General features: G+C 37.9%; 3 protein-coding genes, 1 long non-coding RNA gene and 1 pseudogene across 9 annotated transcripts; 3 read left to right on the forward strand and 2 right to left on the reverse strand.

The window, feature by feature from the left end:
• Positions 1-14,419: 14,419 nt before the first annotated feature.
• On the forward strand, positions 14,420-41,369 carry ZNF367 (zinc finger protein 367). Its single transcript, XM_072596887.1, has 5 exons — positions 14,420-16,619; positions 29,067-29,217; positions 33,040-33,159; positions 33,791-33,929; positions 38,770-41,369. The coding sequence occupies exons 1-5, from the start codon at positions 16,170-16,172 to the stop codon at positions 38,990-38,992; spliced, it is 1,083 nt and encodes a 360-aa protein (XP_072452988.1). The 5' UTR covers positions 14,420-16,169; the 3' UTR covers positions 38,993-41,369.
• LOC140496746 (uncharacterized) lies at positions 22,124-46,659 on the reverse strand. Its single transcript, XR_011964382.1, has 4 exons — positions 46,490-46,659; positions 37,210-37,402; positions 34,911-34,953; positions 22,124-22,345 (listed from the first exon to the last, which is right to left on the reverse strand). It is a non-coding gene; the product is annotated as an uncharacterized lncRNA (long non-coding RNA).
• SLC35D2 (solute carrier family 35 member D2) lies at positions 45,952-103,602 on the forward strand. 3 transcript variants are annotated; one of them, XM_072596889.1, is made up of 12 exons: positions 45,952-46,491; positions 62,524-62,557; positions 65,594-65,680; positions 67,377-67,444; positions 75,289-75,360; positions 76,028-76,096; positions 81,566-81,668; positions 85,235-85,327; positions 92,887-92,954; positions 96,225-96,303; positions 98,673-98,755; positions 101,240-103,602. In XM_072596889.1, exons 1-12 carry the CDS (start codon positions 46,349-46,351, stop codon positions 101,355-101,357), a joined length of 1,017 nt encoding a protein of 338 aa, XP_072452990.1. In that variant the 5' UTR covers positions 45,952-46,348; the 3' UTR covers positions 101,358-103,602. The 3 variants fall into 3 exon arrangements, with proteins under 3 accessions (XP_072452990.1, XP_072452992.1, XP_072452991.1); XM_072596890.1 differs by lacking the exon at positions 45,952-46,491 and adding an exon at positions 46,684-47,228; XM_072596891.1 differs by lacking the exons at positions 62,524-62,557; positions 65,594-65,680; positions 67,377-67,444 and having other exon boundaries at positions 46,180-46,491.
• Positions 88,364-91,352, reverse strand: LOC140531128 (dolichol-phosphate mannosyltransferase subunit 1 pseudogene; annotated as a pseudogene).
• Positions 103,603-111,884: 8,282 nt separating the features above from the next.
• On the forward strand, positions 111,885-171,549 carry HSD17B3 (hydroxysteroid 17-beta dehydrogenase 3). 4 transcript variants are annotated; one of them, XM_072596895.1, is made up of 11 exons: positions 111,885-112,248; positions 116,780-116,826; positions 141,295-141,370; positions 146,091-146,198; positions 147,356-147,420; positions 149,863-149,898; positions 155,058-155,092; positions 157,543-157,624; positions 159,274-159,339; positions 162,705-162,854; positions 171,276-171,549. In XM_072596895.1, exons 1-11 carry the CDS (start codon positions 112,095-112,097, stop codon positions 171,381-171,383), a joined length of 927 nt encoding a protein of 308 aa, XP_072452996.1. In that variant the 5' UTR covers positions 111,885-112,094; the 3' UTR covers positions 171,384-171,549. The 4 variants fall into 4 exon arrangements, with proteins under 4 accessions (XP_072452996.1, XP_072452993.1, XP_072452994.1 ...); XM_072596892.1 differs by having other exon boundaries at positions 112,033-112,248; positions 157,546-157,624; XM_072596893.1 differs by lacking the exons at positions 116,780-116,826; positions 141,295-141,370 and having other exon boundaries at positions 112,037-112,248.
• The last annotated feature ends 76,849 nt before the right edge of the window (positions 171,550-248,398 follow it).

Below are 248,398 nucleotides of genomic sequence, written 5' to 3' on the forward strand. Positions count from 1 at the left end.
GGTAGTTGTGATCTTTCCTTCCACTATCCTGATTCTGCCCTCATCTCCAAGGTTTAAATAAACATCAAAGTTACTGGCTATACAACTTATTAATAATGTGACAATAATAAAACAGATACAGATAACTAGTATCTGTTGTGAGAAGGACCACGGTAAGTGTTACTTTTAACCATCACTATTACTGTTCACTTCTCAGTTCTGGAAACACATTCCCATCATTCATTCACCCTTTTCCAGAGAGCAAGTAAAGCCTCTTCATAATTCTCTTCAAGTTGCTTTGCAAGATGAGTTAAAAAGTTTTCTTAAGAACAAAATTCTTAGTCCGTTCTCTTTGTTCTCTCAGTTTCTTTCAATGTATCACAATTAACATTCTCTCAAGTTAATCACAGATAAAATGTCAGTCTCCTAACAGATTCTTCAAATAATGACAGTTAAACTGTAGCTATCTAAGATTCCATTGACTCTTACATGTATAATAACAGTATCTCTGATCTCTTTGGGAGATGCTATTGATGCTGGTGTTACAGTTACATTAGAAAGGACAAAAATAGCAAGGCCTATTGGTTTCCCTCCTGGGCATTATTTGGGCAGAAGATATTTCATACAAGGAATAATCAAACAATTTGCAAGGGTTTTGTGGGTTTTTCATTTACACTAGTTTAGGTTTTTATCAAAGACAGGGTGATATACTAGATGAATCACTGATGAAAATTTCTGTATCCTGTGAGACCAGTTCCTACAAATGAAAAACAAAAAATTACTCAGTTCACTGAAATATTGTCATTTTCTAGGGTAGTAACTCTCTTCTGCCAGAGTACTATGTGCTACTAATATGTGGGACTAAAATCAAAATAGGGCTAATATTATTTTGAAATAATATTTTATAGAAAGCAGAATTATTTTTTTGTTATTATTCTGTTATATTTGACTTTTCATGACACCTTTTGGGGTTTTCTTGGCAAAGATAATGGATTCGTTTGTGATTTCTTTCTCCAGATCATTTTACATATGAGGCAACTGAGGCAAACAGGGTTAAACAACTTGTCCAGCATCGCACAGTTAGAAAGTGTCTGAAGTTGGATTTGAACTCAGGTCTTCTTTAATCCAGGCCCACCACTCTAAATGCACTGTGCCTCCTAGCTATCTTAGAATTACTTTTAATTAATTAAAAAGTACTTTTGATAAAGTATTAATTTATTTCTCATTCTAAATTATGACATATTAAGAAACTAGCTTTTTTCAATAATTGCTTATTATAGTTTTATTCAGATTCAGATTCAGACTATTTAGATTAGAAACAGTGTTTTGGCATTAAAAATACCTTATTCTAAGTTAAAACTGTTGTAGTGTCTTCTCAGATGATAAATTTATTTTACAATATGTTTGGGATCAAATAACAGACGATTTAGTTTCATATAGTGATAGTTTGTATTGCTAATATTTCCCTTGGAAATTCTTTGATCTAATTTTCATTTTAAAGTTCTCTTTGAGGTTGTATATTTTATAATAATGGCTTGTATGTTGCCCATTTTAATTTAAAATGTTAGTAAGAGAGGTTTAGCCTAAATTTTATTAGGAGGCTTTTTAGCCTGTTACAGTTTGCTGTGGAAATTTATATCTGTCTCTCATCTAATCTCCCAACCCTGGGGAAAATCATGCATTAGATTTTTTTTGAACACTAGTCAGAAACAAAAACAAGCCAAGAAAAAACCCAAAAGGCAAACATCTAAAGTAAAAGACAAGGACAGTTGCCTGAAGCCTGTTGAAAGGCAAATTCATGCATACTGGACGAGATATCCACTGTAGTCATGGAACAAAAAGTTTAAAAGGGTGTTGAGGGGGGTATGTGTGTGAAAATTCACCATTTCAAACTTTTTTCTTCTTATCCTGTCCTGAGTATTGGAATATTTGGCCTAACTTGGTTTAACTAGACCTCTGTAACACAGAAATAGAGCTAGGTAAGGTGGTATAGTGCATAGAATGCTGGGCTTCTAGTCAGGAAGATCCAAATTAAAATCTAGCCTCAGACATTCACTACCTGTGTGACCCTGAATAGGTCACTTATTTTTGTCTCAGTTTTCTCAACTATAAAGTGGGGGTAATGATAACATCTGCCTCTTAGAGTGGTTATAAACATCACAGTGCCTGGCATATAGCAGGTGTGATGAGGATGAGGATGAGGATGAGGACGAGGATGAGGATGAGGATGAGGATGAGGATGATGATGATGATGATGATGAGGTTTCTATCAGGTCCAATTGCAATTGTAAGGATTTTAAAATCCACGAAGGTGTTAGAATAAAGAGTATGTGGGTAAATTTTAGATCTCCCAATCCTTGTGAGGTCTTTCACTTGCCAGAGGATTATAGAACCTAGCTGATAGAGGGCCAACCCAGAGATCAGAGGGACTCCTGTGAAGAGAACTTAAGAGAATCAAGCCTCTTCAGGGAGAGACTAAATAAAGGGAGAAAACTGTTTCTAAGCTATATTGATTTCAGCAGGAAAGAGAAGCCAAATCTCCTCATGCATACTGATGTGTAGAACGGAATTGTGTCTGGTTGGGTTTGTCCAGATATCATTTTTTCCCTTTCCTTTTCCTCTCAACAGGAAAGTATTTATGTTTTCTTAATTATTACATTTGATGAATCAAAGGTCTGAATTAGCTGATCATGCTCTAAACATCAAAGTGCTGAACTGGAAGGGAAGGAATCCCCCACTCCCAACCCCAAACATCAAGTTGATGTTTTGATGTTTAGATAACAAGAATTATGTTTTACAAATCTAGCTGTACATACTAATTTTTAGCTACTATTAAAATTAGTCATGTCTTAAAACATCATGTCATTTCCCAGGAATTCAAATTTGTGGTAACTGTCAACTTTAAATTAAAAGCTAATGTAGATGCTGCTCATTAAAAAATTTAAGCAAAAGAGAAATGCTAATAATTGGAAACAGGGTAGGTAAGGCCACAAATTTCCTTTTCAACTGTGTGAACATTATTATGCCACACTCTCCTACCAGAAATACACATTCCCCATTTTTCTCTGCCTATAGAAATCCTACTCATCCTTCAAGATCCATATCTAATCCTATGTTCGGTTGTTATATGTTTTTGGTTCTCAAAGAGGACCAAAATGACTTCACTATATTAGAGTCAAATTACAATGCATCCAACTGTGGTTCACCAGAACAATATGAACTTAGAATGCTCTGCCACAGGTCAGGCACAAACAGTCCATGTGAACTTTTGGGGATGGATTCTCTAAATTTGTGCATCTCGTGTTTCTTTTGAGCCACTGTAATTCTGCTTTGCTCATAGAGCACAGCACTTTCTCTGATGAAAGCAAGCCATGTTGGGCCATTCTGTCCTAGTATCTCCAACGTCAGACAATCAATTTCAAAGTTCTTAAGAGAGACCTTGAGAGTGTCCTCACATTGTTTTCTCTGTCCACCATGTGAGCACTTGCCCCATGTGAGTTATACATAAAAGAATCTTTTTCAAGTATATGTTTGGCATTTGAACAACATGGCCAAACCATTGGAGTTGTGTTCTCCGTAGTAGAGTCTGTATGCCTGGCAATTTAGTTTGAGAAAGGACATCACCTGCCATGTGATCTTCAGAATCTTCCTAAGATTATTCAAGTGGAAGTGATTCAGTTTCTTGGCATGGTACCAGGTTTCACAGGCATTGAACAATGAGGTCAGCACAACAGCTTGGTAGACCTTCAATCTGGTAATCAGTCTAATACCCTTCTTTCCCACACTTTCCTTTGGAGTCTCTCAATGAAAAAAAAAAGCCACTCCTATTGTCAGTCAATAAACATTTAGTAAGTAGCCTACTATGTAGCAGGAACAGTGCTAAGCACTGGGTATATACATAACAAGAGTAAAAGATAGTTCTTACCCTCACCATTTAAAGGGAAAGACAACAAGGAAACAAATATGTACAAGCAAGCTACACATAGGATAAATGGGAAACAATTAAAAATGGGAAGGCACTAGAACTAAAAGGGGTTGGGAAAGGCCTCATGTAAAAGATGGGCTTTCGGGTGGGACTCAAAGGAAACCAGAAGGTAGAGATGAGGAGGGAGAGCATTTCAGGCATAGGGGACAGTCAGAGAAAATGTCTAGAGCTGAGAGATGGAGTATCATGTTCATGAAACAACAAGGAATTCAGAATCACTGGATCAAAGAATATGGTGAAAGAAGACTGGGAAGGTAGGAGAGGGCTAGGTTATAAAGGCCTCTGAATGAATGCCAAAGAGAGGATTTCATATTTGATACTTGAGATGATTGGGAGCCCACTGGAGTTTATTGAGTGGGTGGGGAAGGGGGAGATATCATCAGATCTGTACTTTAGGAAAATCATTTTTGTGGATGAGTGGAAGATGGACTAGAGTGGGAAGAGTACTGAGGCAGACCCATCAGGAGGCTCCTTTCTGGAACCAAATTGTCAAGCACTCAAACTCCAGTGCAGAGAAAGCATCTCTTATGGGCTGGCTATATTTTCAAATGCCAAATGTACACTTGTCAAAAAGACTCATGGAGAACTCACGCAGGGCAAGTGCTCACATGGCAGTCAGAAAAAGCAATACAAGGTCTCTCTTAAGAACTTTGGAATTGATTGTCTGACTTGGGAAACACTGAGACAGGATGGTTCAGCATGTCATGCCCTCATCAGAGAGGGTGCTGCACTCTATGAGCAAAGCAGAATTGCAGTAGCTCAAAAGAAATAGGAGATGCACAAATTTAGAGAATCCACCCTAAATGTTCACATGGCCTGTTTGTGCCTGACCTGTGCTAAAGGATTCTGAACTCATATTATTCTGATCAGCCACAGTAGGATGTACTGTAATTTGACTCTATCAGAGAGATGTCATTTTAATTTTCTTCAAGAATGAACTACAACCACCAACCAACCAGTTGTCCAAGCTGAATAGATTGTTCATCCTGAAATAACTGGCACCTCCCAATGTTACCTATCACTATTATCTTTGGGTTACTTATGAGAACTACCTCATCATAGACTTTCCTGCCCCTATGTTTGTATATTGCCCATTTTAATTTAAAATGTTCATAAGAGAGATTTAGATAAAATTTTAGGATAGATTTAGGATAAATTGCTGAGACAATTTACCAAATCTGTTACTCCAATGACCAAACATGAGTATATGGAAAATGATGAATCATGAGTGGAGAAAAGATTGTCTGTGAGTGAGATTAGTGCATTCTGTCCAGTTGACACTAAGAATATCCAACCACTCAGGAATGCACTGCCTAAGTACTTAGTGCTTTTAGATCTTCAAGAACATTTGAAGAATGGAGGCCTCACCAATAAGAAATTCTTTCAATTTTGATTATGATTATAGGAATAATCTAACCTCAAATTGTCTGGTAGACAGAGAATCATCCTCACCTGTATACTGTATCAGAGAAGGCTGATATGGGGCCAGAAAAACCCATTATGGACTTGGAAGAGTGTGCTTATTCCAGAAGTAAATAAGAGGGTTGGCAGTTTTTGTTCTTCTTGTACTTGTTATCCATCTGTCATCCAGATGGCTGAAACTTATCTCTGCAGTAACTCATATATGTCAATATTTCTTTCCAGAATACAGATGATCTGTGTGTTGGGTTTTTAGCGGCGTGGTGGTAATGTATTACCTATAATGTGATAGGCCACAGCTGACTAGGTCAAGATGGTATCTCAGGTTTGAGATTGTAAAAAATGGGACACTCAGTAGTTCATTTAACAGTTAAACAAAAGAGATGTACTTAGCTATATCATGAAATGACATTTAGAAGAGGAGAAGTTTCAAGGGTCGAGTAGATTCAGTTAAGTACAACTTCCTGATCAATACTGCTGATCTGCCATTTGGAAGCCTCAAGGTTCAGCTACAACTCCTCATAGCTTTTTATACTGAATCAAAGCAGGAAGCTATATGAATGACCTGAACCTTAGTCCTATGAGTCAATTAAATCTCTAGGTCAGTTTCAATACCAAAAAAAAAAAAAAAAGACCAACCCATCTCATATGTCAAGGGATTGTAGTAGATACTCTTGCTAAATCCTTATATTTACTTTATCTTATTTAATCCTCAAATAACCCTGTGAAATAGGTATTATGATTATTATAATTTTACGGGTTAGGCAGTGAGTTGAAGTAGGTTAATTGACTTGCCCATGGCCACATAGTTAATAAATGTGATAGTATTTGAATCTGAATCTTCATGGTTCTACCTACCTTTCTCCTTTGAAAGATAAGGTACACTCAAGATGCAGTAGGCAAGGAATATAGCAACCTTCTGTTTGATAAACCCAAGGACCCCAGCTTCTGGGATAAGAACACATTGTTTGACAAAAATTGCTGGGAAAACTGGATAACAGTGTGGCGGAAATTAGGCATAGACCCATACCTGAAACCGTACACAAGAATAAAGTCCAAATGGGTACATGATTTAGGTATAAAGATTGATACCATGAATAAACTGGAGAAGCAAGGAATAGTGTATTTATCAGATCTATGGAGAAGGGAAGAATTCTTTACTAAAGGAGAGATAGAATGCATTATGAAATGCAAAATGGATAACTTTGATTACATTAAACTGAGAAGTTTTTGCACAACCAAACCCAATGCAACCAAAATCCGGAGGGATGTAGTAAATTGGGAAAGAAGTTTTACAGCTAAGCTCGGGGATAAAGGCCTCATTTCTAGAATATATAGAGAACTGATCCAAATGTATAATCATACAAGTCATTCCCCAATTGATAAATGGTCAAAGGATATGAACAGGCAATTTTCAGAGGAAGAAATTAAAGCTATCTATAATCATATGAAAAAATGCTCTAAATCACTATTGGTTAGAGAGATGCAAATCAAAACAGCTCTGAGGTACCACATCACACCTATAAGATTGGCAAACATGACAGAACAAGAAAATGATAAATGCTGGAGAGGATGTGGGAAAGTTGGAACACTAATTCATTGTTGGTGGAGCTGCGAGCGCATCCAACCATTCTGGAGAGCAATTTGGAACTATGCCCAACGGGCTACAAAAATGTGCATACCCTTTGACCCAGCAATATCGCTACTAGGACTATATCCCCAAGAGACCATAAAAATGGGAAAGGGTCCCACATGTACAAAAATATTTATAGCAGCACTCTATGTAGTTGCCAAAAACTGGAAGTCAAGGGGATGTCCATCAATTGGGGAATGGCTGAATAAATTATGGTATATGAATGTAATGGAGTACTATTGTGCCATAAGAAATGATGAACAAGAAGACTTCAGAGAGGCCTGGAAGGACTTATATGACCTGATGCTGAGTGAAAGGAGCAGAACCAGGAGAACTTTATGCACAGCAACAACCACAGTGTGTGAGAGTTTTTTCTGGTAGACTTAGATTTTTGTAATAACACAAGAAATTCTTACCAAAAAAAAAAAAAATCCCAATGGAGGATCTCAAGGCAAAATGCCTGCCACACTCAGAGAGAGAAATATGGAAGTCACTCACATATTGTAGCAGATCATGTTTGTGTATGTGTATGTGTTTGTGTATCATGTTCTGATTTGTTATACGATTTCTTTCATTTATCTTAGTCTGACTACATAGCATGACTATAGTGAAAATATACTCAATAGGAAAGTATATGTAGAATCTATACAGAATTGTATGCAGTCGTGGGGAGGGAGGGGGGTAGTGGGGAGTAGGTGGAGAGGGATAAAATCACAATTGTATGGCAGTGATTGTTAAACATTACAAAATTAAAAAATAAAAAATAAAAAATAAAAATTAAAAAAAAAAAAGAAAGATAAGGTAGGAGGGGCCCAAAAGAAGTTGTGGTATTTATACGCACACATCTCATTAGTGACACAATACTGGAAACCAATTCTCTTGAGTTCAAGTTCAACTTTCTTTCCATTCTAGCAGGGTGCCTCTCAAAGGCTTTCTCCAAGTCAGCCCATTATGTTGAGTTACAAACTCTCAGCAATGCTAATTGTTTCATGATAGTCTTTCTTTCTCAGCAGATTTTAAGAACCCTGAAGAGGGGAATCTTGTATTAGTTTTCATTTTATTGAGAACCTCATCCAAGTTGAAGACATAGTAGATTGGTTGCCTAACTAGTTTCACTTTAATTACAATGGTATTAGAATAATGCCCAACAAGAATCAGAAAGAAAGGTGTGGTGATAAATTTTTGACAACCAAATCTCTAGAAAAAAGAAACCAAAACAAATCAACAGCAGTGTACACAGTATACACTTTTAGGTATAATCTGAACTACTGTATTCTCTGTATCACTTTCTTAAGTCTAGAAAGGAACAAAACAATAAATCACAACCTACGTTGTAACATTTGCCCATTTCTAAATAGTAAAGGCTCGCGTTGAAAAATGAGCAACTATATCTAGTTCAGTCTTGATCCAGTACACCCCAGAAAGAAAGTTGCAGAAGAAACAAACAAGCAACACAATTAATCATGGTCATAGATTGGATTTTTGTGGGTATTTGATTTTGTGTAAAAGAACTCTGAAGATATTTTGAGTAGTCAAGTCTACCCAGTCCATTTTAAAGGTCTGAGTCAAACAATCACTTCTGTGGGAAGTGATATATTCTTTCTATATCTCTATATTCTATTTTATAATCTAGAATTCTTTTATATTTAGGTACAGAACTACCACACAGCATCCCTAGCCCCCAGATACAATGCTAGCTGCATAGTTCTGATTAGTAAAGGTCTAACAAGGTTAGAGAGTGTATTATTTAGTGTCTACTATTCAACAAGGTACTGTGCTAGATTCTAGGGGAGAGAAAAAAGTAAATAAGATATGGTTCCTATCCATATGTGTATAATCTAGTAGGAGAAAATGAAACACATTTATTTTTGGATACATAGATAAGTACAATACAGATTAAAGCATGGTAGCTGTGTGAGGAGTAAAAAGTAGTGAGATCAGACAAGGGAAAATTTGTTCTAGTTGAAAGCAGATTAAGAAAAACTTCCTGAAGGAAGTGAAATTGGAGCTTTGTCTTAAGAAGAGAAGTAGGATGTTATTATAGAAAACCACATTAGGAAAGATGTAAAAGCAGGAAACACATGGGAATGTTGAATAATCTTTATTTCTTGGCTGCATTGAGGAGATCAGAGGCAACAGTATGAAGAGAAAATAAGCATGTTATTAGACCATATAAATAGATTACAGTCAAAATAATAGTCACCTCTTCCAAAGTCCTACTTATTACTCACTATGGGTCCCCAAAAACTATGCAAGTGGGACACAAAGTCCAGCATGTTCCACCAAGTTGGAAAGGCTTTCAGTATGAGCCTAGTAACTATGTCTATAAAGTCAGCATGGTGTAATAGAAGGATGTGCTGTAATGTTTAGGGAATTTGAAGATCTTCCCTGCCTCTTAAAAGGCCCATGTGATCTGCTTTGAGTTTTGACCCAGCCCACAGGTTGAGTTACATGGAGCCTGAGTCACATGGCATGATGGGAGGAGCTTGCTGATGGGGTGGAGCAGGAAGGGTGGAGCAGGAAGTGAGAGTGAGGCAGAGTTTGGAAGTGAGAGGCAGAGCTGAGAGTGAGATAGTGCTAAGGCAGAGGAGCTAGCCTGAGTGAGAGAGGAAGGAATTTCACTTAGCGGAGCTAGTTTGTGGGGAGGCCTAATGAAGAGAAGACTTTGGGATGCCAGTGCTCTCTAGATTGGTGATGTGTATAAATTTCCTTGTTACTATGGTGGATTTGGCTTTCTGGTATCTGAATAAATATCTTGATTTTGTCTTTGAGGAAGACAGTTATTTACATTTTAGGAATTTACACATGCATATTCATAGTAGCTGCTATGGGTATTGCAATGGTGTTACATGGACTTGGTTTCAGAAAGACATAAGAATTACTCTTTCCTCTGACACTGCAAAAATTTGATGGGCAAGTCACAACTCCTATGAGTCTGTAAAACAGGAGTAATAATACCTACAGTAACTACCTTATAGGTTTGTAATGTGGATTAAATGAGATAAAATATAGTCAGTGCTTTGCAAACCTTAAAACAGTATGCATCTATCAGCTATTATTATAGTCCTTTTCCATTATTGCCTAAGGACCATTCTAAATAAATTTATAGAGGTTCTTCACTGAAGATTGGCCAATAGGAAATGATTTTTTTCTGTTGATGCAGCTTTTCATTATTTTTCACTTAGTCACAGTGGCATTTTCTGTCTTGGTGGTAGTAGTCCAGGGGACTGGGAACCTCTGACCTTGAGGCCATGTGTGGCCCTCTAAGTCCTCTAGTGTGGCCCTTTGACTGAATCCAAATTTCACAGAACAAATCCCCCTAATAAAAGGATATGTTCTGTAAAACTTGGACTCAGTCAAAAGGCTGCACCCAAGGACCTAGAGGGAAACATGTGGCCTCAAGACCACAGGTTCCCCACTCCTGAGTCCTGTACACATGAAACCATAGAATTTTGAAATACTGAATTATAGTAACAAAAGTTAACATTTGCACTTGTAAACTTTACAGTATACATAAATGCTCCCATTTACAAAACCCTGTTTACAACCATTTCTCCCATTTTACATGACTGCAAGAAAACATTCAGTGTGAAGTGAAATGGCCAAGATCAAAGTTAGCAGTTGAACCCAGGTTTTTTTGACTACAAGTTCAGTGTATATGTCCAAGAGAAGGAGAAGGAGAAGGAAGCACAAACTATATATGGATTATAGTTCAGAACACTGTATTTGATTAGAAGTATACTTACTCTAAAGTGCTTATACTTAATACATAAAGAATAATAAATAACTGGTGGTACAAGGCACCCATCATCAGTGCTGAGAAAAAGGGAAAATTTTCCCATATACCACCCATTTTCTATAGATGCCTGTCTCTTCGGTGGTACAGATACTCTCTCCCTACCAATGCAAATCACAAACCTTCCATGATTTAACAGATTATATCATAGAAGGTAGCTAGGTGACATAGTAGATGGCATGCCAGACCTGGAGCCAGGAAGACAAGAGTTTAAATCTGTCCTCAGACATTTATTAGCTGGGTGACCCTGGGTAAGTCACTTAACCCTGTTTGCCTTAGTTTTCTCATCTGGAAAATGAGCTGAAAAAGGAAATGGCAAGTATCTTTGTCAACAAAACCCTAAAAAATGAACTGAATAGCAACAGTTATATTTATAGATTATGGAGTATTTTGGATTCTATCCAAACACATCCATCAGATTGCAACCAAGTTGGTGATGACCTCTTCCAAATATAGCTAGGGAGTTTTTGGAAAACAGACCACTGAGACCATACTCCAAGCTCTTCAAGCTTGTTGGAAGCTTCTTGAACCTGAACTGAAAAAGCGGTAGTCTTCTAGAACCAAAAGTTACCTCTACAACAGCATAAGACATTGGTATGGGACTTTAGTATTAGAATTAACAAAAACATACATTTAAATAGAGGGAACAGACTTGAAAAAGAGACCAGAGGCCAAGTCTACATTCTGAGTCATCATCCATATCATGACCATTCTTTTTTCTTTTTGGACTCTCTCACTTAACTCTCACTCTCTCATCAGTTCCCATGAATGCAAGTGTCATCTCTATGCAGATGACTCCCAGGGCACTATCTCCAGCTCTAATCTTTTTGTCCCATAGGCATTTCAAATTGAACACATTCAAAACAGAACTCATTATTTTTTTGTATTCCACATGAGCAAAACAGAACCTAACCCTCTTCCAAACTTCCCTATTACAGCTGAGCATATCACCATCTTTGGCAGGTAGGTGGTACAATGGATAGAATGCTGGCTTTGAAATCAGGAATACTCATCTTCATGAGTTTAATTCTTGTCTCAGAAACTTACTAGCTATGTGACCTTGGGCAAGTCACTTAGTCCTGTTTGCCTCAGTTTCTCATTTGTAAAATGAGCTGGAGAAATAAATGGCAAACTACTCCAATATCTTTGCCAGGAAAACCCCAAAATCACATCATGGAGAGTTGGACAAGACTTAATAACACCACCACCATCCTTCCAATTACCAGGTTTGAGACCTTTGCATCATCTTTCACTCCTCAGGCTCTTCACCTATATATCTAATTAGATGCCAAATATTGCTTTATGACATCTCTTGCGCATCTCTTCTTTCTACTCATACAGCTATTACCCCCATGCTGTCTCTTTCACCTGGACTGTCCCACTAGCCTCTTACTTGGTCTTCCTGCCTCTATTCTCTCCTCTCTCCAATCCATTCTTTACGCAGCCACCAAAGTAACTTCCTGAAAGTGCATTTCTTACTATGTCAATTAACTCCAGTTTTTATCTATTGCCTTTAGTATCAAATATATGCTCCCCTGTTTAGTATTTAAAACTCTTCACAAGCTGGCTGCATCCTACCTTTCTAGCCTTTTTTACACATTACTCCTCTCCAAAGCATTTACAGCCCAGCTATACTGGTATTCTTAGTGCTCCTCACAAATGATATCGCTATTTTTTTGCATCAGCTGTCCCTTGTTCCTGGAATACCTTATTTCTGCCTCTTGAAAACCCTGATTTCCTTCAGACAAGGCACTGCTTTCTGCACAAGATCTTACTTGGTTTCCTAGTTACTGTTTTTCCTCTCCTCCAAGGTTACTTTGTATCTACTTTGTATATATTGTGTACGTGCCTTTCTCTGGACATGTTGTCTCCTTAGTTAGAATGTAAACTCTTTGAGGGCAGGGGCTGCTGCACTTTCATCTTTGTATCTAAGCACAAAGCACAGTACTTAGTATATAGTACGACTGTTGATTAATTGGTCACAAGGGAAGTAGACAATTACCTTTGGTCGGAACCAGTCTCTTGGTCACTGCCCGAATGAATGAATGAAAAAAAAACAACAATTAAACAAGCCCTGGAGAGACAAATAGAAAACCAAGATAGTGTCTGATCTCAACAAGCTCAGATTCTAACAGAAGGGAATGTGCGTGTGTGTGTGTGTGAGTGTGTGTGCACATGTGTGTAAAAGATTTCAACTGTAAATCAGATGGAAATACCCTATGGTACTTACATCTCTAATATTTCTGCTAATAAAACTATATCCACTTGACAATGCTAAAGTTGTCCCCAAAAAGGTCAAAGCACTAGGCAAGGCTGGGGCAGCTAGATGGTGTAGTGAATAGAACACCAGTGCAGGAGTCAGGAGGGCCTGAGTTCAAATCTCACTCAGACACTTGACACTCACTAGCAGTGTGACCTTGGTCAAGTCACTTAACCCCAATTGCCTCATCCTGGGTCATCTCCAGTCATCCTGATGAATGTCTGGTCACTGGATTCAGAAGGCTCTTTAGGAGAAGTGAGGCTGGTGACCCGCATGGCCCTCCTTCACTCAAAAAAAGTCAAGTGCAAGTCATGTTATCATTTCTCTGATGGCATGGTCTTTGGCAACAAAGGACAAACACACTAGGTAGGCCAATGGAGCTAGCTAGCTAGAACTGAGAGAATACACTGTGTGGTTTAGAATTCATGGCTTGTAATGCAGAGTTGGCAAAGTTGCATAATATAAATAGCTTGCTGGCAGTGTAGTCAGGAAATCATGGGTTCAGAAAACACTTATGACATTTACTGGCTATGTGAACATAGTCAAATGACTTATTTTCTCTGAGATTCAGGCAACTCTCTATCACTTATCTACAGAGTTACAGAAAGGTTGCCATTGACCTTGGTGAGGGAATTCTTGAAACAGATGCAATAAAAATTCCTTGACATTTTTACTTCATAACCATACCTCCTTTTTCTACCACCCAGCAATAATGTTTCTGATAGAAGTTGGGTAATTGCAACAGTTCATTTCAGTAAACATTACTTAAGTATTCAGGTCTCTGCAGCTGGTAGTTTTAGAGAATTGTCTAGAGAACTGAGAGGTTAAATGATTTGCCCAGGGTCACATAGCCTTTTGTCATTTCAGGGACTGAAACTTAGAGCCTTCTGACTTTGTGGACAACTCTCTATTCATTAGACCCTGCTTCTCTTTAGACATTAAGTATACAAAAAACATTCCCTGGGAGGGGATGGGATGGGGGTGGATATATAATATTCATGGAGAAGTAAGAACTAAACACGTACACACATAACACACATACACATGTATGTATGTGTGTGTGTGGGGAGAGAGAGAGAGAGAGAGAGAGAGAAACAAAAAGCCAGTGATGAATGGTCTCTGGCAGATAGTACTTGAACTTTATTTTTTAAGAAAGTGAGAGATTCTACTGCTAGGAGGAGAGACCTGAATACGTTTCAGAACTGAGGACAGCCTGTGCAAAGGCACGGATGGTGGAGATGTCACATACAGGAAACAATAAGGAGACCAGTTACATTGTAAGGCGTAAAGTTATATAAAATAGGACTGAAAGGTAGGTTGAAAACAGATTGTGCCAGGCTGAGAATTTTGTATTTAAACTTAAAAGCAAATGGGAATCACGAGAGTTTTATTTCTTTTTTTTTTTTCTCTTTTAACAGGGGAGTAACAGATAAGATCTGTTTTAGGACATTAGTTTGATAGCTGTGTGAGGGATGGATTGGAGAGGGTAGAAACTTCAATTAGGAGATTATTGTAATATCATAGAGGAAAGATTATGAAAAATCATGAATTCGGTTAGTGGTTGTGTTGAAGGTGATACTTGGAAAGTAAAGTAAAAGGCTAGAAAGTATTTGGATAATGCAGACGCAATCCTATGGTTAGACAGACTGGACCCCCCTTGAAAACGTGGGATATGTCCTCGGTCCTGACACTGCTCTCGCTAAGGTTTTGCTAATGAAGGGAAAGCTCGGGCAGATGGCAGCAAAGGAAAGCGGCTTCGAGCGCAAATCTCGAGGGCAGAACCAGCCAGGTGAACCAGGGAGAGATTCCAAAACAAACTGAGGACCACTAGGCGAGGAATTCTTCCGCTACCTCAGCCCAGGGATCTCTTGAACGATTAAAACCAACTATGCTCAAGAGATAAAGAGGAAGCGATTCGTCTGGCAGAATGCAGGAAAAGGTGGGAGGGCTAGGGGGGGCGGAGACAAGGACAGAAGCCAGATGAAAGAAGGATTCCATCACCATTATTGCCTCTGTCCCTTTAAACAGAGCACGTGACGCAGACCGTTCGCGCGGGAACGGCTCGCACAACAGCAGCTAGCTATAGACAGGGCGGGGTCCTCGGCGCGCGGGTTAGAGCCAACCGGGTACAACCGCCTCGCTCTTTCCACCCGGACTCCACCTTTTCCCATCAGAGTTAACCAATCACCCCCTTGCTCCTGGCCCAGCCCCTCTCCGCTCGCGCTGCCCAAAACTAGACAAACAGAACCGGAGGAAAAAAGAGGGTGGGGCTTCCGTAGGGGCGGGTCATCGAGGGCCGCGCGCTCCCCCAAAGTTTCGAACCTTGTTGGCCCGAGGCCGAGGACAAAATTAAGAGCAGTAGCCAATAGCAAGGCGCAGACCAATCGCGCGCGCTCCCCCAGGCCCTCCTCTATCTTCGCCCTGCTTCACCGGGAAAGCTTCGGGGATTGACCATTGGCTGGAAGGGCCTGTCACTCAGCCCAGAGCCGATTGGATCCTGGAGCCTTACGGTGATTGGTTCCGCCCAGGCGCGAAATGTAACGCGGGAAAAGCCGGAGCTGGGACCTCGGTGGGAGCAGCAGGTTGTTATTTTCCGGGGCTTGGGAGTTTGGCTTTATTGTCACTTCGGGGCAGCGTGAGAAGTCTGAGCTGACTGCGCTTCCCTTCCACCCCGCTGTTGCGGGGGGATATCGGGGAGAAGGAGGTCAATCTTGGCAGGGGTCCCTCTTCTACCGCGGCTTCTTCCAGGATCCCGAACCTCCTGATTCGGGTGAATCTGCCCCTCCCTCGACAACTACCGGAGGGATCCCCGGAATCGTCGCCACGGCCGCCGTCACTTTCTCCTCCCCTGCGATGAGTCTGCGGCTGTTCTAGTGTCAGATTCAGCTGGGAGAGCGCTGCTGGGGCTGGAGCGGCGACCGGTTGCCGCAGACACCCCCGAGCCTTCCCTTGGCTCTACTTAGCCGGGAAGGAAAGATCGTGCGATTGTGGCCCCGCAGTCATTGCCAAGGTTGTGAAGCTCGGCGACTCAGAGGGACCCGGGGCGGGCGTGTGTGCGCGTCGCGGGGACTTGGGGGGCTGGTTGGAGAGGAGGGGGATGATTCGGGGGATCGAGGCAGCCATGGCGGAGAACCAGTCCCCGCTGCTCCAGCAGCAGCCGCCGCCACCCCCAGTCATCTTTTGCCATGATTCCCCCAAACGGGTCCTGGTGTCGGTCATCAAGACGACCCCGATCAAGCCCAAGCGGAGCAGCGAGCAGGAGCCGCCGCCGCCACTCATCCCAACCAGCCCGGGCTTCAGTGACTTCATGGTGTACCCTTGGCGCTGGGGTGAAAACGCGCACAATGTGACGCTGAGCCCCGGGGGACCCGGCGGGGGCGGCTGCTGCGGGACCTCGGTCGTGGCCACCTCCCCCGCCTCTTCCTCCGTCAGCACCCAGCAGCCGCTCCGGGGCCGGGGGGTACCGGCCTCCACCGTGGTGGCCACAGCCATCTCCGGAGGAGAAGAGGAAGAGGAGGCGGGGAGCCCGGACAGCAGCCACCTGAGGGTGAGTCTCCCCGAGATCCAGGAGGAAGGAGGGGGTGTGTCGGGAGGAGGAACGAATGGGGGCAACTTCGGACCCGTTAACGGGTAACCGATGCCTGCGTAGGGTGGAGCGGACGGGGCTACGGAAAAGTGGACGGAGCAGCAGGACCGGGCGCGGGGTGAGACCCGTCCTCAGCCCCAGCTTGCCCTTTCTGACACCTGGTGGGGAGACGCCAGGCCGGGTGGAACGAGTCTAAGTCTCCTCCCCGCACCCCAGACCGCGGGAATGGAACTGGGCGGGGCAGGGAGGATTTTAAAATGCTGGGGTTGCTTCCTGGGCCGGCGGCAGCTGCGGAGGCGGCTGTCAGGGACGTCGACGTCACAGCCGCGCGCCAAAAAACGGGTCTGGCCATCACGCGCCCCAACCTCTGGGGAGCGGGCGGCTGTGGGGGAGGAGCGGGGGGCGGGGGGCGGGGGGGGGGGAGGGTTGGGCTGGCCCGGGGGCGGACTCGTCTCGAGAGCGCGGGGGCGGGGCGAGAAACGGGCGCCGGGCTGGAGGCCGCGGCTCCGGAGGGGACCGGGCGGGGGCGGGGCTGCAGGAACGTAAAACCCTCCCCTTGGGGCCGGTCCCAAGTGCGTTCCTTCCTGACCTCGGAGGCCCGCGGAGAATAGGTAAGAAAGCAGTCTGCCCACGGGCTGTACCGGGGATCGAGGGGGACGCCAGTCCGAGCAAATCCTGCGGGAAGGTCCGGGACCTGGAAGCAGAGAATGCGCCTTGGGAGGAAAAAGCAGGCCCGCAGTCCGGCAGTGCCGAGCGGGAGCTTCGGTGCCTGAGTCGCCCCTGCTCTTGGCAGGCGGCAGGCGCTTGGGGAAAATAGAACTTGCTCCGGGGCTTGTCTTAGCTTTAGTGTCGCGGCGTTTATCCTGGAAAGCAAAGGAATTCCGACTGCTCGACGCAGGACCGACGTGTCTTTAGGATCCATGGCAGTTAAGAAGTGAAGTGTGATACAAACCAGGAAAGTGAACGGAAACACTCTGGCGGCTGCGTTGCCACACGGTGGCAACAGTTGCCGAATTGAATGTGATATTCAAAAGTAGCACATTTTACAACGTAACATATATTTTTCAGAGTGTAAGTTACTTTAGATTAGTTGCTTTTTGTTCAATAAATACTTGAGTTTTGTCTACGTCTTAAGCCCTTTGTTAACCGCTAGATGCTGTAGGAAAACAAACAGGTTATACCCTCTATAATGAAGTGAAACCAAGGGCATCAAATTCAATGGGAATTCAAAGTCAGACTTTGAATGACTTGGTGGTGGTAGTGGAAGGGAAGGATGTTCTGGAATGTTTCAGGATGGGGTAATATTTAGAGATTTTTAAAAAATGGGTAAGATTGTATAAAATGGGACTGTGGGCAAGGGGGTAACAAATAAAAAGGCATGGGGCATGAGGTTGCCTGAAAAGGTAGGTTTTATGAAGGGGAGTAATAGAAATAATGCTGGAACAGCATATTAGGGCCAAACTAAAGGCATTAAATGACAGGCTAAAGCAGTTACGGCTTTACCTCATAACGTCAGGGAGCCACTGGAGGGATTCAGTCATAAAAATAACGTGATTAGAACCGTTAGACATATTAATCTGTCAGCAACATGAAGGTTTGAAGGCAAGGACGGTAATTTCAGCAGTTGAAGTAACAAGTGAAGAGTATCTAAACTCAGATGACTTGCACTGGGAGTGGAAAAGAGGTAGAAGGAGTTGGAGAAAGATTCCAGAAGTGTATAGGACAACTTTTTAAATGAACTGATTGGATATTATAGGCAAGGGAAAAAGTCAAAAGTTTCAAGTCTTCATGACTTCATGAGTTGTGGTATGGTGACCAAAGAAGATTTTTAGGGAGGTGATGGGTTAGGTTAGGGACATATTAAATTTGTGGAATTAGTTGGGCAAGTAGGTGGAGATGCCTGAAAGAAAGTTTTGGAAACCTACAGAGAGATCAAAGCTGGAGATGATAATTTGTTCAACCTCTCCATTGAGGCGATAGATTTCCAATATGGAGGCATAGACTATGAAGAAAGGCAACTTTTAGAGTGAAGAATGGGAAGCAAACAAATGTAGAGGTAGATGGGAGAAATTAGGAAAGGTCAGTATTATGAAAGAAGTGATTTTAAAAGGTAGGAATCACTGGAGTCACATGTAGATAATGGGAGAGAACTCTGAAAGCTATTGGATATTGTGTCTGAAAAACAGTACATGTACTTTAAAAACAGCTGATAACAGTTTGTTTTGTCTGCAGACAACTATCAACAAATACCTTTACAAACTTACATATCCTTTAGAATAATAAAATTCAGCATTGGGAGGGACCTAGGGAGGTCTTCTAGTCTCAACCTCTACCTGAAAAAAAATTACAAATCATCTAGCCTATACTTGGAGATCTCCAATAATAAAGCTACTACTTCAAAAGACAGAAGACTGAAGTCTTCATAAAGACTGATGTAAAAGCAATTTTCCTGGTAAACTGTCACAGCAATCCCATTTCAGCACTTTAAACACCTTTAGATGACTTTGCTTAAAATATTACTTCCTTTAAGGGTTTGATTACTGAGAAAAGGAAAGTGACCAATTATACTTTAGTTCCTATAAAAACTCCCTTCTAAAAATAATGTTTTATTAGTGTTTTTTTCTTTTTTCTCTGATGTTACTTTGCAATGAACCAATCCACCATTGAGACTGAGTATAGTTAAGTAAAACATCAGTATACAGGTTATGCCTAAATATTTACACTTCATTCCATTCTTATAGTTCACCGTTCCTCACCTATAGTCCATTATTTCCCTGTTGAGACAGGAAAAGCAAACTCCACCTTCATCAGTTCTCTGAAGTCCCCATTGGTTACTGCACTGATAAGAGAACTGATGTCCTACACTATTATTTTCCTTTCCATTATTGTGGTTATTGTGTTAAGTATTTCTCCTTATTTTGCTCTGAATTCTTAAAGCACAATATTTTATACATTCATATACAAAAATATTTTATACATTCATATACAACAATTTGTTCAACCATTTCTCCACTGAAATGTAGTCACTTTGTTTGTAGTTCTTTGATACAAAAAGTGCTTCTGTAAGTATCCAAAGTGAAGTTAATTATGTAGGAACCTTTCTCCTCTCTCTGACCTCACTGGGGGTAAAATGATATCCTGGTGATGTGAAAACTTCCAGCTAAACTCAGTTTTCTTTAAACCACCTCAATACAGTAAGAAACAAAACAAAAATCAATTAACAAAATCAGCCAGCTAAGTTTTGTGGCAGGCACTATCCAAGGTGCTTGGAATACAGATACAAAAAAGACAGCCCCTGTCCTTAAGGCACTTATATTCTACTAGAGAGATATACAACATTTTCATCAATAAGTAAACAGAATATATACAAAATACCCAGTGGTGGGGGGCATTGGGGGAGGAGACTAGCACTAACAGGGGAGGGGTATGGTATCAAGAAATGTGGTTTGTGTTTCAAAAATCCAAGGGCCACACTATCTTACCCCTCTTCAATAGTGAAAGTTATGCTTGCCTCTTTTGGCTTTCGTCATCTTTACCAGGTAACGATTTGTTTTGGTTTTCCAGTCACTTTTATCAGCATTTATTCACTTAGCACCAGAATGCAGAAGAAACTATGACTATAGCATTAACTATATGGATTACTGTAAACATTCTAGTGACAGAAAATCAGTTTCCACAGCTTAAACTCTTGCCATTGCAACCCAGTCTGCTCTGGTATCCAGATGGTTGCAATGGAAGTTGCCATAATGATAGGCAATATTCTGCCCCTCCACACCTCACCCAGTCCCTGAGATTTGTTATACCACCTTGTTGTCAGTATAATAAAGAACCTTATGACTATCTACTCCTACCCATATTAAAAAAAAATTTAATTGTTAAATTGGTTAAATTCTATCTAAGTGGCAATACCTGCTTTTTTCAGCATAGGAATGATTTATTTCAAGCATAAAGATAATCTGAGATTTAGAATAAGCATAGCAGTGGAGTTTTTTGGACATATTGATTATAGCTCCAGAGTAAGTAAAAGCAAACCCAAATACGGTGAATGAGTCTCCATGAAGGTAACAGGTAGAAGTCCATTTGAAGTTTTCAATTGGTGAATTCCATCTTTTAAAAGCTAGTTTAATATGAATGTAGTTTAATTTTGTTAATTGAAGTTCCTATGCTTTTTAAGGATATGTGTTATGCCATATATCTTCATGTGTATTTATTCAAACAATATAATCTTTTATGTACATAACACCATTGGGGTATAACACTTCATAGAAGAATATACTGTCTTAACAGAGATAAGTACATGTACATGAAGAACAGCAGCATAATAGATGTAAATACTCAGTATTTGTTGAACTGAGAACTGAAAGGCAGTGTGTAATTTAAAAAAATTGAGTGGTAGAGGTGACAAAATTTTAAGTTCAGGAAACTTATTATTTGGAGAGGTTGGAAAATCTTTAATGGAAAGAGTTACACTATACACTTGAATTCTTAGTAGAATATACAAACTGATCATTTTCTTTTGGGTTAAATGCTTTTCTTTAGGTATACAAACATTGGTTGGGTAAAACCTACATATCATCCACAATTTAGTCAGTTGCTTTAATCCTGTTGAAGTCTAGTTAAAATGAGCTACAGCATATAGTATCTTTGATTGACCAGCAAAGGTCTGACAGTCATTCTGTAATGACCCACCCTCCCTTTGATGCCTCAGGCTCCTCTCTCCAACAAAAACAAAATAAATATGAGAATTCAGACTTCGCAAGGCTGGAGGCCCTGGGAAGGCTCTCTGTGGTTTGATATGGATGGCAGTAGCTCTTAGAGGTGCTGTTAAAAAAAAAGCAAAAAACCCTAACAAAACTCAGGATGTGGTTGTACCTTAGTTAACCTAAGAACATCTCCCTTTTCTGTAGACAAAACACAGTAAGACTGATTTCCCTCCTTTTCTAATGTCTGTCTTTCTATCTCTCTTGATCTAGCTTTCTTCTTCCTCCCACTCCTTATAGCAGTGACATAAAATCTTGATTTCTTATTCATACTTCAGCATTTGAAAGGTCTGTGATTTGATTAGCATGGGCCTTCTTCAGCAACATAAGTTTTCAGACCTACTAGAGGGAACATTGCTCAAACTTCACCAACTTAGTGAAATTGAGTGTCTTTAAAACTTGCTAGGGAAAGCCTCAAATGACACGGGGCCCATCACTGGGCTCACATTCAAAGCCTTTACATCTTGTTAGGAACCGTTAGAACTTGCACTTAGCTGACATGCCTTTGGAGAGCCCAGGATTGCCACTATGCTATAATGAACTTGATTGTAGGATTTGATACTATGTAATTGTCAGTGTTTTTTATTCTGTCTAGCTAAGAAAGAAAAAGTTCATAGTTAAGTGACACTATGTTTATTTTTTGATACAATGAATTGAATATATCTAGCTAAAAAAGAAAAAGTTCATAGTAAAGTGATACTGTGTTTATTTTTTGATACAATGAATTGAAAATGTTTTATGTTTATTTCTCCTTATTTAACAGGGAAGCATGGCTTGCTTTTTTTGGCTCACTTTCCCTGCTGTAGGAATATGCCTTTCTCCCTTTTGGCAGGAAATTTTGAGAAGTGTTATTGTGAAATTCCTCTGGACTTTATGTCTATACTCTTGATGAGATTTTTTGCTATGCATACACACATATACCTGCAACTGGACAAGATAGTTATTTTTTAGATTGCTAAGTAATTTCAAAATTTGATTTTTAAGATTGCTTATACCAAATGAGTATTCAAGTCTATTTAACATCAAATCACTAGAAAATTTGTACTTTATTGTTGCAAAATAGGCCGTTCAAGAAATCAAGTATATTTCAAATTATACAACCAAGCTAAAAAAAAAAAGAATTCTTATCCAATTAATATTATGGAAACACACTGTAATTTTTCAGTACTATTATTACTCTAAAGGTTATAGTCTAATTCCACAAAAGAAATGCCTTTTTCAGGATACAGGTACGTGGATTGATCCAATATTGTGGTTTTTTTTAATTGATCCTACCTTGATTTCAGACACCTTTTGTTATTTTTTCCCATAAAGAATTAATTTTATGAATCCTCGATTCTGTACTTTTCTGTAACTGAGGTGTTTAAACAGAACTAATATAGTTAAGCATCTTGTCAGGGTTCGGTATTTGCTGTTGCTTCAATGTTTGTGTCTAGTCAGGGCTCTCTTCTGCTTAGAACAGGGACCAACAATTTTTTTTTTATCATGCAGAGATGCCAAATCAAGTCAATGAATACTGCTAGTTGTCATTGGCAGGTCTAAGGTATGTTTGTGAAGGAGGGAAGAGGAGGAAAACTAATATGATAGGGAGTGAGAGATGGGCAATAATCATCATTTCAGATGCCACAGTTTTACCAATTTTTGCTTAACACTGACTTAACTGAAGGGCTACTCAAGACTACTTGACTACTCCCATCCTCAGCAAAATGAGGAATTATCTGGATTTTTAAAATGAACTTATTTAAGATGGCAGAGTAGAGGCAGCTGAACTTTCCTAATATTCTCCAAATAACTTTAAATAATGTGTCAAATCAAATTCTGATGCACCATAGCCAACAAAAGGTGAAGATGAGACATTTTTGCAGCCTAAGATAGCTTAGAAGGTTGGCAAGAAAGCTCTGGTTGTGTGCAGAGGCAACACCAGAATCGGACCTTAGAGGCCTTTGGGAGCTCTCAGCTTAGATGCAGAAAGGGAACTGGACAACTGGTCAGAAAGAGATTATGCTCTTAAGGGAGAGATAATTTAAGAATTATTTGACTACTTGAAAGTCATGATTAAAAAAAAGAGCCTAGACATTACATTTCAAAAAACTATAAAGGAAAACTGCCTCATTATCTTAGAATCAGAGAGTAAAATAGAAATTGAAAGAATCTACCAATCAACACTTGAAAGAGAGCTCAAAATGAAAACTCTCAGAAATATTATAGTCCAGAGCTCTCCAGTCAAGGAGAAAATATTGCAGTCAGATAGAAACCCTTCAAATATTGTGGAGTCAAAATTAAGACATGTAAGATTTAGTAACTTCCATGTTAAAGGATCAGAGAGCTTGGAATATGATATTCCAGAGTGCAAATGAGCTAGGATTACAACCAATAATAACCTACCTAGCAAAACAGTATAATTTATCTTGGCAGGGGGAGGGGAAATGGATATTTAATGAAATAGGGATGTTTAAAGCATTCCTCATAAAAAAGACTAGATAGAGTAAGAAGAAAATTTGACATTCAAACTTAAGACTCAGGTGTAAAAAGGTAACTATGTCAGTGAAATCATAACAGACTTAATAAGGTTAAACTTTTTACATTCTTATATGGGAAGATGATACACATAGCTTCTAAAATTTTATCATTAATAAAGCAGGTCGAAGGAGTCTACATAGAGAGCACGGGATTGAGTTGAATATATTGGGATGATCTCAAAAAAAATGAAGGGGTGAGAAAGAGGGATGCATTGGGAGAAGGAAGAAGGGAGAGGGAAAACAAGGGAATTTATCTCCCATAAAAGAGGAAGAATTTTCACAGTAGAGGGTGAAAGAGTGATTAATGTTTGAACCTCACATTGATTCAAAGAGGGAAGAATAATAGGTACATATTCACTTGGGGGGGGGGTGATGAATGAGAAGGCAGATTAAGAGAGTTAGTGATTAGAAGCAAATAAATTTTTGAGGAGGGACATGGCAAAAAAAAAGATGGGAAGGAGAATGGAAATACATAGTAATTATAATTGTGGATGTGAATGGGATTAATTTACCTGTAAGATGGAAGCAGAATAGAGTAGTAATAGAATCCAACAATGTGTTATTTACAAGAAACACACTTGAAAGAAAGATATACACAGTTATAGTTAAGGGGCTAGAGAAGAATCTATTATGCTTTATCTGAGGTAAAAAAAAGCAGGAATAGTAATCATGATTTCAGACAAAGCAAAAGCAAAAAATAGATCTAATTAAGAGAGATAATCAAGGAAATTACATTTTGCTGGAAGGTACCATGGATAATGAAGTAATATAAACTAAACATATATGCCTTGAATGGCATAACACCTAAATTTTTAAAGGAAAAGTTAAATGAGTTACAAGAGGAAATAGACAATAAAACTATACTAGTGGGAACCTCAATTTTCCCCTTTTAAGATTAGAAAAATCCAACCATAAAATAAATGATGTAAAGGAGATGAGTGGAATTTTAGAAAACTTAGAGGTAGACCTCTGGAGAAAATTGAATGGGAGTAGAAAGGAATATACCTTTACTTCAGCTGTATATAGTAAACCTTCACAAAAGTTGACCATATAGTAAGGCATTAAAAACCTCACAAATAAATGCAGAAAAGCAGGAATATTAAATGCACCCCTTTTGGGACTCCACTGCAACAAAAATTACATTCAATAAAGGGTCTTGGAAGCACAGATTAAAAAAAAAAAATTGAAAACTGAATAATCTGATGGTAAAGAATGGGTAGGTCAAAGAACAACTCATACAAACAAGAGTTCCATTAAAAGTAACAACAATGAGGCAACATACCAATATTTGTGGGATGCAGCCAAAGCTTAGGGAGAATTTAAATCTCTCAACTCTGACTTCAATAAAAAAAGAGCAGATCAATGAATTGGGCATGCAGTTAAAAAAAAAACACTAGTAGAAGAACAAATTAAAAATCTCCAATTAAACACCAAAAAAAAAAAAAACCAAAAAACACCCAACAACCTTGAAAATCAAAGGAGAGATTAATAAAATTGAAAGTAAAAAAAGATTGAATATATAAAACTAGAAGCTGGTTTTATAAACCAATAAAATAAATAAAATATTGGTGAATTTGATTTTAAAAAAGAAAAAAATACCAAGTTATCAATATCAAAAATGACAAAAGAAGAATGCACCACCAATGAAGATAAAATTAAAGGGATTATTAGGAGTTGTTTTGCCCAATTGTATGCCAATAAAAGTGACAATCTAAGTGAAATGGATTAATATTTACAAAAACATAAATTGCTCAGATTAACAGGAGAGGAAATAGAATACTTTCATAATCCTACCTTAGGAAAAAAATTGAACAAGCCATAATGAATTTCCTAAGAAAAATCCCTAGGACCAGATGGATTTACAAGTGAATTCTAACAAATATTTAAAGAATAATTAATTCTAATCCTATATAAACTATTTGGAAAAAGAGGTAAAAAAGGAGTCCTACCAAATTCCTTCTATGACACAAATATAGTTAAAGCAGGGAGAAAGAGAAATAAAACTAGGCCAATTTTCCCTAATGACTATTAATACAAACATCAAGATAAAATATTAGCAAGGATATTACAGCAATATATCATGAAGATCATACACTATGACCAACTGGGATTTATACCAAGAATGCATAACTGGTTCAGTATTAGGTAAAGTATAATCTTAATTGACGATAACAGTAATAAAAATCTCATAATTACCCTCAATAGGTACAGAAAAAGCTTTTGACAAAATGTAGCACCCATTCCTATGAAAAATACTAGAAAAGCAAAGGAATAAATGGAGCTTTTCTTAAAATAAGTGGTATCTATCTAAAGCCATCAGCAACTATTATCTATAATGCAGATAAGCCTTCCTAATAAAATCAGGGATGAAGCAAGGATGTCCAGTATCACCTTTTTATTTTTCAGTATTGTACTGGAAATGCTAGTTATAACAATGAGACAAGAAAAAGAAATTATAAGAATAGGCAATAACAAAACAAAAACCTCACTTTTCAGGTGATATGATTGTATACTTAGAGAATCCTCAGGAATCAACTGAAAAATAATTGAAACAGTGAACCATATCATAGTTGCAGAATACAAAATAAAGCCACATAAATCATCAGCATCTCTGTATATTTCCAACATAGTCCAGCAGGAAGAGATTGAGAAATACCATTTAAAATAACTGCAGGCAATATAAAATATTTGTGAGTGTACTTGCTACGACAAACCCAGGGACTATATGAACACAATTACAAAACACTTCACACAAATAAAGACAGGTCTAAACAATTCCAGAAAAGTTAATTGCACATGAGTAGGCTGAGTCAATATAAAATGACTTCTACCTAAATTAATTTACTTATTCAATGCTATACAACCAAAAAATTATTTTGCACATCTTGAAAAAGTAACAACAATCATCTGGAATGATAAAAGGTCAGAATATCAAGAGAATCAATAAAAAAAATATGAAAGGAAGTCTAGCAATATCACATCTTAATCTGTATTACAAAGTGGTAATCATCAAAACACTCTGGTGCTGGCCAAGAAATAAAGTAGTAGATCATGGAATAGATTAGGCACACAGTGTATAGTAGTCAATGATCATAGTAATCTAATGTTTGATAGAATCTAAGATCCAAACATTTGGGGCAAGAACTCACCATTTGACAAAAAGTGCTGGGAAAACTGGAAAGGAGTTCGGCAGAAAGTAGGCATAGACCAATATCTCACGTGGTATGCCAAGATAAGGTCACAGTGGTTTAGATATATGGTTTAGATATATAGAGTGATAGCATAAGCAAATTGGGGGAGCATGGAAAATTCTGTCTGTCAGATGTATGGAGGGAGGAGTTTATGACCAAACCAAAAAGAATTACAGGATGTATAATGTAGAATTTTGATTACATGAAATTAAAGTTTCAGTACAAGCAAAATCAATGCAGCCAAAATTAGAATGAAAACAGGAACCTGGGGAAAATTTTTACATTTTCCCTGATAAAGGCCTCATTTCTTAAATATATAAGGCACTGAGCCAAATTTATAAAAATAAGAGCCATCCCCCAATCATAAATGGTCAAAGGATAGGAACAGGCAGTTTTCAGCAGAAGAAATCAAAACTATGTACTCATATAAAAAAAATGCTCTAAATCACAAATGCAAATTAAAACAATTCTGCAAATTAAAAGAAATGAAAGTAAAACTATCAGACTGGCTAATATGACAGAAGGAAAATGACAAATGTTGGAAAAGATATGGAAAAATAGGGACAGTAATACAATTTTGATGTCATTGTGAACTAGTCCACCCATTCTGGAGAATAATTTGGAACTGTAATGAAGGGACTATAAAACTGTACATATCTTTGGATCTAGACATACTGCTATTAGGTCTGTGTCCCAAAGAGATCAAAGAAAAAGGGAAAGACCTATGTGTACAAAAATATTTATAGCAGCTCTTTTTTTGGTGGCAAAGAATTGGAAATGGAAAGAATGCTTGTCAATTGGGGAATGGCTGAACAAGTTGTGGTATATGATTGTAACGATGTACTATTTTGCTATAAGAAATGTTGAGAGGGATCATTTCAGAAAAAGCTGGGAAGATTTTATGAACTGATATAGAATGAAGTGAGAAGAACGAGAAAAAATTGTACACAGTAATGGTAATACTGTAATGATGCTCAACTGTGAAGGACTTAACTGTTCTGATCAGTACAATGCCTGAAGGCAATTCCAAAGGAATAATTATGAAAAATACTATTCACCTACAGAGAGAACTGATGAACTGAATGCATACTGAATCTTTTCACTTTCTTTGTTTTTCTTACTTTTCTGTTGCAACATGGCTAATATACAAGTATGGTTTATATGATTTTACATGCATAGGAGATATATTGCTTGCCTTCTTAATATGGGAGGTGGAATGAGGGAGAGACTTGGAATTCAAATTTTTTAATGTTAAAATAATAATTAAAAATATTCTCATTTCTTCTACCAAACTACCTATGTTCCATTTATATAATTTGTCTAGTAGAAAGCTGGGTATGTACAATGAGTTGATGTTTTCTTTGCCCTTTCCAAGAGCAGTTGATAATGATTTATATTGTCAATTTAACCCCGCCCCACTCTCTGTTGTAAGTAAATTATCCGTATTTAATAGACTTTAGATATTACCCATCTATGAATTATTATATGAGAAAAGATACTCACCTAGACTTTTAAAAGCTTTTTGTGGATTATTGTGGATAGAATCTACCAGTAATCAAATATACAGTCAATTTTGGTTGTCCTAGGATTAAATAAATGTCCTAAATAATTGAAATCTACTGAAAAGAAATTTTATTCCAAAATCCTTTATCATAGGAAAATGATATATTACACAAGTAAACATGTGATCACCTGTTAACTAATTTTAGTAGCTTTGAGTTTTAATAAACTTGATACTTGAGCTATTTATTGATATGGTTTTACGATATTGCAGTTTGGTTGAAGGATTTGTCATTTCAGCATTATACTATTTGCTTCATGTTGTTTCTTTTGTGAGAAATGGGAAGGAATGTTGGCTTTACTGCTAAGTGATTCCATATAAGTTACATACAACAATGATGTTTACAGGATTTTTTTTATTCCCCCTTCTAAATGCAGGATGGGATCAGACGTGGTCGACCCAGAGCAGATACCGTCCGGGATTTAATAAATGAGGGGGAACATTCTTCTAGCAGAATCCGTTGTAACATCTGTAACAGAGTTTTTCCAAGGGAAAAGTCTTTGCAGGCACACAAAAGGACTCATACTGGTATGTAGAGTAGTAAATATATTTTACCTGAAATCCTTAAAAAATGTTTAGCCATATGAATATACTTTTTATTGAAAAATACATCTTTCTTTTATTTATTACCATTCTGGTATATTGGTGTGTTAAGTGAAGGGCAGTATATTCAGATGATTAGAGGGCCAGTCTTAGAATCAGGAAGAACTGGATTCAGGTCTTATCTGTGATACATATTAGCTGTATGACCATGGGTAAGTGATTTAACCTCTTATTTCCCCTAGGCAACTCATTTTAAGATTTATAAATTATAGAGAAGTTGTTACCAATCTGTACAGGATGTTCCCTTCACCAATAAAATCACATATCCAGAGCAAAAAACAATGCAGAGCTTTTACAAGTATGGGAATAGAGAAAGATTTATATATGGAGGAAGGAGGAGGACAATTCCTAAACTTTGGGGATAGGTGACTTTATATTGCTCATCTAGGGCAATTCAATAGATATTGTACAGATATATTTTTACTAAACTGTTATGTAACTCAAACTACATTTGTTGCAATACTCTGTTTAATTCATCCCCTCATACTTGTAGCAATGAATATTTATAAACAAAATATGAAAATGGATGACAATTTGGATAGTCTTTCTGAAATGTTATTTCTACTGGGAAAAAAAGAGTTATCAGTGCCACAAGAAAGAATTCCCTTGTTGTAGGTCAATGTGTAGGTTCAAAATTAAAAATATTACTTGAATACACTTACTTATCTTTAATCCAGGACATACATTTTTTTCAAAAATAGAAGTTATAATTTCTACTCCTTCACTCACTGATATCTCAGACTCTTCTATTCTGGTTTCTTATTGCTTAATTGAAACTGCATGTACCAAGCTTACCAGTGAATTTTCAGTTTCCAAACTTAATGATCTTTTCTCAATCCTCATCCTACTCAACTTCTGGGCAGCTTTTGACCACCCTATCCTCCTGAAGAGTCTCTTTGGGTTTTTGTGATGTTGCTCTCTCTTGGTTCTCGTTTCTTACCTTTCTTACTGTTTCTTGTCTGTCTTCGTTACTGGATTGTCATTCATCCCTTATCCTCTAACGGTGGGTGTACCCTAAGGTGTTAGGAACCCTCTTTTCTCTCTATACTTCCTCTTCTCTTGTTGTACTCATCAGTTCCCATGGATCAATTGTCACCTCTAAGCAAAATGACTCCCATATGTATATATTAAACCCTACTCTCCCTTCTGAGCTAATAGTCTCTTCTCAGCAATTGCCTGGTGGAGCTTTCAAATTGGATATCCAATGGGCTTCTCAAATTTAATAAATACATCCATCTGTTCTCCTCCAAATCTACCTCTTGCCCCAATTCCCCTATTTTTGTCAGTCATGACAAAAATTCTAGTGATGCAGATTTGTGACAGTGGAGTCATCCTGGACTTACTTTCCGTCACCTCAGTTGCCGAGTTTTATTGCTTCTACTTTTACTTCTTTTGTATCCATCCACTCATATACCCACCATCCTAGCCTCATCACCTCTCACCTGGACTATTTCAATAGTTCATTTTTCAAATCTCTCTTTCCAGGCCATCTTCCACATAACTGCCAAAATAATATTCCTAAAATACAGGTCTGACCATGTTGCTGCCCTTCTCAGAAAAATGACCACTTTCTATTATCTCTAGAATTGACTATAGACTCTTTGGTTTGTCATTTAAAACTTTTTATAGCCTGGCTCCAGCTTACCTTTCCAGGCTTACTATACATTAATTCCTTCCATGTGCTCAGTGGGTCAGCCAAACTGGCCTTCTTACTCTTCTTTACTTAGGACATTATCTTCTATCTCTGTGTTTTTGCATAGGTTATCATCTTCTCTCACCTCTATTTCTTAGAATCCCTAGCTTCCTTTAAAGCTCAGCATCCATGCTACCTCCTACATGACATGTTTCCTGTTTATCATTGGCTGCTAATACCTCCTCCATCAAATAATTTATTTAGATCTAGTATGGGGTAGTGGATAGAATGCTGGATCTGCAGTCAGGAAGACTTGGGCTTAAGTCCTCCTTCAGACACTTTCTAATTATGAGTTTATGTTTGTTACTTATACCTTTTTTGGCCTCAATTTCACCATCTATAAAATAGGATAATAATGGAAACCACATAGGGGTTAAACCTTAAAACTCTGTATAACTGTTAGCTATTAGTGTTTGTATATATTTTGTATCTTATGATTATATGTCTTTTTTTCCTTAATAGAAGGAAAGTTTCTTGAGGGCAGGGACTGTAAGTAGTTTTAGCCAAATACTTCTTGAAGGATTCAATACAAGTACTTTTCAGTAAAACCTAACTAATTAAAAGACTAATCATATCATATTTTAAGATGAATAACCATTATTTTTGAGGCATATACAACAAATCAAAGTAAGCTAAATTCATTCTTTTGTTAAAATCAATAGTTATGTAGCATTTATAGCTTACAAAACATTTTTTATATAATAAACCTATGACATAGGTAGTACAAATAATACTATTTTAATTTTATAGATCTTGCTTGGTCATGTAGCTAGTAGTGGTGAAGCAGTGGAGCCAGAACTCATCCATATCCTGATTCCAAATCCACTGCTTATTTCATTATACCACACTTTTCTCTTGGAAAATGTGTTTTGTTAAATAGATAAGACACTTACAAAGAGATTGTTCTCTGGACAATTTGAACATTTCCATACAATCTTGTTATCATTATTAATGTGTACTGTCTATAGGAAAAAAGGATTTACTGTTTAAAAGTTATCAAAGATTTTTAGAGGTATTCTTAATGACAGCTTAAGATTTAAAAAAAAATTTCATCTGTTGAATGAAACAGAATGAAAATAGCAATGTTTTATTTGTTACATTGTTCCTTCTGTTACTGTTTTTGGAGTGATGTTAGTACACTCAAATACTAAGTATTTATGAAATATCTACTATGTAACAACAAAAGTAGTAAATGATACTGTCTTTGCCTTCAAGGGTTTGCAACATAAAGCTAAGATATTAAATAACTAAATACAGTGAAAGCATTCACTTGTGTGGTACAAGCTATTAGTGGAGAGGTGAGAGATATGAAGTGATGTCGAAGGATCCACAACTGATTAGAAAGAAGATTTGAATGAGAGGAAAGAATAAAAGATGACTCTGATGTTTTGATCCTGGATGAGTGGAGATGATGTTGCCCTCAGCAGAAAACAAACTTTTTTTTTTTGGAGGAAGGGGTGGGGTGTGGGGTGGGGCAGAGGATGAACAAGAATTGCTTTTGTGTTGGAAAGTTTGAGATGTCTATGGGTTATCCAATTGGTAGTGGGAGATGTGTGAGATTAGAACTCAGGACAGAGAGTAGGTTTGGATATTCAGGACATACAAGAGTGGTGGTGTAGGGATGTTTTCCTGGCATGATTATGCAGGATGAGTTTGAGAAGAGAGTGAAGGGCGGCACTAGAAATAAAGGTATTGCTGTAATTTCTATGTGAGCTGATAAGAATCTAGACCAAGGTGATGGTAATGGGGATGGAGAAAGGATGGACAGAGAAAAAATGCATTAGGAAGATTCAATAGAATGTGATGACTGATAAAGGGAAATGGACGAAGAATACAGAAAAGACGACGCGGGATTTTGAATGTTTTTGATTGAAGATTAAGCCCTCATAAAAGCATTGTTGTGTTCATAGGGAGATAGCTAATATAGCTAATGTGAGTCCTTTGTACTTCTGCTTCTGGTGTCCATTTAGGCTAAGAAGAGTCATATTTATTAATGTTTATACTTATTTATTCTGGATGCAAGTATTTGTTTAAAAGTTCTCTTTGTTTTGTAGGTGAAAGGCCTTATTTGTGTGACTACCCAGACTGTGGGAAAGCTTTTGTTCAAAGCGGACAGCTCAAAACGCATCAACGTCTCCACACAGGAGAAAAGCCTTTTGTTTGTTCGGAAAATGGTATGTTATGTACTTAGATCTGGGGGTGGGTATGATTACATGTAATGGGAGTTAAGGTTTCAAACATTTCCCACTTAAAAGAATGTACTTTTTTGTGGTCTTAAGAGCTAGCTTTATCAAAGGCATCTTGCCTTCATTGCTGTGATACATGCATATTTTCTGTGGAATGTTTGGTTTTAAAATATTTAAAATTAAGCTTCTAATTTTTTAAAGTGGCATTGCTATGTTCAATTGTAGCTGGTTAGAACAATAATCATAGCTGATATTTAAGTAGAACATTAAATTTTCAAAGCACTTTTCATGTAAGGGTATTTATTATGATCTGTACAACAACATTGTGAGTTATATAGTTACACAGTACAGGTTTTACATGTAAGGAAACTGAAACTGAAATGGGTTAAATGACTTTTCCATATAGATATACCACCTGTATGTGTTAACTGAATTTGAACGCAGGTCTTTCTCATTGTAAGTTTAGTATTCTTTTTATTATCAAATTCTGTGTTACCCGCTAGAGGAAAATTCTGACAAAAACAAGGTGTTCACAGATTTGTTTTTCTTCTCATTCCTCAAAGTTTTTGTTTACACAATTCAGATTCTGATAACTTTCCCCTCAAACTTATTTTTTCAGGATGCTTAAGTCGATTTACACATGCAAATCGTCATTGTCCTAAGCATCCTTATGCAAGGCTGAAGAGAGAAGAACCAACTGATGGACTAAGTAAAAATCAGACTGCTGATAACAAGGCTGTAGCTGAGTGGCTTGCAAAGTAAGTTGTCTAAAGTTCAGTTTGCACAATTTACAATCAGCGGTATAGTAAAAGAACAAAAATTGCAGGCAAAGGTGCAGAATCTTAATTTATAATGAAAAGAGCCTTTCTCTCTTGTATAAATTGTTTTTTTCTTAAAATATTTCAAAATTCCATATATGTTGTGCAGTATTTTGTATCTGATATATCAGCACTACAAATGACTTTTTCTTTATATTTTAGTAAATATTTTGACAATAACAATGATAGACTATCGAGAGGAGGGGGTCTTCTGAAACAAGGTTCTAAAAGTCACCAGAAATATTTTCATATTTAAGTAGCTGTAGCAAAATTCATGCTTTTTAGAACAATGGCTCACAACTTTTTTTTTTGCATATGAGGACCCCTTTTTAATGTCAAAAAATTTCACAGAACATCTTACATGATAATATCTATACCAGGGGTGAGGAATCTGTAGCTTTGAGGCCACATGTGACCCTCTAGGTCCTCAAGTGTGGCCCTTTGGCTGAATCTTATGAAGTTTGGATTCAGTCAAAAGGTTGCGTGTGAGGACCTAGAGGGCCACATGTGGCCTCAGGGCCACAGATTCCCCATCTCTGAATACCACTGGCATCTGTTGATTTAGAAAATATATAATGACAAAAGATTCCTATGAATTCAGTAATGCTTAAATGAATTTATATTATCAGTTGCAAAAGCATCTACATATGTGCTAGATACTGAATAATTCCATTCTTGGAAATGTTCTCTGAGAGTGTTACTGAAAAAGAACCACCTAGAGAACAGAATTATTTGTAACTGCAAAAAACTGAAGCTAATTCAATGCCCACTAATAGGGCAAATGGTTGAATAAATTGTTATCCATTAACATAATGTAATACTTTAGTTAAATTATATAAGTATGACAAGTATGATCTCTAAAGGACCTTTATGAAATAATGTAAAATAACAAAAGCAGAACTAGAAGAACAGAATACATACCAACATCAACTCTATGGTGATGGACAGAGAAACCTGATGGAGTCTTAGAGGAAATGATTGAAAAAGTTAGGAAATTGTATGCTTTAAGATTCTTTTCATTTAAGTTAAAGAATTGTAAAACAAGTTTAACATAGCATATTAGTGTTGAATATTAAAGTTCATAAAATTCAAAATAATAAATGAGATAGAAAAAATACTAACACATAAGGCTTCTTATAAATATACATGAATAAAGTTCTGAATGCTATTTAACTGAAATATCAATTATTAACATAATATGCAAAGTTTTTTTTTTATGTAGGTTACAAGTAGCATAAATGTTCATCAGAACATAATTCTGATGTGAGAAAAAACATTAGATAAAAAGGTTATCTAATATCTAATATGTAGAGGTTACCCTCCACATTTTATAACTGAGAAAACTAAGTCTCAGAGCAAGATAAGTGACTTGCCCAAGTTTACACAAAGGTAGTAAGTGGCAGATACAGGACTCAAACTCAGGTCCAGGTCCTGTGACTCCAAATGTGGTTCTCTTTCTACAGGAATGATAACACATTTTTTTCCCCTCTGATATCTAACTAATGTTAAACTGAACCATATATTATCAGTACTTATTTTATGGCAAAAAAAATACTCTCACGTTTACATGCTATTATTAGATTAGTATTCTCCCTTGTAATAGAGAAACCCTTCTTATTCTCTGGCAAACTAAAGATTTAAAAAATTTTTAGATCAACATGTATGCACCTTTTCATTTAGAACATTTTAAAAAAGTCATATGTTTCTGTCAGTGTCATTAATTGGTGTTTTATGATAGAGTGCTATGGTAGTTGCTCTTAAGGTGTCATCCTCAAAAATTAGGTATGTGCCCTTCATATCACTAACTCACTAACTTTTACCTTTAAGAATCTTGTGTTGACTTTTCAGATTGTTTTGTTACCAGAACTTTTAAGGTAACAGAAAGTTTGAGAAATTAATAGTAAGTTCATTGTATTCTGTCACCTTTTGAGTTAAAGAGTGGAAAGGGACCCTAGTGGCCATTTTGTCCAAATTGTACCTTCCAAGATCATTAGGAGGAAAAAACTCCTTCCTGAGGCAACTTATTCTGCTATTGATTAGCTTCTATCCACTGTTCCTACCACTGCCTTCTGATCCCAGTAAGAACAAGTCTAATAACTTTTCCACAGTACAAGCTTTAAAATATTTGAAGACAGTTTCTCTTTTGCCACCTCATCTTTTTGAGTTTAAATATTCCCTGCTCCATTAACCAGTATTAGGAATGTGAAGATAAAGCATGATCTTGAGATCCCTAATTATCCTGGTCACCGTCCTGGGTGCTCTCCAATTTGTCAATGTCTTTTCTATAACACAGTGAGCAGAATCAAATGTTGTATTGTAGATGTGGTATGGCCAGAAGTCATTTTTGATGGATCGTCACTATTATCTATATGTTTCTTTGTCCAACCAAGGTTATGTGAACTTATATTGGCTCCCAAATTGCTCTGTTGGTACATTGAACTTGAAGTACTCTAAAATGCCTATTTTTTCATATTATCTAACGCACCTTTCTGCTTTTTTTTGTTTTGTTTTTTGCTTTTGGAGGCAATTGGGATTGACTTGCCTGGGGATATAGAACTAATAAGTGTCTGAGGCTGGATTTGAACTTAGGTCCTCCTGACTGCAGGGCCAGTGCTTTATCCACTGCCCCTCTTCTCTGCCTTATACAGTTATCTCTTCCACATCTTGGTAACTAGGGACACAGTACTCCTACTGTGAAAAATCCACATAAAATTTTTTGGCCCCCTCTTCTTACCAGAGAAGAAGTCTGAATTATTATGGTATTAAAATATATGTTGCTGTTTTACAATACTGTACACATATTTTATGCATTTTTGAATTTCTAAACTTTTTCTGTGTCATCTGCTGGCCTTTGAATGTCATCTGCAGTTTCCAAAAAACTACCCCCAAATTCCCATTTGATTTCTTATGCCAGCCCTTGATTTATTGAAATCATAATGGGGAAAGTCTCAGTGTAGAAGGGATAACTGTAATTGAAAAGTTGATCTTTTCTGGAGATTTTTGTAATTATCTTCATTTTATCTTACATTATTTGGCTCACCAGATTCTTTTACTTCAGTAGTTTTGGTGGGGTTTTTTGGAGACTGAGTCTACCTTTCTTGCCCAGGTTGGGAGTATAACAGCCACTCATGGACCCAATCTCATTACTAATTGGCATAGGAACTTTGACCCCTTTCTGACCTGGATCAGTTTGCTCCTCTATAGGCAACTTGGTGCTCACCTTTTCTGCTCCCAAGGGTTCATCATATTGGTATCAGACTTAGTTGGACTGTCTGATTGGCTTTAGCCCACTGTGCCTCAGACGTCATGAACCCATGAGATCCACCAACCTCAGCCTTTCCAGAGCAGGGATTACACATTTGTCAATGTCAGTGCAGTCTTGAGAGTTGACCTTCTGTGCTCATTTCTTAAGACTGGGGTGAGGGAAAGAAATACAAAACTTAGAAAACTTTTTTTAGTTTTGACCTTTTTGTCCCTTCTCTAGCAATTAGCAGGACTAAGAACATTACTTAAGAGAAACATTCCAAATGAGTAAGGGTGCCATTGTTTTTTTAGGAGGCTGCAAACTTTTTTGATGAGAGGTGTTGTGGTATATTGAAGAACTGGCTTCTAGTAAAGAAGGCTTGGGTTCAAGTTATTACATATTTATTGGCTGTATGTCCCTGGAAACTGATGTAACCTCTCAGAATCCCAGCTCTAAAATTCTACATTATAGAGCTGATGTTCATATGCAGAATAGAATTTTTTAAAGGAATCACAAGACTAGACTAAAAAAAATATGTATTTACAAATCAAATTTTTCCTATAACATTGTTTTGATTATACCACAGACTTCAGAAATCTTCATGGTCTCTTCATTACTTATTGAATGTAGTTCAAATTCCATAGCTTGGTATTTAGAATTTTCCATAATGATGACACTGGAGTCCCTAGCCTAGACTTATCTGGTCAAGATGACTGGACTAGGATTTAGGAGACTGGGTTCTAGTCCCAGTCAGGCAATTATTAAGCAAGCTACTTTACCCCTCTGGAGAGCTGAGTTTCCTCACTTATAAATGAGGTAGACTTGATCCCTTAAGTTGCTTCTAGCTGCAAGATATTAAGATCACAGTCTTTTCAGTGTTATCCACCTATATCCCTGTAATACCCTCTGCTTTAGTCAAATCGATCTACTCAATGTTTTCTAAACCTAGACTGATTAAATTTTTTTCAGTAGCCTTTGCTGATATGCCTTAAACAGCTTAAGCCTTCCTTAAACAGCTACATTTTAACAGCTTCTGAAGTATACATACCATGTCTTAATTAACTCTTTATCTCCCAGAGGGATTAACATAGTGACTTTACAGATATTAGCCATTTAATAAATGATTGATGAGTTTATGGGGTGAATCATCTCAGCCAGGAGTTCTTGCCATTAAGCATGTAACACTGAATTCACTTGTAGCATTTATAATCTATTTCTCTATTTATTTGTGCATATGTCATATTTAGTCATAACATAGATTGAAACCTAGGGGACAAGAGTACTTTATTTTATATGTCAGTCTATAATCATTAAGGGCCTACTGTCAAACTGTGCTAAGCTCTAGGGATACAAGAATGATTAAAAAAAGGCCAGTCCCTGTGTCCCCCTACAGTGCCTAGAACCGTGCTTTGTTTGTAGTTGGCATTGAATGTATGGAATGAGTGAATGTTGATTGGTAATTTTAAGTATGTTTAAATTAAATGATACAACTTGAAGGTGTACGATGAAATCAATGTATATTCATTTTTTTTTAAGGTATTGGGAAACAAGAGAACAGCGTACCCCAACCTTGAAAGGAAAGCCCATTCAGAAAGCAGATCAAGAACAGCAAGATCCCTTGGAATACATTCAGTCTGATGAAGAGGATGATGAGAAAAACGGGGCTCGACGCCTTCTTCAAGAGCAGCGGGAACGTCTGCATGGAGCTCTTGCTCTCATAGAGCTGGCAAACCTGACTGGGGCGCCGCTCCGGCAGTAGCACGAAAACTTCAGTCTTTCAATGTACAAAGTGTACTGCCCAGCTTACTTAACAAGTAGATCCTTGGGCATAAGCTAAGCACCTTAATTTGCTTATCATAGGCTGCTATTCTGTAGAAATTTGTGAAGAATGTTATTGCCCCAGAACATGGGGTGAGAGAGAATTGCACTTTTTTTGTATGGAAATTAATTAGATGTAAAGATTTAAAGTATTTTGTAAATATGGGACTGCACAGTGTAGTGTTAAAAACTACTAGTGTGGGAAACTAGATTTTGCAAGTTTAATGCATTCATTTGAAGCAGTTCTCACAAAAAGCACTTTCCAAGTATGACACTTGTCTGAAGAACAAAATGGTACACATAGCCAAAGAAGGTCAAAATAGAGTATTTATCAAAACATTTAAAATGTATATTAGTATTTTTAAAAAATACTGTAAACAGTGAAACAGACAAGATAGTACTATATATGTGCACATATATGTGCATATATATGTACATATATATACATGTAAGATATATTTTTAATTGAAAGATAGTATGCCTAATGGGGGATGAGAAATTGGGCCATTTTGAAAAAAGTCTTCTAATTTATGTGCTAGGAAACAACTAGTTATTTGAGGGGGTGGGATTAACAGTTCAGGATCTTCACTGTAATAATAAAATCAGTCTGACTTTATTTGTCTGGGCTTTAGAACTCAGTCAAATTTCTAGGCCTGAAAAGCACTTGTTAAGTTGGGAACTTTTGCACATTACCAGAATTCTCGTTTGCTAAAACTGAATGATTAGTCTTGCAAAGTCTAGGTGATGTGATAACAATTGGTAATATTTTTCATATTACAGGCCCTGTATTGAGATTTGGCACTTGGCTTTTGTTAATAAAAGGGAATATTTACAGGGTTATTTTGATTTATAGTGAACTATTTTAGATCTGTTAGCAAACACTAAATGTTAACTGTACTGCTTGTTTAGAAATATTAGTAAATAGAAGCCTCCATATTCACATTTTCAGTGCATCGTCACCTTATTGCTTTACTTCAAAATAACATGCCAAGTTATCTTGTGTTCACTAAAATTAGCTACCAGTTAAACACTGCAGAAAAATATTAATTACTCAGATAAGTAGGCTTCCAGAGATAATCACTACTGCCAGTGTATTAAAATTATATAGTGGTTTTATGCCATTTCCCCAAATAGATTAGGCTATGAAACATCACTTAATGTACTTAAGCATAAAGAAAAAGAAACAAAAGCTAAGCACTCCATCTCTTGTGTTAAGTTTGGTCATTTTAGCTTTTGTTTTAAGCAGTGACTAACAAGCATAGCACCATAATTTGTAGATTGCTTTAATTGGTTAACAGAGTATAAGCATCAGAATAATAGATAAAGTTGGGCTATTTCAGCTTTTTTTTTCTTAATTGAAATGATATCTTGCAAACTGTAGTTTAAACATTTTAGGCTTCTTTTTCCAAAAATCCCAGTGTGTTGCAGTACACAGACATCCTGACATGTGGCCATGGGGAACGGGATGCATCTAATTGTCAAGACACGTAGCTAAAGATACGAAAGGAGTATGATAGTAGCAAATAATGTTTTATGAGAAGGACATATTTTGAAAATGTAATTCCTCTGTACAGTAGATTGCCAATCTTAAGGTTGTGGGGTTTTTTTGTAATAGTGAATTTATATTTGTCATGGTATGAGAATTTTGTTTGTAAACTGGTATATAGTTTTAACTTGTTGGAGCACTTAACCTAAGCAGTAGTAAGAGAGGCTGTGTCATCTAAGTCATGAAGATTGTTGTCTCAAATGTTACCTCTGGAATTTTCCCCCTTAAAGTGAACAATTAAAATTGGCCAATTGAGAATTAGTTTTAAAAGAACTGAAGAGCAACACTCTTGTTTATCTTGGGACATTTAAACTACAATTCATTTATCTGGTAGAACATGGGTAATAATTTCAACCCTAGGGCTGATATCTGACATTGCATAGGGAATAACATTTCAAGTCTTCAAAATTAAACTTTTTTTGTTCTATAGTTTCTCCAATCAGTTCTTGCTAATTTGAAGAGTTTATTGGCAACCATATTTTAATTGTATAATTGGAACAACTTAATGAATTATTTTAAGCACTTGACTATAGTAACATTAAAATCTTCCTTTTTTGATATAAGCTATATTCTTTGGCACAATATTAAATTGAGGTCTAAAATTGGAAGTGTATTAAGTCTGCTTTTTGTTTTAAAGTATGGTTTACATTAAAAAAATTTTGAAGTTCTTTTATGCTTCACATGGCAAAGTTTATTTTAGCATGAGTTAACAGCATAAAAATATGCTGTAATCGTAATAGATGTTTGAATAAAAATTCATTTTCACTTTAAATTTAAAGCGTATGGCCATTCTTATCTAGTTTTTTGCTAGGTAGGTTTTCCCCTGTGGTTCATTATTAAGATTGTTAAACTAAATTTTGTTTACTATGTTACCACTATTCTATCAAGACTTGAAAGTATCAATAAAGGTGAGTTAGAAAGACAAAATGGATAAAAATTCGAAACTGTTCAACTACGTATTTTTAGAAAAGATTTTTCTCTGTGGAACCCATATGTCATCAACTGGAAAAATCCACAGTGCATTAACCCTTTTTTGGCCCTCTCAAAACAGCTGACAAATTGTTAATTCCTTTTACCTTATTTTTCTTCCTAATCATCCATAAAATTATAACTGATCTTTATAGAAAGTTTCAAGGTTTTAAAGTACTTTACATACACAATCTCATTTGATGATCACAACTACTCTGTAACATAAATATTGTAGGTATTACCCCATTTTACAGATGATGAAATTGGAGCTTAGATTAAGTAATTTGCCTACCATTACACATCTAATAAGTATCAAGATGGGATTTGAGCCAAGGGCTAGCTCTAGCATTCTTTCCACTGACCCACACCTCCCCTCTAGATGAACAGAAGCAAGGATGACATAAAGCATTTAAAATGTAGACATACTGCCATAATTCACATAATGAAAAAGTATCACTAAGTGTTTTTTACAAGCTCTCCCCCTCCAGCCCCACTTTTAAAGTGATAGGTTGCCATAAGCCTAATCAATATCTTTTTTTGGAGGTAGTAGGTTGTCCCAACTTTTGATTTCCTCAGTAAAAGGGACTCCTGGAGGAGAAATTCCATCTACCAATAAGGATCAGCCACTACCCTGAAATTCAGAGTCTTAGTTACCCAGGCAACTAGGATATTACTTATCTCAGGCACTGAGATATTAAGAAACTGGCCCAGAGTTGCATATCTCAGATGTGTCAGAGATGTCACTGGTACTTGAGCTAACCAAGCATTTATTAAGGGGCTACTACATGCCAGGCTGGTGAGGCCTGGGGATACAAGGAAAGGTAAAGGAACCTGCTTTCAAGGAGATCATAGTCTAATGAAAGAGACAAAGTGCAAGCTAAAGAAAGCAAAGTACATATAGGATAAAATGAAGATAATCAAAAAGGGATGGGAGTAGCATTAAAGGGGACTGGGAAAAACTTTAAATTCAATTTTCAATTTTGAATTCTCTCCCTTTCATGTCCCCTTCCATCAATGGAGAAGTAAAGAAAAACAAAATCTGTTACATATATGTGTTGAGCAAAACAAATTCCCATATTAGCCATGTCAAAAAAAAAAATATATGCTTCACTGTACTCTAGTCCCATCAACTCTATCAGGAGGTGGATATAATTTTTCATCATAAGTCCTTTGGATTTGTGGTTGGTCATTGTGTTGATCAGAGTTTCTAAGTCTTTCAGATTTGTTTATCTTTACAATATTGTTGTTACTGTATAAATTGTTCTGTTTCTATTTACTTCACCTTACTTCAGTTCATAAAATCTTTCCCAGTTTTTTCTGAAACCATACCTTTCAGCATTTTTTATAGCACAATAGTATTCTATTACCTTCATATACCATGGCTTATTTGGCCAGGGAAAGGTTTGTAGAAGGTGGAATTTTAGCTGGGATTTGAAGGAAGCCAAAAAGTAGAGATGAAGAGGGAGAGAATACCATGTTTGGAATTCCTAGTGAAAATTTCTCGGTATTTTCCAGTGAAAGTTTCTAGAGTCAGGAAATAGATTGTCTTGTTCAAGGAATTCCAACAAGGCCAGCATCACTGGATTGAATAATACCTGGAGGAGAGTAAGATGTTAGAATGCAGTAAAGACAGGAATGGCCCAGTTTATGAAAGGCTTTGGCCACCAGAGGACTTCATATTTGATCCTGGAAATAGGGAGCCACATGAATATTGAATAGTAGAGTGATATAGACCTGCATTTTAGGAAGATCTAATTTGACAGCTGAGTGGAGGATGGATTGGATTGGGGAGAGACTTGAGGCAGGTGGACATATCAATAGGCTATTGCGATAGCCTCGTTAGGAGGTAATAAAGACCTGCTGCAAAATGGGTCAGTGTCAGAGGAGAACATATCTAAGAGATTCTATGAACAGTAAAATTGACAGGACTTGGTACCAGATTGAAAATGGGGCTGAGTGAGAGTGAGGAATTAAGGATGACATTTAGGCTCTTTGAGACAAAATGTCTCAAAAATGATGATCCAAGTTTTTATAAGAACCAGTATTTCCTTAACATATCTGAGTAATCTGGTCTCTTTCCCCTTTCTTTCAGTGTGGAAAACTGTATGGATAACTAACTGCCAAGCTTTAAGAAAAGAAATTTGTTAGCACTGGAGAAGAACCAAAGTTTGTGTTTTATACATCAGGAATAGAACATTCCAACAAATCATAACCCCCAAACAATATCATTCACTCTCTCTGGTAAATAGTCTTTCCTTATGCTTTAAGACTAGACAATCTGGAGCTAGAAGGAACTTTGGAGATCATCTTGTTCCAACTTTAAAGGTAAGGAAAATCAAAGTGAGAATGACCTGCTTCAGGTCACACAACTAGTAAGTATGGTAGGAATGTGGACCCAAGGTACTCTGACTCCAAAGACAGTCTCTTTTTTTTTTTCCCAGTACAACCTGCTTCCCATAGAGTCCAGACCTCTTGTTACAATAGATGCCCCAATCTAGAGGGTAAATAAACAATTCATTTGGAGTTCTTAGGCCAATTGAGGGTGACTTGTAAACCAAAATCATCTTTGATAAAGGGAAATTTTCTCAGAAACACGCAAAACCTTAACATCCCAGCTCTGCCACTAACTGTGTGAGCACGGATAGCTCTTTTCCTTCCTCTGGACTTTCGTTTTTTCTCCTCTGTAAAATGAGAGAATAAATTAGTTGACCTCTAAGTTTACCTTTCAGTTCTTATAAATGATTCTTAGATATATGTTTTTGTAGTCTAGCGTTTTTGGAGAAGCAGACCAATCACCAAAGGGAAGAAATACAATTCTACCAAGTTCCACCTGCAGCTGTCTTCCCTCTTCCACAAGAAAAAGGAGGCATCCAGAGCTACAAGATAATTCACAAACACGACAGATAAAGATATAGGGGTGGGGTAGGCCCCAGTCCACTAGTTACTAGGGCATTTCCCACAGAGTGGTGAGAGTACACTCAGGTGTGTTACTAAAGAACAGGCACCACACAATAATTTCTGATTGGGCCTTTGGTCCCTCAGATTGGGATTGTGCTGATTGTACTTTCTCAGTAGGCTATGAGAATAGCTATAAAAGCCTTTCTTCTTCCCTTTCTCTCTCTCCCTCCTCATTGACTGCTCTCCATTGGCTTTCAGAAAGGGAAGAAGGGGAATCTCTCTCCTTTTCCTTCTGCCTCTCCACCTTTACTGCTCAGCATCAGTGGCAGTTTACAAGTACACTGAATGAGAATTAGGGGCTTTCCTAGCTGAGCCCAAGTTTCTGGATATTGTCTACTGATTTTGTGTTTCTTCCCTGAGTACTGGTCTGCCATTTTCAATGCTGAGTAGACGTTGTAGCCTAGGTGACTATATTGTGAGTTTTGGGTGATCCTGCCTACTTGAGTAAGTGGCAGCCACCCAGAAGGAGGTTCAGCTAGCTGCCCATAGGAAGGTACTTCCTGCAAACTACATTGCTTTTCCAGGGAGGTCACACCATTGGCAGAATCATCCTGAGCCTGCGAGACTAAGAAAGCCCAAGCTATACTGTCACTGACCACGAGATCTGGACCTTCTAGGTTGCTCAGAAAGTACAGATCTAGGTTGAAAGTGATATATTTAATAATCCCACAAAGTTGCCTTTACCTTTCTTGAAAGTATAATGGGTGTGATGGATTACTCTTTTGTTTTTTAAAAATATTTGTTCTGTGAATTTGAGTCTTTTGTGTTCTAAGGATTTCTTTTATGGTGAAGGAAATAAACAACCTTTACCTGATACTTAATTTGAAAATTGAGCACTTTTTCATATGGGATCCTGTTAATCTCTTTTTGGGAGAACCTAGACATGAGCCAAAGCTAAACTTTGTTTTAAGAGATTTTCTAGAGTTTCCGTCAGGATCGGGGTGCCTAAGGAACCAAAGAGAAGCCGTCAAGATGTCTCACTTCTTTTCTTGCGGGGCAACTTTCTAGACCTAGAATGAATTTAGGCTCACTGTGACATTAGAGTTGAACCTCCCTGCCTCTCCCTCTTGTGGGAAAACCCCGCTCGCCTGCTACAGTTTGCATAGTGAGATAGAGAAAAAGACAAGATACATCCTTTCAGTGGTTGCGCTGAGATGGAGTGACTTTCCCAGGCTTAGAGCCCACCATATTTCATTACATTCATGTGCCACGATTTGCTCAGCCACTTCCCCAGTGATTGGGCGCTCACTTGGTTTCTAGGTTTTTGCTTCTAAAAGCTGACTCCGCTCCAACCCCCACGCCAGGGCGGGGAGAGGAGGGGCTTTGGCCTCGGAGGTGGCACCTTTATACCACCTTCCCCGCCCCAAGCCACCCCACCTCTCTCCACTCTGGAGGGAGGCTGGAAATCCTGGATTGGAATATGGTAGAAGGGAGGGCGTTTTGAAAGGACAGGAACTCAATCTAGTAGCTGGGGAATGTAAGGCAAGACCACCCTTCTCACCACGGGGCAGTTGAGCTGGCAGGAGTCTGGTGGTGGTGCTGCTGCGGTGGGCAGAGAAGGAGAGGAACTCCAGTCCTATCTCTGTGTCTTTCTTGTTCTGATCGGAACACCCCCTTTACGGAGAGGAGGCGGAGACGGAGACGGAACTGGAGCTCGGGTGGCTCTCGCTCCCTTGCTCTGGGATTCCTGGCTGGCTCGGTTTCCCTTCCCCGCCCGCTGCCGCCTCGGGAATGTGGCCGAGTCCCGGGAGCGGGCTCCGGCAGGGCACCTCTGCGCTCTCCCGTCTCAGTGCGGCTGGCAAGCGTTGGGGCCCATGAAGAGAGATGCCTCCCGCCTCCAAGCCAGAGGAGGGGGAGTCTTCCTCCGCAGTGCACTCGCGGCTGATCAGGCTCCTGTCCGCCCTCTTCTACGGGACCTGCTCTTTTTTCATCGTTCTGGTAAACAAGACGGTACTGACTACTTACAGGTAAGGTGAGGCTGGAGGCAGCGGGAGAGTGCGGGCGTGAACCCCTGTTCACAGAGCGGCGCGGGTCTTCTGCGGGACGCGAGGGATCGGGATAGGGATCGGCAGTCTGCTTCCCGCATCTACTTCCCCTATCTGTTTGGGACGCTCCAGAATCTTAGACTAAACTTCCAACCTTCTCACTCCCCACGCCCTTCCTCTGGGGTTGTCATGGTAACCACGAGGGAAGCTGGCAGGTGTGCCAGGCGCGGGCAGTGGGAGAGGCAGTCTTTGATGAATCTCCACAACCTCCCACCCACAAGAAATTGACTTGCCGCTGGCCAAGGAGACCCCCTCCCCCCACAGCAAGTGTTGGTGCGTCTTTCTGGCACCCCATCCGTGGAAGTACTGGGCTGTGTGTTAGCTAGATCTTTTTTTTGTTTGTTTTATTATATTTTGTTTTTGCATCAGTCTTTTCCTCTTAGTCTTCTCCCTCCTTCAGTCCCACCTCTAGTGGAAAAAAAAACCCAAAACTAACAATAGTCTCAGCTACTGGGCAAATAGTCTGACTATACACTACATCCTACTACTCCTAACCGTAACCCCTCTCCCCCCATCCCCCCATCCCAGGAAGGGAGGTTTATTTCATCATTAGTTTTCCCCGACCGTGATTGGTTTAATGTGGTTCTATGGAAAGAGTTCGCTGTCGGAATCAGAGGACCCGAGTTCAAATTTTAACTCTACCGCTTGTTTGACCTTGGGTAAGTTACTTATTAACCTTTCTATGATTCAGTATCCTACTTCATAAATTGAGGTGGTTGGACTAGATGGATGACCTTTGAGATCCTTCCCAGCTCTAAAACTGTGAGCTTAAGAAGGTTGCTTTTCGGTGTTTCCGTTGTATGGCTGTGATCACTGGGTATATTGTTCTGGTTCTGCATAACTTTCATTCAGTATCAGTTTATACAAGTCATCCTATTTTCTAACAATTCTTTATGTAGTTTTTTTTACTAGGGGAGGTGCAGGCAGAGAGAGGGGTCCCAAGCATTGCCTAGAATGCACCTGGAATGAGCTAGGCACTAAATTAGTGATCGTAGCTAAGTTATCATGCTTTCAACTTTGTGAGGAACCTTTTCCTGGTGAGAAAATTCCCTCTATCCCTACAGACCAGTACCTCTTTTGCAATCTATTGCCTTCAATATTAGCTTTGGGGAGCTGAGAAGTTAAATGAGTCCCCTTCTGTTTTGGCCTGCCTGGCACATTGCCTGGCACATAGCAAAAAATGCCTTTTTGCCTTCCCTCACAATAATATTCAATTATATTTATGTACCACAATTTACTTGTCCAGCCATTTCCCAGTTATTGGATATTGACTGTCATTAGATTTTAAAAAGTTCTTTTAGCTAGCTTTTTGAATGGATGTGGGAGGAAAGAAAGTGTAATACCAGGGAGCAAAAGAGGCTGATAAAAAAAAAACCTTTGCTCACATCCCTTATTGTTGAAAATAGTTGAGAGCAAATCCTTGATGTTCTAAAGTATTCATTCAGTGCCTCTGTGTGCCTGACATAATACTAGGCACTTCACAGAATTACTCACATTAGAATCACTGCTTGTTTTCAGTTAAAAAAAAAGAAATGAAAAATTCTCCAGCCAGGCAAAATAACTGAATGCGTACTTAGTAAATGCAATCATTATCGCTTGTAGAAGGTTCCTTTATGTAGTAGGTGTGTCCTAAAAATTTGTATGGAGAAATTTCATCCAGTTACATTTACATTTAAAATGTGCTAATTGGGCATTTCAAAAGATTTCAATCACACATGCTTTTGTACTTTGAATCCTCACCCTCTAGTGTAACTTTTTTGGGATAATAATTCATATTCTATTGGTATACTATATGGAGTTAGTAGACTTGGAGTCAGGAAAATCTAGATTCAAGTTCTTCCTCCCACACCAGCTGTGTGACCATGGGCAAGTCACTTAGGCTCTCTGAGATAGTTTTGTAAGTGCCAGACTCTCTCTGAGGTCATAAAATGGAGATGTTAGCTGAAGTACTTACCTCCACATAAATATGAACTCTAAATGTAGAATGTGGTTTTTTCTTAAAGGTAGGGAAAACAATATCAATTTACTTTTCTCAAGTTACCAGCACATTCATAGAAATCTTGAGAAAGATAATTATATTGGCACATGGAAATCTTTTATTTAGTTTTTTGAATAGTGGGACACCCAAGATTCTAGGGTTAAAAAGTTTTGGAAAAAGTTTTTCTTCTATTTTCCTACCCTCTTGTTATTTTTCATTTAATCTGATATTGTTACCTAATATCAGTGTATTAAACCAAATGGTTTTCTTCCTTTGTTGAGCCACTGAAGAGGCCACGTTGAATCAATACATTATAGTTTCCAACAGGGCCCCCAGAGGGGCATGGACAGTTTGAGTTCCTACCACTAACTGGATTCTGTGGGGGACAAAATGCAGGAAACAGTCTTCCTTTTGGTTTAGGATACTAACATTTTTATGAACCTTTTGTACTCCTATCATACATATACTAGGCAAAGTTTGAGAGCTCCTAACTTGAAATTGTCTGTACTGGAAATGTCAACTAGAGCTGTCTGGAAAGTTGGATAGGAAAAAATACCTCTTTATTTCAACATAATTGGTTTCCTTTGCAATCCTATGCATTTTATGTCATACATTTAAAAATATCATTCTGAGAAAGGATCCAGTAGACTTCATCAAACCTCCAAAGGGATGCGTGCCACACACACACACACACACACACACACACACACACACACACACAAGATTAAAAACTTCCAATCTTAAAGGGTCTTCAAGGAACTTCTCCATGAGGTAACAGGTCAAAATGAAGTGTTGCATAATGGAAATAGTATGAGCTTTGAATGTGCAATCCTCTGGGTACAAGCAGGATCTCAGATCTTATGCTTGTGACTTCAGATAAGTCTCAGGCCATCTAGACCTCAGTTTCCTTATTTGTAAAGTGAGGGGATTGAACTAAACATATAGTCTGAATGGTCCCTTCCAGGTCTAGATTCTAGATTCCATGATCCTTAGTTCCAAAGGTAGCATGCACCACACACATAATTCTATGCTGGCATGCATAGAAGAGTTAAGATATGCCTTCAGGAAGACTATAAGCTAATTCACACTCAAGCCTGGACCATAAATAGCAAATTCATGGGAAAGAAAGTACCAGTAGTTGAAATAACATCAGTTCATTTAGAAGCTATTGGTAATTTTGTTCAGTCACTATGGAAAACACTACAGGGGCAAATCAAAAACCAAAAAGTATCTGCCTTCAAGGGACTCACTTTGTATTATTGTGTTTTCCCTATTTGGAATGAAATTGCTAGGTCCAGAAGGAGTAGGGGGTCTAATAGCAGGGGATTAAGAAAGGCCCTGTATAGGAGGTAGCACCTGATTTGTGCTTTGAAGGAAGCTAGGGATGATACAAGTGGAGACTGGGAATGGAAGACTTGTTCTTTTGTGAACATTTTCTGTACTCTCTATTCATTTGGTCAAATAAATTGGCACTGTCTTATCATGCATATTATACTTCTTGCAGCAGGCATTACAAAGTTAATAAATGCTAATTATGTTCTATAGGCAAAAGGTGATCATGTGGTACGTAGAATCATAGGTTTTGATAAGGAATTTTATGAGTCTAAGGAGTATGACCTTCCTTGAATTTGTAGAAGCTAGTACTGTGCTTTAAGAAAATAAACTAATGGAAATAAAATTAGAATTTCCATGTAATATATCAAAATATATGATATGTTGGTATATTATATAACATGGGTAAGATACCTCAATCATACTTTGTCTTGTAACAGTGGGTTAGATTTCTTTGGAACCACATTTTCTTTTCATGGAGCAATTGGGTTATAATAAATTATAAAGGAAAACTTATTTACAGCTTATTTACAGTAACATGATCCTCTTCTTAGCTGCTTGGGAGATTTTAGTTTCCTATTGTGTTCAACAGAACTTTGTTATAGGATAGAATGACCTTACTAAACTATTTACCATTTATAGGGATCATAGAAACCCAATCCAAGAGAAGCATTCCTCTCCTTGTTCTCTCTTTGTGATACTTTGGTATAGATTAAGATAGGTTTATGGGGGGCTTTTCTGATTTATTAGGTTTAGTTCACTTACTTTCAAATAGACAAGAAGGAGTGGAAAATATGTGGTTCTGCTTATATTATCAGGTTTTCTCAATTCCACCACACTATTGAAAATTGTTCTCACTTAAATTACTAGTGATTCCTTTGTTGCTACACACAGTGGACTTGTCTCAGTCCTCATCCACCTTGATCTTTCTGGAATACTTGATACAATTAATAACCCAATCCTTAGTCCTGGTAAGATGGGGGAAAACAAAACAAAACTGGATTTGGCCTAGTCAGTGGAATACAGAATATAATGACCAGATGTAGCCCAAACTTCAATTTCTGGGTATTGAAATATTATGTAATTGTGAACAGTTCTAGGTCCCATGACTACTAAGGAGTTCTGGTTGGGACAAAGAAAAGAAACTGAGAACTTAGTTGCCCTATGAATTATGCCAATTAATATATACTCTTAACTAGACTTTTGTTAGATTAGGATCATAAAATTTTAAAGGTAAAAGGAACCTCTGGACTTCTTGCCCAGATTATGCTAGAACAAGAGCACCTTCTAAGACATGCTTAAATTGTAGCTGTTCATTCTCTACTTAAATATCTCAGTGGGGAAACTTCTGTCCAAGGTAGCCTAACCCACTTTTGGATAACTCTAATTGGTAGAAAGTTTTTCCCTACACAAAGCAAAAAATCCAAAACAAAACAAAGTATTTTTTAAAAAAATGCCTCCACAGTATCTTCCACTGTTCTATTTCTTCTTTCTTGGGCCAAGAAAAACTTGCTAAAAATCCTCTTTTGGATGACAGAACTTCGAAAACTTGAAGATAGTCATTCCATCTCCCATTAGTCTTCTCTTAATTAGGTCAGATATTGTCTCTTTCTTTAAATTATCTTCAAGGCATTGTTTCAAGTCACCTCAATCTGTTCAGTCTCCTGTAGACAATCTGGAGCTCCTCAGTCAAGCAGTAAGACATTATTAAGCACCTTCTAAGTGTTCAACATGTCTAAGCAGATCTCATATTTTTCTCCAAACCCTCTTCTCTTTTCAACTTTACTATTACAGTTGAGGGTGCCCCCATCTTTCCAGTCACCTAGGCTTACCACCTCAGGGTCTTCCTCAACTCCTGACTCAAACTCACCTTACATAGCCATTCTGCTATTCTATCTACCTTTATAACTCCTCTTATATGTCCTTTTCTCTCAACTCACATAGCCACAGTCCTAATAAAGGCACTTATCTCCCCTTACCCAGAATATTACAATAACCTTCTGAGTGATCTCCCAGCCTCAAATCATACTCTTCTCTCCAATCTACCCTCTACTTAGCTACCAATACCCCAAACTGTAGGACTGAACATTATTGTTCCATTAATCAGTGATCCTCAGTGGTGTCCTCTTACCTCCAGGATCAAATGCAAAATCTCTGCCTGTGAAGGTCCTTCACTACTTGCCCCTTCCTACCTTTCTGATCTTACGATTAACTCCCTTCCCTCTACACACAATGCAGTCCATTGGCCTGTCTGCTGCTCCTCTCACAAGACACTCCATCTGCTAAGGGCCTTTGTACTGGCTGTCCTCCATGCTTGGAATGCTCTTTATCTTTAGATAATATTCTTATATTTAAGACCTTCAGTAGTAAAGACTCATTTATCTTGGTCTCCATTTTATGTCCTCTTGGATTACAGCAATTCTGCCAGTGGTGAAAAGAACTACATAGCCAAGCCTTTATCCCTTTTATCTTCTCCATTAGCTTTCTTGGGTTACTTCAGTGCTCAGCTCAAATCCCAACTTCTGCAGGACACCTTCCCTGGTCCAACTAGTGCCTTCCTTCTGAGATGACTTTGAAGCTATTTTCTCTCTCTCTCTCTCTCTCTCTCTCTCTCTCTCTCTCTCTCTCTCTCTCTCTCTCTCTCTCTCTCTCTCCTCTCTCTCTCTCTCCCTTTCTCTCTCTCTCTCTCTTTCTTTCTTTCTCTCTCTCTTTCTCTCTCTCTGTCTCCCTCTCTCTCTGTCTCCCTCTCTCTCTTTCTTTCTCTCTCCCCCTCCCCTCTCCCCCTCCCCTCCCCCTCTCTCTCCCTCCCTCTCTCCCCTTCCCTCTCTCTCTCCCCCTCTCTCCTTCTTCTCTCCCTCTCTCTCTTTCTCTCTCTCCCTATATATATGTATATATATCTTGTATGTAAATAGTTATTTACACATCTTCCCTGTTAGAATGTGAGATGCTTAAGGGCAAGGCTTGTGCTTTTTGCTGTTCTCTGTATCTCCAGTGCTTAGCACAGTTTTCCAGTACGTAGTAGGTGCTCAATAAATTCTTGTTGTCTGATATTTTGACACCTTTTTTATTATCATGGGAGGTGGTCAGTGATACTCTATCTTTCAATAAATTCCACTGGGATGGGATTTTCTTACATTAGTGTTCATCTCATACTACCAACTGAGACTCTTAATGCCTAAGTCTCATTTTATATCTGTTTGTGAATAACTAGACTTTGAAGTTTGACTCTACCAGCACTCTCCTAGGTCTTCTAAATCTATATTCTTGTCTTATTAAAAACACTATTTGTATCTATTGAGAAGGAAGACGACCACTAAAAGATCATTAGCTTTGGAGTTAGAGAACCTGGGTTCAAATTCCACTTCTGATTTTTTACTACTTGGGTGTGACCTTTAGGCAAGTTGTTTAACTTCCCTGGGCCTCAAGTTCCTTATCTATAAAATGGGAGTACTTATTAGCCATTTAAAAAAGTCATTCCCAATTTTCTTTCCTTGCTGTCCTTTCATTCCTTTTCTTTTTCCTTTCCCTTCTTCACTGATTATTTTAGATTTGTCAGTGGTACACAGACAAATACTGCTTGGTTAGTTTTGCAACACTCAGAGGTTTTTGAGCTTGGAGCAGAGTATAAGGAAGAATATTCTAGCAGTGCCTTTTTTTTTTTTTTAACATTGAATTGGTTCACCAAGGGAGGTTAGGGACTGTTCTTCCTGATGTTTTCTTTAAAATAGATTTTTTTGAGTTATCTCACAGATGGTATAGGCAGACAGTGTCTTGCACATAACAGGTGCTATATAAATGTTGAATTGTCCTAAAAAAACCAAACCCTTGCTAATTCTTTTAGATAAACTCTTCTGCAGAGATCAGGAGGTTACATCTCCTTGTCTTTCCCCTGCTTCACCAAAAATATTTTTTTCCTAATTTTAAAAAAAGTTCTAATTTGCAATAAGCAACTCCCATTATACCTTCCCTGGAAACACACACACACACACACACACACACACACACACACACACACACACACACACTAATATAATTATTGCAACTAATAAGCACAAGTAACTCTCTACTCACATGGATATGTTTTGTTGTTATCTCCATTTCTAAATATGTCATTCCCTCAATACCCTGAGAGCTATTTCCCTCCCATAACAAAAGAAAAAAGAAAAGGCAGTTTAGCCCAATTAATGAATACATCAACTGAGTCCAATAGTATATGTAGTGTTACACATCCACAGTCTCCCAACTATGTAAAGAAGAGAGGGAGGTCCATATTCTTATCTTTTCAGAACCAAGCTTTATCATTTTAATTGAATGGCATTCAGCCTTTCCTTCCTTCCTTCCTTCCTTCCTTCCTTCCTTCCTTCCTTCCTTCCTTCCTTCCTTCCTTCCTTCCTTCCCTTTCCTTCCTTCTTTCCTTCCTTTCTTCCTTCCTTCCCTTTCCTTCCTTCTTTCCTTCCTTCCCTTTCCTTCCTTCCTTCCTTCCTTCCTTCCTTCCTTCCTTCCTTCCTTCCTTCCTTCCTTCCTTCCTTCCTTCCCTTCCTTCCTTCCTTCCTTCCTTCCTTCCTTCCTTCCTTCCTTCCTTCCTTCCTTCCTTCCTTCCTTCCTTCCTTCCTTATTTCCTTTTTTCATTTACATTGTTATGGTCATGATGTATGTATTGTTTTCCTGGTTCTGCTTACTTCACTTTGCATCAGTGCATGTAAATTCTCCCATGCATTCTCCATGTGTTCTTTTAGTTTGTCATTTCTTACCAGAAACAAAGAAAATGAATTTTCAAATCAGGAAAACATTGTATTTAACCTGAACTCTGATATCTCTTAGTGTTATGTTCAATATTGTCATTATTGTGTAAAATATTCTTTTTGTTCTTTCTTTAGGAGGGAGAGGAGGAAATTAACTTTTCAATCAATTAGAGCTGTTTAAAACTGGAACGAACTGCCTCAAATGATAGTGTGTTCCTCCTCCTTCTAGGTCTTCAGGCAGAGGTTGAATGATCACTTGTCTGGTAGAGGGAATTCTTTTCCATTGGACTAGATGCTACTGAGGTGCCTTCAACTTTAAAATTTTTTGATTCTGTGAAACATTCTCCCTGTATTCTATTGTTACAAAACCCCTACTTTCCTTTGAGCTTCCCTCTAAGTTCCTGTTTCCTGGCTGAGAAGGCCGTCAAGTCTTAGCTTGTGGAGCAGAATGACTTATTTATCTGTAGACATTAAAAAGTTGAATGATCCCTGCCCAGTTTTCTTGTATGTTTTCTGATAATATAATTTATTTATTCCCAGAGAGGGGATAGACCTCTAGCACATGACATTTTATCTAACAAAAATTCTTTAACATTTATTTTATCATCAACAAATACAATCTTTTCAGAATATGAACAGAGAAGATTGTATAAGAAACTGGGCTTCTGTTATAGTGTATTTAAAAGAAATATTTATATGCAGTTATTTTTAACAAAATAGTAACATGGTAGTTCTACTTCTGTCATTTTCTGCCTTTTTTCTTGTATTCATTTTAAAAAAGTATATGATAATTTTAAACATTAAAATATATAAAATAAAAAGTAGCATAAAATATATAGCATATTTTAAAAATATATTTAAAATATATTAAAAAGGATATGAAAGGCTATTTTTTCACAAAAAGGAATTTAGCAAATATTTACTATTGTGATCTGACATCTTTGTAGTCAGAAATGAATGAATGAATAAATGAAGCGTTTACTCAACTCTTAATATACCCCAAGTGAGCACTGGTGATACAAATGTAAACAAGTAATATAACTTCAAGGAGATTACATTCTAATAGTGAAAGATAACATGTATATGTGGAGTGGAGGTCAATATTTTGGACTGGGGAGTTAGAGGGAGCAATGATTGGCATTGTGGCGGCATTTGAGTGACATGTTCTTGCCAGGAATGGTAGCAGTAATTTCATTACTTTCCTAGACATTGAGTTGGAAGGAGCTAAATCAGGTTATGTACCTCACAGCCAGGAAGTAGTACCCTGAGACCAGGGTAAGATAAAAAAAGTGAATATACACTGATTGGAGCCCAGGTTCCCAGAATGGGAGGAGAAATGGACTGCTGCTTCTTTGGTGTGTGTTTATGTGTGCCTATATTTGCATGAATGAATAGATTTGTTTATGTAGAAATGTACATATGTATGCCCACATATGTACACATGCATATATATATACATATATATATATATACACACGCTCTGTGTGTGTGTGTGTGTGTGTGTGTGTGTATGTGTGTACTGAACCTGTAATTTTATCATTTTGGGAAAGGAATTCATACCAGTTTGGATCAGCACCTGCTGTGCTGACTCAGAGTTACCTAGGTATTAAGAAGATAAGTGACTTTCTCAAGGTAAAACAGCCATCATCTGTCAGAAGCAGTCAATCAGTAAGCATTTATTAAATCCTTACTGTAACGTGTCAGACATTGTGCTCGGCTTTTGGGGTACAGAGATAAAAAATAAAATAGTCCCTGACTTTAAGGAGATTGCAGTATAGCTGGAGGAGATAGCATGTACATACATAGATATAAACAAAACAGATACTAGATAATTTGTGGAAGAACTCACTAGTGGATATGGGAATGGAAAAGCTTCAGGTAGAAGGTGGTGTTTGAGCTAAGTCTCAAAAGAAAAATAGAGATTCTAAGAGACGGAGGTGAGGAGAAGGTGCTTTCTTCTAGGCATGGAGGGCAGTCAGTGCAAAGGCATTGAAATGGAGATGGGATGTTGTATAAGGAACTGGAAGGTGAGTTTGACTGAATGTCATATAAAAGAAAGGGTGTGATGTGCAATAATGGAAATGGAAATTTGAGATGCTTACAGGACATCCAGTTGGAAATTTTCAATAGGCATTTTTGTGAGAATTGGAGATTGGAGGGAATTGGAGATCAAGAAGAAGATTAGAGCTAAGAACCAAGGAGCAGTCCTACACGAAGGAGGATGACCAAGAGAAAATAGAGTCACAAGCACCTGCAGGATAGAGAGAGTAATAAGGAGGGGAAAGTGGCCAACAGTGTCAAAGACTGCAGAGAAGTCAAGAAGGATGACTGAGGAAAGGGCACCAGATTTAGTCATTGAGATCATCAGTAACTTTGGAGTTAAGTGATAAGATTGGGAGTTAGGACTTGAACCTAGGCCGTCCTACCTCAATTTTTAAAAAAGCTGATTTAAAGCAATTATGTGGGAAAAGAGATTGAGACTGGGCTTGTGATTTACTTAGGAATAGAGAGGTCCCCAATGAAGACATTTCTTCTACCAATGCAGGTCTAGACTTTCCCTGTATTTATAATCCTAGACAGTTGCCTAAAAAAGTAGGAGGTAAAATATCTTACCCAGGGCCATACAGTCTGTAACAAGACATATCTTGAACACACAGTAGGTATATTAGGCTATTAAAATTATACCTTTTAAAATGTAATTCATTTTTAAAATTAAATTGATTTTCTATTCCTTCACAATTAGACAGAAAAACATCCTTATACCAAATATTCAAAATCAAGCAAAACAAATTCCCAAATTGACCATGAGTAAAGAATATGTTGCATTCTGCACCTCAACTCCATGAATTCTCTCTTGGAAGGTAATTAGCATTCTTCATTATCCATCCTCTGGAATCATGATTGGTCATTGTGTTTATCAGTGTTTTTAAATCTTTCAAAGTTTTTTTTCCCTAACAACATTGTTATTTGTGTATATTGTATACATTGTTCCCCTAATTTTGTTCATATCCCTCTGCATCAGTTCACATAAATCTTTTTGGAGTGTTCTGAAACCATTCCTTTCATCATCTTTTATGGCATAATAGTAATCTACTGTCTCTTTGTTTTCCTTGTCCCCTACTTTTGCATGTTTCAGGGCATCGTTGTCTGATTCGTTAGGTAGGAAATTGGCCTGTTTACTTTGGATCCTCCTCCAAGATATATCTTTCAAGCACTATGATCCATATTAGAATATCTTTTCTCTCAGCTGTGATGCTTTTTTGACTTGTGGTCCACCAGTATGAGTGGACCTAGCTTGGATATGTAGCTCTTCTCATTATTGACAGAATTGCTGTAATCCAAGAAGACATGAAATAGAAACCAAAATTAATGAGTCTTTACTACTGAGGGTCTTAAATGTAAGAATATTGTGTAAAGCTCCCCTTCTCTTCCCCAAAAACATGGTTACTAAATATTGTCTTTCTGAACAGTTATAGACATTTTGGTTTATTTAGATTATGGTCAACTTAGATAAGCAGGGAAATTAGAATATAGCATCTAGCTGTCTTTGATGGATTCAAGTTAGCAGATCCAGAAGAATGGCATTTAAAAATGGATTTGAATCAATGGTTTTATTATAAATATGTTAGGATATTGAATTGTGTTTGAGAGCTGGTTTAGTAATTTGCCACTTTCAAGGGAAAGGTACATGGACGCTACTAGTCTTAGATTCTTTTAAAGATTTACAATTTGACCTGCACTCAGTCATCTTGGAAAGATCATGGAAGGCAAGAAAGAGGACTAAAGAAAGGCAAAAATTGTCCCAACTTATAGAAAAGGAAGAAAATAGCATTTGAAAACTGTGGGGCAAGTGATTCCAGGCAAAATTCTAGAGTGTGCAATTAAAAGGAAATTTAGAAAACCGGTAAGAAATAAGTGATCACCACAGCTTTATTAAGCCAAGTCAGATTAAGCTCATTTCATTTTTAACATTGTTATTAGGATGATTGATCAAGGCAATGCAAATCTAGTGTAGCTAGATCTTAAAGCATTTGAAAAAAAATTCCATGCTATTCTTTTTCTAAATTAGTTTTTTTTTTATATATAAGAATTTATTTTTTCTCTTTCTCCCTGCCCCTCCCCTTAGGGGAAAAAAGAAATACTAAGCATCTGTTACAAATATTCATAGTCAAGGAAAAAATAAAAATCCTACATAATCCTGTCTAAACATGTGTACATTATTTTGCATTTTAAGTCGGTCACTCTCAACAGAAGATGGATAGCATTCTTCATTATCCGTCCTCTGGAATCAGATTGATCATCGTGTTGACCAGAATTTTCAAGTCTTTAAGAATTATTTGTTTTTACAATGTTAGTGTAGTATAAATTGTTCTCCTTTTCTCATTTTGCTTTGCATCAGTTCATGCATCTCTTTCTAGATTTATCTGAAACCATTCCTTTCATCAGTTTTTATGGCATAAAAGTATTCCATTCCATTTGTCATACTGTTCTTATAGCTCTGAGACTGCAGGGCAAGTTCTTTGGTGATTTCATCACATTGCTTTCTGCTAGATGTATAGCCTTCTGGTTGCTGCTGAGCATGTCAACACTGTTGGTCATCTTCCCTGGGTGCATGGTTGTAAAGCTTTTTTCTGCTATTACTTCTAACCCTCATTTCCGGGCCACCTGGTGGCCATCTCAACTTCTGTTTATTACAGCACAATGACTAGAAAACCTAATAAAGACTGGTTTTATCTTTAAGATCATACCTGGGGCCACCATGCCCACCTAAATGCATTAAATGAGTCAGGTAGAGTGTTCATAGGAACACTAAGATTAAGGTGTTTATTTTTTTTTCTTTAAACTATCTGCATCTAGGGCTGAATCTTAGTTGGCTATGCTAGATTGTCTAATTTAAGGTTAGTAATTTCTTATAATTCCTGCTTCATTTATTATAGGGATCCCATATCCCTGAAATTTATTTCTTACTAGAATTCCATAAGAATTGTGAGAAGGCTGGGCTTTGAAATCTAATTCAGTCCCAAGAGCTTCTTGCCACACAGATCAACAGGAGGGGGTAAGCTAAAGCAACAAAAAGGGACAGGTGGGATGCCTGCAAATCCTTGGTTTAAAATTCATGGTGTTCACATGAAAATGTGACAAACAACAAAATGCCTAGGCTTGAGCCATTTTCACATAACAATTTCATGGAAAAATTTAACAGATGTAAATCAGTTGCCAGAGTAGATGTCAAAAGATACCAGAAAAACTCATTCTACTAGCTGGAGAACCCACCAAAAGAAGCAATGATTTAAAAGTGAAATTTGTCTGCAAAATTTTATGGAGAAATTTTATGGAAGATTATGAATAATATTGCCTCATAAAAAAGAAGGAGACAGTGAAGGGAAAAGTAAAAGTGTTGCGCCTCTACAAAGATTTTATAACAAATTCTTTTCACTGTCAAATAGAGTTGCTACATTTGAACACCACAGCTATAGATATGCTGCCTGCAGAGATGGAAATGGTACTGAATAAAGTATTGATGGTAAAAGAAACTAAATTAAACCAAATATATATATAGGTGGTCCTAACTTGAGGCACTACAATTTTGAAAGCATGGAGAGATTGATTCCTATCATATAAAAGAAAGAAGGATACCAAAGATATAGGGAGAAATCTTAGACTCTATTACAAAAAATGCCACTGAGGGAATATCAGTAACTGCTGACCCATGTGCTTATTTTCCCTTCTATGCAAAAAACAAATGAGAATAAGCTACATGTGAATTAAGGGCATCCTGGGTGAAATTATTGAAATTATTGTAGGGTGACCATTACACAACTCATGAAAGCTTTAGAGAATATAAGATCCCCACTGTGCTTATCATTTGTTGAATAGAAAAAGTAGAGCAAAATGCCTTTTAAGGTTCTCATCCAACAAGTGGTCTCCCAGGAACATATGTCATATAAAATTCCGGAAAGATCTAATGAGAGAGAATTTTATTTGATCCTCTGATTATTAATATCAAACAAGCCACAGTTCAGAGAGATGCATGCTCACTAAAAGACATTTGCCACAGTTATTCAGAAAATTCAATGCAGAGTGCAGACTGAAGAAGGATATTTTACAGATGATGAGTTCCTCCAGATGCCTATATTTACAGATAGCATCAAACTGTGAAGCATTTCAAATCTTCTTCAATGAGATCCATAACTGTTCAAGAGTTTGGTCTAACTGTCCACACAGGAATAAAAACAACAAGAAGATAAAAAAATAACGTTCAGAATTCTGATATGTAATGGAGTGGCCAACCTCACCTATAGAGTGCATCCATCAGTACGCATATCATGATCGGAAACTGCAAATGGACAATGAGATGAGCTCAGAATTGAACAAGAGGAAGACTGTAGACGAGATTGTTTGGGGGAAATTAATGATCCCAACCTTATCTTTGAAACAAAGGTCCACCTTTTTAATTCCAGTGGTGTTTTGATCCTGTCATATGTCTGATTCATAGGATGCTACAGTTTCCAAAGAATTAACAGCATATAACAAGTTAAGAACTTGCACAGGAGGAACAATGTAGGAGATGTTTTGAAAGAAAGGTATGACACCATAATGAGAATTAGTGACAATGAACTGACAGCTTACATACTCTTGGCATTTTCAAAATGTGAAGAGGGAATATCAGGAGAACTTCCAACATGTTGGGTGGACCCAGTGTCACAAATTTATGGGAGGACGTGGATGAGAGCTTTACAAATTGGGCATTATGACTACTTGGAAGGACACATCACTGAATAAATAAATATTAAAGCAATTATTAAGCTCTTATTATGTGCCAGACACTGTGATCATTGGAAGGGATACTCAAATTAGTGAGGTCACAGTTGCCTATGGGTATTAGTGACTTGGTTAAAGGCAAGAATATTGCATTTCGAGTAGATCACTCAAAGTTGGGAGGGATAACTAATACGCTGGATAACAGAATCAGGAACACAATTTTTTTTTTTAACAGGCTAGAATGTTGGGCCAGATTTGATAAAATAAAAATTAATGATAAAAGTGATGCTTTATTCTTGTGTTTTTAAAAAATGTCAATTTTATGCAAATACAAAATAGAAGAGGTATGACTAGACAACGGTTCATCTTTTATAAAAATGATCTAGGAATTTTGGTAAATTGAAAATTCAGTATGAGTAAATAATGTGCTTATGAGGTTTTAGCCTATATTGAGAGAGGTATTCTATCTAGGACTGGGAATAGTCTGCCCTGGTCAGACCACATCTGTAGGATTATATTTAATGAGGCAGCTAGATAGAGCAGTAGATAGAACACTGGACCTGGAGTCAGGAAGACCTGAGTTAAAATCTGGCCTCAGACATTAGCGGTGTGACCCTGGGTAGGTCATTTGACTACTACTTCCCTCAGTTTCCTCTTCTGTAAAATGGGAATGCTAATAGCAGCTATACCCAAGGTGCTTTTGAGGATCGAATGAGATAATGTTTTGGGACCTTATCAGTTGTATACACTAACCTTTACCGAAAAAGACTTCCCACCATAAGATACTTTTCACAAGTGGTTTTCCGGTGATTTTTGTTCCTGTTTGGGCTGGATTAGCTGGCCTTTGAGATCGCTTATAAATCTGAGGATAGGTGATTTTATGAAATGTTTTTTGAGCAAGAGCAGTTTGGAGAAAAGGACATAAAATTTGATAAGTAATCAGATTATCTGGCCATTAATAAACTGAACGTATTAGTCTTCTCATTCTGAAAAATTAACTTATGCCCCTAAATTTAGTATTTGCACTTACATAGACTGATAATTCCCCAGGTAAATTTGCATTATTTTCATTATGCAGATTTTGTTATTTCACCATTTTATTATATACTAAGTGTATTTATTGTTCTGTGTTCTTTTTAGTTTCCCATCACCCTTATTTCTTGGAATTGGACAGGTAAGTGAAACAAACCAATTTCTTATTTATTGGTAATACTACTGACAAAATCTTAAATACTTTTGTTTATGAATATTAGCAAAGGATATGATTTTAGAGTGGATTTTGAAATGAAGTATGAGATAAAATCGTAGAATAAATGTAGACAGAGAAAACATTCTCTTGAAAGAATCCTAAAGAATGAATCGGAATTCTAATTTTTGAATTGCCTTCAATACTAAGACTATTCAGTATTCTTAAATTCTAGCATTCCTGTTACCCTGAGCTTTTTTTTGTGTTGGAGTAGACTCTGAGATCTTAATGGTGTAGGGAGAGAGTGCCTGGCAAGAAGCTTCCTCTATCCATGCAGAGCACTGTCTTATCTATAGCTGACCTTCTTAGAAAATTTCCTGAGACAATACGAAGTTAAATGACTTGTCTGGGGTTAGACACATCAGAACCTAGGTCTTCCTGATACTAAGGCCATCTATGAAGAACTTAATATGAATAATTAAAATGCAATTGTTTAAATCAAAATCTCTAAAGCATAATTTGTTGTAAAAATATTAAGATAAACCTTCTTATATTGAATCTCACATAAAACCTTAATTATTCCAATAAAGTTCCCTCTTTTTCCTTTTCCTTGAATTTAAATCTCAGGATTATATATTAACCAGGGCTGAGTTTGATTACTCATTTTGTGTACTAGCTGACACAAAAACATCCATAAACTGGTTATACACAGATAAAACAATTGTAATTTATTGTATTGTGCTGAATATTAGCTAGGTTGTATTTTTCCCTGTATATCTGGCTCAGACAAAACCTGATTATATCCTAGAATTGTGTTAGTCATGAAGACAATAATGAAAGTAATCATAAACATGAATAAAGCATCTGTTTTTTCTTAATTTCTTTCAATTCACTTTCAAAGCAAAATAGTGATAATAAGATTTTAGATAGTATTTTAAAGTTTTTTTGACATGGTTTGATACACATTATCTCTTTTGGGTTTCACATCAAACTTGAGGTAGGGTAGGTATTATTATTCCCATTTTACTGATGAGGAAACTGAGATTCAGAGAATTTAGGACTTGTCCATAGTCACACAACTAGTATCAGAAGCAGTATTTGGATCCAGGTCTTCCATACTCCAAGTCTAATACTATGTTAGAATAACATCTGCCTCTAAAATATATCTTATAAATTTATTTTATATAATCCTGACAACAGTCTGAGTTTGCATTCCAAGGACAAGCAGAGCTAAGGACAGAAGGCACATCACCAAAACCCACCATTTTTCTGAATTTCCCCATTACCACAAGCATCCTTCCACTTACTTGCAACTTCCCTGTTGTCCTCAGGTCCTCAAATCCTCACTCAAAATCCCCCTTCATTTCAAACTCTCTAACATCTTTCACGTATGTCCCTTTCTTTCCACTCACACAATCGCTGCCCTAATTCAAGTCCTCATCACCTTTTCAGAGACCATTACAATTTTCACCTCATTAGCCTCTCTACTTTGAATCTTTACACTCCAATCCATCATATGCATGTATATGTTATCAAGGGCATCCTCCATGACAGTATTCATAGAAATGGCAGATTTTCATAAGTGACATTCTACAGTAGACCATAACATTATCCTCACACAATTGATTGAAAGATATAGAGATTTAGAGAATACAGGAACCTACTGTGCTTTTCCTTTGTTCATTATTTTAAAAACTACTGATTGCATAGAACAAAATGCTGCCTTAAGGTGAGATTTCACTTCCGTTTTTCTAGCCATACCATTACTACAACACATGGCACATAATAGCACTTAATAAATAATTTTCTTTCATTCATTCAGAGACATCTCTTTGAAAGAGAAAAATATATGCACATTTCTTTTCCTTTCATAGGGATCTTATTTTCCATGTACAGCCTGTCTGGAGACACAATGAATATAGAGGGTGGTGGTTTTGGAGTCAGGCAGACCGAGCTTAATATGCCACTTCAGATGCTTGCTAGCTATGACCCCAAGTAAGGCCCTTCACCTCTTTCACTCTCAGTTTTCTTATCTGTAAAATATGGATATTTTCTGTAGCATTTATCTCACAAGGTTCTTATGAACATCAAAATGAAATAATTTTCCTATAAAGCAAAGCATATTACAAACCCTAATGTCAAAAAGTATCCTTTATTATAATTATCTCCAAAGTCTCTTCTGGCTCTAAGACCTATCTCACAAGGTAGTTAATTATTAGGAAATCACTTAATTAATTTTTAAAAATTCATTTTTTGATTTTTTTTGTTTTTACATCACATATTTCCTTACCATATGTCTTTCTGCTTCCTCTTGCCAAGAATGATTCCTTATGACACGAAATAAAAAAAGAGAAGGGGGAGAAGTTTCTCAAACCTACCCAACATATCAAATTAACCTGACATTATATGCAGTGTTGTACTTTCATACTCCCTCAATTCTGCAAAAAAAGGGGATGGGGCAGGGGGGAGAGGGAGGGCACTTGCTAAATTTTAAAGCGCTCATAAGCATCTGTTGTTACAGGTGATGTCCTCTATCATACCAAAGTATCATAATTCTTTTCAACTTTATGCACACTGGGCCTGAAAACAAGTCTCTTTGGGCTAGCACAAGGGCACAGTAGGAGAAATACATATGATATTTGGTGGGAAAATCTTGGTATTTTAAAATAAAGTATTTGAATTTTCTGTCTATTAATGAGTAAGCCTTTTAAGCATCACCTCCCTGGGTAATAAATGACCATAATGGAATTAGTTTATCCCTTTTAATGACAAAACCCATGCCTTCTATTTGGTATAAAACAAGGTGCTTGAAATAAAGGATAAGTTTTTAAAAAAAAATATTTTTGTTATATCAAATGACTTATAGAAATAATGTACCTGAAATGACCAGAACAAAAAAATTTCAAGAATCAATTTTTTTCTCTCAGAATTATTATGTTTGTTTATTATTATTACTTTACTTTTAATGATTTTTAATGCTTAAGACTTCTTCCATGCATTTTACTGGTATTTCTTTCTCTTTAGATGGCAGTGACCATAGTGATACTATATATATCTAAGCTAAATAAAATTATTCAATTCCCCGATTTTAACAAAAGCATCCCTGTGAAGGTATGTAATGAAAGTACTTCTCATTATTGTGGAGCGCATGTGAAAATGTCAGAGAATATTAAGCGATTGAGAGGAGGTGGGGCTGGAGAGGTAGGGGGTGGAACATATAGAGCTGGGAAGACCTAGATTAAAATCCTGCCTTGACACATACTGACAAATTAATTAATCTCTCAGTCTTCTGGGCAAGTCCCTAAGGCTTCAAGTTGTGATGTTGTGGCTAGCCTGCATTGGCAAAGGGAATTTCCTCTTTTGAGAGTTCCCCATATCAATGAAATCATAGGTCTTGCTATTTTGTATTCTATCCTCATTCCTTCCCCCGCAGTAGAACCACCCCACTCACGTGGGAGTTCTGTAGATCTTTGAGGTCAGACACAAGCAAAGGCAGACTCCTTATTATATGGTGGTGAAAGCAGATATCTGGGATCTAGATCAGTTTTAGTTCAAACGCCTATCACTGTGGTAAGTAGAGTGGGGAAATCTGGAACTCAGCACATAAATGAATAATTCATTCAAAGTATTTTAAAGGAAACAGCAGATTATTTTTATTTGCCATTGTGGACTGCTTTTGGTTTCTGTTGATTTGCATTGTCCACTTTGTATTGTCATGTCCCTATTAATGTGACAGACTCAAATATCTAATCTGCATTTTATCAACAAATCTGTATATTCTTTCATTAAAAAAAAATACTATTTTCCTCTGCCCCATAGAATGGAGGTTTTCTTTTTGTTTGATTGAAAAAAAAAGTACTTTGGCTAAAGTTCATGAAAATATGCCTGAATCTCCTTCAGCTTGTGTACATTAAATCTCAATACTCCCCTTCTTCTAGTTGTTATGCCTAGGGGTGAGATTGGAACTCCTTTGCAGTTGAAATCCAGATGGAATTGTAGTTAATTGATTTGTATAATGATAAGTAGACTGCTGATTATGGTAGAATTCTAAGTTCTAATTTCTTTTTAAGACTCAAACCTTAAAGGCAAATCTTTTACACAAAATTGTCACTCAGCATTTGGAAGTAAATCTAGTGATGTGCTCCAGTGATTATGGCTATTGTTCTAGAACGATCCTGTTTCTAACCCTTACTAGTTATTGGCAAGGCAGTTCTTGCTACAAGGTATATATATGACCATGCGCACACCACTCGAGCTCTCTAAGCCCTAGTGTCTATCTGTAGAATGAGGATCATCATATCTGCAGGCTTAGCTCGGAGGACTGCTGTAAGACTCAAATGAGATAAATCTTTATAAAGCTGTTTGAAAACTCTGAAGTCCTATACTGGCTGTCCTGAATGTTTTAAAGTAGCTTAATAGCTGAAAATTTCCCCAAGACATTTAGAACACACTGTATAATGTCGGTTACTGCTCCTACTATTTAGCAGTACAGTTTGGGTGACTCAGTTGGTTAGATACTGTGCTGAGGCAACCACAAATATGGTTTCAATCTGAAGTCAGTTTTTTTTCTCTCACTGGTTGCAGTTTTAACCCTAGCTAACAGTTTTACAAATGCAAAGCTTTAATTGCACAGCAAACTTTGGGAAAGAGTGTAAGATGGATCAATGGAAATCCATCCTCATTCCTGGCAAAAGCAACTTCAAATATCTTCTCCACTAGGGAGGTGTGTCATGGAAAGATATTTATATTAAAAAAACATGTTGGATCTGTAATAACTACCACACTTTCATTTTTTTAAAAATTGCAGCTCTTTCCTCTGCCTCTCCTTTATGTTGGAAATCACATAAGTGGATTGTCAAGCACAAGTAAACTAAGGTACAATTAAGATAAAATGTAGTTAAGGTTGCTTTATGTGTGTTGTGTTTTTTTTTTTTTAGATATGGAGGAGAAATAATCAAAACAACTGTATTTGAGTTACATTTGGGGAGGGAGTTCAGAATTATGACTTCACTGGTTTTGGAAATACCTGATATATTAACTTGCTGTACTGAAAAAGATAAGAAACTATAAATTACAGTGTTAGAAACTGTCTGGGATGTGACAGGGGGCTTGGCTGTTGTCACAGAACTAGGAATTGTCAGTGGTAGGGCTTGAACTCAAGTTTTTCTGATTCCAAGGTAGATATTTTATCCATTCTCTAATATTGCCTTTTTTCTGTTGAATATAGAGAAATTAACATTCAGTATTATAAGACATTAAGGATCTATTTTCAGCATGATTTACATGAATTAATTTTTTTCTTTGTAACATCCACATTTTGATAAAAAAAACTGTTTAGTTAATCTCTGTTCGAAATCTGCAGATGCTAAGGCAGCAGGTGTAGGTGAAATGGAGGATAGAAAGTGAAGACAGAGAGCTTAGGACAGGCAGGTTCACTTATGTGAATATGAAACTTCACTTCCTATTTGTCTTCTCCACCCTCACCTCACTATTTTATACGAACAAGAGGATTTTGTCAGTTGTGCTAAATGTCAGCTGTTATTTAGAAAAAAAATAAAGCTAAATAGTCACTATCAGTTTTGTGCTGGAGATGTCTAAAATTTTTGTTTATATTTGTATATTGGAGATCATCAGTTAGTGTCTTAGTGATAGAATTCACTGACATATTATTAACTGGCTTACGTAGTATAAAGAGCACTGACTCTGGAGACAAAGGACCTTGGATCAGATCCTGCCGCTGATATGGTGTGATTTTGGACAAGTCATTTTGCCTTCTTGGGCCTCAGTTTGCATCTCTGTAAAATGAGAGGGATTGGACTAGATGACTCTGAGGTCCCTAACAACTCTTGATCTATGATTTAATAAAAATTACTGTCCTCCTAGGTAGGTTGTAAGGTAGGGAGTATAGAATGAGTAAACTATGGTCCTTCAGAGTTAAGTGGTTTGCTCATGCTTGCACAGTTACTAAGTACTTGAGGCAGGATTTGAATCCAGGTCTCCCAAGTCCCAGATTAGTGCACTATCCGCTATGTTAGCCTGCGTCTCCATATGTGAAAATGGCGATGGTAGAAAGAATAAAAGATAAAAAAAAATTGTAAAGATAGAAATGTAGAACATTAAGGATCCAAAAAATGTATATATACATATCTATATCTATATCTATATACACCTATATATATGTATAGACAATACAGAATGACTCTAATGGACATAGAAGCACACAAATACTGGTCTAAAAATTGTGAATTGGAGATGATGAGTGACCAAAAGGAGGAAGGTGCACTTGGAAAGTATCTTGGCACTTACTTCAGTTCATAGTGTCAAAGTTGAAGTAGCTATACTAGCCAGTTGAGACAAAAATCTTCCCAAACCTCCAAAGAAACGCCCCCCAGGATCTTAGCAACATAGTATCCAAATAAAACAAATAAATATACAGACATTATATTGTAAATCAAAACACTTGCTTATGCTTATAGCCCCATAAACATGAGTCCTCATTAATATAGTACATATGCTAATAGTAGTAGCATGTCAGTTTCATATAGGTTATGGGAAAAATAATTGTCCCTAAGTGGGTAGGAATAACACCCAACAAGATGGAAAATGAAATTAGCAATGAAGCAAAACTTCTTGAAATACATGGCTATATTGGAAATACAGTAGATCAATAAAAAGTATGCAAAATGTGTGCATTCCCAAAATGAAAGCAAAACGGCAAATGCGTTCAAAAGGAGCTGTAGCAATAAAAACCTACTCATAGTAAAGGAAAAAAACAAGATAAATGTTTCAGAGTGGAGAGGTGAGAGTCTATTTGGAAGCCAAAGAAAAGCACAAGCTATGAAACAAGGCAAAAACTAAAACAGAATTTTAAATATTAGGATGGAAAAAATTAAAATATTAAATTCAAAATATTTAAAATTAAATAGAGAAATAAAAGTACAATAAAAGTAAATGGGACAAAGTTTCTGCCAGATAGCACCAACAAAAGTTCAAAATCATTACTAACAACACCCAAGAAAAGATTAAAATAGCTTTAAAAATAATAAAACAAAAAATCAGGCAAGAAAGCATCAGAAAAAGATCACTATTCAAAAAGGAATTTCCAAGGATGAAATCCCCACAAGTAAGGTAGTAAAGGGGTGGTGGGATTCATGAGTATTTGTTACAAATCACAGGGGGTCCCACCTGTAAGAGGTACGGAGGCAACCTCATTTATGCAAGATCAGGTCTTTCTAGGTGTCTCTGAAACCATCCCCTTCATTTCATACACATTTATATGGTGTAACTTGTTCAACTGTTCCCCCTTTTGTGGGTACCTTTTCGTTTCCAATTATTTGCCACCACAAAAAAAGTTGCTATAAATATTTTTGAAACACCCCTTATTAGAGTTTGTTTTGCTTAGTACTAATCTCTCTTAATTTTCTTATTCCCCCTTCTCTCTTTTCCTCTTGATTTCCTTGTTGAGTGAAATGTTATTTCTGTACCCAATTCTGTGTATGTTTTTTCCCCTCTATCGAACAGTTTAGAGGAGTGTATGAGGTTTGAGTATAATCAACTTTCCTTTCTCCTTGTTTGTAGACTTATACTTGCATACGCTCATTGTTCAGGATAATTTCCCCCATCCTTCTTTTTCCTTTCCCTATCCTGTAGCATATTCCTCCTGCCTTCCTTTTTCATTTTTAAGGTCACCAAAAAAATAACAGAACCACTTTCAGGACCTCTGTATAAATTAGATTCCCTCTATGACCCCTGAGGATGATAGCACTCTGAAGAGAGACATGTATCATCTCCTCATATTAGAATGCAAGCAGTTTATTCTTTTTTAGTTTCTTATGCTCACTCATGATTACCTTTTTGTTTTTCTCTTAACTCCTATGTTTGCACTTCAAAGTTTATATTCAGCTCTGGAGTTTTTCATCAGGAATATTTGGAAGCTCTCTTTCTTTAAAGGTCTACTTCTTACCCTTGTAGGCTTATGAAAAATTTTACTGGGGGTATTCTGGAATATAAGTCCATATCCTTTTCCTTTTGGAATATCATATTCTAATATCTCCACTCCTTTACAGTGGTGACTGCTAAATTATGTGCAATACTGACTGTGACTTCTCAGTACTTAAATTCTTTTTTTTTTTCTGGCTGCTTACAATTTTTTTTTTCATCAAGAAGCTCTGGATTTTGGTTATAATGTTCTTGGCAATTACACAATCAGGATATGCAAGTAGAAGTCTTATACAAACAAGGAGAAAGGGGATTTGATGACATTTGAACCTGACACTTTTCTAAGCTGTTCAAAAGAAGGAAAAATACATACACAGAGCTGGTTATAGAAATACAGTTCTTATGAGATTTCATTTTGAGATTACTTGCAGGAGGAGGACTGGTAGGTAATTTGTGTTTCTACTTTGCCCTCTGGTTCTATGAGATCTTGGCAGTTTTCTTTGAAGAGTTTTTGAAATATGATGCCCAGGTTCTTTTTTTGGTCACCATTTTCAGGTTGTCCCATAATTCTGAAGTTCTTTTTATTTGAACTATTTTTCTGGTTAGTTATTTTTCTTATTAGATGTTTTATACTTTCTTTCCTTTTTTTAAAAAAAGATTTTTTAACTATGTCTTAATTTCTTGTTGTCCCATGGAGTTGTTATGTCTTATTTGATCCATTCTAATTTTCAGTGGATTTGTTACTTGGGTAAAGTTTTATACGTTTTGTGCCAAGTTGTCAATTCTATTTTCAATTCTTTCTTCTATAGTTCTCATTTCTTTTCCATTTTTGCCCTCTAGTGCTTTCATTTCATTTATAAGAAACATTTTAAACTCATTTAAAAGTGTTTTGCTTCTTCCAGGAATTCTTACTAAACTTTTATCTGTTCCATTTTTCTTTAAGGTTTTCTTTCCAGATATTTTAGAGTTATTTTTTTCTTCTGGATTTGTATCTTGAGTGTCCTTGTTACCATAAAGGCTTTTTAATGATTTTTTTAAAAATCTGCTTATTTTTCCAACTTACTTCTTGATTTCATCCTTCTACATTGGGACCTGGATCTGTTTACTTCTGGTTGGATGAATGTCTAGGCTAATCCTTTCACTCCTTTTTTTGGAATGAGGTTTTATTCCACGTTCTCATAGACCAGTCAGGCTGGGAGCCTGCAAGCATTCAGTGCTCCCAAAGTGGTCTGATCCAGGACAAAGTTTGGTTATTTCCTCCTTGTTTGCAAGTTCCTGGGTCTGAGCAACATGCCTTTGGGTTTGCTTAGATTGGGGTTTCAGTAGACTGCTGCTGGACTCAGGCACAGTCACCCAGCTGACAAGCTCTGCTGATCATCATGATAGAACTGTAAGGTTTTCCTGTGGTCCAGGATTCTTGCCCTGATTATTATTCTCTGAACTCATTCCTGAGATCAAAGCCACTCAGCTGCTGTTTGCTTCCAAACCTGATTCTTGTTCAATGCACACTTTTCTCTTTGGAACGCTACCTTTAGGTACAGAATTTCTTTTCATTCTGCTCTGCATCTGTAAACTAGAATTGTCTGATGAGTAGCAGAACTGCCAGTAGGAACCAATTCCTGACCTCTGCCCAAGTTTTGGATTTGGGTCCATTTCTTGCATGATATACATTGTACTAGACCACATGGCCATTTCTGCCTAGAGCCCTTCTGTATGTTTTTAGACCTCTAAGTCTCTCTCTTTGGTTGAATATATTAATTTCTATAATCTTTTCCCCCCTTGGATTACCTAATCAGAACTTAATTTGGTATATATTCTAGATCTTTGCAAAGGAATTGTGGGGAAGAGATCAGATCAGATGTACTCTCCTTCTACTCTGCCATCTTGGCTCCATCTCTGATTGATGTTTTTATTTCATCTTTATTTCTACATATATCCTTTCCTTCTATCTTTATCAGAAAGCCATCCTTCATAAGATTTTTTAAAATTAAATTATTTTATTTGTTTTTCAGTGTTCAACAATCACTTTCATATATCTTAGATTTTTTCCCCTCCCTCCCCCTCAATCACCCTCCCTCCCTGAGATGGCATACAATCTTATATAGGTTCTACACATACATTCCTATTAAATACATGTTGCATGTAAGAATTAAAATGAATGGAAGAAACCATAAAGCAAAACAAAACATAATACAAAAGAAAATGGTCTGCTTCTATCTGCAATCCAATTCCATAGTTCTTTCTCTGGATGTGGGAAGGTGTTTTGTCTCAAGAGTCCATTGGGGATTTTTTAAAGTCCTTGCATTGCTATGAATGGCTAAGTGTAGCAGAAAAATTCCTTGCACACTGTGGTTGTTGCTGTGCATAAAGTTCTCCTGATTCTGCTCCTTTCACTCAGCATCAGTTCATGTAAGTCTTTCCAGGCCTCTCAGATGTCTTCCTGTTCAGCATTTCTCATAGCACAATAGTATTCCATTACATTCATATACCACAGCTTGTTCAGCCATTCCACAATTGACGAGCATCCCCTTGATTTCCAGTTTTTGGCTACCACAAAAAGAACTGCTATAAATATTTTTGTACATGTGGGACCCTTTCCCATTTCTATGATCTCTTTGGGATACAGTCCTAGAAGCGATTTTGCTGGATCAAAGGGGTATGCATATTTTTGTAGCTCTTTGGGCATAGTTTCAAATTGCTCTCCAGAATGGATCAGCTCACAGCTCCACCAACGAGTTAGTGTTCCAACTCTCCCACATCTTCTCCAACATTTTATCATCTTCCTGTTTTGTCATGTTAGCCAATCTGATAGGTATGATGTGGTACCTCAGAGTTGTTTTGATTTGCATCTCTCTAATCAATAATGATTTAGAGCATTTTTTCATATGATTATAGATAGCTTTAATTTCTTCCTCTGAAAACTCCCTGTTCACATCCTTTGACCATTTATCAGTTGGAGAATGACTTGTATTCTTGTACATTTGACTCAGTTCTCTATATATTTTAGAAATGAGGCCTTTATCACAGACACTAGTTGCAAAAATTCTTTCCCAGTTTTTTGCTTCCCTCTTAAACTTGGTTGCATTGGGTTTTTTTGTGCAAAAAACGTTTCAGTTTAATGTAATAAAAATTATCCATTTCACACTTCATTATGTTCTTTATCTCTTGTTTGGTCATAAATTTCTCCATTCTCCATAAATCTGACAAATACACTATTCCTTGCTCCCCTAATTTATTTATAGTATCAATCTTTGTATAGATCATGTATTCATTTGGACTTTACACTTGTGTATAGTGTCAGGCATTGGTCTATGCCCAGTTTCTGCCACACTGTTATCCAGTTTTCCCAGCAATTTTTGTCAAACAGTGAGTTCTTATCCAGAAGCTAGGATCCTTGAGTTTATCAAACAGTAGATTGCTACATTCATTGACTACAGTGTCTTGAGTGCCTAACCTACTCCACTGGTCTAACCTCTTTTTATTAGCCAGTATCAAGTGATTTTGATGATTGCTGCTTTATAATACAATTTCAGATCTGATAGGGCTAGACCACTTTCCCTAGCATTTCTTTTCATTAGTTCCCTTGATATTCTGGACCTTTTGTTCTTCCAGATGAGTTTTGATATTATTTTTTCTAGCTCTAGAAAATTATTTAGTAGTTTGATTGGCATGACACTGAATAACTAAATTAATTTAGGTAGAATTGTCATTTTTATTATATTAGCTTGACCCACCCACTGATGTTTTTCCACTTACTTAGATCCAACTTTATTTGTGTGAAAAGTGTTTTGTAATTGTGTTCATATTTGGGTTTGTTTTGGCAGGTAGACTTCCAAATATGATTGTTAATTGTTTACAGTTCTTTTGAGAACTATTTGTTCATGCTTTTTGTTCTTAATTATTTGTTCATAACATATCCGTTGTAAGAGCTCTTGGTCTTACTTATTTGTGCAAGTTCTCCAAAGGATTTTTAAAAAGGTAAGACCAATACTTTGTCAGAGTTTTTCTTAAAGCAGGTCACTAGAAAGCAAAATCCTGAGCCTTCAAAGGCTATATCTTCTTTGGGCAGAAAAAAAAAGAAATGAAATTTGGCATGGTTCTTTACTAAGAAGCAATTGATGAGTGGAAAAGGTATGAATTTTCCAGTTTGTAGACATGGTAGAACTTTGATTCTAAAACTACTTTCCTAATCATCCAACTCATTTCTAGATGGTACAGTAGATAGAGTACTGCGCCTGGAGTGAGGAAGACCTCAGTTCAAATCTGGCCTTAGATATCTACTAGCTGTTTGATGCTGGGCAAGCCTCTTGACCTCTATTTGCCTTAGTTTCCTCAACTGTAAAATGGGGATAATTAATAGCATATATTTAATAACAGCACTGATAATGGCAGGGTTATTGTGAGGATTAAATGAAGTAATATTTGCAAAGCTTTTAGCACAGTGCCTAATATTCTCTTCCCCTCTTTCTTTTCTCTTTTGCTTATTCTCAGTCCTTAGAACTGCAACTATACCTAGGAAATTCAATATGCTAAACACAATATAATTAAAAGTTAAAGCTGTTATAGGAAAAAAGTATAATTTTTGTTTAAATATTGTGCTCTGTCCGTAATTGAGGATGAAAACTTGGCAAAAGGTTCATAAATATTAAGGGTAGGATTAAAAATGAAAGTTGCTAATTCCTTGTGGTTCGTCCATTGATTTACTATGATTAGTGAAATTAGATGTAAAACAAATACAAATGCTTTGTATCTAATGGTATACTTGGATCTTTCTCTCACAGCTTGCCCATGTTTACAGTTCTCAGGAAGTTTACCATTCCACTTACGTTGCTCCTGGAAGTTATCATACTCAGGTGATTTTTGTATTATTTCTTTCCCCCTTTTCCCCTCTTTCCTAGTACCTAGTAGCATCATTGCCATTCCTCCAAATATGCAACTTGTTAATTGAGAGAGAAATTAATTTATTCACAAAACCTTAAACAAAACCTCGAGAATAGCCTGCATTGATTGGCTCAGAATTCAGTAAGTCACTCACCTACATCTACTAGAATACATATCAGTTCTGAAACTGCAGGGGGTTCAAGCTATATTGATCCTAAAGCAAGGCTAAAATAATTAATATTTACCATAAAGTTTATAATGTTATAATCAGGTAGCACCCAACATGTATTTCTTGATTTTGGCTGTGTAGGTTACTTTGGAGCAAGTGCCTTTTGATATTGATCATTTTTTTTCTACTTCTACTATTCAGCAGAACTGAAACAGTAGTACTTTCATTTAGACATTTATATTAGATACATTCCACCTAGACACACCAGTGTTAAGCTCTATTACAAAATCTGTCCAGTATGAGCAAAGATTTTCCTTGCCATTCAGAAGGCTGCATATTGTGGAAGGTGGGTTTGTTTGGTCTAGTGGGAATTATCAGTCATCCAGCCTTCTGTGTTTGGCATTTTCTTCTTCGACATTTCATCTGTCTTCTAAAAGTGATCTGTATTTCTTTTTTCTTTTATTTTACAGAAAACAGTACTCATTAAGCATCATAGTCAGCGTCTTTGCCATCATTCTTGGCGCTTTTATAGCTGCTGGGTAAGACTTTAAGTTGTTCTCACTCAGGAATATAATTTCTTTCCTTTGACATTGAAGGACAATCTTAAATTCAGCTGTGTGTCTGGTTGTGGAATAAAGAGCTTTTATGGTTGACAGATAAGATTATTCAGATGTTTTGGAGCAGCTGACTAGCTTGAGAATCAGCTGCTACAAAGCTGCTTGGTGTGTTTCAGAACCATAAATACTATTCTACTCATGTAAACAAAAATATCAAATTAGAGTAACCTGTATCAGGATGCTCACTGAGGTCAATATTTTCCTTAATTTTCCCTAAAATTGGGGCCTGTGGTTGCTGAAGCAAGAGAAAAAAAAAAAGCAGTCTCTTACAAGCATCATTTAACTCTATAACTGAATAATGCCTTCCTGGGCATGGAAACAATAAAACATTTTTTGATTACCTGAAAGAAGACAATTTACAATTGAAATGCTTCAGCTAAACAAGCATCTACAAAAGCCACAGCTGAATTGAGAAAGAGATAGGAATATGGTATGGTAAAGTAGGAGGAAAAAATAGATTTGATTCTAGAGGACTTGGGTTCTCTGACTATTCAGACTATTGCTATCTTGGTGACCTTGCTCAAGCCACTTAACTTCCCTAGGCCTCAGTTTCCTCACCTGAAAATTGAAGGGATTGGGCTAGATGGCCTCTGATGTCATTTACAGCTTTAAATCTGTGATCCTTTGAAGTCTGTTGAAGTTTCATTGTTGCTAATTACCAAAAATATTTTTACCTGTAGTGTATCTGCCCAGATAAATAAGCAGTCAAGTTAGCAGATTTGTGCTGTGATTGAGTAAATGTTATCTGAGGGATATCACAGGTGCAAGATTCTTAATTTCCATGAACTTGGTTTTTCAAATTTTTGTTAACTATTTAAATATAATTGGTTTCCTTTGGAATCTTATATATTTTATTTATGCATTATTTTGAGAAGGAATCCATAGGCTTCACCAACCTTCTTAGATGGTTCATGACACAGAAAAAGATTAAAAACCCCTGTTCTAGAGTATTAATGGTTTTTTAATAAACAGAATAAGTTGCTGGTTTCTATATGAGAATATCTCAATAATTTTACTTGAAAGATTCTTGACTTTCTTTTTAGAATTGTGAAAGATTTAAGGAGCACTCAGGGTTTATAAATATTTTTCATTCCATACTATTTCATGAAGCATGGAATCTGATATTCCTCGAGTCAGTCAGTCAATAAACTTTTATAAAGAGTCTACTATATGTCAGGCACTGACATACTCCAGGGATGCAAAGAAAGAGAAAAGACAGTCCCTGCCCTTTAGGAGTTTATATTCTAATGGGGGAGATAACACACAAACAAGGAAGGAAACTAGAGATTTTTAAGAAGTGAAGATGAACCTTATGCAAGACGATAAGCCTTATACATTGAAGTCAGATATTCAAAGTCTTGTTTTCTATTTCTTTTTGTAAGTTAAGATGTGTTCACATTCTGTTTTGTAAGGTATTTTGACTCTTTCTATGAACAACAAAAGGTTGAGCACCAAGTTTAGTGACAACTAGCTCAATTGATTCTTTTAGAAATAAAGAAGAATATTTAATAAGTAATGATTCAAACTTCAGTGATCCATGAAGTCATCAGCATGGGCTGATGGGCTTCCATGTTATTCATGATAGCTTAGTCCAAGCTCTTTGTGAACTACTGTGGCCAAAAGATTCTTCACCCAATGACCAGACTTCTGATGATAAGCCTTTCCAAGCTCAAGGAAGAAAAGAGGAAGGGAGGGGAAGGGAGGAATAGGAGAGAACAAGCATTTATTAAGCACCTACTGTGTCCAGGCACTAGGCTAAACTTTTTATAAAAGATCTCATTTCAGCCTCACAACAACCTCGTGAGGTAGGTGCTATGATCCCTGTTTTTTATTTTTGCAGTAGGCTTAGCTAGCCCACTCTTTGATTGACAGATATTTTCCACACCTAAACCAGCACTTGAAGTCTTTCCGGCTTGGTAGGATCCGGCAGAACTTGTCCTCTACTGGTGTAATTTTCAAGGTTTCCATGGTCACCTCTGAGACCTACTCAGGCTTTGGAGGAGAACTTGAGTGAAAACCTAGCAAGAAGCTCATTATTTATTTGTGATTTTTATCTTCTGCTTGATCTCTCCCTTCAGAGGTGTTTGGCTTCCTTCACTTTCAGTACAGTGCCATTTTATTCTTCTCTATACTGTTAAATGCAGTAGCCCAAATGCATGTACAATTTTTAGATCATAAACTCCTCAAGAGCAGTTGGTCTCATACCTCTCTTTGTATCTCTAGCACCTAATCCAGTGTCTTCCCCATAGTAATAATAATGCTGGAATTTTATAGAGCACTTTAAGGTGAACAAAACCTTTTTACATACATTATCCCCTTGACTCTTTATATCAGTCCTGTGAAGATAGGCACTGCCTATCTTTGTCCTGATTTTAATCACATTTGCTCACATTTTGAAGGAAATTCAAGCTTTTTTCCCCAGACCTGGCATCTTAGTACCTAGTACATTGACTTGGGTCATGGTAGAAGCCATACTCAGATAAATATGTACAATGAGAGTAATCCATTCCCCCCCACCCCCTCTCTTCTCCCCAAAATAGCATTGATGTATACTTGAAAAAAATCATGCCTAAGCTTTTCCATAGGGGAGCTTCTGGCAAATTGGATTTGGGAAAAGTAACTGAAGTCCTTAAAAAAATCCTCAGATTTTAAAAAAATTCCTCAGATGATGAAACTGAAACACAGAGAGGTTATTTGACTTTCCCAAAGATCATACACAGTACAAAAATATTGGACATCAAGTTTCTTCTGATTCCAAGTCTAGCCCTTGCCTACTACCCCATAATGTTTCTCAATAGTAGGCAGTTAATAAGAATTAAATTTAATTACATTGTCACTCAGATGTTTAAAACTAAAGTATAACAGTGGTTATGTATTCATGAATAAGGTATGGAATTCCTTTTTTCAAGCTGTTGTGTTCACAGATTCTTGGGAGAATTGAGTAGAAATTCATCTCCTCTTTAAAATACTCAATAATTCCTGAGCTGCCAGTTCAGTGAATAGTGTTCCCAACAGAGTACATTTTTCAAAGAGGGGTACCAAGGTAGTAGAAGAATTCATTTCATTATCTGAGTTCCAGTCCTGGTTCTGCAATTAGCTGTGTGGACATGGGCAAATCAAATAACATCTCTGGGCCTTGATTGTCCCATGGGTAGAATGAGGGAGTTGGATTAAATAATATATAGCCACTCTCAGCTCTCATGTTCTTTAATTCTGTGTTTACCTCATGCTTAGGACAGCGAGGAGGTGCAGTCCAAACTGCCAGGTTTGGAGTTAGAAAGACTCATCTTTGTGAATTCTTACTAGCTGAGTAACCCTAGGCAAGTCACTTAACTTGATTTTCTCATCTGTTAAATGAGCTGGAAAAGGAAATGGCAAATTATTCCAGTGTCTTTGCCAAGAAAACCTCAAATGGGGTCATGAAGAGTCAGACACTACTGAACACAATAAATCTCATGCTCACATTTTGAAGCAAATTCAAGCTTTTTTCCCCAGACCTGGCATCTTAGTGCTTTGTACATTGATTTGGGTCATGGTAGAAGCCATACTCAGATAAATATGTACAATGAGAGTAATCCATTCCCCCCCTACCCCCACTCTTCTCCCCAAAATAGCATTGATGTATACTTGAAAAAAATCATGCCTAAGCTTTTCGACAGGGAACTTCTGGCAAATTGGATTTGGGAAAAGTAACTGAAGTCCTTAAAAAAAAAAGCATGTTCAGCGGGGGAGAGTAGCAGGTGGTGGTAAGGAGAGGAGCAAACTTCAATCTCTGCCTCATGGCATTCTACTAGCCATCTGATGACAGCAGTGTCTTGATGAAAAGAGGAGGCACCCCAAAAGATGTTAGAGTTTTTATATTGCTTTTCTCTTTTTCTGGAACCCTGACCTTTTATGCTTTCACAGGTAAAAATAGTGTTGTATTCCAGAGAGTACAGTATGCTTATTCTCCTTCTACAAGAAAAATGGTTTGTAGAACATTGAGAGGTTTTCCAATTTTAGAAGATCAGTATTGCAATTGTTAATAAGGAACTCCCAAACAGAAAATTTTATATTGTTTCTACAAATCTAGGTTGATGTAAATGTCCAGAAATATCCTTTTTTTTTTTTTTAAAAAAAAAAGACCAAATTATTGTCAGTGCCTATCGTAAAAGCATTGAGAAAGCTAGATGACTCAGTCGATAGGGTTTTGGGCCTGGAGTCCGGAAGAACTAAGCTTAAATCTGACCTTGGATATTTAAGTAGTTTTATGACCTTAGGCAATTCACTTAACATTTGTTTGTTTTAATCCACTGAAGAAGGAAATGGCAAAAACCACTTCAGTGTCTTTGCCAAGTAAACCTCATCGTCTGATTCTTCTTGACCCCATGAACCACACTTGTCCATGAAGTTTTTGTAAATTGGTAATTTTCAAAATAGTGAAATCAAAATCTGATTCGATGTGGTAGAAGCAACAATGACTTGGCAACAAGGAGACTTGAGTTCTAGCTCTTTCTCTGCCACCTTTGACCTTGGACAAGTAAATAAATTTCTTTGGACTTCAGTTTCCTTAGATACTGAGGGAATTAGACTAAATAATCTTTAAAGTAGCTCTGACTTTACATGATTCTCCGTGAAGTTAGATCGTCATCTTGTTAGATCTCATATGTATATAATTCTATTAATTTTTAGTTGATTCTGGCTCGTAAACCATCATTGCTGGTGATTTCATGGCAGAATAAGGTCACATTATTCATCCTTGTTACAATATGCATTTTTACAAAGCTGAAATCTGGCTAAAATGAATATTAAAGACTGCTTTAAAAGTGAAAGAAAAGGTATATACTTAATGCCTTTGAAAGAAAGTAGAATGATAGGAGTGTTTTATAAGCTGATCATATATTTTATTTGTGTTTTCTTTAGTACGAATTGGTGCGGTGTCCGATGCTTCTTCCGGTGCACAAAATCTTAAGAGTTAGAGTCCATTTCCTTTCCTGAGTTGTCATCTACTTCCCACAGTGGGCTGACAAGGAAGCAAAACTTTCTAGTTACCAGTAACCCAAGGATGACTTTGCTAATGATATTACGCAAAGCTTTTATATAATTGGACAATTCACTACCATTTGAAATTGTTTTAGTCCCCAAATTGTAGGAAAGCATTTAAGTAAAGATAGTTTATTTCCTTTTAATCTATTTTTGATTTTCTGTTTAATCTGAGTTTAAATTTTGAACCTGGGTTTCTAGTTGTAGATAAAACAAAAGGATGTTAGTAGCATACTGTACACTAAAACAAAGAAAAACAGGAAACGTTGTTGACCATTAGAGGAAACATAAAACAGTTTAAAAGAGGCTTTGGGGTAATGGTTTAAAGTTTTAAAAAATAATAATGATCTCATTTTATTTCTCTACCAGCTCTGATCTAAATTTTAATTTGGAAGGTTACATTTTTGTATTCCTTAATGATATCTTCACAGCAGCAAATGGTGTGTACACCAAGCAGAAGATGGATCCAAAGGTAATAATCTGACCTTAGTTCACATAGATATTCTATGTCATAACCTAGTAGCTGAAATTATATGAGTAAAAGAAGCCATATTTGAAGACTTGCATATTATATTTATTGTGATGATGCCAATACTGTTTGCATTATAGAGTTTCTAATTATTAGTCATAGTATTATGTTTATAGCACACAATTACTTAATTTCATTTTGCATTTGTGTCCATGGCTTACCTCCCCTACTGGACTGTATGTTGCTTGAGGGCACTTTTTAGAAAGTGATTCATGAGAAGTACTGCAACTAAGTACAAAGTATCGAACCTGAAGTCAGGACACTTGGATTTGAATCTCATCTAAGATTAGCTGGGTGATCATAGGCAAAGATAATAAAGGAAAATGACAAATGTTGGCGGGACTATGGGAAAAGAGGCATACTGTGAGTTGTTCTATCTACTCTAGAAAACAATTTCTTTTTTATTGAACGTTGATTGAAATATGTTGTCTAGGCTTTTAAAAACATTGTTTGTATGGAGTCTAGTAATTCTTTTTCAAATTTAATGTTATTTTTTGGGTTACATTTTAAGTTCTGAACTATCTCCTTCCCTCCCTCCCCACCCCACACCAGAGTAGGCCACCATTTGACAGCACCATAACCATATACGTATAGATACAGCTGTGTATCTATTTATTTCTCTATTTATCTATTTGTAAAACCATGTTATGCATACTTCTGTGTATCAGTTCTTTTCTGGAGGTAGACAGTATCTGCTTTCCTAGGTCCTTTGTTGTTGAGTTAAGTATAATACGCAGAATAACTTAGTCTTTCACAGTTATTCTTCAAACAATATTGTTGTTACCATATACGAAATTCTCTTAGTTTTTGCTCATTTCACTCTTCCTTATTTCATGTAAACCCTTCCATGTTCATCATTTCATGTTCATCATTTCATACAGTATAGTATCTAGAAAACAATTTGAAACTGTTCCCAGAAAGGTACAAAACAGTTCTATGATTTTCCCAGGTATTAAAGTCAAGTTCACTGACCAATAGTTTACCACCTAACAGAGGATGGAGAAAGGGGAATGGAATAAGCATTTACATAGCTCCTTCTGTTGTGCCAGGTACAGTGCTAAGTATTTACAAATAGTACTTGATTTGATTCGCATAAAACCCTGGGAGGTAGGTTCTAATAGCAGTGGGACCTGTCCATTACCAATGCCCCTTCTATCTGGAGATAGTAAAGACTTTAAGGGCCTAAAGTTTCAGAGTGATGACTTGCACTGGCCACCAGTTTTCCTCATATGTGTGTCTCACTACCCATTTTACTTTGTTTGTAACCAGTCCCATCATCACAGACTATATTTATGAGAGTGTGTATCCCCAGGATTTTTTGGGGGGCATGTTTTGAACCAACTGTTATGCTTTGTCATTTGAGTAAATGCTTTTGATAAGGGTGACTTGAGACTATGGACTGATTGTTACTAGAATGCATGTTGGTGGAGGCTTGAGAGCTATAATGGTAGTAGTAGTAATCTGTATGGTTACCCCTAGAATCTGAGCTAGTAGTCACCCATCTGGGAATCCAACTAGCTAGTTTGTGTGAAAATTTGGGGGAGTACCTCAGAGACATACCTTTAAAAAATGTTGCTTCATCTCATATGCATTTAGCTTTCCTGATGCTGTACACTACTGTGCCTTGTTAATCATATCCATTCACCTGGCTTTGCTTCTATCTTCTGTACATTTCTCTTTAAAAATTTTAACTGGTTAGTTAGTTCCCTATGCTTCTACATTATTTTTTTCCCTTTATTGGAGTTGTTTCTTTTTGTATTCAGAATTTCATTCTTAATCATCTCTTATTCCTCTCAATCTGACTTCCCCTGTAGAATCTTAGTGTGCAAGACTATTTATTCTTCCCCCAGAACTCTTGAAATCTGCCTTCCTCAAATCTAGAGTCCATGTCAGATAGTGCCTTGATTTTTCTCTCCTTTATTTCAAACTAAAGGAGAGAGCAGTCATTTCTCCCCCAAGTTTTCATCATTTCCACCCATTTTCCCAGCCATTTTTCTCCACGTCAGTGAAAAATCATATCCAGAATAGTACTTCCCCTTGTTGGCTCCTCTACCTTTTCATTGAAGGAATTATCATTATTGTGAGTCAAGAAATTCTTATCTACACCATGATGGTCTTCATTCTCTCCCCAGATTTTGCAGTCTCTAGTAATACTTTTAAGAAATAGTTCCATTTAGCTGTCAGAACCATTCTTATTCATGTAAATTACCAGAACAGATGACAAGTCTTAGGAGATTCTCTGTGAAGTCTAAGATATATGCTCTGAGAAGAAAATAAACATTCCTATTGCTCTTATTAGGTTTTAAGTTCTGTGGTTCTACTGCATACTTTGGGGGAGCAGCAGTTGCTTTCTTCTCTTTGAGGAGATATCCTGTCCCCTTTTCCTCAAGAAGACCCTCAAATCTGTTTTTGAGTTCTCACTGTATAGCTGTCCTTTCCCCATCCTTTTTTCTCTGCAAGATCTTTTATTCTCTAAAGTCTTAACTAATCACGTTTTCTTTTCTACCTCAGATTTGCTTGTCTTCCCTTTAAAAATGCTTCATTGTCCCTAATGATTATGAGTGGTTACTGTGGAGAGGCATTCCTTCGGTGTTTTTCTCCCATTCCTCTGGGAAGGAGATCAACCTGCAGAATGGCACAAATACAAACATCACAAACCCAATGCAAGCCATTACATGATATCCCCCTACCCTTCATATTTGTTGAGATTTTCAATCTTTAAAAAAAATATTTCTGGGTGTTTAAGCACCTGATTATCATCATCATCACTGTTATTTTTTAAGTCAGGTATTGCCTCTTAATAACTTGACAATTCACTCAGTTTCCTTTATTTCGTTGGAGCAACTCTGCAGCCACCATCCCCCTCCTATTTTGCTTTGTACTAATTTCCTTTACATTAAGTGGTGCCACTCTCCGACCGACTTTATCAACTTACTAACCCTCTAAATGTTCCACTAATCTCTTCTTATTTGCCTTGCCTTGTCAACTACCTTCTCCTTCCTGAGTCTTCCTTTTCAGGTTCTTAGTCCTTAATCCTCCTTCTTCCTGTCCTTTGTTTTTCACTCTCACAGAATGCCAAAACAGAATCTAGACCAGTATCTGAACCTGGGGATTGTTCCTTAAATTTCCCTCATTTTCTTCCAAGTTATATCTCACAAACTCAATTTCTGTCGTTCTTCACGAATCCAAGCACTTCCACATCATCTACACAATTTCCTTCCCTTAACTGAATGTTTCCCTCATTATCCCAATGATCTTTTCCTGTGAAATCTTGAACTAAATTTTTATTTTAAAATTATATTTAATATAATATTTATTTTGAAATGGCATATACTTGAAAATAAGTCATGTTATGATGGAAATGTCAGATATTTAAATTATAGAAGGAAAATAATTATTATGTAGTGAATGTGCATTATATCTTTGAGTAAATAACATAATTGAGAAGTCTATGGAGTCTTGTAGTAGGATGCTTCTAGAATTGAACAGATATTTTTTCTTATTCACAGGAGCTAGGAAAGTATGGAGTGCTTTTCTATAATGCCTGTTTTATGATCATTCCAACATTTGTTATTAGTATTTCCACTGGAGACCTTCAACAGGTAAGCAAACCGTCACTGATTACAAGTTATAGCATCATTTGGAGCAAATGAGTTTAGCTCAGGTGAGCCATTTGGAAGAGTCTTAATTTTTGAATATTTAACCTTATGAAATTCATTTAAATATTGTTAAATTGGCAGACTTTATTAGTATGAGAGACAAATAAAAGATACACATAATAATAATCTAAGCAGTTAATTGATAGAGATTATTTACTACTATTTGAATTATTTCTTTGAAACATCTCTCCCTAGCCTTGCATCAAACTCTTCTCATTCCTTTTTGAATGTACCAATCCATCAAGGATTCATAATTTCTTGTATGTGACAATTTCTTCCATTAATGTAGATCATAATCTGTTTATAACTTTTAGGCTTGGTGAGTTACCTGAGAAGTAAAATGAATTGTTCATGGTCACACATATGGTCACTCAGATATTTCTGACTCCAAATCCCATACTCTATCTGCTACACCAAACTGCTTCTTTTCTTTTAGCATAATAGTCAACAACAATAATAATTCTAACAGCGATGGAACACTTTGACATTTATAAAATTCTTTACACACGATAGCTCCTTCCTTATCTCTGCCTCCTGGGTTTCCTGGCTTCCTTTAGAACAGCTCAAAATGGCACTTTCTGCAGGAAGCCTTTCCTGTGTCTTCTTTGGTCATCTCTTTCATTTACATTGTACGTAACTCTTATGTACAATTCTTTGAATGCTGTTCCCTCTATTTGAACATGAGTTCCTTCAGTATAGGGACTGTGGTTTTGTCTTTTCTTTGTATTTGTGACTCTTAGCACAGTGCCTGACACATAAGTGCTTTAAAATGCTTATTGACTGAGACAGAAATTGAGGGAATAAGTATTGAAAAAGAAGAAACGAAATTATTGTTATTTGTCGAAGTGATAATGTTTTACTTAGAAAACCTTAAAGAGTCAGCTAAATAATTTACATAACTAATAGTTTCATTTAAATAGCAGTGTATGAAATATGTCCCCCAAATCATCAGTCTTTCTCTATTTTACCAGCAAATCTGAGTAGGAATATATAGAACAGAAAAATTCCCTTCAGAATAATTACAGAATGTATAAAAAAGTCTGGGAATCCACTTACCAAGGCATGACCAGGAATTGTAGCATCATAGATTTAAATCTGGAAGGGACGTTAAAGACCATCAAGTTCAGTCCCTTTACAGATGACTGTAAAGAATTATATGAATACAACTATGGAACACTTAAGGCATAAATAATTGGAAAGTTATTGATTACTCAAAATTGGGCTGTGCTAGTGTAACAAAATTGATGATATTACCTAAATAATTTATTCATTACCTTAACAATCAAACTACCAAAGTTTTACTTTATAGAACTAGATGAAATAATAAACTTCAATTGGAAGAACAAAAGGTCAAGAAGCTTAAGGGAAATCATCAATGAAATTGAGAGGGAAGGGGGCCCAGCAGTGTCACATCTCCAACTAAATTACAAAGTGGTACCAAAACATTTCAGTACCATTTTAAAAAGTAGAAAAGTTGATCTATATACCAGATTAGATTCACAAGACCCAGAAATTACTGAAAAATTAAAACATAGAGAATGATAAACACAAAAGCACCAACTATTTTTTAATTTTTATTTTTTTTGCCTCTGCTGCTACACTCCTGGATTGTCCCTACAGAGGTTCTTCCATTTAGTGGCTTAGGAACCATGAGATGGGATGTCCTGATTGGAGGGGATTCAGGTAGGGATCAAGCATTTATATAGCTACTATGTGCCAGGGGATGTGCTGAGTGTTTTACAAATATTATCTAATTTGATGCTCACAACCCTACTGTAAGATTATTATCCCAACTTTACAGTTGAGGAAACTGAAGGAACCAGGTCAAATATTTTATCCAGGGTTACATAGCTAGTAAATGTCTGAGCCTGGATTTGAATTTAGGTCTTCCAGAATCTAATCCCAGCATTCTACCTGCTTGGGGAATCCTCACTATATCTCACTTGCCTCAAACTCAACTATACTCTTTTACCACATCTAATTTCTGACCTGCTACCAGTGGTAACTTATAAAAAAGAAAAAACATGGAAAGGTTTGCATGAAGTAATGAAGATCAAAATGAGTGGAATCAAGAGAACGTTGTATACAGTAATAACAATATTGTTTTTTTTTTCCAAACCAAAAGTCTTATAACATTTATTAATAAATCTTATTACAGCTGTAAACAGACATAAAGACTATTCCTTCTTTCTTTACATGGATGTGAAATCTACTTTGGAATACATAGGCCTCCAGAAAAAAAAATAGGGTGTATATGAAATTTACCTTACCTTACTGTTTATGGCTTAAGAGTACAATTTAAAAATCAGCAACCAGGTCTTTTTGTCTTATGCTTAAAATGAAATGAACATGATAATTTAAATATAAAATGAATAGTGTCATCTTATGTAGTGGCAAACAGAGTCAATAGTCCTTTCAAAAAGGAGACTATTTCATTTCCTCCTGCCAGGCCTAGAGGCCTGAGGGCTACCCGAGTCTTCCCTTACCTCTATCGGAGGTCTTCGGTTGGCCAAACTGGATGCTCGTATGAGAGAAAGGACGTTCCAGAGTCGAACAAGGGTTGAGCTTTATTTCAGGGTCTAGTTACAAGTGCAGGGGAATTCTTCCTTAGGAGGGAGCGAAGAATCTCCCAAGGAGGCAAAGATCTTACAATAAGAGATTGGAAGTAGAAGTATAAGTGGGGAGAGAGGGGGAGGGGAGAGAGGAGAGAGGAAAAAGGGAGCCTTGTTGTCCTCACACGTGGCCCCTCCGCCCAAGAGAACTTTCAGGCTTTCCTGATCCTACTTAAGCTCTCCAGCCGCATAGTTTGCATCTGAATACCATGCTGTTAGGTGAGCCCAGATCCGGGACAATCTCGAGGGCGGGGAGAGCTCTCTCCCATCACGTTTCTCACGGGAAGAGGCGGAAATACACGAGATAGCTCGGTTCACCTCGATTCCCAGTCGTTTCCTGGGGGGGCCTCGTGTGAACTCTAAGATTTAGAAGTTCCCACCTTTACCCGCCCGAGACTGTCCACATGGAATTGAGCTTCCATCCCCAGCATCCTCCCAACTTGGATTCACCATAAACTCGATCCACAAATGAGATTGGAACCTGAAACTTCCAGTTAAGTCTGATACTCCTGGCCTCAGTAAAATTTGAGTTAGGAAGTTGGCTCCCCTGCTGGTAAATTTTCTCTTCAAATCCCAGCCATAGACACCTCCATTTCCTTTGTAGCGAGTTCCAGAAACAATGTCAAAATTACCTTCTCTTTGCTTCCTAATGAACTCTGGAATAAATTTTGGATGGTGTGAGAGATCAGCATCCATAATAATAATGAAGTTTCCTGTAGCATGTTGCATCCCATGAATATATGCTGTTCCCAGTCCTAGCTTTTTAGCTCTGGGCCTCAGAAGAATTTTATCTGACCCATAGATCTTTTCCAACTGTTGAGCAACTTCTTGTGTTCCATCTGGACTTCCATCATCTATGACTATAATTTCATAGTTGTTTCCACTTTCTTCGAAGCTCTTCACCAACAACCACACGACGAGGGGCAAGTTCTCTCGTTCATTGTAGGTGGGGAGAAGCACCGAGTACTTGTCAGCTCCCGCAGGCTCAGCCGGAGCCTTCTTCCCTCCTCTTCGCTGGGACCCTGCGCTGGTCAGGGAAGCGCTGTGGGAGCACAATATTGTTTTAAGAAGGACTTTGAGTAAATAATTTATTTCGTCTATTATAAATATCCAAATTAATTATAAAGGACATATGAAGAAAGATGCTATTTGCATCCAGAGAAAGAACTGATAAATAAAAGTATGTTTAGAATAGTTTTACACATACATACATACATGTACACACACCTATTTGTGTCTAAGAGGTAGTCATCAGTGGGGGGGAGGGGAGGAAACAAAGGAAAAAAACAAGGAAAAATATTTACATGATAGCTTGGCTATGTATTTAAAAGGAATAGTGTGGTGTTTGTAGTAGTTTTGCAATTTTATGCATAGTACTCTTTTTAAAAATGATGTTATGAAAATGCCTGTTTTATTTCATAAATTAAGGATAAAGTAAATAAAAAACCAGACTGAAATGATGCAGAGAGGTCAAGAAATACCTCAATAGGTCTTTAACTTGGACAATTAGGGAATTTTTGGAGAAATGAGTTTCAGTTGAGTGATAAATTCAGAAGGCAGATTGCAGAAGATTTAAGAAGGGATGGAGTGGAGAGAAAGTATAGGTAACTCTTTCCAAAAAGTTGGTTGATATAATTTATATCCAGGGTATGCTGGTAAATGTTTAACAACAAGCTAGATGTGAGGTGGTAGGGATGTATGCACAACATACTTTACATCTCTACCTTAGGCCTTTAGCCCAGGGTGGAGGATTTACCTGAGTGCTCCCAAATTCCCTTCCAAACAACTTTAAAACAATGTCTCAAAATGAATTCTGAAGCAGAAGAACCACCACAAGGATGAAGTAAAGCAATTTTCCAGCCCAAGACAACTTAGAAGGTTGGCAGGAAAGGTATGTCTCATTGGAGTGAGAATAGGGCCAGGGCAGACCATACCCCAGCATGCCAGCAGTAGGCTATGGGTGTGACTGAATTGTCAGCTGCACTTTCAGGAGCACTTTTACCCCACAGATGGTAAGGGGATTGGACCATTGGTCAGAAGGAGATTACTGAGGACCCTTTGCTGGCACTAGGTGTAGAACTCTGTTGCATTGCCCATAGCAAGTCCAGGTCACAGTCCCATAGCAAAGACAAGCACTAGCACATTAGAGTGTGTGGCTACAGAGCAGTGGGGGCCCTGGTCACAGTTCCAGGTTAGAAAGGAATGCATGAGGTTGCTCACAGACCAGAGCACAGGTCAGGAGAGCAGTGACCATACCTCTCCTTAGATCACCTTGGAAGAACTAAAAACTTACAGACCCTTAGAGTTAGCTCTGAAAACAGTATCATAAAAAATCCTGAAGCTTGGGACAGTACCCCCTCCATCCTGGTAATAGAGTCCAACTTTAATATAAACTTAAAAGTCAAGAAATAGGCTGGAAAAATGAACAAGCAACAACAGCAAAAAAATCCCTGACCGTAGAAAATTACTGTAGTGACAGGTGAGATCAAAATAAACTCAGAAGACAACCAAGTCAAAACAACTTCATCCAAAGAAAAGTGTGAATAAGTCTCAGGCCCAAAAGAAATTTTTGGAGGAACTCAAAAAGGATTTTAAAAATAAAATGAGAGGTAAAGAAAAAATTAGGAAAAGAAACGAGAGTGATGCAAAAAAATCCTGAAAAGAGAGCCAACAGTTTGGTAGAGTGGAGACACAAAAATACTGAAGAAAATAATCACTTAAAAAACAGAATAGTCCAAATGGTAATAGAGGCACAAAAATACACTGAACAGAACTACTTAAGTAGGCCAAATAGAAAAGGACATTCAAAAATTCACTGAAGAAAATAGTTCCTTAAAAATGAGAATTGTGCATTACATAATTCTCTTGTTTCTAATAATTTTAGTCTGTATCAGCTCATACAAGTCTTTCTACATTCATGTAAATATGTCATATTCATAATTTCTTAAGATGTGATACAATTCCATTCCATTTATATGCCACAATTTGTTCAGTCATTTCACATTTTATAATTACCTATTTTGTTTCTAGTTCTCTGCTACAATAAAAAATGTTGCTATAAATATCTTTGTACACACGGGTCCTCTCTTTCTGTCCTTGATCTGCTTGGGGTATATGCCTAACGACACTACTCCAGGGTGAAAAGTTATGTACAATTTAGTGATGCTGTAGATGTAGTTCTAATGTGTTTTGGAGAATGGTTTCTTTATGCAGACTGGAACTAGTTTATAACTACACCAATGGTGCATTTGTATGCCTGTCATCCCACAAACCCTCTATTTATTTTTATTTTCCTCTTTTATTGTCTTTGACAATCTGATGGTGAAGTGCAACCTACGTGCAATTCTAATTTGCATTTTTCTCATTAATTACATGCAACAGTTTTTCATTTCCTTGTTAATAGTAAATTAATTTCTTCTTCTGAAATATTATATTATATAGTATTATATATAATAGTATATTATAATAATTATATATCATTACATATTATATAATTATTATAATAATTATATTATATCATATAATATGTTATATAATTTCTTCTTCTGAAAATTGCCCATTCATGTCCTTTGACCACTTATGTATAGGGAAATGGCTTTTGTTCTTATATGTTTGTATCAATTGTTTATAAATCTTGAGTATTAGACCTTTATCTGAGAAATTTGCTGTGAATGTCGTTCCCAATTAATTATTTCCTTCCAGTTCAACTACATTTATTTTGTTTATGTAGAAGTTTTTCACTTTTATGTAACTGAAGTTGTCCATTTTGTATTTTATGATAATCTTTATCCTTTTTTAAGGTCAAAGTTAACCATGCCCCCAGCTATAGCTTTTTTAAAATGTACAACTTGCTATTCCTTTTATTTTATTTTTGGTTTTTAACAGACTTTTATTTTTCTCAATTACATGTAAAGATAGTTTTCAACATTCATTTTTATAAGATTTTGAGTTCCAAATTTTTCTCCCTCCTTCCCCCTCCAAAAGAGGACAAGCAATCAGGTATAGGCTATACATATGTATTCATATTAAACATTTTCACATTAGTCATGTTGTAAAGAAGAATTAGAATGAAGAAGAAACAACAAAAGGAAAAAACCCACACACAACAAAACCCCAAACCAAAAAAAGTCAAAATAGTATGCTTTGGTCTGCATTCATATTCCATAGTTCTCTCTCTGGATGTGCATAGCATTTTTCATCATGAGTCTTGGAATTTTCTTGGATCATTAGTGTGCTAAGAAGAGCTAAATCTATCAAACTTGATCATCACAGTGATGTTGTTACTATGTACAATGTTCTCCTGGTTCTTCTCACTTCGCTCAGCATCAGTTCATATAAATCTTTTCAGGATTTTCTGAAATCCTGCCTGCTCATCATTTCTTATAGCACAATAGCCTTCCATTACATTCATATGCCACAAGTTATTCACCTGTTCCCAATTGATAGACATCCCCTTATTTTCCATTTCTTTCCTACCAAAAAAGCCCTAGCTATACTTGTGAAAAATATTGTTTCCCTTTCCCTCCAATTTTTAAATTTACAGGACCTTTTATGTGCAGGTCCTATGGAGTTTAATATGGCATGCAATATAAAATGTTTGTAAACCTAATTTCTGACAGACTATTTTGCAGTTTTTCTTATAAGTTTTTGTCAAGTCAGTTACTCATTGCTTACAATTTCCCAGTCAGTGGAGTAAAAATTATTAAGGTTCTATTGCATATCCATGATTCTGAATATATATACATATATATGTCTTTGTATTTTAGAGTGGCTATTTTATAATTACATAGTGCAAGTTTCTTATGATAACTGTCCCTTTTAAATACAATCCATGTGACTGTATGTATTTATTAATCCAGTGATCACTTTTATCTCCTTTCTAAACATTAGGCTACTGAGTTCAGCCAGTGGAGGAACATTTTATTTATCATGCAGTTTCTTCTTTCCTGTTTGCTGGGGTAAGAAGCCAAATAGGACTGCACATGGTATTATTGTAGTTCTTCACCTTAATCAAATGAAAACATAAGGTTATTCAGGAAAATGCATCATCCAAGTGGGAGAAGTGTGAGAAATAAGCAAACACAGCCAATCATTTTTATCTTTTATGAACAGTGTTAAGAAAAAACATTCAGTAGAAATTTTAGCTTGTGAAGACCAGGAGAATTTCTGAAATTTAGATGTGTAGAAAAATGGATTTAACTGTGATTGTGATTGTAAGAGAGATGAAAAGAATGGAATTTTAATATTTGGTTTGCCTATGGTGTCTCAACACATGCTACTGCATGATCTGATAGAGCCACAGATTGTAAGAGATGTCACTTCACTTCTATGCTTGATTGTAAAGGGCTTTCAAGAAACTTAAACTTCTGTTCCTTTATTTAAAATTATATAATTTTGAATTGGCAGGGATCTTAGAGATTATCTTGTCCAAACCTTTCTTAATGTAGATGAGAAAACTGAGGCCCAGAGAGATAAATTAGCCAAAGGTCATATACCTCGTCAGTGACAGAGATAAGGTTTCCTAACACTTCATTCAGTGCTCTTTCATTTAGTTAATCAATCAACCAATAACTATTTATTAAGCACTTACTATGTGTCAAGCACTGTTCTAAGTGCTGATGATATAAATAAAAAGCAAAAAAAAGTCTCTGTTTCAAGGAGCTCACATTCTAATGTGAACAAGATATTGCTGCTGCTTGGATAGTTAATGGAGATTCAGTTAGTGTAGTCTTCCAGGGGAAAATACACTAGAAACTTTTAGGAGAGATCTAATGTTGATCTCTGATGCCCCATTCAGCTCATGATCCTACATGTACATGATTTTCTCATTTAGTCTATCGTACTCTTTCATTTTATTGGATTGATTAATCCATTCACATTTATAGTTACAGGAGTTAAGTTTCTATTTCCCTCTAATTTTTCAAAAAAACTGGGATTTTTGTCTTTGAAGACTGTATTATGTACCTCCCGTCATATTTGCTTAATATACTCTGACAACCTTATTTTCAGACTCTCTTCCCCCCCCCAAATCCCACCTCCCATTTGTTACTTCTTTCTTTAGTTTTAACTTATTAATGATTTAGTCTTTCTTCCTTTTAGTTATCTAATTTTTCTTTTGTTTTTTTCTCAGTTAAGTGAAATCCCCCTTTCCTCACTCCTTTGTACACTGTAAGCAATTCTTGTGGTACCTGTGGCAGTCTGTGGTCTAAGCAGTTTAAATTGACTCATAGGCTGCCTTTAAGTCTACAGGATGATGATGTTACTTTTAATTATCCAGTGAGAGAATGTGAGTTGCCTCACAAGATAGTCCCCTCCCTGATCCACCAGCCTAGTAGCTCCCCCACTTTCTCTCTGATGCATACATGAGATAATCTTTTTTGAAGGCTGCAGTATGTTCATTGGCCATCAAAGTATTTTCTGCTTATAAATATCTAGACTATTTTCCCATCATGAGAGAGCCTTATGCTTCAAGTGGTGGCTCTAGCCGGGCTCAGAGATGTCTAGAGATGACAAGCATTATTACTCAACATATCAAAAATATGATACCCCTAGCTCTAGAACCCCCTGCCCTACTCTCTTCTTTATGGCTGTACCTTTTCTCCCATGAGACTCAGATATTCAACATACTTTTGATCAAATAGATTATTCAACGTGGAAGGAAAAAGGTAAATGGACCTACATGGAGCCATCCACCTCCCCATACTTTCTCTTACTTTCCCCTTCCAGTTCTCCAGGGATAGCCATGGCAATTTGTGTACCACACATGCCCAGGGATCATGGAAAAGAGAAGGTGGTTTCTGGGACCCCAATTCTAGATCAGGAACTAAACCAGGGGAAACCAGGAGAAGAGTGGTAAGAGAGGCAATCTTGCCCTCCTGTTCACTACCCTGGTGGGAGTCACAGTAAGTGCCAGTGTAGCTCATTCTTGATCTAGATTGCCTCCAAATCACAGTTCTCCTACTGTCCCTGTCACCTAATGAAAACCCAGAATTCTTAAACCACAGCAGTGGTTGCCCCTTCCCTATATCCTGCCTGGTGATTATCTAGTCAGAGAAACTCCAGGATGGTGGAAGGAAGTGAAAGGCAGCCAAATTTGGGTGCAAGTTCTTAGATTGTGCCCCATCTATCCTGTCACCTGGCTTTCTGCCTGTCCTTGATGTGCTCATTCTCCCTGACACTGAGACACAGGGAAGAGCAATTGTCAGACCTGCAGTGCCAGTAGTCTCTTTATCTCTGTATCATATTCACTTCAGTCCTGGGGGGAAAATAATACTAGTTAAAATGGATATATGTAGGCATAGGTTGCTCTATGATACTTCTTGTCAATGTATAATATGTTTCTTGTTTTTGTTTTCTGGAAAGAGCACTGGTTTTGAAATCTTAGCACAATCACTTACTATGTTTATTTGTTATGGGAATATATTTACCCCTTCTAAGAATATCTGGAAGAACCTGGTTTTGTCCTTGATGGACGTTATATTTTTTAAAACTTCCTATCCAAGATCTATTTGTCCAAAATCATTTCTCTTGTTAGAAGGACTGACTACTAGACATTTTCCAGTGCATCATGATGCTGGATTCTTTCCCTCTCTTTGTGTCTTAACTCCAAACAGGTGCCCCATGGGACACTTATTCCAACTATGGGCCAATGAGGTCTGGAATTGTAGTTCTGTTACATCTGTCAGTCTGGAGTACAGGCTCGTGCCTTTGGTATATGCAGGAGCATGGCTAGCAAGAATGCAGTCCAATGTTTTACAGGATAATGAAAATGCAGCCAATTCTATATTATCTGTAATAATAGAACAAAACAAACCCACTAATAATATAAAATCCCATTTTATTCATTTGATTTTACCTTTGTCTTTCCCATCCTCTCTGCATCACCAATAAACAAAAATGAGTCACTTTTTTAGGGAAAAAAATCACTCCCCCCCTCAATCTTCATTTCTATCTTTAAAAAAAATTCCTTTCCTACTGTCTGGGAAGGAGCCAATGGAAAAATATATGTTTTGAAGACAGGCAAAATTTTCAAAAGAGGGAGGATATGGATAACCCACAGCAAGCTAATTATCTCTGAATAATTCAGAATGAATAGGCTGTTTTTAGAAATGGATCTTAAACATCTCATGACATGTGCCTGTTTACTCCAAAACATTGATAAGCGGGTCATTGCTGAATATATTCTTGTCACTGAGCGCAAGGCATGAACTGACTTTTTCTTGCTTCAGGTTTCTGCTGATGTATTCCACAGTGCTCTGTAGCTATTACAATTCTGCCCTAACAACTACAGTGGTGGGTGCTGTGAAGGTGAGTGGAAGTACTAAAGAGAAATCTTGGAATGAAGAATTAAATAAATTAATCCATTTGGTGGTGACGCTAAGAGGTTAAAGCTAGAGACTGAAATTAAAACCACTGTATCAGTGACCTAATAAAGTTTTGACTTTATCCAGTTGGTTTATTTATTAAGCTTAATACCACTGGACTAGCTTGGTCCTCATCAAAAAGGGTTGAGTGGGATGGGGAAGAAAATTGCTAACGTGAAAGCTCTCTTGTAACAAAGAAAAACCTGGAAGGATATGCAACATTCCACCTCTCTAGTTTTAATTAAAAGAAAAAAACAGCAATCCATTTTTTCTACCTTACATCTTCCAACACATTGAAAAAAAAAGAAAAATAAATTCCTTTGACAAATACATATAGCAAAGCAAAACAAATTCTCACATTGTATATTAAATATGTCTGTTTCTGTATTTCTGTCTGTTTCTGTATCTATATCTGTGTATGTCTCATCCTGTGTTCTAAATCTATCACTTCCTTGTCAAGAGATGAATTTTATATATATATATATATGTATATATATATATATATGTATTATATATTTCATCATCTGTCCTCTGGAATCATGGATGACTATCATGTTGATTGTACTTCTTATAGCTTTCTAGCTTGTTTGTCTACTCATTTAATTCTTCATCAGTTTACTAAAACCTTCACAGTGTTCTTTTTATAATTTTTAAATTTCATTTATTTATTTATTTATAATTTTATGTTTGTTATAGGATAAATTGTTATTCTTGTTCCACTTCTTTCTGTATCAGCTCATCTAAATCTTTCCATCAATTTTTGAAATCACCTGCTTCCTTAATTCTTACAACATTGCAGTATTTCACATTCATATGACACAGTTTATTTAACCATTCCTCAGTTGTTGGGTTTATCTCCTTAGTTTCTAGTTTTTTTGTCACCATGAAAATTGCTGCTCTAAGTATTTTTGTAAATAGAGGACCATGCTGTTTAGTAACCTTTTTGCATATAATTACAAATTGTTTTCTAGAATGGTTGTACCCATTCACAGATCCATTAGCAGTGCATCAGTGTTCCTGTTTTTTCATAGCCCTTCCAACATTTATCATCTCCCCTTTTCTTCATTGTTTGCTAATCTTATGCTTATGAGATAGAATCTCAAAATGAATTTGAATTTCTCTAGTAGTGATATGGAGAGTTTTTTTCATATGGTTATACATAAGCTGGGTTTTTTTTTCCCTTGAGAACTGCTTGTTCATATTCTTAGATCATTAATCCATTGAGAAATGGCTCTTATTCTTGTAAATCTGAATCAGTTCTTATATACCTCACAAATGAGACCTTAATAAGAGTAATTTGCTGAAAAGATTTTTTTCCCAATTATTTACTTCTAATTTTAATTTAAGCTTTATTGGATTTATTTGTACAAAGCTTAAAAAATTTATGTAATCAAAATTATCCATTTAATCTTCTGTGATCCTCTCTATTTGTTTTTTGATCATGAACTTTTCTTCTATCAATAGATCTCATAAGTAATTACCCCCCCTGTTTCTTAAATTTGTTTATGATGTGATCTTTTATATGTAGATCACATATCCATTTGGGACTTACCTTGATACATGATATGAAGTGTTAGTCTCCTATCTCTGCTTACCTCACCCTTAATCAGTTCATACAAGTCTTCCTAGAATCTTCATTTATCATTTCTTACAGCATAATAGTATTCCATCACATACATATATTGTAACTTTTTCAGCCATTCCTCAATTGATAGGTATCTCCTGAGTTTCCAATTGTTTGCCACCACCACAAGAGCTGATGTGTATGTGTATGTATGTGTGTGTATATTAAATATATATATGATATATATACATATATCATATATATTTATGCACATGGCCTTTTCCCTCCTCCTTTGCCTTCTTTGAGTTATAGATCTAGTAACATTCCTTATACTTTCAACAGGTGATATCACATTTTCCTTCACTGAGAAGATTGAAACCATTATTTGTGAGATCCTTTAGTCTTCTCTATACCCCCTCAATAATATTTCATCATTATCAACCAATTTCTCTTCCAGTTGGCCATAAAGTGTATAGTTTTTTCCTTCCTTGGTTCACCAGTATAATGTAAGTTCCTTGAGGGCAAACATTTTTTTGTTTTGTCTTTTATCCCTGCTGCCTAGTCTAGTGCCTTGAATGCTTCATATATGTTTTTTGAATGTAGTTAAACCATAAGGGATAGGATAAAGATAACTAAAGCATTTTCAATGTCAGTATTCACCATAAATGAATTTTGTCTTAAGTTAATTGTTTCCTCGTAAGTAGGTGTTTTTATTATTAACATACACCAATCCTGTGTTTTGCTTTCAGAATGTATCCATTGCTTACATTGGAATGTTATTTGGTGGAGACTACATTTTCTCTGTGTTAAACTTTTTGGGACTAAACATTTGGTGAGTATAATATTAAGTGGGCTTATACTGGTGAAAGTATATGAGTAAAGCAGGAGAAATGACTAGCAGGTGTAAGTAGAAACATGGCACTCATCAATGGGGTATGAATGAATGAATGAAAAAGCATTTGCCAAGTTATACTTATTATAGTCACTGAGGATATAAATATAAAAAGCAAGACAATTCTTGCCCTCAGTTAGTTTACATGCTATTGGTTATACAATATACATACAGATAAACATTGTATATAAGATGGTTGTTTGGAAATATGAAATTTTTCTTCCCTTTCATTATAAGTGGATTAGTCCCCAGGCTAACCCACAGAACACTATTTAAGCAATAAGGTAACTAGCAGTTACATTATTTTATGGTACTATGCTATATGTTGGTGCTATAGAAACTCATCACCAAGTATAACAATGTGTCTATGGGGACATACATTCAAAGTTGCAACTCATTATACATCCTGGCTGTGAAGGAGAGGGAAAGCTCTCCTAGTTCCAATCCACTATTGGTAATTCTAGGACCTAGGGTGGGAATTGAAGTAGCGGAATGAGTGAAGACTTGAGTTAAAAATATGGAAGGGGCCTTTGTTGAGAGGGTAGGAGTGAGTAGATAGAGTATCTGGCCTGGAATGATGAAGACTCATCTTCCTGAATTTAAATCTGAATTCAGACATTTACTAGCTGTGCGACCCTGGGCAAGTCACTTAACCCTATTTGCCTCAGTTCCCTTCTCTGTAAAATGAGCTGAAGAAGGAAATGGCAAACCACTATCTTTGCCAAGAAAACCCCAAATAGGGTCATAAAGAACAGCACCAGCAAAAGAGGTAAGGAATTGGGTCAACAGCTGAGGAGTCCTCTGAGTGAGAACTTAGATGGGGTGGGGCAGGAGATGGAGAAGCAGCTTAAGGTGCTTTCTTTGGAGCTGATCTAGTCAGCCTTAGATCCTGAACTGTTTCTCCTGGGCAAGGTGAGACGTAGGAAGGGGAAAATATTGAGATGGAGTTTTAGAAGGTGGTACCAAATGGGAAAGACTGAGAGAGGAGGAAAGCTCAAGCAATGGCAGAGGATGTGAAGAGGGAGTTCCTTTGGGTACTGGGCCACTTAACTGGCTGAAGGGAAATATACAGACTGGGCACATGTAAGTTAAGTTTATGAGTGCTCATTTTAGTTGTTGATCTGGAACTAATTTATATAACTTTGGGGCAGCTAGGTGGTGCACTAGATAGAGCACCAGTGCAGGAATCAGGAGGACCTGAGTTCAAATCTCACCTCAGACACTTGACTCTCACTAGCTGTGTGACCTTGGGCAAGTCACTTAACCCCAATTACCCCATCCTGGGTCATCTCCAGTCATCCTGATGAATATCTGGTCACTGGATTCAGATGGCTCTAGAGGAGAAGTGAGGCTGGTGACCTGCACAGCCCTCCCTCGCTCAACACAAAGACAAGTGCAAGTCATGTCATTATTTCTCTGATGGCAATGAAGGACGAACACAACACACAGTTTATATAACTTAATTCATCTTCATAATTTGGCCAAGCCTTTTCTTTTTCCAGGTTAGTGTATAATTGTTTTGCTTAAATTATCCAAATAATCTGCCCCTCTGATTTTTTCTCTGTAGCCTTATGTGTGTATCATTTGGAGAATAGCGTCCTTCTGAAACTGAGGAGTTGGGGTCTGAGTTTTCTTCTCCTCTTTGCAAATAGATATGGGCAAGTCATCTAATTTTTGTGTATGCCTCCCCCTTTTTAAGTGGATGATTGAGGTCTTTGAATTTACTCCCCTGCCAGTAAGAGGCAGTATGGCGTAATGGAAAGAACACTGAACTTAGTCTTAGAAGATCTGGAATCAAGTCTCATTTCTGCCACATATGGACCCTGTGACTTTGGGCATGCCACTGAAGCAGGTGCTACATAGCTATAAAGCATATAAATGTCATATAAATGTAGAATACTGTGGCAAAATGGATAACCACTTGGCCTGGGAGATGCAAAAACCTGGGTTGATATCCCATGTTTGATGAATCACTTCACCTCTCTGGACCCTAAGCAACTCTCTTAAGGCTATAAGATAGAGAGAAGGTACTGACTCCTCCTTGGTTGAAAGAGTTCCCTCATCTGGAAGTACTCAATATCAAATGAAATCACAAATTCAAGCCTTGTGCCTTATGCTACTGTTACTTGATTCTACAAAGTATTTTGAATTTCAGACAGTGGTGTGATGAGCGTGCACCATCAGCTATTTAATTCATTATACCTCTGCCCTAAAATAGCATCTTTTTCCTAGTAAAGAGGAAAATATACAGTGAAATTCTCAAAAGGAAGCTTGAGGAAACAAAAAACTGCAGTGATCTACAAACCAAATTGTGAAGCTCTGGAAACATTGAGTTGATTGTACATATGCAAATTTTCTGGATTTTCATTGATTCTGATTACCTTTTTCCAGGTATTTGTTCATCTTTTTTCCCTTTCTTTTTAGTATGGGAGGAGGAGTGATGTATACATTTTTAATGTTACAAAACCCAGAGCATCCTAAACAGCGAGTGGATGAAGAAAATATACCTACTGATGCAAAGCTAGAATCTGCTGTTGACTGATGGACTGACAGGGAGAGCTGTGGATAGAAATTCACACAAGTGGGAAATACACCTTTACATGTTAAGCACATGACAAAATGTTTATTGAAAGGAAAGTCTACCTCACCTACCATTGTGTGAAAAAACTGTATGGAAGTTGATTTTTGAAAAATAATGGACATAAAGCAATTTTTTTTTTGTTTCAAAAGGAGAGTATTTCCAGAAGAAAATTTGTAGGTTTCTGGACTCGATGTCTTTTCTTGCCTAAAGGTTTTCTTAATTCTCAAACTTTAGATCTTTGGTAAAGACATCAGTTTCATTGCCATGACTGTCTGTACAGTGGGTTGTATTTTCACCCAAGGGCAGATTAGAAATTACAACAACAGAAGTGCTATGATGGTAAGGATTTTGTACCAGACAACTTGCCATTTATTTCAAAGATCCATGAGAAGGTGCCCATGAGAAGAAATCTGTTTTAATAGAAATATTTTCAAAGAGTGTTCACCAAAACTAGCGCATGAAGTAGCTGTTAGAGTCCAATAAATTTTCCTTTGGTTTTGTGTGTACGCATGAGCCTGTCTGACAGGATGTGTTCCTCTTCTTTTCTTTAAAATATGAAGTAAAGATTTGAATGCTGCATATTATGATACTACTGCAGAGAAACAAAAAGGCGGCATAGCCTAATAGTTGTGTATGGTGGGTAATTCCAGGGTCTTGAAAAATAATGGCTCAGGGGAAAAAATATATGCAGGGCCTGAAGATTTTGGAGCTTAGTATCTCTCTGCTTATCTCCTCCAAGGTCCTCCCAGAGTGTTTTAAAAATTCAAGCTATTTTGATTTTTACCAAATATGTACATCCTTTTGGATTTTCCTGACTGTGCTATAAATATTTAAATGAAGCACTTACTGAAAGATTTGTCAGTTAGAAGACCTGAGTGTTAGTATGTGATCTTAGAAAAATCACTTAACCTCTTTGGACTTCGATTTCAGAGAGAAAAGGAAGAGAGGAAGAGAGCGAAAGAGGAAGGGAGAAAACAGCCTTGAGCAGATCAATGGTTCCTGACCAGGGCTCCAGGAACTTATCTGTGTGTTTTTAATATTTCGATAATTGGATTTCAATATAATAGTTTTCCTTTGTAATCCTATGTGTTTCATTTTATGCACTTCAAAACGCTGCTCTGAGAAGTGGACCTTAGACTTCACTAGACTGTCAGTGGTGTCCATGATACTAAATCGGTTAAGAATCCTTGGGCTAAATGGTCTTTTAGGTGTCCCAGCAAAGCTAACATTCTGGGACTTTTCTGATCCTATAAAAAGTATTTTTAATTAAACTTTTAAAGATATTCAGGATGATTTTTGCATTCCAAAGCTCTTATAACATGAGGAGTTTATAAATTAAAATTCTTTGTCTACTTCAATGATCCCAATGGCTATTTTGGTTTTTTTTTAAATTTCTTCAGTGGACTTTTATTTGGCAGCCTGCTCAGGAAGAGAGTTATTTCTCTTTACTTCTGCATATTGACCAGCAGAGGTCACCCCAAGAGCATCATAGCTATCTCCTGCTTAGTCAGTTCTATTTGGTACCATTGATTTGTCCAGCTGGTGGAAGCAAAGTACCAAGTTTCAGAGCATCTCAGCAGAGTGATGACTGACCCTTGGAATTCCAGCATGTTTTGTGAAAGTTGGATCTAGTGTGTGTGTGTGTGTGTGTGTGTGTGTGTGTGTGTGTGTGTGTGTGTGTGTGTGTAGGCACTTACTTTTGAGAGAGGTTGGGAAGATTGCTGTAGAGGAGTGGCGGGAAATCTGAAGGTTCGGAGAAGGATGTGTTGGGTTTCATTTTGATTAAATGGTATAGGTGGTGCCATGGTAGTGCCTGCATATCATGATACTAGTATGATACTATCATGATACTCAGAGCACTGAGCTTGGAATTAGGAGGACTCATCTTCATGAATTCAAATCCAGTCTCAGATAGTTGTGTGACCCTGGACAAATCACCTAATGCTGTTTGCCTCACTTTCCTATCTGTAAAATGAGCTGGAGAAGGAAATGACAAACTCCTGCAGTATCTTTGCCAAGAAATACCCCCGAAATTGGATCACAGAGAGTTGGACCTGAGTGAACAAGTAAAATGATCTTTTTTCTAACTATAAATTAGCAATCAATATTAATTGACTTGACAACGAATTTTGGCTTATTTGATATTGGGCATATATTTTCTGAACACTATTATATTTCTTCCAATAAAAATGATGCAATTTGTTAACTTGGTGGATTTCTTTCCCTTTATTTTTCCTTCTGTGCATCCATGTATATTTGCACATACATCCTGAGTCTTGAGAAATTAGCTTAGAGAAAGCAGATTGTTAGAGTAGCTATGGTGAATCAACAAGCATTTACTAAGCACTTATTATGTTTGCAGGCACTGTGCTAAGTGCAGGTAATACAAAGAAACATATATGACCAGACAGTCCATAATCTGAATCCTTTTCTATCACTATCAAAAAGAGGAAATGTGTGGTCATTTTAGGTAAAGTCAAACAAGGTATCACTGGAGATACCTGCTGTTGTGTGTGCGGGGTCCTCCTACTCCGCTTCCTGCCCTTCATTCATTTTTATATTGCTAATTATATTGACGATTAGGTTAAAGGGGAACAGAGGTCTATAAAGATATACTATGCCGCCTAGGAAAGGACAGTGATAGTTGCCCAAGACCCTAAGAGACTTCATTTTGGTCTTTTAACATCCCCATCATAACGATAATTAGCATTTATCCAGTGCGTTAAGGCTTATAAAGACCATTAGAACATTCTGTAGATGCTGCCACAGCAGTCAGTTTATCTAGCTGCTCCTTAGATCTCATTCTGATTGGCCCACCTCCTTTTCTGATCACACATTTCCTAGACTATTCATTTCTTTTAATTAAGTTATTATTGGTCATCCTGAATCTACCCTATGAGGTAGGCATCGCAAGTGTAATTATTTTAATTTTACAGATTCGTTTCAATTACATATTTACTAATCACTATTGTAGTATTTTAATAGATTCTATAAATTATATAATAAATATTATATATTTACGAATCACCATCATAGCTAGTATTTATATAACACTTTTTGGTTTGCAAAGCACTTTACATATGTTATCTCATCTGTTTCTCACAACAGCCCTGTGAGGTAGATGTTAATATTATCCTTGTTTTACAGATGTGGGACATGGATTGTCTTAATCAAATTTTTAGGGGGAGAGAGTTCAGATTTACCGTAAGGCCGTGTTGCCTATGACGCAATGAACTCTAAATCAGAAGGCTATAAATATGAAACCAGATCTCTGTCACTTGCTACCTGTGTGTGACTTTGGGCCCCTCTGGGCCTCATCTGTCAAATGACAGGGTTGAACTGGATGACTTCTAAGATCCCTTCTAGCTCTGTGTTTCTCTTCAATATTCCTTGGCTAGTTTTATTGTACCTGGAATTGTATTGAGTCATTGAGTGAACTAGCAATGCCCATGTGAGATCCAGGATTTTCAAGGTCACTTAGAAGCAGTATTAGAATCTGCAAGTTGGAAGACTCTACAGAGGTAATTTAGTCCAATCTCTTCGTTTATATGTAAATCCTATTTATGTCATCTTTATCATATTGTATAGGCAGTTAGGTGCTCAGTTGATGAAATGCCAGGCTTGGAGTCAGGAAGACTCATCTTCCAGAGTTCAAATCTGGCCTCAGATAGTTACTAGCTGTGTGACTCTGGGCAAGTCACTTAGCCCTGTTTGCCTCATCAATAAAATGAACTGGAGAAGGAAGTGGCAAACCGCTCCAATATCTGTGTCAAGAGGAATCTCAAATGGAATCATAAAGAGTCAGACATGACTGAAATGACTGAAAAACAACAATATAACCCATGGCTTAGAATCTTTGTGATTAGCATTCATGCAATGGGTTAAAACTTGCCATGACCTTGGGGAACATCAGAATTTGGCTTATGTTATGACCTGGATCTAAGATTTATCCTCTGGAATTGGAATGAAATGAGACATTCATAATCCATTTAACAATTAACAAAAAGAAATTTGCTTATCCATAGCAAGAAAAGAATATTCAGAACAAGGAAGGTTTGTTCATCCAGGGGGAACACACTGATTCATTTGAACATCTTTTTCTAGTATTGTTTATGCAGCTGGTCTGGGTTGCATGCCAAGGGAACAAGCTCTAACTTCCCCTGTGTCCAGGCTTCTGTGTACCTGGGTAATCCAGAAACTAAGCCAATGTCCCTGAGCCATGGTTCTCTGAACCACTCAAATCTTGAAGACATGTCAAATACTTTTAAAGGAAAAACACATTTTGCATAGGGGGTGGGGGAAAGGGAGAGGGTGAGGTTTAGGATATTGCTCTCAGTACAGTTAATCTTATCTCATACTCCAAACTCTCTTGCAGGAACTGACACTAACAAACTAGCAAACAAATTATGTTGATTAGAGACTGTAAGAACCCCGAAAAGGCCGTGGAAATAGTTCTTTTCTAGTGAACTCGCTTCCACCAAGATTCAGCAGTATCTCCTTGAACTCATAGTCCTAGACCTGTTTACGATCAGGGTTATTATCAGATCAGAGTTCAAATCTGTCCTGAGACGCTTACTACCTGTGTGATCCTGGGCAAGTCATTTAACCCTATTTGCCTCAGTTTCCTCATTGGTAAAATGAATTGGAGAAGGAAATGGCAAACCACTCTAGTATGTCTGCCAAGAAAACTCCAAATGGGATCACGAAGAGTGAGACATGACAACAAAAATTACAAATGACAATTGGATAACCTGACTCAATTTGTTGTATGTTCCTATCACTTCTAGCTCATCTCCATATCTTTGAGTAGCATGGTTGCTTTCAGCAAGTCAGAGCCAGTGCTCCTTATGGTCATTTGTCTCAGGCTGGATTTCATGCTCCAGCTCAATATAATTGCTGATGCTTCTACTGGACAGTAAACCCATCCCAGCTTGGCCCAGCACCAAGAAGCTCCACTCTTTTCTCCTATAATGTACTTCTGACTTATTCCTATCTGGTATAAGGTGGATGGGAGAAGATAGGTGCTGCTTATCAGTCACTTGAGTACCCTAGAATCCCCCTACTATATATGTGTATGTATATGCATATATACTATTACATATATGTGTATTATACTTGTATGTTAGCCTCATTGCATATTAGCTCACATTTTTACAATACTTTAAGGTTCAAAAAGTAAACTGCTCAGACTTAAAGAGATTAAGTGCCTAACCTGGTAAATATCAGAGTGAAGCTTTGAACTCAAGTCTTCTGGATCCAGATTTCTCCATATTTTCACTACAACCCGCTGCCTTTTAGTATTCTCAACATGTCATCATCCTTGGTTTCATCTTTGACTCCTCACTTGTCCTCATTTCCTGTAACTAATCTGTGGTAAGTCTGGTTTTGACCTTCACAACATGTCCCCTTCCCTGTACTTACACACACCCACCACATTGGAGGGGGCCTACATCACCTCATGTAGTCAGGCCTAGACTTTTATAATGTGGGAGGTTAGTCCCCCTGCTACAAATCTTTTCCTGTTCCAACCCATTCTCCATTCATCTGCCAAGAGGATTTTCCTAAAGCATAGGTCTGACCAGTCACTTCCCTACTCAATAAATTTCATTGACTGCTTACTGTTGCCAGATCAAATATAAAGTCCTCTGACTTTTAAAGCCTTTCAAAACTTGGTCCCTTTCTGCCTTTTCAGTCTTCTTACATTTAACTCCCTTTTGTGTACTATGTGATTCATACAACAATTCTGTTATATCCATCTTGTTTTTAAGCAGCACTTACCTGTTCATGATGACTTGCCCTAATTCTTAAGATTAAAATGGTCAAAACAACAAACAGTAGCTAATGAGCAAAAGTATAGAACTTTCATAATCATTCTGCTTATTTGTATTTCCTTCTGATCTGTAGTTTTCTGCTGTGTATTTTTTAAAAGAATCCTTAAGTGATCCAATTTTATTTTCTTCTTTTTTTATTTAGCAACTCTGTCTCTAATATACTTCTCCCTCTCCTAAGTCCCCACCCCCAAAATGAAAAAAAAAAAAGATAAACAGAATCCTTGTATAACAAACATGCATAGGTAAACAAACATGGGACTCTACTGGCTGTGTCTAAAATCTGTGCTGCATTTTGCACCTCGATTCCATTCTTTGTCAGGAGGTAGGTAGCCTTCTTTGTCATCAGTCTTTTGGAATCAAGGTTGGTTATTGAAGGGAACAGAGTTCCTAATCTATCAAAGTTATTTCTCTTTACAGTTCTGTAAGGGCAAACGAAGTAGGATCTTTTGCTGTTTTTGTTTTACTAAAAGTACCTCTGTTGGTTGTTGTCCGTCCTCAAAGAGGACCAAAATGATATCAACATGATAAAGTCAAGTTTCAGTGTGTCTGACTGTGGCTGATCAGACCAATATGAGCTCGGAATGTTCTACCATAGATTGGGCCCAGACAGTGCATGTGAACATTTATCCAAATTTGCACATCCTACATTTCTTTTGTGCAGTTTCAATTCTGCTTTGCCCATAGAGCACAGCACCATTTTTGATGTGGGCATGCCATGCTGGGTGGTCCTGTGCCAGTGTCTCCCGTGTCCTGTGATCAAATCCAAAGTTCTTGAGAGAGATCTTGAGAGGGTCCTTGTATCGCTTGTTCTGATCACCATGTGATCGCCTACCCCATGTGAGTTCTTCATAAAATAGTCTTTTTGGCAAGTGTACATTTTGCATTGGAACAACATGACCAGCCCATCGGAGTTACACTCTCTGAAGCATAGTTTGAATGCTTGGCAGTTTAGTTTGAGCAAAGATCTCAGTGTCTGGTACCTTATCCTGCCAGGTGATCTCAGAATCATCCTAAGACAGTACAAATGGAAGTGATTCAGTTTCCTGGCATGGCGCTAGTAGGCTTGTCCATGTTTTGCAGGCATACAATAATGAGATCAGCGCAACAGACTGTAGACCTTCAGTTTGGTAGTCAGTCTAATATCTCTTCTCTCTTATACTTTTCCTCAGAGCCTGGCAAACACTGGCTTTGGCAGTGCCTGTGTCAACCCCATTGTCAGTGTGGAAGATCTTTTCCACTCCTTGTTGGGCCTGCCCATTGAGGAAAGCTTCATTAGGGGAGTTGTTTTGTAGGAGGGTCCCAAGTACCTTTTGTTTTTTCTATTGAATCACTGGGTCAGAGGTCATGCCCTCTGGCTCTGAGAAGTGTATAAATACTCTGAGGGTAAGGTTTTACTTTGGGCCTTAGTTTTTGGTAAGAAGGTTTGAGTGTGAGATGAGTACTCTGGGAAGCAGTAAGGAATGCCCCCCCCCCCCCCCTTTGAAAACTCAGATGTTGGTGCTTCCCTTAAAGTGATTGTTAACCCCTCAAAAGTTGCCTTTTTTTTTTTTTAGAGAAGCAGATAAAAGAATCTGTGATAGCAGACCCCCCTGTATATGTTGGGGTGCTTACTGATACAAGTTCCCACCATCATTTTCAAACCTACAAGATGACAGAAGCATTGTTAGATAATAGCTCATTTGAAAAAGATCTGGAGGTTTTCATGGATTATAAGGTCAGTATGAATCAAAAGTGGGATAAGCCCAATTCAGTCTTAGGAGAGACCATTATTGAGGACCAAAGAGGTGAGAATCCCTTTGTATTCTTTCCTGCTCAGATTCTATCTGTCAGATTGCATTCATTTTTTAGTATTACATTTTAGGAAAGACTGGCATTCTGAAGTATCGAGATAAAGTCTATTATGTTGGATAAGGGCTCCAAATTTATCCCATATGGAAAATAGTTGAAGGAATTTGAGATGTTTCATCTGGAAAAGAGAAGGTTAGTGGGGGAACTGTGACAACTGTCTTCAAATACTTTAAAAGTTGTCACATGGGAGAAGGAAGGGGTAAGGGAATAAGCTTTATATAGCTATCCAGCATGATTTGAACTGGGTGAAATAGGTGGAAGTTTCTGAGGGGATAAATTTAGGCTTAATGCAAGGAAAACCTTCCTAGCAATTAGAATCATCTTCAAATGGAATATGTAGGGTGGCAAAGGTAGTGGGTTCCCCTTCTATTAAAATCTTCAGTCAAAGACTGGTAGATTGCTTATTGGGTATGTTGCACAGATGATCCTAGTTTAGGTGTAGGTTGGGCTAGATGTCCTCTGAAGTCTGTTTCAACTCTGACATTCTGTGATTCTGTAAAATACTCACAGTGCTGGGGAGCTCATTACCTTGTATGGGAGCTAACGCGAGTTTCAGATAACTAAACAAAAATGAACAATAAGTGAAAATTTGCCTTCCACATATAGGACTTAGTCGTCTTCCTCTGGAGCAACATAGAATAAATCTAATCCCCTTCCTATATAAGAGCCCTTCAAATACTTTTAAACCTGTTCTATCCTCACCAAGACTGTCCTTCTCTACACTGGTTCCAGTTATTTCAACACATATACCCCATTGATTATGTTTTTGAATCTTTTGACCATTGTGATTGCCTTCCTCTGTGTATAACAATCATAATAAGAACAGTGGACATTAATATAGTGTGTTACTGCTTACAAGGGCAACTAGGTGGCACAATGGAGAATGTGCCAGACTTTGAATCAGGAAGACCTGAGTTCAAATCCGACCTCAGAAACTTACTAGCTCTGTGACTATGGAAAAAAATCATTGTGCCTCTTTAAATTTCAATTTCCTCATCTGTAAAATGATCTGTAAAAGGAAATGGAAAACCACTCTAATATCTTTGCCAAGGAAACCCCAAATAGGGTCACAAAGAGTCAGTCACAGTTGAAATGACTGAACAAGACTTGCAAAGTCTATCACACATCTATTAACTTATTTGATCTTTACAACAACCCTCTGAAGTAGTCTCTAATAATAACATCCTCATTTTACACATGTTTCCTAAGTAACCCAGCTGAGAAAGCACTATGCCTGGAGTCAGGAAGACCTCGATTCAGAGCTTCAGAAACTTAACAGGCAAGTCACTTAACCTCTCTGTCTGCCTGTTTCTTCAGTTATAAAGTGGAGGTCATAACAGCACCTATCTCCCAGGATAATATCAGATAATATCTGTAAAACACTTAGCATAGTTCCTGGAACATAGCAGGCACTAAATCAATGTTTATTCCCTTCCTATTCTCTTACGTTGTGCTTGATCAGGTAATTTTTTGAAACTATGACGAAGGCATTTACATTTATCATGCTTTAATTTTGTCATGTTAGATTTGATTCATTTCAGCCTAAGGCCGTTTTTGATTTTAAACATGTCATCCAATGTGTTAATGGTCCTTTCCAGCTTTATATGACTAATCTTATAAGCATCTAAGTCATAAAAATACTGAAGAGAATAGGGCCCATGTCTGAGTTCTGGAGTGTGCCATTAGAGGTCTTGAGGGTGATATCAATCCACTAATGAAAACTCTGAGCATGGTTATGCAAACAATTACATCTCCACCTAACTGTACAATCTCCTAGCCTATATCTATCTCTCCATCTTGTTCATGAGTGATTGTCAGATGCCATGTTGAAATCCAGGTATAATAAGTCTACAAGACTCCACTTAAATACCCATTGAATAACCTATCACAAAAGAAGGTGAAAGCAAGGGTGGTTAGAATACCATGCCTCAAGTCAGAAAGATTCATCTTCCTGAGTTCAAATCTGACCTCAGACACTTACCAGTTGTATGATCCTAGGCAAGTCACTTAATCCTTTTTGCCTTAGTTCCTTATCTATAAAATGAACTGGAGAAGAAAATGGCAAACCACTTCAGTGTCTCTGCCAAGAAAACCCCAAATGGGGTCACGTAGAGTTGGGCACAATTGAAAATGACTCAACATCATCAAAGGACATGAAATTTGGTATAAGATCATTTTTGTGCTCTTGTCGGTTTCTAATGATCACTATTTGGTTACCCAAAAATAGTCATTTATTTCCTTTAAGGAAGTAGAGCTTACAGAAGGGGGAAGGCATGGAGGCATGCAATTTTGCAAACCTTCAGATCCTCAGAACTACTGCATTTAACTGTAATCTTTTGGGTTTGTCTTCCTCTCTTTTCCTGTCCTTTCACAGTTATAAAAAAGTCCTTTACTGATCCTATAATCCCTTCTCCTGGAACCTTCTTGGATGAGAATGTCCTCTTAAATTTACAGACTTATAAATGTACATTAAATTTCAATGCTAATGCTTCTTTTTTCTCCTGATAAAGTGTGTGTGTGTGTGTGTGTGTGTGTGTGTGTGTGTGTGTGTACTTAGGAAACTTAGCTCAATTGAATTCCATTCAACATCACTTTTACCCTCCTTTCAGATAGCATTCATTCCCCTTGAGTAAAAAATGAATTGCTACATCCTAATCAGAGCCTCAGGATAACCAGGTTCTCTCTGTCCTATTACAAAATACTTCTTTATTTGCACTTTGCAATTTCCCATTTCTGGAAGACAAATCATAGGCCATCATTTTAGCCACGATAAGATCCCCTTTCCCTCTGCTTTGGCCCTACCCACAATCCCTTAAAAAAATCTTCTGGCCAATCCAAAAGTCTATGAATCTTAGTTTGATGTGAGAAGGTTATTTTAATTTGATCATATATGGCTTGGTGGGAGGAACTCATCTAACCTTACTTTTCATTGGACATATTTTTTTTGGCATTGATCTCAAAGTCAGTTGCATGGCAGTCAGTGTTAGAATTTCATCAAGGTTTGCAGTCCAGGTTGACCATGGGTGAAATTCAGGATCAACTCTTTATCCTTGTAGGGGCACTGGTGTGTCTGAACTATTTGCTGAAGTGTGTGAAATTCTCCAGATATTTTCTCCTGCATTTATGGAATCCATTGCCAAAATCTTTCTTTCGATCCATGGGAGAATGGGCAGGTAAAAGAGTTCATATTTCTTAATGTTACTGTTGTTTATGTACTTGCCATTGTAATCTCAACAGTTAGGAACAGAGCATGTAACTCAGGTTATTTTCATTTTTTTAGAAAAGTATGGCTTTAAGTAGAAGGTAGAGAAAGAAAAAGAGGATAGAAAAGATTCTAGAACTTGAGAGCTACAGGACATCTCAGATTTTTACTTTTGATTTTTACAAGCATTTATTAAGCACCTACTATGTGCTAAATGCTTTCCAAATATTCATTTTATCCTCACAACAATCCTGGGAGGTGGGTGCTGTTAGATAAATTTTATAGGTGAGGTAACTAAGGCAGATAGAGGTTAAGTAACTTGTCCATGGTCACATAGCTAATTGGAACTCAGGCCTTTCTGGATCCTAGTCCAGGATTCTATCCAATAAGTCCTTAGTTTCCCCTAATGATATTAGGACATTTAAATACAATTCCTTCACTGTACAGATGAGGAAACTGTGATAAATTCCTTTTTTCAGGTCACATAGCTAGAAAGTGACCTAGCTAGTATTTGAATCCAGGTTTTTTGATATTTATCCCATTACCCCATAGATGCCTGGCTTCTGAAAGGAACAATCAGGATAAAATTCAATGTAGTGTTTTGAACAGTACTGTGGGATGGAATTTAGGACAAGGAATAGTCCTTCACCATCTTTTCCATCACCAACTTGTGGTATGACTTCAGTCAAGTAAGTGATTTTCTTCTCTGGGCCTTAGTTTCACAATTATAAAATTGGAGGGATTAGACTAGTTGACTCCAAGGTCCTTCTCAATTAGCTTCAAGATTCTGATTTTATAAGAAAGATAAGAAATTACAGGGTGCCTTAACTCTAAATTATTGGAAATAGATACTCTTAAGTCAACTTGTCTCCTCTCATCCTATTTATGAACAAGACCAGCCAGCCAATCTCCAGCTCTGAAAATTAAGACATTAAGACTGGCAATTCTTTCTCATGCAGTTTATGTCTTATATAAAATGTTGATCAGATGCTACCAGGTCACAGTAAAACTCCAGTTACATGGTTGAGATTATATTAAAAGGAATTATGTATCTTGAAGAACACTTCCCAAGACTTTTCTCCAGTGATGTAGGCTGGGCAAGGGTTGGCCCTTACTGCTAGGTACCAAGCAAAGCCAGTGAGTGAGAAGAAATAGAAACTTGTAGAAACAATCCATAATATATGAATTAAGAGTAATTCTATGCAGCTTTAGCAAGGAGGATGACATCACTTCATGGAAACTTTGTTGGAATAAATGAGCAAGTAGACTGTTATTGTTGATTGTTAAAATTGAATCGCTGATTTTTCTGGATTTCTTTCTTATCCTCATTAAGACAAGATTTTATTCTTTACAGGCTAACTGGTTAAACAGGTTGATTTCCAGCATCCAAAACTTTTCTCCCACTAAGATAATATCTACCATTTTACAATATCCCTTCCCTTCTGAATGTGTAGCATTAAGGTAGAAAAAACACACACATGAATAGCTGTATAAAGGAATTAATTGGCCTATGATTTAATTGGTAGAAATAATTCTCAAATGAGGAAACTCCCTCTACCGATCTAGGTTGACATTCTCTGTAATTTGTAGGTTTAGCAATGGTGTCAAGAGAGCTGCTCACAATCTTCCCAAGTGTAGCCTGAACCAGATAAAAATGTAATTGAGAAATATTTATCAAGTTAAATAAAAATACAATAAAATATAGATACAACAACACAATAAAATAATAATACAATAAAACATAGACATTTTTAAGCTGCCAATATGTGCCAGGTAGTTTTTTGACAGCACTAGAATCAAGAGCACTGAGAGGTTAAGTGATTTAATGAGGGACACACAGCCAGGACAAGACAGAGTCAGGACTTGTATGGGGCTTTAAGGACAGCTCTCTATCCATTTATACCAGGCTACCTCTCCTGTCTCTCTCTGTGTGTATTCATGTACATGTGTGTGTCTTTGTATACATAGCAAACACACACACACACACACACAAAGTAATGTGACATAATGGTTAGAGGGCTAGCCTCAGAATCATGAAGATTTAGTTTTGTCATTGACGTATTGGTTAATAACTCAGTCAGGTAGCTGAATCTCTCAGTGCTTCAGGCAACTCTAAAACTAAATCCTACATTAAGAACTGATTGGCACTGACAGAGGGAGTTTCCTCACTAGTTTTCCATGCTAATAAAATCATAATACTCAACAAAAATCAGTATAGCTACGTAGATGCATACAACTTACTCACACACACATGCAATACACATACTCACTCCCTGAAAGTTTAGGCAATGGTGCGATTCGATGGATGACTGGGCTCGAAAAGTAGTTGTTAATGTTTATTATCCTGGCTAATACAACATTCATTATCCTGGAACCTCTTCTGATTAAGAGTTTCTCTGAATGTAGCTAAGCTGAATCTTAAATAAGAGATTCATAATTCATTGCTGGGTCTCTTGGCTTGGAGAATTCTACACCATGATGATTCCCAGAATTCCAGAGTTAAGAAGATACATCAAACACTAACACACACATGAAAAGAATTTCCACTCTAATGTGCCTAACCAGTGTCCATTCAGTCTCTGGTCGAACAGCTCTAAGGAGAGTAGAGTGGTTGGCAGGGAGTGATTTTTTTAAAAGTCACTGAGAAAGCCTGTCTCTGCTAAGGCATTTGGCATTTGTATATGGGGAGAGGGAATTTAGAGAGCAAGGGTGACCTGCACAGGAGGGGAAAGTATCCGCAACTAAGAAATCACTGATTTTTAAAGTTTTGAATGAAATATTAAACTATATACACCCACACATACCAGAAACCTAAAACCAATGGTTCATTCATTACATGGAATTAAGGGAGTAGGGATGACCTAAGAATCTGAAAGAAAATAAGGGAGCGAAAGGCAGCAAAATTTTATTTCCAAAGCATCATCTTCACCTGTTTTCTGATTCAGCATTTGAGATGAGAAATGATTTAGATGGAAAGGGATGGGAAGTAAGCTTAAAAAGAGTGTCAGAAAAAGATACTGCAGCATTCGCTCATAGTGAAAGAATTGGTCAGACTGAATTTTGAAGATGTCATATTCCTGGATTACGTAGGTGGAGAGCTTTGTGGAACACTTCTATTGATATTAGGGTTTTGTTTTTGTCACGTAACTTTGACTGAAGGAAGATTATAGAATCATTCCAAGAAAAGGAAATGGCATTCTGGGCATGGGGCAAGTTATCATATAGGCTTTAAATAATGGAGAATATTGTTAACATGTTTAAGCAAATGGATAAGAATCTGTTGATTATCACAATATTGAAGTATTAAGATCATCAGAGTCCTGGACTCTGGTTAAGAAGAAATTGTGTTTATATCTTGCCTTGGATATTAATGAGCTCTGTGACCATGCACAATTCACAGTTAAACTCTGAGCCACAGTTTTCTTATCTGTAAAATGGACTGGGAATGTGGAAGACTGGAGTTTAAATGAAGTCTCAGATATTTACTAGCTGCGTGACTCTGGGCATCTAGGTGACACGGTGAATAGAACGCTGGGCTTGGAGTCAGGAAGACCTGAGTTCAAAACTGACCTCAGAAAGGAAAATCATTTAACTTCTGATTACCTCAGTTTCCTAAACTAGAAAATGGAAATCATAATAGCACCCACCTTCCCAGGGTTGTTATGAGGATAACATGAGATAACATTTGTAAAGTTCTCAGTACGATGACTGGCACACAATAGGTTCTTAATAAATGATTGTTACCTTCCCCTTCTTTCCTCTCCCCCACCCCCTTTCCCCTTTTTGACTTATATTTCTAGGGAAGCAGAGTGGTTCAGTGGAAGGGATATTGTACGTGGAGTTAGAGAAATGGAGTTTAAACCCAGTAATGATTTTTACCACTAATGAACTGTATAACTTGGTACAAAGTCACTTCACCACTCTGGGCCTTAATTTCCTCATTTGTAAAATGAGAGAATTGGATGGAGTAGACCTCTAAGTCCCTTCTGGCTCTAAATCTGTGATCCTAGTGTCATGTTACTGGCTGCCAATATACTGAGATTCCCTCCTCCCTGTGTTTTTTTGTAGTAGATTATGGACAGGAGCTGTGAATAGGAAAACTATTTTTCAAGCAAATGAAGGATTCAATTGTTCTTAAAATGATCTACAATGTGAACCGATAAAGATAATGAAAACATTCCCTTGAGGGAGTGCAGGCTCTTCTGTCCGAATTTTTATCACTGATGAGTCCCTGGTCTGAATAGAACGTTTCTTGAGCCTGAGATGGCCTCTTTTGGAATGTCTCCATCTCCCCCAACATCCTTTTGTAAGGGAGGAGAAGGCTTTTAATGTTAATCTCATAGTTCAAAGAGAGAGGCAGCAGCAGTGAAGGGAGAGTTGGTACTTTGGCTTATCAAATGTAGAATGGAAATAGGGATGAAGGAAGTTCTGGAGAGGCAGAATATAAAATTTGGATGTGAAATGAGGTTTAAAGTGCTTTCAACTATTTTCTCCTTTTTCAGTGATCACAGGTGCTGGAGATGGAATTGGGAAAGCATACTCTTATGAGGTAAATTACCAAGAACATCTGTGGATTAGACTAGCATATTCCTGAAGATTGCTTCCATTCAACATTCTCCTTCCATTTAGGACTTATTGTTATCATTACTGTGCAAAACCGAATGCCTAGTTAGGAACTAGCTCGATGTGTCACTCAGCAAAATCCATTGCCTACAGAAAATTTCAAGGTTCAGGAGAATTTCCTTCCTTCCTTCCTTCCTTCCTTCCTTCCTTCCTTCCTTCCTTCCTTCCTTCCTTCCTTCCTTCCTTCCTTCCTTCCTTCCTTCCTTCCTTCTTTCCTTCCTTCCTTCCTTCCGTCCTTCCTTCCTTCCCTTTCTTCCCTCCTTCCCTCCAGTTGGGCACATAGTAAACAACGCAATAATCCATTAGACCCTGGCACCCTTAAGTAGTGGCTCTAATATTTTCTATTGATAATCATTTTCACTGATTATAAAAAGACCATTCTATGATTTAGAGCTGGAGGGGAACCTTAGAATCCATCTAATTCAACCCCCTTATTTTGCAAATGAAGAAACTGAGGCATAGGGAGGTGAAGTGATTTACTCAAAGTTACAAAGGATTCCAATACAGCTTCTTTGACTAGATCTCTTTCTCTTTCCATTACGTTACATTGCTTTTCAAGATTGTAACTAAGACTAGAGCCAGGGAATTCTATCTTACTTTAGGTCCTAGACCTTGGAACCATCTTTTATGGTAGTTGTCCAGACTCACTATCAAGAGGTCCCAGGTTTCCCATAGCCACAACTGACCCCAACTTGAACCTTTCACATCTTTGGTACTAGTGAAAGAAAGACATCTGCCTTGCCCACTTTACATGAGCCTGAAATAAGACAGAATTAGAAATAAGAGGAGATTTGAACCCAAACCCTTCTGAATTCATGACCAGAATGTTATTTACTACCCCAGGGGTTCTCAAAGTTTTTGGTCTCAAGATTCTTAAATATCACTGAGGACTCCAAAGAACTTTAGATTAAAAGGTTTCTATCTATTGCTACTCATTATATTAGAAATTAAAACTGTCATATTTAAAAATACTTATTAATTCATTAAGCCCATTGCATATTAATGTAACATAATTTTATTTAAAAAAACCCTATATTCTCCAAAACCAAAAATTTAGAGGAGTGACATTTCTTTACGTGTTTTTGCCAATCTCTTTAATGTCTGAATAGAAGACAGCTGAATTCCCACATCTACTTCTGCACTCAATCTTTTGTGATAGATTGTTTTGGTTGAAGAATATAAGGAAAATCTGGATTCACACAGATATGTATTTGGAAAAGGGAGGAATATTTTAATAGACAAATAATGTCTAAGTATTATTATGAGAATAATTTTGATCTTGAGAACTTCTGAAAGGGTCTTGGGTCCCAAGGACCACACTCTGAGAACTGCTATTGACAGAAGTTCATCTTATTTCATTCATGTATTCTCCCTCCCCCCATCCCTTTTCTTCCTTTTCTTCCGTGCCTGACAATCAACCCTTCCCCCAATTAAGATTTTGGGAAGCTGACAGCTCCTTTTCACTGCCCTTCTCTTTAAGGAAAGGATTATCTCTGAGGTGCTTTCTAATTCTGGGATATTAGGGATCCATGATTTTGGGATTCTGGGAATAGATTAGGTTTTGAGATTTGCTTCTCCTTGGCCATGGAGCTATTCTCTCTACCTCTTCCTCACCCCTCCTCCCTGCTTGCACTCCTCAGCCAGGGCAAGAGGAGCATTCAATTAATAAGTCAGTCAGACAGTTAAAAACATAAGAGAGCACCATGTGCCAGGCACTTCACTTAAGAGCAGGGGTAGAAAGAAGGTAAAAGACAGCCTTTGCTCTACTGCAAAAGACTACCCTACATAATGCAAGTTCATTAAGGGCAGTGAATTTTTTCACCTTTTTATCCCTAGCATGGACTTGCACATTAAACAAACTTAATACATGCTTGCTGAATTGAACGGGGCACATAGTGTGTGACCATGTTAACAAACATGACTGTCACATAGCCTTTTAGTGACCTTGAGAATTTTTAAAAAGTACATTTCTATTTTTTTTGCCAATTTTAGGTTCCCCCAAACTATAGCTTGGCTGCCTCCAACTGTCGCATCACAGCAATCAGCAACTTCTACACAGCAGTGTTGGTGATCAGATAATGGATAATAATTGCACTTTGAATTGCACTTCGGGAAATCACCCCTGACAGAGAGAATGGTTACTGTAGGGAACAATTACCTCTAAGTCCATTTATTGGCTGAACATTTCACTAAAGCTACTTAAAACCTCACTCAAGGCAACTTTATACTCTCAAATTATATTTCCTTAGAGCTTCCCTTAGCAACGATAATGGCTTTGGATCAAGACGTTAAATCAATACATAGTATGCTCCTTTGTACGTTAAGTTCTCCCTGTTCTTGTACAGAATTAACCTTGGGCTAGCAGGACCTGTGAGCAGAATAGAGCAGAAGGAAGTTCGATGTCTTTCAATCACTATGCCCAGTTCTTTTCTGTCTACATAAGAAAATCTCACTTGGCATGGAGTTTTTGTTTTTATTTATTTATTTATTCTTTTTATTTATAATTTATTTTATTATATAATATTTTATTATATAATAATATTATATAATTTATTATTTTTGCTCATTCTACCATCTTCAAATTCATATATTATCTTTTGTCCTTTAGAAGTGTGTCCTAATCTATTACTATAAGACTTTTCTCAAAATATGAAAAAAAAACCTTTTTTGCTTTGTGAGGTTTTTTAAGTTTACAACAGACAAATTTTAAGAACCTTTAAAAACCTCCTCCCCAAACCAAACTAACTCCCAGTGATGTGGGAATGAATACCTGTAATATTTACTGAAGCTTGAACGTATGCAAAGTCCTTGGCCAACCATTTGAACATAATTCTAAATGAAAGCAAAATTTCTTTTTCCTTCTCTCTCTAAACTCACTTGGTGATATCAGCTACTCCTGTGACTGCAATGGGTGTCTCTACATGGTTCATCTTCCCTCTAAAACTTTTTCCTAACTTCCCTGTTTCTGCTGGTATTAGCATCTTGTTTTTAGTCACTTAGGCTCAAAACCTCAGTTATTCTTGAGGTACAGTAGGTGATATTTTAAGTATCTATATATAGAGACTAAATTAGAATAGTTAGCATTTATGTAGGGCTTAAGGTTTGCAAAGCACTTAATATATCCCATTTGATCTTCACAGTAGCCCTTTGAAATAGGTATAATTCCTATTTTACAGATGGGGAAGGTAAGGTTGAGAGGTTAAGTGACTTACCCAAGATCACATGACTATTAAGCGTCTGAGGCAAAATTTGAAATTGGGAACAAATCACTAATTACTGGTGTTAAAAAAATAGATGAGAGTCAGTGAATGGGAATTGGAAATTGTTCAGTTTGTATTATTTCAGAGAACAGAAAAGGCTCCAAAACAGCCCCAAATTATTCTGTGCCTGGTTAATAATTCTGGAAAGTATGCTAGTTATGATTTTGTACCTTTTTCTTCAATCAGGAAGTGTTTATTAAACACTTAATATGTGTTCAGCACTGTGCTTTGTAGTACTTCGGAGATACAAAGACAAGTGAATGTCCCTGCCCTCAAGGAGCTTATATTCTAGTATATTCCTATAGTATAAATGAAGAATTTGAAAGCCAGCTGGTGTGTGTGTGTGTGTGTGTGTGTGTGTGTGTGTGTGTGTGTGTGTGTGTGTGTGTGAAAACAGAGTTATGGAAGTAAAAGATAGAGGTTTCTATTTGAAGATAGCTGTCGTATCCTCGTGGAGCCTCCTTTTTTCTAGGTCTAACATTCCCCAATTCTTTAACCATTCCCTCCGTATGACGAACGTAAGACCCTTCCTTACTCAACCTACTTACCCTCCTCTAGATTCTAAAAGAGAATTGAAACTAATGGGAAACCTCATGGATTAAATTATTCCATCTACTTTCCCTTCACATTTCTGCCAAATTCTCTATTGTCATTTTACCAAAAGAAGGAGTGTTTTGTTTTCATTTCTCAATAAGAATCTGATAGATATTAAAGCTTTGAGTTCCATATTCTCTCCCTCCTTCCTCATCCACCCTCATTGAGAAAACAAGCAATTCAATATAGGTCATACATGTGTAGCAACGCAAAGCACTTCCATAACAGTTATGTTGTAAAGGAATGTCCAAGGTCATATCACCAAGAAAATAATGTATTAGACATTTCCTTCAGTCCTAACTCACAAAAGAAAACCTGTACACTATATGAAAAGCTATTACAGCTGATTCCACAAGGGAATCACTATGATGAGGTAAAGACCTTATGAATTAAGACCAGAGAACGCTAGTCTTTAAAACCCTCACTAAGCACCTCATTCTGATCAGCCTTCAGATTTTGCAGAAGCTTGGAGTTCACAAGTGTGTAACCTTGCATATATGTTTCATTTTTGATGTGTCAATCAGTTTTTTTCCTCTTCCAAAAATAATTCTTATAAGGGATGACTCTTTGGGAGGGGCAAAGTAAAAGGGTGCAGGGGGATATTTAGAAAATATAAAATCAAAAGATTTCAATACAGTTTTATTTTTTAAAAATAAAAAATTGTACCTTATAATAAAGAGAATAAGGTGTTGGGAGGCATAGAGGCTAGATTATATATATAAATTATATGTAGGTGTAATATAGTATTTGCTGATGAGTGTAAGGTTCAAGCAAAGCCCATCACACCCTCCCATCATCTCCTCTACTGTAATAGGTCTTTCTCACTGCTTGATGTGAGATAATTTATCCCATTCTACCTCTTGCTTCTTTCTGCACCCATTTTACTCCTCTTTTTCACCTTTTATTGTCTTTTGTATCTTTCCCTCAGAAATACCTTATGCCCATAACCTCTGTCTATGTTTATTCTGTACTGTTAGTGATACAGTTTTTAATGTATAATTTATTTTTCAGTTCTCAACATTCACTTTCACAAGAATTTGAATTCAAAATTTTCTCCCCATCTCTCCCCGCCTCCCATCCCAGGACAGCATGCATCCCATCTACCCTTTTCTCCAATCTGTTCTCCCTTCTATTACCCACCCTTCTTCCATCCCCCTTACCCTCTATTTTCCTGCAGGACAAAATGGATTTCTATACTCCATTGACTGTATATCTTAATTTCCAGTTGCATGCTAAAACAATTTTTAACATTCATTGTGAAAACTTTGAGTTCCATATTCTCTCCCTCCCTACCCATCCACCCTCATTGAGAAAACAAGCAATTCAATATAGGTCATACATGTGTAGCAATGCAAAGCACTGTCATAATAGTTGTGTTGTAAAAGACTAACCACATTTCCCTCTGTCCTCTCCTGCCCTTCATTTATTCCATTCTCTCCCTTGACCTATTCTCCCGCAATAGTGTTTCCTTCTGATTATTCTTTCCTCAATTTGTTGTCCTTTCTATTATCTTCCCTCTCCTATCCCCTTCCCTCTTGCCTTCTTGTAGGGTAAAATAGATTTCCATATCCAAAGGAGTGTGTGTGTTATTCCCTCCTTAAGCCAAATCCCATGAGAGTAAGGTTCAATTGTTCCCTTTCACGTTCCCCCCCTGTTCCCCTCCATTGTAGGAGCTCTTTCTTCCCTCTTTTATGTGAGATAATTTGCTACATTCTACCTCTCCCTTTCTCTTACTCCTTGTACATTCCATTTAACAGTAAATTTTATTTTTTTAGGTATTCTCCCTTCTATTCAGCTCACCCTGTGTATGTATGTGTATATATGTATATAAACCTATATACATATAAACGCATGTACATATATACAATTGCACATATATAATAACACATACCTACATACCCATACACACCTACATATATATATATTCCTTCTAACTACCCTAATACTGAAAAAGGTCTCATGAGTTACAAACAACATATTTCCCTGTAGGAATGTAAACAGTTTAACTTTAATGAGTTGCTTAAGGCTTCTCTTTTCTGTTTATCTTTTCATGTTTCTCTTGATTCTTGTATTTGAAAGTCAAATTTTCTATTCAGCTCTGGTCTTTTCAACAAGAATTCTTGGAAGTCTTCTATTTCATTGAAATTTCATTTTCCCCCTGAAGTATTATACCCAGTTTTGCTGGGTAGGTGATTCTTGGTTTTAATCCCAGTTCCTTTGACTTCTGGTCATATTCCAAGTCCTTTGATCCTTTAGTGTAGGAACTGCTAAATCCTGTGTTATTCTGATTGTATTTCCACAATCCTTGAATTGTTTCTTTCTGGCTGCTTGCAATATTTTCTCCTTGAGCTGGGAACTCTGGAATTTGGCTACAATATTCCTAGGAGTTTTCCTTTTGGGATCTTTCAGGAAGTGATCAGTGAATTCTTTCCATTTCTATTTTATCCTCTGGTTCTAGAATATCAGAGCAGTTTAGTGATACAGTTTTTGAGTTACAAGTATCATCTCCCTGTGTAGGGATGTAAATAGCTTAGTTTTATTGAATCCCTTCTGTTTTTTTTTTCTCTTTTTACCTATTTATGCTTCTCTTGGGTCGATATTGGAGGTTAAATTTTTGGTATAGTTCTGGTCTTTTCTTTATGATGGCCTGAAATCCTGTTTTGTTGAATGACCTTTTTTTTCCCTTGATGTATTACACTAAATTTTGCCAGCTGATTCTTGGTTGTAGTCCTAGCTACTTTGCCCTCCAGAACATCATGTTCTATGACATCTGATCTTTTAACATTGCAGCTGCTGAGTCTTGTGTGATCTTGATTGTGATTCCCTGATATTTGAATTGTTTCTCTCTTACCACTTATAGTACTTTTTCCTTGGCCTGATAGTTCTGAAATTTGGTTATAATGTTCCTTGGGGTTTTTATTTTGGGATTTCTTTGCTGAGGTGATCAGTCAATTCTTTCAATGCCTGATCTGCTGTCTGGTTCCAGAATATCATGGCAACTTTCCTTGATAAGTTCTTGAAATATGCTGTCCAGGTCCTCCTTTTTTATTATGACTTTCAAGCAGTCTAGTGATTCTGATATTGTCTTTCCTGGATCTATTTTCCTGGTCAGTTGTTTTTCCTATGAGGTATTTACATTTTCTTCCATTTTTCATTCTTTTGAATTTGTTTATTCATGATGTCTCATAGAGTCATTAGCTTCTATTTGCCCACTTTGAACTTGTGAAGTGTTGTTTTCCTTAATTAGCTTTTATACTTTCTTTTCCAATGTCACTAGTTGTTCTCATTAAACAGTTGTTTTCTTCAGTGGATTTTTATATCTCCTTTTCCCTCTGGCTAAGTCTTCTATGCTGTTGACTTTTTTTCATAATTCTCATCTCTCTCATTTCTTTTTTCCATTTTTCTTCTACTTTTCTTGCATAATTTTTAAACTCCTTTTTGAACTCTTCTATGATTTCTTTCTGGCTTGAGACCATTTCTCATTTTTCTTTGGGGCTTTGTGCATAAGTGTTTTAACATTGTTGTCCTCTTCTGAGTTTGTGTCTTCATCTTACCTGTCATCATAATAACTTTCTATGGTCAGAATCTTTACTTGGTGTTTTTTTCTCCCTGCTACTCCCTCTCCCACCTCTTTTTCCTTTGTTTTAAAAGACTTTTTCCTTTGTTTTAAATTTGAGCTCTTCTCTCAGGTTGGAAGGGGCACTATCTCAGGCTTCTTGTGCCAGGGGCTGTCCCTGGCTGTTTACCTAGTGGTGCTGCTCTGATCCTGGCCTGAGGCCCATGGGAACGCTTGTGTCTCAACCTGTACTGCAAGGGTGGAGAGGGAGGTTGGTTGATGCTACTGTGGTGTCTGGCAGCTTGCCTGGTGATGAGCTGTTGTTCTAGTGCAGGTGTCTGGCATGTGCTGAGGCTCAGTGGAATTTTTCTGCATTTTTCCTGGAGATACACTGAAGCACAGGGAGATCTGATTCCTGGAGGATTCCTGTTTGTCCTAGGCTGTGTTGAAACATGTGGAGGTCCTGCTGCTGGAAGACTCCTACTTGAGGCAGGAGTTTGGCTACAATATTCCTAGGAGCTTTCTTTTTGGGATCTCTTTCAGGAAATGACCAGTGAATTCTTTCCATTTCTATTTTACCCTCTGGTTCTAGAATATCAGGGCAGTTTAATGATACAATTTTTGAGTTACAAGTATCATCTCTTCGTGTTCTCAGAGCTGGAGTCTGCTGGTGCCCTTGATTATGCTAAGACACACAAGGGTTGGTGTTTGCCTGCTCCACTGCACTGGGGTTCAGGATCTCCTAATTGGTTTGCTGAGATGAGGCATACTGCTGGCTTGCTGGAATTTTTCCTTTCCTGGCATACACTCCCCTTTTACCTGACATTTCTTGCCTATTCTCCAAGTCTCCCAGGCTATAAAAGACCAATCTTCTTATCTTTTTGTGGGCTCTACTGGTCTAGGATTTGATCAGGGGTGTTATTTTTATGGTTGGTTGGTTTTTTGGAGGTGGATGTGGGGGAGTTACAGTGATTTATTACTTACTCTACCATCTTGGCTCCCAGAAGTCCACTCAGCTTAATTCTGGAAAACTGTACAGTAAAAGGGTAAGCAGGTTGTGCTGGGAAGAAATTGGCTTTGGTGCCCAAGGTCAATGTTGGGGCTCTGAGGTTTCTTCCCTGTGTCTTTATCATAGTTAATAGGTATTTGAATCTGAAGTTATGGCTTGTACTCTTGTCAGGCTCAAACCTACCTTAGAAGCAGCATAACAATGGAAAAGGCATTGGACTTGGTGATTAAAAAAAACTTGGGTTCTGGCCCCAGTCCTGACATTTCCTGGCTATATGGTTGCAAACAAATCATTTAATCCCTCGGAGCTCATTTCCATTTCTATAAGATGAGGTTGGACAGTTAGGTAGTGAAGTGGATAGAGTGCTGGACTTGGAGTCAGGAAGACTCATTTTTATGAGTTCAAATTTGGTCTCAAGGCCTTACTGTCAAACCCTGTTCAAGTCACTTAACCCTGTTTGCCTCAGTTAATTTATCTGTAAAATGAACTGGAGAAGGAAATGGCAAACCACTCCAATATCTTTGCCAAGAAAGCCATGAAAACCCCCAAATGGGCTCATGAAGAGTCAGATAGGACTGAACAACAGCAATATTGTCAAGGAAAACACTTTGTAAACCTCAAATAAGTTTATAATTGTGAGATATATCAGCAGATGGGAGTGTGTAGTAATGAAATCTACAACTGCCTGATTGTTCTAGATGAAAATATTCCCCCTTCACCCATCCCAAGGATTATCACCAGCACCTGAATTCAAAACCTTCTATCTCCCTGTAAGGGATTAAGTTGGTCCATTCTTAAGTGCACATGGATAAAATCCTTAAAAAGAATGAGCACTGTCCTGAAAGTTATCACTTGGTCAACCACTTCAAAAGTCATTAGCAAAGAAAATACAAATATTCTCTAAAGTAATTAGGAAGGAGAAGATTTAGGAGTACATGGTTAGGATGGAGAACTCTTAAACAAGAGAGACAGCTGCCTGTGGATAATGCAGCTTGCAAATATCTGTTTGTTGTAGTCGATTGCTCCCAGGGCTTTAAGTCAAGATGCTTCCTGATCACTGGCTATTGAGCAGTAGGGGAGTAGGCTGGTGAGTCTGTCCTCTGAGTAGTTGTGATAGAAAAAAGTAAGACAAAGTAAGTGTGGGAGCACATGTGTTCAGGGACCAGGAAACTGCTCAGTTTGGTTGGAATGTGGCTGGTGTGGAGGTGAGTGGCAAAAGAGTGGAAAGGTAGAGTGACATCAGGTTACGGAAAGTCCAGAATGCTAGGCTAAAGAGTTTGAAATTTACCTAATAGGCAATTAGAAGAGCAATGAAGATTTTTGAATAGAAGAATAACATTGGCATTTTCAATTCAATCAAATACTTATTAAATAAATGCCTTCTATCTGCCAGAAATTGTAATATGGAAATAAAGACAAAAATCTATGCATGAACATTGAGGTTGTTGTTGCTTGTCCTTTGTCCTTCCTGACGGATCACGCCATCAGGAAGGTGATGCTGTGAGATGCAAGTGAATTGGATTTAAGTGAGGCAAGACTGTGCAATGTCACCAGCCTTACCCTCTACTCTGGAGTCATCTGGTTTCAAGGGCAAGATACAGATCAGGACAACTGGAGATGGCCCTGGATCCAGTGGGAGACCTTGGCCTTCTTAAGCTAAGTTCTTTCCCAAGTCATGATTTGTTTGAGGCAACACCCATTCCAAACATTATGGGCAGCAGTTATGTGAAGGATAAGTAGAGGTAGGGAAGAGAAAATTAAAAAAAAAAACTTTTGAAAGATATTGACATTTCTTCCACCTAAACTTCTTGAGATTAGGTAAGTATTGCCTATCCTACAGAAAGAGCTAAAAAGTACTTAGTATGTTGGTTCATTTGTGGTGTAGCATAGCATGTTAGAGTCAAGTGTGCTAGACTTGAAGTCCAGTAGAATTGAGTTTGAATTCCATCTCTGATACTCACTAGCTGTGAGACCTTGGAGAAGTCACCTAATCTCTATAAGCCTTAATATTTCCATCTGTAAAATGGAGATAATGATACTTATTGTACCTACCCCAACTATAAATATTGTCCTTAGGTTCAAATTAATATGTGTAAATTTCATTGCAAATTACATACATGCATATGATATGCATATATGTATATATTCAACTATTGTTATTTTATTGTTCAGTTATAGTTAATTAGGGGTAGCTATGTGGCACAGTGGATAGAATGTCAGCTCTGGAGTCAGAAGACCTGAGTTCAAATCCAGCCTCAGATACTTACTAGCTTGTGACCCTGAACAAGTCACTCACCCTATTGCCTCAGTTTCCTCATCAGTAAAATGAGTTGGAGAAGGAAATGGCAAATCAGTCCAGTATCTTTGCCAAGAAAACTCCAAATGGGGTCATAAAAAGTTGGACACAACTGAAAAGACTGAACAACAACACAATTGTTCATTGACTGAGATTTAACTATTTTCTTCTCTCTCTATTAGACTATATTCTTCTATGGCCCCAAGCAGCATAAGTAGTTTTAATTTCCCTACTAAACTTTATGAAATTGTGTTGGACAAATAGTACATTCTTTTTATCTTGTTAATTTTATTTTCAGTGTTCCACAATCACTACCACATAACTTAGATTTCTTTTTCCCTCTCTCCCCCCTACCTTCTTCCTCCCTCCCTGAGACAGCATACAATTTTTACATAGGTTCTACACATACATTCCTATTAAATACATTTTCACCACAGTCATGCTGCACAGAAGAATTGAAATGAATGGGAGAAATTGTATAACAAACCAAAACGTAATACAAAAGAACATGGTCTGCTATGTTCTGCAGTTGAATTCCATAGTTCTTTCTCTGGACGTGGAAGGCATTTTTGCCTTCAAAGACCATTGGGAATTTTTTTTTAAGTCCTTGCATTGCAATGAAGTTCCAAGTCTACCAGAAAAAAACTGTCACACACTGTGGTCATTGCTATGCACAAAGCTCTCCTGGTTCTGCTCCTTTCACTCAGCATCAGTTCATATAAGTCTTTCCAGGCTTCCTGTTCATCATTTCTTATAGCGCAATAGTATTCCATTACATTCATATACCATAACTTGTTCAGCCATTCCCCAGTTGATGGGCATCCCCTTGATTTCCAGTTCTTGGCCACCACAAAGAGTGCTGCTATAAATATTTTTGTACATGTGGGACCCTTTCCCATTTTTATGATCTCTTGGGGATGCAGTCCTAGGAGCGATATTGCTGGGTCAAAGGGTAGGCATACTTTTGTAGCCCTTTGGGCATAGTTCCAAACTGCCCTCCAGAATGGTTAGATCAGCTCACAGCCTCACCAACAATGAATTAGTGTTCCAACTCTGCCACATCCTCTCCAACATTTATTGTCCTCCTGTTCTGTCATGTTAGACAATCTGACAGGTGTGATGTGGTACCTCAGCATTGTTTTGATTTGCATCTCTCAAATCAATAGTGATTTAGAGCATTTTTTCATATGACTATAGATATCTTTAATTTCTGCCTCTGAAAGCTTCCTGTTCATAACCTTTGACCATTTATCAATTGGGGAAAAATAGTTCATTCTTAAATGAAGCTTTGTTGTAACAATAAGTATTATGATTTTTGCCCATAACATGCAAAGCCATAAAATTTGTAATGAAGTTGGTTTCCAAGTTCTTTTTTACTCTTCCATACCAAATAAATTGTCTTAAGATTTAGTATCATTTGTTAAAAATATTTTAATTTTTTTTTGCAAATTGCCTAAGTGATCTCATATTGCATGTTTTAACTCAGATCATACGTTGGAAACTTCTGAGAGCTTCTATAACACACAAATTCTATTTAATTATCTCTCAAAAGATTTGATGTTATTCCCATGCTAACAGACACTGTAAAACAAGCCCCCCAGGAGATGAGTAACTGAAAGAGCATTTGTCCTACACTAGAGGTCTAGTGGTGAGATTCTGAATAACAGTAAGTCATTTTCCTGCTGTAGAGCTCACTTTCCTCATCTGTAAAATGAGGACGATAATGATAATAATTTACATCCACATAGTGCTGTAAGATTTGCAAAACACCTTCCTTGCAACAACTCTGAAGTAGGTGGCGTATTTGGATTCCTAATTATGAAACCTCTGGAGGTTGTGACTTGCCCATGATATAACAATCTCTCTTATTTATATGGCGATTTAAGATGTGCAAAATACTTTTACGTACGTTATCTCACTTGATCCTCACACTGTGACATGGGAACAATGAAGATGACAGTCTTTTACAGATGAAGAAACTGAGACTCATAGGTGTGAAATGCCTTACCCATGGCCATACAGCTGGTAAATGTCAGAGATAGAATATAAAGGCAAATCTCTCCCGTTTAGTTTATCTATTTAGCTTATTTTCAACTGGTCCTTTCCTGCTCCAAATCTAATAGCATCCCAGGATGGATTAACTAAAGAGAAAGTTATTTGAATTTTTCCTGTAAAATAGTCATATTTCTCCATATTTTTCTAGCAGTAAATTCTTCAGGTCAGTTCTTAGAGCAGGATAATCTAAACTGCCCAGGTTACAAATAAAAGCGTTATAATTTCTTCCTTCTCCTTCCTAGTCACTGAAATCAGTCTTTTTAGGTCAATTATTAGTAATGGTTTTCTTTGATTGAACTTTAATTTCCATGGTCAGTGGGGAATCTGTTAATGTAGGTCACAAAAATGTTCAGTGTCATCTCGGTAGCAGGAATGACTCATACTTCATACATTTTTTTTTTTTTAAGAGTTAGTTGGTGAAAATGTCATGAAGGATATGTAAGAGAAAGAAAAGAGCCAATATTTTGTTGCCTGTCTTCACAATTGTGGCAAAACTCTGTGGGTCAGGGGCTCTGCTCTAATAACCTACTAAGGACTTGGGATGGAGATGACTTTTCCCACTGTGATCTTGAAAACTGACCCTTTATAACTTCTGCCTCTTTCCTCTAGCAGCACTCTATTAGGGTCATCCATTTAACATGTACGAATACTTACAGTGTGAGAATCTTGGAGAACAAACTCAATATGTGAGTAGGCAGATTATATAGGTATACAGTCAGAGGTGTGCTGGTAAATGTTTAGTAAGTAACTCTCCAAAAATAAGCACACACCATACATTTTCAAGTTTAATCTGCCTTATTACCATTTTCTTCAGGGTAACCTGTGGTGACTCTTTGACAATTCAAACTTGTTTGTTTTGTAAAGTTTGGATTCAGTCAAAGGACTGCACTGGAGGATCTCCAGGACCACATGTGGCCTTGATGCCACAGGTTCCCCATCCCTGTTAGATAATCAGCAAAATAAATCAAGCTCTGATTTGTAGTAATTTCTATTTCCAACATCTAAATATTCACAATGAAAATTTCAGAATAAGCTCTCCAGCCAGTTGCAGTACAAGGTTGAATTATAGATTTCAAGCTGGATTGTCTCCAAAGGGTTCTGTGGTTCCGAATTCTTTCTGGCCTTGGTCCCATTCCTGGTACTTTGACATGTCTGTTGGTCTCCTTTATTCTATTCTGCTTTTGGTCCCAGGCCAGAAACCTCTTTCAAAGTTCTGCTTATTGAGGTAATCAAACCCTTCCTATGTGATTCTCCAGGTTCATTTCTTAAGGTGAGGCTGAATTGGAGCACAAATAGCTTCCTGACTCTTTGATAGGAGGATACTGTGAATTTATTCTTTGAACCACTCCTTTCCTAGGAGTCACTCACATTCTTACCTTGTCTTCTTTTTCTAGTTCTTTATTCTGGGCAAATTTGTAGTAGAGATAGAATTGGTTTTCTATAACCCCAGTCTTTTCTTTCTGTATCCCCTTTCCACTGTCCATACTTCTCTGTCCTTCAAGAGTGACGTTCTTCCACTTCAAATATACACTTAGGAAAGTCTACATCAATTATTTACACCCTATTCTGAATATAAACAAGTGAAGGCATTCCCTCCTGTGGTATCTATAACTAGAGCTAGAATGAAACTGAAGGCTTTGTTTCATTTGTAACATTTAGGCAAATGGAGAAAATCCTTTTTTTGGAGGGGAGAAAGGAGTTTTCCTAGGGTGTATGAAATCGCTCTCAAGGTTCAGCCTTAAGGCAGCTAGGTTTTGCAGTGAATGGAGCCCTAGACTTAGAATCAGGAAGACTCATTTTTATAAGCTCAAATCCAATCTCATTGCTTACTGGCTATGTTACCCTGGGCAAATCACTTAACCTTGTTTGCCTCAGCTTCCCCACCTGTAAAATGAGCTGGAGAAGAAAAAGGCAAACCACTCCTATATCTTCGCCAAGAAAACTCCAAATGGGGTCAAGAAGTCGGACATGACTGAAATAAATGAACAACAACAGAGGTCTATCCATTTCAGAATCTAATGTCTCTTTCTCCCTTTCGACCCACACATGCACACCTGAATTTAAACTCTTTCTTTTCAACCGTTGCCAGGTAGTGGCAGCCCCCTCTTTTCTTCCTTCCCCATCACCCATTATGAATTAATATAAATGATCTCTGTTCATTTACCTAGACTCCAGAGGCAATAACCTGCAGCGCAGTGGATAGGATTGAAAATACACACACACACACACACACACACACACACACACACACACACACACACGCACACATACTCCAGAAAGGCTATTCATCATAATAATGATTACTCATGTTTTGAATTGTTGTACAAGAATGAAAGCTGGGATGTCAGCTTACTTAAAAACCTTAATTTTCTGCAAAGGGGGTCTGGAAAAATCCAGTGTATAGGGAGCCAGTCTTCTTGATCATCGCTGAAATACACAAGAGTCCTGTTCTGGGTAGACAAAGGGAACAATGCCATCCCCCAGACAATCAGAGTTCTCTTTGTTTTGAAGATGGGGGGGGGTTTCCTCCTCTTCCCTCTGACTATTTCACACGCAGCCCTAAAATGAGCTTTCAAAACCTTAGAGTGTCTAAATGTTTGCTGGGGCCCTAGGGAACAGCTGAACAGTGAGTAAAGAGCAGCTTAGGAAGCCTACTTGGCTAAGAGCATCTTTTGTGCTGAGAATGCAAATGGTTGCCCACAATGCCTTTAATGGACAATTTCCCCTTTCGGAGTTTGAAGAAGTGAATTGGGAAACAAAGGTTCTGATTTTGCAGACAATTCTTTCCATTGTTTCTGAGAGTCTCAAGGGTGGGGGAAAGGTTTTCAGTGTACATAGATAGGACTTTGGGGCATCTTTGCAGGGAGTCAGCTTTGAGATTGAACAGACTTAGTGTTTTGTTCTGAGGAAAATTTAGGACAGACAGCTGCAGATGGGAACTAACTTCAAGACCTTAACCTAGCTATGTGCAATCCCAGCAGCCTGGTTTCTTCTAAGATGATCCAGGCAAATTGATTATTAAATAGTGATCCTTTACAGCCTCTGAGAGGCTTTACTTATGTTCATCTTGTTTTAGATAATAGATATACTCCAAAAAATTATGAATCCATATCGGTAAATGATTTCATGTTTTAAGCATCACAGGAGAGCAGGTTATTTACAAGAACACGGAAAATGAGTCCGATGGTGTGAATTTTCCTTCAATTTATTATTTTTTAGTTAGATTTTCATGTACTTGGTTTACATAAATTGGGGCACTACTGTTTTAGTATATGCATGTCCAGTGTTGAAGATGTGAAACTACTCTCATTTGGGCTGTCATATTATAGACACAAAAGGTTATCCAATTTATCCCCCTCACTCTGGACTATATAGCACTCAGACTAGTCCAGAAAAAATACATCTACCCTTATCTTATGTAAAGGATAGTGCCATGGAGCATATACAATGACCTCTTCCATTGATTATCATAGAGGACAGATTCTTACCAAAGACTTTCTCTGTCTCCCAGAAGGTTATAAGAGGAACTAAGGAGAAAAAGCTTCATCTCTCCCTGGCTCCCTTTGTCTTTGTCTCTTTCTGCCTCTCTCCATTTCTCTCTCTGCCTCTCTTTTGAGTCCCGTCAATTCTCCCTCGAACTTCCTTCCCTTGCATTATAGTCATTCTTCATTCATTTATTCACTCATTCAATCAGTATTGATTAAGCACTTACATCTGTTCCTATCACTTTGGTAGATACTAGATTCTTGCCCTCCAAGAGCTTACAATCAAGCTAATATGGGTACAGAGATGAGTGTAATCTAAATGAGAATGACAAGTGTGTAAAAGGAGTGCAAAGTGCTATAGAGTCAACTGAAAGAATCAGTCTGATGAAGAGGTTTCAAAGAAGGCTTTCACAGAGGACCTGGCATTTGATCTGGGTTTTAAAGGATAGATAGGATGTCAGTACTCAATAAGGAGGGCATTCCAGGTGCAGGAAGCAGTAAATAAAGGCAAGAAGAATGGGAAAACTTGGGGAGTGAACAATACTTGTGGGGAAGTAGTGAAAGGTCTTGAATGCCAGGCTAAGGAATTTGGCTTTTATTCTGTGGGTGATGGGGAGCCATTGAAAATTGGAACAGTGGAGTAACATGATCAGAATAAGAGTTAGGAAGATAATTTGGTAGTAGTATGAAGGCTATATTAGAAAGGAGAAATACTGAAGGGAGGCAGAGTAAGAGTACATTGGAAAGATATTGGTTCTGTCATCAGGGGACCCAGGTTCAGATCTGGTCTGTGATATGTACTTTCTGTGTGCTGTGTAATAAAAATAGAATGATAATTACGTAAGAGATGTGCAAGGAACTCTTTGAACAAGTCAGTTCACCTCCCTGGGCCTCAGTTTACACATTTGTAAAATGGGGGAGGGCTAAGTATCCTTCGAGCTTCTTCTAGCTCTACATCTTTGATTCTACAAAGACCACTAACGAGCGTGATCAGGGGTCAATAAACTAGAGCCTGTGGACCAAATCCCTCTTTCTACCTATTTTGATGTGATTTTCAAGCTAAATAAGATTTTTACATTTTTATTCAGCCCCTAGACACTGTCGGCTAAGAAAAAAAATTCTTCACTCTCCAGTTGATCTTACAGAAACAGGCAACCCAGTCAGATTTGTCTCTTGGATAAGTAATTTGCTAACTCCTGGGGATGAAAGGTGCAAAGGCTCTGGTGGATGGAAGAGATAATATAAAATAAGTCAACAAGGAAGTTTTCTCTAATAACTAAACTTAATCATTTGTGCTGCACTATCTCCTCTTGCCCTGTCCTCAGTGGAAATCATTTTATAATTGTTTTTGTTCAAATCTTCTGGATTTACTGGATTGTTGCTTTGCAGCTTGTCCTTAACCAGTAAACCTAGTCTTGACCTGGAGTGCCTTGAATCCACTCCACTATACCCTATCCCTGTCTTTGGATAAGTGGCTCATCCCTTGTGTTGGTATGGGAATCACTATATGAATAAACATCCCTACTGGTATCCTTTTTAGAGCAGATCCAGTTTAACCAGCCTACCATTTACAATCTCACAATCATCCTAGGTCTTTCCTTCACCATCTCCCTATTCCACATCTAATTGATTGCCAAGACATGTAGATTGAACTTTATCAGAGCTAATAAAAGCAGGGGACTTGCAATAGGAAGGCCTGAATTCAAATCTCACCATTCACACTTATCTGTAGAACTCTTGGCGAGAAGACACTGTATCTCTCAGAGCCTCATTTCTTCATTTGTAAAATGGGAACAACACCTTCTTTAATGAATTGATGGGAGGATCAAAGGAGATAGCTTATGTCGTGTATAGTACAGAATGTCAGATTTTTTTTCAACCTACCTCCTCTCTACTTGCATGTCTAATACTGAAGTTCAGGCCCTCATCCCCTCTTGCCTAGACTTTTCATGACCCCATTATGGGGTTTTCTTGACAAAGATACTAGAGTGGTTTATCATTTCTTTCTCTAGGAGATTAAGGCAAACAGAGATTAGGTGATTTGCTCAGGATCTCATAGCTAGTAAGTGTCTTAGGTTGTATTTGAACTCAGGACTTCCTGACTCCAGGAGTGACTCCGTCACTCCTATCCACTGAGACAACTAATTGTCTCTTAATAATAATGTTAGCCTACCTTTACATAGTACCTTCTGTGGACCAGGCACAGGCTAAGCACTTTACAAGTATTATCTCGTTTATTCCTTACAATAATCCTGGGAGGTAGACACTATTATTATCTGCCTTCTACAGTTGAGGCTTCCTTTAAATCTCACTTCATATGCCACCTTCTGCTAGGAGCCTTTCCTAGTCTCCCTCAATGCTAGTGCCTTTTTTCTGAGATGACTAGTCTCTAACCTGTGGATGGCCAGAGCTGAACAGAACAGGCTAGAGACAGGAGAGTCAGGAATCCAAACACAAATGTAATTTTAAGGGGAGGGAAACAGCTTGTAAGCAAGGAGATGTGTGCCGGGGCCCCTCTCCTAATGGGGGGACTCAAGGCAGTGTGGAGAGATCTCAATACTTATACCAAGGGTTTCACAATGAGCTGTATCATATGACAAGTTTGATTCAGAGCAGGGCTTTATGAACAGGACTTGTCCAACCTTGTTCATGCTTGACTGAGCTCAGAGAATACGTGGTGCTGGTCAAACAAAACAATAATTTTGTGATTTGCCAGAGGGTAAGATCAACCAGAGGATGAGTGCAAAGGACCGTTGTCATGCCAAACTCAGGGTACACCTTGCTTACTGGGCTTTAGATCCGGAAAACACAGTCTCCTTGACTCTTCCAATTTACCTTGAATATATGTCATATTACATGTTCCTAGTTATTTGCAAGTTGTGTCCTCCGTTAGAATATGAGTTTGTTGAATTCAGGGACTGTATTTGCTTTTCTTTGTATATCTAGCATTTAGCAGAGTACATAAGGCACAGTGAGTGCTTTTTAATATAAAGTGTGTGAGGACTCTCATGTCAATTTAACCTGGGAAGATAGGTCAGAGTCAGATTATGAATGACCTGGAATGTCAAACAGAGGGATTTATATCTTATTATCTTTACATATTTATTATCTTAGAAGTAGTAGAGAGCCATTGAATCTTCTTAAGTCGTGGACTGAAATGGTCCTGTCCTTTATGTGGCACCTACTATGTGCCAGGCACACAGTAAGCACTTTATAAGTGTTATTTCTATTTAATCCTCACAACAACCCTGGGAGGTAGGTTTTATAATTATCTCTGTTATACGGTGAAGGAAACAGGCAAACAGATTAAGTAACTTGCTCAAGGTTCCACAGCTAGTTAAGTGTCTGAGGCTGGAGTTGAACTGGGGTCTTCTCATCTTTAGGCTCAGCATTCTTTCCACTGTTGCCTCATTGTATATATTGAGATATATTTGTACATGTTGAGATTCGTTTATTCACTCATTCAATCAGCATTTATCAAGTAGATACTATGTGCCAAGTACTGCTTCATAGAATTGGGAATGCACAGCCAAAAGGATGATGGTTCCTTCCCGCAAGCAGTTTATTTTCTACTAGAGTAGACACATAGGTCAATACAAATTATTTCCAAAGTAACTGAAAGGCAGGTGAGCGTTAACAGCTAGGTGGACCCACAGAGGCAGGGAAGGTGGGGAAGTAGCCCCTGAACTGGGCCGTGAAGGGACTCAGTTCCCAAGAGATAGTGGTGAACAGGAATTGAATTCTGAGCAAAGATGGCAAAGACATGGCGAAATGTCATGCACGGGACTGCAAGTAGGTCAATTTGACTGAAAAGTCCTGTCTTACCTGGCTTCCTTCAAGTCTCAGCTCAAACCCCACCTTCTTCTAGAGGCCTGTCCTAGTTCCCCTCAGTGCCAGGGCCTTCTCTCTGAGATAATCTCCAATTTACTCTGAATATATGCTGTACTATGCATTCAAAGCTGTTCACATGTGGTATCCCCGTGAGAAGATAAGCTCCTTGAGTTCAGGAACTGCACTTTCCTTTGTGTACCCAGGACTTAGTACAGTATGTGGAGCACAGTGAGTTCTTATTGACGTAAAGTGTGTGAGGAGACTGATGTCAATTTAATCTGGGAAAAGAGGTCAGAGCCAGACTATGAATGCCTTGAAATGCCAGACAGAGTAATTTATATTTTATTATCTTTACATATTTATATTTATATCTTTATTATTTTAGAAGCAGTAGGAAGCTATCTTCTCAAGTCATGGACTGAGACAGTCCTGTGCTTTAGGAATACTAATTTGGCAACTAGAGGAGAATTGTTGAGGAAACAACATAGTGTTGTAGGTTTAAGCTGTAGGGCAGCTAAGCAGGAAAGGGATGGAGTGCTGGACCTGGAATCAAGAAGACTAATTTTCCTGACTTCAAATCTGGCCTCAGACACTTAATAGCTATGTGACCCTAGACAAGTCACTTAACCCTGCCTATCAGACCACACTCAAAGGGCACCCTTGTTCTCACCACTACCTCTTCTTCCACTCTTACCACATTCAAGATAGCACATAGGTTGACTTCTGATCACTTCAAAGACACACATACCAACCTTCTGTCTATTTCCTAGTGCTACTAAATACATTCATGGGAACAGACTTAAGAGGTTGCCCTGGCAACTGTCCTCATAAGGGATGCGGAGGAAGTCACATACAGAAAGCAAACCCATGAATCTGTATTCCCTTCTCATCTCCACAAACTCTAAGCTTTAAGCATAAAAAGGTTCCAGAAAAGCTAATTGTATTGAAGAGATTGGGAATGGTGTGGGGAAGAAAGTATAAAAGCAAGAAATCACAGCTGCCAAAGCAGGTAATTTGACTACTTGTATAGGGATATATGGCCACTGTCTTCCTGCCTGATGCTGTACAGCTATACTTTGAGCATAGCAACTTGTTAAATAACTGAGACAATTTTGTCCCCCAATGCATTTGGGTTTTTAAAGCCAGCCCTATAAAGTCATTTAGTTCCTCTTAGATGATATTCTGTGCCTCAGTTTCCTCATCTGTAAAACGGAGGGGTTTGGCTTCATGGCTCCTGAGGTCTTTTCCAAATCTGAATCTGTTATCCATATTCCTGCAATCAAGACAGTTGCCAACGGGAGATCCGTTGGGACTTTTGGCATAGGTCTAGCAATAACGTATACACAGTTGGTATACGTAAACAGAAATACAAAAACATGGTTTAGTCTCATGCTTGATGAAAACACACACACACCTTCATTAATATAAAAGGAAAATTACTTAATGAAATAGCCAATTATTCATTATAAGCATAGTTCATGCAAGATATAATACAGAGCAAGATTTAAAGGAATTCAAACACCTATGGTTTATATGCTTAAATCTTTGTCATTAATTCAACTGCTATAAATTGTTATTCAATAAAGTATTCATTTTATTTTTTACTCCCATGCACACCTTCACTTCCTCTCAGTTATTATGCTTTTAAATATTGGCTCCTGCAAAGCCTAGGAACTTTTAGTACAGCTTAGGCATTAAAAGGTCTCACAGCCTTTTATTCAACTGGTTACTTTAATTGAGAATTGTAACTGGGAAGACTCTCTAAAAAGTTTAATTCTCACTAGTTGTTTAGACTCTTTCCTATGAAAGAAAAATGCCTTGATCATCACATGAGAGGCTTCAAACCACTTTCTTCTATATCTCCTATTACTTGAGTGTCTTTTTTTTTCAATTCTCAAACAGAAAAGAAAAATGATCTTTCTTTCTTTCCTTTTCTGTGTATTGTTCAACACTATGAATAATTTCCTTCCAATCATAAGTTAGTAAGCAAATTCCTTTACTTGATCAATTATCTTCTTATCTTTTGAGAGGAAAAAACCATATTCCATTAGAACTAAACCACTCTTCGATAAGCTTTGTAGTTTTAACACCAATTTGGTCTGCTCAGTTTATTTCTTAAATGAGCCAAGTGTCCCCTCCCACCTCTGAGGTTTTTGCTCTGCTTGAATATTTAAAATATATTTTAAACCTACAGATAAGTTTCAAAATAGTGTTCATGAATTTCCGCATTCCAAAAATGAAACTTTAGTAATAGAAATAGAAGAAAGCCCACCCAATTTATGGAAATACTTCATCCTTGCAGATAAAGTTCTTGCCAGTCAAAAACGAGGCTATTAAAAAAAAATGATTGTTGTTTATATGAATGAGTAGAATGGGAAAGAAATGTATGAACAATATTAATTTTTTAAAAATAAAATATACTCTAAGATTTGTTTTTCACTTGAAGTACAACTACTATTTGCTGGTAGCTTTTATTTTCAGCTTGCTTCTTAGACTGATGTTTCCAATCCTATTCCACAAATACTTATCTATTACCTGCTATGTGGTGTAATGGATAGAATACTGGGTTTGAAATCAGAAAGTTTCATCTTCATGAGTTCGAATCCAGCCTCAGATTCCTACTAGTTGTGGGCAAGTCACAACCCTGCTTGCCTCATGTATAAAATGAGCTGGAGAAGGAAATGCAAACTACTCCAGTATCTTTACTCAGAAATCCCCCAAAAGGGATTAGGAAGAGTTAGACACGACTGAGAAAAATGACTAAATGACAATAACAGCATGTGCAAGGCACTGTGCGCATCATTGGTACTACCAAAACTGGAAATAGTTTCTGCCCTCAAGGAGCTTATATTCATCTGAGAGGATGTAACATGCACATACATGATAATTTGAGGAGGGGAAAGGTATAAATTTGGAGAGATCAAGAACATTATCTACAAGATGGCAGGACGTCTCTATGGACAGTTATAAAATTCTTGCATTTGTCCAGTCAAATGAAATTGTACATAATAGTAAATAGGTTTTAGTTGGTAGCCAGGTTTGTGCAATGGAAAGATTTTTAGTCAGAGAACCTTCAATTGAATCTTGGTTTGGCCACTCACTACATTTGTGACACTGGACAGTTCCTTTACCGCCCACAGGGCTCAGTTTCTTTATCTGTAAAATGAGGAAATTGGACGAGATAATCTCTGAGATCCATTCCTTCTCTAAATCTATGACCCTGTGAGTATCAGCATTTCAGGACTTTGATTTTGCCATTTTACATTATATAGTGAATTAACTGCTGGGTCCTAATATCAAAGTCACTTGGAAGGAACAACTGCAACGTTCTGGTTAGGAGATCCAGATGACACAGACCTCTTTTTTTTTTTTTTTCTCGCTCTGATTCTCTCTCTCTGATCTGTGTCTTTGTATCTCTGTCTCTGTTTCCCTCCTCTTTCTCTCTGTCTCTCCTCTCTCTATGTCTCTTTCCCTCTGTCTCTCTTGTTTTCATTCTTTGAGCTTGAGCCCTCTTCTACCACTCTGAGTTCCTTTTTTCTAGGAAGAGGCTACTGGAGTTCAAAACTAGATGAATAATTTAATAATCTCTTTCAAGGCTCCTTCACCATACCTTAAAAGATGTTGAGTTGCTTTGTGGGGATCATTAGGACAGATCACACCCTGAACTCTCTGGCTGCCTTCCTACTACTACTTCCTACTACTGCCTTCCTACCCTGCTCCCTAAATGGAGATTTGCTCAAGGGACATAATATGACTCCAGGATCCCTTAAATTGCTCAAGGATCCCAACATGAATAACATTCCTGCTCACTCATCCATACATACTAACATATCTTACTCACTTTTATGCTCTGTCTCTTCTACTGGATGATAGACCTCCTACTTGCAAACAGCTGAGTTAAATCACTACACTCTCTGCTTCCTCACATTCACTCATGCTACATTCTCCCACAAATAGGAGCGAGACTCCACATGATGATCCTGATGACAGCATTTATATAGCACTTTAGCTTTGCCATGTGTTGTAGCATGTTAACTCATTTATTACCTATTCCACCAATTACTACTGCCAGGAAAATGTCCTGTCATTCCCTTAGAGCCTCCCATTTATTGATGGCTACTTTGCCCCTTCCGTCTTCCATGTTGAACGACCTGACTATCTGACTCTGGGAATCCCCACAGTCTAACAGCAGGCTTAAGCAAGGACTTGACATTGATTGTTATAATCGTGCTGCTGCAAAGCCCTGCACTTATCTGTTAAAACAAGAAGCTGTTCCTATTGATAATCTCATTTTTTAAACCTCTCTAGCTAGCAAAACGTGGACTAAATGTTGTGATGATCAGCAGGACACTTGAAAAACTCCAGGCAGTGGCAAAAGGGATTGGTAAGTGATTTCCAGTAATCTAAAGAGCTGTTTTGAGGATTATAGAACAGGGCAGGTCATCCTTTCTGCATTCAGCCTGTTACCTGATATGGTACCCTTGATACATTTTCTCTAGAGTAGGGCTCTCTAAAGTGAGACCCCCTGAGTTGTGGCAGGTCTGTGTGACAGTGAATCTTATTCTATCCTTCTTCTACGCCTTCCCTTTCTGCACCACCCTTTCCCCACAGCTGCCACCCATAGTCCCACCTTTATTCTCTGGCTGGATATAAGAAATTTTAACAAATATTGATAATATCAGGATTTGAGCAATCTTAATGTCTCCCCTATATCACTAAAAGGTAAATTAATAAGGAATGCCTTTACAATTAAAGCACTCTCCATAAATAAAACTCTCCATTGAGATTGCCTGTATCATAGATGACATCCAGAAGTCAAGGTGGTAAAGTAAGCAGGAAATGCCTATAACCCTCCCATATTCCCTTCCAAACAACCATAAAATAGTGCCCCAAAACAAACAAAACAGTAGAACCAGCAAAAAGATGGCTTCAAGCAATCTTTCTTTTATCAAGAAAGGTCTGTCTCACTCAGGTAAAAGGGGAATGCAATTCAGGTTATGAAGTACCAGCAGAAGTCAGCAGCAAGCCCTACCTCAGCAAACCAGCAAGGAATCATGAGCCTCAGTGTGGTACAGCAGGCAAACAACACCAAGACCCCCCCATGTGCCTCAATATAGGCAGGCTAATGGGCAGACTCCAGCTCTTAGAACCACCAACTGCTTCAGCATAGCCCTGGGCAAACAGGCAGCCACCAGCAGTCAGATTACCACATGCTTCGGCATAGCCTTGGGAAAATGCAGAAACACCGCCATCAGCCTTAGCACACAACAGACGCCAGCATTAGGATGCTGGCCCAGCACTAGGTAAGCTATCAAACCTGTATGGCCTCCAACAGGGCCAGCCACCCCCCCCACTCTACTGCCTCAGTGTAGTACCAGACACAAGAGACCCCTGTGGGCCTCAGGGCAGATAAACATCCAGGGCCTGCAGCCCCTGGCACAAGAAGCCTGAGGCTATTCCTTATATCCTGGAAGCAGAGTTCAAATTTAAGAGAAAAGAAAAAGGCCAAAAAAGATGAGCAACAAACAACAACAAAAATCATCTGACCATAGAAAATTATTATGGTGACAGGGAAGACACAAACACAGAAGAAGGCAACAATGTCGAAACAACTATGGACAAAATCCCAAAGAAAAATGAGAAATGGTCTCAAGCCCAGAAAGAGCTCATGGAAGAGCTCAAAAATCATATGAGAGAGATGAAATAAAAATTGGAAATAGAAATGAGAGTGATGCAAGAGAATTATGAAAAGAGTCAATAGGTTGGAAAAAGAAAACAGTTGTTTGAAAAGTGGGATTGGTCAAATGGAAAAGGAGATGTAAAAATTCACTGAAGAAGACAATTCCTTAAAAAGTACAACTGACCAAATAGAAGTGGAAGTACAAAAGTTAACAGAAGAAAACAACTCCCCAAAATTAGAATTTGGCAAGTGAAAGCTAATGACTCTATGAGATATCAAGGATCAATCAAATAAATTCAAAAAAATGAAAAAAATAGAAGAAAATGTAAAATACCTCATTATGAAAAACAACTGATCTGGAAAAGAGATCCAGGAGAGAAAATGTTAGAATCATTGGACTACTTGAAATAATTGATAGGAGGACCTGGAAAGTATCTTTCAAGAAATTATCAGGGAAAACTGCCTTGATGTCCTGGAACCAGAGGGCAAAATGGTCATTGAAAGAATCCACCAATCACCTCAGGAAAGAGATTCCAAAATAAAACTCCCAAGGGACATTATAGCCAAATTTCAAAACTATCAGGTGAAGGAAAAAGTACTGCAAGTGGTCAGAAAGAAACAATCCAAATATCAAGGAGCCACAGTCAAGATTACATAGGATTTAGCAGCTGCAACCTTAAGGGATCAGAGGTCATGGAACATGATAATCTGGAGGGCAATGGAACTAGGCCCACAACTAAGAATCACCTACCTGATGAAATTATGCATAATACATCAAGGGAAAAAATGGTTATTCAAGAAATAGAAGGATTTCAAGCTTTTATAAGGAGAAGAGCAAAACTGAACAAAAAAATTGATCTCCAATATCAAGACCCAAGAGAAGCATAAACAGGTAAAAAGGGAAAAGAAAACACAAGGGATTCAATGGAACTGAACTACTTACATCTTTTCATGGAAAGATGATACGCATAGTTCTTAAAAACTGTACCACTAATAGTACAGCTAGAAGGAATATACATGGACAAAAGGTGCAGGTATAAGGTGAATTTGAAGGAATGACATAAAAAAATAATTAAGGAGTGAGAAAGAGGAATAAAATGGGTGCAGAAGGGAGGGAGAGGTAGAATGGAGTAAATTATTTGAAACAAAGAGACTTGAAAAACCTATTAGAGTGCAGGGAAAAATGAGAGATTGGCATCACTTGAACCTTACTCTGATCAGTATTGGAACAGAGGGAATAATATACACAATCAATTGAACATAGAAATCTAGCTTACTTGACAGGAAAACAGAAGGAGAAGAAATTAAGTAAAGCAGAGGGAGAGGGGAGATACTGACAAAAGAGAGGGCAGATTGGGGGAAGCAGTAGACAGAAGCAAAACACTGGTGAGGAGGGAAAGGGTAAAAGGAGAGAGAGGACAAACAGGAGGAAAAATAGGATGGAGGGAAATACATAGTTAGTAATCATAATTGTGAATGAGAATGGGATGAACTATCCCATAAAACAGAATCAAATAGAAGAGTGGACCAAAAACCAGAATCCTACAACATGTTGTTTATAAGAAACACACTTGAAGCAGAGAGACATACACAGAGTAAAGATAAGGGGTTGGAGCAGAATCTATCAAGCTTCAGCTGATGTAAAAAGCAAAAATGAGGAATAGCAATCTTGATCTCAGACAAAGCAAAAGCAAAAAATAGACAAAATTAGAAGAGATAAGGAAAGAAACTGCATTCTGCTAAAAGATACCATAGGCAATGAATAATATCAATGCTAAACATATATGGACCAAGTGGTATAGCGTATAAATTCTTTTTTTAATTTTATTTTTTTAAGATTTTTCTTTTTTTTTATTATTTTATTTGTTTTCAGTGTTCTACAATCACTTCCATATATTTTAGATTTTTCCCCTCTCTCCCCGCCTTCCCTCCTACCTGCCTACTCCCTCCCTGAGATGGCATACAGGTTTATATAGGTTCTACGAATACATTCCTATTAAATACATTTTCATCTTAGTTATGTTGCATAGAAGAATTAAAATGAATGGGAGAAATCATAAAACAAACCAAAACATAATACAAAAGAAAATGATCTGCTTCATTCTGCGATCAAATTCCATAGTTCTTTCCCTGGATGTGGAAGGCATTTTGCCTTAAGAGACCATTGGGAGTTATTTAAGTCCTTGCATTGCGATGAAGTACTAAGGCTACCAGAAAAATTCCTTGCACACTGTAGTTGTGGCTGTAGCATCCAAATTCTTAAAGGAGAAGCTAAGTGAGCTTCAAAGTTCAAGACAAGAGATTGCATTCTTCATTGAACATCAAACTACAAGGCACTTTAATTTGATGATGATCCAATGAGTGACTGTAACCAATGTTGCAGGTTGGTCAGTCAGTAGCACATTTGTAATTAAAACCATATATAAATAGTTTCAATTTTGGGATGCTGTTACTGCTACGTCTCAGTGCAAATATAATACCCTTCTTGAAAGGCAAAATTGAGTTCATATTTTCACTTGACTGAAAGAGGGAAGTTTGATGTTCAATATACTTAGGTTATATAGTCCATCTGATCAGTTTAAATAATCTTAAATTGTCTTCAGTTGGCTGAAGCTCCCTTCCTACAGTCTAATAATAACTGCTATGAAATCCAAAAGGTGGAGATAGCTGTGCCCCAAAACATTGTCATGTATTAGTTGATGGAGATCAAGAGTTATGGTTTTTTCCATACAAAACAGTGCTGTTTGAGCCTGATGCCTGAATGAAGTTCTTTTTTTGTAGCAGAATTCTGAAATATGAATGCTTAGCATATCACCTGGTAGATATTAAGTGCATAATAAATGCTTATTGAATCATGACTTCAATGACTCTGGAAGAGACAGTGAGGCTGACAACTTTGCACAATTCTGCCTCATTTCACTTGCAAGTCAAGACTGCCATGAGATATCATTGCTCCTCATTGAAAACAAAGGACAAACTGCAACACTGACTGGTTGACTATCATATTGGTTGGCTAAATTATTTGTAAAATTTTTGACATTAACTTACTATGCACCATAGGCAGCTGCAGCCTTAGCTCTACCCACAGGACAAGAGAAGGTAGACAGAATGTGTATAAGGATCAGGTAAGTGGTACCATAGTAACTGATCATAGGAACTATAGTATATTCTCCATAACAGATCTTGAGCAAGTTGTGTTATTTGCAGTGATTTATTTTATTTATTTGTAGTGATTTGTTATGCAGTGGAATTTGTGTTTTATGTCTTATTAAAGAGAAAGTTCCATCATAGATTTACTGTCATGGAGTTCTCCTTCTAAGCACCTTCTTTGGGAATTTTTTTTTAAAAAAATGGGGACCCCATATTACCAAGAGAGAGAATCAGGGTCTCCTCTTTTATACACTTTTTATTCTCCTCTTTGCAGAGCAGACAACAGGTAGTCATGTGAAGATCATACAAGCAGATTTTACCAAAGATGACATATATGAGAACATCAAAGAGAATCTTCAAGGATTAGAAATTGGAATTTTAGGTAAGTTAATTAGAAATGCAAAATTTGTCTTAATGACAGTGGAAGTTTGCCTTAACAATTATCTAATGCTTGCAGCTTCATTTACTAAAAAACTTCGGTTCAAAATGAATGCATAGGCACATTTTAAATTATACTCAATTTTTAATTGCTCACACAAATGGAAGGAAACAGTGACAATCTGAATAGTAGTTTACATTTGTGTAGGCGCTCTATTTCACAAAACATTTTACATGCATTATTTTATTTGATCTTTACAATAGTCCTGTGAGAGGGAAATGTACATTTTACAGATAAGGAAACTGAGTTTCCTAGTGGTTAACTGAGGCTAGGAAAGGGCAGGATTGAGGCTCAAACTCTAGTATTCTGAATCCAAATTCAGTATTTTTCTCCATTATACCACTGTTTGTGCCAAATAGAAAAATTCCTTATAGTTACTTTGGGAAAACAACATGCAGCGCTTCCTCTCCCTCTCTACCTGACCCCATAGGATTTATCATTTGAATTATATTCTGCTTAAAGTTACCTTCAAATGAATTTTCATTCAGTCATCACATTTCAGTTATCAGAGTAGGTTTGTTCAGAAATCTGAGGTGGCAAATGGAAGCTAGTTTGGGCATAAAAAGTTGCTGTGAATCTTCTGTAAAATAGATAATTGAGGGTTGACTATTTTTTAAAAAATGTTATTATTGTTTTAAAAGGTATGGGAGGGGGAAAGGGGCAGAAAAGATGTGAACATTTGGCCTGATGCACATGCTTTGGACTTGGAATCCTACCTCATACACTTACTTTCTTTCTGATCATGGGCATGATACTTAAACTCTTGAGTTTCAGTTTCCTCACCTGTAAAATGGGCATAATGATAACTGTACCACAACACAACAAGGTTATAAGGAAAGGGTTTTGCAAAACTTAAAGTTCTACAAATGTTGCTGTTATTTTACTATTCAGTGATATAAATCTAGGTTGTATTTGGGAAGAAAATCCATCTTTTCTCTGGTCCTTAATAGTCGAGTATATGTAGAGTTTGATTGATCAAATATACTTTTTGGGGTGTCAAAGTCCTAACCTTGTGGAAAATCAGGTTATGGTGACCTGGTTCTGTTTTCTGTATCACAGGTACCTTTTGACATGCTTTAAATTTTTCCATTTTCTCATAGTCAACAACGTTGGAATGTTCCATAGTTTTCCATGCATTTTCCATAGTGGACCAAATGAAGTACAGGTCAGTGGGTTTGCTTTCTTATTTATATATTGTTCATCTTACCTAGCAACAGCTGGGGTCTACCTGCTACCAGGGTGGGTAACCTTCAGCCTCAAGGCCACCTGTAACCCTCTAGGTCCAAAGTGCAGCAGACCTTTGACTGAATCCAAACTTCACAGAACTTAATAAAAGGTCTGTAAAACTTGACTCAGTCAAATGGCTGCACCCAAGGATCTAGAAGGCCACACACAAGTTCCCCACCCCTGTGCAATCATAAGAGTCAACAACCTAAGGCCTGGGGTGTGGGGTAGTCGAGCCACATCTGGGTTGACCATAGCCCAAGCTGTAAGCTAAGTGAAGTCTGTCTTTGATGACCTCTCCCTATTTTTGCTCCTCCCTCCTCACTACTTCCCCCTCCCTGTCCACACCATACCCCAGTTTATCCAGGAGTCTAGGATTCCATACTGTAACACTCCAATCCAGTATGCCAGTATTTCCCTAGGAGGCCAGGATTACATACTGTAGTAATCTATCCTTACCAATATAGTACAGTCTTTGGACTTACTCTGCTAACCTCCACTAGCAGGGTGGGTCCCCAGAGGCTACTTATGGGTCTCCCTGCAGGTTTAGTAACTCAGAGGACTTGAGGGTAGTTTTCTAGCACTATAGTTCATAATCCCCTACTACTGTGTCCCTCCCCCACATTGATTATCAGCTGATATCAGACAGACTTAACTAGCTTTTAGTCAGTGAGTCAATACACATGTATTAAGCACTTACCACATGCCAGGCACTGAGTCTGGGGATATAAAGAAAGGCAAAAGACAAGTCCCTCCCCTTGAGGAGATCAAGAGCTAATGGAAAAGACAACAAGCAGATAGCTATGTACGAACATGCTATATATAGGATGGGTAGGAAATGATCAACGGGCTGGTGCTAGGATTGAGAAGGATGGGGAAAGGCTTCCTGTACAAGGTAGAATTTTAGCTGGATCTACCAGCAGGAACAGTTGATTGCTCTCCCCCTCAACACACACACACACACACACACACACACACACACACACACACACACACACACACATACACGCACACACATACAGGGGTATAGATGTATAGTATGTATAGAATCCAGTGGAATAGACCATATATAACAAGAGAGATAACTCATAACTCCCAGTTGCTGGAAGTCCTTTTTTTTTCTCCTTTTGTGAAGTTCCCCATAGGTATAGTGTTTTTTTCTGTTGGGATTCTTATAAAGACTTCTTCAGTATGTTTAGTTTATCCTCAGCTCCCAATGCAGACAGTTGCTGCTAGCTCAGGAACACTGCAAGGATATGGATGAGAAATCACAATCCTCTGAGCCACCAAAGTTCATAAGGCTATTTTCCCATCAGGGAACTATTTTCTGGTCCCTCTACCTCCTAAGCAATTCCTTTCAAAGGCTTAGCTGAAATTGCCCTCTCCTGGCTTGTCACTAGAATCCTAACTTGTTTATTAGTTTATACAAAACCTGATTTGGTTGGATGGATTGGTGCTATTAATTATGCTTAGTTATTAATTATCCTTCGTTATATAAATATTATAGTTATTTTATTACTTAGTGATGTAAATCTAAATTGTTTGTGGGATGAAAATCCTCCTTTTCTCTGGTTCTTAATTTTAAAATATATGTAGATTTTGATTGATCAAATATACTTTGTGATCTAAAAGTTGTAAACTTGAGGAAAATCAGATTGAAGAAAATGATTAATTAATGATTCATTGAATCAATCCCCAACTTTATACCAGTATGGGAACCCATTTTATTAGATTTCTCCTTTCCTTTCCACAAATAAAAGCTTCCCAGGCAAGGTTCCACTTTCAACTATCCAAAGTGAAAATGTGATAAATGAATCCCCCGCAATGGATAATAACATATCAAAGAAAGTAGGTTAATTCTTTGGCTTTCTCTCTTTTCCCAGATAAGACATGGATTTATAATGTAGAATGGTGTCTTGGCCAATATGTCACTAATACGATATAGCCATATCCTGCCATAACATCCATTTCCTATTCACAATATTTTTTCTTATAGAACTCACTGCCTAAAAACATTGTTTAATGTGCTATTGTACATTCATAGAAGTAGTTTAAAATTGTAGGTATGGAAAACTGTACAGACATTTTAACAGCGACCTTCTGAGGACCCTAACTCAGCTTTTATTGTCTAAGAAAGATAAAATTCTTGTTGCCTAACCCAGGCTAAAAGTTCCTTTTCCTTCACTGGGTAGGCAAAGTGATATGGAAGAAGGGCTTAGGTTGGAGCTCAACTGCCATATTCCTATGATGCTGTATATCATTTGTCTAGGTGTGTGGGCTGAGCTCAATTGCTGAAGGTTCATAGTCCTTTTCCTCAGTATAAGCCATGCTGTATACGTCATTTTCCCAAATGCATGTGAGAATTAATTGTTGTTTATTACAGAACATGATTCACTGTAACATCTCTTCTGTAGTCAAGGTAAGTGCCAAGTATATTCATTTTCATTAGAGTGAGTATTTATTGTATGTCTAATATATGAAATGCACCGAACTGAGTACTGGGGTCAGGGTGAGTGGGGGAGAATTAGCTAAGTAAGACTTGGTATTCCCTGCCCCCAGGGAGCTCACTATCTCCTGGAGAGAGATAAGAGATATACATACTTCTAAAAGCCACAATTTCCTGGGTGTGGATACCCTCTCCAGTTATTCATATTGAAACCTCTCTGTCTTAGTAGATGATTATTGAGAGTTACTGTGGCAATAATTTAGCACCAGTGAAGAACTTTCTATCCAGATGTGACTAGACTTCTGAGGGTATAGACTACAATTTTTTATACCGTAGCTTTTCTTGCTATGGAATCTAGCTTGGTCGGACTTCTCTTTCCTTTTTAATTTACAGCCTTTGTCATAGCAACCTCAAAATATTGTTCGGCTGCCTTCTTGATCTAGCTTCATGTATCTGTCTTCTTCCTGATCTCCATCTCTGTCTATGTATGTGTCTCTATCTCCATCTATATCAATTAACAAATATTTATCAAGCAACTGCTTTGTTCCAGGAACTGTGCTAAGTGCTGGGGATACAAAAAGAGACAAAATATAGGCTCTGCCCTTCAGGAGCTTACAATTTTATGGGGGAGAAAACATGCAAACAAATATATACAAAGCAAGCTACATATAGGACAAATAGGAAATAACTAACAGAAGGAAGGCATTGGAATTAAGAGAAGTTGGGGAAGGCTTCCTGCAGAAGGTAGAGTTTTAGTTGGAACTTTAAGTAAGGGAGGTCAGTAGTTAGAAGGGAGAAGGAAGACATTGTTCCAGGTATGGGGGACAGACAGAGAAAATTCCCAGAGCCCAGAAATGGGGTATTTTGTCTATAGAAGAGCCAGGAGGCTGTGTGTGTGTGTGTATGTGTGTGTGTGTGTGTGTGTGTGTGTGTGTGTGTATCATCTATATTGTGGCATTTAAAAAGTTTGAAATAGAATTTTTGAGTAATTAGCCATTTTATTAATAATGATAGCATTTTAATAAAAAGGTCAGTGGCACTCTCAAATGGCAAAGACCTTCATGGCTTATATGCCCTTAGAAGACGAATGTTCCTGAGGGTAGGAATCAGCTCTGATTGGTTATCAATTAATGAGAAGTAGATTTTACAAAGAGAAGTAAGCTCACTCCAACGAGGGACTGAGAGTGACATCATGTCACTCCAATGTCCAATACCCAGGCTGCCTCCAGCCTTGGGCAATCTAGACAAATGAATCTATCTTCACCTAAACTTGATTGAGTAGAATTTCACCTTAGATTAGAGATTTCTTGTAAGGTTGAGTGGAGTCTAATCAAGATTGAGGAGACTTAATTCAATGTCCTTCAAGAAACTGAACTTTGAAATGACGACCATAGAAAAAGGGGGAACTCTGGATCTCTCCCAATCATTGCTTATTAATGATAATTTCTCTCAATATCTATATCTTATGTGGCATATCTATATACATAGGCTGAAAATAAGAGATACACGGGTACATACATATTTTTAAAAAATCTTTTAGTTTTTGTAGTCATTTTAACTTTGATACCTAGCCTTGGCTTGTTCTGATATTAGCAATCACAATAATTTTGTTGTTCAGTTTTTTGGCCATTCTTTGTGATTCCACTTGGATTTTTCTTGGCAAAATGCTGAAGTGATTTAGTTGCTTTTCTGGCTCATTTTACAGATGAAGAAAGTGAAGCAAACAATGACTTGTCCAGGGTCACACAGCTGATAAGTATCTGATGATAGATAGAACTTATGTCTTCCTGACTCCAGGTCAGGCAATATCCAGTGAGCCACCTCACTGTCCCAATAACAATAATTGATAGCCTTTATGTGCTGCTTTAAGGTTTGCAAAGCACTTGACATATACTATCTCACTAGACTGCTTATAGCCTATTGATATCAGTGCTATTATTACCATCATTTTACATATGAAGAAATTGAGGCTAAAAGGTCATATGTCTGACCAAGGTCACATAAGTAATAAGTATTCTCAAGCAGAATTTGAACTCACTTCTTGCTGATTTCAAATCTACTCTCTCTACTGTAGCACTTAGCTCCTGAATTAATAGCCTCTTGAGATGATTCTAATATAAACTATGTTACTCCTTTGTATTCAAATTCATTTATTTTTCTTCTATCTTCTGTAGCTCCTTTTATGGCTTCAGTCAGTGAATTTCCTGGATGTCTGTGTTAGATTTTTTTTTTTTAGGACCATTCCCCTGTTCCTTTCTCCTTAGATTTATATCCGTTCAGCCATCTTGGACCAGTTTCCATTTCAAATATTAGGATGTTGGATCCTACCTATCTTTTCTCAGAACCCCTGGTAATATAATTATTGTGTACTTGGTACTATAATAATTAAAAGAAGGAAAACTATTTTGGGATGGTAAATGGAAGGGAGGCTAAGAAAAGAAGGTAGAATGACCTGTGAGTGTCTGCTAAAAACAACAACAATAACAAACCATTGACTGGAAACTGGGAGCTTTGAGATAGTGTAATGGTAATTTAAGGTTAATGGTGGGTGGAGGAAAGAGAGATCTTCCCTGCTCATTAATACACCTCAATATCTTTTGTTAAATTCTAATGAGGTTCTGGTTCTCAAGGGTTATGATGCCCTCTGACTCTGAAAAGTGTATAAATACTCTGAGGCGAGGTTTTACTTTGGAGCTTACTCATTGGAAGTGTTTGTTTGGTCAGATGAGACTCTGGGCAGCCGCTATGGAGCCCCTTGGCTTTGAAAACCCAGATGTTGGTGCTTCTCTCTCTGGTAACTATGTGTGTACAGTTGGATCTGTCTGTTGATCTGTGATGTATGTATTGCTTATGGTCAGAAGTTGGAAGACCTGTCTGTTGATCTTTATTTCTCTGTATTTTCTCTGAAGTTCAGTGTGCTGACTTTTCCCCCTGAACTAAGTGAATGATATATGTGCTTGATTAAAGTGATTGCTGACTCCTCAAAAGTTACTTTCCTTTTAGAAAAGTAGATCTAAGGACCCTGTACAGCAGACCCTTCTGTGTATGTCTGGATCCTTGTTGTTGCAGATGGTACCCAAAATAAAGTCGTAGTATTATAAGATTTAGAATGAAAAGGGACTTTGAGATCATCTAAGAGCCCAGCGTGGGAAAGAAACATACCCAGAGAGAAGTGACTTGCTTACAGTCACACAGGCAGTAAATAACAGAGCTGAGATTTGAATCCAGGTTCTCTGATAGGAAATCCAAAGCTTTTTCCACCATATCAGCCATATCACCTTGTGGTTCAACTGGAAACATGTTGTTGTTCTGTCATTTCAGTTGTATCTACTCTTCAAGACCCCGTTTGGTATTATGGTTTATTTTATTTTTGGCAAAGATACTGGAGTGGTTTGCCATTTCCTTCTCTAGCTTATTTTACAGATGAGGAAACTGTGGCAAACAGGGTTAAATCACACAGCTGGTAAGCGTCTGAGGTCAGATTTGAACTCAGGAAGATAAAAGTCAGTCTTCCTGACTTCAGACGTAGAACTCAAAACATTGTGCTGTAACATAATCCAGATCTATTGTACTCTCTTTATCCACCAGAGAAGTCTTGTAGATTCATTATAGTGACCTTTGGGCTCATTCAAATTTTTGTCTTACTATAAGCAAAATAGCTTTAATGAAATTAAGGGAGTAGAAGAGGGAGTTTAGAAATGATTAAACGTCCCTGGAATTTCAGAGTAATGATCTTGGATTATTTATAAGTCTTTCCTGCCATCTATGAAAGAACAATCTCGGAGGAGCTCTGTATTTTATTAGGTAGACCTGGCCTAAACCCAATGGCATTAGTGGGTAACTGGATGAACCTCAAAATTCAGCCACTTTCTGATGCAGGGCCAGCCCAGAGACAATTATGAAGTAAACAAAATTTATGATTCTTATGACCTCAGTTTTTTCTTTCTATACACTTTTCCCTTTTTTCATGAAAGTACTTCTTCATTCTTTCTTTTTCCTTTGAGGCACTCAGTGCTCTTACTCCCTCATCAAAATGTGGTTTTAGGAAAGGATTTGAAATTTGTCATTTATACTTCATCATGCATTTAGCTATTAAGCCAAGTTGTTAACATAGTCTAGAATATCGTAAAAATATCTTAAACTTATACAGTACCTTAGAGTTTACAAAGTTCTCTCCTTATAATAATTCTGTGAGAGGTCACACCATGTTACAAATGAGGAAAAATGAAGCTTAGAGAGGTTAAATCAATGTGTACATTGTCTCAAAGTGAATAAGTATCACTGGATTTGAATCCAAGTCTTCCGGGTCTGTCTCAGAGTGCTTGTGCCATCTTCTGGTTTTTTCAGCTTTGTCTCTAGATTTGGATAATAAATCTATCATGTATGCAGATATATCCCTTTGTTTTCAGTAATAATAATAATATCTATTTATATTTAAAATATATCAAATATTTAATAAAATAAAATATTTAATAAAATAAAACTAAAGTACTTAGCACTTCTATAGTACTTTGAAGAATGCAAAATGTTTTGCACATATATCATTTTTTATTCTCACAACAACTTGGGAGGAAGGTACTATTTTTATTCCAGTTTTATAGATGAGGAAACTGAGACTGAGAGAATGTAACTATGTAACAGAGGTTCTTCACTTTATTTTGTGTTGTGAAGCCAGGAATGAGCTGGTTTAACTGCCAGCTCTCTTTAAAAAAAAAAGTGGACCTCTTTAGACAGTCTAGTGAATCTTTCTCAGAATGTTTTTCCCTCCAAAAAATCTTATTACAAAAAGAATTGCTAAATTTCAACCAGAGGTGAGTGAATAAAAATATTCAATTTTTTTCTCATCCAAAATATAAATCCTCTGAAATTTACATGTAGAAAGGGTCTCTGAACCCCATATTTCCTTAACTAGAGAGAAGATTTTCTAATCCTCTTTCCTCCAAACCTCTTTATTCTGGAAGAAACTCTTCTTGGCTCTAAACTCTGGTGTTTTTGCAATTTTCCCACTCTTTGTTGCAATCTTTATCAGTCTTGTTAGAAGGAATAAGACCTTCCCTCATCTCCCACTCTTCCCACCTGCCTCCCACCCCTAAATATTTTTGGCAATATTTAACTCCTGTTGTCTCTCTTAGATGACTCAGCTGCTTCTGAGAGACATGGAGAAAAGGTAAGACCTGAGCCTGCCAGTCCCTTTCTGAGTTCCAAGTTCCATTTTGTGGCAGATTGCCCAGCTCTCAGACGTTTTAGAGGTTAATCTCCTGGGGTGCAATACCTGAAACATTTAATTCCTGCTGCTCTTACTGTTTTAGCAAATGACAGAAATAATGATTTAAACAAAAAGTAGATATAACTTCCTGGGCCAACTTTTCTTTTTTTTATAATCAACTTAAATATTGAAACAAATACAAAACAAGAAAAGGGGGGAAAAAGCATTGTCATCTGCTCAGCAGAACATAAGAGGATTCAAAATATAACAATAAATATCCATTTCAACAAAGCCTATATAATAAATACTATACATTGTGTTGAGAGCTGTCCATCTTTTCTTTGCTTCCTTGTGAATCTTTTTTTGCTCTTTTCTGCGCACTTTTTTACTTTGTTCTTTTTCTCCCTTTCTCCCTCCCCCCACAGAAGGCTACAATTAAGCATGGATATATAAATACACAGAGACACACAGATATATACACACAAATGTACATACATACATATACATACATACACATGCATACATACATACATATACCATTACATATATAAACATACATATACTTAGATATCTGTGTCTATGTAAGCCCTTACTATACTTATTTGTCCTCTGTTACTCTGAGGGTGGATAGCCTCTTCTTTCATAAGTCGAAGTATTTCCATATTTTTCAAAGTCCACAAACTCATCATTTGCTATATACCACAGTAATGTTCCAACTTTATGCTGTCTAGTTGTTTTAAATAGTCCAAAACAATTTTGATGAATATGGTTGACACATAGTGTAGTTTCCACATTTTTCTCTTTGATTAAATGTATTTTGCCTTTAACTTTGTCTGAGATCATGATTACCACCCTTGCTCCTTTTTCCCCCTAACAAATTCTACTTCTGATCTTTGTTATATTTGTGCAGATCTCTCATTTTCTGTCTTTCCTGACTCCTCTACTTTACTTCTGCTTGATACCTTACCCTCCTATTGCTAACCTACCCCTCTCCAAGGATCCCTCCCTTATTGTCCCATTCCCATTGATTTAAACACCCTTCTATACCCCCTCTTTAAATTTTTCCTTCCCCCTACCCTCTAAAGATCACTGCTTTATCCTTTCCCCCCTCCCTATCCCTTAGCATTTAATTTCTTTCTGAATTTAGAAGACTTCTATACTCCTCTCTCTCTCTCTCTCTCTCTCTCTCTCTCTCTCTCTCTCTCTTTATATATATATATATATATATATATATATATATATATATATATATATATATATATATATATATATACGTATAGTTCCCTCTTCCCAATGAAAGTAGGTTTCCAGAACTATCATCCCTTCTCCCCCATCTAATTCCTCTGTGTCAGTTTTTCCTCTCATACTTCATTTGTATAAATTAATTACTGTTCCTAAATGGTTTTACTTTTAAAAATCCTATCATACTGAGGTCTACTCCAATTATTCTTATGAACTACCCAATTAGTAATATCAATCTTAGATGTATGTTTTACATTTCCTCATATTAAAGGTAAATAGTCTATCCTTACTGAGTCCCTTGTAATTAGTCTTTGGTAGATACCTTATATTTCTCTTGGCTCTTGTATGTCAAATCTTCTATTGAGTTCAGGGCTGTTTTTTTTTGTTTAAACAAAATTCTGAAAGTCTGATAATTCATTAAAGGTCCATTTTTTTCCCCATTCAGGATTATGCTAAGCTTTGTTGGGTATGATATTTTTGACTAAAACCCCAGTTCTTTTGCTTTTCAGTATATACTGTTCCAAGACTGGCAGTCTTTTACTGTCACTGCTGCTAGGTCTTGTGGCACCACCATATTTAAATTGTTTTTTTTTTTCTTGTTGCTCGTAACATTTTATCCATGAGATGGAGGTTTCAGAATTTGACTGTGATATTCCTGTGGGTTTTTCTCATAATATCTCTTTCAGGTGGTGATTGGTGGATTTTTTTCTATTTCTACTTGCCCCTCTAGTTGTAATGTTTCAGGACAATTTTCTTTAATTGCTTCTTGTATTATTGTATCACAATTCTTTTTTGGATCATAGCTTTCAGGTAGTCCAACCTATATTTTCTCTTTTTGATGTGTTCTCCAGATCAGTTGTTTTTCTTACGAAATGTTTCACATTCTATTCTTTTCTTTATTCTTTATATTTGTATCCAAACCTTATATTTATTATTTCTGGGTCTCATAACTTTGTTGGCTTGAACCCCAAAGATGACATAGCAACAAACATTATTGGGGGATCCCAGTTAATAAAGGGGGATGGGGGAAGCCATTTTATAAGATTTAGAAACAATCCTTGTTCATACAAATGAGAACATGGAGAGGTGTGTGACTATTCCCCATGAGCCTCAGTTATGGCTTGTTTTCTATATAAGTATGTGTGAAACTTTGCTCATTTTGATTTCAGAAGGAAAGGACTGGTTCTGAATATCTCCTCGGGGGCAGGTCGCTTTCCTTGGCCATTATGTAGTGTTTACTCATCTGCAAAAGTGAGTGCGAGCCCAATTTGGTGCCTCAGTGTTCATCAAATTGAATGATATTACATAGATTTCCCCATTTTGCTCTCCCCTTTGTTTTTCCAATCTGATTTATGGGAGATTTTCCAGAATTATTTCTCATAGACTGAACTAGTTTAGAATGTAATCCAGGGTAGCAACAGTTCACAAAAGGTTCAGGGTAAAGGTTAGGGTTGAGATTTGTTGCTGAGATGAATTCTGGGCAGTCTAGGCTGGGGTTTCTAAGAAAAAAGCTAATTTCCCCCCCTCAATTAAAATCAGTGGACATTTATTTAGTGCTTGTTGTGTGCTAGATACTGATGGGAATACAAACATCGATGCTGCCCTTGTGAAGTTTAAAAACTAACAAAGAAACTATAATATAGTAGCACTGATGTGGCACCAAGAGGTCATCCAACCATGAAAAGCAAGAAGTTAGCAGGGATGTCCACAGTCACAAAATAAGTCTAAGAAAAAAGTATGTTCATTGTTGTTGCTTAGTCATTTCAGTGGTGTCTGACTTCATGATTGGAGCGCTTTGCCATTTCCTTCTCCAGCTCATTTTACAGATGAGGAAATGAGGCAAACAGGGTTAAGTGACTTGCCCAGGTCACACAGCTAGTAAGTGTCTGAGATCAGACTTGAACTCAGGAAGATGAGTAATATATGAGAGAAGAATATAAATTAAATACACTGTTTTCCTCACTAAAATGAATGGTTTCACTATTATGGGAAGGATTTTTACCAGTTCAAGGCAATAGAAAGATCTCTATGGAAATCACTTATTCATAATCAGTAAATTGCTATATTTTCATTTCAATTAAAAACTAAATGCCTACTACATGCAATGCACTGGACATAGAACAAAAATTTATTGAGTAGCTACTATGTGCAATACGCTGAACATAAAAAGATGAAACACGTCATAGCACCTCCTTTCATTTAGTATATGGCCTTTTAGGAGGAGTCAGGGAGCTGGGAGCACATATGACATATGTACAAATAAATGTCACACACTATCGATAATACAGGAATGAGATTTGAAGGATGAGCTAGCCTGGAGTGGGTACAGTGGGTAGCCTGGAGTCAGGAAGAGCTGAGTTCAAATTTGGCTTCAGATATTCCCTGTGTGACCCTGAGCAAGTCACTTAACCCCTATTTGCCTTAGTTTCCTCATGTGTAAAATGAGTTGGAGAAGGAAATGCAAACCACTCTAGATATTTGCCAGGAAAACTCCAAATGAGGTCACAAAGAGTCAGACACAACTGAAATGACTGAACAGCAACAGAAAAGGACAGAATATGATTAGGGTGTAATTAGCACTGTTTGGATAGAGAACAGAGTGCAATAAAGGAGATTGATATGAAATCAGACTGGAAAGGTAGGTTGCAGTGAGATTTTAGAGAACCTTGAATGCCTGATAAAAAGTTTGCATTGAGTAGAAAATGAGAGGGCTAGGAGAGATTTTTGTAGGTGTAAAATAAACACAGTTGGAAAGATGAAAGAGAGAGAAAAATGAAAGATAATACTGAGATTTTCAGGACTAAACAAAGGAAACTCCTTTCGGATCCCTTGTAGTAGTTGCATATCCTTGGGCTGGTGGGAGAGAGATTTTTTTCATGACTAATTCCTTTTCTTTCTAGGCTTTTGTATACACATTTTCCAGAGCATTGCAAGTTGAGTATAAGGAGAAAGGAATCATTATACAGGTAATGTAAATGGTGCAACCTTAGGGGATCTTGGGCTTGAGTTTTAAACCTTGTAACATTTTAATCTTGTGACATGTAAGACTTCTGTGTGATTTGGCCCCATATTCACTAATGGACAAGTGTACCGAGAAGGGTACTAATTTGATAGCCCCTTCTTTTTGTAATATCACAAATTTAGAAGTAGAAGGGATCCTGTGGACTCTAGTCGATTCCGTCACTTAATCGATAAGGCAACGGAGAATCAGAAGTCAAGTGACTTGCCTCTTGACCTTATCATATGGGTAACAAGTGACTCACGTCTTCTGACCCTCAGGTGGCGCAGTAGTATCACATTGCCTCTATTTCGATTCAGTTTAACAAACATATTAAACACCTACTGTGCATAAGGAATTGTGCTAGACACTGCCTTTACTTCTGCCACTACCATTTTTTTTATGTTACTGTTGCTCTCCTTATCTTACAGGAGACAGTGGAAGGGGGAGTGAGGAGAGTGGGGGTGATCATAGTTGAGGGGTACATTGATGCTTATTAAAATAGCATATTACACCATCCTACACATCCTCTGTTCCACTGGAAAAACATTTTCTGTATCACTCACAGGCATCACATTCTCCATTATGTTCTCACAGGTGATAGTGGGGCAAAAGACGGTGGTAGGGAAGAGGTGGGAGAGAAAAAGACAGACATACGATGCATTGTGGGTAGTCCCCATAGAAAGGAAGAACAGGAGGGAGAAAGGAAAAAGCATTTAAGTGCTTACTTTGTGCTGGACAATGTGCTTAAATGCTGAGGATATAAGCAGAAAAAGGAAGAGAGTCCCTGCTCCCAGTGAGCTTATATTCACTTTGGGAGAAACAACACATATCTGAGAATTCATCTGCAAGGCAGATGGAAAGGTTCAGAAATTCTAAGAGTGAAGCTGAGGATGCATTGGCAGATCAGATCCCAGTGCCTGAGATCTGAAGGCCATGGTGTCAGGTCAAATAGTTGTTTGTCCTTCATTCTTAGAGATCCATGGCAACAGGAAGGTGATGTCATGACTAGCAAGTGAATTGGTTTTAAGTGAGGGAGGGATGTGCAAAGTCACCAGATTCACTTTCTTCTGGAGCTATCTGAGTCCAGTGGTGAGATATAGATCAGGACGACTGGAGATGTCCCTGGATATATGGGGAGACCGTGGCCTTTTTAAGCTAAGGTCTATCCCAGGTCTCAGTTTGACTGAGCTCATTCAGTGATTAAGGCTATGTAAGAAATGAGGCAAAGATTGTCTCTTTTTATCTAGTAAAAAAAAATCATTCTGAGAGGGGAAGATCCTCAGGGTTTCTGGATAAAACAGACATAAATACTATTTATACTTACTCTGAGCCAACTGGAACCAAACAATGGCCAAGGTGAAGCTTGGGCTGGGACCCATTGCTGGCCAATCAACAAAAGTTAGAATGATTTAGGGTTTAAGGCATGTTGCTTAAGAAAGAAATCTAGTCTGTAAGCCCCAAGATATCTCATGAAGTTTCAGTGACCAAAATTTATCTCTCCTTTGAGCAGAGCACTTGTAGTGACTGGAATCTGAAGGCTATAGTGGTAGGTCAAGTAGTAAAGCCTATTAGACTTCCATCTCACTGCAAGGACTGTAGTTGGTGACTTTATGTCATTTAAATAATATGAACAGCCACATCCTCTCTTCAGGGTAAAGTATCTGTAAGAAAATGACCAACCACCACTGGAAAGTGGAAGGGGGTTCTGAGGGTTTAAGTAAAAAATTATGTAAATAGCAATTGTTTCTGTTTGGGTCAGAAACCCTTAGGCTCTTCCCCTCCCAGATCTATTTTTATTTTGGGGAGGCCATTCTCTGCTTCATTTTTTATTAAGCCTTAATCACTGAACGGGTGTTGCCTCTGTCATAGTGAGTCCTGTTAAAGACCATAGCTGGAAAAGGCCAAGGTCCCCCACTGTATTCTGTTTCGTGTCCAATTGCCTTGATCCATATCTAGTCACTGTACCCAGGTGGCTCTGGAAGAGAAAATGAGGCTGGTGACTTTGCACAGCCCTCCCTCACTTAAATCCAATTCACTTGCATATTATGGTATGACCTCCTTGATGTCATGGTCTTCAAGAAGAAACAGCAACCTCTGAGATGCAATAAATACTACACGTTATTTTCAAAACTAACCAGTTTTCTGTGTTTATTTCTAAGTTTTCTTTTGTTCTCTGATGTGTACTTTTTTCTCTGTTGCTCCCCATCTTGCCCTAAAGAAGGTCACAATTAGACATTAAACATGAATACACACATATACACACTTACATATACCTAAGTATACACACACACACACACACACACACACACACACACACACACACACACACACACACACATATATATGTAAGACTATGCATGTTTCTACTTGTCAGTTCTTTCTCTGGAGGTGGATAGCATCTTTCTTCATAGGTCCAAGTCTTTCCATGTTTTTTATAATCAATCAGCTCATCATTCCTTATAACACAATAGTATTATATCACAATCATATAACCACAACTTGCTTAGCCATTCCTCAGTTGAAAAGCATGTCAGCCAATCAGACAGGTGTAAGATAGTATCTTAAAGTCTGCCTGGAGGTGTTTGTATTTGACTCAGGCTAAACCTCTATTCTGGTTTGTGTGTAGTCCCATCAAGTTATCTTAGGAGGATAGCTATTTTATCCTTACTTTTATTTATTTCTGCCACTCTAAGTTCATTTTGAGGCTATATTCTGTCTTTTTTTGTGGAGGAAATTCAGGAAGTATGGAGTTTTTTGACCTACTCCACCATCTCCCCAAACCTTCTTGACTCCAAAGTTAACTCTTATATTATTATATTTTATATAACATATTATTATACTTATATATGACAAAATACATTATAATATATAACATATTATAAGAATATGATATTGTAATATCATATTATCACATAAATTTATACATATATATCTTATATACGTTATTTACATTTATACATCTCCATAATATTATACTGTCTCTATGGAGAAACTCTAAGGATTTTTTAAAAAGTCAAAATAAATAAATGAATTCAATGACAGTTTTTGCCCTCAAAAAGGTTATTTATATTGTACTGTGCAGGAGCAGGAAGATGAGGATATGATATGATGACTTGAACATGATGAGCATGCTTTGTATAAATTTGTACATTGTCTCCTCCATTAGACTATAAACTTCTTGAGGGCAATGATTGTCTTTTGCCTCTCTTTGTAATTACCAATGCTTGACACAGTGGCTGGCATACAATAGATGCTCAATAAATGTTTTTTGGTTGATTGATTGATATACTGCAGTGGGGCAAAGGTCTACTCTCTCTTCCTTTTTTTTAGGTGGTGACACCTTACTCTATTTCTACCCCAATGACAAAGTACCTCAAACCCAACATAATAACGAAGACAGCAGATGGATTTGTTAAGGAATCCTTGAATTTTGTTGCAGCTGGAGATGAAACTTATGGTTGCCTGGCTCATGAAATCTTGGTAATTTAAAACTAATTTCTCTAAGAGAAATGACTGAGGAAAGCTATATGGGACCTCCTGCTGTATAGCTACATTTCTCTGATTTTTGATGCACTTAATAGATATTCTTCTCTAGTGCTTCAGCGTGGCATGAGATTCTTTATAACATGGGTTCTTGATAATAATGTTAGGAGATGGACAAACTGAAAGGTCCTTCCAAGTTAGGAAGGATTTAAATATAGATGTGGACAATAGACTGTATCTGTAATCTGAGAACAAGTTTTACCAGTTTCAAGCAGGATCCTAGTCAAACAGTTCCTACCAGGAGATAAATTGTTCATTTTTAGAAGTTCATTAAGCCCATCTACTAAGTTATGAAGGATTTATGTGGAGAGAACACCCATACCATGAAATCACAGGTCCTTGGAGTAAGAATTACTGCTGGTTAGTAGGATTAGATTATGAGACAGCTGAGTAAAGTGATGCATAGAGTGCTGGACTTGGAGTCAGGAAGACTTCCATCTAGCCCCACATTCTTACTAGTTGTATGATCCTGAGCAAGTCACTTAATTTCTTTCTACCTCAATTTTCTCATCTGTAAAATACGGTTAATAATGGCACTGATCTCCTAAGGCTATTATGAGGATCAAATGAGATAATATTTGCAAACCTTAAGGCTCTATGGAAGTACTAACTCTTAGGTATTAAAAGAATACTTCAAATTGTCCATTTTAAACTTCTTCTAATTCCTATTTACTTTTGGAGAAAAATGTCACTGAGATCCAATCTTGTAATAGTTGTGCTCCAAAAGTTAGGATTTTTCTGAATGAATTCATAAAAGCTTTCTCCATAGAAATATTGCTGTATAAGTGGTATTTAGTTTCCTACACCAGCCTATAAAAGCCTGTTCATCTGAGATGAAGCTGATCTATACTCTAGCAATAGATTTGTAGTCAGAGGACCTGGGTTCAAATCCTTACTCTTCCTCTGTATGGCCTCTGTGTGACCTTGAGCAAATCACTTAACTTCTATGGGGCTCAGTTTCCTTATCTGTAACATGAGTGTGTTGGAATAGAACAGACATTCTCAACTTTATGTCATGGACCCCTTTGCCCATCTGATGAAGCCTATGGACGCTTTTTCAAAATAATGTTTTTAAATAATTGGAGCAAATGCTTTCAGTTAGAGGTTGGTGAAAATAAAGATATTTTCCCCTTCAGTGGGGATCTCAGGTAAAGAACCTTTGATCTAGATAATGTGTTAGCTTAAAATCAATGATGATCCTCTAACTACCATTTTAAAAATGGTTTGTAAGAGAAAATTTATTCCAAGTTCCAATTCAGAACTTCAGTTAGGGAGAACTGGGGACTCCCCCTTCTTCCTCTTTGTGCCAGCCATAGTAACAAGTATAGAACTCCACATGGTGAAGAGGGGTCTCAGGTAAAGAAGAAGAGATCCAGGTTTTAGTAGCAGAAACAGTGATTTTTCTTCGACAGGCATTGTGGGAGGTTGAGATGTTCTCTGGCAGTGGAGACTAAATGACCCTAGAGAGAAAGGAGGGAAGAGTACAAAAGGGAAAGTAATGGCAATTAGCAGGACAGCTGGTAGTGGTGTTCCAGAGAGAAAGAGGTATTAATTCCTCTACCCTAAGAGGTGATACTCTGACTGGAGGCAGCTGTTGATAAATAACAAATTTATAAGTTATATTCCCAGAAGTCAGGGAGTTCTGTATTTCTTTTTTTTAAAAAAATTCTAATTTATTTTTAGTTTTCAACATTCATTTCCACAAGATTTTGAGTTCCAATATTTCTCCCCATCTCTCCCCTCCCCCCTGAAGACAGTGTGCATTCTGATTACCCCTTCCCCCAATCTGCCCTCCCTTCTATCATATCCCTCCCTTCTCTTATCCTCATCCCCTCTATTTTCTTGGAGGGCAAGATAGATTTCTATACTCTATTACCTGTATTTCTTATTTCCCAGTTGCATGTAAAAACAATTTTTAACATTTGTTAAAAATTAACAGAGTTAATTAACAGAGTTGTTAACTCTGAGTTCCAACTTTTCTCCCTTCTTCCCTCCCCACCCATTCCCACCGAGAAGGCAAACAATTCGATATATGTTATACATGTGTAGTTATGCAAAAGACTTACATAAAAGTCATGTTGTGGAAGACTGTATTTCCCTCCATTCTATCCTGCCCCCCCATTTATTCTCTTCTCTCTTTTGACCCTATCCCTCCTCAAAAGTATTTACTTCTAATTATGTCCTCCTCCTAATAGCCCTCCCTTCTATCATCCCCCATCCCTGGCTTATCTCCTTGTCTCCTACTTTCCTGTAGTGTAAGATACAATTTCATAGCAAATTGAGTTTGCATGTTATTCCCTCCTTAAGCCAAATCTGATGAGAGTAAGCTTCACTTTTTCCCTCTCACCTCCCCTCTCTTCCCTTCCAATCAAAAAACTTTTCCTTGCCTCTTTTATGTGAGAGATAATTTGGCCCATTTTATTTTTCCCTTTCTGTTCCCAATATATTCCTCTCTCATCCCTTAATTTTATTTTTTCTAGATATCATCCCTTCCTATTCAACTCACCCTGTGCCCTCTGTCTATATGTATAAAGTCCCTTCAACTACTCAAATACTGAGAAAAGTCTCGAGAGTTACAAATATTATCTTTCCATGTAGAAATGTAAACAGTTTCTGCTTTAGTAAGTCACTTATGATTTCTCTTTCTTGTTTACTTTTTCATACTTCTCTTGATTCTTGTGTTTGAAAGTCGAATTTTCTATTCAACTCTGGTCTTTTCATCAAGAATGCTTGAAAGTCCTCTATTTCATTGAATAACCATTTTTCCCTTGAAGTATTATACTCAGTTTTGCTGGGTAGGTAATTCTTGGTTTTATTCCTAGATCCTTTGAGCTCTGGAATATCATATTCCAAACCCTGCAATCTCTTAATGTAGAAGCCGTGAGATCTTCTGTTCTCCTGACTGTATTTCCACAATACTTGAATTGTTTCTTTGTGGCTGCTTGCAATATTTTCTCCTTGATCCGGAAGTTCTGAAATTTGGCTACAATATTTCTAGGAGTTTTCCTTTTGGGATCTCTTTCAGGAGGTGATCAGTGGATTCTTTCAATATTTATTTTACCCTTCGGTTCTAGAATATCAGGGCAGTTTCCCTTGATAATTTCTTGAAGGATGATGTCTAGCCTCTTTTTGATCATGGCTTTCAGGTAGTCCCATAATTTTTAAATTGTGTCTCCTAGAACTATTTTACAGGTCACTTGCTTTTCCAGTGAGGTATTTCACATTTTCTGCTATTTTTTTCATTCCATTGGTTTTGTTTTATAATGTCTTGATTTTTCATAAAGTCATTAACTTCCATCTGCTCTGTTCTAATCTTTAAGGAATTATTTTCTTCAGTGAGCTTTTGGACCTCCTTTTCAATATGGCCAATTCTGCTTTTTAGGGCATTCTTCTCTTTATTGGTTTTTTGGGTCTCTTTTGTCATTTCAGTTAGTCTATTTTTTAAAGTGTTATTTTCTTCAGCATTTTTTTGGGTCTCCTTTAGCAAGCAGTTGACTCATTTTTCATAATTTTCTTGCACCACTCTCATTTCTCTTTCCAATTTTTGCTCTACTTCTCTTACTTGATTTTCCATATCCTTTTTGAGCTCTTCCCTGGCCTAAGACCAATTCACATTTTTCTTGGAGGTTTTGGATGGAGGAACTTTGACTTTGTTTTCTTCTGTTTGCATATTTTGGTCTTCTTGTCACCCAAGTAAGATTCCATAGTCTGATTCTTTTTTCAGTTTTTGTTCATTTCCCCAGCCATTTACTTGACTTTTGAGCTCTTTGTCAAAGTTGATCTCTGCTTCCAGTGGAGGTGGAGGGTGTACTGCCAGCCTCTTGATTCTCCCACAGTCTGTGGGCCTAGAGCTCCAGAAACAGTCTCTGTCTATGCCCTTGCTGCTGCTATGGCTGCCACGGGTTCCTCTGCCCCCTTCCCCTTCTGCTGCCCTAGGGCTGGAGTCAGACCACTCCACCCTCCCACACTCGCCCCACAGGTTTTTTCCATTGGCCTTCTAATTTGTCCTCTGTGTTTTGGGGTCCTGGAGTCTGGCAACTGCCACAGGTGTGAGAGATTCACTCTTCCCAACGTCTGCTCAGGTACTGTCTGCGCACTCATAGCCCACCCTGGACTGTGCCCTGCCCCCTGCATGGCACAATAGACACTTTCTGGTGACCTTTCAGGCTGTCTTGGGCTGGAGATTTGCTTCACTCTGTCATTCTGTGGGTTTTGCAGCTCCAGAATTTGTTTAGAGCCATTTTTTTTTTTTACAGATATTTGGCTGGGCTTTGGGGGCAGTGCTGTAGAAAGTGTGTGCTGTTACCCTGCTATCTTGGCTTTTCCTCTTGAGTTCTGTTTTTGTAAACAGAAGTCTCATGGGGGAAAAGGAGACACTAACAGTCTAGAGAATCAGCTCACAATGACTGTCCAGTAATTCATCTTCCAGGGATGATTAACTGTCTTACTGTTCAGGAAAAATGCTAGGGGAGAGGAAAAGGAAAAACTGCAACAAATTCTTGCTTTAATGTGCGAACTGTTGACTTTATCCTTTCATGAAACATGGAAGTAATGTTACAATGCTAACCAACAAGGAAGTAAGGACAAAAGAGAAGACGGAGACAAGGGCAGGGAGGGAGGATAGAGGAGAGAGCAGATTGGTCACAGGGGCAACTAGAATGTTTGGGTTTGGGGGGGGAGGGGATAAAAGGGGAGAAAATTTGTAACCCAAAATTTTGTGAAAATAAATGTTAAAAGTTAAATAAAAAAAAAAGCAAGGAAGTAAGATATCCTTGGAATTTTTAAATTATTTTTTCCTTTTTGTTAAAAAAAATCCAAAAACTCATTGACAGACTGGTTCTTTATACTGCCATTCTAGGAATATGAGATATGAGTTCAATGTCCTTAGATTTGTAGGCCAATCTTTTTATCCTCATTGAAGTTCCTGATTCCTATATCTGTCCTTTGTGTTTAATGTCATGATAAGTATACCTGTAATTTCCTGCTCTTTCTTTCTCTTGAAAGTTGGAAGGATTTAAAGCATTTAGAGACATATTTTCTCAAAGAAAATTAACTGTAAGTTAAAAGTTGAATAACTCTTCTAGATCAATAACTTACTGATAGAATACTGATCATCCAGAATTGCCACATGAGAGACCTGAGGCCAAGAGAGGCTAAACTATCTTAATATCATGAAATTATTAATAGAACTGAGATTCAAACTTAGGTTTCTAGTTCTAGGCTGGTAGTTGACAAATGAGCATCTTGTCATTCTGTGTAAGCAACCAGATCCTGTACCAGAAGATTGGGGAGACAGGAAAGAAAAAAAAGATTTGAGATGAAAGGAGAGCTCAGGATGATGTTAAAACAGTTGTACAGGATCAAGGATAGTTAATAAAATAAATGAAGAGCCTTGAGAAGTTTAGTCCTATTTCCTGTCTCCTTATCTCCTCCCTTCTAACCCACCCACCAAGGTCTACTGGGTACTGTTAAAAGAACCTGAAATTTACCATATTTGTTATGGTGAAGACCATGAGCTCCCTTTTTTCTCCTCTTCATCTCAAAATTCCTTAATATTATCCCTCTCGTCCTTCACTGTAATCTCAAATAATGAGTAGGTCCTTTTCCTCAATAAGGCCTATCCTTCTATATCCTTGATTCTAACCCCTTCCATCTTCTCCTTCAGAAAGACACCTCAGCCATACCCCCTCTTTCCTTAGATTTCAACCTCTTTCTACCATTTCTTTTCATGCTATCTTCAAACATGCCCAAGTCCTCTCTATCCTTGAAAAATTCCACTAGAATCTACCCCTCACATTATCATTCTATATCTATCTTCCAGTTTGTTGACTTCCAAATGCCAAGAAAAAAAAGCTGTGTCCATTCTCTTCTTACTCTTTAATTCCCCTCTCCATGTCTGGTTTCTTACCTCTTCACAAGTGAAATAAATAATTACTAATAATTAATCACTAATAATTAAATAATTAATTAAATAAAAAATTGCTAATGATTTCTTAATTGCTCATTGTAATGACTTATTATCTCTTTTCACCCTTCTTGATCTAGATGTAGCATTTGACATCATTAAGCATCGTCTCCTCCTGGATGTTCCTTTTTCTGTCATATTTATCTTTCTTGCCTCACATGCCTGTGTAACTACTCCTTTTCAGATTCCTTTGCTGGCTCATCCCCCATCCCCCAACTGTAGACAACCCCCCCCCCGCCCAAATTCCATCATTGGCCCTTTTAACCTCTTTACCTACATTCTCCACTTGGTCATCTTTTACTTTCATGGGTTTAATGATCATTTCTGTTCACATAAGTCACATATCTTCATACTGAACTCAGTTTTTTTCCCTGAGAACTAGTCTTAAACCACTTATTGAACATCAAAGTCGATTTCCTATAGATATTTCTAATTCAACTTGTCCAAAAGATAACTTTTTCTCTTTCCACCCCCAAAATACCCCTCTTCCAAGCTTCCCTATGCCTGTTGAGGGCACCACCATTCTTCCAGTCTCCCAGGGTCACTACTTTAACATTATCCTTTACTCTACAAACTCTCTTACTCCACTTGGCCAATTAATAACTAATCTTGTGATTTCAACATCCCTACAACCCGTCCTCTTCGTATAGCTACCACCATAGTTCAGGCCTCAATCCACTCTTACCTGAACTGTTGCAAAGACCTCCTAACAGCTCTCCATGGCTCTTGTATTTCCCCACTCTAGTCTATCCTCCAGATAACCAATGTGATTTTTCTCAAGTGCAGATCGATCCCCTATCCAATAAACTGCAGTGACTCACTATTGGCTCAAGGATAAGATAAAAGTTGCTGCTTGACTTTGAAAGTCCCTAATGACCTGGCCTTAGCCTATCTTTCCAGTCTTATTACTGAGACATTATTACACTTTCTGCTCTCCCTCTCCTTTGGCCTTCTTGCTGTTTCTAATGTAGCTCACCATCTCTTACCTCCATGTCTAAGATCTGGGTCTTTCCTGCCTAGAATGTACGCTTTCTTCTCTATCTTGTAGAATCCCTTACTATCTTCAAGACTCAGTTCAAGCACCATCTTCTGCTAAGCCTTTCCTATTCTTTCAACTGCTGTGTGCTGTTTCTCTAAACTATTTTTTATTTATTTTTATCTATTCTGCACATACCTAATATATCTGTATATTCTCTCTAAGAAGTTTGCTGTCTGAGAGATTGTAGTAGTTCATTTTTTGTCCATGTATTTCCAGTTCCTGGCACAGTGCTTGGCATGTAGTAAATCTTTAAAAATAATTGCTGGATTTAGTGAATAGAGTTTTGATTCCCTCCCCTTGCCCCCAATCTACTTTATATTAAACTTAAGTGTAGTCTAAATTGTTGAATTTTTTGTGTATCACCAGATTCTTTTTTATTTTTGAAATAAAATAATTATAGGGGCACAAATCTGTGAGGGGAAGAGCAGCCTAATACTTAGGTTAAAAGGTTAATTCTATTAGACATTCGGCCTTTTGGCTTAAAACTTTGCCCCCTTTTAACAGTGTAAATGCTTTGAAGGGAGACAACTTGTCAAGATAAGTACAAATAACTGGTTATTGATATTTAATGTCTAGCCTGGGATTTCAGACCAGATTTTAATAGGGAAAGTGGATGGGAAAAGCCAGTCAGAGTCTGCCCATGAGGAAGAAGGACACACAAAAAAAGGTGGGATAGGAAAAGCCAGTCAGAGTCTGCCCATGAGGAAGAAGGACTCACAAAAAAAGGTGGAATGGGAAAAGCCAGTCAGAGTCTGCCCATGAGGAAGAAGGACTCACAAAAAAAGGTGGAATGGGAAAAGCCAGTCAGAGTCTGCCCATGAGGAAGAAGGACACACAAAAAAAGGTGGAATGGGAAAAGCCAGTCAGAGTCTGCCCATGAGGAAGAAGGACTCACAAAAAAAGGTGGAATGGGAAAAGCCAGTCAGAGTCTGCCCATGAGGAAGAAGGACACACAAAAAAAGGTGGAATGGGAAAAGACCAGTTTCCCTTGATAATTTGCATTTTTAACAATTCAGTTCAATTTGATTTGACAAGCATCCATTGAGTGAACAAAACCTGATGTTAGATGCTGGGTTACCCAGTTTGGTCAAGCCTGACCTTTAGAGTCAATGAAAAGAGTTAATATGATTGCTTAAAGTGACTGGATTGCTTTCAGGGAGTAGATTGAAAAGTCAAATTCAATGTCTTCAAGTGCTATCAGTGACCTAGAAGAAAAATGCTAGCTATTAGAGTCTGTAAACTGTAAACTGAGAATTTTTAAAGTCACTTCTATGAACTAAAATTTTTTCTCTTGTCAAATTAATTGCTTTTATTTCCTCCTAAACACTAATGTTTGTGTTTTTGATTTGTGAAGGCACACCTCTTACACTTGATTCCTTCCTGGATATTCTACAGTGATACATTTCAGAACCTCTTTCTGACCTATTGGGAAAATTATCTAAATCGAAGTTCCAGTAAGTAACCCTTGGGGAGGAAGAAGTCAATGGATACATCTAGCAACATTACTCTAGATAGTAATTGTATTTTCCTGAAGAACACTAAAACCACACTGGAAACTCACTTCACTAACCTGAAGTGGCAGCTACTAGATATTGTAGATGTTTAAAATATTAAATAGTTTTGCTTCACCTCATGTCTGGAAATTTATTTGGACAGCTGAGGAGTGATGAAAAGGTGTGAATGGCAAAAAGGTGTGACTGTAGGCTTTGTGTGAGCGTGAGAAGAAGGGAGAGTGGATATTTGTGGATGAGAAATCAGAGCTCCATTTTAATTTGTCACCAAATCACAGAATCTCAAGATTTGGAAAGGACCACGAGAGGCCACCCACTCCATCCAATACCTGAACAAGAATTCTTTGAACAACACATGCAACAAGTTGTCATCTATCCTTTGCTTTAACAACCCAGAGCTTCAGACTCTAATCTATTCTGTGGTCTAGTGGAAAGAGACATGTGTTTGAATCCACTGGACATGGGTTGAATCCTTACTTGATAATTTAATAGCGGTGGGACCTAGAGAAAAATCGCTTAATTTCCCTGACTTTGGGTTCCTTAAATAGGGCTGGAGATAACTTGCATTCCATACTTCATGGGATCATGGTAAATGAATGATTTTCTGGAACCTTTAAAGTGCCCTCAGGATTGAACTATTTCTGGATCTATTCCTTAGATAGCATCTTGTTTTAACTGTTGGGAAGATGAAGGCAGAACTACCCATTTAATTAGACTTTCTTCATCAAAATAATGTCACAGGATGCCAAAGAGGATCAGCCAAGGGCCACAATTCTTTTAATTATGTTAGAATTCATCTTATGGGGGGTGGAGGGGGTATGGAGGAAGATTTTAAAATTAGTTTCATATGCATGTAATGGTTTCACTTATATCACCACTGCCCTCTACTGGTTCAAAAGAGATGTTTGCTATTTTCACTGGGGACTTTAATTCTCTATGAAACTGCATTAGAAAATTTAACTTTGTGGAAATTAATATTTTAGAATTTCTGAACCAGTATCTTTTGGAAACAGTGTAAAGGGTACTAGCCTTCTGTGCTAGTATCCATGTGACTTGATGTACTTCTTTGAGTCCTAGTTTCTTCTGTAAAATAACAGGGGTTACGTTAAATGATTTTCAAGGTTCTTTTCAGCTCTAAAATTCAATTATACTAAGGTCTAGTTAAATACTACTTTTAGAATTCCCAATAAATCCTGGTTTTAGACTTGTTCCAGGTCCCTCTAGATCAAATGTCATCTCTCCATTTTTGCATTATGGCTCTCAAGAACAGTGCCTCTCTCTGAATAGAAAATGGAGTCTATAATGAACTCATAAGTGTTGCTCTGCTATATAATGACTAAACCTACCAATTCACACCCAGTGTCCAAGAGTTATTTTCTCAATGAAGTTCTTCATGAGTATGCCCCACATCTTCTATGAGGAGATGAGTCAAGTTCTCAGTCAAAAGATTACCTCCATATAATCTCATGAAGTTGGTAGGTGACTCTTCCCTATCAACCTCCTAATTCAGCATTTTTTCATACCGTGTGTGGGGGTGGTGGTGGGGGCCACACCACTTTGTGAGGTAAACCTGGAGAAGAGGGGCATGGGAAACCTTGGCCAAGATATCATATAGTCTGGTATACAACTCCTGTGTCTAAAAATTCGCTTTTCCCAATGAGAACGAAGTTGAAAACAAAGTCTACACCGCTGAAGTTAACACATCAAATTTGTTCCAATTGACAGTAAATACAGAGCAGCTGTTATTTAATTTCAATATGCACATATGAGGTAAAATTTGTTGAATCTTGACAGAAGAATGACTTACTGTCATTGCCACTCCACTGTACAGGCTTATGACACAGATGAGTTGTATCATTTGGCTGTTTGCTGTATTTGAAATTAAAGTGTGTAATCTAAAAAATTAATAATTTTTATGTAGAAGTTAGAAGTATCTGTTGTGTTTCTTAGTGTCATTCATTTTGGCAAGTGTGAATAAATAAAAAAAATCATTAAGCATTATGATATGTTGGGCATCAAGGATATAAAATTAAAACTGACAATCTCTGCTCTCAAGAATTTCACATTCTAATGAGTGGGGAAGGAGAGGGAGAGAAGGAGACAACACATACAGGAGGGTTTAACTGCTAGGTAGATGGCAAGGCTCAGAAGTCTCGAGAGTGCAATGAGAGACAAATAATAACATCTGGGCATCCTGGTAGCAGAGCAAACATTAAGGATGTCATAAGGTAGAGTGCCAGGGCAGATAATGAAGTCTGGTGCTCCTTTCTCTTATTTGATGGGTTGTAGTGGGTGACTTCTTGCTCACAACCAAGCAGTGCCTGAAAGAAGGACTTTAGCTGAACCCAGTGGGGCCAAGTTTCACATGGTGAGTAGACCTAGAGAATGCAATGGATTCATGTCCCCTGCAGAGTAATGTGCCTGGCTGGATTAGGTGTCTCCCACAGAGAGAAGCAGCCCAAGCAAGACCATAAGAGGACAGTAGATATTCCCCATCTGTGGATCTCATACGTCTTTGCTGTACTTGTTCACTCTTCCACTGATGGTATACATGTTTGTGGGAGTATGTGCCTAAAGTTTATGGGAGGGAGGATGTTCTTTTGTAAATCTTCTTTTTTTTTAAAAAAAATTTTTTTTTATTAATTTTTAACATTTATTTTCACACAATTTTGGGTTACAAATTTTCTCCCCTTTTATCCCCTCCCCCCCCAAACCCGAGCTTTCTAATTGCCCCTGTGACCTATCTGCTCTCTCCTCTATCCTCCCTCCCTGCCCTTATCTCCGTCTTCTCTTTTGTCCTGTAGGACCAGATAGCTTTCTTGACCCCTTAACCTGTATTTCTTGTTACCCCGTGGTAAGAACATTACATTTGGTCCTAACACTTTGAGTTCCAACCTCCTTAGCTCCCTCCCTCTCCACCCCTTCCCCTTGAAAGACAGGCAATTCAATATAGGCCATATCTGTTTAGTTTTGCAAATGATTTCCATACTAGTTGTGTTGTATAGGACTAACTATATTTCCCTCCATCCTATCCTGTCCCCCTTTACTTCTATTTTCTTATGGTCCTTTCCCTCCCCATGAGTGTTGACCTCGTATTGCATTCTCCTCCCCATGCCCTCCCCTCCATCCTCCCCCCAACTCTGCTTGTGCTCCTGTCCCCCACTCTCCTGTATTATGAGATAGGTTTTCCTATCAAAATGAGTGTGCATTATATTCTTTCCTTTAGTGGAATGTGATGAGAGTAGACCTCATGTTTTTCTCTTGCCTCCCCTCTTTATCCCATCACTAATAAGTCTTTTGCTTGCCTCTTTTATGAGAGGTAATTTGCCCCATATAACTTCTCCCTTTCTTCTCCCAATATTTCTCTCTCACTGCTTGATTTCATTTTTTTTTTTAATATATGATCCCATCCTCTTCAATTCACTCTGTGCACTGTGTCTCTATGTATGTGTGCATGTGTGCATGTGTGTGTGTGTGTGTGTACTCCCACCCAGTGCCCAGATACTGAAATGTTTCAAGAGTTATAAATATTGTCTTTCCATGTAGGAATGTAAACAGTTCAACTTTAGTAAGTCCCTTATGATTTCTCTTTGCTGTTTGCCTTTTCATGGTTCTCTTCATTCTTGTGTTAGAAAGTCAAATTTTCTTTCCAGCTCTGGTCTTTTCATCAGGAAAATTTGAAAGTCTTCTATTTCATTGAAAGACCATTTTTTCTCCTGAAGTATTATACTCAGTTTTGCTGGGTAGGTGATTCTTGGCTTCAGTCCTACTTCCTTTGACTTCTGGAATATCCTATTCCATTCCCTTCTATCCCTCAATGTAGAGGGTGCCAGATCTTGTGCTATCCTGATTGTATTTCCACAATACTTGAATTGTTTCTTTCTAGCTGCTTGCAATATTTTCTCTTTCACCTGGGAATTCTGGAATTTGGCCACAATGCTCCTAGGAGTTTCTCTTTTTGGATCTCTTTCATGCGGTGTTCTTCGGATTCCTTGAATATTTATTTTGCCTTCTGGTTCTAGAATCTCAGGGCAGTTTTCCTTGACAATTTCATGGAAGATGATGTCTAGGCTCTTCTTTTGATCATGGTTTTCAGGTAGTCCCAGAATTTTTACATTGTCTCTCCTGATTCTATTTTCCAGGTCAGTTGTTTTTCCAATAAGATATTTCACATTATCTTCCATTTTTCAAATCTGCGCGGTATGTTCTGAGATATCTGTCTTTCTCGAAAAGTCCTTAGCGTCCATCCGTACCATTCCAGTTTTGAAAGATCTATTTTCTTCAGTGAGCTTTTGAATCTCCTTTTCCATTTGGTTAATTCTGCTTTTGAAAGCATTCTTCTCCTCATTGGCCCCTTGCACCTCCCTTGCCAGCGGAGTTAGGCTCGTTCTCAAGGTGCCAATTTCTTCAAGATTTTTTTGGTTCTCCTTTAGCAGGGAGCTGATCTGCTTTTCATGCTTCTTCCTCATCCCTCTCATTTCCCTTCCCAGTCTTTCCTCCACCTCTCTAACTTGATTTTCAAAATTCCTCTTGAGCTCTTCCATGGCCCGAGCCCATTGGGTGGGCTGGGACACAGAATCCTCGATTTCTGTGTCTTTGCCTGATGGCAAGCATTGTTCCTCCCCATCAGAAAGGAAGGGAGGAAGTGTCTTTTCTCCGATAAAATACCCTTCAATAGTTTTATTTCTTTTCCCTTTTCTTGGCATTTTCTCCAACCAGTGGTCTGACCTCTGAATGTTCTCCTCACACCCACCTCACCTCCTGGTCCTCCCAGCCAGCATTTGGGGACTGAGATTCAAATGCTGCTTCCCGCCTTAGGATTTTTGGCGGGGGCAGGGCTGCTATTCAGTGTTAAATTAAGTTCAGGTGGTCAGGGGCAGGGCCGCCTCTCAGGCATAGTTCCCTCTGGGGGTTTATGCACAGACCTTCCACAATGGATCCAGGCTCCTGCCCGTTTGGGGAGCCCCTGTCCGCAGCCGCCTCTCAGCCCCCACCTCCCAGGGGGGCCCGAGCCATGGGGGCACCCCACTCCCCTCTCAACCCGCCAAAGAGACTCTCTCACCCACCTCCGTCAGTCACCTGTTGGTGGGGGGGCCCGTGCTGCCGCTGAAGATCCTGCCTCCGGAGCCCTCTCAGATCTGTGCCTCTAGGAGCTGCGGCCGCCGCCATCGCAGGTCCAGGCTGGGCTCCGCGTCTGCAGTGCGACGGACCTTTTGCAAGAGGTTTGCAGGTCCCTCTGTGGGTGGGGGGACCCGCGTGGCCGCTGGAGATCCTGTCCCCGTAGCCCTCTTGGATCTCCTCCCCTCAGTGTCGCGGCCGTGGCAGGGCCGCTCTCCGCTCCCCGTCCCGGCGCCCAGTCCGCGGGGCGAAGGACCCCCCCGCGAGAGGTCCGCAGGTCTCTCTGGAGCAGAAATCTCCCTCGCTCCAATACTCCATGGTCTCTGGGTGCAGAATTCGCCCTGGCTTAGTCCCCTCTAGCCGTTCTGTGGTTTTTGGGTTCGGAGCTATGTGTATGTGCGTCTTTCTACTTCGCCATCTTGGCTCCGCCCTATAAATCTTCTTAATCTGCTATTTGAGTAAATGCCCTTCTTTTGAGCTAATTGTGTTCTCTGACTGACTTGAAAAGTAAAAATATGAATGGGGAATTCATGAACTATAAGTTTTAGGACTATAGACCCAGAGAGTGTCTTGAACCTTGGGTAACCATTCTACAGGGGAGCCATCCTATCATTTAGGGGTATAACAACAAACTCTTTTCATTATCAAGGACAGTAGACTCCAGCACTGTAATCCCGGGTGTACATAAAGAATAGGCAGAAATAGAAAAAACAAAGAAGGCAAAAATGTACATGGTAATAGGAATGCACAAAAATGATTTAAATAAAAGTTTGAGTACTTTACTCCAATGTAAAAACAAATTAAAAGAACAGGATGAAATGGTAGAAAATATGGGAAATAGCAGCTGGAGTAGAGCAAATATACATGGAAGAGATTTGTACAGGTTCTGAAGGAAGGGAAGGTATTAAAAATGTGGGAAAAAATCTCAGCCCTTGCTAGTACCAAAAGAAAAAAAAAGATGATTAAAAGATCTTGAACAATCATCAACCGACATACATGTCTACTTTCCCATCTCTAAGGAATATTTAGGAGCACCATATGTTCCCATGGAGGGCATCGTCTATGAGAGTACTGATGGAGAAGTCAGCCTTTTTGCCAACAATATTCCATAATAGCCCACATCTTTGCTGTTGTGCAATTGACTGAAAAATGTGGAGAATACAATATCTCACTGTGCTTATTGTTTGTTAATTACAAAAGACATGATTTAGTAGAACAAAATGCTGCCTTCAATTCATAGGTCAATCAACGAGCATTTATTAATTGTCTATTGTGTGTCAGTCAGTGTAATAGGCACTGGGGAAAACAGAGGAAAATGAAATAGTCCTTTCCCATAAAATTAATTGAAAGGCATAATTAGAGCAGAATGAGATACATTTCTGTGCCTCAACAATGGGAATTTGTTTTGCTTGACTATGCATATTTGTTATAAGGGCTTTTTTCTTTTAAATTGGGCAGGGTGGATGCGAGAGATTATAAATACTTGCTAACTGGGGAATAAAATAAAAAAAAGAAAGCTATAAGGAGAGATAAGCTTGCTCATGGACCTACTAATCACAAACATCAAGCAAGTCACGAAACATGCATACACAGGGCTGTCAAAAGTGTTTGCTGGTATAATGGAGGAAATCCAGCTCAGAGTCCAAGTTGAAGAGAGGCTACGGATAGTGGAATGCTATTGTTTGTGGATAACTTCATTCCAGGTGCCTCAAGCCAAAGGACGCTGGAGTCAGTTAAATTGGTTGTTGAGATCATCGTTAAATTTTCAGTGTGCTGAGAAACTGGAGAATGTTATGAATCAGAGTTTGATTTATTATTTTGTTGATTGTCTAGACTTAGTAAAGTGATGAAGAAATGTTAATAATGCAGATTAAACTTAAAGTGTATTGTATATACATTTGTTTTTTCTGGAGAGCTGGCTGTTAAATATTTACCAGCACACCCTTGCGTCAAGTCCTGGGAGATTTGACCTAAATATTCATATAGCAAAAATCAAGTGGCTGAGGAATGTCTATTTCCTGGACATGCAGTTAGATGGACACTCTCTAGATTTTGTTCATTGGACAGATGGTACAAATAGACAACAAACTGGGGCCAGAATAAAACAGGAGGATCGTGAGTTGTCTTGGCCTTTTGAACATTTGCAATCTCCTTTCATGACTCCACCTCTTTCCCAGAAACAAAAGTCCATCTTTTAAAAAACAATGCTCAACATCGTTGAATGGATAGTCAATCTCAGAACCAGAAAGACCAAACCATGTCTCTTATATATACTGGCTATGTGAACCTCTTAATATTCTGGGCAACTCCCTAAGACAGCAAAGAACTTATTGACCTGCATCAATAGAGACTGTTTTCCTGCTTCCAGGGATCCCTCATACTGATGAAATCACAAATATGAGCCCTATCCCCACCTATATTCAACCAGTATTGTTGTATGCCCATGAATCATAGAAAATTAATTTTGGAAGAATGAAAAGTGAATAGCAGACACAGGGAAATGGAGAGGTTCCAGTGGGTTTCAGCAAGGAAGAAAAAATATTTATATAATGCCTATTATGTGCCAGATGCTGTGCAAAGGCACTTTATAAATTTTACCTCATTTGACCTTCACAATAACTTTATGAGATAGGTAGGTGGTTATTTTCCCCATTTTCCCATTGAGGAAACTGAGGCAAGGAGAGATTTAAGTGACTTCTCCAGGATCACAGAGCTAGTAAATGATTAAAGTAAAATTTGAATTCAGGACTTCTTGACTCTGGGCCTAGGACTCTATCCACTAGGGCTACTTGGCTGCTGTTTCAGTATTTGAGATTCATTTGAGTATTAGAGTTTCATATTACACAGGCACTGATCCCTCTAGGGTCTGGAATAGTTCAGTCCTCTCTCTAAGGGTCTGGAAAAGCTTTATGTAATCCTGTTTCTCTGAACATGTGCTACATTTCCCCTTTTTGAAGTTTCCCTTCTCCTTTCCCTCTGTGAGATTTTTAAGGATGTGGATGACTCAGGACTGCCCAGAAGTCTTACTTCTTTAGGTAGCTTTCTATAAGCACATTTTCCCTGAAACTCTAATTCATAAAAGGAACAGCGGGAATATGTAGAAAACCACTGATATTATTAAGACTAAGAGGCATTGCAGGAATTTAAGCTTTTGCTCCAGGGAATTGAGAATAGACCAGTTGAAGATCACTGTGGCTCTGACCTAGATGTCTAACAATTCACCTGAAATGGAATTTGAATTCAGACTTTTCCTGATTCCAAATCATATGCCAAGATATTGGAACACCAAAGGCTGTCCTAGTATCAGATTTCAACTGTCACTTGGGTCATGTATTAGAGCAAATTATTTCATCTCTCAGCTTCAGTTGGTGTAGTGGACACAGTGCCGGGTCTGACGTCAGGACATCTTCCTGAGTTCAAATTTGGTCTCAGAAAATTACTAGCTGCGTGATCCTAGGCAAGTCACTTAATCCTGTTTGCCTCAGTTTTCTCATCTGGAAAATGTACTGGAGAAGGAAATGGCAAACTACTCCAGTATCTCTGCCAAGAAAACCCCAAATGGGGTCATGAAGAGTCAGGCACGACTGAAACAACTGAACTACGACAATGAAATGAAGGGTTTGGATGCTGATCATCAATGTCTTTTTTAGTTCTGAACCTCTGTGATTTATTGTCCCCAAGGAATCTCCTTCCTGATGGGGGAGTCCAGGACACATATGTGAGATACTTCATAAAGTTTTTGCATTGAACACTGAAGTATTTTTAAGAAGGGAGAGTGGGTATCTCAGTTACGTAATTGGAAATCAGCATTAGAATTTTTGCCCTAATGTATTTTTGTAGGGAGTTAGCAGGGGTGGGGTGGACTTCTTTTGGGAATTTTTTTTTTTTTAATTAGCAAACTCCAGCTCTGGGGCTTTAACTACCAGTCTCTTTTCTGCTTTTCAGAGTCTCCACAGAGGGGCAGTCTTTTACCACACTAACCAATTCTAGGCAGGTTTACCCACTGCTAACCCTCTACAGACCTGAATGTTTTAGATGACTCTAGCATTGTAAATTCATCCAATTTCCCTTTCTGGATATGGACATAAAGTCCTAGAGCAAGTTAGATAACAATAATATGGATTTAAAAAGGTGGGGCGAGGTGGAGTTGCGGGAGGGGGAAAGGAATATTAAGGACAGAACTGAGTGATGATGGGAAGTGCAATGCAAGTGCATGGTGGGTATTTTGTGGTTATTATCAAGCCAGTTAGCTTCACTCTGTTTCATGGCCATACAATGTCAGCTAATCATTTCATTTCACACGCTACTGATGGGTCATACAGGAAGATCTGGTGACATTGGATTTGTGTGGCCACAGTCAGAGGAGATCTACTGTTGTTATTATTGTGCCCTTCTACAAATAATAGTTGACAATTATATAGTTCTAAGGTTTGCAAAGTACTTTATACACATTATTATGTTTGAACTTCATTGTGAGCTAAGGCTTAGAGGTATCCCCATTTGATCAATGAGGAATCTGAGACTGGTAGAGGTTGTCATAGTATTAGAAATGGTAAGGGACAGGATCTGAACTTGAGTCTCTCCCGAAGCCAAGTGTAACACTCTTTCAGAATGCTGCTGCTCTCACTAAATTGTGCCTTTGGATTCTTGAAGTCTGTTTCTGTAAAGCAGGAGATCTGGCATATTTTTCCTACCCAGTAAAGCTTTAGGAATAGGTAAGGGAAGGGGTTTCTATTCAAGAAACAGGATAGCTAAGTTCAGAGAGGCTCATTACCAGAAGATCAGCTGCTTTTTAATGATTTTAAAGCACAAAGAAACAGAATTTCATGATAGTTTTAAAGGCAAATGGGAAGGTTTGTGATTGGTATTGGTTGAAGGACTCAGTAGCATGGAATTGGTTGGGTTCATCTTTGGGTCTGGGACCCAGTTTGAACTCACAGATTTAGAGCCATAAAGGACCCCCTTTTCATTTTAAAGATGAGGAAACTGAGGCCTAGGGAAGCCAAGTGACTTCCCTTAGGTCATCCAGGTATTAAGTGGCAGAGTTAGGATCTGAATCTATGTGCTCTGACTTGAAATGAAGTTCTCTTTCACAGTGCTCACGCTGATGAAATCCCATGTTAATGAACCATGATTTTCTTGATGTTTTCAAGTATGCAGGATCCATTAGATGACTGCAAGAGCTCTCACTAAAGAGAATGGCAGTAGGTGCATGCGTTAGTTGTGGGACTGGTTTAGGACTTGGTGGTATAGGGAAAAACAGACCATGTAACATGGGTGAAAAACAAAGTTCCCTTTCAGCCTCCTTCCCAGTGGGGAGGCTTCAAATTTGTTGACTTGAAAAAAGTCTTCTGCACTGGCAGGCAAGAAAGAGGGTGCTCTTTGTGATAATAAAAAGAAATGAAATAAAGGATTCCTTTCCCCCCTTTCTGTAGTTTTACATAATTCTTCTACAAACAGTCTCCTCCTGAGATTTTTTTGTTGTGGTGGTTGAAATTCAAGAGAACCAAAGGCTAGAGATGCCTCAGTTGCCCTGGAAAAATGGCAGGACCCTTTGTTTTCTGTAAGTCTTGAAAGAGAATTCTGAGAGGAAGCCACACGACCAAGATGGAGAGAAGGCACATGGAGAGACAGAGGAGAGACAGGTGTAGATAGTACTGTGACAGCTAGAAAGTAGAGAAAGCAAATGGAACTGAGATCTCTTGATGTGACCGAGCACATAGAAGAGAAATATGAGCTGATTGGGAGTCACCAGCTACTGGGGTTGGTAAGACTGGAATTACCCACAGCAGTGTTCTTCTCCCTGCTTCCCTGGAGGGAGAAAACCATCCTCCATTTACCTGTTTGCTCATGTTAGAGCAAGGGATTGGGGAAGGGAGTGGAGAAAAAAGAGGTTCAATTAATCCAACTCCTGGGGTTGCCTACAAATATAAGTCATTTCTTTCAGTACTTATTTGCATATGTACGTAACTTGAAGTTGCTATTAAAGTGTATGGTCATTTATGATGATATGTTTCCAAGCCTCTAAGCATACAGTCTGGATGAGAGAAGGGGGATATTAATTCCAAAGGGGTTAATTTCACCCCCCAGAAGAAGATAGGAGAGTTAAAGGCACACACACAGCTAAATGGTACTATTCTGAAACTGATGCATTGAATTTTATATACTTTTTAAAAAAGGAAATAAGTCGTATGTAGTAAAGATTTGAGATTTTGTATACAATCTTTTGGTTTGTTTTTCTTTGTCTATTGAGATGTTCATATGTTAGTTAATGCCTATCAGATTCAGAATAACAAGAAAAATTAAAAAATCAACAAAACAAAGTACAGATTGGTCATTATTTTTATGAGTTTGATTCTTATCCCTGAGAATAAAGGAAAACAGAGGGTGACCATAATTGCATAGACTTAGACTGTAAAGAAGGCAGAAGGGATATGCCAGGAATATGAGGAAATGACCTCTCACCCCAAGAATAGAAAGAAAAGAAAAAAAGAGACTGACAGAAATTATTCTGTTAGAGGGTAAATAGCTCACCATTCCACAGCAATCTTCCATTTAATATTTCTGGGCTTGGTTATAGTCATAGAATGCTATGATATATTGATCTATTTATTCAGGATTTATTTCTGAAAGAGCAATGAAACTCCCCCATCTCATCCCTCCAATGCCTGCTTCCCAACTGAATGGTAAAGTTCCAGGCATTTGACAAACTCATCCATATGTGTTTGTGTAAACAGCATGTCACCAGTTCATGTTATGTCAACCTGTTAATCACTCTGAGTGGTTAGTTGAATGGAAAATCAGATGCATATTTTTCAAAACCTCTTCTAGACAGAGGTACATCTGCTTTTTAGGATAGCAGAATGGAAAAGATGAATTCAGTGCTTAGGGTAATCTCAGTCACTAGCATACCTGACTCAACTCTAAGGTGACACTTCACAAGAAAGAGGGTCAGCTTTCAGTAGCACAGTGAGAATTTTTTTCAAAGACTAAATAGGAAACATATTTTACAGACAAAGCTAAAGATATGCACCAGTTCACTATTCCCTGGCTCACTCTCCCAGAGCCAGGAATGGCTACTTCTGCCTCTCAGGCTTCTAAAATACTCCTCGGGGTTAGGGTGGGCCTCCTCTCTATTGATATTACCTCAAGCTCCCACAGACTGTGCTCATCTTATTGTTAGCTGCCAGTGAGTAGCATCCTAGGTCCATTTAACAGCGTAACACTGATTGGCTTTTATAAAATGATTATTACTGGTTGCTGTGTCACATTTGACTCTTTTTGACCCCATTTGGGGTTTTCCTAGCAAAGATACTGAAGTGGTTTGCCATTTCCCTCTCCAGCTCATTTTAAAGATGAGGAAACTGAGGCAAATAGAGTTAAGTGACTTGTCCAGGGTCACACAACTAGTCAGTGTCTAAAGCTGGATTTGAACTGAGGTCTTCCTAACTCCAGGCCTCTTATCCACCTAGCTGCCCTATAAAGTGACACCGACTTCAAGGACACTTTACAAGAACCCTAGTATAAAACATTCTCCCACCCCCAATGCCTCCAAGTCCCATTCACTTGTATGCTACTTTGGTCTCTAGGGAGAATGGACTCAAATATAGCTGAATTCCTATATAGCATTGGTCCCACCAAGTTCACTTCCAAAGTCGATGTTGCTTCTGTACAAATCCTTTTCTCAGCTACCACTGGTTTCCATCCTGAAGTTCACTTCCAAAGGTCATTCCTTGCTCCTTAGGGCATGTAATGGCAATGTGATACCCATAGTAGCTATTATGAATATGCGTGCATATCTCGGGGTAAATCTGCAAAATATAAATAACTCTCTTCCTCAAAGGCAAAACCGAAGTATTTATTCACATACCAGAAAGCCACTTCCACTATGGTAACAAAGAAGTTCATAGACATCACCAATCCAGGCAGCACAGGCATCCCTAAGCCTTTCCTCTCTGTGAGGCCTCCCCACAAACAAGGTCCCTTAGGCAAAATTCCTCCCTCTCTCTCACTTATCCTAGCTGCTCTGCTCTGCTTCAAGCTCTCTCTTCCTGCTCCACCCCTGGTCAGTAAGCTCCTCCCACCATGGGTTCCCTGTGATTCTGGCTCCATGTGACTCAGGGCTCCATCTCAGCAGTTAGCTGAGCAAGACCTCAAAGCAGGTCACATAGGCTTATTAAGGGACAGGGAAGATCTTTCCATTCCATTAACATCACAGAGCATCAGTAGTGATTTGACTGGAAAAACCTCCCTGAACACTGGCAAGCCAGAGTTTTCAATCCCTTCATCTAGAACAGAAGTAAATAGCAAGGCAGGCAAAGAACTGAGGTCTGTATTCACAGGGCCACAGGGCCTCAGAGCAGAAAAAACCTAAGGCCTCCCACATGATTGCATTTTCTTTCAATAGATGTCTGCAAGGAACTCAAAGGAAGATCAGAGCAGCCAAACAGAATGGCTCAAAGAGAGAATGGGTAAAAACAACTCAGGCTTTTTTTAATAGCTCTGAAGCTGGTAGAAGCACCTCCCATTAATCATGTACCTAGCTGACTGGAAGGGGCAGCTAGATGGTGCAGTGGATGGAATTAGAAGGACTCATCTTGAACTTAAATCTGGCCTCAGACACTTAGTACTGTGTGACCCTGGGTAAGTCATCTACCCCTGTTTGCCTCATTTTCCTCATCTTTAAAATGAGCTGGAGAAGGAAGTGGCAAACCACTCCAGTATCTCTGCCAAGAAAACCCCAAATGGAACAGTAGAACAAGACTGAAAAATGGCTGAACAAAGAAAAAACTGACTGGAAATGGATTCTGAATGACTACATACACTATGCAGTCTGTCCAAGGCATCTCTGCTACATGTCAACACAGCTCTCCCAGAAAAAGGGCCCTCAGCCTCTACATATGGGGAGATGTCAATGGAGGTATTATGGGGAGATATTAGTTCTGTATTATCAGTAAGAATTCTCATTGTAAATAACTTCTGTCACCTAGAGATTTCCAATTGTGCTTGAGATTAATTCAAGTCAGCAAAACTGATACTTTCCTCCCACTGGCTAAGAGAAATCTTTCCTTAATTTTAATTGAGCTTCTTTCAGAAGAATTAGATGGTTAGATCAAAGCTGAAAATATCACACTTATGGTTTCACATTACAAAGAACCCCAAACCAATGTAAAAGGTACAGTAAAGGAACACTGTGTATGCTTACTTTGTTAAAAAAAATGCTAGATTATATATCACACAAGGATTGAATTATATTTTATTTAAGCCTTTTATCACACCTGCCCCCCAGCATCTATGACAATTCTGTATTGTGTAGATACATGTTTGCTGAATTAAACTGTATTATCCCCCCAAATCTCCCAACAAATGCAACAATCTCCTCCCAACCACAAAACACCCACAAATCCTTTGGTGTCCCAAGATCTCTCTCCTGATGGAGCCTATTGTCCTGAGGTCTGAGGTCCTTCCCCATATGCTGCCTTACCAATATAATTTGTCTTGAAAAGTTGATTCTAGGGCATATCTTGTGCTGTTTTCCCCAGGGGCTATTTTATGATGTTTGTCCTGGCCACCAGAATCATTAGTTATAGCTCTTGAGATAGTCAGTGAAGAACATTTTCTTCTAATCCCACTCCACCCTCTGAAGTACAGCCATGAAACAGAGTGATAGGACAACCCTTGGCCTGCCAGCCCAATCTTCTCCATCTCTTCCTATCCCCTGGAAGATCACCAGCTGCTTACCCTGGGTGGCCTAGCTCCCCAGGGCCATCTCCCAAGGGGGAAAGCAGAGTCACCCTCCCCCATCTGGATCACAGAGACCAACAGAATTGGATGAAACTGCCCAGGGTGTCAGTCAATTAAAGAATATTCTTTTAATGCTGAATAACCATGTAGGCCTGGCAACACTCCCTCCGCCTTACAGATGGCAAGCACATGCCGGCACCCCTGCAATCCACATCAATCTCTCTCCCTTTGCTTTCAACACTCTCTTTCAGCTAGGGCTCCTTTCTTGCTCTAGCTCATGATTGTAATGCCTAATTTCTTTTTGGGGAACCCGTGGTACCGTGGAGAGGAGAGGAGAGGATTTGGAGATTCTGCCAAGGGAGGGATAGGAATTCAGAGTAGTAATATCACTAGGTCACTCGGGAAAGGATAAGATGCTAGTTTTGTTTGCTTCTGTGTCCAACTGGATCCAAGAGTAGCACCTGTTTGTGTGGCAGAATGCTTTGGTGATTCAAGAAACAAAATGGATAATCGGTTTCTTTGGGCTTGGCCACTCACAGATTTTGTAATCTTGTATTGTTCCTATTATGAGAATGTTATTCTATTTTGCATGTAAAGAAAAAAAACCAGCTTCTCTTTCTTTCCCTCTCCTCATTCTGAGATTTGAAGTGTTGTAAAAAGGTTTACTCAAAATGTCTCAATGTGTTAGTGAGTATTTAATGATCATCTGCTGGGGTTATTGTAGAGGGGATTTCAACTCAGGTGTAAGCAGGACTGACTGACATCCGGAGTTCCTTTCAGCTCTGAAATTCTGTGATTCTGTTGAGGGAAAGGGAAGGGATAAATATTTTATTTATATTAATTTTGTAGATGGAAAAATATACATGAAACAACTGAGCATTCTGAACAATTTCCTGCAGGTAGAGGAAGGCTGTGAGACCTGGATGCATGGACTTTTGGGAAATGTAGTCTGGTGTTAGGTTTTCCAGCGATGGAAGGAATGGAAAGATCATGATGGGGAGTGATGCAGAGGGTAGTATGATTTCAGGATAAAAGCAAGTATATTGGCAGCAGCATGATAGCTGACTATAGACTGATAGAGAGAGAGGGAGAGAGATAAAAAGTGAGGAAAGAGAGGCAGACAGATATAGAGATAGACAAACATTGAAAGACAGATAGAGAGAAACTTCAGCAGATATTTTGAGATGTGGCCAGACACCAGAAAGAATATATGCTACAGGCAGCTGGTCCTCCTTGTACCTGATGTCTCTGCTCAGTCAGACCCCTGAGAAAGGAATGTGACTGGAAGGACCTTTGTGCAAGGATAAGGAAGTTCTGATTTCTTGCTTCTCCTTTGCCTGCAGCCAGTAGGAATTGACTGCAATTTCTCTATTTAAGTTGGTCATAATTTCTGATTTTCATAGTAATTTGAAAGCTTTGTTATCTTTGATATATAACTGTGATTGGTCATAACTGCTATGTGATTTGTGTTTTCTCTTAATTCAATTAATAAACATTTCTTAAGCAATTACTATGTGCCAGGTACTGTGCTAAGTGCTAGGAAAACAAAAAGAAGCAAAGAACACTCTCTGCTCTCAAGGGACTTGTAATCTAATTAGAGGAACTTAAAATCTAATCAAATGTGGGGTATGCTAGAGAGAACTGGTGAATGCCTTGCCATCACAGAGATTAAAAAAAACAACAGGACAGAGGTTTGAACCATGGTTCAAAATGCCAAGATTTGGGGCCCCCCTATAGATGGGAACTAAATCAAATGGAAAGAATTTCACGGTTTTGGTTGATTTGTTTAGATAAATTTTCTCTTAAAAGCAATATTTCAACTGAGTCTAGGGTCTTTTACCCCTCAGGCTAAAATGAGGTGATGTCATTGATGGTCTGGCTAAGAGTCAACAGAAACTGGTGAACCACTTTGATTCTTCTAGAACATATTCTTGTTGTATGGAGAATAGAGGCTAAGGTGTAGTTCCACAGAGTGGGAGGAGAAAGGTACGTTTTGGGATGAGTAGTCCCTCCTACACTCCAAAGATGGAGTCTACAGGAGAGAATAAGTACTTCTTCCTATCACATGTCCACCTTAAGCTACCCAAACCTTGGCAGGCAGTGCCACCTGCTGGTTGCAGCAAGGTTTAGTAGCTCAGTCTCATACCGCAAAGCAACAGTATAATTGGACATGTCTGCTGATTGCTAGAGCAGTGGACTGTGGTGCTCCCTCTCTTTAAAACCATTGTAAGCCTTTGAGTTGCAACTTATATAATAAAGAAAATCCTGCTTCATCCTCATCATGTCCATTATCATTACTGTTATTGATGAAATGCTTGTGTGCGTGCTCTGCTGTCTCAGAAATTGCACAAAGGAAATTATATTATTATGGTCCTTGCCTTTTAGGAGCATAAAAAGTCTAAAGAATATGAATCTGGTAAACATAGACACTTCCTGTGTTTCTCTATCCCTCTGTGTCTTTTAAACACTAAGGGTTCATTCCTCTACCAGGAACTAATTTATAGGACCTTCAGAGAATCAGAATTAGGTTCAAGGTAAGAAAACTTCCTAAAAATTAGCACTATCCCAAAATAGAAAGGGCTACCACCTTCTCTCTTACTGGAGATCCTCAAGCAAAGACCAGGCAACCATTTGTTAGGCATATAAAGACATGCCTCAAAATTCCTCTTACCCTGTGATCTGACTATACTGAAGCACCAAGAGTGCGACTGAATTGAGAAAAGAAACAATGATCTTACTACAAGGACTTAGCATGTGTCAATACCTTTTCCATGTCCAATCATCTATATATGAGAAAGGAAGGGATATAGCCTTGAAAAGTGGGGGAACTCTAAATTGCATAGTAATTTGGTAGTTTTTGAGCGAATAGGTTACCTGCTTATTGTCTAGCCTTCAGGGAACAAAATTGAGAGATATATGGAATGTAAATCATGAACTAGATTAGGGTTCATCAGGGAGATCCCCTAGTCTAATGACCAGGAAGTTGAGTCTGAAGAAAAGATTAAAGCTGGGGGCATAACCTAATTGACAGCATAACCCCTTGGTTTAAAGAGTTTGATACCTGGGGCTGAGAATCATCTGTTGAATAGACGAGAGTCTTCACAATGAAAACCCTAAGTGAACCAGGTAGAAAAACCTGAAGGGAAATGGGGGTTTTTGTTGTGTTTTGTTTTGTTGTTGTTGTTGTTGTTGACCTAAGTAAAGATATCTGCCTTTCTAAAAGAGTTATAGTAGTAAAGAGCCTATGAGTTTCAAATTGGAGTACGACTTGAGGTCATTACCTAACTGGGAGGATCCTTCTTTTGCAGTCTGTCATATGGTTTGGGGGAAAGCCACTCTAGAGCACTGCCATGGAAACCCAGAAAGGAGAGTGCTCAGAAAAAAGAGGGAGGTCAACAATATCCATCTCAAAGAGCTTGCAGTTGAGTAAGAGACATAAAATATGCACGTGCATACACATTTAAAGCAGTTTGTGATCAGCATGTATGTCAGATAAGTATATGATTAGCAGTACAAATTGCAAAGTATTGAATATTAATTTCCTACCATCTCCTCAAGCTATTGCTAAGCTTCTACAAAAAACTGCCTATTCTCATTAACTCCACTTGTTTTCTACTGACTTCTCAGCCTCTTACAATTTGGCTTCTTCCCTCCTTACCACTTGACTGAAATAGCTCCCCACAAGGTAATTAATGATCTCTTCATTCCTAAATCCAGTTGGCTTTTTTCAGTCCTCATCTGCTTGACCTCTCTGCAGTGGATACTATTTCTCACTTCTTTTTTCTGGGTACTCTCTGGGTCTTCTTGGCTTTACTGTCACTCTGTGATGCTCTTCTATTTGTGCGATGGATCTTCTCAGTTTCCATTATAGGACCATCATCTTTGTCCCACCCCCATGTGTGTAGATGTGCTCTAGGACTATGTTTTGGGTTCTCTTCTTTTCTTCCTTTATATAATGTCTCTTAATGACCTTGTCAGCTCCTATATCCAGATAACTAATCAATTTACTCCTTATCTCTCTCTTTAGCTCCAATTCTACATCTCCAACTGCCTACTAAGAAGTTCTATCTAATGTCCCATAGGAGGCTCAAAGTCAGTATATTCAAAACAGAACTCTTATGTCAGTCTTCTTTTAAGTGCCTATACCTGATTCCTTATACTTAGTTCCTCTCTGGTTCCAGTCTACTACCATGGCTTAAATGAGAGCTCTCTGAGCTCTCAGAGCATCCCCTTTCCCTTTCACTCCCCTCTCAAGTTCCCCATCAAATCTATAGTCCTCTTAAAATCATATCTCAGTCTCTAAGTTTTCATATATTTTCTCATTTTAAAAATTTTACCCTTTTTTAGTCATAAATGAGCTGTGCATAAATGAATTGAGGCACAGTAATATTCTGCAACCACATATCAACAAGATGGTCTTCCTTTTCTTTAGTGTCCTTGGATCTGTGTTTCCTGATGCTCACTTTTCTTGTGTGTTTTTTAAAGATGTTTCTCTGCCTTTTTATGTCATCAAACTCTTCATACACAAGTGGGGAATTCAGCTACATCGTACACAAAGTGATTTAAATCTTCATATTTTTCTCTTCCATTTTCTCTCCCAAACTGCACAAATAAAATCTGAAAACTGTTTTCTCCACACCACTCCCATACATACAGAAATTTTTCTTTTTTCTACATCTTATAGATATCAAAATGTTCATTCATCACAGTGGTAATATCCTATATATCTTGACAGTTCATATAAATCTTTTCCTTCACACAAAAATACTTTTTCATCACTAAGTTGTTCCAGATGAGATCCTTAAAGAAATGATGTTATGTATACTTTCTAAGTCCTGTCGATGACATTCCATCTCCTACCTCTGTGCTTTTGTATAGGTTATCTATCCTTCATTCCTGGTATTTTTTCCTCTCATCTCTTCTTCTTGGAAGCCTTCCATTCATTCCAGCTTCATTGCCAATGCCATCTCCTACAAGATGCATTTTCCAATTCCCCCAGTTGTTAGCATCCCTTCAATAAATTGGTTTCTACTTATCTGTGTACACAGTGATGTTTCCATTCCTGCTTCTCCCATATGAGTTTCTTGAGGTCAGGAAAAAATTCATTTTTGTCTTTGTGTCCCCAGAGCCTAGTATATTATGTGACACATAGTAGGTACTTCATAATGGCTTCTTCAGTTGAATCAAATTGAGAGATTGCTTCCAGCTGGGCAGATGAGGGAATGATTCATGGAAGAAGATGTAACTGAGCTAGGTTTTAAAGAAAGGATTCACAGGATTCAATATGTGAAGATGTGAAGGTAAAGCATTCTCTACAGAAGGAATATCATGGACAAAGATGCAGTGGTGGGAAAGCACAGTTTTTAATAAATAAAAAATGATTGTCCACCTTTTTATATCATCAAACTCTTCCCACACAAATAAGAAATTCAGCTACATCATTCACAAAGGGATCTGAGGCTTTGCATTTAAAATATGGTTCATATTCTTTCCCAAACTGAGAAATGACAACTAATCTAGTTTTGCTGGATTTCACAGTGTGAATATCAGACTAGTGAGACATTTCTACTGGAGAGTCACATTAGAATAAAGTTGTAGAGGGCTTTGAAGGTTGAAGAATTTCAATCCATTAATGAATAAACATTTGTTAAGCACCTACTATGCACTAGGTTTAGAATTTGAACTTTATTTAGTAACCATTGGATAACCACCAATGCACAGGATAAATTAGAGGGTGGAAAGATAAATTGGGGAGACCAATTAACAGGCAATTGCCATAGTCCAGGAAAAAGGTAATGAATGAAAGGATGAATAGGATAGCATAAAAATAACAAACTGAATATGAAATCAAATAAAGTATTTACCCCAACCAAAACAATTTAAGAACAACTAAGATATAATTTTTAAAAATAGCTATTTATTTTGAGGGAGAAAAAAATGCTGTTCCTTCTTAACTAGAATTTCTAGTTTTTACTTATTCTCTGAAATCACTTCTGGTTTTTTCCCCCTTCTGGTTTTGATTTTGCAGTAAGTAGTCACTACAAAACAATGATGGTGTTTGTACATGCATCTAGGTATAAGAAATCACGAAGCAGGTAAGCTGATCTAAGGGGTTCCAGGAATCTGTGGGAAGCTTCTCAAGTGGTCTGGTGGATCTCACGGATAGAGCTCTAGACATCACATGGATGGTTTACTCCCAAGGGCAAATTCCAGGCATTGAACATCTGAGTATCCATCTGTCACATTCTGCAGCCAACGGAAAAAAATCTTCCAGAGAGCTGCACAAATTGTTATTTTTTTTAAAGCAGTAACAAAAGCAGCTCTCCATAAAGCTTTCCCACACATTGTATTTGAAGTCCATTTTCATGCTGTCTATTAGCTTGCTTGTTCTTATTTATACTACTTCTGCATTTGCTGAGTTCCGTCTTCCAAATGACTTTTCTTCTCCTTATTTTTAATCTGCCCCTCTTTATTCAGCTTCATTCTTTCAATTAATATCTTCATGGGTGAAAAGGTACGCCCATCTAAATGCTCCAGGAAATTCTCTCATGGACAATACTGCTGGCAGAATTGAAGTTTAGCCTGGGTGGACTTTATTTACAATTTCCAGAGGGTCCTCTCTTCCTCCATTTTTATTTTGGATCCCTTTTTCAGGGGAGCCTATACAATTCTCTTTCATTTATCTTATTTTTATTTTCTGTCTCTTTCCTTCTCTTCTTTCTTTTACTGTAGCCATTATCGGTATCGTCTCTTCTTTCTTTCTTTCCATTTTGGCCTCCCTAGAAAACTGTTTCTGTTTCTTTCTGTCTTTCTTCCCCTGTCTGTCTCTGTCTTTGTCTCTCTCTTTCTGTCTGCCCCCCATCCCCATCTCTCTTCTCTCTCCTCCCCTTCCATAATTCTCGATTTCTTTCTTCGAAGTTTCTCTGGTCTCTGAAGACTACCCAGACTTTGCAAGAAGCAGCCCCACCCCTTCTAAGTCATTGATTGACCCAAGATGATTTTTCTGGCCATTTTTTCCTTTGGTCTAATATATTAATCAAGGAGGGTTCCACTCTAATTTAATGTTATTTCTGCTGTATGGGGAAAGTTTGTTCTTTTGCCCAGGTTTCCAGCTGGGTGGACTGAAGCAGAAGGAGGTCAGAGTGACTCCTTTGTCCAACATGTCACAAGGCAAGTCAGCAGTCAGGCAGGATATAGAACCAACCCGGGCTTCTCCCTCCCATCCCTCCTCCACTACCGTTTTAGGCCAACAGTGAGCAATTGTCTCCATTGGTGGACTTAGCTAATACAGGAAGTCCAAGAAGTCATAAGTAAATCATTCCTTCCTCCCCCGCCCCACTCCCCCTCAATGAAATTGCATACACATGACTTCTGGTCCTAAAGAATTAACTAAATTTTGCATGAAGGAATCCCCTTCATGTCACTGATTGATCTAAGATTTTTTCCCTCTTATTCGGTTCCCAGAGGGACAAACAGATCCTTATCCCAGAACTTTCTTTCTCTTCTCCCTTTTGGTTTTTGGGTTATAGGTTTAAGGCAGTGTAGCGTCAAGAATACTAGATCTGAAGTCTATGGATGGAGCTGGGTTTGAATCCCAGCACAGCTCTTTACTGCCTGTGTAACCTTTAATGAATATCAGGTCACTGGACCCGGATGGCTCAGAAGGAAACAGTGAGGCTGATGACTTTGCATAGCCCTCCCACACTCAAAACAAACTCAAGTGCAAGAAATGTCATCATTTCTCTGATGTCATGGTCTTCTTCGAAAACAAAAAATGAACACAACAACCTTTGGCCAGTCATTTTAACTCTGTAGGTATCAGCTTCTCTACATGAAAACTGAAGGGGTCATACTAATTGGTATCTAAGATTTCTTCCAGCTCTGTGATCTTAAATTCACATCAGTCAAAGATGCTCTTTCTTAGCAACGTTCTTCTAAAAAGTAGCAACCTTGGTCAGGATCACACAACTAGTAAATGTCTGAGACAGAATCTGAACTCAGGTCTTCCTGACTCCAAGATTAGTACTTTCTCCATTGTGCATAGTGGAGTATAATCATTATATTATATTATGTTATGTTATATTATGATATGTTATACTATGTTATACTCTACTGTATTATGGTATAATATAGTATAGTATATTATTATTATACTTGCATAGTGAGTATAATTAGCAATTGTTTCTTCTTTTTTGCCAGAAACCCTAGGAGTCTTCCCCTCCCAGGTAGATTTTTTTTGGTCCAAAGTGAAAGGAGTGTTGGTGCATGATTTTCTGTTTGCACGGGTGTATGAAACCAGAAAATATCAAAGTAAGATGAGTAGAAAACAGGAGAAAAGAAATTGAAGGTAGGGAACAACACTGAAATGTAAGTATTACCATGGAAAAAAACCAATAAATTTTTGACAGTTATAAAGTGAAGATTTTATATAGACACTTTATAAAGTTATAGATGCAAGACTTTATAAAATAGTTTGAAGGCTGGACTTGGAGGTGAGAAGATGGGGACTCATAACCATCTTGGACATTTTCTAGCTGTGTGAACCTAGGCAAATAATTAAGCTTCTGAACCTCAGGCAATTCCCTAAGATTTATAGACAGATTGTCTTCTGCACTGGTGGATGGAGTTCTCACACTAATGAAGTCACAGATATTTGGCCAAGTGAAGGCTAAAGAGATCAGGTAGAGAGAAAAGTGTGGGAAGAAGTAATATATGTCCTTCACATAGCAGATGATGGATATTACAGGACTTGCCACTCACTTCTCCCTTCCCCTTAACTCCTTCCTTCACAACCACCACTCTTGCCCCCAAGAGCTTATAGAGTTTCAGTTGTTTTTCCAGTATTGTCAAATGAATTTACGATGATTCCACTAAATTCCCCTGCTCCTTTAGGATACCAGGCTAGTGCTGAGGACAGAAAATGAAAAATAGTGGAAGCTAACAGTTGCCCCTGGCACTTGGCAGTCCTCATCCACTTTATCTTGTGCTGCATTTGAAACTAACTGTTAAACATTCCTTTTTGAAATCCTCTGTTCTGGCTTCCATGACACTGTAATCTTTTTTTTTTTTTTTTTGAGGTAATTAGGGTTTGACTTCATACACCCTTCACCATGGTCAAATATAATGCTAGTGTTCAAGTCAAGTAATTAATATTCTTAGTACTTAGTAATTGTTAGTAATTAATATTCTTGCTAAGATCATATAATTCATTTTTAGAAGACTGTTGTTACTATGTGCCCTTCTTTCTCAAAGAGGACCGTGATGACTTGCAAGTGAATTGGATTTAAGTGAGTGCAAAGTCACTAGCTTCACCTTCTCCTCTGGAGCCGTCTGGGTCAGTATGACTGGAGATGGTCCTGTTTAGCATAAAAAGGCCAAGGTCTTTAATAGGTCTCAGTTTGACTGAGGCAACACCCATTCAGTGATTAAGGCTAGGTAAGAAATGAGGCAAAGAAAGGCCTCTTTGACCTAGCCAGGGTCACACAGCTAGTAAGTGTCTGAGTCTGGATTTGAACTGACTCCAGGGTCAGTGATCTATCCACTATGCTACCTGGCTGCCCTGACACTGTATCTGTAAACTCTATTGCTACCTTTGCACCCACTCTTCGGTCTCTTCTTCTAGCATCTCTTCCTTCTCCTGCCCCCTAAAAGTGGATATTCCCCAACATTCTCCATTTCCATCTTTATACTCTGTTCCTTGATGAGCTCATCTACAGCCATGGCTTCAGAGTCACCATCATGTCAGTGATGCCACAGTCTATATTTCAAGCCCCCAAGCTCTCTTCTAAGCTTTAGAACATCATTTGGAGCTCCTTATTGGGCATGCTGCTTAGATGTTCTGCTAGCATTTCACACCTGATATGTCCAAAATTGGACTCATCTGCTTTCCCTGCTCCCAAATCTGCTATTGCTGCCTTCCCTAATTCAGACAATGTTAAAACTGTTCTCCCAACAACTAAGACTTAACAATTTGGAGTCATTTTTGCCTCTTTTTTATCCCTTGCTTCCCTAACCTACCCCACTCCAATCCAATCTAATCAGTGGCTACATCTTATAAATTCTACCACCACAATATTTCTTACCTTTTTTCTCAGTCATTCTTGCTTCCACTAGTCTGCTAATGCTGTATCTGTGACCTTTATTTCAATGACCCACATCTTTACTCATTTTCAGCTATCAACTGGAATTGCAGACTTCCTATTTTAGTCTTTTGAACCTTCTCCACCTTCAAGATTTCTACTTTTGAAATTTGAGTTAGTCAGGTTGGTCATTTCATTAGTATGTGCACTAATATCCTAGAATGCCTCCTCCCCTTGACTTTCCTTCATTTCCACCTTGCCAATACGCAAGGTAACCCCCACTGAACACTTTCGCTGCTCTTGTCCCTGGTGCTATTTAGTATTTTTGGAAGAATTTACCAAACTCTCCTGATTGGTCCCACCATAAATTCATTCTGCATAATCTCAGCTTGGTCCTCACTACTGCTTTGAAGTCATATGGTCATAGATTCAGAGCTGAAAAGGACCTTATAATTCACTGAGTCCAATCCCATCATTTTACAGCTGAGGAAATGGAGTCCCAGAGGGTTAAGTGACTTGTTTAGGGTCATACAGCCATTAAGTAACTGAGATGAAAATGAAATCTAGGTCTTACTGTCACCAAATCCACCATACTTGCTCTCAGATCTTTATGATGATGTCCTTCTATCCATCTCTTGCTGATTCCTTATTATATTTTTCACAGTAAAAATTCCAGGTCTGTTGCAGCCTCCATCACATTGTACTCTCTATATTTGCCTCCCATTTCTCCTTCTGGGCTTTCAACATACTGAGGAATGGTAGGTGTTCCTTAAAATCTTCACTTTTCTTTCTCAAGTCAAAGAAGCATTTAGCATTGGAGCTAAAAAAAGCCATAGAATCATAGATCTAGAGTTGGTGGGGATCTCAGAGTTTAATCCCCTCTTTTTACAGAGAAGGAAACTGGCATGGAGAGATTGAGTGATTTACCCAGGACCATAGAGCTGGTTAATGTTAGTGACAGATCTGGGTCTCCATGTCAGGTCTTCAGACTACTAGCCCAGAGCTCTTTCTAATATACCATACTACATCTACATCCTCTTCCTTGTCAAGTTCAGTCATTCCCATGACTTCAAAATATCCACATTAATTAAAACCTAGATCCACTGAAATATTGAGGAAGAAGAATTGGCCTTCCAAACTGTAAAGATGCTTTGTAGATGTTTGGTGACCTCTTCTGTGTTTCATACTTATTGACTGTGTGATCCAAGGACATGTACAGCCTCTTTGTACTTATCCCTAGATATATCCCTAGGGTTTATCTAATAAGTATAGACAGAATGTAATCTCTGTTGACTGAAGGAGTTCTCTCATTCGGATTTCCTTAGGTTAACAATGTCACAGATCCTTCACAGATTTTTATACTACACATGTGCCATGTTAAGTAGACATGTTCAGTTGTTCAGCCATATCTGACTCCTTGTGACCCCCTGGACCAGGGGACTTGAAAAAACTTGAAAAACATAGCCTCTTTCGACCTGAGGGCTAATCTTTCAATGCCATATCTTTTAGCATTTTAATATTGTCCACGGAGTTTTCTCGGCAAAGAAATGGGTTGTTTGCCATTTCTTTTTCGGTGGATCACTTTTTTTTTGTCAGAACCCTGTATATGACCTGTCTATAGCTCATAGCTTCGTTGAACTATGCAAGCTGCTCTCCCACAACAAGGCAGTGATTCAGGAAGGCATCCTTTGAACTAGCTGTCTCTTATTCCGAGAATGCATTCCCTCCTCCCCTCCATACCATATTTTCTTCAAGACTTATTTCCAGCTTTATCTCCCATAAAAAGGGTTTCTTGGTCCCCCATCACTTATAGCCCTTCTTCCCTATTTCTCTGTTTATTCTTTATACATTGATATATGTACATATTCTCTCCCCAGTAGAATGTAAGTCTTCCAGAGCATTGTTCATTTTTTTTGTCTTTGTATCATCAAAGCCTAGAATAACATGTGGCCCATAGGAGGCAGTATATACTTGCTGATTGGTTGATCCTAGGACAGATTATTTCATATATTTTCTGTGTTATATTGTTTATTGGTAGGTAATCTGGACCCATAGCTATTAAATTAAGTCAGAAATCTATAGACATAATGCTGAGACCAACCTCAACTAGTTCAGGGGAGCCCATTGTTTAATTTTTAGCATGAGCATTCATACCTCAGAAATCAGCAAACACTTTAAATAAGGACTGGATTTTTATCATTTTGTCAATTGTTTAGACTTAAAGCCTGGAGAAAATGTTAATAATGCATATTAAGCTTAAAACTGTGTGATGAGGATCTTTTTTTTTTTTTGAAAGCTGGTTGTTAAAAATTTACTGACATATCCCTATTTAAACTTGTCCTTGGTTGAAAAAAGAAAGAAGATACTAGGATTGCTTTGCAAATTGACTGTGCTAATCATTCCCTAAAGAAATGGAAAGAGAAGAATGTACAGCAGCTCAGAAGATACAGAATTAATTAGGCAAATATATAGGAAGAAAGCTAACTAGAAACAATATATTTTGGTGCCTTGGGTATTTACCCAAACATAAAACAATATATCATATATAGCGTACAACATTATTCATAAAAATGATTTCTACCATAAGTCGATTTGTAGAGAGCAAGTTGTGAAGGAAAATAACATTTCACCTTCATGGCAGGGAATGAGGGGCCAAAAAGGAAAGTATAGCGCCAAAATGAGGAAGGCAAATGGCTGTATCTGGTACTTCAGACCACTAAAAATTATTTCTAGTAAAAAAAAAAAAACCCTCCTGTAATGCCCAAGGGAAGTCTATTAGCAGGATATTTTCTAAGATAACATTCCTACTGTTGTCTATTATGTCTATTTTGGCTTCAAGTGGAGAATGTTCTCTAACCAGACCAAGCAATACAGAGTTGTGGTCTGCCATAATGACTCCCAAATTTGAGGCCTACTTCCTGAGCAGCTATTGAATCCTGTGATCAGAGGCAGTTAGAATTTCTTTTTAAAGGTTTGTGTCATAGACTCATTTCCACGAGCACTTGAGTTTAAATAAGGGTCCAACCCCAGAGTCAAGAAGTTGACTGTAATTACTATTATTTTTTTATTTTTTTCCTCTCTCCTCTAGGGGTCAGTACTGGAAGGATAGTTTGGAAGCACAATTTTCCCTGGTTTGGGTTTGTGGAACTTGAAAAACACAGCCTCTCTTTAAAGATATGAAATCTGATGGGAGTGACCTTCCACCACTGACGTTGTGTTTATTGTGGATGACTTATGAGGGGGATCCTTATGAACCCTAAAGTAGATGGTCTACTTTCTTCAGGTCTCAGAAATGAGTAGGAAAATAGCATATGGAAATCAAAGAAGCATTTCACAAAGTAATGTAAAGTATTGTTCTGTGTGCTAAGAGTGATGGCAGAAAGGGAGATAAGAGACTAACATATGAAAATTAAATAACTACAAAGGATCTGAATATTGGTCCAAGGAAACAAGAGAAGGAATATCATGTCAAGTGAATTCAATTCAATAAATATTTATTTAAACATCTAATATGGGTAAGGCACTTTTTTTTGTTTTGTTTGTCTGATGGTGTTGTGATTCCATCAGGGTGGGAAGGTCTTTCTATTAAGGCAGATCAGCCATTGTTCTGTCACTTGGAGTCTTAGAGGGTACCTTGGGGGCACACATAGGTTAAAAGTGACTTCACCAAAATCCCACAGGCAGCACGTGATAGATTTGTTACTCGAACCCAGTAGTGGCCTCTATCCACCAGGCCTGGAGTCAGGAAGACCTGAGTTCAAACCCAGCCTTAGACACTAGCTGTGTGATTCTGGGCAAGTCACTTAACCTCTACTTGCCTCAACTTCCTCAGCTGTAAAATGGGGCTAATAATAGCACCTACCTCCCATGGTGATTGTGAGAATCAAATCAGAGGATAATTGGAAAACAGTGCAGTGCCTGGCATGAAAAACCAGATAAATGTTTTTTTAAAAATCTTTTTTCAACATGTTTATTTTTACTAGATCACCCAAAGGACATATTAGTTTAAAGCAAAAGACATTTTACCCAACAGCATGGCAAAATAAGTGACAAGGAGAACCCCCCATTCACAGAGGACACAGTACTGTAGGAGCATAAGGACAAAACCCTGACAGTGTTTCTGCCTTAAAGGACACCCTGCTGGAAGGCAGGTACGAGACTTACTTGGTTAACTGGCAAATAAGTGGCAGAGGTAATAACTGCTATGGGAGTTTTAAAAAGTGAGTTGAGGGGATCAAGTTAGGCTGGGAAGATGAGGAAAGACATTATAGAGGCGACAAGATCTGAACTGTGTCTTAAAGGATGAGCAGTAACTGGATAAGTGGAGGAAGGGGGCAGCAGGTGGAACACTTTGAGCCAAAACGTGTAAATAACCAGTTGTGCTTGGGAAAGTGAATAATTGGAGATAATGCTACAAAAGTGATCAGAATGAAGTAGGCTTTGAATGTCAGACTGAAGAAATCAGCAGCACTGCTCCAAAAATCAGAACACATATTTGGGAAGTAAACACACTAATACACATATTAATATATGTAATGTGAAAATTAGAGCAGCTAAGTGGTTCAGTGGATAGAGTGCCAAGCCTGAGTCAGGAAGATTCATCTTCCTGAGTTCAAATCTCGTATCTGACATTTACTAGCTGGGTGACCCTGGGCAAGTCACTTAACTCTGTTTGCCTCAGTTTCTCACATGTAAAATGAGTTGGAGGAGGAAATGGTAAATCACTCCAGTATCTTTGCCAAGAAAGTCCCAAATAGGGTAATACAGAGTTAGTCATATCTGAAAAATGACAAAAGAACAACATGAAAATTACATTCATCATACAGTCACAAGCAGTAGGAGTCAGCTACCAAGTAGAGAGAAAGAAGGGGAATTCAGACACATACCAAGAATCTCTTAAGTACTGTGTGTGTATCCAAAGGAATGACTGAGACAGAAAGTAACTTGGGAGAGTCCCACCTGTGGCCATGCCAAGATGACCTCAGTGGTTTAAGGGACCAGGAATACAAACACCTACAAAGCATCACATGAAGCTTTGGGGAATCAGGTTGAGTCATAAAAACAGTCATCTCTCTTGGATTTCCCACATTTTGGCTTCCTAATCTTGTGCAGATTTCCCTGGCTTTGAATCTCTGCCTGGCAACCTGTCTTCTGCTATCTTAACCCCTGGATTTCTGTGTTTCACACACAGTTTAACCTAATTTAAAAAAAAAATTGGTCCCCTCCCAACTCAGATCCTGCTTCCTCAGCTCCAGACAGGGATGTTCCTCTCTGTCTTACCTGCCCTGAGGTTTCTGAAGCATTGACTCATACTTGGCCCTGTAATAGCGTCATCCCCAGACTCCCCATACAGAGAGTTTACCATTTTAATGACTGACCTGCCTGCCATATTTCAAGGCTCCCAGTAGAGGGATCCAGAGACCACATAGAGACCACTAGTTGTCTCAGACCTCTGAGGAAGTAGCAATAAGGACAAGATTCCTTTGAGCTTCTGGAGACCTCAAACTTCTAGCTTAGACAGTTTTGAGAAGCAATTGGTCCTGCCCCAGAAAATGCCTGGACATCCATCCTCCTCAATTTTCTTTTCTAGGTGGGATGGAGAACCTCTTGGGAGTCTTGAGTCAATACAAATTTACCTACTTCACTGATAATACTTCCTTAATGGTCAGTATGGAGAAACTTTTCCAGAACCCTGAGAATTTTGAGATTTTCTTTCATTGCACTGCTCATCCTTGCCCTTTAGGCTGTGATTGCAAACTGGAAGCTTTACTGGCTCCAGCAGGAGACAAGGGCCCATGAGAGAAAATATACTACCTCCTTTCAGATCTTCAATTGAGATTTATCATGGAATATCCCTGCTCTTGTGGATCAATTTTTGGGCATCTCAGACAAATTAACACAGGGGACATGACTATTGACTTGCTTGCACTTTTCCAGTAATGAGTGTGTACTGACAAATCACTGCCAAACTTCTGTCAGCCTGACCAGTATTTTTCCAGCCCACCTGCTAAGAGCTAGCTGCACAATAACGAATGTACCCAGTGTAGACAGTCTAGCCCACTCCTAATTCCTGGGCATGGAATTCCAACTAGGCAGGGAAAGACTCACATATTATTCTGCTTGATAGTTTAAATAAGAGGATTTTGAGAAGCTGAAGCTTATCCCCCCAGACTGACCACATCACATATTTTATCCTGTGGACCATCTATTTCTGATGCTCTTAGCTTGCCACTTTACTTCCTATATTTAGTGGCAAATGCTTCTCTAAATGAGTCATTTTTACATGTATGTGTGTGTGTGTGTGGGGGGGGACAAATTAGCATTTCCTCTATGAAAGGGAAAAAAAGAGAAAGTCTATTCACAGAACTTACATATTGAACTTATTGAAATGTATTCTTTATAGCCAGCTGAGGTCTCAGGAGAGCTAAAGGTGGGAGATAGTAAAAGGTTTGTGATTTAGGTAGGCCTTCACTAGCTGTCTGGATAACTGTCTATGATGCCAGATGAGCTTATAGAGGGGTTCAGCAAAAGTGGGCAACCACCATGATGGCTTCCTACTTTCCTCTTTTTATGTAGGAAGGGGTCTAGCTCTGATGAGGGTTCGTGATAATCCTCCAGGTTTCCTTAATTCCCAGGGGTTCTGGAGTAGCAATTGGTGAGGAAGTAAAGGTATTATCTGTTAACTCTGCTCCAAGATTTGTGCTTTAGAAGGTCAGAGTACTGTAATTCTCAAATGTTAAGCAGGGAAAGGAGGGTAAAAGGCATGGGATGGGGGAAATCTGATTCATCCGGTAGATGATTTTGTGAATGGAATGGGCCTATTCTCATAGAACTAGAGACCTACTTTTTTCAGTCAAAGACAGGTAGGTGGTACAATGAATATGACATTTTATACATACATGCACACACATATACACATGTGTGTATATACACATGTATTTTATATGTACATATGTACACACACATATATGATAACCTCTACCTCACAGGGTTGTTGTGAGGATAAAATAAGATATTTGCAAAGTGCTACATAAATACTAGCTAGCTATTATTGTTGACTAGGATCTCACTCCTCTTCCAAATGGTCATTAGTCCAAAACAGATTTTGTGACAAAGCAAATAACAAAAGGTGTCATTAAGTATTAATGCCTTGAATTTTTGATTCAACTCTTGGCTCCCCTGAGCAAGTATCCAGACTCTAACATGCCGTAGACTCAGCAAAGAGGTTAACATTCATCCATGGCATTTTCTTCATTACTTCAATTACTAGGTTGCCTTGCATCTATGCAATGGAATGATAGAAAGATACCAAAGCCTAGAAGACCTTCAGACCTTGAGATAGAATTTTCAGGGTCCTTGAGAATTTCAGAACTTGAGTATGGGGTACTTGGGGGCTTCTGGAAAATTTGTCGATTTGGTGTTGGCCAGGAAGAACAAATACTTCAAAGATCTTATGCCATCCTGATAATAATTGAAACAATTGGTTGGTAGCCATTTTGTTCCAAATCATTGACCTGGGGAACCAAGCTCCCATTTGAGTCAGGATATATCATAAGAAACTTGTTGCTTGTCTTTCATCCTCAAAGAAGACCATGACATCAGGGAGGTGATGCCATGACTTGCAAGTGAACTGCATTTAAATGAAGGAGGGCTGTGCAAAGTCACCAGCCTCACTCTGTCCTCTGGAGCCATCTGGGCCCAGTGGCAAGATATAGATCAGGATGACTGGAGATGGCTCGGAAACTATAGTACCTGAAGAAAGACTCTTGTAGTCAAAGGCATTATCTATCAGTGGACCTTCCTGCCTCTGAAATCTTGGCCAAAGACTCTAGCATTGGCTCCTCCTTTAATGCATCTGCCCCATAATTGCAGTTTGGATCCTGCGAGACCAGAAAATTCCTGGAGAGTACTCAAAGTACTTAGTCTATGTGCCCATCAGAGACAGAACGAACTGAACTTAAGCTAAATATAAACAACTCTTCATTTTTTATTAATCATTTGATAAGCATTTGTTAAATGCCAGTTATGTGTCAGGCACTGTTAAAAGTACTAGTGATAAAAAAAGAAAAATGAAGTAATTCAAGGAGCTTATATTCAAGAATAGATGCAACATATCTAAATAAATATAAGGTGATTTTGGTTAGGCAGTAATAAATTGATGTAATACAGAGTGAAAAATGAAAAAACTATGCAACAGTGAAGGTTCAGGAGAGATCAGATATCATCCATTTGTAGTGTATACAATTGGCACAACATGCAACCTTTCCCAGGAGCATTCAACTGAGAAAGTGGATGGTGTGGATAATCCATGATTAGAGTTTGACAAGGTAACACTGGTGAAAGAACAAGGAGGGTATAACCAAATGACAACTAGATGTTGTCATAGATAGAGAAGTGAACTTGGAGTCAGAAGGACCTGAATGCAAATCCTGCCCAAGACATAAACTTACAGTATCATCCTGGGCAAATAATTTAATCTTTCTCAGGCTGTTTCCTCATCTGCAAAATGGGCATGATAATAGCACGCAGTTCATAGAGCCATTGTGAGTACTGAATGGAATATGTGCTTTGCAAACCTTAAGACATTATATAAATGTGAGCTTTTATTATTATAGGATAGCCGAATGTATGGGTGATCTTGTTCATCATAGAGTTGAGAGAGAAACTAGGTCAGCAATGGGATGATGGATTAGACTGGGAGAATCCGGTGGAATAGGACAAAGTTTGGGCTGGGTAAGGCAAGAGGAAGAGACAGAAGAAAAGGAGGTTGTGATTGGAAAGTAAAATTTAAGAGTTTCGGATCATGAAGGCAGCATAATGATGGACAGGGATATGAGCATCCTCAAGGACCTACTTTCTTGAGCCAAAGGCAGGTAGGTGGTGCAGTGAATAGAGTGCTTGGATGTCGTATAAGGACTAGCACCAATCTGCTGAAGCACCACAAAACTTCCTAGCAAAGAGCAGAGGTGTGTGTGGAGGGCATGCTTAATGACCTAAAAAATGAATCCATCTAAGCCTCTGTCTTTATCTACAAATGGATTCATAGAAACAGATCATCATGGAGTTTGAGTCTTTTGTCATTGCCATGAAGCTGAAGCACTCTCTTCCACACTTGACTCCTTCTTGCTCTTTCTCCACAAATTGACTAACGCAAGATAGAACTCTGCAGTGTGGGAAGAATTACTCACAATCAGTGTAATTGGGTCTTGGAGAAGGTAAGGCACTCCATCACCTTCCTTAAAGAATCACAGAATCATGAGTTTTAGAATTTGAAGGGACCACGGAAGCTATCTGGGTCAACCCAAACTTGGATCCTTACTATAACATACCCAGTGAACGGTCATCCAGGCCCCGCTTCAAGCTTCCCAATGACCCAACAGCCCACTGCTTCCCCAAACAGGTCATTCTACTTTTGGACAGTTCTCATGGTTACAAAACATTTCCTGACATCAAACCTAAATTTTCTTCTGCAACTTCTACCTGTTGATGCTGGTTTTACCTTCTGGAATCAAATAGTATAAGTTTTAAATTTAAATTTTAAATTTTTACTTAAATTTATTAAAATTTTAAATATTTCACATAATAACATTTCATAATAACTTGAATATATCAATCTTGTTACTCTGACTCTCCCCATCTTCCCATCTCCTCTTCTGTTCTCTCTCCTCCTCTTCCCTCCCTTCATCTCCCTTTTCCTCTCCTCAACTCTTCTCTCTTCTCCTTTCTTCCCTTTTGTATAGAATATGGAGTCTTAGACTTGGTTTCAGGAAAACCTAGATTCAGATTCTGCTTCAGATATTTAGTGGCAGTGTGGAAAAGCTTAGAGTCTAGGATCCTTGATAAAAGGATTTGTTCAGTGAAATTTGGATTCAGTCAAAGGGCCACCCTTGGGGACCTAGAGAGTCACATTTGGCCTCAAGGCTGCAGGCTCCCCACCCCTGGTCTAAGGTACTGACCTCTGCTCTCCCTGTAATAAGTCTGGCCTTTTGATCATGACATAGGTTTGTCTGATGTTGAATGGTTGTAAACTTATAACCCTGAGGTGGGAGGCTCTCTCACCTAACGCTGGCAGCTAGTCATACGCATCCTACAATTAATAGATCTGAAGGACTCTTTCCTCATGGAGCTTCCTATGAAAACATTGTTGTGCATGTTTGCAAAGCTCTAGACCACCTCTGGAGGTTATTCTTTAGGCTCCAAATCAAAAACAACAGAAAACCAAGTCTAGAGCAGTTACAAAATACCAATTAGTTCTGGCTTCTGTGTCATCTCAGCTTTGAGAACTGTTTTCATTCCAAGTTAGAATGTAGTGCAGAATTGCCAAATAAAAGGCATCTTGATCTGTGGTTTCCTTTCAGAACAATATTTTGTCAAACCAAACTAAAAGGGAAAAATAGCAGTCTTGTGACCAAGCCTCCATTGGCAGAGAGACCTTTGGTTTGGCCAATGAATATTTCTCTTGTATGTTATAAAATTGCTTTTAAAAAAATCCCTTAACACCTTAGAATATTAATCACGTTAGAATGAAACTGTTTTGTTCCAATAACTAGCTATGGAAATTTTATCTGGCTCCTCCTATTGGTAAAATGCACAGATTAATTTTTAACATTTGGGGTTTGTAACTAGACTTAGGACATAAGTTACCATATATATCTCTTTCAAAAATGGGGAGATAAAAAGAAGAAATAGTCCCTCTACAAGTCGGTCAGTGGAAAATCTCAGAGCTTTACTCCCAGAGTTCAGATCTTCAGTTTGTTTCACGAACATCGCTTCCTAGTAATAAGTTGTTATTGTTGTTCAGTCATTTCAATCATGTCCAACTCTTTGTGACCCCTTTGGGGTTTTCTTGGCAAAGATACTGGAGTGGTTTGGTATTTCCTTCTCCAGCTCATTTTACAGATGAGGAATCTGAGGTAAACAGGGTTAAGTGACTTGCCCAGGGTCACACAGCTGGTAAATGTCTAAGGGATGAGTACCATATTTTAATTCTTTCAGACCAGTAGGACTCATAGGATCATAAAATTAGGGTGAGCCAAACTCCTTCATTTTAAAGATAAGGAAACTGAGATACAAAGCAGTTAAGTGACTTGTTATGGTCACATATATAATAAACAGGAAATCTAGGATTAGGAGAGAGGGCCTCTGACTTCAAAATCTAGCCTTTCTGTTAATGCTGTATTGCCTCTGATAGCATTTTTTTTGTAAAGCACTAAGTTCTGTAGCAACTCAGAGGCCTGAAAGTTAATATGCTCTTCTAGGAACCTAACTTGCTACCAGGGAATGACTTAAATAAGGAGAGATAAATCTGTCCTTTAAAATTTTGTAATGGAATGTAAAATATTAAACTTTGGTTTCATTTGTCTCATCAGATTATGAGATTTAGAGGGGACAGGAATTATGGAAATTATCTAGGCCAAGAATGTGCTGGAGCCAGCACTTACCGGACAGAGAATTCAATTGTTAAATTTTCAGTGTGACCATTTACACTTTTGAAATTGACAAGTGCTACACAAATAAGGGTTTGATTTTTTTTTTATTGTTGATGTTCTAGATTAGAGTGTAGACGTAAGAAATCTATGGAGACAATGTTAATAATGCAGATTAAACTTAAAGATGTGTTGTGTGTACATTTTTGTTTATTTTTTTTGGACAGTTAGTTGTTAAACATTTACCAGCATACTCCTGATCTACCCTAACTTTTTCATCAGAAATGCAGAATTCAGGAAGTCTAGCTGACTTGCCCATAGCCACTCTGACAGTAGTATACAGAACCAGAATTTAAACCTGGGTCCTCTGACTTCAAATAGAGTACATTTTTAATCATATTATGATACTAGTTGACCCAAATTCAGGATATATTTTTGAATTTAGTTTTTCCAATATTCTTAAAGCTACATTTTCTTACCATATGAAACGTATGTGCATAAATGAATGTTTATACCTGCATATTTTATTGTTTTTTTGTCTTTGTTATATATATCCAATTCATTTGCTTTGAGCTAGAATTAGTTAACCATCAGCAAATTTCAATGATACATCTAAAATATGGAATTGTTTTTCATAACATAACAAATTTCCCTCCAACCTGAAATCCCATATACTCTATTTGCAAAATAGACATTTAAACCATACTTGTGAAACAGATATATTTTATGCTTTCAAACACATTATGATTTACATATGGTTGCCAATGGTTTTAAAGGAAGTAAGATAACTCAAATCAAGAAAGTCATGAACCTGTGATCTTTTTCCCTAAGACTTCTATCCATCAATAACTGCAGTCTTAAAGATTTTCTTGAGACTTAGAGGAGCTAAGTGACTTGGACATAGTCACATGGTCAATGAGTGTTAGAGGCTGGATTTGAATCCATATTTTGCCTTTTTTCCTTCTAAATCCAACACTACATATTCCAACTGCTTCTCTTCAATAGCAGTGTATAGTGTTTTGTTTTGTTTTTTTAAGAAAAACAAATTATTATCTTGGAACAAAGAAGTACAAAAAAGATATATAAATTATGTGTTTGGTCTTTTGGATGGTTAGTCCCTTTTCAAAGGCAATACATTTAACTTGGTTTCATAGATGAGGAAATTGAGATGGTGTAGCGCACACAGTGCTGTGTTTATAGATCCCCCCCTCCCCGAGTAATCATATGAATCCTGTTCTTCAAGGTAAACCCTTTCTGAAAAATACATTACATCTTTTGAAACATTTGAAACTTTTGAGAATGAATTCTGACAGGCTGCTCATTCAGCACCATTGTACTTATTTATTAAATCCTACTCTCCAATTATTTACTTTTATTTCCCCAAATTATGATTAGCTGTTTTCAATATTGTGGTGCACCTGGTCACAATTATAACAATCCAACATCCTCTCATTTGCCTTCTTAATTATGATGCTTTGAACTTCTACATAATCTTACCACAAAGCTCAGACCCTATTACCCATATCTCCTCATTAACCCTCATGAAACCTGTGTTTAAGAGGATATGAGCATCCCCTTTCTACAATGAAAAGAACTCAAAGAACAGAGGTTTGTTCAAATTTCATTTGAGATAGACATCCATGTGACCTCTGTCTCTGGAGCTCTAGCCTGCTGTTCTGTTTAGTATTTGTCTTTATTGCTTCTGGGTGGGTAATAAAGTTTGGGTCATAAAATTAGAGTGTGGTTGCCCCATGACAGTTTTCTAAGTTTTCCATGCCATGTTAGGAAATTCACCAGTTTCTGGTCAATACTCAAAAAGTTGTACGTAATGTCAAAAGGGTTGGGTGTATGTGGATATCGACAACATATACCTTCTTTAAAACAAAACCAAAAAGAAAAAAATTAAAAGTTGCTATTGAGGTCTAGTTTTCAACAATAGTAGAGGTTATATAGGAGGAAAGACAATTCATTCCTCTTTCTCAATTTTTTTTTCCCCTTTTCAAGTAATAAAGTTCACCGTACTCTTGCAGTTTGCATAAGAAGCATGGAAGTAGGGCAGCCAAGAGGGAGCATTACAGCTTTAAGACCACACATAGAGAGCTCTCTAACCAAAATGGTATTTATCGAATCCAGAATGCAAAACAAGTGGGATCTAATCTGGCAGCTGCACAGCCTGAGGAGGTGGGGGTAGGGGGGCGGGGCGGGCTGGGGTGGCTTCTGCTGCTGCCTCTGTGGAAGCTGCTGTTGCTTCCGAGAGTGTTGCCAGGTTAGTCACCAAGTAGCCCAGGAGAAGCTTTGAGCAAACTAACAGGTTTGGGGAGTTTTGTTCTCACTTGTACTCAGTGACAAAGGAGTGGCTGTGTTGGGAAGAGAGAGGAAAAAACCCTGGGAGGTCTAACCAAAAAGTCAGCAAAGTATTTTCCATTCTTCCTCTTCCAAAAGATGTCTGCAAGTAGTGTATACACACACACACACACACACACACACACACGCACACGCACATACACACACCACACACACTCACACACCACACACACACTACACATACAAACACCACACACACACACACACACACACACCACACGTACACACACCACACACATACACACACCACACACACACACACACACACACAGACACCACAAAAGCTCCCCCAAACCTCAAACACAAGTCCAAAAAAGAATGCATTTCATATTTTTGCAAAGCCAGGCAAGTCTACTTTTCACCATTCTGGGTGTTGTTCATTGGCTGGGGCAGTGGGTGTCTCCCATGAGAAACCCCCTCCCCCATGTCATCACCTTCCCCACTCCCTCATTTCTATTATTTCCTGACCTTTAGGGTTTCATGTTGTTCACTGGATTGATCCCCTTTTCTTTGGCCCCCTAATCACTTACGTTCTTGTCGGTGGGAGGCAGTGTCTACATAACCCAGAATGATTTGGGGGGATAGGAGTAAAACAACTTTATCATGAAGAATTTGGGCAGAATTCACAGACCTAAATATTTGTTCAGAGAAACTTGAGAACTAAACATTTCCTACGTTAAGAACTGGAACTAAAATATAGATTTTATTGTGACTTGTAACACATAAATGCGGTCTACAGAAGAGCAATCCCCATTTCTGGGTTTATGTCTAACACCTATTTTTCTCAAAAATTCTTTGCCTGAGATTACGCAGCTTTGCTAATAGCCATTTTCTTGGGGCTAGTAACAATGTATTCCTGATCAGGAGAAAGAATATTGATTTTGTTTATTTTATTATGCTTTTCCTGTGGTTGGGATGGGGGGTGGTAGTAAAAGTGGACTGACTAACATATACGTTGTATGTGAACCGTGAATTGATGACTGACACGACAAACACATTGACCCACTCCATAAATGATGGTATCTTGACTGAGTCCCCAAAGCAGCTGGGAGAACCTAACTTTTCAAACTTGTCTACCACTAATTTCCTACATAGACCCTCTGCTTTAGTTAAACAAGTCTGATCACTGTTGTCGGAATGCTCTCTATACTTTTCTTTACCTAAGACTAGCATGACTAGCATTTTTTTTTTGCTCCTGTATCCATTTAATTGGAGGAAAGATGGACACAACCCATGACACAACCCATCCCATGACACAACCCCATGGGCAGACCCCATTTTGTGACTGCTATCAGAGAATGCTACCATTGGGAAAAGGGCAGGCAAGTGACAGAACAGTTTGATTGGGTTGGGGTCATGCTTTACGAGGATGTACCCTACATGGGAGTTTCCTATTTGCTTTTGCTAACTTGCTAAATTTCTAGCTGAAGAGTAAGTCTAAACTTTGATGACTTGGATCAAAACTCTAATTTTGGTGCCCTAGTTTTGGCTGTAGCTATGACTTGTTTAGTGTTTTTCCCTTACCTGGAAAGAGACCTCCTTGGTCTCTGCCTGTTGAAGTCTCACCCATTCTCAAGAACCACTTCAAATCCATCCCCTTCCATGATAGAATTTATCTTCCTTAAAATAAATTTTAAAAGCAAAAATTGTTCTCATTGTACTCATCTTTGAAGGATCAGTGAAAACCTATTTCTTCAAAGCAAGATCCTCTTAGCTCCATGTAATCTGTCCCCTCCTATAAATTCATATAGGATACATTTTAGATTTATTGTATAGCCTGAAAACTTACATTTCAATGAACATTGTTATTATATATTCTCTTGTATCTTAGTTATTTGTTAAACGTATCTCCTAATACAGAGATGAGGTATTATCCTTGATGCTTCTCACAGCATCACCTTAATCAGCGTAGGTGCTAAATAAATATTAATTGATTGATAGAAAGAGTCAGAGGGAGTTCTTAGTCTCCCCCTGCCTTTTTTAAAAGACCATGTGGCTGAGGTTGGTTGTTGTTACAGCTTTAGCTTCCTATGGTTAGGGGTTGAATAGTATATAATCAGGTAAAATGTAATAGCTATACTTATATAAAGTATTATATTTGGGTTTAAAAAAATTGATTTCACAATTACAAGAGGGGGAGACATGACAGGGTAGCGGCTCATCTGATAGAGATCTGAGGTTTGGAATGGACCACAAGTAATTTGTGACATGATAGCCAAAATAAACAAACAAATAAAATAGAATGGATGATGTGGGACTTCTCTAAGAGAGGCACAGATGCCAGGAAAATAGAATTGATAGTACTGTTGTCCTCTACCCCAATCAGACCAGTGTTGTGTTCAGTCCTGGGTACTACAGTTTAGAAAATGCAGTGATAAACTGAAGGGTATCCACAGGAGGACATCTAGGCTGGTTCAGGATCTTGAGTCAATGTTATATAAAAATCAGTTGAAAGAAGTAGGGATATTTATCATAGAGAACAAAGACTCAATGGGACATGATAGACAGATGTGTTTAAATATTTGAAGGGATGTCATGTGGAAAAGAGATTAGACTTTTCTGATGGACCCCAAAAAACACTGCTAAGAGTAACAGGCAAACCTTACAAAGAGACAAATTCAAGCTGGATAGAAGGAAAAACTACTTAACAATCTAAGCCATCAGAAGGGGGAATGGCTACCTGGAGAGTTAGTAGGTTGTCCTTCTGTGGAGTGGTCTTCAAGCAGATGCTGGATGACTACTTTTTAGGTATATCATATAGAGGATTGTTTTTAGATATATGGGTTGAATTATATGACTGTTGGGGTCTTTTCCAACTCTGAAATCCTGTTATTTGGAGAGAAAAGAAACAAGATAGATAGGGGAATCCAGATCCTTTGAACCTCACCTTTTTTGGTATCCCTCTGCTACTAAAGAGATTCATTTAATTGCACAATTATTTTAATATTTCTCTTCAGCTTCCTTGCTGCTGCTCACATTTTGACCAGTATTTCTTAGTCCTTCCATCACACGGTGGGCATGTGCAGAGAAAGAATGTGAAATACACACACACACACACACACACACACACATATATTTTAATCACCTTACACAGTCTGGTCTTTTGTATGAACAAAATAGATATTCACACAGTGTAGATACAGCATCTCTAAAAGGACTTTGTGCCCTCTGTCCCAAATATCTCCTGGGCAAAGGTATTTGTTTACCTTAAGCATGGCTTGGCAGTAAAGAGGCACATGCTGGAGATTAGCAGCTACAACACACAAGGAGTATGAAGAAGAATCATGAATGAGATCATTCAAGAAATTATGACTTAAAAAGATAGGCAAGTTGAGATATCCAATAGGATAGCCCCATGTTCCACTGACATCCTCCCAAGGTCTCCCTGTATCCTGGGTCATCTCCAGTCATTCTGATCTATATCTGGCCACTGAACCTAGGTGGTTCTGGAGGAGAAAGTTAGACTGGTGACTTTGCACAGCCTTCCCTCACTTAAATCCAATTCAATTGCAAGTCATGGCATCATCTTCCTGATGTCATGGTCCTCTTTGAAAAGAAGGACAAACCACAAACACACAATGTCAAGAGAAAATGTGGTAAACTTATGGGAGGGTATGGAAAAGAGGCTCACAGGAATGGCAGGCATGGATGGTTTATGATTTGCACTGTTTAAGGAAATATCTACAGTAACAACTACAATCTACAGTAACAAACATGGATTCATTTGCACATTTGAGGCAGGATTTTAAAATTATTCTCTCCCTATCTTTACTGTGCACTGGAGATTTTGTGTCTCCATTCTCATACCACCTGATATATAAATACCTATGTACAAAACAGAGTGATATTTCTGCCTACAAATGATGATTAAAATTTTGGAACTTCATTTTAAAATTTATTTGAAAAATGCATGTGTTTCCAAGAGAGGCAACCCTTTAAACTTATGTTAGCCATTTAAATCTTATTCTGAACATTCTGAAACTTTTTTGAGTGTAATTTTTTTAAGAGGAGGTAGAAAGGATAGGGAGAGCTGGACCACCTTGTATTTGTCTCTTGAAGGCCTAGAGGAATGCCAATCATATGGTAGGCAATTGTTGATTGATCATCTGGCGGCACCAAACTTCCACAAAAGGCTACACTTGAAGATTCAGTCAAAAGACCACACTTGAAGACCTAGAGGGCCACATGTGGTTTCCCACCCCAGGGATGGACTCTCACCTAAGGAGATGAAAAGCACAGATAGAATGACAAAGTTTCCTGTTTCATAATGTTGTCTACAGCTAGCCTAGAAGGCAAATATTGAGGTTCCTCTTAATTTTGTGAACTATTTTCCTTTTTCACATCCCACCCCACCCCCAAGCTGCTACATAGCCTCTGGGACGCAGTGGGCCATCAATAAATACCTGTTATCATGATCAAAAGAAAAATAAAGATGAAGAAGGACTCCTTATCAAAGGATGATTTTAATATTTTCCAGAACTATATTTGAGACAATTTACTATTGTTGAATATTTGGTACCTTTGGATTGGGAAATTTTTTTCTTACCCATTTTACTTTTAGTTATTATGTTTTCCTATGGCCAAGTAAGGTAGAGTTGGGAACACATCTCACTTTATAAATGAGGAAGCTAAAGCACAGAGAGAATGATTTGCTTTTTTATCGCAAGGAGAGGCAGTAATAGAATCAAAGTCAGGCCTTCTCATGATGGATACATTGCCTTCCATCATTGAAACACACAAAATGGATAGACGGGTGGCTATATTTATCTTGCTCCAATTTCTTATGGGCTCTCTTGGGGGTAGATTCCAATGGATTGGACCTCATTCGAGATTAAAACTTAAAGACTTCTCTGCTGAGCCCGGTCATTTTCTTAGTCATGTCAAAAGACCTCAGAGGCCTTGAGTTAATGGTGGGAATCTCATTAGTCGCCTGGTACATAATTGTTGAGTTTTTCAAATCATCTCCCAAAAGAATGTAAGAAAAGAAAAGGGGGTAAAAGTGAACATATTAACACAGAATATCTATTCCAAGCAAAGAAACTTTTACCAGAACAAGGTATTCTTAACTCAAAGTGTTCTCTTTATCTTCAGGGGCTGTTTTTTGAGGAACATCCTTGATTAGAGGAGGTACTTATCATCAAACACAATTTAGTCTTTAAAAAAAAAAATTGTCCCAATTAAATCTAAGCCAATACTGTGTTTTTTTCTTCAAGTGTATGAAAGAAAGCTTCTTAGAGTAGAGCTTAATCTGGGGTAGAAATGGGAAACTCAGCTCACCCACTTCATAAAGAAACCTTGAAGGAAACTTTCCTTGTTAAAATTCCTCTAGTTAAAAAGCTGTGAAGTCATAAAATTTTATCGAACAATAGGTTTTCACACAAAAGGGCTCTTCAGTCAATAGTTCCCCTCTAAGCTGTTCCAAATCGCCCTGGCTTCAATAAACTCAGGCCCTGGAACAGTCAGGGCAGGAAGCAGTCTGGGCGCTATAGATTTAGCAGCTGTTCTATATACTCTGTTGTGGGTCTCTGTCTATCTGTCTGTCTGTCTGTCTGTTTGTCTCCAATTTTGTTCTCATTTGCTACCGGACATTTTTTCTTGGTCCATTCATCACATTGCTTAGTAGAAAGAGCAGAGAGCACACTGCTAAAGCTATGCTTTTTGATCCAGATATATCTGGTTGTTCTTATTAGAATCTGGCATACTGAAGGCTGTAAGTACGATTTTCTTTCCTTCCTTCTTTCCTTCCTTCCTTCCTTCCTTCCTTCCTTCCTTCCTTCCTTCCTTCCTTCCTTCCTTCCTTCCTTCCTTCTTTTTTCTTTCTTTTAAAGAAATCAATCAGATAACGGGATCAAAATATGCAAGAAATCTGGATTTCTAGATAGATGTTTGGCTTTTTCTTATGTCATTCATCATCAGAACACTATTGTGAATTTCTGAAAAAAAATATTTTAATTGCTACAATAGAGATGAGTTTAGTTATTTTCAATAGAAAAAGTCTAGTGACATTCATTCACTCACTCATTCAGCAAACATTTATTAATCATCAACCAGATAAGAAAGAGAGGTAGCCTGATATAATCAATAGATGGGCAACCTTGCAGTTAGGAAGACCTGCCTCAGATATATACCTGCTATGTGACTATGGGGAACTAATTTAAATTAATTTGTACCCAAGCAACTTTCTAAGACATTGGATAATAAAAGAGTTGCCCATCTGCCTTGGTGGAGGGAATTTTCATACCAGAAATAACCCACAACAGTGAAATCATAGTTCGGACCCTCGCCCCGAAATATGCAAGGTATTGTATTAGGTTTTGGACTTTGATACTTTTGCAGCACCCAAGGTAGACAGATGTAAAAATATGGAAGTGAATGTGTTATTTTAGTGGGAATAAATTTTAATATTAGAAAAAAAAGACTACAAGTTTTATACCATTTATGTGAATCTTGGGCATTTGGAGATATTCATTCCACTGAGAAGCAGCATTCTTTGAAAACAGGAAGATCTGGATTCAGTGTCCCCAGCACTTAACAGTATCTAATATATAGGAGGCACTGTCTGAAATGGTAGCTGACTAACATGTGTTTAATAAGATGCCAGTTGACTGATTGACTAGGAAATTCTCTAAGACTTTATATTATAGGAAAGTTTCCAAGCTGCATTCATAAGAGGAACTCCCTCCACTCCCTATCTCCTTATCACTAAATTTTCTGTTGGACATTCTATATGGTAACATCAATCCCATCAGGAAGTTAGGCAATGTTGTCATTTCCTCAGTGTGACTTTTTTAAAAATAATAATTGCAAGGTAGGAGTCAAAAGTAGGTGTGTATCTAATATAAAATGACTCCGGGGAGTTTTAGGGATGAGAAGATACCCTGAGCACAGCCATGGAGACTGATGGTATGACAGGTAACAGTTCAATGACGTGATGGTTGTATTGGTGAACAGTAAAACTTGGGCAGATATTTAATAAACACAGTAATTCTTTGCAGAAATTACCCTGGGGATGTAGAAAACCAAATTGTCTACTAGTCCTTTGTGACATGGACCAGATAAAATAGGAGGATTAAGGAAAATCACCCAGCTCTAAAATCCTATGATTTCTCCTCTAATGTTAAAGGGATGACATAGGTACATTCTGAGAGGCATTGTGGTTCAGTGGGTGGAGATGTGGCATTGGAGCCAAAGGACTAGTTCAGTTTCTATTTCTGTTACATACTGACTATGCAACCCTGGATAAATCACTTTACTTCCCAGCATTCTAGGCAAATCTCAAAGATTTTAAGTTATAAAGAAGATGTGAATCTGCATTGGTGGAGGGAATTTCCTGACCTAGGATCTTCTTATATCAATGAAAATACCAATCCCTCCACCTGCTGGTATATTCCACAGTGTTACCCCAACTATTATTTTTCTGCAATGTCATTAATAAATTATAATCAAATCCCCTTGTTATATTGTGAAACTGCGCTGTAACATTGCTTGATTGCCACTGTGGGACAACATTAGCTAATAAACTGAGAATCTGAAAACTACATATTGGCACTCAACTTAAAAATTTAAATAGGAATTTCCAAGGCAAGTCAATAGAAATGAACACTAGTTACTGATTTTGCTTTAATCTATTCACTTAGGGCAAAGTATCGAAAAATTTTAGATAGAAACTTTAGCCATGTAGGCTGTGAAATTTTGAACCTTATTGGCAGTCATGTTTTAGGTACATAAAAATTCTTGTGCATATTTAAAGCTTTTATAATGTAAGTTTTAAAATTTTCCTAACTTGGGAGAATGACAGTGACAAAAAAATGGTGAATGGTTGGTGGAACTAGGAATTCATGTGAGTGAGGATATGCCTTAAAGAGGTCAATAATAAAAGGTCAAATTAAAAAAAAACATATATACTGAAATATTATAGAAGCACTTTTTAAATAGCAAAAAAAATTGAAAATAAAGTAGGATCTCCTCATTTGGGAAATGACTACACATATTTTGGTAAATGAATACAATGGAATATTATTGTGTCATAAGAAGTAATGAATATGATGTATTTAGAGAAACCTGGGAAGAACTCATGCAGAGTGAAGAAAGCAAGGGATAACAGTATACATAATGAATACAAGGCTAGAAATAAAAACTACAACAAATATGCCTAGGGTAAGCTAGGTGGCTCAGTAGATAGAGTGCCGAGTCTGAATTCAGGAAGACTCATCTTTCTGAGTTCAAATCTGGTCTCAGACATTTACTAGCTGTATGACCCTGGGCAAGTCACTTAACTCTTTCTAAAATGAGCTGGAATAGGAAATGGAAAATCATTCCAAAATATGTGCCAAGAAAACCCCAAATGGGGTCACAGACAGTTGAATACATCTGAAATGACAGGATGTAAATTATAGAAATCAGTTTTTATGCAATGACCAATTTTGCTTCTAGAGAATACGTATGATAGAAAAAATCTTGAAGTGGCATTTAGGAATAAATATTACACACTTTTTTCACTAAAGAAGTGATAGACTAAAGGTATAAAATATTATATATGTTGTACAACATCCTCCTTGTCAGCTGATTTTACTTAACTGTTCATCTTTACTAAAAGGAAAAAGTTCTGGGTGGTAGGATGGGATTTGGTAAGTGAATGTGGCATAAAGACAAAAAGAAAAAATGCCATTAAAACTTTTTTTTTAAGAAGAAGCAAGTTGAATTTTTTTCTCATAGGTGATGGGAAATTTAGATCTTTTAGGATACAATTGTAATGGGGGACTGGCCAATGAAAATCCTAGTCCTTAGGAACATGTACAATATCCTCTGCCTGATACAACCCTCCAAATGGAGACTAGGGTGAACTTGCTTCTGGGAATTCATGATGACATCAATAGAGGTACTCACATTTCCAACTCAGAGAATGCACAGGTATTCCCTGACTGCTTCCTGTCTATTTACTGTGTGGCAAAGGCTTTTTGCCTTTTGGTTGGCCACTGAACCAGAAATGAGAGTGCATAAAGAAGGTCTTAACTGAGAAACTCAACTTCATTTTTTCTTGATAGCCATGAGGTATGAGAAGGACTCTGAGCTCTGGAGGCCTAGAGGAAGAGTGCCTTTCACTTCGCTCGTACAGGCCATGAACCATTGACTTGTTCAGTAAGGCTTTGTGTGGGATGGGACTCCCCCGATTTGTGCTTCTTTTTTTTTTTTTTTTTGGTATAGGGTCTTATGAGACTTCAAAAGAGTAGAGGAGCAGAAGTCCAGTGATGGGCTATCTACCAGAGTTTGCTAGCAGCTGAGCCCTGGTGCTCTGGCATAGCATTAAAGAGTAAGCAACTTAATTCAGCTTAGGAGCGGATCAACTTGGTAGCCAGTAGCTGAAATGTCATGTCCTGTGAACTTGACTGAAGTAATGATTTTGTCACAACCACTCTAAATTTTAGCTCACTCTCTCCAGGAGTCAAGATGGTAGATCAAATGTCCTAGTTTGGGGGATGTTTTTATACTTTTCTTCTTGCTATAACTTTTTAGTAAATTTCCATTGATAAAAGATATCTGATGTTAATTCATTCAATGATATGGGTATTCATCATTTGATCAATCAATTATATTGATTGGGAAGATGTTAACTGGCACTGGCAAACGATGTTGGAGGTACACACATGAATGTTCAAAGATGGTGGCTGAAGCTGATAGCATTAGAGAAACCCCACTGCCCTTCAGGAGTCCTCCTAGAACCCCAGGGGAGATATAGCTGCTTTTTGTGAACCAGAATTCTCTGTGGGACTAGGAGCTGGGATAAAAGCCTCCAGTCTATAACAGCTACTGTCTTTTAACACATCACAAGCATTTTGGGGAGACAAAGGAATCGTGCTGTGTAGTTGTCTTAAACACCAATATACTTGCTAGAAAACGCCATTTCAGGCTATTTCTATAATATTTACAGCTTCAGTCATTATATTTAGAAGGTACACAAAGACTTTATGAAGACTTTGAAAAAACTTAAAAGTTCTTAGGATGAAAATATTAAGAAAATTCTCTCTAGTCCCTCGATTTTGCTTTCCCTCACCATTCTCCCCCAATAGCATAAACATTAAGTTGGGATCTTCCAGCATGGAAAACTGCTTCGTGAGTTCTGCCAAGGCACATGAGACGCTCATCCCTACTCTTTGATTAGACTGTTTCTCATGTCAGTCCTGGGATTTGAAGACTAAGAAATTCACCTATTAAGGCCAAGATAAGTATTTTGAAACAAAGATGAAGACAATGTTGGAGCTGGTTTGGGAATTGTCATACTACTATCCACTTCTGGTCTAGCCCCTGTGAAAATCTTTGCCTTGTAGCATGGAACATTCATGGGATACATTGTGTGATACTGTGGCTCAGTCATGTCCAACTCTTCACGACCCTATATGGGGTTTTTTTGGTAAAGATAATGGGGTCATTTGCTATTTCATTCTCTAGTGGATTTTGGCCAAACAAGGTTAAGTGACTTGCCCAAGGCCACATAGCTAGTGAGTGTCTGAGGCCAGATTTGAACTCAGATCTTCCTGACTCCATGTCCAGCACTCTGTCCACTGAGCCACTTAGCTACTTCCTCTACTGTATTCTACCAACGCATATCATAGAACCCTCCCTTGTAACAAGCAGTGAAGCAAAACTAGTTGACTGACCATGTCTTATAACATATGTGTAACATTTTGTACCTGCAGTTCACCACCTCTCTACTGAAAGGAGAAAGATACATTAGTTTTGCTTTTAAAATGACATTTATAGATTTTTTAAAATCAGGTAGCATCAGTCCTCTGGAACCAAAATTGTCCATCAGGAAAGACTTTCTCTTCCCAGATCATGACTATCATATTCTTGATTGTTTTCTGGGGGAATGCTGTTTGTTTAATCAAAGTAAATTTTTCAACTTGCAGCAGTTTATTTTCAGAAGACCTAAAAAAAAGTGTGTGGGAGAAACAAAAAGGTCCTTATCTAAGGTCTATACTGCTTCTCACTCATGCTCCTTCTTAGGGAAGCTGATTTCATTCTTTTTCATTAATTTGCCTTCTGTTTTATCCACGTTGGGTGGTCCCAAGGCAGAGGAGAAGCTGATAAGAAAGAAAATTACTCAAACTCTAAGAAGAAAGGAAGCATACCCAGTATGTACTCGTATTGCTTAAATGGTTTTCTATTTTTTAACTTTTCCCCTCTCCTTTCTCTTTCTCTTTCCTCTCAATCCCTGCCCCTGCCCCCATTATCCTCCTAAGCTCAATTAAGTATTATGAATAGACCGAGTTCTAGGATGCCTTCCTTGAATTATTACTGAACTCTAATTTAATCTCTTCTCCTTATTATGAAAGGTTCCCAAGCTTTTATTTTGTGAGTTCTAAGGGCTTACCCTTTGGTAGGCCTCAGTCTGATTCAGTTTGGATTCAAGAGGCAGACACAAACACAGGTAGTCAATCAATCAGTGAGTGTTGATTGAATGCCTAGCAGGTGATAATGGTGGTTCACAAGGGCTCAGGTATGCAGGATTCAGGATGCTGGTTTTATTCCCTGAATTTAACTGTTTCACATAATTTTTGGTGACATTCTGGCCAGATACTGTGGCCAATATTATCAGCCACAGCTGTGCGATAACAGACTAATGAAAGATAGCTCCTTCTTGGCATGACTGACAAGCAAAGACCAAAGGTGTCAACTTTTAGCCTCAGTTTCCAAGGAAAACAGTCTTCTGTACTTTTGTACTGAAAGGGCTTTATGTATGAGTATCTCAGCCTCCTTCCCTGCCACCCACAATCATTAAGAGGTCACCATGCTTTTCTGACAGCTGAAAGAAAGGCTTAACATCCATTAGGTAACTGAACTTGAGTACTGTATACGGGCCAAATACTCTTTGGAAAGGCAGTGGGCCAAATGATGAGCTAGTATACCCCTTAAGGAGGGGTATAAGATCCAACTGGAGCCTTATGAGTTGTGTGCTTTCTTTCAGGGTGGTCCTTGGGGGCAAGCCACTAAACCTCAGTTGACTAACTCAGTCTCTTCATCTTTAAAATAAAGTGGCCAAATAGGCTTGGTCAGACCTCAGAAATGAGGGCAAGGTTAGCCATTCTATCCGGGCAACAGAAACAATCATTAACTGTTAGAGTCAGAAGGGACTTTAGAGGATCTGGTCCAAGCTCTTCCTTTTATGGATAGGAAAACTGAGGCCTAACAGGCATAGATCTTGTCCAGTGCTGTTCTTTTTCCTATACTACATCACTGCCTTCTCCTGCTCTCATCCTAGTTGAGGGCCAACTATCACAGGAGAAGAAACAGGGTAATATATTGGAAAACTTGTAACAGCATTTGAAAGATAAAAGACAAGACCTGAGACAGAGACAGTCAAGCCTCTACCATCTTGTCCCCATTGAATAAATAGCACACAACATAACAGGAACAGTACAGTGTTTGTCATTGTTTGTTTGTTTTGTCAACAAACAGAAATTGCAAAAAAACCCAGCCCCGATTGTAAAATGAATTCATGTCATGAAAACATTGCAATGCCCTGTGAGACTAGAAAACACATGAGGAAATCTTCAATGTTTTTGTTTATTTCCCTAACCATGATGCTGTGTAAAATTTGATCTTGGAAAGATTTTTAAAGCCATAATGAGAATTTCATTGTTTTCTTTCTCTACCCTAGCCCTCTTAAAAATTATTGGAGATACCAAAGAGCTTTGATTTATGTGGTTTTACATAGGGATGTGCTGGTAAATGTTCAATTATCAGCTCTCTGGGGAAAAAAATGTATCCACTACAGATTTTAAAGTTTAATCTACATTATTCACATTTTCTCCATCATTTCCTAATGTCTAGAAATCAGCAAAAGAATAAATCAAGGCTTCATTTGTAGCATGTGCTGATTTCCAAGGTATAAATGCTCACAATGAAAGTTTAACAATCGGTTCCCGTAAGCTGGTTTGAGATGGCTCCAGCACACGTCTCGATATACACCTACACCTGTCTCTACACTTACATTTACATTTATATCTATATAAAAGTAGAATTAAAACACATTGGTATTCTTATGAAAATAATTTTGACCTCACAGACCACCTGAAAGTCTTTTCCTAGACCACACTTTGAGAACTATAGCTCTATTCTAAACAGAATTTTAATGATAGAAAATAATTTACTGTAAATGCCAAGCTTCTCTCCTCTGTGAAAACTGAGCACATATCTAATACTGCTTTCCCTCTATAACTATCAACAAAAAATGAGATTCAGTTTTTCTTGTAAAGTAAAGGTATAAGATTTAAAACTTGATGAGATTCCTCAGTAGGTGATGTAAACCCTGATTTGCACTTATGTCATAGTTACAGCTTCCTTTTTTAAGGGAGAAGCATTAAGGCAGGGTCATTTGAAAGATCATGAGGGTATTCTTGACTTCATTCTTTTAATTGAAAATTTCCCAACCAAAATAGCGCCTAATGCCAACACCCAAGTTTTATCCTTGTCCAATTACTACTGGCAGATTTCTACCTATTCTTCCAAGTGAGGCAGGCCACAGGCAAAATTGTAAAAGAAATTTGGGTACTCTCAGCTTCCCTGTTGTAGATTTTCCTCCTTTCCTTCCTCCTTTGGTGGTGCTTACTATCCTATCCCTGATTTTAAAATTTGTTCTTTGGAAAATCACATTTCATTTACATCAGAGTAAATAACCAGTAAGAGTAAAGCATTTTCCTCTTCAGGATATTTACATTTTAAAGCTTACCAAAGGGTTAAAGGCAAAGCTAGGTGGTGAGGTTGATGGAGTGCTACACCTGAAGTCAGGAAGATTCATCTTCCTGAGTTCAAATCTGACCTCAGACACTTATGACCATGTGACCTTGGGTAAGACACTTCACCCTATTTACCTTGGTTTTCTCATCTGCAAAATGAGCTGGAGAAGGTACTGGCAAACCATTCCACTATCTTTGCCAAGAAATCCCCCAACCCCCCAAAAGTTAAAGGAATCAAATTTTGACGGTGGTTTTTGAAATACCACTACGACAGGAAAAGGGAGATGATTTTTTTTTTAGGAGGCACTAGACCATCTCCCCATCTAACTTGTCATCTCTCTGTCCAAACCATAATCTTCTTGGGTAGCTTATGTGCTCAAGATCTGCTGTAGCTCTCCAACACAGTCTTAGGTCTTAATGGCTGAAGTCTAAATTTTGAGCTCTCAAGGAAAAAGCTGTGGCACTATCTTTCAGAATTGGCATTTATGAGTAAAAGGAAGGGGCAGTGTCATTAGATGATTTGTAACTGTCATGGGTATAAAGATAGAAATAGGAATTTTCACCCTGGAGTTACTCTGCACATTTGGAAGAATCGAATAACTTATCCATAAACAAAATAAATGAAAAAAATCTGCCAATATGAAAGTGACAGTGTATTCTCCTTTGGATAGCTTAAATGTTTAGGAGATTTTTTCTGACATCACATCTAAATATGTCTCTGTAATTTTTACCTCTTGCTTCTTTTTCTTCCCCCTGGAATCAACCAGTCAACAAGCATTTACTAAATGCCTTCTTTGTGTCAGGCACTGTCTAGGCACCAGAGATGCAAAGACAAATGTGAAATAGTTCCTGCCCTGGAGAAGCTTACTATCTACTTATCTACCCAGAAGAGACAACAAATACACATATGGGAATGTACAAAATATGTGCTTGACTAAGTGAATTTTTAAAAAAAATTTTTCCAACTATCTCTTTTTTTAAATTTCTTTTTATTTATTTGTTTTCATTTTTCTACAATCACTTCCATAAGTCTTAGATTTCTCTCCTTCCCTCCCTGAGAATGGTAAGCAATCTTACATGGTTTCTATACATATGTTCTTATTAAGCATATTTTCACATTAGTCATGTTGCATAGAGGAATTAAAATGAATGGGGGAAACTGTGAGAAAAGACAAAACATAACACAAGAGAAAACACTCTGCTTAATTCTGGGTTCTAATTTCATAGTTTTTTTCTCTGGATGTGTATGGCATTTTGCCTCAAGAGACCTTTGGGAATGTTTTAGGTCCTTGCATTGCTGTGAAGGGTTAAGTCTACCAGAAAAATTCCTCGCACATCATGGTTGTTTAGATTCCTCTTAGGATTGTGATGATGACCCTTCAAATACTGCAGAGATAGATTTAAATATGATATCAAGAAATGTGCCAAGCCAAACACAACACAAGGGTAAGATAAAGCAGTACTATTCATCACCTTCTCATTCCTGGATGATATACTTCTCAATGCAGGCTAAAATTGCTCCAACTTTTCTGGTCATCATACTGCATTTGTTGACTTATAACTGAGTTTTCTATCCATTAAAATTTCAATGAAATGCTTAGCCTTGTCCCTTTTGTCTTGTACTTAAGAAATTGATTTTTTTGACCCCAAGTGTAACACTTTACATTTATTTCTCTTTAAATTTCTTGCTAGATTTGGTAATGTTTGAACAAAGTGATAAAGATCTTTTGGAATCCCTATCATTTAGTGTGTTAGCTATGCCTCCCAGCTTTGGGTCTTCTGCAAATTTGATAAGCATTCTGACTATGCAGGGGCAGGTAGGTGGTAGAATGGATAGAACACTGGTCTAGGAGTCAGGAAGACCTGAATTCAAAATTAGCCTCAGACACTTCCTAGCCATGTAACCATGGGCAAGTCACTATGTCTACCTTAGTTTCCTTACCTATAAAATACGGATTGTAATAACCTACCTTCAAGGGTCATTGTGAGGATCATGAGATAAAATCTATAAATAAATGATTGTTCCCCGTCCCCGACTCCCATTCTCAAGCCCAGAAGTCTCTTCTTGTGCAATTTGATTCTGTGACATACAGATATATTAAATTACAGTTATCTCATAGATGAAATTTATATTAAAAAATAAATGTTCCTCTTTCTATTACAAATAGGTACATGCTATTATACTCTATAATTGAGAAGTTATTTGGGGCAGAGGTAAGGAATATTCTTAATATTATGCAAATTATTTTAAATGTCACAATTCTGTAGAAAATTTGAAAGTTAAACAGATATAAAGGGGAAAAGGCCAATGAAAATGCCCTATCCAACAGTGTCATTTTGGATAGATAAGTAAGGGAAAACTTGAGAAAAATGAACGAGAACAAATATCCCTTTACCCTCTCAACCTCACAATAAATAAATGTCACCATTTCTTCAAGGAAGATACTGAGAATCAGTCAGGAAGAAGGTAAAGTTTGGGGATACCTTAGAAAAATGGTGCATGATAAAGAACTTGTTTTATTTCATTTTATTTCAGAGAAGTTTGGAGTGTTCACAGTCAGCTACATTGTTTGCAGTAGGACCAGGCAGGATCTAGTATCCTGATCTAGATCAGTCAGCAGCAGGTAGGCCTGCTTACCTCCCACAAATCCCTCAGCCCTCCCTTTTCCTCCTGCTATAAACCATCCCCACTCACCACATACTACTTCTAACATACCACTCTCTGGCTCAAATTAGAAAGGCTGTTTTGATACCCATCTGTTTCCTTCAGTCTCTTGTTTTGTTTGCCTTTTCACTGACAGTCTGTTTATTCAATCCTCTTTCTGAGGGAGAAAGCCTTTTTTTTTAATCTCTGCCTTTTTCCTGTAGAGTGAAAAGAATTTTAAAAAAATCTCTGGAGGTAAAATAAAGAGAGACTAGAAGTGGAGAGAAGAAAATAGAAAGGACAGGAAAGGAGCAAGGTTTTGCTTGTGTGTGTGTGTGTGTGTGTGTGTGTGTGTGTGTGTGTATGTGTGTGTGTATGTGTGTGTATGTGTGTATTTTGCCTCTAGCCTTTAAAAAAAAGCCTCTTGATCTGTTGGCATCTTGCACATTCCTGGGCAGTCTGTGACGTCTCTGAACACACGGCCTGTCATTTCCTCCAATAGAATGAGGGCTGTGAAAGTCAGGGCGACGTGGGTGGGCTCCTGTGAAGACACAGTGTCTCATCCCATTCATGAACTGCCTGCCCTCTGTCACTGCACCCACGGCAGGCTGGATGTTTGTTGTTTAAAAAAATAAACCAAGCAGTGTCTCAGGCTCACTGTGAATGCCAGAGCGTCTTACTCTTCAACTTTCCCCTTTCCTCCCTTTCCACAAACCTCATTCCCAAGATTGGGGGGGGAAGGGATGAAGGGAAGGAGGCAGAGAGAAGAGCCAATTAAAGCAACAAGGAAAAGTTCACGGAGAGATCCGATGCCACCCACTAAGATTTAACTTTCCAATAATCATTGTCCTAAAGGTGTCAGCATGGCAGACCTCAGCATCTCTCAGCCTCCTGACTCTACACAGTGTTGTATGTCATTGGGGGCGAGGGGGGGTGTCTAAAAACCCTGTCACTTTCAAGAAACGAGGGAGACCCAGGAGGAAAAAAATGCAACTTTTTGTGTCATTTTGGTTCTTTCTTCTACGTGTGTAAATTTTTCTTTTCTTTCTCAGCTTCAGGGGCCTTATTTCTCTAAAAAGAAAATCTGCTGAATTTGAGCTGGATGATTTTTGTCATCCAGGTTAGATTTCCTTGGTTGAGATTCTCTCCCTGGCCCCTAGTACACACACACACACACACACACACACACACACACACACACACACACACACACACACACACACACACACACACACACACACCTTTTACCTTTACCCTCACTGACCTTTAGAGTTCGGGGCAAGACTTCCCTCTATTTTCCCTTTCTATAATCTCATCTCTGACTACCTTATCTTCTATCACTCCACCCTTGACAAAGCAGTCCCTCAAAAGTAGCTCACACATTTTTTTTTTGGGCTGTAGTACCTACTTTGTCTGGCTTTTGCTTGCGGAGGCTTAAAATGAAAGTTTTGGCTTTGGCTGGAGGAGGGCATGTGCAGCATACATACCATCACTTTGTATTCTCTTCTAAACTTCTTCCTTCTCTTAATATCTTTACTCTACTTTCCTCACACTTCACCCAAGCTAAAAAATGTTGAAAAGCAAAAATGAATCATAAAATGGGGGAGTGGATGCAGCCAGTCATTCTGGTCTTTAGAATGCCATTATTTTGTTACATCTATTACTCTAGCTCAGAGGTTTCCAAACTCATTTGACCTACCACCCCCTTTCCAAAAAAAAAAAAATTTCTCAGAACCCCCTGGAAATCTACTTTCTTCAACCTGCTAATGTTTGTTTTTAAGTTTGTGTCATCACAAAGAGAATGTAACTTTTTAAAATGATGTATCTTAAATTTAATAGTTTATTATGAATTTGTGGGATTTTTCCTGCATTAAAATTTTGATGATGCAATATTGCATCATGTAACTATATAGTATCATATTATAAACAAGCTATTACATATACATATTCCTGCCGATGCATGCTGGATTTCCCTACAATGCCACATACTTGCTTGTCTGCCAACACTTGCTTGTTAAGACCCATTAGCAGACTTGACCGCTGATTGGTTGTAACTTGAATTTTGTGTGTTTATTTTGAAAATAATGTAATCTCTCTGTTACACAAGAGATGATACATGTACTAACAGTTTTTCAAAATTTTATTCTCTTCTTTCCTTACGCTACCACTGCCCCCTTATTTTTATTCAATACCCCACAATTGCACCCAAGGCTATCACCACTGCTATCTCCCCCCCAATTGTTCCAGGACCCCTCAACAATGTGTCACCCATTTTGGGAACCTATGTGTCAACTAGCTAAACCGATTTCTTCATTGGTTTCAAATATACTGTGCATCCCTGTCTCCATACATTTTCTCAATCTATTTCCCTGCTTAGAATGTACTTCCACTTTCGAAATTCAAGCTTCCTTTCAAGGACTGACTTGTATTACACCTGCTCAGTGAGGTCTTCCCTGGTCACCAAAGCCTGAAGTGTTCTCTCCTTCCTCAGAACTTCTAGAGCACTTCATGCTTTTACTTTTATTTTTGCCAATTTGGCAATGAATGAATAAGTAAGTGGAGGGATGAATGAGAAAGAATATTATTTGGCATTTACTCTAAGTGGTGGAGATATACATAGAAAAACAAGAAGTCCTTGTTTTCAAGGAGTTCACATTTTAATTGGGGGAGATCACACATAGAAGAAAGTTCAGTTATAGGGAAGATGGAAAGGTGGGGAAGTCATAAAGTTACATCAGTGGAGTGAATGGCAAGGCCTAGGGGGTTTTATATTGGCATTGGTGTGTCAGATGACAGTGCTGGGGGTGTGGAAGATGGTAATGACTAGTGGACCTTTGGATTCAGTGGCAAAGAATATGGGAAGGCCCAGGGGTGCTCAGTCATCAGAAGAAATAAATCTGATGACTCCTATCTCATCTAAGCAGTGTAAAGAGTCAAGCGTCCTGGGTGGGTTTTGGGATACTTGGGCAATGTAGGCAGCAAAGTAGTGGGAAAGTTGAGTTACCCCCTTGGTGACCGATTTTCCTGCTTCCTAGTTAGCCCGGAAGGTTTAATCAATTCATCCTGATATTGTCTTGTGACACAAATGAATGATTGACTGACTGACTGTAAAAAACTTACTTTAGACTAGGCACTGTACAAGAAGGAAAAGTGAGTACAAGAGACAAGAAAGAGGCATAGTCTCTGCTTTCATGGAGCTTAGATTTTACTAGGGGAGACAACACATAGTAAGATCCAACGGTATTTTGGTCTGAGGAATCACTGGGATGGGGAGTGGAGATAAAGCAGAATCAATTCATTCCTTTCCAGAAACAATGGTAGCATTGAATTGATTATAGTTTCAAGAGAAAGAAGTAGGAGGGGGTTGGGAGGGTTATTTCTGTAGAGCCATTACAGGATGTATCTATGAAGCATCATATACTGGTTCATGGATCAGGATAGCATGCCCTTAGGACAGCAGCTGAAGGTCTGGGTTGGGAGGGTATAGCTGTACTGGAGGGAGATCTACATGGCAGGCCTGCTTGGGAAGAAGATACCTTTGAGAAATACAACATCTTTCATTGTCTTGAAATGTAATTTCAATCCGTTTTGATATTTGACTTTAAATGTGTTTGTTTAATGAAGGTTCAGGAACCAAAAAAATTAATCATCTAACAGACTCATTTGTTAAACCACTTTACCACTATTTAGGGCAAAAATCTGGTAATGAGTCTCGGAGTAATTAACAAGGCTGCATTATGGACAATAAACTGATGGGGGGAGACTTATAGTCAAATCCACTCCATGCTGGTTATGTTTCTGGAGCACAGATACTGGGGACTCAGGGTTGCCACATTGCAACCTAAGTAGGATTTAGGTGGACTTGAGTATTTTGTATCCCCAAGTAGATTGTACACTCCCTTTACAAAGGCACACATTGTATCTGATACTTCTTTGAGTCTTCTGAGAATAGTGTTTTACACATAGGAGATGTTTAATATGTACTTGTTAACTTGTGAAAATTTTTTTAAATCCTCAAACAAATCAAACTGAAATTAATTTGAAACTAGAAGCCACAGGCACTTAAAAAAACAACTTGTTATATTAAAATGTTAATGTTTGCAGCCTCAAGGCCACATGTGTCCTCTAGGTCCTCAAGTATGATCCTTTGACTGAAACAAGTTTGGATTTAGTCAAAGGACTGCACTCACCTTCTGAGTTACTTTCATTCCCTGAGCACTTTTGCACATGAGAAGTATTAACTGTACTGGGGTGAAGTAATACTCTTTGTACACTGAATTTCTTCTATGTAGAAGTTCAAGGAAATGAATTGAATATGATAACTGCCTAACCAGTATGTCAGCTGTTCTTAAATTCTGACTAGGATACACATGGAAATAATTATTCTTAAAACTGAAAGAGAAAATGTGAAGGCTCTAACCCGATAACTCAGGTCATTATCACTACCATGGATTATTCCCTGGCTACTATATATGCCAAGGATTGTACTACATTTTAAGTGCCATTGTCATTAGAGGAACACTAGTTGCCTGATGAAATGATTCAATAAAAAACAGAGATAAAATTTGATTCAGGATGCATGCATTATTTATTAAATATATATGTAATATCTTAGATATATATAATATAGTAAATGTTGAATGAATAGAAAGTGACAGCTTATAATTTCCAGATATCTTACACACAAAGCTATTCCATATTTCACTAGTCTATTTTATTTTTCATACAATAAAAATTTTTATGGGTATAAATATTTATTTCATATTTATGAACTTGTGAGTGTGATGTACATGACAGCGTGTAGAGAGGCTAGACCTCAAGTAAGGAAGACCTGTCTCAGACATTTATGATCTGTGTAAGCCTGGGCGGGTCATTGAAGCTGTGTTGTCAGTTTTCTCATCTGTAAAATAGAAACAGTATAATAATACCTACCTCCCAGGGTTGTTGTAAGGATAAACTGGGGTAATATTTGTTAAATACCTGACAAACCTTAAAGCACTATGTTATTGTTTTTACATACTGTAGATTCTTCTTACTTGAGGCAGACCTATTGACAGTGTGATTTTATCAGAGCCGTGATGCTTTGTTCTGAGACACTCAACTGCCTCCCTGGAATATCCATAGTTGCCCCATACTGAGCTCCACTCTTGGTTTTGATTTTAGAGTGGTCCAGGCTAAATGAAACAGCCAACTGTCTTCAAATGTTTTTAATACTATTATAGAGAAGACTTGTTCTTCTTGGCCTTAGATGGGAACCATGGTAGAAGTTATAGAGAAGCAGGATTCAACCTCATGCATAGAAAAGCAAAATAATCAGAGCAATCCAACAGTGAAATCAGCTATCTCACAAGACACAAGAGATCTTCAAGTGGAAGGATGAGTGACCATATGATCCGTATGTCATAGAGAAATATGTTTAGGTATAGATTAGACTAGAGGATTTATGAGATACATTGGATTAGAAGATATCCAAGATAAATTTTAGCTCTAAGATTCTGTTTCTTCTCCTCTCCCCTCCCTCCCCTCTCTTCTCCTCTCTTTCCCTTCCTTCCCCTCCCCTCTCCTCTCCTCTCTTTCTTTTCCTTCCCTTCCCATCCCTTCCCTTCCTCCGCTTCCCTTCCCTTTCCTCCCCTCCCCTCCCCTCCCCTTCCCTTCCCTTCCCTTCCCTTCCCTTCCCTCCCCTTCCTTCCGCTTCCCTTCCCTCCCCTTCCTTCCGCTTCCCTTCCCTCCCCTTCCTTCCGCTTCCCTTCCCTCCCCTTCCCTTCCCTTCCCTTCCCTTCCCTCCCCTTCCCTCCCCTCCCCTTCCCTTCCCTTCCCTTCCCTTCCCTTCCCTTCCCTTCCCTTCCCTTCCCTTCCCTTCCCTTCCCTTCCCTTCCCTTCCCTTCCCTTCCCTTCCCTTCCCTTCCCTTGTCTTCTCTTCTCTCACTATACCAATTGTCTTAAGACACCATTTTGCAATTGAATGAGACCTCACTTTTGTTGAAATTCAAAGTTTTAAAATTTTGTGGTTGAAATTTGAAGTTGAAATATATTCTTTTAAGGGACTTGAATAAGACAACATCATCTTAGATGAAGACAACTTAGGTGCATTATCAGTGCAACATTATTCGTAGTGCAATTAGCTTTGTTTGAGTTCTCCATGTATACATAACCATTATGGGGAAGCAAAGATAAACATTTGAGATAACTGTTGCCCCATTAACTCTGATCAATTTTAAAGGTTGCTACTGAATTCAGTTATAAAACATAAAGGAAACAGTAATGGATTACATTTAAATCAGGGAACAAATTACTAATGACCACTTGAAAGAATGTTTCATTCTACAAAATAATCAAAGAGATGTAAATCTAAAAAATCATGGGAATATAATTTATAGCAATAAAACTCAAATCAATGAGCTGCTCATTCATTGCTACTGGAATATTTTTAGAGATTAATCTGTCTGGATGAGTTAAAAATTACAAACATAATCATTATTAAAACAACTTCCCACTAGTTAAATATTTTCACACTATTATTTAAAATTGTGGGGGGAGATTTGGAGCAAACTAAATAATCAAAAATAGGGGAATGGTTAAGCAAATTGCACAATTAATGCCAAATATGTGAAATATCTTACAGTGACACCATCTTCCTACTGGACATTTTCATATAGATATTTCAAATTCAGCCTGTCTGAAAAGAAACATGTTATCTGCACCCTGTCCCAATGTCTCTCCTGACCACATTTTCCTGTCTCTACTGAGAGTACCACCATGCTTCTAATTTTACCTCTACAACATCTCCCATTTTTGTCCCCTTATCTCTTTTCACTCTGCTTATAATTTGTTTAAGAAACACTTGGTTGGTTAGCTAAAAAGAATTGTATATAACACATAGTTAATGACCAACATCAGAATAGCTACAACCACATACGAGGGAAAATGAATGAGAATAAAATGGTAAATGAAAATATGTGATGGAGGTATTGAGTGATTGAAAATTTATGACATCCATTGGCATCGTCATCATAATGATGACAAACTTTTAAAATACTTTAACATTTGCGAAACACTTTACATATTCTATTTCAGTTTCAGCTGATCCTTGCAATAATCCTGTGAGGTAGCTGCTATTGTTAGCCTCATTTTACAGAAGAGGAAACTGAGGCAGATTTTTTTTTAGGAGACTTATCCAGGGGCACACAGCAAGTATATGTCTGAGGCAAGATTTGATAAAGGATTTTCTCCCATAAAGGATCATCCATAAAGGAAGATGAAACATTTAGAACAGGTTGGAGAGGGCTTTCTGAAAACACTTGAATCAATGGAATAAAACTCAAATAGAAAGAGATGGACTACATATTGACTTAGAAAATCATGTATTGACATTATGCGGATTGTACTGTATTTTTTAATTTACTTTGTTAAACATTCGCTAATTATGTTTTAATCTGGTTCAGGCTGCACCAGTTTTGTGGTCACTGGCAGCCCCCAAGTTTGACACTTCTCCAACTCAGATCTTTCTGATTCCTAATCCAGAATTTTATCTGTTTTATGTCATCTGTGCTATCTGAACTGAAATCATTAAACTTAAAAGTACATAGTTTAAAAAGCAAGTTTAATTAGTTATATTAATTTTTAATATTAAAATTTTAATATATCACTTCATAAACAAATGAAAAGATAGAGGATGTTGGAGTTCATTCATTTGCAATGTGTGCCTTTGGGAGATTGTGTGAACTAAGGAGAAATGGTGATCAAAGATAAATACCTAATGTTAAAAAAGCTCATGACATTGTTGGACAGTTTATGGTTCATTTCCCCCTAACCAAATTCTCTAATTAAAAAAAAAGATACCCGAGGCATTCAGGAAATTCTACAAAGAAGTATCTTTTCTTGCACTATACTAGGTGGGTGCTAATGTATGTCAATTTAGGTGAGTGCTAATGTATGTCTATTTAATTTTTACAAACGTACCATGATAGATGAGGTGTTCTGTCAGGATAGATGGCAGAAAAGAAATGTAATTTCATTTTCTTAGGTCTCCATTTCCTTATCTTTAAGGCTCCTTTCTACTTTAACATGCTATGTCCTGAGAGATAGGTGGTCCCTTGTATAGAGTTCTGAACTTAAAAGTAGGAAAGACCTGAGTTCAAATCCTGCCCCAGAAACTTAATAGCTGAGTGACCCTGGGCAAGTCACTTAATCTCTCTTAGCCTCACTTCCCTCATTTGTAAAATAGTCACAATGATGAGAACCAAATGAAATATCATTGATAAATTGCTTTAAAAACTTTAAAGTGCTACATAAATGCTCCCTATTACTTTTGTATAAAAGGATACTCTGTACTATGGTCTCAAGGACACAAAGAAGTATGCCTTTCCAAATAGCTTTGCAAACAGTGAAATGCCTATAGGATATGGTGGCAAACACAAATTGTTAAGAAGTGTTTTTGTTTTTCATTCTTTTTTCTTGAACAGATCTTTTCTTTGATCACTGTAGGGAATTCCAAGTATGGAAATTTCCTTCACTGATGCAAACAGACAACTTATAGCCTTCAAGAGTTGCCTCAGAGTTAAGTGACTTGCTAATGGTCACACAGGTAGTAGACACAGTTTAAAACTAAGTCTTCTTGACTATCTACTACTCCGGTCTTTCCCTCTTAAAGAATTAAGAAAATCTATTGATTTGGTTCTATATAGTAGCCCCATAAAAATAGATTTTGTAGGACGGATAAGGAACAAGTGAATAATAAGTGGGTGGCAAATTTCAAATTCATCTCTTGGAATCAGGGAGGCATGCATTTTTATCACTGAATTGGAAACATCTTTGAAGCATTTCAAAGTATTTTTATACAACTTATGACATCTTGTAGCTATAAGGATTAAGGAACCAGCATCTATGCATAAATGTTATTACATTTAGAAATATAAAAATAAGAGGTTGAGCCAAGATGGAAGAATAAAAGCAGGAACTCTCCTGAGCTTTCCCCAAATCCCCTCCAACAACATTAAAATAGGACCTCAAAAAAAATTCTGAAATGCAAAAAAAAAAAAAAAAAAAAAAAGGATGGGCTGAAACAATTTTCTAACCCAAGATAACTTATAAGGTCAGCAGGAAAGGTCTGTCTCACTGAAGTGAGATTGGAGCCCAGTTGAGTGAAAGCTGGTCCAGTGCAGGCTGCACTCCAGAAAGTCAGCAGCAGGCTTTTGGGGGGAGGGTGACAAAATCAGTGGCAAGGGCTTCCAGAACCTTGAGCCCATAGATGGTAAGGGAACAACTAGTCAAAGGGAGATTACAGAGGACCCTTTAGTGGTATTGGGAGCAAGACTCTCTTGCATTGCCTATATGTGGTTCTAGACTGCAGTTCCAGAGCAAGGAGAAACACTAGTAAGAACTGGGACCCTGAACACAGTTCTAGGGAGGAAAAGAGAACTCACAGACCAAAGCACAGGCCAGAAGCCCAGTGAACATATCTCTCCTTAGATCATACCACTGTGGAAGAATTGATAATTTTAGAAATATCTATGAAAACAACAGCACAAAAGACTTGAAGTTTGGAACAGTGCTCCCCTCAACCCTGAGAGTAGAGCTTAACTTTGGCATAAAGTTAAAAGTCAAGAAACAGCCTGGAAAAAAATGAGCAAACTACAGCAACAACAAATCTGACTATAGAGAATTGCTATGGTGGCAGGGAAGATCAAAACACAAACTCAGAAGATCACAATCATGTCAAAATAGCTACATGCAAAGCCTCAAGAAAAGATTTGTCTCACATCCAAAAATTCCTAGAAGACCTCAAAAAGGATTTAAAAAATGAAATGAGAGGTAGAGAAAAAAGTGAGGAAAATAAATGAGAATAATACAAGAAAAAATGAAAAAAAGAGTTAACAACTTGGCAAAGGAAGCAATGAAAATACTGAAGAAAATAACCCCTTAAAAAAAAACAGAATAGACCAAATGGAAAGGAGACACAGAAATCCACTGAAGGAAAGAAATCCTTAAAAAGCATAATTGGCCAAATAGAAAAAAGATATATTAAAATTAACTGAAGAAAAGAACTCCTTGAAAAGAAGTATTGGCCAAACAGAAAAGGAGTTACAAAAGCTCGCTGAAGAAAATAACTCCTTAAAAATTAGAACTGGACAAGTGGAAGCTAATGACTCCACAAAACATCAAGAAAAAAAACAAAAGAAAAAAAAGAAAAATGTGAAGTATCTCATTAGAAAAGCAACTGACCTAGAAAATAGATCCAGGAGAGATAATTAAAGAATTATTGGACTACCTGAAAACCATAATCAAAAAAAGAGTCCAGACACCACATTTTGAGAAATTATCAAGCAAAAATGCCCTGATAGTTTAGAACCAGAGGGTAAAAGAGAAATGGAAAAATCCATTGATCATCTCCTGAAAGAGATCCCATAATGAAAACTTCCAGGAGTACTATAGCCAAATTCCAGAGCTCCTAGGTCAAGAAGAAAATGTTGCACGCAGTCAGAAGGAAACAATTTAACTACAGCAGACTTACAGTTAGGATAACACAAGATTTAGTAGCTTCTACTTAAGAGGATCTGAGGGCTTGGAATATGACATTCCAGAGGGCAAAGGTGGTAGGATTACAGCCAAGGATCATCTACCTAGCAAAACTGAGTGTTATCTTTTGGTGGTAAAAATGAATATTTAATGAAATAGAGGACTTTCAAGCATTCCCAGTGAAAAGATTAGCAATGAATAGAAAATTTAATTTTCAAATACAAGACTGAAGAGAAGCAGAAAAAGATAAACATGAAAGAGAAATCATAAGGGATTCAGTATGGTTAAACTGATCACAATCCCATATGGGAAGATGATACTTTTAACTCCTAAGAACTTTCTGATTATTAGAGCAGTGAGAAGCAGTCATATATAGGTGGAGGGTACAGGTGTGAATTGATTTTGATGGGATGATATAGAAAAGAATAAAATTAAAGGGTGAGACAGAGGAAGTACTGGGAGAAAGGAGAAGGGAGGGGGTAAAATGGGATACTCTCACATGAAAGAGCTGCAAAAGAGCTTTTACAGGGAAGATGGGAGGTAGGGTGGTGGGCAATGCTTAACCTCATTGTCTCTGGAATTTGCTCAAAGTGGGAATAACATACACACTTGGTTTGGTATAGAAATCTATCTTGCCCTACTGGGAAGTAGGAGAGGAGGTGGGGGGGGGCAGAAAAGGGAGGTGCAATAGAACAGAGGGTAGATTGGGGGAGGTGGTAGTCAGAAGAGAAACACCTTTGAAGAGGGAAAGGGTGAAAGGAGAGAGAGAAAAAAACAGAGAGAGAGAGAGACAGACAGACAGACAGAGACAGACACAGAGAGAGAAAGGATGAATTGGGAAAAAGTAGGAAGGAGAAGAATGCACAATTAGTCATCGTAACTATGAAGGGGATGAACTCAACCATAAACAGAACGGTATGGCAGAGTGATTGACATGATTTAGACCTAAAGGGTGATACTATAAGCAAATTAGGTGAGCATGAAATAGTTCATCTGTCAGATTCATGGATAAGGGAAGAATTTGTGAGTAAACAAGAGATAGGGCATATTACAGGATGTAAAATGGATAATTTTGATTATATTAAATTTAAAAGATTTTGCACAAACAAAACCAGTGCATCCAAGATTAGAAGGAAAGCAGAAAGCTGGGGGAAAAGTTTTTCTGTGGCAAATTTCTCTGCTAAAGCCCCATTTCTCAAAAATATAGAGAACTGAGTTAAATTTAAAAGAATACAAGTTATTCCCAATTGATAGTCAAAGGATATGAACAGGCAGCTTTCAGAAGAAGAAATCAAAGTACCTATGATTCTATGGGGAAAAATGCTTAAATCACCATTGATCAAATTTAGATTTAAATCACTATTCAAATGCAAATTAAAACAACTCATGGTACCACCTCACACCTATCAGATTGGCTAATATGACAGAAGAGGAAAATAACAAATGTTGGGGGGGGATGTGGGAAAACTGGGACACTGAGTACTGTTGGTGGATTCATGAATTGATCCAACCATTCTGGGAACCAATTTGGAATTATGCCCAAAAGGTGATAAATGTACACCATGCAAACCTTATGGCTCAGCAATACCACTACTAGGTCCCAAAGAGATAAAAAAAGAGAAAAGGAAAGGGAACTATATGTACAAAAATATTTATAGCAACTCTTTTTGTGGTGGCAAAGAACTGGCAATTGAGAGAATGCCCATCAACTGGGGAATGGCTGAACAAGTTGTGGCATATGATTGTGGTGAAATACTACTGTGCTATAAGAAATGATGAGCAAGATGGTTTCCGAAAAACTGGGAAAGACTTGTTTGAACTGATGCAAAGTGAAATAAACAGAACCAAGGGAACTTTGTACACAGTAACATCAATATTGTATGATGTTTATCTGCGAACGACCTCTATTCTTATCAATACAATGGTTCAAGACACTTCCAAAGGACTTAGGATGAAAAATGTTATCCACCTCCACAGAAAGAGCTGGTGGCATGTGAATGCAGACTGAAATTTTTTAAAACTTTATTTTTCTTGAGGGTTTTTTAATCTCTGTTTTCTTTCATGACATGACTAACATGGAAATGTTTTGCATCACTGCACATATGTAACCTATATCAAATTGCTTGCCTTCTCAAAGAGAGGAAGGGAGGGAGGGAAAGAATTTGGAAGTCAGAGTTTTCAAAAATGAATGTAAAAATTGTTTCCACATATAATTAAAAAATTAAATGTTAAAAATATAAATATATGTCAGGCAAGTTCTTTCAATAGCTATTTGAAAATACTTTGTCTTTTAAAGAGGAGGAAAAGATGTTTTCACTCTTAAAATCAGTAACAGCATTTTGGCCAAATTACTGAACCAATCAATCAGTCAACAAATCTTTATTAAGCACTTACTATTTTTCAGACACTGTCTGTGACATATGAAGATAGAGAAGAAAATCCTGTACTTTGAGATTTAGACACAAGTCTGCCAGAAGTAATTTGTATAACTTTTGATTATTGTAATCTAAATATCTCTTCATAGAGAGTGAACCAAAGATTGACAGAGCCACATAATAACTGAAAATCTCTTTTACAAGTTGCTTTGGAGGTATAGCTATAGCATTCCCAGACAGCAAATAAAGTTCCATGAGATAAAATACAAATATAGTGATTAGATCAGGGGTGGGGAACCTGTGGCCTTGAGGCCACATGATGCCCTCTATGATCCCAAGTGTGGTCCTTTGATTGAATCCAAACTTTGTAGAAGGGCCACACTTGAGGACCTAGAGAGTCACATGTGGCCCTCAGGTTTCCCAGACCTGGATTAGGTCAAACAAGTAATTTTACTTTTGTCACACCCCTGAAGACTCATTTTCTGAACACCATTCAATCTTTTTTTGACCATTCCCTTTAAGTTTTCTCCTTTTCAACTGGTCAAAGATCAATTCAAAAGATGAGACATACTTCCATTAGTCAAGGAGAACTCTTCCTTCTTTTAGCCTAATAATTATCCCTTAAAGTGAATTAATCAAGGGCATTGTGCCCTTGCCCTAATTACTTCAAGGAGGACTCTTTCTGTGGTGGGTCTGGGTAGAAGGGAGAAGCACATTGTTTTGAAATTGAATTGAAAGAGTAATAATGTTCCTCATCCAAAATAGTCCAAATACTTTGGATTAGGATAATTTAAAAATGTTTTCTTGCTATTTCTAAAAGGAATGGGGAGGGGCACATTAGTATGTTTCTACAAGGAAGTGTCCTCCAGGATGCTGCCATCATATTTCAGAATTATGTGTTAATCTTTCAGATAATCTGAAAGATTAAGTTTTGACATTTTTCCCTTTCAAATCTCAGACTTCAAAACCTGTTACTAATATCAAAAAAATTATTTCAGAGAATATTTTTAAAAGCCTCAATGTGAATAAAAAGTATTTGACATTGATATGAGGGAGCCAGGGGAGAGATGTAGATAACAGAAAGTTCTTGCACTTGTGGGCATTTTCCATGGTTCTTCTTTTCTAGAAATGTCATAATAAAATATTTCACATTCTTAGGATTTAGCAATTGATAACCTCAAACTCATCACTGTTACAAAGAAATCTGACAGGCTGTATATTCAATTTGCAGATTGTTCACTGATTCATCCAACAAGCATTTCTGAACACCTAATATACAGAGACAGAAAGAAATGTGGTGAATAATAATATTATTAGAATTCAGAACTGGTTGAACAACTGGTTTCAAAGAATGGTTGATATCAATCTGTATGAAGTTCTCTAGCAAAGTGCCAGAGAACACTGTTTACAATGTCTATTTATCATTTTTTATCATGATTCATGTGATATAATGATTTACATAAAGGAATAGATGATGTATTTATCAAGTTATATGAATCTAGAAGGGAATTTAATATGTTAGATGACTGTCAGGACCCCAAGTGATGATGAAATGATGAAATAGAGTAAGAAAAAGTTATATATTTTTTCTACTAATAGAAGACTTCAAAAAATTTCCCATGCTAAAATTAGCATTAAAAAAACACTAGAATAAGTTGGAATTCATAGGGATAAATGTAAATTTCTATATTTTAAAAATGAATTGTACAAGTATAGGATAGGGAGATGTGGCTAGGCAATATTGGGCAATAGTGGAAAATAAATTTGGATACATAGGATGGAAACTTGAATACCAGTCTCAAGACTAGATTATCTCATGTAGGCAATTTAGAATTATTACAAGATTTTATCTTTGAAAACAGAGAAGTAATGAAATGTATGTTTTTATATGATTAAGTTTAGGTATGTAATTAGTATGGAAAATGCACCATGGGAAGGAATGTAGAAAGAAGAGAAACCAGTGAGTAGGAATGTATATTAGTGTAGGCTACTGCCTTCTACTTGACACATAAGCAAGCAGCTATTTCCTTTGAACGAGACAATTACTTGTGTAGTTCCATGTAATTAGAAATGGAGCAGAATGTGGTTACAAGTGAATGAATGGAAATACAAAATTACTTTATTCAGCAAGTCAAATGATTGGGCATCAATAATTATGCATGCTTCATAATTATTAATTAATATTGATGAGACTTGCAATAATTTATTCAACATTTCTGAAAAGTTATGAGATTAGGAATGGGGTGAACGTGAGTTCCAGGTATCCCATGATCTTTCATTTAGAAAATCCCACCATGGTCTTGATGATAGGATGTATAAGCAATGAAACCTCAGGGAATTACACTTCACAGGAACTCACAGATGCTGGAGAGAGTAGAGGACTGGAGTCCTATGGAAAATTCAATTATTCTAGCATAGTTCTAAGGGAAAATGTATTGAGGCGTACCTCAATATGATCTTTGGGGTAATTTGTATAACATGCCTAGAACTCATTTTAGGTGCATGCAAACCTCATTATAACCAATGTTGTGCGGATAACAGCTGGTCTTTAACATCATTTTAAACTATAATAAGGACAGAATTCTTGGGAGTAGATATTAGTGCCCATGTGCATATAGTTACCCTTAGCTTAGTATAGACTGTATTGTCTAAAAAGTCATATTCAATAGAGCAATTTCTACAATTGATTTAATAATTAGATAAGTTGCTCTGGGCAAAAGTGATTTTGGTTTACCGCATTGAATAAATGTCTTTGTAACTTTGCAGATGCATATCCATGCTCATCAACCCCTCCAGCCCTCCCTACCTCCTGAGAAACTAAAAAAATACCCTGTGCTGAATCTAGTATATTTGTGCTGAGGGTTTAGAGTTAGAGGCTCAGGGTCAGAATGGGAGACATTGGCTTTTAGGGTTGTATTTGTTTCAGCTTCCAGGTCCGGTGAAACAGACATAAAGACTGTTTGGCTTAAAGACATCTCTCTTCTAATTCTTGGTCTTAAGAAGTCCTGCCAGAGAGAAATAAATTTGAGTTGAATATTCCTGTTTTCCCCCCTGCTGTTTGGGAGTTGAGATTGTTTGTATTTTGCTACAATTGGGAAAAACTTATTGTTATCCCAGGATGCTTCATGAAAACAAGATGTTTCTCATGGAGCATCCCAGTGTGGAACCCTTTAAAATAAGTGAGTAAATTAATTAAATATTGGAGCTATTTGTCACAGGAAAATGCGGGTTTGCTTGGGAAAGGATGTTAATAAATCTGGATTAGATGGGTCATTTCCAATAATATTTGATCATCACTCTTGGAGAGGAGACAACAGAGAATGGCAGGTATTAGTTTTTGATCCATGCATCTTGTAAGGACACTTGATCTGAAGTCATTTTTAAAAAGCTTCCCCTCTCCCCCGGCCCACAAAGATATATACATATATATATATATATATATATATATACATGTATGTATGTATGTATATATCTCTTAAGAATGAAAAGGGCAGTTGTTCCCATAAGAAAAGGCTGTAGATAAAGTCAGATGGTAGCCTTCAGTAAAAAGCCTTATCACTCTTAAATATGACTTTTAGGCTAGGCTAGCAAATAATCAGTATCAAACAGCACATGAATAGCCTTCAATCCATCTGAGGAGTAGTCAAAAATAATAGTTTACCATTTGCAAAAGTATTGTTCATACATTATCTCATTTGATCTTCACATTATTAGAACAAGGTCTCACACAAAAAGAAAAAAAAATCCCCAAACTAAAAGCAACTTTTATTCTTCAGAATTACTTTGGAAGAACATACGCCCTATCAAGATGGTAGCCCTCACCAGTTGTCCAACCTTCTATTTAGAGGATTACTACTTCTCTCTACCTCTGTCAACCCTAGCTATTGCCGGTTGAAGTCTTCTACCAGGATAGTAACCAAAACAAAGGAAAATAAATACATAGTTACACATTGCTTCGATGAAAACAGTAAGTGCTCAGATAGAACACTTGTAACATTGTCTCCAAAATGTTATTTTGAAATAGCATTATCAATGTATTGTATCAAAATCCCAACTTGCTATGATGTGAGAAAACTAAGCTGAATGCCAGAGGCAGAAGCTAGATAATCACTTTCAAACAGAAAGGATAAAGTGGATTTGTTCTTCAAAACAAGAAGAAATTTTCCAGCATGTTTATAATTGACTTGATGCATTCTGACGGTAAGCTGAATGCCATAGCTGGCCTGCTCCAGAATCCAGCACGATACGGTTCAATAGAGACTCTTGTCCTGTTTGGGGATATGGTTAAGCCCCTGGCCACATCTTGTCCCTCCTCAGACTCGAAGCCGGGTGTTGGAAAGGTGATCTGCTCCACAATTGCTTTTGTGGTTTCCTGTTGCTTTGTGTGGGGGCTCATGTTCTTGCCAAGACAGAGGAGGTAGAAGAAACTTACAAACAACCTTGTCTCCAAAATGTGTCCATTTCTTATTCCCTATGGCTCTAGCTTGCAGACAATTGTAGCAACCCCTTAGACCACCTGTCTAGCCCAAAAAGCTAACCTATTCCAGAGTCCTGCACCCCCAGACTACTCTACTTACCTCAGGACTGGTACTTTGATTCTCTGTTATGGTCCCAGGTCTCTGTAAAGACCAATTTTAAGTGTTTATGGTTTGAATTCAGGTCTCCCTGGAATATCTCTCTCTTGCATAACATGGTGTCAGAGTGGGAGAATTCGGGGGAGGGGGTGGCTCAGAAAGCAAACAGCTGTGATGGAAGGTAGCAAGGTCACCCAGCTGCTTGCAACTACCAGTTATGTCCCCAGGCACATTTAAGGGTCGTTGAAAAGTATTCTGTACACTAGTATTAGACGTTTCTTGATGGAAATTAGCCCTTGTGTATGTGACAAGAAGAACTTAAAGCAGAGAATGTTTTCAAGATAAAAGTGTAAGCCAGGAAAAGTTTGTTGATAAAGAGCTTAGAAAGGAGCAGAGGTTGGCTAATAAGACTGATCTATGTATTAGAGAGAGAAAGAGGGAGAAAATTGAGACTGGACGTGGAGTGCACCAAGGAGGGACTTTGTGTGTGTGTTTGAAGACAAAGAGATTCATGTGCCTAGAGCCTGAAAGCAATGATGCCATGTGAAGACTGGGGGTGGTAACCAAGTGGTGAAGAGGGGATTGGGTGAGAGTACTTGTGGCAAGTAGTTGGTCTTTGTCCTGAGTTATTTTTTTAAATGAAATTATACTAGTACTAGGGTTTGTAATAAGAAAATTCTGTAAGATTCTATCAAAGCCATAAATGGGAATTACTCTGGCACCTGGCATAAAGTCAGTTGAACAAGAGACTGAGACTCTGCCATCCCTACTAATTCCAGGCATCCTATGTAACATGGGGCCTCAGAGTAGGTGTTGTAGATTGTCCTTGGTTGGGTGGAATCAGCATGGGGAAAGGTGGGCTTGGGAGAGAAATGTAATGACATACTCCTCTTAGGGTGAAGTCGGAGGAAAATGAAGGGTTTCCTTTCCTTTCCATGGTGGTTTCCCATCTCTCAGTCTTTTGCTACCCAGCGCCACTACCATGATAAGAAATATTGGCTCTCTGAGGTGAGGAAGTATCCTGAACCTCTGGATTTCAGTTCCCTGGGGATAGCTCTCCAGCTGATCATGCTGGTGACAACACTGGATTCTCCACATCTGTAGGACACATTTTTGAGCTCCCTCTATTCTATGTAGGGGAGAAGAGAGCACCTTAGAGAAGCAAACTTGTTTGTGCCCCCATACCATTCATTTTCTAACGTTGCATTTTTGAAGAACCAGTTAACAAAAGTAGGCTGGGGAGCCTTTACTCTAAATAGAGACTAGACAGAGAAACTGCCCATGGCTTATTCAGATGGCACATTTATTATTCACACATATTCCTTGATTTTCTGTTTTTTACTCTGAAAAAAGCATTTTGACTTTTAAAATGCTATAAGCTCCTAAATATCAGATAAAAATCTCTAGAGCTTTCTTTGGTGTATTCTACCCTACATGTAGCTGGGATCTAGAGATAATTATTTTTCATAAATTGGTACTTTATACATTTTATAAAATTGCTTCTTTCATCTTCTGGATAGTCCCTCATTAGAAGGCATTTCTATTTTTGGTTTCCCCACTCTACCTTGCCACTGGTCCAGACCAATGATCTTATCAGTGTGCAGAGTCTTGGTGTACAAAGGCAGGAAGGATTTTGTTTTGTTTTGTTGGTCTGAGAATCTCCAGTGGTTAACACAGTGTCTGACACATGGTAGGCACTTAATAAATTTTTGTTGGTTAATTCTTGTGAAATCCTCTACCAATTCATATCAGCAATTGGCAAATTGGTAAATTATTGGTAAATTATAGTTTTAGACACAGGGCTGGGGACTCTACGACCTCGAGGCCACATGTTTTGACTGAATCCAAACACAGATGCAGTTTTGATTCAGTCAAAGGATCACAATTAAGGACCTAGAGGGCCACATATGGCCTTGAGGCTGCAGATTTCCCACCCCTGTAAGAGAATTGTTTAAGGACACTGAGAGTTTAGGACACTTGTCCAGGCACACAGCTAATTTGGGTTAAAGGCAGGACTCAGACTCATGTCTTTCTGACTCCAAGGTCTTATCCATTATTTTCATTGTTCAGTTGTTTCAGAATTGGCCAACTTTTTATAACGCCATTTGAGGTTTTCTTGGCAATGATACTGGAGTGGTTTACCATTTCATTCTCCAGCTTATTTTACAGAGTAGGAATTTGAGACAAACAGGGTTAAATGACTTGCCCAGGTTCACCCAGCTAATAAGTATCTGAGGCCAGATTTGAACTCAGATGAATTGGGAAGACGAGTCTTCCTAACTCTAGGTCAGGTGCTCTATCAGCTGTGCCATCTAGTTGCCCATCTGTCCACTCTACCAGGTTGCTGCTGTTTGTCCTTCCTTCTCAGAGAGAACCATGACATCAGGGAGGTGATGCCATGGCATGTAAGTGAATTTGCAAGATTTAATTAAGGGAGGGCTATAAGAATCTTAGAATATCAGAGAGACCTTAAAGGCCATTCAGTTCAATCCATACTTGACAAGTGGTCATTCAGCCTCCTGAAATCCTCCAGTGAAAGGGAAATCACTACATTTCAAGACAACTCATTCCACTTGGTGACAACTCTAATTATCAGAGAATTTTTTTCTCATATAGAACTGACATTTGCCTCTGAAACTTCCATTCCTTGCCCTTAGTTTTCTTCCCCCTTGGTCCAAACAGAACAAATCTAATTCTTCTTCCACATGGCATCCCATCAGATACAAAAAAGGTAAACGAAAGTGAGCCTGGGGGCAGAATTTCACTTCCAGCAAACTAATGGGTGACAATCCCATTTATCAGTCTGATTGGGACAGAAACATCTGATTCTGACTTTTTATTTCCTAAAAAGTCAAGTTAAATCAGTAGCCAATGAAAATGAAACTGTATTTATTCACAAGCATTTGGGGGAAGCACGGAAGAGTGCTGAGTTAGAGGAGCATGGAAAGGGAAGGTCTAATTCTCTTTAAATAAAAAATAAAAATTGGTGCTAGAGTTCTGCAAATGTAAAAAGAAAATGGGTGATTGATATATGACAGAAATCCTTCTCTCTCTCTCTCTCTCTCTCTCTCTCTCTCTCTCTCTCTCTCTCTCTCTCTCTCTCTCTCTCTCTCTCTCTCTCTCTCTCTCTCCCTCCCTCCCGCCCTCCCTCCCTCCCTCCCTCCCTCTCTCTCTCTCTCTCTCTCTCTCTCTCTCTCTCTCTCTCTCTCTCTCTCTCACACACACACACACACACACACACACACACACACACACACACACACTCCCTTATAAAATCCAGGACAAAATCAAGACCAATAATTCTGTTTCTGCATATTTAATAGTTGTGCTAATTATAAATGTATACATGTTCCTGGCATGATGCTTGATTGCCTTCCACTCTCTGGATTCTGAATTCATCTTCTCTTGTTCCAGAGAGACAAAGGAAGTAAAGGACAATATAACCATCTACCCTACCTTTTTCATAGACCCCATTATGTCTTTAACCCTCCTTGGCCCCCAAAGCCAATACACGCTTCTTTTTAGTATTTGGAGAGTACTGACCTGAGGGAGCTATGAGAACAAACACCTGTCATTTCTGAGGCCAAGAGTTTCATCTCTCCTTTCAATGGTGTTAATAATATTGTCATATTTTTAAAGAGTTTTTGATGTTTTAGCACATCAGCTATTATGACTAAATCATTAATATAGCCATATGCACACTACTTTCCTCCCCTCCCCCCTGACCCCCACCCACACACCTGGGCACACAAACCCATGAGAGCTGACTGCTCAAAATAGAAAATTTAGCTATTGCAGTTCTTTCTCTTATAGAATTGATTAGTCCTATGGGATACATGAAGTCGAGTTCTGAAGTGGTTTCTCAGAGATCAGAAAGGAGAGTTTATTGCAAGTCTTCAATTTAGAAGAAAAGTTTGTTTTTCCTTAAGGGGTTGCTAAAAAAAAATGTACAACAACTGAGCTCTCACCATATGTTTTCCTGGAGGGGGAAGGAGGAGGAGCGAACCTACCAGATGAATGCTAACTAAACACTGCAGGGTTAGATTCCATTTCTTGCCAGTCACTAGGCCATTGAAAAACCTTGGCTAGACTATCAAGTTGAAGTCTAAAAGCCCCAAGGAGACTATTTGTCTTGTGAGTTCTGAAGTAGGATATAGATTAGTCTGTAACCAATAAGCACAAATTCTTCCCAGGGTGACAGAAGGATCAGTAATCATCCCATGACTCTTTAGCCACTCATTGAAATTCAGTGCAATCGTTTCCAAAATACTGAGTGGGAAAAAAATTTAGTCTTGATTTGAACCCTAATCTGGGATGATCAAACAACCAGGGGGAAATTAAGAAGCAGACTAACACAATGAAACATGAATTCAAATAGTAGGAAGGGACCT

This window comes from Notamacropus eugenii, chromosome 3, assembly GCF_028372415.1.
Source record: "Notamacropus eugenii isolate mMacEug1 chromosome 3, mMacEug1.pri_v2, whole genome shotgun sequence".
In the NCBI taxonomy this organism is placed as follows: Eukaryota; Metazoa; Chordata; class Mammalia; order Diprotodontia; family Macropodidae; genus Notamacropus; species Notamacropus eugenii.

What these genes read in the sequence shown, in the direction of transcription:
- ZNF367 (XM_072596887.1), top strand. Translation starts at nt 16,170, where the DNA reads ATGATTCGGGGGATCGAGGCAGCCATGGCGGAGAACCAGTCCCCGCTG. An exon ending in ACACAAAAGGACTCATACTG is followed by an intron (nt 29,218 to 33,039) that starts GTATGTAGAGTA and finishes TTTGTTTTGTAG; the next exon opens with GTGAAAGGCCTTATTTGTGT. An exon ending in TTTTGTTTGTTCGGAAAATG is followed by an intron (nt 33,160 to 33,790) that starts GTATGTTATGTA and finishes TTATTTTTTCAG; the next exon opens with GATGCTTAAGTCGATTTACA.
- SLC35D2 (XM_072596889.1), top strand. Translation starts at nt 46,349, where the DNA reads ATGCCTCCCGCCTCCAAGCCAGAGGAGGGGGAGTCTTCCTCCGCAGTG. An exon ending in ACAAAAGCATCCCTGTGAAG is followed by an intron (nt 65,681 to 67,376) that starts GTATGTAATGAA and finishes TAAAAATTGCAG; the next exon opens with CTCTTTCCTCTGCCTCTCCT. An exon ending in AGCAGAAGATGGATCCAAAG is followed by an intron (nt 81,669 to 85,234) that starts GTAATAATCTGA and finishes TCTTATTCACAG; the next exon opens with GAGCTAGGAAAGTATGGAGT.
- HSD17B3 (XM_072596895.1), top strand. Translation starts at nt 112,095, where the DNA reads ATGGGTGAAATTCAGGATCAACTCTTTATCCTTGTAGGGGCACTGGTG. An exon ending in GGCAGTGGCAAAAGGGATTG is followed by an intron (nt 141,371 to 146,090) that starts GTAAGTGATTTC and finishes TCCTCTTTGCAG; the next exon opens with AGCAGACAACAGGTAGTCAT. An exon ending in GCCTGGCTCATGAAATCTTG is followed by an intron (nt 162,855 to 171,275) that starts GTAATTTAAAAC and finishes TGATTTGTGAAG; the next exon opens with GCACACCTCTTACACTTGAT.